Genomic DNA, 288,358 nt, shown 5'->3' on the forward strand with positions numbered 1-288,358 from the left:
AAAACCAATACAACGCCCACTCGGAACAATATATAAAGCTAAACGAACCGTTCACTGGATACTTATACGTACAAAAATCCCTATTGATTTACGAGTTTTTACAAGGAAATAAAATGTGAAAAAAATATTTCTACATCCCATGGCCTTTCCCAACCTTTTAAATTTTTCTCTTTCAGGTCTAACACCTCCGAAAAACCAATACAACGCTCACCCGGAACAATATATAAAGCTAAACGAACCGTTCACTGGGTACTTATCCGTACAAAAATCCCTATTGATTTACCTGTTTTTACAAGGAAATAAAATGTGAAAAAAATATTTCTACATCCCATGGCCTTTCCCAACCATTTAAATTTTTCTCTTACAGGTCTAACACTTCCGAAAAACCAAAACAACGCCCACCCGGAACAATATATAAAGCTAAACGAACCGTTCACTGGGCACTTATCCGTAGAAAAACCCTATTGATTTACCTGTTTTTACAAGGAAATAAAATGTGAAAAAAATATTTCTACATCCCATGGCCTTTCCCAACCATTTAAATTTTTCTCTTACAGGTCTAACACTTCCGAAAAACCAATACAACGCCCACCCGGAACAATATATAAAGCTAAACGAACTGTTCACTGGGTAATAATCCGTATGAAAATCCCTATTGATATTCCTGATTTTACAAGGAATTAAAATGTGAAAAAAATATTTCTACATCCCATGGCCTTTCCCAACCATTTAAATTTTTCTCTTACAGGTCTAACACTTGCGAAAAACTAATACAATGCCCACCCGGAACAATATATAAAGCTAAACGAACCGTTCACTGGGCACTTATCCGTACGAAAATCCCTATTAATTTACCTGTTTTTACAAGGAAATAAAATGTGAAAAAATATTTCTACATCCCATGGCCTTTCCCAACCATTTAAATTTTTCTCTTACAGGTCTAACACTTCCGAAAAACCAAAACAACGCCCACCCGGAACAATATATAAAGCTAAACGAACTGTTTACTGGGCACTTATCCGTACGAAAAACCCTATCGATTTTCCTGTTTTTACAAGGAAGTAAAATGTGAAAAAAATATTTCTACATCCCATGGCCTTACACAACCATTTAAATTTTTCTCTTACAGGTCTAACACTTCCGAAAAACCAAAACAACGCCCACCCGGAACAATATATAAAGCTAAACGAACCGTTCACTGGGTACTTATCCGTACGAAAAACCCTATTGATTTACCTATTTTTACAAGGAAATAAAATGTGAAAAAAATATTTCTACATCCCATGGCCTTTCCCAACCATTTAAATTTTTCTCTTACAGGTCTAACACTTCCGAAAAACCAAAACAACGCCCACCCGGGACAATATATAAAGCTAAACGAACCATTCACTGGGCACTTATCCATACGAAAAACCCTATTGATTTACCTGTTTTTACAAGGAAATAAAAAGTGAAAAAAATATTTCTACATCCCATGGCCTTTCCCAACCATTTAAATTTTTGTCTTACAGGTCTAACACTTCCGAAAAACCAATACAACGCCCACTCGGAAAAATATATAAAGCTAAACGAACCGTTCACTGGATACTTATACGTACAAAAATCCCTATTGATTTACGAGTTTTTACAAGGAAATAAAATGTGAAAAAAATATTTCTACATCCCATAGCCTTTCCCAACCATTTAAATTTTTCTCTTTCAGGTCTAACACCTCCGAAAAACCAATACAACGCTCACCCGGAACAATATATAAAGCTAAACGAACCGTTCACTGGGTACTTATCCGTACAAAAATCCCTATTGATTTTCCTGTTTTTACAAGGAAGTAACATGTGAAAAAAATATTTCTACATCCCATGGCCTTTCCCAACCATTTAAATTTTTCTCTTATAGGTCTAACACTTCCGAAAAACCAAAACAACGCCCACCCGGAACTATATATAAAGCTAAACGAACCGTTCACTGGGTACTTATCCGTACGAAAAACCCTATTGATTTACCTGTTTTTAAAAGGAAATAAAATGTGAAAAAAATATTTCTACATCCCATGGCCTTTCCCAACCATTTAAATTTTTCTCTTACAGGTCTAACACTTCCGAAAAACCAATACAACGCCCACCCGGAACAATATATAAAGCTAAACGAACCGTTCACTGGTTACTTATCCATACGAAAATCCCTATTGATTTTCCTGTTTTTACAAGGAAGTAACATGTGAAAAAAATATTTCTACATCCCATGGCCTTTCCCAACCATTTAAATTTTTCTCTTACATGTCTTACACTTGCGAAAAACCAATACAACGCCCACCCGGAACAATATATAAAGCTAAACGAACCGTTCACTGGGCACTTATCCGTACGAAAATCCCTATCGATTTACCTGTATTTACAAGGAAATAAAATGTGAAAAAAATATTTCTACATACCATGGCCTTTCCCAACCATTTAACTTTTTCTCTTACAGGTCTAACACATGCGAAAAACCAATACAACGCCCACCCTGAACAATATATAAAGCTAAACGAACCGTTCACTTGGTACTTATCCGTACGAAAATCCCTATTGATTTACCTGTTTTTACAAGGAAGTAAAATGTGAAAAAAATATTTCTAAATCCCATGGCCTTTCCAAATCATTTAAATTTTTCTCTTACAGGTCTAACACTTCCGAAAAACCAATACAACGCCCACCCGGAACAATATATAAAGCTAAACGAACCGTTCACTGGGTACTTATCCGTACGAAAATCCCTATTGATTTACCTGTTTTTAAAAGGAAATAAAATGTGAAAAAAATATTTCTACATCCCATGGCCTTTTCCAACCATATAAATTTTTCTCTTACAGGTCTAACACTTCCGAAAAACCAAAACAACGCCCACCCGGAACAATATATAAAGCTAAACGAACCGTTCACTGGGTACTTATCTGTACGAAAATCACTATTGATTTACCTGTTTTTACAAGGAAATAAAATGTGAAAAAAATATTTCTACATCCCATGGCCTTTCCCAACCATTTAAATTTTTCTCTTACAGGTCTAACACTTCCGAAAAACCAATACAACGCCCACTCGGAACAATATATAAAGCTAAACGAACCGTTCACTGGATACTTATACGTACAAAAATCCCTATTGATTTACGAGTTTTTACAAGGAAATAAAATGTGAAAAAAATATTTCTACATCCCATGGCCTTTCCCAACCTTTTAAATTTTTCTCTTTCAGGTCTAACACCTCCGAAAAACCAATACAACGCTCACCCGGAACAATATATAAAGCTAAACGAACCGTTCACTGGGTACTTATCCGTACAAAAATCCCTATTGATTTACCTGTTTTTACAAGGAAATAAAATGTGAAAAAAATATTTCTACATCCCATGGCCTTTCCCAACCATTTAAATTTTTCTCTTACAGGTCTAACACTTCCGAAAAACCAAAACAACGCCCACCCGGAACAATATATAAAGCTAAACGAACCTTTCACTGGGCACTTATCCGTAGAAAAACCCTATTGATTTACCTGTTTTTACAAGGAAATAAAATGTGAAAAAAATATTTCTACATCCCATGGCCTTTCCCAACCATTTAAATTTTTCTCTTACAGGTCTAACACTTCCGAAAAACCAATACAACGCCCACCCGGAACAATATATAAAGCTAAACGAACCGTTCACTGGGTAATAATCCGTATGAAAATCCCTATTGATATTCCTGTTTTTACAAGGAATTAAAATGTGAAAAAAATATTTCTACATCCCATGGCCTTTCCCAACCATTTAAATTTTTCTCTTACAGGTCTAACACTTGCGAAAAACCAATACAATGCCCACCCGGAACAATATATAAAGCTAAACGAACCGTTCACTGGGCACTTATCCGTACGAAAATCCCTATTAATTTACCTGTTTTTACAAGGAAATAAAATGTGAAAAAATATTTCTACATCCCATGGCCTTTCCCAACCATTTAAATTTTTCTCTTACAGGTCTAACACTTCCGAAAAACCAAAACAACGCCCACCCGGAACAATATATAAAGCTAAACGAACTGTTCACTGGGCACTTATCCGTACGAAAAACCCTATCGATTTTCCTGTTTTTACAAGGAAGTAAAATGTGAAAAAAATATTTCTACATCCCATGGCCTTACACAACCATTTAAATTTTTCTCTTACAGGTCTAACACTTCCGAAAAACCAAAACAACGCCCACCCGGAACAATATATAAAGCTAAACGAACTGTTCACTGGGCACTTATCCGTACGAAAAACCCTATCGATTTTCCTGTTTTTACAAGGAAGTAAAATGTGAAAAAAATATTTCTACATCCCATGGCCTTACAAAACCATTTAAATTTTTCTCTTATAGGTCTAACACTTCCGAAAAACCAAAACAACGCCCACCCGGAACAATATATAAAGCTAAACGAACCGTTCACTGGGTACTTATCCGTACGAAAAACCCTATTGATTTACCTATTTTTACAAGGAAATAAAATGTGAAAAAAATATTTCTACATCCCATGGCCTTTCCCAACCATTTAAATTTTTCTCTTACAGGTCTAACACTTCCGAAAAACCAAAACAACGCCCACCCGGGACAATATATAAAGCTAAACGAACCATTCACTGGGCACTTATCCATACGAAAAACCCTATTGATTTACGAGTTTTTACAAGGAAATAAAATGTGAAAAAAATATTTCTACATCCCATAGCCTTTCCCAACCATTTAAATTTTTCTCTTTCAGGTCTAACACCTCCGAAAAACCAATACAACGCTCACCCGGAACAATATATAAAGCTAAACGAACCGTTCACTGGGTACTTATCCGTACAAAAATCCCTATTGATTTACCTGTTTTTACAAGGGAATAAAATGTGAAAAAAATATTTCTACATCCCATGGCCTTTCCCAACCATTTAAATTTTTCTCTTACAGGTCTAACACTTCCGAAAAACCAATACAACGCCCACCCGGAACAATATATAAAGCTAAACGAACCGTTCACTGGGTACTTATCCATACGAAAATCCCTATTGATTTTCCTGTTTTTACAAGGAAGTAACATGTGAAAAAAATATTTCTACATCCCATGGCCTTTCCCAACCATTTAAATTTTTCTCTTATAGGTCTAACACTTCCGAAAAACCAAAACAACGCCCACCCGGAACAATATATAAAGCTAAACGAACCGTTCACTGGTTACTTATCCGTACGAAAAACCCTATTGATTTACCTATTTTTACAAGGAAATAAAATGTGAAAAAAATATTTCTACATCCCATGGCCTTTCCCAACCATTTAAATTTTTGTCTTACAGGTCTAACACTTCCGAAAAACCAATACAACGCCCACTCGGAAAAATATATAAAGCTAAACGAACCGTTCACTGGATACTTATACGTACAAAAATCCCTATTGATTTACGAGTTTTTACAAGGAAATAAAATGTGAAAAAAATATTTCTACATCCCATAGCCTTTCCCAACCATTTAAATTTTTCTCTTTCAGGTCTAACACCTCCGAAAAACCAATACAACGCCCACCCGGAACAATATATAAAGCTAAACGAACCGTTCACTGGGTACTTATCCATACGAAAATCCCTATTGATTTTCCTGTTTTTACAAGGAAGTAACATGTGAAAAAAATATTTCTACATCCCATGGCCTTTCCTAACCATTTAAATTTTTCTCTTACAGGTCTAATACTTCCGAAAAAACAGTACAACGCCCACCCGGAACAATATATAAAGCTAAACGAACCGTTCACTGGGTACTTATCCGTACGAAAATCCCTATTGATTTACCTGTTTTTACAAGGAAATAAAATGTGAAAAAAATATTTCTACATCCCATGGCCTTTCCCAACCATTTAAATTTTTCTCTTACAGGTCTAACACTTCCGAAAAACCAATACAACGCCCACCCGGAACAATATATAAAGCTAAACGAACCGTTCACTGGGTAATAATCCGTATGAAAATCCCTATTGATATTCCTGTTTTTACAAGGAATTAAAATGTGAAAAAAATATTTCTACATCCCATGGCCTTTCCCAACCATTTAAATTTTTCTCTTACAGGTCTAACACCTCCGAAAAACCAATACAACGCTCACCCGGAACAATATATAAAGCTAAACGAACCGTTCACTGGGTACTTATCCGTACAAAAATCCCTATTGATTTACCTGTTTTTACAAGGAAATAAAATGTGAAAAAAATATTTCTACATCCCATGGCCTTTCCCAACCATTTAAATTTTTCTCTTACAGGTCTAACACTTCCGAAAAACCAAAACAACGCCCACCCGGAACAATATATAAAGCTAAACGAACCGTTCACTGGGCACTTATCCGTAGAAAAACCCTATTGATTTACCTGTTTTTACAAGGAAATAAAATGTGAAAAAAATATTTCTACATCCCATGGCCTTTCCCAACCATTTAAATTTTTCTCTTACAGGTCTAACACTTCCGAAAAACCAATACAACGCCCACCCGGAACAATATATAAAGCTAAACGAACCGTTCACTGGGTAATAATCCGTATGAAAATCCCTATTGATATTCCCGTTTTTACAAGGAATTAAAATGTGAAAAAAATATTTCTACATACCATGGCCTTTCCCAACCATTTAACTTTTTCTCTTACAGGTCTAACACATGCGAAAAACCAATACAACGCCCACCCTGAACAATATATAAAGCTAAACGAACCGTTCACTTGGTACTTATCCGTACGAAAATCCCTATTGATTTACCTGTTTTTACAAGGAAGTAAAATGTGAAAAAAATATTTCTAAATCCCATGGCCTTTCCAAATCATTTAAATTTTTCTCTTACAGGTCTAACACTTCCGAAAAACCAATACAACGCCCACCCGGAACAATATATAAAGCTAAACGAACCGTTCACTGGGTACTTATCCGTACGAAAATCCCTATTGATTTACCTGTTTTTAAAAGGAAATAAAATGTGAAAAAAATATTTCTACATCCCATGGCCTTTTCCAACCATATAAATTTTTCTCTTACAGGTCTAACACTTCCGAAAAACCAAAACAACGCCCACCCGGAACAATATATAAAGCTAAACGAACCGTTCACTGGGTACTTATCTGTACGAAAATCACTATTGATTTACCTGTTTTTACAAGGAAATAAAATGTGAAAAAAATATTTCTACATCCCATGGCCTTTCCCAACCATTTAAATTTTTCTCTTACAGGTCTAACACTTCCGAAAAACCAATACAACGCCCACTCGGAACAATATATAAAGCTAAACGAACCGTTCACTGGATACTTATACGTACAAAAATCCCTATTGATTTACGAGTTTTTACAAGGAAATAAAATGTGAAAAAAATATTTCTACATCCCATGGCCTTTCCCAACCTTTTAAATTTTTCTCTTTCAGGTCTAACACCTCCGAAAAACCAATACAACGCTCACCCGGAACAATATATAAAGCTAAACGAACCGTTCACTGGGTACTTATCCGTACAAAAATCCCTATTGATTTACCTGTTTTTACAAGGAAATAAAATGTGAAAAAAATATTTCTACATCCCATGGCCTTTCCCAACCATTTAAATTTTTCTCTTACAGGTCTAACACTTCCGAAAAACCAAAACAACGCCCACCCGGAACAATATATAAAGCTAAACGAACCGTTCACTGGGCACTTATCCGTAGAAAAACCCTATTGATTTACCTGTTTTTACAAGGAAATAAAATGTGAAAAAAATATTTCTACATCCCATGGCCTTTCCCAACCATTTAAATTTTTCTCTTACAGGTCTAACACTTCCGAAAAACCAATACAACGCCCACCCGGAACAATATATAAAGCTAAACGAACCGTTCACTGGGTAATAATCCGTATGAAAATCCCTATTGATATTCCTGTTTTTACAAGGAATTAAAATGTGAAAAAAATATTTCTACATCCCATGGCCTTTCCCAACCATTTAAATTTTTCTCTTACAGGTCTAACACTTGCGAAAAACCAATACAATGCCCACCCGGAACAATATATAAAGCTAAACGAACCGTTCACTGGGCACTTATCCGTACGAAAATCCCTATTAATTTACCTGTTTTTACAAGGAAATAAAATGTGAAAAAATATTTCTACATCCCATGGCCTTTCCCAACCATTTAAATTTTTCTCTTACAGGTCTAACACTTCCGAAAAACCAAAACAACGCCCACCCGGAACAATATATAAAGCTAAACGAACTGTTCACTGGGCACTTATCCGTACGAAAAACCCTATCGATTTTCCTGTTTTTACAAGGAAGTAAAATGTGAAAAAAATATTTCTACATCCCATGGCCTTACACAACCATTTAAATTTTTCTCTTACAGGTCTAACACTTCCGAAAAACCAAAACAACGCCCACCCGGAACAATATATAAAGCTAAACGAACTGTTCACTGGGCACTTATCCGTACGAAAAACCCTATCGATTTTCCTGTTTTTACAAGGAAGTAAAATGTGAAAAAAATATTTCTACATCCCATGGCCTTACACAACCATTTAAATTTTTCTCTTATAGGTCTAACACTTCCGAAAAACCAAAACAACGCCCACCCGGAACAATATATAAAGCTAAACGAACCGTTCACTGGGTACTTATCCGTACGAAAAACCCTATTGATTTACCTATTTTTACAAGGAAATAAAATGTGAAAAAAATATTTCTACATCCCATGGCCTTTCCCAACCATTTAAATTTTTCTCTTACAGGTCTAACACTTCCGAAAAACCAAAACAACGCCCACCCGGGACAATATATAAAGCTAAACGAACCATTCACTGGGCACTTATCCATACGAAAAACCCTATTGATTTACCTGTTTTTACAAGGAAATAAAAAGTGAAAAAAATATTTCTACATCCCATGGCCTTTCCCAACCATTTAAATTTTTGTCTTACAGGTCTAACACTTCCGAAAAACCAATACAACGCCCACTCGGAAAAATATATAAAGCTAAACGAACCGTTCACTGGATACTTATACGTACAAAAATCCCTATTGATTTACGAGTTTTTACAAGGAAATAAAATGTGAAAAAAATATTTCTACATCCCATAGCCTTTCCCAACCATTTAAATTTTTCTCTTTCAGGTCTAACACCTCCGAAAAACCAATACAACGCTCACCCGGAACAATATATAAAGCTAAACGAACCGTTCACTGGGTACTTATCCGTACAAAAATCCCTATTGATTTACCTGTTTTTACAAGGGAATAAAATGTGAAAAAAATATTTCTACATCCCATGGCCTTTCCCAACCATTTAAATTTTTCTCTTACAGGTCTAACACTTCCGAAAAACCAATACAACGCCCACCCGGAACAATATATAAAGCTAAACGAACCGTTCACTGGGTACTTATCCATACGAAAATCCCTATTGATTTTCCTGTTTTTACAAGGAAGTAACATGTGAAAAAAATATTTCTACATCCCATGGCCTTTCCCAACCATTTAAATTTTTCTCTTATAGGTCTAACACTTCCGAAAAACCAAAACAACGCCCACCCGGAACAATATATAAAGCTAAACGAACCGTTCACTGGTTACTTATCCGTACGAAAAACCCTATTGATTTACCTATTTTTACAAGGAAATAAAATGTGAAAAAAATATTTCTACATCCCATGGCCTTTCCCAACCATTTAAATTTTTCTCTTTCAGGTCTAACACCTCCGAAAAACCAATACAACGCCCACCCGGAACAATATATAAAGCTAAACGAACCGTTCACTGGGTACTTATCCATACGAAAATCCCTATTGATTTTCCTGTTTTTACAAGGAAGTAACATGTGAAAAAAATATTTCTACATCCCATGGCCTTTCCTAACCATTTAAATTTTTCTCTTACAGGTCTAATACTTCCGAAAAAACAGTACAACGCCCACCCGGAACAATATATAAAGCTAAACGAACCGTTCACTGGGTACTTATCCGTACGAAAATCCCTATTGATTTACCTGTTTTTACAAGGAAATAAAATGTGAAAAAAATATTTCTACATCCCATGGCCTTTCCCAACCATTTAAATTTTTCTCTTACAGGTCTAACACTTCCGAAAAACCAATACAACGCCCACCCGGAACAATATATAAAGCTAAACGAACCGTTCACTGGGTAATAATCCGTATGAAAATCCCTATTGATATTCCTGTTTTTACAAGGAATTAAAATGTGAAAAAAATATTTCTACATCCCATGGCCTTTCCCAACCATTTAAATTTTTCTCTTACAGGTCTAACACCTCCGAAAAACCAATACAACGCTCACCCGGAACAATATATAAAGCTAAACGAACCGTTCACTGGGTACTTATCCGTACAAAAATCCCTATTGATTTACCTGTTTTTACAAGGAAATAAAATGTGAAAAAAATATTTCTACATCCCATGGCCTTTCCCAACCATTTAAATTTTTCTCTTACAGGTCTAACACTTCCGAAAAACCAAAACAACGCCCACCCGGAACAATATATAAAGCTAAACGAACCGTTCACTGGGCACTTATCCGTAGAAAAACCCTATTGATTTACCTGTTTTTACAAGGAAATAAAATGTGAAAAAAATATTTCTACATCCCATGGCCTTTCCCAACCATTTAAATTTTTCTCTTACAGGTCTAACACTTCCGAAAAACCAATACAACGCCCACCCGGAACAATATATAAAGCTAAACGAACCGTTCACTGGGTAATAATCCGTATGAAAATCCCTATTGATATTCCTGTTTTTACAAGGAATTAAAATGTGAAAAAAATATTTCTACATCCCATGGCCTTTCCCAACCATTTAAATTTTTCTCTTACAGGTCTAACACTTGCGAAAAACCAATACAATGCCCACCCGGAACAATATATAAAGCTAAACGAACCGTTCACTGGGCACTTATCCGTACGAAAATCCCTATTAATTTACCTGTTTTTACAAGGAAATAAAATGTGAAAAAATATTTCTACATCCCATGGCCTTTCCCAACCATTTAAATTTTTCTCTTACAGGTCTAACTCTTCCGAAAAACCAAAACAACGCCCACCCGGAACAATATATAAAGCTAAACGAACTGTTCACTGGGCACTTATCCGTACGAAAAACCCTATCGATTTTCCTGTTTTTACAAGGAAGTAAAATGTGAAAAAAATATTTCTACATCCCATGGCCTTACACAACCATTTAAATTTTTCTCTTACAGGTCTAACACTTGCGAAAAACCAATACAATGCCCACCCGGAACAATATATAAAGCTAAACGAACCGTTCACTGGGCACTTATCCGTACGAAAATCCCTATTAATTTACCTGTTTTTACAAGGAAATAAAATGTGAAAAAATATTTCTACATCCCATGGCCTTTCCCAACCATTTAAATTTTTCTCTTACAGGTCTAACACTTCCGAAAAACCAAAACAACGCCCACCCGGAACAATATATAAAGCTAAACGAACTGTTCACTGGGCACTTATCCGTACGAAAAACCCTATCGATTTTCCTGTTTTTACAAGGAAGTAAAATGTGAAAAAAATATTTCTACATCCCATGGCCTTACACAACCATTTAAATTTTTCTCTTACAGGTCTAACACTTCCGAAAAACCAAAACAACGCCCACCCGGAACAATATATAAAGCTAAACGAACTGTTCACTGGGCACTTATCCGTACGAAAAACCCTATCGATTTTCCTGTTTTTACAAGGAAGTAAAATGTGAAAAAAATATTTCTACATCCCATGGCCTTACACAACCATTTAAATTTTTCTCTTATAGGTCTAACACTTCCGAAAAACCAAAACAACGCCCACCCGGAACAATATATAAAGCTAAACGAACCGTTCACTGGGTACTTATCCGTACGAAAAACCCTATTGATTTACCTATTTTTACAAGGAAATAAAATGTGAAAAAAATATTTCTACATCCCATGGCCTTTCCCAACCATTTAAATTTTTCTCTTACAGGTCTAACACTTCCGAAAAACCAAAACAACGCCCACCCGGGACAATATATAAAGCTAAACGAACCATTCACTGGGCACTTATCCATACGAAAAACCCTATTGATTTACCTGTTTTTACAAGGAAATAAAAAGTGAAAAAAATATTTCTACATCCCATGGCCTTTCCCAGCCATTTAAATTTTTGTCTTACAGGTCTAACACTTCCGAAAAACCAATACAACGCCCACTCGGAAAAATATATAAAGCTAAACGAACCGTTCACTGGATACTTATACGTACAAAAATCCCTATTGATTTACGAGTTTTTACAAGGAAATAAAATGTGAAAAAAATATTTCTACATCCCATAGCCTTTCCCAACCATTTAAATTTTTCTCTTTCAGGTCTAACACCTCCGAAAAACCAATACAACGCTCACCCGGAACAATATATAAAGCTAAACGAACCGTTCACTGGGTACTTATCCGTACAAAAATCCCTATTGATTTACCTGTTTTTACAAGGGAATAAAATGTGAAAAAAATATTTCTACATCCCATGGCCTTTCCCAACCATTTAAATTTTTCTCTTACAGGTCTAACACTTCCGAAAAACCAATACAACGCCCACCCGGAACAATATATAAAGCTAAACGAACCGTTCACTGGGTACTTATCCATACGAAAATCCCTATTGATTTTCCTGTTTTTACAAGGAAGTAACATGTGAAAAAAATATTTCTACATCCCATGGCCTTTCCCAACCATTTAAATTTTTCTCTTATAGGTCTAACACTTCCGAAAAACCAAAACAACGCCCACCCGGAACAATATATAAAGCTAAACGAACCGTTCACTGGGTACTTATCCGTACGAAAAACCCTATTGATTTACCTATTTTTACAAGGAAATAAAATGTGAAAAAAATATTTCTACATCCCATGGCCTTTCCCAACCATTTAAATTTTTGTCTTACAGGTCTAACACTTCCGAAAAAACAGTACAACGCCCACCCGGAACAATATATAAAGCTAAACGAACCGTTCACTGGGTACTTATCCGTACGAAAATCCCTATTGATTTACCTGTTTTTACAAGGAAATAAAATGTGAAAAAAATATTTTTACATCCCATGGCCTTTCCCAACCATTTAAATTTTTCTCTTACAGGTCTAACACTTCCGAAAAACCAATACAACGCCCACCCGGAACAATATATAAAGCTAAACGAACCGTTCACTGGGTAATAATCCGTATGAAAATCCCTATTGATATTCCTGTTTTTACAAGGAATTAAAATGTGAAAAAAATATTTCTACATCCCATGGCCTTTCCCAACCATTTAAATTTTTCTCTTACAGGTCTAACACTTCCGAAAAACCAATACAACGCCCACCCGGAACAATATATAAAGCTAAACGAACCGTTCACTGGGTACTTATCCATACGAAAATCCCTATTGATTTTCCTGTTTTTACAAGGAAGTAACATGTGAAAAAAATATTTCTACATCCCATGGCCTTTCCCAACCATTTAAATTTTTCTCTTATAGGTCTAACACTTCCGAAAAACCAAAACAACGCCCACCCGGAACAATATATAAAGCTAAACGAACCGTTCACTGGGTACTTATCCGTACGAAAAACCCTATTGATTTACCTATTTTTACAAGGAAATAAAATGTGAAAAAAATATTTCTACATCCCATGGCCTTTCCCAACCATTTAAATTTTTGTCTTACAGGTCTAACACTTCCGAAAAACCAATACAACGCCCACTCGGAAAAATATATAAAGCTAAACGAACCGTTCACTGGATACTTATACGTACAAAAATCCCTATTGATTTACGAGTTTTTACAAGGAAATAAAATGTGAAAAAAATATTTCTACATCCCATAGCCTTTCCCAACCATTTAAATTTTTCTCTTTCAGGTCTAACACCTCCGAAAAACCAATACAACGCCCACCCGGAACAATATATAAAGCTAAACGAACCGTTCACTGGGTACTTATCCATACGAAAATCCCTATTGATTTTCCTGTTTTTACAAGGAAGTAACATGTGAAAAAAATATTTCTACATCCCATGGCCTTTCCTAACCATTTAAATTTTTCTCTTACAGGTCTAATACTTCCGAAAAAACAGTACAACGCCCACCCGGAACAATATATAAAGCTAAACGAACCGTTCACTGGGTACTTATCCGTACGAAAATCCCTATTGATTTACCTGTTTTTACAAGGAAATAAAATGTGAAAAAAATATTTCTACATCCCATGGCCTTTCCCAACCATTTAAATTTTTCTCTTACAGGTCTAACACTTCCGAAAAACCAATACAACGCCCACCCGGAACAATATATAAAGCTAAACGAACCGTTCACTGGGTAATAATCCGTATGAAAATCCCTATTGATATTCCTGTTTTTACAAGGAATTAAAATGTGAAAAAAATATTTCTACATCCCATGGCCTTTCCCAACCATTTAAATTTTTCTCTTACAGGTCTAACACTTGCGAAAAACCAATACAATGCCCACCCGGAACAATATATAAAGCTAAACGAACCGTTCACTGGGCACTTATCCGTACGAAAATCCCTATTAATTTACCTGTTTTTACAAGGAAATAAAATGTGAAAAAATATTTCTACATCCCATGGCCTTTCCCAACCATTTAAATTTTTCTCTTACAGGTCTAACTCTTCCGAAAAACCAAAACAACGCCCACCCGGAACAATATATAAAGCTAAACGAACTGTTCACTGGGCACTTATCCGTACGAAAAACCCTATCGATTTTCCTGTTTTTACAAGGAAGTAAAATGTGAAAAAAATATTTCTACATCCCATGGCCTTACACAACCATTTAAATTTTTCTCTTACAGGTCTAACACTTGCGAAAAACCAATACAATGCCCACCCGGAACAATATATAAAGCTAAACGAACCGTTCACTGGGCACTTATCCGTACGAAAATCCCTATTAATTTACCTGTTTTTACAAGGAAATAAAATGTGAAAAAATATTTCTACATCCCATGGCCTTTCCCAACCATTTAAATTTTTCTCTTACAGGTCTAACACTTCCGAAAAACCAAAACAACGCCCACCCGGAACAATATATAAAGCTAAACGAACTGTTCACTGGGCACTTATCCGTACGAAAAACCCTATCGATTTTCCTGTTTTTACAAGGAAGTAAAATGTGAAAAAAATATTTCTACATCCCATGGCCTTACACAACCATTTAAATTTTTCTCTTACAGGTCTAACACTTCCGAAAAACCAAAACAACGCCCACCCGGAACAATATATAAAGCTAAACGAACTGTTCACTGGGCACTTATCCGTACGAAAAACCCTATCGATTTTCCTGTTTTTACAAGGAAGTAAAATGTGAAAAAAATATTTCTACATCCCATGGCCTTACACAACCATTTAAATTTTTCTCTTATAGGTCTAACACTTCCGAAAAACCAAAACAACGCCCACCCGGAACAATATATAAAGCTAAACGAACCGTTCACTGGGTACATATCCGTACGAAAAACCCTATTGATTTACCTATTTTTACAAGGAAATAAAATGTGAAAAAAATATTTCTACATCCCATGGCCTTTCCCAACCATTTAAATTTTTCTCTTACAGGTCTAACACTTCCGAAAAACCAAAACAACGCCCACCCGGGACAATATATAAAGCTAAACGAACCATTCACTGGGCACTTATCCATACGAAAAACCCTATTGATTTACCTGTTTTTACAAGGAAATAAAAAGTGAAAAAAATATTTCTACATCCCATGGCCTTTCCCAACCATTTAAATTTTTGTCTTACAGGTCTAACACTTCCGAAAAACCAATACAACGCCCACTCGGAAAAATATATAAAGCTAAACGAACCGTTCACTGGATACTTATACGTACAAAAATCCCTATTGATTTACGAGTTTTTACAAGGAAATAAAATGTGAAAAAAATATTTCTACATCCCATAGCCTTTCCCAACCATTTAAATTTTTCTCTTTCAGGTCTAACACCTCCGAAAAACCAATACAACGCTCACCCGGAACAATATATAAAGCTAAACGAACCGTTCACTGGGTACTTATCCGTACAAAAATCCCTATCGATTTACCTGTTTTTACAAGGGAATAAAATGTGAAAAAAATATTTCTACATCCCATGGCCTTTCCCAACCATTTAAATTTTTCTCTTACAGGTCTAACACTTCCGAAAAACCAATACAACGCCCACCCGGAACAATATATAAAGCTAAACGAACCGTTCACTGGGTACTTATCCATACGAAAATCCCTATTGATTTTCCTGTTTTTACAAGGAAGTAACATGTGAAAAAAATATTTCTACATCCCATGGCCTTTCCCAACCATTTAAATTTTTCTCTTATAGGTCTAACACTTCCGAAAAACCAAAACAACGCCCACCCGGAACAATATATAAAGCTAAACGAACCGTTCACTGGGTACTTATCCGTACGAAAAACCCTATTGATTTACCTATTTTTACAAGGAAATAAAATGTGAAAAAAATATTTCTACATCCCATGGCCTTTCCCAACCATTTAAATTTTTGTCTTACAGGTCTAACACTTCCGAAAAACCAATACAACGCCCACCCGGAACAATATATAAAGCTAAACGAACCGTTCACTGGGTACTTATCCATACGAAAATCCCTATTGATTTTCCTGTTTTTACAAGGAAGTAACATGTGAAAAAAATATTTCTACATCCCATGGCCTTTCCCAACCATTTAAATTTTTCTCTTACAGGTCTAACACTTCCGAAAAACCAGTACAACGCCCACCCGGAACAATATATAAAGCTAAACGAACCGTTCACTGGGTACTTATCTGTACGAAAATCCCTATTGATTTACCTGTTTTTAAAAGGAAATAAAATGTGAAAAAAATATTTCTACATTCCATGGCCTTTCCCAACCATTTAAATTTTTCTCTTACATGTCTTACACTTGCAAAAAACCAATACAACGCCTACCCGGAACAATATATAAAGCTAAACGAACCGTTCACTGGGCACTTATCCGTACGAAAATCCCTATCGATTTACCTGTATTTACAAGGAAATAAAATGTGAAAAAAATATTTCTACATACCATGGCCTTTCCCAACCATTTAAATTTTTCTCTTACAGGTCTAACACATGCGAAAAACCAATACAACGCCCACCCTGAACAATATATAAAGCTAAACGAACCGTTCACTTGGTACTTATCCGTACGAAAATCCCTATTGATTTACCTGTTTTTACAAGGAAGTAAAATGTGAAAAAAATATTTCTAAATCCCATGGCCTTTCCAAATCATTTAAATTTTTCTCTTACAGGTCTAACACTTCCGAAAAACCAATACAACGCCCACCCGGAACAATATATAAAGCTAAACGAACCGTTCACTGGGTACTTATCCGTACGAAAATCCCTATTGATTTACCTGTTTTTAAAAGGAAATAAAATGTGAAAAAAATATTTCTACATCCCATGGCCTTTTCCAACCATTTAAATTTTTCTCTTACAGGTCTAACACTTCCGAAAAACCAAAACAACGCCCACCCGGAACAATATATAAAGCTAAACGAACCGTTCACTGGGTACTTATCTGTACGAAAAACCCTATTGATTTACCTGTTTTTACAAGGAAATAAAATGTGAAAAAAATATTTCTACATCCCATGGCCTTTCCCAACCATTTAAATTTTTCTCTTATAGGTCTAACACTTCCGAAAAACCAAAACAACGCCCACCCGGAACAATATATAAAGCTAAACGAACCGTTCACCGGGTACTTATCCGTACGAAAAACCCTATTGATTTACCTATTTTTACAAGGAAATAAAATGTGAAAAAAATATTTCTACATCCCATGGCCTTTCCCAACCATTTAAATTTTTCTCTTACAGGTCTAACACTTCCGAAAAACCAAAACAACCCCCACCCGGGACAATATATAAAGCTAAACGAACCATTCACTGGGCACATATCCATACGAAAAACCCTATTGATTTACCTGTTTTTACAAGGAAATAAAAAGTGAAAAAAATATTTCTACATCCCATGGCCTTTCCCAACCATTTAAATTTTTGTCTTACAGGTCTAACACTTCCGAAAAACCAATACAACGCCCACTCGGAAAAATATATAAAGCTAAACGAACCGTTCACTGGATACTTATACGTACAAAAATCCCTATTGATTTACGAGTTTTTACAAGGAAATAAAATGTGAAAAAAATATTTCTACATCCCATAGCCTTTCCCAACCATTTAAATTTTTCTCTTTCAGGTCTAACACCTCCGAAAAACCAATACAACGCTCACCCGGAACAATATATAAAGCTAAACGAACCGTTCACTGGGTACTTATCCGTACAAAAATCCCTATTGATTTACCTGTTTTTACAAGGGAATAAAATGTGAAAAAATATTTCTACATCCCATGGCCTTTCCCAACCATTTAAATTTTTCTCTTACAGGTCTAACACTTCCGAAAAACCAATACAACGCCCACCCGGAACAATATATAAAGCTCAACGAACCGTTCACTGGGTACTTATCCATACGAAAATCCCTATTGATTTTCCTGTTTTTACAAGGAAGTAACATGTGAAAAAAATATTTCTACATCCCATGGCCTTTCCCAACCATTTAAATTTTTCTCTTATAGGTCTAACACTTCCGAAAAACCAAAACAACGCCCACCCGGAACAATATATAAAGCTAAACGAACCGTTCACTGGGTACTTATCCGTACGAAAAACCCTATTGATTTACCTATTTTTACAAGGAAATAAAATGTGAAAAAAATATTTCTACATCCCATGGCCTTTCCCAACCATTTAAATTTTTGTCTTACAGGTCTAACACTTCCGAAAAACCAATACAACGCCCACTCGGAAAAATATATAAAGCTAAACGAACCGTTCACTGGATACTTATACGTACAAAAATCCCTATTGATTTACGAGTTTTTACAAGGAAATAAAATGTGAAAAAAATATTTCTACATCCCATAGCCTTTCCCAACCATTTAAATTTTTCTCTTTCAGGTCTAACACCTCCGAAAAAACAATACAACGCCCACCCGGAACAATATATAAAGCTAAACGAACCGTTCACTGGGTACTTATCCATACGAAAATCCCTATTGATTTTCCTGTTTTTACAAGGAAGTAACATGTGAAAAAAATATTTCTACATCCCATGGCCTTTCCCAACCATTTAAATTTTTCTCTTACAGGTCTAATACTTCCGAAAAACCAGTACAACGCCCACCCGGAACAATATATAAAGCTAAACGAACCGTTCACTGGGTACTTATCCGTACGAAAATCCCTATTGATTTACCTGTTTTTACAAGGAAATAAAATGTGAAAAAATATTTCTACATCCCATGGCCTTTCCCAACCATTTAAATTTTTCTCTTACAGGTCTAACACTTCCGAAAAACCAAAACAACGCCCACCCGGGACAATATATAAAGCTAAACGAACCATTCACTGGGCACTTATCCGTACGAAAAACCCTATCGATTTTCCTGTTTTTACAAGGAAATAAAAAGTGAAAAAAATATTTCTACATCCCATGGCCTTTCCCAACCATTTAAATTTTTCTCTTTCAGGTCTAACACCTCCGAAAAACCAATACAACGCTCACCCGGAACAATATATAAAGCTAAACGAACCGTTCACTGGGTACTTATCCGTACAAAAATCCCTATTGATTTACCTGTTTTTACAAGGGAATAAAATGTGAAAAAATATTTCTACATCCCATGGCCTTTCCCAACCATATAAATTTTTCTCTTACAGGTCTAACACTTCCGAAAAACCAATACAACGCCCACCCGGAACAATATATAAAGCTCAACGAACCGTTCACTGGGTACTTATCCATACGAAAATCCCTATTGATTTTCCTGTTTTTACAAGGAAGTAACATGTGAAAAAAATATTTCTACATCTCATGGCCTTTCCCAACCATTTAAATTTTTCTCTTATAGGTCTAACACTTCCGAAAAACCAAAACAACGCCCACCCGGAACAATATATAAAGCTAAACGAACCGTTCACTGGGTACTTATCCGTACGAAAAACCCTATTGATTTACCTATTTTTACAAGGAAATAAAATGTGAAAAAAATATTTCTACATCCCATGGCCTTTCCCAACCATTTAAATTTTTGTCTTACAGGTCTAACACTTCCGAAAAACCAATACAACGCCCACTCGGAAAAATATATAAAGCTAAACGAACCGTTCACTAGATACTTATACGTACAAAAATCCCTATTGATTTACGAGTTTTTACAAGGAAATAAAATGTGAAAAAAATATTTCTACATCCCATAGCCTTTCCCAACCATTTAAATTTTTCTCTTTCAGGTCTAACACCTCCGAAAAACCAATACAACGCCCACCCGGAACAATATATAAAGCTAAACGAACCGTTCACTGGGTACTTATCCATACGAAAATCCCTATTGATTTTCCTGTTTTTACAAGGAAGTAACATGTGAAAAAAATATTTCTACATCCCATGGCCTTTCCCAACCATTTAAATTTTTCTCTTACAGGTCTAATACTTCCGAAAAACCAGTACAACGCCCACCCGGAACAATATATAAAGCTAAACGAACCGTTCACTGGGTACTTATCCGTACGAAAATCCCTATTGATTTACCTGTTTTTACAAGGAAATAAAATGTGAAAAAATATTTCTACATCCCATGGCCTTTCCCAACCATTTAAATTTTTCTCTTACAGGTCTAACACTTCCGAAAAACCAAAACAACGCCCACCCGGGACAATATATAAAGCTAAACGAACCATTCACTGGGCACTTATCCGTACGAAAAACCCTATCGATTTTCCTGTTTTTACAAGGAAATAAAAAGTGAAAAAAATATTTCTACATCCCATGGCCTTTCCCAACCATTTAAATTTTTCTCTTACAGGTCTAACACTTCCGAAAAACTAATACAACGCCCACTCGGAACAATATATAAAGCTAAACTAACCGTTCACTGGGTACTTATCCATACGAAAATCCCTATTGATTTTCCTGTTTTTACAAGGAAGTAACATGTGAAAAAAATATTTCTACATCCCATGGCCTTTCCCAACCATTTAAATTTTTCTCTTACAGGTCTAACACTTCCGAAAAACCAATACAACACCCACCCGGAACAATATATAAAGCTAAACGAACCGTTCACTGGGTACTTATCCATACGAAAATCCCTATTGATTTTCCTGTTTTTACAAGGAAGTAACATGTGAAAAAAATATTTCTACATCCCATGGCCTTTCCCAACCATTTAAATTTTTCTCTTATAGGTCTAACACTTCCGAAAAACCAAAACAACGCCCACCCGGAACAATATATAAAGCTAAACGAACCGTTCACTGGGTACTTATCCGTACGAAAAACCCTATTGATTTACCTATTTTTACAGGGAAATAAAATGTGAAAAAAATATTTCTACATCCCATGGCCTTTCCCAACCATTTAAATTTTTGTCTTACAGGTCTAACACTTCCGAAAAACCAATACAACGCCCACTCGGAACAATATATAAAGCTAAACGAACCGTTCACTGGATACTTATACGTACAAAAATCCCTATTGATTTACGAGTTTTTACAAGGAAATAAAATGTGAAAAAAATATTTCTACATCCCATGGCCTTTCCCAACCATTTAAATTTTTGTCTTACAGGTCTAACACTTCCGAAAAACCAATACAACGCCCACTCGGAACAATATATAAAGCTAAACGAACCGTTCACTGGGTACTTATCCATACGAAAATCCCTATTGATTTTCCTGTTTTTACAAGGAAGTAACATGTGAAAAAAATATTTCTACATCCCATGGCCTTTCCCAACCATTTAAATTTTTCTCTTACAGGTCTAATACTTCCGAAAAAAAAGTACAACGCCCACCCGGAACAATATATAAAGCTAAACGAACCATTCACTGGGTACTTATCCGTACGAAAATCCCTATTGATTTACCTGTTTTTAAAAGGAAATAAAATGTGAAAAAAATATTTCTACATCCCATGGCCTTTCCCAACCATTTAAAATTTTCTCTTACAGGTCTTACACTTGCGAAAAACCAATACAACGCCCACCCGGAACAATATATAAAGCTAAACGAACCGTTCACTGGGCACTTATCCGTACGAAAATCCCTATTGATTTACCTGTTTTTACAAGGAAGTAAAATGTGAAAAAAATATTTCTACATCCCATGGCCTTTCCCAACCATTTAAATTTTTCTCTTACAGGTCTAACACTTCCGAAAAACCAATACAACGCCCACTCGGAACAATATATAAAGCTAAACGAACCGTTCACTGGATACTTATACGTACAAAAATCCCTATTGATTTACGAGTTTTTACAAGGAAATAAAATGTGAAAAAAATATTTCTACATCCCATAGCCTTTCCCAACCATTTAAATTTTTCTCTTTCAAGTCTAACACCTCCGAAAAACCAATACAACGCCCACCCGGAACAATATATAAAGCTAAACGAACCGTTCACTGGGTACTTATCCATACGAAAATCCCTATTGATTTTCCTGTTTTTACAAGGAAGTAACATGTGAAAAAAATATTTCTACATCCCATGGCCTTTCCCAACCATTTAAATTTTTCTCTTACAGGTCTAATACTTCCGAAAAACCAGTACAACGCCCACCCGGAACAATATATAAAGCTAAACGAACCGTTCACTGGGTACTTATCCGTACGAAAATCCCTATTGATTTACCTGTTTTTACAAGGAAATAAAATGTGAAAAAATATTTCTACATCCCATGGCCTTTCCCAACCATTTAAATTTTTCTCTTACAGGTCTAACACTTCCGAAAAACCAAAACAACGCCCACCCGGGACAATATATAAAGCTAAACGAACCATTCACTGGGCACTTATCCGTACGAAAAACCCTATCGATTTTCCTGTTTTTACAAGGAAATAAAAAGTGAAAAAAATATTTCTACATCCCATGGCCTTTCCCAACCATTTAAATTTTTCTCTTACAGGTCTAACACTTCCGAAAAACCAATACAACGCCCACTCGGAACAATATATAAAGCTAAACGAACCGTTCACTGGGTACTTATCCATACGAAAATCCCTATTGATCCGGGTGGGCGTTGTTTTGGTTTTCGATTTTCCGAAAAACCAATACAACGCCCACTCGGAACAACCCTATTGATTTACCTATTTTTACAAGGAAATAAAATGTGAAAAAAATATTTCTACATCCCATGGCCTTTCCCAACCATTTAAATTTTTCTCTTACAGGTCTAACACTTCCGAAAAACCAAAACAACGCCCACCCGGGACAATATATAAAGCTAAACGAACCATTCACTGGGCACTTATCCATACGAAAAACCCTATTGATTTACCTGTTTTTACAAGGAAATAAAAAGTGAAAAAAATATTTCTACATCCCATGGCCTTTCCCAACCATTTAAATTTTTCTCTTACAGGTCTAACACTTCCGAAAAACCAATACAACGCCCACTCGGAAAAATATATAAAGCTAAACGAACCGTTCACTGGATACTTATACGTACAAAAATCCCTATTGATTTACGAGTTTTTACAAGGAAATAAAATGTGAAAAAAATATTTCTACATCCCATAGCCTTTCCCAACCATTTAAATTTTTCTCTTTCAGGTCTAACACCTCCGAAAAACCAATACAACGCTCACCCGGAACAATATATAAAGCTAAACGAACCGTTCACTGGGTACTTATCCGTACAAAAATCCCTATTGATTTACCTGTTTTTACAAGGGAATAAAATGTGAAAAAAATATTTCTACATCCCATGGCCTTTCCCAACCATTTAAATTTTTCTCTTACAGGTCTAACACTTCCGAAAAACCAATACAACGCCCACCCGGAACAATATATAAAGGTAAACGAACCGTTCACTGGGTACTTATCCATACGAAAATCCCTATTGATTTTCCTGTTTTTACAAGGAAGTAACATGTGAAAAAAATATTTCTACATCCCATGGCCTTTCCTAACCATTTAAATTTTTCTCTTACAGGTCTAATACTTCCGAAAAAACAGTACAACGCCCACCCGGAACAATATATAAAGCTAAACGAACCGTTCACTGGGTACTTATCCGTACGAAAATCCCTATTGATTTACCTGTTTTTAAAAGGGAATAAAATGTGAAAAAATATTTCTACATCCCATGGCCTTTCCCAACCATTTAAAATTTTCTCTTACAGGTCTAACACTTCCGAAAAAACAATACAACGCCCACCCGGAACAATATATAAAGCTAAACGAACCGTTCACTGGGCACTTATCCGTACGAAAATCCCTATCGATTTACCTGTTTTTACAAGGAAGTAAAATGTGAAAAAAATATTTCTACATCCCATGGCCTTACCCAACCATTTAAATTTTTCTCTTATAGGTCTAACACTTCCGAAAAACCAAAACAACGCCCACCCGGAACAATATATAAAGCTAAACGAACCGTTCACTGGGTACTTATCCGTACGAAAAACCCTATTGATTTACCTATTTTTACAAGGAAATAAAATGTGAAAAAAATATTTCTACATCCCATGGCCTTTCCCAACCATTTAAATTTTTCTCTTACAGGTCTAACACTTCCGAAAAACCAAAACAACGCCCACCCGGGACAATATATAAAGCTAAACGAACCATTCACTGGGCACTTATCCATACGAAAAACCCTATTGATTTACCTGTTTTTACAAGGAAATAAAAAGTGAAAAAAATATTTCTACATCCCATGGCCTTTCCCAACCATTTAAATTTTTCTCTTACAGGTCTAACACTTCCGAAAAACCAATACAACGCCCACCCGGAACAATATATAAAGCTAAACGAACCATTCACTGGGCACTTATCCATACGAAAAACCCTATTGATTTACCTGTTTTTACAAGGAAATAAAATGTGAAAAAAATATTTCTACATCCCATGGCCTTTCCCAACCATTTAAATTTTTCTCTTACAGGTCTAACACTTCCGAAAAACCAATACAACGCCCACCCGGAACAATATATAAAGCTAAACGAACCGTTCACTGGGTACTTATCCATACGAAAATCCCTATTGATTTTCCTGTTTTTACAAGGAAGTAACATGTGAAAAAAATATTTCTACATCCTATGGCCTTTCCCAACCATTTAAATTTTTCTCTTACAGGTCTAATACTTCCGAAAAAAAAGTACAACGCCCACCCGGAACAATATATAAAGCTAAACGAACCATTCACTGGGTACTTATCCGTACGAAAATCCCTATTGATTTACCTGTTTTTAAAAGGAAATAAAATGTGAAAAAAATATTTCTACATCCCATGGCCTTTCCCAACCATTTAAAATTTTCTCTTACAGGTCTTACACTTGCGAAAAACCAATACAACGCCCACCCGGAACAATATATAAAGCTAAACGAACCGTTCACTGGGCACTTATCCGTACGAAAATCCCTATTGATTTACCTGTTTTTACAAGGAAGTAAAATGTGAAAAAAATATTTCTGCATCCCATGGCCTTTCCCAACCATTTAAATTTTTCTCTTACAGGTCTAACACTTCCGAAAAACCAAAACAACGCCCACCCGGAACAATATATAAAGCTAAATGAACCGTTCACTGGGCACTTATCCATACGAAAAACCCTATTGATTTACCTGTTTTTACAAGGAAATAAAATGTGAAAAAAATATTTCTACATCCCATGGCCTTTCCCAACCATTTAAATTTTTCTCTTACAGGTCTAACACTTCCGAAAAACCAATACAACGCCCACCCAGAACAATATATAAAGCTAAACGAACCATTCACTGGGCACTTATCCATACGAAAAACCCTATTGATTTACCTGTTTTTACAAGGAAATAAAATGTGAAAAAAATATTTCTACATCCCATGGCCTTTCCCAACCATTTAAATTTTTCTCTTACAGGTCTAACACTTCCGAAAAACCAATACAACGCCCACCCGGAACAATATATAAAGCTAAACGAACTGTTCACTGGGTACTTATCTGTACGAAAAACCCTATTGATTTACCTGTTTTTACAAGGAAGTAAATGTGGAAAAAAATATTTCTACATCCCATGGCCTTTCCCAACCATTTAAATTTTTCTCTTACAGGTGTAACACTTCCGAAAATCCAGTACAACGTCCACCCGGAACAATATATAAAGCTAAACGAACTGTTCACTGGGCACTTATCCGTACGAAAAACCCTATTGATTTTCCTGTTTTTACAAGGAAGTAAAATGTGAAAAAAATATTTCTACATCCCATGGCCTTACCCAACCATTTAAATTTTTCTCTTATAGGTCTAACACTTCCGAAAAACCAAAACAACGCCCACCCGGAACAATATATAAAGCTAAACGAACCGTTCACTGGGTACTTATCCATACGAAAATCCCTATTGATTTTCCTGTTTTTACAAGGAAGTAACATGTGAAAAAAATATTTCTACATCCCATGGCCTTTCCTAACCATTTAAATTTTTCTCTTACAGGTCTAATACTTCCGAAAAAACAGTACAACGCCCACCCGGAACAATATATAAAGCTAAACGAACCGTTCACTGGGTACTTATCCGTACGAAAATCCCTATTGATTTACCTGTTTTTAAAAGGGAATAAAATGTGAAAAAATATTTCTACATCCCATGGCCTTTCCCAACCATTTAAAATTTTCTCTTACAGGTCGAACACTTCCGAAAAAACAATACAACGCCCACCCGGAACAATATATAAAGCTAAACGAACCGTTCACTGGGCACTTATCCGTACGAAAATCCCTATCGATTTACCTGTTTTTAAAAGGAAGTAAAATGTGAAAAAAATATTTCTACATCCCATGGCCTTACCCAACCATTTATATTTTTCTCTTATAGGTCTAACACTTCCGAAAAACCAAAACAACGCCCACCCGGGACAATATATAAAGCTAAACGAACCATTCACTGGGCACTTATCCATACGAAAAACCCTATAGATTTACCTGTTTTTACAAGGAAATAAAAAGTGAAAAAAATATTTCTACATCCCATGGCCTTTCCCAACCATTTAAATTTTTCTCTTACAGGTCTAACACTTCCGAAAAACCAATACAACGCCCACTCGGAAAAATATATAAAGCTAAACGAACCGTTCACTGGATACTTATACGTACAAAAATCCCTATTGATTTACGAGTTTTTACAAGGAAATAAAATGTGAAAAAAATATTTCTACATCCCATAGCCTTTCCCAACCATTTAAATTTTTCTCTTTCAGGTCTAACACCTCCGAAAAACCAATACAACGCTCACCCGGAACAATATATAAAGCTAAACGAACCGTTCACTGGGTACTTATCCATACGAAAATCCCTATTGATTTTCCTGTTTTTACAAGGAAGTAACATGTGAAAAAAATATTTCTACATCCCATGGCCTTTCCTAACCATTTAAATTTTTCTCTTACAGGTCTAATACTTCCGAAAAAACAGTACAACGCCCACCCGGAACAATATATAAAGCTAAACGAACCGTTCACTGGGTACTTATCCGTACGAAAATCCCTATTGATTTACCTGTTTTTAAAAGGGAATAAAATGTGAAAAAATATTTCTACATCCCATGGCCTTTCCCAACCATTTAAAATTTTCTCTTACAGGTCTAACACTTCCGAAAAAACAATACAACGCCCACCCGGAACAATATATAAAGCTAAACGAACCGTTCACTGGGCACTTATCCGTACGAAAATCCCTATCGATTTACCTGTTTTTACAAGGAAGTAAAATGTGAAAAAAATATTTCTACATCCCATGGCCTTACCCAACCATTTAAATTTTTCTCTTACAGGTCTAACACTTCCGAAAAACCAATACAACGCCCACTCGGAAAAATATATAAAGCTAAACGAACCGTTCACTGGATACTTATACGTACAAAAATCCCTATTGATTTACGAGTTTTTACAAGGAAATAAAATGTGAAAAAAATATTTCTACATCCCATAGCCTTTCCCAACCATTTAAATTTTTCTCTTTCAGGTCTAACACCTCCGAAAAACCAATACAACGCTCACCCGGAACAATATATAAAGCTAAACGAACCGTTCACTGGGTACTTATCCATACGAAAATCCCTATTGATTTTCCTGTTTTTACAAGGAAGTAACATGTGAAAAAAATATTTCTACATCCCATGGCCTTTCCTAACCATTTAAATTTTTCTCTTACAGGTCTAATACTTCCGAAAAAACAGTACAACGCCCACCCGGAACAATATATAAAGCTAAACGAACCGTTCACTGGGTACTTATCCGTACGAAAATCCCTATTGATTTACCTGTTTTTAAAAGGGAATAAAATGTGAAAAAATATTTCTAAATCCCATGGCCTTTCCCAACCATTTAAAATTTTCTCTTACAGGTCTAACACTTCCGAAAAAACAATACAACGCCCACCCGGAACAATATATAAAGCTAAACGAACCGTTCACTGGGCACTTATCCGTACGAAAATCCCTATCGATTTACCTGTTTTTACAAGGAAGTAAAATGTGAAAAAAATATTTCTACATCCCATGGCCTTACCCAACCATTTAAATTTTTCTCTTATAGGTCTAACACTTCCGAAAAACCAAAACAACGCCCACCCGGAACAATATATAAAGCTAAACGAACCGTTCACTGGGTACTTATCCGTACGAAAAACCCTATTGATTTACCTATTTTTACAAGGAAATAAAATGTGAAAAAAATATTTCTACATACCATGGCCTTTCCCAACCATTTAAATTTTTCTCTTACAGGTCTAACACTTCCGAAAAACCAATACAACGCCCACCCGGAACAATATATAAAGCTAAACGAACCATTCACTGGGCACTTATCCATACGAAAAACCCTATTGATTTACCTGTTTTTACAAGGAAATAAAAAGTGAAAAAAATATTTCTACATCCCATGGCCTTTCCCAACCATTTAAATTTTTCTCTTACAGGTCAAACACTTCCGAAAAACCAATACAACGCCCACCCGGAACAATATATAAAGCTAAACGAACTGTTCACTGGGTACTTATCTGTACGAAAAACCCTATTGATTTACCTGTTTTTACAAGGAAATAAAAAGTGAAAAAAATATTTCTACATCCCATGGCCTTTCCCAACCATTTAAATTTTTCTCTTACAGGTCTAACACTTCCGAAAAACCAAAACAACGCCCACCCAGGACAATATATAAATCTAAACGAACCATTCACTGGGCACTTATCCATACGAAAAACCCTATTGATTTACCTGTTTTTACAAGGAAATAAAAAGTGAAAAAAATATTTCTACATCCCATGGCCTTTCCCAACCATTTAAATTTTTCTCTTACAGGTCTAACACTTCCGAAAAACCAATACAACGCCCACTCGGAAAAATATATAAAGCTAAACGAACCGTTCACTGGATACTTATACGTACAAAAATCCCTATTGATTTACGAGTTTTTACAAGGAAATAAAATGTGAAAAAAATATTTCTACATCCCATAGCCTTTCCCAACCATTTAAATTTTTCTCTTTCAGGTCTAACACCTCCGAAAAACCAATACAACGCTCACCCGGAACAATATATAAAGCTAAACGAACCGTTCACTGGGTACATATCCGTACAAAAATCCCTATTGATTTACCTGTTTTTACAAGGGAATAAAATGTGAAAAAAATATTTCTACATCCCATAGCCTTTCCCAACCATTTAAATTTTTCTCTTACAGGTCTAACACTTCCGAAAAACCAATACAACGCCCACCCGGAACAATATATAAAGCTAAACGAACCGTTCACTGGGTACTTATCCATACGAAAATCCCTATTGATTTTCCTGTTTTTACAAGGAAGTAACATGTGAAAAAAATATTTCTACATCCCATGGCCTTTCCTAACCATTTAAATTTTTCTCTTACAGGTCTAATACTTCCGAAAAAACAGTACAACGCCCACCCGGAACAATATATAAAGCTAAACGAACCGTTCACTGGGTACTTATCCGTACGAAAATCCCTATTGATTTACCTGTTTTTAAAAGGGAATAAAATGTGAAAAAATATTTCTACATCCCATGGCCTTTCCCAACCATTTAAAATTTTCTCTTACAGGTCTAACACTTCTGAAAAAACAATACAACGCCCACCCGGAACAATATATAAAGCTAAACGAACCGTTCACTGGGCACTTATCCGTACGAAAATCCCTATCGATTTACCTGTTTTTACAAGGAAGTAAAATGTGAAAAAAATATTTCTACATCCCATGGCCTTACCCAACCATTTAAATTTTTCTCTTATAGGTCTAACACTTCCGAAAAACCAAAACAACGCCCACCCGGAACAATATATAAAGCTAAACGAACCGTTCACTGGGTACTTATCCGTACGAAAAACCCTATTGATTTACCTATTTTTACAAGGAAATAAAATGTGAAAAAAATATTTCTACATACCATGGCCTTTCCCAACCATTTAAATTTTTCTCTTACAGGTCTAACACTTCCGAAAAACCAATACGACGCCCACCCGGAACAATATATAAAGCTAAACGAACCATTCACTGGGCACTTATCCATACGAAAAACCCTATTGATTTACCTGTTTTTACAAGGAAATAAAAAGTGAAAAAAATATTTCTACATCCCATGGCCTTTCCCAACCATTTAAATTTTTCTCTTACAGGTCAAACACTTCCGAAAAACCAATACAACGCCCACCCGGAACAATATATAAAGCTAAACGAACTGTTCACTGGGTACTTATCTGTACGAAAAACCCTATTGATTTACCTGTTTTTACAAGGAAATAAAAAGTGAAAAAAATATTTCTACATCCCATGGCCTTTCCCAACCATTTAAATTTTTCTCTTACAGGTCTAACACTTCCGAAAAACCAATACAACGCCCACTCGGAAAAATATATAAAGCTAAACGAACAGTTCACTGGATACTTATACGTACAAAAATCCCTATTGATTTACGAGTTTTTACAAGGAAATAAAATGTGAAAAAAATATTTCTACATCCCATAGCCTTTCCCAACCATTTAAATTTTTCTCTTTCAGGTCTAACACCTCCGAAAAACCCATACAACGCTCACCCGGAACAATATATAAAGCTAAACGAACCGTTCACTGGGTACTTATCCGTACAAAAATCCCTATTGATTTACCTGTTTTTACAAGGGAATAAAATGTGAAAAAAATATTTCTACATCCCATGGCCTTTCCCAACCATTTAAATTTTTCTCTTACAGGTCTAATACTTCCGAAAAACCAATACAACGCCCACCCGGAACAATATATAAAGCTAAACGAACCGTTCACTGGGTACTTATCCATACGAAAATCCCTATTGATTTTCCTGTTTTTACAAGGAAGTAACATGTGAAAAAAATATTTCTACATCCCATGGCCTTTCCTAACCATTTAAATTTTTCTCTTACAGGTCTAATACTTCCGAAAAAACAGTACAACGCCCACCCGGAACAATATATAAAGCTAAACGAACCGTTCACTGGGTACTTATCCGTACGAAAATCCCTATTGATTTACCTGTTTTTAAAAGGGAATAAAATGTGAAAAAATATTTCTACATCCCATGGCCTTTCCCAACCATTTAAAATTTTCTCTTACAGGTCTAACACTTCTGAAAAAACAATACAACGCCCACCCGGAACAATATATAAAGCTAAACGAACCGTTCACTGGGCACTTATCCGTACGAAAATCCCTATCGATTTACCTGTTTTTACAAGGAAGTAAAATGTGAAAAAAATATTTCTACATCCCATGGCCTTACCCAACCATTTAAATTTTTCTCTTATAGGTCTAACACTTCCGAAAAACCAAAACAACGCCCACCCGGAACAATATATAAAGCTAAACGAACCGTTCACTGGGTACTTATCCGTACGAAAAACCCTATTGATTTACCTATTTTTACAAGGAAATAAAATGTGAAAAAAATATTTCTACATACCATGGCCTTTCCCAACCATTTAAATTTTTCTCTTACAGGTCTAACACTTCCGAAAAACCAATACAACGCCCACCCGGAACAATATATAAAGCTAAACGAACCATTCACTGGGCACTTATCCATACGAAAAACCCTATTGATTTACCTGTTTTTACAAGGAAATAAAAAGTGAAAAAAATATTTCTACATCCCATGGCCTTTCCCAACCATTTAAATTTTTCTCTTACAGGTCAAACACTTCCGAAAAACCAATACAACGCCCACCCGGAACAATATATAAAGCTAAACGAACTGTTCACTGGGTACTTATCTGTACGAAAAACCCTATTGATTTACCTGTTTTTACAAGGAAATAAAAAGTGAAAAAATATTTCTACATCCCATGGCCTTTCCCAACCATTTAAATTTTTCTCTTACAGGTCTAACACTTCCGAAAAACCAATACAACGCCCACTCGGAAAAATATATAAAGCTAAACGAACAGTTCACTGGATACTTATACGTACAAAAATCCCTATTGATTTACGAGTTTTTACAAGGAAATAAAATGTGAAAAAAATATTTCTACATCCCATAGCCTTTCCCAACCATTTAAATTTTTCTCTTTCAGGTCTAACACCTCCGAAAAACCCATACAACGCTCACCCGGAACAATATATAAAGCTAAACGAACCGTTCACTGAGTACTTATCCGTACAAAAATCCCTATTGATTTACCTGTTTTTACAAGGGAATAAAATGTGAAAAAAATATTTCTACATCCCATGGCCTTTCCCAACCATTTAAATTTTTCTCTTACAGGTCTAATACTTCCGAAAAACCAATACAACGCCCACCCGGAACAATATATAAAGCTAAACGAACCGTTCACTGGGTACTTATCCATACGAAAATCCCTATTGATTTTCCTGTTTTTACAAGGAAGTAACATGTGAAAAAAATATTTCTACATCCCATGGCCTTTCCTAACCATTTAAATTTTTCTCTTACAGGTCTAATACTTCCGAAAAAACAGTACAACGCCCACCCGGAACAATATATAAAGCTAAACGAACCGTTCACTGGGTACTTATCCGTACGAAAATCCCTATTGATTTACCTGTTTTTAAAAGGGAATAAAATGTGAAAAAATATTTCTACATCCCATGGCCTTTCCCAACCATTTAAAATTTTCTCTTACAGGTCTAACACTTCCGAAAAAACAATACAACGCCCACCCGGAACAATATATAAAGCTAAACGAACCGTTCACTGGGCACTTATCCGTACGAAAATCCCTATCGATTTACCTGTTTTTACAAGGAAGTAAAATGTGAAAAAAATATTTCTACATCCCATGGCCTTACCCAACCATTTAAATTTTTCTCTTATAGGTCTAACACTTCCGAAAAACCAAAACAACGCCCACCCGGGACAATATATAAAGCTAAACGAACCATTCACTGGGCACTTATCCATACGAAAAACCCTATTGATTTACCTGTTTTTACAAGGAAATAAAAAGTGAAAAAAATATTTCTACATCCCATGGCCTTTCCCAACCATTTAAATTTTTCTCTTACAGGTCTAACACTTCCGAAAAACCAATACAACGCCCACTCGGAAAAATATATAAAGCTAAACGAACCGTTCACTGGATACTTATACGTACAAAAATCCCTATTGATTTACGAGTTTTTACAAGGAAATAAAATGTGAAAAAAATATTTCTACATCCCATAGCCTTTCCCAACCATTTAAATTTTTCTCTTTCAGGTCTAACACCTCCGAAAAACCAATACAACGCTCACCCGGAACAATATATAAAGCTAAACGAACCGTTCACTGGGTACTTATCCGTACAAAAATCCCTATTGATTTACCTGTTTTTACAAGGGAATAAAATGTGAAAAAAATATTTCTACATCCCATGGCCTTTCCCAACCATTTAAATTTTTCTCTTACAGGTCTAACACTTCCGAAAAACCAATACAACGCCCACCCGGAACAATATATAAAGCTAAACGAACCGTTCACTGGGTACTTATCCATACGAAAATCCCTATTGATTTTCCTGTTTTTACAAGGAAGTAACATGTGAAAAAAATATTTCTACATCCCATGGCCTTTCCTAACCATTTAAATTTTTCTCTTACAGGTCTAATACTTCCGAAAAAACAGTACAACGCCCACCCGGAACAATATATAAAGCTAAACGAACCGTTCACTGGGTACTTATCCGTACGAAAATCCCTATTGATTTACCTGTTTTTAAAAGGGAATAAAATGTGAAAAAATATTTCTACATCCCATGGCCTTTCCCAACCATTTAAAATTTTCTCTTACAGGTCTAACACTTCCGAAAAAACAATACAACGCCCACCCGGAACAATATATAAAGCTAAACGAACCGTTCACTGGGCACTTATCCGTACGAAAATCACTATCGATTTACCTGTTTTTACAAGGAAGTAAAATGTGAAAAAAATATTTCTACATCCCATGGCCTTACCCAACCATTTAAATTTTTCTCTTATAGGTCTAACACTTCCGAAAAACCAAAACAACGCCCACCCGGGACAATATATAAAGCTAAACGAACCATTCACTGGGCACTTATCCATACGAAAAACCCTATTGATTTACCTGTTTTTACAAGGAAATAAAAAGTGAAAAAAATATTTCTACATCCCATGGCCTTTCCCAACCATTTAAATTTTTCTCTTTCAGGTCTAACACCTCCGAAAAACCAATACAACGCTCACCCGGAACAATATATAAAGCTAAACGAACCGTTCACTGGGTACTTAACCGTACAAAAATCCCTATTGATTTACCTGTTTTTACAAGGGAATAAAATGTGAAAAAAATATTTCTACATCCCATGGCCTTTCCCAACCATTTAAATTTTTCTCTTACAGGTCTAACACTTCCGAAAAACCAATACAACGCCCACCCGGAACAATATATAAAGCTAAACGAACCGTTCACTGGGTACTTATCCATACGAAAATCCCTATTGATTTTCCTGTTTTTACAAGGAAGTAACATGTGAAAAAAATATTTCTACATCCCATGGCCTTTCCTAACCATTTAAATTTTTCTCTTACAGGTCTAATACTTCCGAAAAAACAGTACAACGCCCACCCGGAACAATATATAAAGCTAAACGAACCGTTCACTGGGTACTTATCCGTACGAAAATCCCTATTGATTTACCTGTTTTTAAAAGGGAATAAAATGTGAAAAAATATTTCTACATCCCATGGCCTTTCCCAACCATTTAAAATTTTCTCTTACAGGTCTAACACTTCCGAAAAAACAATACAACGCCCACCCGGAACAATATATAAAGCTAAACGAACCGTTCACTGGGCACTTATCCGTACGAAAATCCCTATCGATTTACCTGTTTTTACAAGGAAGTAAAATGTGAAAAAAATATTTCTACATCCCATAGCCTTTCCCAACCATTTAAATTTTTCTCTTTCAGGTCTAACACCTCCGAAAATCCAATACAACGCCACCCGGAAGAATATTTAAAGATAAACGAACCGTTCACTAGGTACTTATCCGTACGAAAATCCCTATCGATTTTCCTGTTTTTACAAGGAAGTAAAATGTGAAAAAAATATTTCTTCATCCCATGGCCTTTCCCAACCATTTAAATTTTTCTCTTACAGGTCTAACACTTCCGAAAAACCAAAACAACGCCCACCCGGAACAATATATAAAGCTAAACGAACGGTTCACTAGGTACTTATCCGTACGAAAATCCCTATCGATTTTCCTGTTTTTACAAGGAAGTAAAATGTGAAAAAAATATTTCTACATCCCATGGCCTTACCCAACCATTTAAATTTTTCTCTTATAGATCTAACACTTCCGAAAAACCAAAACAACGCCCACCCGGAACAATATATAAAGCTAAACGAACCGTTCACTGGGCACTTATCCGTACGAAAATCCCTATCGATTTACCTGTATTTACAAGGAAATAAAATGTGAAAAAATATTTCTACATACCATGGCCTTTCCCAACCATTTAAATTTTTCTCTTACAGGTCTAAGACATGCGAAAAACCAATACAACGCCCACCCTGAACAATATATAAAGCTAAACGAACCGTTCACTTGGTACTTATCCGTACGAAAATCCCTATTGATTTACCTGTTTTTACAAGGAAGTAAAATGTGAAAAAAATATTTCTAAATCCCATGGCCTTTCCAAATCATTTATATTTTTCTCTTACAAGTCTAACACTTCCGAAAAACCAATACAACGCCCACCCGGAACAATATATAAAGCTAAACGAACCATTCACTGGGCACTTATCCATACGAAAAACCCTATTGATTTACCTGTTTTTACAAGGAAATAAAAAGTGAAAAAAATATTTCTACATCCCATGGCCTTTCCCAACCATTTAAATTTTTCTCTTACAGGTCAAACACTTCCGAAAAACCAATACAACGCCCACCCGGAACAATATATAAAGCTAAACGAACTGTTCACTGGGTACTTATCTGTATGAAAAACCCTATTGATTTACCTGTTTTTACAAGGAAGTAAATGTGGAAAAAAATATTTCTACATCCCATTGCCTTTCCCAACCATTTAAATTTTTCTCTTACAGGTCTAAAGCTTCCGAAAAACCAATACAACGCCCACCCGGAACAATATATAAAGCTAAACGAACCATTCACTGGGCACTTATCCGTACGAAAATCCCTATTGATTTACCTGTTTTTAAAAGGGAATAAAATGTGAAAAAATATTTCTACATCCCATGGCCTTTCCCAACCATTTAAATTTTTCTCTTACAGGTCTAATACTTCCGAAAAAACAGTACAACGCCCACCCGGAACAATATATAAAGCTAAACGAACCGTTCACTGGGTACTTATCCGTACGAAAATCCCTATTGATTTACCTGTTTTTAAAAGGGAATAAAATGTGAAAAAATATTTCTACATCCCATGGCCTTTCCCAACCATTTAAAATTTTCTCTTACAGGTCTAACACTTCCGAAAAAACAATACAACGCCCACCCGGAACAATATATAAAGCTAAACGAACCGTTCACTGGGCACTTATCCGTACGAAAATCCCTATCGATTTACCTGTTTTTACAAGGAAGTAAAATGTGAAAAAAATATTTCTACATCCCATGGCCTTACCCAACAATTTAAATTTTTCTCTTATAGGTCTAACACTTCCGAAAAACCAAAACAACGCCCACCCGGAACAATATATAAAGCTAAACGAACCGTTCACTGGGTACTTATCCGTACGAAAAACCCTATTGATGTACCTATTTTTACAAGGAAATAAAATGTGAAAAAAATATTTCTACATACCATGGCCTTTCCCAACCATTTAAATTTTTCTCTTACAGGTCTAAAGCTTCCGAAAAACCAATACAACGCCCACCCGGAACAATATATAAAGCTAAACGAACCATTCACTGGGCACTTATCCATACGAAAAACCCTATTGATTTACCTGTTTTTACAAGGAAATAAAAAGTGAAAAAAATATTTCTACATCCCATGGCCTTTCCCAACCATTTAAATTTTTCTCTTACAGGTCAAACACTTCCGAAAAACCAATACAACGCCCACCCGGAACAATATATAAAGCTAAACGAACTGTTCACTGGGTACTTATCTGTACGAAAAACCCTATTGATTTACCTGTTTTTACAAGGAAGTAAATGTGGAAAAAAATATTTCTACATCCCATGGCCTTTCCCAACCATTTAAATTTTTCTCTTACAGGTGTAACACTTCCGAAAATCCAATACAACGCCACCCGGAAGAATATTTAAAGATAAACGAACCGTTCACTAGGTACTTATCCGTACGAAAATCCCTATCGATTTTCCTGTTTTTACAAGGAAGTAAAATGTGAAAAAAATATTTCTTCATCCCATGGCCTTTCCCAACCATTTAAATTTTTCTCTTACAGGTCTAACACTTCCGAAAAACCAAAACAACGCCCACCCGGAACAATATATAAAGCTAAACGAACGGTTCACTAGGTACTTATCCGTACGAAAATCCCTATCGATTTTCCTGTTTTTACAAGGAAGTAAAATGTGAAAAAAATATTTCTACATCCCATGGCCTTACCCAACCATTTAAATTTTTCTCTTATAGATCTAACACTTCCGAAAAACCAAAACAACGCCCACCCGGAACAATATATAAAGCTAAACGAACCGTTCACTGGGCACTTATCCGTACGAAAATCCCTATCGATTTACCTGTATTTACAAGGAAATAAAATGTGAAAAAATATTTCTACATACCATGGCCTTTCCCAACCATTTAAATTTTTCTCTTACAGGTCTAAGACATGCGAAAAACCAATACAACGCCCACCCTGAACAATATATAAAGCTAAACGAACCGTTCACTTGGTACTTATCCGTACGAAAATCCCTATTGATTTACCTGTTTTTACAAGGAAGTAAAATGTGAAAAAAATATTTCTAAATCCCATGGCCTTTCCAAATCATTTATATTTTTCTCTTACAAGTCTAACACTTCCGAAAAACCAATACAACGCCCACCCGGAACAATATATAAAGCTAAACGATCCGTTCACTGGGTACTTATCTGTACGAAAATCCCAATTGATTTACCTGTTTTTACAAGGAAATAAAATGTGAAAAAAATATTTCTACATCCCATGGCCTTTCCCAACCATTTATATTTTTCTCTTACAGGTCTAACACTTCCGAAAAACCAATACAACGCCCACCCGGAACAATATATAAAGCTAAACGAACTGTTCACTGGGTACTTATCTGTACGAAAAACCCTATTGATTTACCTGTTTTTACAAGGAAGTAAAATGTGAAAAAAATATTTCTACATCCCATGGCCTTTCCCAAACATTTAAATTTTTCTCTTACAGGTCTAAAACTTCCGAAAAACCAAAACAACGCCCACCCGGAACAATATATAAAGCTAAACGAACCGTTCACTGGGCACTTATCCGTACGAAAAACCCTATTGATTTACCTGTTTTTACAAGGAAATAAAATGTGAAAAAAATATTTCTACATCCCATGGCCTTTCCCAACCATTTAAATTTTTCTCTTACAGGTCTAACACTTCCGAAAAACCAAAACAACGCCCACCCGGAACAATATATAAAGCTAAACGAACGGTTCACTAGGTACTTATCCGTACGAAAATCCCTATCGATTTTCCTGTTTTTACAAGGAAGTAAAATGTGAAAAAAATATTTCTACATCCCATGGCCTTACCCAACCATTTAAATTTTTCTCTTATAGATCTAACACTTCCGAAAAACCAAAACAACGCCCACCCGGAACAATATATAAAGCTAAACGAACCGTTCACTGGGCACTTATCCGTACGAAAATCCCTATCGATTTACCTGTATTTACAAGGAAATAAAATGTGAAAAAATATTTCTACATACCATGGCCTTTCCCAACCATTTAAATTTTTCTCTTACAGGTCTAAGACATGCGAAAAACCAATACAACGCCCACCCTGAACAATATATAAAGCTAAACGAACCGTTCACTTGGTACTTATCCGTACGAAAATCCCTATTGATTTACCTGTTTTTACAAGGAAGTAAAATGTGAAAAAAATATTTCTAAATCCCATGGCCTTTCCAAATCATTTATATTTTTCTCTTACAAGTCTAACACTTCCGAAAAACCAATACAACGCCGACCCGGAACAATATATAAAGCTAAACGAACCATTCACTGGGCACTTATCCATACGAAAAACCCTATTGATTTACCTGTTTTTACAAGGAAATAAAAAGTGAAAAAAATATTTCTACATCCCATGGCCTTTCCCAACCATTTAAATTTTTCTCTTACAGGTCAAACACTTCCGAAAAACCAATACAACGCCCACCCGGAACAATATATAAAGCTAAACGAACTGTTCACTGGGTACTTATCTGTATGAAAAACCCTATTGATTTACCTGTTTTTACAAGGAAGTAAATGTGGAAAAAAATATTTCTACATCCCATGGCCTTTCCCAACCATTTAAATTTTTCTCTTACAGGTCTAACACTTCCGAAAAACCAATACAACGCCACCCGGAAAAATATATAAAGCTAAACGAACCGTTCACTGGATACTTATACGTACAAAAATCCCTATTGATTTACGAGTTTTTACAAGGAAGTAAAATGTGAAAAAAATATTTCTTCATCCCATGGCCTTTCCTAACCATATAAATTTTTCTCTTACAGGTCTAACACTTCCGAAAAACCAAAACAACACCCACCCGGAACAATATATAAAGCTAAACGAACCGTTCACTGGGCACTTATCCGTACGAAAAACCCTATTGATTTACCTGTTTTTACAAGGAAATAAAATGTGAAAAAATATTTCTACATCCCATGGCCTTTCCCAACCATTTAAATTTTTCTCTTACAGGTCTAACACTTCCGAAAAACCAAAACAACGCCCACCCGGAACAATATATAAAGCTAAACGAACGGTTCACTAGGTACTTATCCGTACGAAAATCCCTATCGATTTTCCTGTTTTTACAAGGAAGTAAAATGTGAAAAAAATATTTCTACATCCCATGGCCTTACCCAACCATTTAAATTTTTCTCTTATAGATCTAACACTTCCGAAAAACCAAAACAACGCCCACCCGGAACAATATATAAAGCTAAACGAACCGTTCACTGGGCACTTATCCGTACGAAAATCCCTATCGATTTACCTGTATTTACAAGGAAATAAAATGTGAAAAAATATTTCTACATACCATGGCCTTTCCCAACCATTTAAATTTTTCTCTTACAGGTCTAAGACATGCGAAAAACCAATACAACGCCCACCCTGAACAATATATAAAGCTAAACGAACCGTTCACTTGGTACTTATCCGTACGAAAATCCCTATTGATTTACCTGTTTTTACAAGGAAGTAAAATGTGAAAAAAATATTTCTACATCCCATGGCCTTTCCAAATCATTTATATTTTTCTCTTACAAGTCTAACACTTCCGAAAAACCAATACAACGCCCACCCGGAACAATATATAAAGCTAAACGATCCGTTCACTGGGTACTTATCTGTACGAAAATCCCTATTGATTTACCTGTTTTTACAAGGAAATAAAATGTGAAAAAAATATTTCTACATCCCATGGCCTTTCCCAACCATTTATATTTTTCTCTTACAGGTCTAACACTTCCGAAAAACCAATACAACGCCCACCCGGAACAATATATAAAGCTAAACGAACCGTTCACTGGGTACTTATCTGTACGAAAAACCCTATTGATTTACCTGTTTTTACAAGGAAGTAAAATGTGAAAAAAATATTTCTACATCCCATGGCCTTTCCCAAACATTTAAATTTTTCTCTTACAGGTCTAACACTTCCGAAAAACCAAAACAACGCCCACCCGGAACAATATATAAAGCTAAACGAACCGTTCACTGGGCACTTATCCGTACGAAAAACCCTATTGATTTACCTGTTTTTACAAGGAAATAAAATGTGAAAAAAATATTTCTACATCCCATAGCCTTTCCCAACCATTTAAATTTTTCTCTTACAAGTCTAACACATGCGAAAAACCAATACAACGCCCACCCGGAACAATATATAAAGCTAAATGAACCGTTCACTGGGCACTTATCCGTACGAAAAACCCTATTGATTTACCTGTTTTTACAAGGAAATAAAATGTGAAAAAAATATTTCTACATCCCATGGCCTTTCCCAACCATTTAAATTTTTCTCTTACAGGTCTAACACTTCCGAAAAACCAATACAACGCCCACCCGGAACAGTATATAAAGCTAAACGAACCATTCACTGGGCACTTATCCATACGAAAAACCCTATTGATTTACCTGTTTTTACAAGGAAATAAAATGTGAAAAAAATATTTCTACATCCCATGGCCTTTCCCAACCATTTAAATTTTTCTCTTACAGGTCTAATACTTCCGAAAAAACAGTACAACGCCCACCCGGAACAATATATAAAGCTAAACGAACCGTTCACTGGGTACTTATCCGTACGAAAATCCCTATTGATTTACCTGTTTTTAAAAGGGAATAAAATGTGAAAAAATATTTCTACATCCCATGGCCTTTCCCAACCATTTAAAATTTTCTCTTACAGGTCTAACACTTCTGAAAAAACAATACAACGCCCACCCGGAACAATATATAAAGCTAAACGAACCGTTCACTGGGCACTTATCCGTACGAAAATCCCTATCGATTTACCTGTTTTTACAAGGAAGTAAAATGTGAAAAAAATATTTCTACATCCCATGGCCTTACCCAACCATTTAAATTTTTCTCTTATAGGTCTAACACTTCCGAAAAACCAAAACAACGCCCACCCGGAACAATATATAAAGCTAAACGAACCGTTCACTGGGTACTTATCCGTACGAAAAACCCTATTGATTTACCTATTTTTACAAGGAAATAAAATGTGAAAAAAATATTTCTACATACCATGGCCTTTCCCAACCATTTAAATTTTTCTCTTACAGGTCTAACACTTCCGAAAAACCAATACAACGCCCACCCGGAACAATATATAAAGCTAAACGAACCATTCACTGGGCACTTATCCATACGAAAAACCCTATTGATTTACCTGTTTTTACAAGGAAATAAAAAGTGAAAAAAATATTTCTACATCCCATGGCCTTTCCCAACCATTTAAATTTTTCTCTTACAGGTCAAACACTTCCGAAAAACCAATACAACGCCCACCCGGAACAATATATAAAGCTAAACGAACTGTTCACTGGGTACTTATCTGTACGAAAAACCCTATTGATTTACCTGTTTTTACAAGGAAATAAAAAGTGAAAAAAATATTTCTACATCCCATGGCCTTTCCCAACCATTTAAATTTTTCTCTTACAGGTCAAACACTTCCGAAAAACCAATACAACGCCCACCCGGAACAATATATAAAGCTAAACGAACTGTTCACTGGGTACTTATCTGTACGAAAAACCCTATTGATTTACCTGTTTTTACAAGGAAATAAAAAGTGAAAAAAATATTTCTACATCCCATGGCCTTTCCCAACCATTTAAATTTTTCTCTTACAGGTCTAACACTTCCGAAAAACCAATACAACGCCCACTCGGAAAAATATATAAAGCTAAACGAACAGTTCACTGGATACTTATACGTACAAAAATCCCTATTGATTTACGAGTTTTTACAAGGAAATGAAATGTGAAAAAAATATTTCTACATCCCATAGCCTTTCCCAACCATTTAAATTTTTCTCTTTCAGGTCTAACACCTCCGAAAAACCCATACAACGCTCACCCGGAACAATATATAAAGCTAAACGAACCGTTCACTGGGTACTTATCCGTACAAAAATCCCTATTGATTTACCTGTTTTTACAAGGGAATAAAATGTGAAAAAAATATTTCTACATCCCATGGCCTTTCCCAACCATTTAAATTTTTCTCTTACAGGTCTAATACTTCCGAAAAACCAATACAACGCCCACCCGGAACAATATATAAAGCTAAACGAACCGTTCACTGGGTACTTATCCATACGAAAATCCCTATTGATTTTCCTGTTTTTACAAGGAAGTAACATGTGAAAAAAATATTTCTACATCCCATGGCCTTTCCTAACCATTTAAATTTTTCTCTTACAGGTCTAATACTTCCGAAAAAACAGTACAACGCCCACCCGGAACAATATATAAAGCTAAACGAACCGTTCACTGGGTACTTATCCGTACGAAAATCCCTATTGATTTACCTGTTTTTAAAAGGGAATAAAATGTGAAAAAATATTTCTACATCCCATGGCCTTTCCCAACCATTTAAAATTTTCTCTTACAGGTCTAACACTTCCGAAAAAACAATACAACGCCCACCCGGAACAATATATAAAGCTAAACGAACCGTTCACTGGGCACTTATCCGTACGAAAATCCCTATCGATTTACCTGTTTTTACAAGGAAGTAAAATGTGAAAAAAATATTTCTACATCCCATGGCCTTACCCAACCATTTAAATTTTTCTCTTATAGGTCTAACACTTCCGAAAAACCAAAACAACGCCCACCCGGGACAATATATAAAGCTAAACGAACCATTCACTGGGCACTTATCCATACGAAAAACCCTATTGATTTACCTGTTTTTACAAGGAAATAAAAAGTGAAAAAAATATTTCTACATCCCATGGCCTTTCCCAACCATTTAAATTTTTCTCTTACAGGTCTAACACTTCCGAAAAACCAATACAACGCCCACTCGGAAAAATATATAAAGCTAAACGAACCGTTCACTGGATACTTATACGTACAAAAATCCCTATTGATTTACGAGTTTTTACAAGGAAATAAAATGTGAAAAAAATATTTCTACATCCCATAGCCTTTCCCAACCATTTAAATTTTTCTCTTTCAGGTCTAACACCTCCGAAAAACCAATACAACGCTCACCCGGAACAATATATAAAGCTAAACGAACCGTTCACTGGGTACTTATCCGTACAAAAATCCCTATTGATTTACCTGTTTTTACAAGGGAATAAAATGTGAAAAAAATATTTCTACATCCCATGGCCTTTCCCAACCATTTAAATTTTTCTCTTACAGGTCTAACACTTCCGAAAAACCAATACAACGCCCACCCGGAACAATATATAAAGCTAAACGAACCGTTCACTGGGTACTTATCCATACGAAAATCCCTATTGATTTTCCTGTTTTTACAAGGAAGTAACATGTGAAAAAAATATTTCTACATCCCATGGCCTTTCCTAACCATTTAAATTTTTCTCTTACAGGTCTAATACTTCCGAAAAAACAGTACAACGCCCACCCGGAACAATATATAAAGCTAAACGAACCGTTCACTGGGTACTTATCCGTACGAAAATCCCTATTGATTTACCTGTTTTTAAAAGGGAATAAAATGTGAAAAAATATTTCTACATCCCATGGCCTTTCCCAACCATTTAAAATTTTCTCTTACAGGTCTAACACTTCCGAAAAAACAATACAACGCCCACCCGGAACAATATATAAAGCTAAACGAACCGTTCACTGGGCACTTATCCGTACGAAAATCACTATCGATTTACCTGTTTTTACAAGGAAGTAAAATGTGAAAAAAATATTTCTACATCCCATGGCCGTACCCAACCATTTAAATTTTTCTCTTATAGGTCTAACACTTCCAAAAAACCAAAACAACGCCCACCCGGGACAATATATAAAGCTAAACGAACCATTCACTGGGCACTTATCCATACGAAAAACCCTATTGATTTACCTGTTTTTACAAGGAAATAAAAAGTGAAAAAAATATTTCTACATCCCATGGCCTTTCCCAACCATTTAAATTTTTCTCTTACAGGTCTAACACTTCCGAAAAACCAATACAACGCCCACTCAGAAAAATATATAAAGCTAAACGAACCGTTCACTGGATACTTATACGTACAAAAATCCCTATTGATTTACGAGTTTTTACAAGGAAATAAAATGTGAAAAAAATATTTCTACATCCCATAGCCTTTCCCAACCATTTAAATTTTTCTCTTTCAGGTCTAACACCTCCGAAAAACCAATACAACGCTCACCCGGAACAATATATAAAGCTAAACGAACCGTTCACTGGGTACTTATCCGTACAAAAATCCCTATTGATTTACCTGTTTTTACAAGGGAATAAAATGTGAAAAAAATATTTCTACATCCCATGGCCTTTCCCAACCATTTAAATTTTTCTCTTACAGGTCTAACACTTCCGAAAAACCAATACAACGCCCACCCGGAACAATATATAAAGCTAAACGAACCGTTCACTGGGTACTTATCCATACGAAAATCCCTATTGATTTTCCTGTTTTTACAAGGAAGTAACATGTGAAAAAAATATTTCTACATCCCATGGCCTTTCCTAACCATTTAAATTTTTCTCTTACAGGTCTAATACTTCCGAAAAAACAGTACAACGCCCACCCGGAACAATATATAAAGCTAAACGAACCGTTCACTGGGTACTTATCCGTACGAAAATCCCTATTGATTTACCTGTTTTTAAAAGGGAATAAAATGTGAAAAAATATTTCTACATCCCATGGCCTTTCCCAACCATTTAAAATTTTCTCTTACAGGTCTAACACTTCCGAAAAAACAATACAACGCCCACCCGGAACAATATATAAAGCTAAACGAACCGTTCACTGGGCACTTATCCGTACGAAAATCCCTATCGATTTACCTGTTTTTACAAGGAAGTAAAATGTGAAAAAAATATTTCTACATCCCATGGCCTTACCCAACCATTTAAATTTTTCTCTTATAGGTCTAACACTTCCGAAAAACCAAAACAACGCCCACCCGGAACAATATATAAAGCTAAACGAACCGTTCACTGGGTACTTATCCGTACGAAAAACCCTATTGATGTACCTATTTTTACAAGGAAATAAAATGTGAAAAAAATATTTCTACATACCATGGCCTTTCCCAACCATTTAAATTTTTCTCTTACAGGTCTAAAGCTTCCGAAAAACCAATACAACGCCCACCCGGAACAATATATAAAGCTAAACGAACCATTCACTGGGCACTTATCCATACGAAAAACCCTATTGATTTACCTGTTTTTACAAGGAAATAAAAAGTGAAAAAAATATTTCTACATCCCATGGCCTTTCCCAACCATTTAAATTTTTCTCTTACAGGTCAAACACTTCCGAAAAACCAATACAACGCCCACCCGGAACAATATATAAAGCTAAACGAACTGTTCACTGGGTACTTATCTGTACGAAAAACCCTATTGATTTACCTGTTTTTACAAGGAAGTAAATGTGGAAAAAAATATTTCTACATCCCATGGCCTTTCCCAACCATTTAAATTTTTCTCTTACAGGTGTAACACTTCCGAAAATCCAATACAACGCCACCCGGAAGAATATTTAAAGATAAACGAACCGTTCACTAGGTACTTATCCGTACGAAAATCCCTATCGATTTTCCTGTTTTTACAAGGAAGTAAAATGTGAAAAAAATATTTCTTCATCCCATGGCCTTTCCCAACCATTTAAATTTTTCTCTTACAGGTCTAACACTTCCGAAAAACCAAAACAACGCCCACCCGGAACAATATATAAAGCTAAACGAACGGTTCACTAGGTACTTATCCGTACGAAAATCCCTATCGATTTTCCTGTTTTTACAAGGAAGTAAAATGTGAAAAAAATATTTCTACATCCCATGGCCTTACCCAACCATTTAAATTTTTCTCTTATAGATCTAACACTTCCGAAAAACCAAAACAACGCCCACCCGGAACAATATATAAAGCTAAACGAACCGTTCACTGGGCACTTATCCGTACGAAAATCCCTATCGATTTACCTGTATTTACAAGGAAATAAAATGTGAAAAAATATTTCTACATACCATGGCCTTTCCCAACCATTTAAATTTTTCTCTTACAGGTCTAAGACATGCGAAAAACCAATACAACGCCCACCCTGAACAATATATAAAGCTAAACGAACCGTTCACTTGGTACTTATCCGTACGAAAATCCCTATTGATTTACCTGTTATTACAAGGAAGTAAAATGTGAAAAAAATATTTCTAAATCCCATGGCCTTTCCAAATCATTTATATTTTTCTCTTACAAGTCTAACACTTCCGAAAAACCAATACAACGCCCACCCGGAACAATATATAAAGCTAAACGAACCATTCACTGGGCACTTATCCATACGAAAAACCCTATTGATTTACCTGTTTTTACAAGGAAATAAAAAGTGAAAAAAATATTTCTACATCCCATGGCCTTTCCCAACCATTTAAATTTTTCTCTTACAGGTCAAACACTTCCGAAAAACCAATACAACGCCCACCCGGAACAATATATAAAGCTAAACGAACTGTTCACTGGGTACTTATCTGTATGAAAAACCCTATTGATTTACCTGTTTTTACAAGGAAGTAAATGTGGAAAAAAATATTTCTACATCCCATTGCCTTTCCCAACCATTTAAATTTTTCTCTTACAGGTGTAACACTTCCGAAAATCCAATACAACGCCACCCGGAAGAATATTTAAAGATAAACGAACCGTTCACTAGGTACTTATCCGTACGAAAATCCCTATCGATTTTCCTGTTTTTACAAGGAAGTAAAATGTGAAAAAAATATTTCTTCATCCCATGGCCTTTCCTAACCATATAAATTTTTCTCTTACAGGTCTAACACTTCCGAAAAACCAAAACAACACCCACCCGGAACAATATATAAAGCTAAACGAACCGTTCACTGGGCACTTATCCGTACGAAAAACCCTATTGATTTACCTGTTTTTACAAGGAAATAAAATGTGAAAAAATATTTCTACATCCCATGGCCTTTCCCAACCATTTAAATTTTTCTCTTACAGGTCTAACACTTCCGAAAAACCAAAACAACGCCCACCCGGAACAATATATAAAGCTAAACGAACGGTTCACTAGGTACTTATCCGTACGAAAATCCCTATCGATTTTCCTGTTTTTACAAGGAAGTAAAATGTGAAAAAAATATTTCTACATCCCATGGCCTTACCCAACCATTTAAATTTTTCTCTTATAGATCTAACACTTCCGAAAAACCAAAACAACGCCCACCCGGAACAATATATAAAGCTAAACGAACCGTTCACTGGGCACTTATCCGTACGAAAATCCCTATCGATTTACCTGTATTTACAAGGAAATAAAATGTGAAAAAATATTTCTACATACCATGGCCTTTCCCAACCATTTAAATTTTTCTCTTACAGGTCTAAGACATGCGAAAAACCAATACAACGCCCACCCTGAACAATATATAAAGCTAAACGAACCGTTCACTTGGTACTTATCCGTACGAAAATCCCTATTGATTTACCTGTTTTTACAAGGAAGTAAAATGTGAAAAAAATATTTCTAAATCCCATGGCCTTTCCAAATCATTTATATTTTTCTCTTACAAGTCTAACACTTCCGAAAAACCAATACAACGCCCACCCGGAACAATATATAAAGCTAAACGATCCGTTCACTGGGTACTTATCTGTACGAAAATCCCAATTGATTTACCTGTTTTTACAAGGAAATAAAATGTGAAAAAAATATTTCTACATCCCATGGCCTTTCCCAACCATTTATATTTTTCTCTTACAGGTCTAACACTTCCGAAAAACCAATACAACGCCCACCCGGAACAATATATAAAGCTAAACGAACTGTTCACTGGGTACTTATCTGTAAGAAAAACCCTATTGATTTACCTGTTTTTACAAGGAAGTAAAATGTGAAAAAAATATTTCTACATCCCATGGCCTTTCCCAAACATTTAAATTTTTCTCTTACAGGTCTAAAACTTCTGAAAAACCAAAACAACGCCCACCCGGAACAATATATAAAGCTAAACGAACCGTTCACTGGGCACTTATCCGTACGAAAAACCCTATTGATTTACCTGTTTTTACAAGGAAATAAAATGTGAAAAAAATATTTCTACATCCCATGGCCTTTCCCAACCATTTAAATTTTTCTCTTACAGGTCTAACACTTCCGAAAAACCAAAACAACGCCCACCCGGAACAATATATAAAGCTAAACGAACGGTTCACTAGGTACTTATCCGTACGAAAATCCCTATCGATTTTCCTGTTTTTACAAGGAAGTAAAATGTGAAAAAAATATTTCTACATCCCATGGCCTTACCCAACCATTTAAATTTTTCTCTTATAGATCTAACACTTCCGAAAAACCAAAACAACGCCCACCCGGAACAATATATAAAGCTAAACGAACCGTTCACTGGGCACTTATCCGTACGAAAATCCCTATCGATTTACCTGTATTTACAAGGAAATAAAATGTGAAAAAATATTTCTACATACCATGGCCTTTCCCAACCATTTAAATTTTTCTCTTACAGGTCTAAGACATGCGAAAAACCAATACAACGCCCACCCTGAACAATATATAAAGCTAAACGAACCGTTCACTTGGTACTTATCCGTACGAAAATCCCTATTGATTTACCTGTTTTTACAAGGAAGTAAAATGTGAAAAAAATATTTCTAAATCCCATGGCCTTTCCAAATCATTTATATTTTTCTCTTACAAGTCTAACACTTCCGAAAAACCAATACAACGCCGACCCGGAACAATATATAAAGCTAAACGAACCATTCACTGGGCACTTATCCATACGAAAAACCCTATTGATTTACCTGTTTTTACAAGGAAATAAAAAGTGAAAAAAATATTTCTACATCCCATGGCCTTTCCCAACCATTTAAATTTTTCTCTTACAGGTCAAACACTTCCGAAAAACCAATACAACGCCCACCCGGAACAATATATAAAGCTAAACGAACTGTTCACTGGGTACTTATCTGTATGAAAAACCCTATTGATTTACCTGTTTTTACAAGGAAGTAAATGTGGAAAAAAATATTTCTACATCCCATGGCCTTTCCCAACCATTTAAATTTTTCTCTTACAGGTCTAACACTTCCGAAAAACCAATACAACGCCACCCGGAAAAATATATAAAGCTAAACGAACCGTTCACTGGATACTTATACGTACAAAAATCCCTATTGATTTACGAGTTTTTACAAGGAAGTAAAATGTGAAAAAAATATTTCTTCATCCCATGGCCTTTCCTAACCATATAAATTTTTCTCTTACAGGTCTAACACTTCCGAAAAACCAAAACAACACCCACCCGGAACAATATATAAAGCTAAACGAACCGTTCACTGGGCACTTATCCGTACGAAAAACCCTATTGATTTACCTGTTTTTACAAGGAAATAAAATGTGAAAAAATATTTCTACATCCCATGGCCTTTCCCAACCATTTAAATTTTTCTCTTACAGGTCTAACACTTCCGAAAAACCAAAACAACGCCCACCCGGAACAATATATAAAGCTAAACGAACGGTTCACTAGGTACTTATCCGTACGAAAATCCCTATCGATTTTCCTGTTTTTACAAGGAAGTAAAATGTGAAAAAAATATTTCTACATCCCATGGCCTTACCCAACCATTTAAATTTTTCTCTTATAGATCTAACACTTCCGAAAAACCAAAACAACGCCCACCCGGAACAATATATAAAGCTAAACGAACCGTTCACTGGGCACTTATCCGTACGAAAATCCCTATCGATTTACCTGTATTTACAAGAAAATAAAATGTGAAAAAATATTTCTACATACCATGGCCTTTCCCAACCATTTAAATTTTTCTCTTACAGGTCTAAGACATGCGAAAAACCAATACAACGCCCACCCTGAACAATATATAAAGCTAAACGAACCGTTCACTTGGTACTTATCCGTACGAAAATCCCTATTGATTTACCTGTTTTTACAAGGAAGTAAAATGTGAAAAAAATATTTCTAAATCCCATGGCCTTTCCAAATCATTTATATTTTTCTCTTACAAGTCTAACACTTCCGAAAAACCAATACAACGCCCACCCGGAACAATATATAAAGCTAAACGATCCGTTCACTGGGTACTTATCTGTACGAAAATCCCTATTGATTTACCTGTTTTTACAAGGAAATAAAATGTGAAAAAAATATTTCTACATCCCATGGCCTTTCCCAACCATTTATATTTTTCTCTTACAGGTCTAACACTTCCGAAAAACCAATACAACGCCCACCCGGAACAATATATAAAGCTAAACGAACCGTTCACTGGGTACTTATCTGTACGAAAAACCCTATTGATTTACCTGTTTTTACAAGGAAGTAAAATGTGAAAAAAATATTTCTACATCCCATGGCCTTTCCCAAACATTTAAATTTTTCTCTTACAGGTCTAACACTTCCGAAAAACCAAAACAACGCCCACCCGGAACAATATATAAAGCTAAACGAACCGTTCACTGGGCACTTATCCGTACGAAAAACCCTATTGATTTACCTGTTTTTACAAGGAAATAAAATGTGAAAAAAATATTTCTACATCCCATGGCCTTTCCCAACCATTTAAATTTTTCTCTTACAAGTCTAACACATGCGAAAAACCAATACAACGCCCACCCGGAACAATATATAAAGCTAAATGAACCGTTCACTGGGCACTTATCCGTACGAAAAACCCTATTGATTTACCTGTTTTTACAAGGAAATAAAATGTGAAAAAAATATTTCTACATCCCATGGCCTTTCCCAACCATTTAAATTTTTCTCTTACAGGTCTAACACTTCCGAAAAACCAATACAACGCCCACCCGGAACAGTATATAAAGCTAAACGAACCATTCACTGGGCACTTATCCATACGAAAAACCCTATTGATTTACCTGTTTTTACAAGGAAATAAAATGTGAAAAAAATATTTCTACATCCCATGGCCTTTCCCAACCATTTAAATTTTTCTCTTACAGGTCTAACACTTCCGAAAAACCAATACAACGCCCACCCGGAACAATATATAAAGCTAAACGAACTGTTCACTGGGTACTTATCTGTACGAAAAACCCTATTGATTTACCTGTTTTTACAAGGAAGTAAATGTGAAAAAAATATTTCTACATCCCATGGCCTTTCCCAACCATTTAAATTTTTCTCTTACAGGTCTAACACTTCCGAAAAACCAATACAACGCCCACCCGGAACAATATATAAAGCTAAATGCACCGTTCACTGGGCACTTATCCTTACGAAAATCCCTATCGATTTACCTGTATTTACAAGGAAATAAAATGTGAAAAAAATATTTCTACATCCCATGGCCTTTCCCAACCATTTAAATTTTTCTCTTACAGGTCTAACACTTCCGAAAAACCAATACAACGCCCACCCGGAAGAATATATAAAGATAAACGAACCGATCACTAGCTACTTATCCGTACGAAAATCCCTATCGATTTTCCTGTTTTTACAAGGAAGTAAAATGTGAAAAAAATATTTCTTCATCCCATGGCCTTTCCCAACCATTTAAAATTTTCTCTTACAGGTCTAACACTTCCGAAAAACCAATACAACTCCCACCCGGAAGAATATATAAAGATAAACGAACCGTTCACTGGGTACTTATCCGTACGAAAATCCCTATTGATTTACCTGTTTTTACAAGGAAATAAAATGTGAAAAAAATATTTCTACATCCCATGGCCTTTCCCAACCATTTAAATATTTCTCTTACAGGTCTAACACTTCCGAAAAACCAATACAAAGCCCACCCGGAACAATATATAAAGCTAAACGAACCGTTCACTGGGTACATATCCGTACGAAAATCCCTATTGATTTTCCTGTTTTTACAAGGAAGTAAAATGTGAAAAAATATTTCTACATCCCATGGCCTTTCCCAAACATTTAAATTTTTCTCTTACAGGTCTAACACTTCCGAAAAACCAATACAACGCCCACCCGGAACAATATATAAAGCTAAAAGAACCGTTCACTGGGTACTTATCCGTACGAAAATCCCTATTGATATACCTGTTTTTAAAAGGAAATAAAATGTGAAAAAAATATTTCTACATCCCATGGCCTTTCCCAACCATTTAAATTTTTCTCTTACAGGTCTAACACTTCCGAAAAACCAAAACAACGCCCACCCGGAACAATATATAAAACTAAACGAACCGTTCACTGGGCACTTATCCGTACGAAAAACCCTATTGATTTACCTGTTTTACAAGGAAATAAAATGTGAAAAAAAATATTTCTACATCCCATGGCCTTTCCCAACCATTTAAAATTTTCTCTTACAGGTCTAACACTTCCGAAAAACCAATACAACGCCCACCCGGAACAATATATAAAGCTAAATGCACCGTTCACTGGGCACTTATCCTTACGAAAATCCCTATCGATTTACCTGTATTTACAAGGAAATAAAATGTGAAAAAAATATTTCTACATCCCATGGCCTTTCCCAACCATTTAAATATTTCTCTTACAGGTCTAACACTTCCGAAAAACCAATACAACGCCCACCCGGAAGAATATATAAAGATAAACGAACCGATCACTAGCTACTTATCCGTACGAAAATCCCTATCGATTTTCCTGTTTTTACAAGGAAGTAAAATGTGAAAAAAATATTTCTTCATCCCATGGCCTTTCCCAACCATTTAAAATTTTCTCTTACAGGTCTAACACTTCCGAAAAACCAATACAACTCCCACCCGGAAGAATATATAAAGATAAACAAACCGTTCACTGGGTACTTATCCGTACGAAAATCCCTATCAATTTTCCTGTTTTTACAAGGAAGTAAAATGTGAAAAAAATATTTCTACATCCCATGGCCTTTCCCAAGCATTTAAATTTTTCTCTTACAGCTGTAACACTTCCGAAAAACCAAAACAACGCCCACCCGGAACAATATATAAAACTAAACGAACCGTTCACTGGGCACTTATCCGTACGAAAAACCCTATTGATTTACCTGTTTTTACAAGGAAATAAAATGTGAAAAAAATATTTCTACATCCCATGGCCTTTCCCAACCATTTAAATATTTCTCTTACAGGTCTAACACTTCCGAAAAACCAATACAAAGCCCACCCGGAACAATATATAAAGCTAAACGAACCGTTCACTGGTTACATATCCGTACGAAAATCCCTATTGATTTTCCTGTTTTTACAAGGAAGTAAAATGTGAAAAAAATATTTCTACATCCCATGGCCTTTCCCAAACATTTAAATTTTTCTCTTACAGGTCTAACACTTCCGAAAAACCAATACAACGCCCACCCGGAACAATATATAAAGCTAAACGAACCGTTCACTGGGTACTTATCCGTACGAAAATCCCTATTGATATACCTGTTTTTAAAAGGAAATAAAATGTGAAAAAAATATTTCTACATCCCATGGCCTTTCCCAACCATTTAAATTTTTCTCTTACAGGTCTAACACTTCCGAAAAACCAATACAACGCCCACCCGGAACAATATATAAAGCTAAACGAACCGTTCACTGGGTACTTATCCGTACGAAAAACCCTATTGATTTACCTGTTTTTACAAGGAAGTAAATGTGAAAAAAGTATTTCTACATTCCATGGCCTTTCCCAACCATTTAAATTTTTCTCTTACAGGTCTAACACTTCCGAAAAACCAATACAACGCCCACCCGGAACAATATATAAAGCTAAATGCACCGTTCACTGGGCACTTATCCGTACGAAAATCCCTATCGATTTTCCTGTTTTTACAAGGACATAAAATGTGAAAAAAATATTTCTACATCCCATGGGCTTTCCCAGCCAATTAAATTTTTCTCATACAGGTCTAACACTTCCGAAAAACCAAAACAACGCCAACCTAGAACAATATATAAAGCTAAACGAACCGTTCACTGGTCACTTATCCATACGAAAATCCCTATTGATTTACCTGTTTTTACAAAGAAATAAAATGTGAAAAAAATATTTCTACATCACATGGCCTTTCCCAACCATTTAAATTTTTCTCTTACAGGTCTAACACTTCCGAAAAACCAATACAACGCCCACCCGGAACAATATATAAAGCTAAACTACCCGTTCACTGGGTACTTATCCGTACGAAAATCCCTATTGATTTACCTGTTATTACAAGGAATTAAAATGTGAAAGAAATATTTCTACATCACATGCCCTTTCCCAACCATTTAAATTTTTCTCTTACAGGTCTAACACTTCCGAAAAACCAATACAACGCCCACCCGGAACAATATATAAAGCTAAACGAACCGTTCACTGGGTACTTATCCGTACGAAAAACCCTATTGATTTACCTGTTTTTACAAGGAAATAAAATGTGAAAAAAATATTTCTACATACCATGGCCTTTCCCAACCATTTAAATTTTTCTCTTACAGGTCTAACACTTCCGAAAAACCAATACAACGCCCACCCGGAACAATATATAAAGCTAAATGCACCGTTCACTGGGCACTTATCCTTACGAAAATCCCTATCGATTTACCTGTATTTACAAGGAAATAAAATGTGAAAAAAATATTTCTACATCCCATGGCCTTTCCCAACCATTTAAATTTTTCTCTTACAGGTCTAACACTTCCGAAAAACCAATACAACGCCCACCCGGAAGAATATATAAAGATAAACGAACCGATCACTAGCTACTTATCCGTACGAAAATCCCTATCGATTTTCCTGTTTTTACAAGGAAGTAAAATGTGAAAAAAATATTTCTTCATCCCATGGCCTTTCCCAACCATTTAAAATTTTCTCTTACAGGTCAAACACTTCCGAAAAACCAATACAACTCCCACCCGGAAGAATATATAAAGATAAACGAACCGTTAACTGGGTACTTATCCGTACGAAAATCCCTATCTATTTTCCTGTTTTTACAAGGAAGTAAAATGTGAAAAAAATATTTCTACATCCCATGGCCTTTCCCAACCATTTAAATTTTTCTCTTACAGCTGTAACACTTCCGAAAAACCAAAACAACGCCCACCCGGAACAATATATAAAGCTAAACGAACCGTTCACTGGGCACTTATCCGTACGAAAAACCCTATTGATTTACCTGTTTTTACAAGGAAATAAAATGTGAAAAAAATATTTCTACATCCCATGGCCTTTCCCAACCATTTAAATATTTCTCTTACAGGTCTAACACTTCCGAAAAACCAATACAAAGCCCACCCGGAACAATATATAAAGCTAAACGAACCGTTCACTGGGTACATATCCGTACGAAAATCCCTATTGATTTTCCTGTTTTTACAAGGAAGTAAAATGTTTAAAAAATATTTCTACATCCCATGGCCTTTCCCAAACATTTAAATTTTTCTCTTAGAGGTCTAACACTTCCGAAAAACCAATACAACGCCCACCCGGAGCAATATATAAAGCTAAACGAACCGTTCACTGGGTACTTATCCGTACGAAAATCCCTATTGATATACCTGTTTTTAAAAGGAAATAAAATGTGAAAAAAATATTTCTACATCCCATGGCCTTTCCCAACCATTTAAATTTTTCTCTTACAGGTCTAACACTTCCGAAAAACCAATACAACGCCCACCCGGAACTATATATAAAGCTAAACGAACCGTTCACTGGGTACTTATCCGTACGAAAAACCCTATTAATTTACCTGTTTTTACAAGGAAATAAAATGTGAAAAAAATATTTCTACATACCATGGCCTTTCCCAACCATTTAAATTTTTCTCTTACAGGTCTAACACTTCCGAAAAACCAATACAACGCCCACCCGGAACAATATATAAAGCTAAATGCACCGTTCACTGGGCACTTATCCTTACGAAAATCCCTATCGATTTACCTGTATTTACAAGGAAATAAAATGTGAAAAAAATATTTCTACATCCCATGGCCTTTCCCAACCATTTAAATTTTTCTCTTACAGGTCTAACACTTCCGAAAAACCAATACAACGCCCACCCGGAAGAATATATAAAGATAAACGAACCGATCACTAGCTACTTATCCGTACGAAAATCCCTATCGATTTTCCTGTTTTTACAAGGAAGTAAAATGTGAAAAAAATATTTCTTCATCCCATGGCCTTTCCCAACCATTTAAAATTTTCTCTTACAGGTCTAACACTTCCGAAAAACCAATACAACTCCCACCCGGAAGAATATATAAAGATAAACGAACCGTTCACTGGGTACTTATCCGTACGAAAATCCCTATCAATTTTCCTGTTTTTACAAGGAAGTAAAATGTGAAAAAAATATTTCTACATCCCATGGCCTTTCCCAAACATTTAAATTTTCTCTTACAGGTCTAACACTTCCGAAAAACCAATACAACGCCCACCCGGAACAATATATAAAGCTAAACGAACCGTTCACTGGGTACTTATCCGTACGAAAATCCCTATTGATATACCTGTTTTTAAAAGGAAATAAAATGTGAAAAAAATATTTCTACATCCCATGGCCTTTCCCAACCATTTAAATTTTTCTCTTAGAGGTCTAACACTTCCGAAAAACCAATACAACGCCCACCCGGAACAATATATAAAGCTAAACGAACCGTTCACTGGGTACTTATCCGTACGAAAAACCCTATTAATTTACCTGTTTTTACAAGGAAATAAAATGTGAAAAAAATATTTCTACATACCATGGCCTTTCCCAACCACTTAAATTTTTCTCTTACAGGTATAACACTTCCGAAAAACCAATACAACGCCCACCCGGAACAATATATAAAGCTAAATGCACCGTTCACGGGGCACTTATCCTTACGAAAATCCCTATCGATTTACCTGTATTTACAAGGAAATAAAATGTGAAAAAAATATTTCTACATCCCATGGCCTTTCCCAACCATTTAAATTTTTCTCTTACAGGTCTAACACTTCCGAAAAACCAATACAACGCCCACCCGGAAGAATATATAAAGATAAACGAACCGATCACTAGCTACTTATCCGTACGAAAATCCCTATCGATTTTCCTGTTTTTACAAGGAAGTAAAATGTGAAAAAAATATTTCTTCATCCCATGGCCTTTCCCAACCATTTAAAATTTTCTCTTACAGGTCTAACACTTCCGAAAAACCAATACAACTCCCACCCGGAAGAATATATAAAGATAAACGAACCGTTCACTGGGTACTTATCCGTACGAAAATCCCTATCAATTTTCCTGTTTTTACAAGGAAGTAAAATGTGAAAAAAATATTTCTACATCCCATGGCCTTTCCCAAGCATTTAAATTTTTCTCTTACAGCTGTAACACTTCCGAAAAACCAAAACAACGCCCACCCGGAACAATATATAAAACTAAACGAACCGTTCACTGGGCACTTATCCGTACGAAAAACCCTATTGATTTACCTGTTTTTACAAGGAAATAAAATGTGAAAAAAATATTTCTACATCCCATGGCCTTTCCCAACCATTTAAATATTTCTCTTACAGGTCTAACACTTCCGAAAAACCAATACAAAGCCCACCCGGAACAATATATAAAGCTAAACGAACCGTTCACTGGGTACATATCCGTACGAAAATCCCTATTGATTTTCCTGTTTTTACAAGGAAGTAAAATGTGAAAAAAATATTTCTACATCCCATGGCCTTTCCCAAACATTTAAATTTTTCTCTTACAGGTCTAACACTTCCGAAAAACCAATACAACGCCCACCCGGAACAATATATAAAGCTAAACGAACCGTTCACTGGGTACTTATCCGTATGAAAAACCCTATTGATTTACCTGTTTTTACAAGGAAGTAAATGTGAAAAAAGTATTTCTACATCCCATGGCCTTTCCCAACCATTTAAATTTTTCTCTTACAGGTCTAACACTTCCGAAAATCCAATACAACGCCCACCCAGAAGAATATATATAGATAAACGAACTGTTCACTAGGTACTTACCCGTACGAAAATCCCTATCGATTTTCCTGTTTATACAAGGAAGTAAAATGTGAAAAAAATATTTCTACATCCCATGGCCATTCCCAACCATTTAAATTTTTCTCTTACAGGTCTAACACTTCCGAAAAACCAATACAACGCCCACCCGGAACAATATATAAAGCTAAACGAACCGTTCACTGGGTACTTATCCGTACGAAAATCCCTATTAATATACCTGTTTTTAAAAGGAAATAAAATGTGAAAAAAATATTTCTACATCCCATGGCCTTTCCCAACCATTTAAATTTTTCTCTTACACGTCTAACACTTCCGAAAAACCAATACAACGCCCACCCAGAACAATATATAAAGCTAAACGAACCGTTCACTGGGTACTTATCCGTACGAAAAACCCTATTGATTTACCTGTTTTTACAAGGAAGTAAATGTGAAAAAAGTATTTCTACATCCCATGGCCTTTCCCAACCATTTAAATTTTTCTCTTACAGGTCTAACACTTCCGAAAATCCAATACAACGCCCACCCAGAATAATATATAAAGATAAACGAACCGTTCACTAGGTACTTATCCGTACGAAAATCCCTATCGATTTTCCTGTTTATACAAGGAAGTAAAATGTGAAAAAAATATTTCTACATCCCATGGCCATTCCCAACCATTTAAATTTTTCTCTGACAGGTCTAACACTTCCGAAAAACCAAAACAACGCCCACCCGGAACAATATATAAAGCTAAACGAACCGTTCACTGGGTACTTATCCGTACGAAAATCCCTATTGATTTACCTGTTTTTACAAGGAAGTAAAATGTGAAAAAAATATTTCTACGTCCCATGGCCTTTCCAAACCATTGAAATTTTTCACTTACAGGTGTAACATTTCCGAAAAACCAATACAACGCCCACCCGGAACAATATATAAAGATAAACGAACCGTTCACTGGGTACTGATCCGTACGAAAATCCCTATTGATTTTCCTGTTTTTACAAGGAAGTAAAATGTGAAAAAAATATTTCTACATCCCATGGCCTTTCCCAACCATTTAAATTTTTCTCTTACATGTCTAACACTTCCGAAAAACCAATACAACGCCCACCCGGAACAATATATAAAGCTAAACGAACCATTCACTGGGTACTTGTCCGTACGAAAATCCCTATTGATTTACCTGTTTTTAAAAGGAAATAAAGTGTGAAGAAAATATTTCTACATCCCATGGCCTTTCCCAACCATTTAAATTTTTCTCTTACAGGTCTAACACTTGCGAAAAACCAATACAACGCCCACCCTGAACAATATGTAAAGCTAAACGAACCGTTCACTGGGTACTTATCCGTACGAAAAACCCTATTGCTTTACCTGTTTTTACAAGGAAGTAAATGTGAAAAAAATATTTCTACATCCCATGGCCTTTCCCAACCATTTAAATTTTTCTCTTACACGTCTAACACTCCCGAAAATCCAGTACAACGCCCACCCGGAAGAATATATAAAGATAAACGAACCGTTCACTGGGCACTTATCCTTACGAAAATCCCTATCGATTTACCTGTATTTACAAGGAAATAAAATGTGAAAAAAATATTTCTACATCCCATGGCCTTTCCCAACCATTTAAATTTTTCTCTTACAGGTCTAACACTTCCGAAAAACCAATACAACGCCCACCCGGAAGAATATATAAAGATAAACGAACCGATCACTAGCTACTTATCCGTACGAAAATCCCTATCGATTTTCCTGTTTTTACAAGGAAGTAAAATGTGAAAAAAATATTTCTTCATCCCATGGCCTTTCCCAACCATTTAAAATTTTCTCTTACAGGTCAAACACTTCCGAAAAACCAATACAACTCCCACCCGGAAGAATATATAAGGATAAACGAACCGTTCACTGGGTACTTATCCGTACGAAAATCCCTATCAATTTTCCTGTTTTTACAAGGAAGTAAAATGTGAAAAAAATATTTCTACATCCCATGGCCTTTCCCAACCATTTAAATTTTTCTCTTACAGGTCTAACACTTCCGAAAAACCAATACAACGCCCACCCGGAAGAATATATAAAGATAAACGAACCGATCACTAGCTACTTATCCGTACGAAAATCCCTATCGATTTTCCTGTTTTTACAAGGAAGTAAAATGTGAAAAAAATATTTTTTCATCCCATGGCCTTTCCCAACCATTTAAAATTTTCTCTTACAGGTCTAACACTTCCGAAAAACCAATACAACTCCCACCCGGAAGAATATATAAAGATAAACGAACCGTTCACTGGGTACTTATCCGTACGAAAATCCCTATCTATTTTCCTGTTTTTACAAGGAAGTAAAATGTGAAAAAAATATTTCTACATCCCATGGCCTTTCCCAAGCATTTAAATTTTTCTCTTACAGCTGTAACACTTCCGAAAAACCAAAACAACGCCCACCCGGAACAATATATAAAACTAAACGAACCGTTCACTGGGCACTTATCCGTACGAAAAACCCTATTGATTTACCTGTTTTTACAAGGAAATAAAATGTAAAAAAAAATATTTCTACATCCCATGGCCTTTCCCAAACATTTAAATTTTTCTCTTACAGGTCTAACACTTCCGAAAAACCAATACAACGCCCACCCGGAACAATATATAAAGCTAAACGAACCGTTCACTGGGTACTTATCCGTACGAAAAACCCTATTGATTTACCTGTTTTTACAAGGAAGTAAATGTGAAAAAAGTATTTCTACATCCCATGGCCTTTCCCAACCATTTAAATTTTTCTCTTACAGGTCTAACACTTCCGAAAATCCAATACAACGCCCACCCAGAAGAATATATAAAGATAAACGAACTGTTCACTAGGTACTTATCCGTACGAAAATCCCTATCGATTTTCCTGTTTATACAAGGAAGTAAAATGTGAAAAAAATATTTCTACATCCCATGGCCATTCCCAACCATTTAAATTTTTCTCTTACAGGTCTAACACTTCCGAAAAACCAAAACAACGCCCACCCGGAACAATATATAAAGCTAAACGAACCGTTCACTGGGTACTTATCCGTACGAAAATCCCTATTGATTTACCTGTTTTTACAAGGAAGTAAAATGTGAAAAAAATATTTCTACGTCCCATGGCCTTTCCAAACCATTGAAATTTTTCACTTACAGGTGTAACATTTCCGAAAAACCAATACAACGCCCACCCGGAACAATATATAAAGATAAACGAACCGTTCACTGGGTACTGATCCGCACGAAAATCCCTATTGATTTTCCTGTTTTTACAAGGAAGTAAAATGTGAAAAAAATATTTCTACATCCCATGGCCTTTCCCAACCATTTAAATTTTTCTCTTACATGTCTAACACTTCCGAAAAACCAATACCACGCCCACCCGGAACAATATATAAAGCTAAACGAACCGTTCACTGGGTACTTGTCCGTACGAAAATCCCTATTAATTTACCTGTTTTTAAAAGGAAATAAAGTGTGAAGAAAATATTTCTACATCCCATGGCCTTTCCCAACCATTTAAATTTTTCTCTTACAGGTCTAACACTTGCGAAAAACCAATACAACGCCCACCCTGAACAATATGTAAAGCTAAACGAACCGTTCACTGGGTACTTATCCATACGAAAAACCCTATTGCTTTACCTGTTTTTACAAGGAAGTAAATGTGAAAAAAATATTTCTACATCCCATGGCCTTTCCCAACCATTTAAATTTTTCTCTTACACGTCTAACACTCCCGAAAATCCAATACAACGCCCACCCGGAAGAATATATAAAGATAAACGAACCGTTCACTAGCGACTTATCCGTACGAAAATCCCTATCGATTTTCCTGTATTTACAAGGAAATAAAATGTGAAAAAAATATTTCTACATCCCATGGCCTTTCCCAACCATTTAAATTTTTCTCTTACAGGTCTAACACTTCCGAAAAACCAATACAACGCCCACCCGGAACAATATATAAAGCTAAACGAACCGTTCACTGGGTACTTATCCGTACGAAAATCACTATTGATTTACCTGTTTTTACAAGGAAGTAAAATGTGAAAAAAATATTTCTACATCCCATGGCCTTTCCCAACCATTTAAATTTTTCTCTTACAGGTCTAACACTTCCGAAAAACCAATACAACGACCACCCGGAACAATATATAAAGCTAAATGCACCGTTCACTGGGCACTTATCCTTACGAAAATCCCTATCGATTTACCTGTATTTACAAGGAAATAAAATGTGAAAAAAATATTTCTACATCCCATGGCCTTTCCCAACCATTTAAATTTTTCTCTTACAGGTCTAACACTTCCGAAAAACCAATACAACGCCCACCCGGAAGAATATATAAAGATAAACGAACCGATCACTAGCTACTTATCCGTACGAAAATCCCTATCGATTTTCCTGTTTTTACAAGGAAGTAAAATGTGAAAAAAATATTTCTTCATCCCATGGCCTTTCCCAACCATTTAAAATTTTCTCTTACAGGTCTAACACTTCCGAAAAACCAATACAACTCCCACCCGGAAGAATATATAAAGATAAACGAACCGTTCACTGGGTACTTATCCGTACGAAAATCCCTATCAATTTTCCTGTTTTTACAAGGAAGTAAAATGTGAAAAAAATATTTCTACATCCCATGGCCTTTCCCAAACATTTAAATTTTCTCTTACAGGTCTAACACTTCCGAAAAACCAATACAACGCCCACCCGGAACAATATATAAAGCTAAACGAACCGTTCACTGGGTACTTATCCGTACGAAAATCCCTATTGATATACCTGTTTTTAAAAGGAAATAAAATGTGAAAAAAATATTTCTACATCCCATGGCCTTTCCCAACCATTTAAATTTTTCTCTTAGAGGTCTAACACTTCCGAAAAACCAATACAACGCCCACCCGGAACAATATATAAAGCTAAACGAACCGTTCACTGGGTACTTATCCGTACGAAAAACCCTATTAATTTACCTGTTTTTACAAGGAAATAAAATGTGAAAAAAATATTTCTACATACCATGGCCTTTCCCAACCACTTAAATTTTTCTCTTACAGGTATAACACTTCCGAAAAACCAATACAACGCCCACCCGGAACAATATATAAAGCTAAATGCACCGTTCACGGGGCACTTATCCTTACGAAAATCCCTATCGATTTACCTGTATTTACAAGGAAATAAAATGTGAAAAAAATATTTCTACATCCCATGGCCTTTCCCAACCATTTAAATTTTTCTCTTACAGGTCTAACACTTCCGAAAAACCAATACAACGCCCACCCGGAAGAATATATAAAGATAAACGAACCGATCACTAGCTACTTATCCGTACGAAAATCCCTATCGATTTTCCTGTTTTTACAAGGAAGTAAAATGTGAAAAAAATATTTCTTCATCCCATGGCCTTTCCCAACCATTTAAAATTTTCTCTTACAGGTCTAACACTTCCGAAAAACCAATACAACTCCCACCCGGAAGAATATATAAAGATAAACGAACCGTTCACTGGGTACTTATCCGTACGAAAATCCCTATCAATTTTCCTGTTTTTACAAGGAAGTAAAATGTGAAAAAAATATTTCTACATCCCATGGCCTTTCCCAAGCATTTAAATTTTTCTCTTACAGCTGTAACACTTCCGAAAAACCAAAACAACGCCCACCCGGAACAATATATAAAACTAAACGAACCGTTCACTGGGCACTTATCCGTACGAAAAACCCTATTGATTTACCTGTTTTTACAAGGAAATAAAATGTGAAAAAAATATTTCTACATCCCATGGCCTTTCCCAACCATTTAAATATTTCTCTTACAGGTCTAACACTTCCGAAAAACCAATACAAAGCCCACCCGGAACAATATATAAAGCTAAACGAACCGTTCACTGGGTACATATCCGTACGAAAATCCCTATTGATTTTCCTGTTTTTACAAGGAAGTAAAATGTGAAAAAAATATTTCTACATCCCATGGCCTTTCCCAAACATTTAAATTTTTCTCTTACAGGTCTAACACTTCCGAAAAACCAATACAACGCCCACCCGGAACAATATATAAAGCTAAACGAACCGTTCACTGGGTACTTATCCGTATGAAAAACCCTATTGATTTACCTGTTTTTACAAGGAAGTAAATGTGAAAAAAGTATTTCTACATCCCATGGCCTTTCCCAACCATTTAAATTTTTCTCTTACAGGTCTAACACTTCCGAAAATCCAATACAACGCCCACCCAGAAGAATATATAAAGATAAACGAACTGTTCACTAGGTACTTACCCGTACGAAAATCCCTATCGATTTTCCTGTTTATACAAGGAAGTAAAATGTGAAAAAAATATTTCTACATCCCATGGCCATTCCCAACCATTTAAATTTTTCTCTTACAGGTCTAACACTTCCGAAAAACCAATACAACGCCCACCCGGAACAATATATAAAGCTAAACGAACCGTTCACTGGGTACTTATCCGTACGAAAATCCCTATTAATATACCTGTTTTTAAAAGGAAATAAAATGTGAAAAAAATATTTCTACATCCCATGGCCTTTCCCAACCATTTAAATTTTTCTCTTACACGTCTAACACTTCCGAAAAACCAATACAACGCCCACCCGGAACAATATATAAAGCTAAACGAACCGTTCACTGGGTACTTATCCGTACGAAAAACCCTATTGATTTACCTGTTTTTACAAGGAAGTAAATGTGAAAAAAGTATTTCTACATCCCATGGCCTTTCCCAACCATTTAAATTTTTCTCTTACAGGTCTAACACTTCCGAAAATCCAATACAACGCCCACCCAGAATAATATATAAAGATAAACGAACCGTTCACTAGGTACTTATCCGTACGAAAATCCCTATCGATTTTCCTGTTTATACAAGGAAGTAAAATGTGAAAAAAATATTTCTACATCCCATGGCCATTCCCAACCATTTAAATTTTTCTCTTACAGGTCTAACACTTCCGAAAAACCAAAACAACGCCCACCCGGAACAATATATAAAGCTAAACGAACCGTTCACTGGGTACTTATCCGTACGAAAATCCCTATTGATTTACCTGTTTTTACAAGGAAGTAAAATGTGAAAAAAATATTTCTACGTCCAATGGCCTTTCCAAACCATTGAAATTTTTCACTTACAGGTGTAACATTTCCGAAAAACCAATACAACGCCCACCCGGAACAATATATAAAGATAAACGAACCGTTCACTGGGTACTGATCCGTACGAAAATCCCTATTGATTTTCCTGTTTTTACAAGGAAGTAAAATGTGAAAAAAATATTTCTACATCCCATGGCCTTTCCCAACCATTTAAATTTTTCTCTTACATGTCTAACACTTCCGAAAAACCAATACAACGCCCACCCGGAACAATATATAAAGCTAAACGAACCATTCACTGGGTACTTGTCCGTACGAAAATCCCTATTGATTTACCTGTTTTTAAAAGGAAATAAAGTGTGAAGAAAATATTTCTACATCCCATGGCCTTTCCCAACCATTTAAATTTTTCTCTTACAGGTCTAACACTTGCGAAAAACCAATACAACGCCCACCCTGAACAATATGTAAAGCTAAACGAACCGTTCACTGGGTACTTATCCGTATGAAAAACCCTATTGCTTTACCTGTTTTTACAAGGAAGTAAATGTGAAAAAAATATTTCTACATCCCATGGCCTTTCCCAACCATTTAAATTTTTCTCTTACACGTCTAACACTCCCGAAAATCCAATACAACGCCCACCCGGAAGAATAAATAAAGATAAACGAACCGTTCACTGGGCACTTATCCTTACGAAAATCCCTATCGATTTACCTGTATTTACAAGGAAATAAAATGTGAAAAAAATATTTCTACATCCCATGGCCTTTCCCAACCATTTAAATTTTTCTCTTACAGGTCTAACACTTCCGAAAAACCAATACAACGCCCACCCGGAAGAATATATAAAGATAAACGAACCGATCACTAGCTACTTATCCGTACGAAAATCCCTATCGATTTTCCTGTTTTTACAAGGAAGTAAAATGTGAAAAAAATATTTCTTCATCCCATGGCCTTTCCCAACCATTTAAAATTTTCTCTTACAGGTCAAACACTTCCGAAAAACCAATACAACTCCCACCCGGAAGAATATATAAGGATAAACGAACCGTTCACTGGGTACTTATCCGTACGAAAATCCCTATCAATTTTCCTGTTTTTACAAGGAAGTAAAATTTGAAAAAAATATTTCTACATCCCATGGCCTTTCCCAACCATTTAAATTTTTCTCTTACAGGTCTAACACTTCTGAAAAACCAATACAACGCCCACCCGGAAGAATATATAAAGATAAACGAACCGATCACTAGCTACTTATCCGTACGAAAATCCCTATCGATTTTCCTGTTTTTACAAGGAAGTAAAATGTGAAAAAAATATTTTTTCATCCCATGGCCTTTCCCAACCATTTAAAATTTTCTCTTACAGGTCTAACACTTCCGAAAAACCAATACAACTCCCACCCGGAAGAATATATAAAGATAAACGAACCGTTCACTGGGTACTTATCCGTACGAAAATCCCTATCTATTTTCCTGTTTTTACAAGGAAGTAAAATGTGAAAAAAATATTTCTACATCCCATGGCCTTTCCCAAGCATTTAAATTTTTCTCTTACAGCTGTAACACTTCCGAAAAACCAAAACAACGCCCACCCGGAACAATATATAAAACTAAACGAACCGTTCACTGGGCACTTATCCGTACGAAAAACCCTATTGATTTACCTGTTTTTACAAGGAAATAAAATGTAAAAAAAAATATTTCTACATCCCATGGCCTTTCCCAAACATTTAAATTTTTCTCTTACAGGTCTAACACTTCCGAAAAACCAATACAACGCCCACCCGGAACAATATATAAAGCTAAACGAACCGTTCACTGGGTACTTATCCGTAAGAAAAACCCTATTGATTTACCTGTTTTTACAAGGAAGTAAATGTGAAAAAAGTATTTCTACATCCCATGGCCTTTCCCAACCATTTAAATTTTTCTCTTACAGGTCTAACACTTCCGAAAATCCAATACAACGCCCACCCAGAAGAATATATAAAGATAAACGAACTGTTCACTAGGTACTTATCCGTACGAAAATCCCTATCGATTTTCCTGTTTATACAAGGAAGTAAAATGTGAAAAAAATATTTCTACATCCCATGGCCATTCCCAACCATTTAAATTTTTCTCTTACAGGTCTAACACTTCCGAAAAACCAAAACAACGCCCACCCGGAACAATATATAAAGCTAAACGAACCGTTCACTGGGTACTTATCCGTACGAAAATCCCTATTGATTTACCTGTTTTTACAAGGAAGTAAAATGTGAAAAAAATATTTCTACGTCCCATGGCCTTTCCAAACCATTGAAATTTTTCACTTACAGGTGTAACATTTCCGAAAAACCAATACAACGCCCACCCGGAACAATATATAAAGATAAACGAACCGTTCACTGGGTACTGATCCGCACGAAAATCCCTATTGATTTTCCTGTTTTTACAAGGAAGTAAAATGTGAAAAAAATATTTCTACATCCCATGGCCTTTCCCAACCATTTAAATTTTTCTCTTACATGTCTAACACTTCCGAAAAACCAATACCACGCCCACCCGGAACAATATATAAAGCTAAACGAACCGTTCACTGGGTACTTGTCCGTACGAAAATCCCTATTAATTTACCTGTTTTTAAAAGGAAATAAAGTGTGAAGAAAATATTTCTACATCCCATGGCCTTTCCCAACCATTTAAATTTTTCTCTTACAGGTCTAACACTTGCGAAAAACCAATACAACGCCCACCCTGAACAATATGTAAAGCTAAACGAACCGTTCACTGGGTACTTATCCACACGAAAAACCCTATTGCTTTACCTGTTTTTACAAGGAAGTAAATGTGAAAAAAATATTTCTACATCCCATGGCCTTTCCCAACCATTTAAATTTTTCTCTTACACGTCTAACACTCCCGAAAATCCAATACAACGCCCACCCGGAAGAATATATAAAGATAAACGAACCGTTCACTAGCGACTTATCCGTACGAAAATCCCTATCGATTTTCCTGTATTTACAAGGAAATAAAATGTGAAAAAAATATTTCTACATCCCATGGCCTTTCCCAACCATTTAAATTTTTCTCTTACAGGTCTAACACTTCCGAAAAACCAATACAACGCCCACCCGGAACAATATATAAAGCTAAACGAACCGTTCACTGGGTACTTATCCGTACGAAAATCACTATTGATTTACCTGTTTTTACAAGGAAGTAAAATGTGAAAAAAATATTTCTACATCCCATGGCCTTTCCCAACCATTTAAATTTTTCTCTTACAGGTCTAACACATGCGAAAAACCAATACAACGCCCACCCGGAACAATATATAAAGCTAAATGAACCGTTCACTGGGTACTTATCCGTACGAAAATCACTATTGATTTACCTGTTTTAAAAGGAAGTAAAATGTGAAAAAAATATTTCTACATCCCATGGCCTTTCCAAACCATTTAAATTTTTCTCTTACAGGTGTAACACTTCCGAAAAACCAATACAACGCCCACCCGGAACAATATATAAAGATAAACGAACGGTTCACTGGGTACTTATCCGTACGAAAATCCCTATTGATTTTCCTGTTTTTACAAGGAAGTAAAATGTGAAAAAAATATTTCTACATCCCATGGCCTTTCCCAACCATTTAAATTTTTCTCTTACAGGTCTAACACTTCCGAAAAAACAATACAACGCCCACCCGGAACAATATATAAAGCTAAACGAACCGTTCACTGGGTACTTATCCGTACGAAAAACCCTATTGATTTACCTGTTTTAACATAGAAGTAAATGTGAAAAAAATATTTCTACATCCCATGGCCTTTCCCAACCATTTAAATTTTTCTCTTACTGGTCTAACACTTCCGAAAAACCAATACAACGCCCACCCAGAAGAATATATAAAGATAAATGAACCGTTCACTGGGTACTTATCCGTACGAAAATCCCTATCGATTTACCTGTTTTTACAAGAAAATAAAATGTGAAAAAATATTTCTACATCCCATGGCCTTTCCCAACCATTTAAATTTTTCTCTTACAGGTCTAACACTTCCGAAAAACCAATACAACGCCCACCCGGAACAATATATAAAGCTAAACGAACCGTTCACTGGGTACTTATCCGTACGAAAATCCCTATCGATTTACCTGTTTTTACAAGAAAATAAAATGTGAAAAAATATTTCTACATCCCATGGCCATTCCCAACCATTTAAATTTTTCTCTTACAGGTCTAACACTTCCGAAAAACCAAAACAACGCCCACCCGGAACAATATATAAAGCTAAACGAACCGTTCACTGGGTACTTATCCGTACGAAAATCCCTATTCATTTACCTGTTTTTACAAGGAAGTAAAATGTGAAAAAAATATTTCTACGTCCCATGGCCTTTCCCAACCATTTAAATTTTTCTCTTACTGGTCTAACACTTCCGAAAAACCAATACAACGCCCACCCAGAAGAATATATAAAGATAAATGAACCGTTCACTGGGTACTTATCCGTACGAAAATCCCTATCGATTTACCTGTTTTTACAAGAAAATAAAATGTGAAAAAATATTTCTACATCCCATGGCCTTTCCCAACCATTTAAATTTTTCTCTTACAGGTCTAACACTTCCGAAAAACCAATACAACGCCCACCCGGAACAATATATAAAGCTAAACGAACCGTTCACTGGGTACTTATCCGTACGAAAATCACTATTGATTTACCTGTTTTTAAAAGGAAATAAAATGTGAAAAAAATATTTCTACATCCCATGGCCTTTCCCAACCATTTAAATTTTTCTCTTACAGGTCTAACACTTCCGAAAAACCAATACAACGCCCACCCGGAACAATATATAAAGCTAAACGAACCGTTCACTGGGTACTTATCCGTACGAAAATCACTATTGATTTACCTGTTTTTACAAGGAAGTAAAATGTGAAAAAAATATTTCTACATCCCATGGCCTTTCCCAACCATTTAAATTTTTCTCTTACAGGTCTAACACATGCGAAAAACCAATACAACGCCCACCCGGAACAATATATAAAGCTAAATGAACCGTTCACTGGGTACTTATCCGTACGAAAATCACTATTGATTTACCTGTTTTAAAAGGAAGTAAAATGTGAAAAAAATATTTCTACATCCCATGGCCTTTCCAAACCATTTAAATTTTTCTCTTACAGGTGTAACACTTCCGAAAAACCAATACAACGCCCACCCGGAACAATATATAAAGATAAACGAACGGTTCACTGGGTACTTATCCGTACGAAAATCCCTATTGATTTTCCTGTTTTTACAAGGAAGTAAAATGTGAAAAAAATATTTCTACATCCCATGGCCTTTCCCAACCATTTAAATTTTTCTCTTACAGGTCTAACACTTCCGAAAAAACAATACAACGCCCACCCGGAACAATATATAAAGCTAAACGAACCGTTCACTGGGTACTTATCCGTACGAAAAACCCTATTGATTTACCTGTTTTAACATAGAAGTAAATGTGAAAAAAATATTTCTACATCCCATGGCCTTTCCCAACCATTTAAATTTTTCTCTTACTGGTCTAACACTTCCGAAAAACCAATACAACGCCCACCCAGAAGAATATATAAAGATAAATGAACCGTTCACTGGGTACTTATCCGTACGAAAATCCCTATCGATTTACCTGTTTTTACAAGAAAATAAAATGTGAAAAAATATTTCTACATCCCATGGCCTTTCCCAACCATTTAAATTTTTCTCTTACAGGTCTAACACTTCCGAAAAACCAATACAACGCCCACCCGGAACAATATATAAAGCTAAACGAACCGTTCACTGGGTACTTATCCGTACGAAAATCCCTATCGATTTACCTGTTTTTACAAGAAAATAAAATGTGAAAAAATATTTCTACATCCCATGGCCATTCCCAACCATTTAAATTTTTCTCTTACAGGTCTAACACTTCCGAAAAACCAAAACAACGCCCACCCGGAACAATATATAAAGCTAAACGAACCGTTCACTGGGTACTTATCCGTACGAAAATCCCTATTCATTTACCTGTTTTTACAAGGAAGTAAAATGTGAAAAAAATATTTCTACGTCCCATGGCCTTTCCAAACCATTGAAATTTTTCACTTACAGGTGTAACATTTCCGAAAAACCAATACAACGCCCACCCGGAACAATATATAAAGATAAACGAACCGTTCACTGGGTACTGATCCGCACGAAAATCCCTATTGATTTTCCTGTTTTTACAAGGAAGTAAAATGTGAAAAAAATATTTCTACATCCCATGGCCTTTCCCAACCATTTAAATTTTTCTCTTACACGTCTAACACTCCCGAAAATCCAATACAACGCCCACCCGGAAGAATATATAAAGATAAACGAACCGTTCACTGGGCACTTATCCTTACGAAAATCCCTATCGATTTACCTGTATTTACAAGGAAATAAAATGTGAAAAAAATATTTTTTCATCCCATGGCCTTTCCCAACCATTTAAATTTTTCTCTTACAGGTCTAACACTTGCGAAAAACCAATACAACGCCCACCCTGAACAATATGTAAAGCTAAACGAACCGTTCACTGGGTACTTATCCGTACGAAAAACCCTATTGCTTTACCTGTTTTTACAAGGAAGTAAATGTGAAAAAAATATTTCTACATCCCATGGCCTTTCCCAACCATTTAAATTTTTCTCTTACACGTCTAACACTCCCGAAAATCCAATACAACGCCCACCCGGAAGAATATATAAAGATAAACGAACCGTTCACTGGGGACTTATCCTTACGAAAATCCCTATCGATTTACCTGTATTTACAAGGAAATAAAATGTGAAAAAAATATTTCTACATCCCATGGCCTTTCCCAACCATTTAAATTTTTCTCTTACAGGTCTAACACTTCCGAAAAACCAATACAACGCCCACCCGGAAGAATATATAAAGATAAACGAACCGATCACTAGCTACTTATCCGTACGAAAATCCCTATCGATTTTCCTGTTTTTACAAGGAAGTAAAATGTGAAAAAAATATTTCTTCATCCCATGGCCTTTCCCAACCATTTAAAATTTTCTCTTACAGGTCAAACACTTCCGAAAAACCAATACAACTCCCACCCGGAAGAATATATAAGGATAAACGAACCGTTCACTGGGTACTTATCCGTACGAAAATCCCTATCAATTTTCCTGTTTTTACAAGGAAGTAAAATGTGAAAAAAATATTTCTACATCCCATGGCCTTTCCCAACCATTTAAATTTTTCTCTTACAGCTGTAACACTTCCGAAAAACCAAAACAACGCCCACCCGGAACAATATATAAAGCTAAACGAACCGTTCACTGGGCACTTATCCGTACGAAAAACCCTATTGATTTACCTGTTTTTACAAGGAAATAAAATGTGAAAAAAATATTTCTACATCCCATGGCCTTAACCAACCATTTAAATATTTCTCTTACAGGTCTAACACTTCCGAAAAACCAATACAAAGCCCACCCGGAACAATATATAAAGCTAAACGAACCGTTCACTGGGTACATATCCGTACGAAAATCCCTATTGATTTTCCTGTTTTTACAAGGAAGTAAAATGTGAAAAAAATATTTCTACATCCCATGGCCTTTCCCAAACATTTAAATTTTTCTCTTACAGGTCTAACACTTCCGAAAAACCAATACAACGCCCACCTGGAACAATATATAAAGCTAAACGAACCGTTCACTGGGTACTTATCCGTACGAAAATCCCTATTGATATACCTGTTTTTAAAAGGAAATAAAGTGTGAAGAAAATATTTCTACATCCCATGGCCTTTCCCAACCATTTAAATTTTTCTCTTACAGGTCTAACACTTGCGAAAAACCAATACAACGCCCACCCTGAACAATATGTAAAGCTAAACGAACCGTTCACTGGGTACTTATCCGTACGAAAAACCCTATTGCTTTACCTGTTTTTACAAGGAAGTAAATGTGAAAAAAATATTTCTACATCCCATGGCCTTTCCCAACCATTTAAATTTTTCTCTTACACGTCTAACACTCCCGAAAATCCAATACAACGCCCACCCGGAAGAATATATAAAGATAAACGAACCGTTCACTGGGTACTGATCCGTACGAAAATCCCTATTGATTTTCCTGTTTTTACAAGGAAGTAAAATGTGAAAAAAATATTTCTACATCCCATGGCCTTTCCCAACCATTTAAATTTTTCTCTTACATGTCTAACACTTCCGAAAAACCAATACAACGCCCACCCGGAACAATATATAAAGCTAAACGAACCGTTCACTGGGTACTTGTCCGTACGAAAATCCCTATTGATTTACCTGTTTTTAAAAGGAAATAAAGTGTGAAGAAAATATTTCTACATCCCATGGCCTTTCCCAACCATTTAAATTTTTCTCTTACAGGTCTAACACTTGCGAAAAACCAATACAACGCCCACCCTGAACAATATGTAAAGCTAAACGAACCGTTCACTGGGTACTTATCCGTACGAAAAACCCTATTGCTTTACCTGTTTTTACAAGGAAGTAAATGTGAAAAAAATATTTCTACATCCCATGGCCTTTCCCAACCATTTAAATTTTTCTCTTACACGTCTAACACTCCCGAAAATCCAATACAACGCCCACCCGGAAGAATATATAAAGATAAACGAACCGTTCACTGGGGACTTATCCTTACGAAAATCCCTATCGATTTACCTGTATTTACAAGGAAATAAAATGTGAAAAAAATATTTCTACATCCCATGGCCTTTCCCAACCATTTAAATTTTTCTCTTACAGGTCTAACACTTCCGAAAAACCAATACAACGCCCACCCGGAAGAATATATAAAGATAAACGAACCGATCACTAGCTACTTATCCGTACGAAAATCCCTATCGATTTTCCTGTTTTTACAAGGAAGTAAAATGTGAAAAAAATATTTCTTCATCCCATGGCCTTTCCCAACCATTTAAAATTTTCTCTTACAGGTCAAACACTTCCGAAAAACCAATACAACTCCCACCCGGAAGAATATATAAGGATAAACGAACCGTTCACTGGGTACTTATCCGTACGAAAATCCCTATCAATTTTCCTGTTTTTACAAGGAAGTAAAATGTGAAAAAAATATTTCTACATCCCATGGCCTTTCCCAACCATTTAAATTTTTCTCTTACAGCTGTAACACTTCCGAAAAACCAAAACAACGCCCACCCGGAACAATATATAAAGCTAAACGAACCGTTCACTGGGCACTTATCCGTACGAAAAACCCTATTGATTTACCTGTTTTTACAAGGAAATAAAATGTGAAAAAAATATTTCTACATCCCATGGCCTTAACCAACCATTTAAATATTTCTCTTACAGGTCTAACACTTCCGAAAAACCAATACAAAGCCCACCCGGAACAATATATAAAGCTAAACGAACCGTTCACTGGGTACATATCCGTACGAAAATCCCTATTGATTTTCCTGTTTTTACAAGGAAGTAAAATGTGAAAAAAATATTTCTACATCCCATGGCCTTTCCCAAACATTTAAATTTTTCTCTTACAGGTCTAACACTTCCGAAAAACCAATACAACGCCCACCTGGAACAATATATAAAGCTAAACGAACCGTTCACTGGGTACTTATCCGTACGAAAATCCCTATTGATATACCTGTTTTTAAAAGGAAATAAAGTGTGAAGAAAATATTTCTACATCCCATGGCCTTTCCCAACCATTTAAATTTTTCTCTTACAGGTCTAACACTTGCGAAAAACCAATACAACGCCCACCCTGAACAATATGTAAAGCTAAACGAACCGTTCACTGGGTACTTATCCGTACGAAAAACCCTATTGCTTTACCTGTTTTTACAAGGAAGTAAATGTGAAAAAAATATTTCTACGTCCCATGGCCTTTCCAAACCATTGAAATTTTTCACTTACAGGTGTAACATTTCCGAAAAACCAATACAACGCCCACCCGGAACAATATATAAAGATAAACGAACCGTTCACTGGGTACTGATCCGCACGAAAATCCCTATTGATTTTCCTGTTTTTACAAGGAAGTAAAATGTGAAAAAAATATTTCTACATCCCATGGCCTTTCCCAACCATTTAAATTTTTCTCTTACACGTCTAACACTCCCGAAAATCCAATACAACGCCCACCCGGAAGAATATATAAAGATAAACGAACCGTTCACTGGGCACTTATCCTTACGAAAATCCCTATCGATTTACCTGTATTTACAAGGAAATAAAATGTGAAAAAAATATTTTTTCATCCCATGGCCTTTCCCAACCATTTAAATTTTTCTCTTACAGGTCTAACACTTGCGAAAAACCAATACAACGCCCACCCTGAACAATATGTAAAGCTAAACGAACCGTTCACTGGGTACTTATCCGTACGAAAAACCCTATTGCTTTACCTGTTTTTACAAGGAAGTAAATGTGAAAAAAATATTTCTACATCCCATGGCCTTTCCCAACCATTTAAATTTTTCTCTTACACGTCTAACACTCCCGAAAATCCAATACAACGCCCACCCGGAAGAATATATAAAGATAAACGAACCGTTCACTGGGGACTTATCCTTACGAAAATCCCTATCGATTTACCTGTATTTACAAGGAAATAAAATGTGAAAAAAATATTTCTACATCCCATGGCCTTTCCCAACCATTTAAATTTTTCTCTTACAGGTCTAACACTTCCGAAAAACCAATACAACGCCCACCCGGAAGAATATATAAAGATAAACGAACCGATCACTAGCTACTTATCCGTACGAAAATCCCTATCGATTTTCCTGTTTTTACAAGGAAGTAAAATGTGAAAAAAATATTTCTTCATCCCATGGCCTTTCCCAACCATTTAAAATTTTCTCTTACAGGTCAAACACTTCCGAAAAACCAATACAACTCCCACCCGGAAGAATATATAAGGATAAACGAACCGTTCACTGGGTACTTATCCGTACGAAAATCCCTATCAATTTTCCTGTTTTTACAAGGAAGTAAAATGTGAAAAAAATATTTCTACATCCCATGGCCTTTCCCAACCATTTAAATTTTTCTCTTACAGCTGTAACACTTCCGAAAAACCAAAACAACGCCCACCCGGAACAATATATAAAGCTAAACGAACCGTTCACTGGGCACTTATCCGTACGAAAAACCCTATTGATTTACCTGTTTTTACAAGGAAATAAAGTGTGAAGAAAATATTTCTACATCCCATGGCCTTTCCCAACCATTTAAATTTTTCTCTTACAGGTCTAACACTTGCGAAAAACCAATACAACGCCCACCCTGAACAATATGTAAAGCTAAACGAACCGTTCACTGGGTACTTATCCGTACGAAAAACCCTATTGCTTTACCTGTTTTTACAAGGAAGTAAATGTGAAAAAAATATTTCTACATCCCATGGCCTTTCCCAACCATTTAAATTTTTCTCTTACACGTCTAACACTCCCGAAAATCCAATACAACGCCCACCCGGAAGAATATATAAAGATAAACGAACCGTTCACTGGGTACTGATCCGTACGAAAATCCCTATTGATTTTCCTGTTTTTACAAGGAAGTAAAATGTGAAAAAAATATTTCTACATCCCATGGCCTTTCCCAACCATTTAAATTTTTCTCTTACATGTCTAACACTTCCGAAAAACCAATACAACGCCCACCCGGAACAATATATAAAGCTAAACGAACCGTTCACTGGGTACTTGTCCGTACGAAAATCCCTATTGATTTACCTGTTTTTAAAAGGAAATAAAGTGTGAAGAAAATATTTCTACATCCCATGGCCTTTCCCAACCATTTAAATTTTTCTCTTACAGGTCTAACACTTGCGAAAAACCAATACAACGCCCACCCTGAACAATATGTAAAGCTAAACGAACCGTTCACTGGGTACTTATCCGTACGAAAAACCCTATTGCTTTACCTGTTTTTACAAGGAAGTAAATGTGAAAAAATATTTCTACATCCCATGGCCTTTCCCAACCATTTAAATTTTTCTCTTACACGTCTAACACTCCCGAAAATCCAATACAACGCCCACCCGGAAGAATATATAAAGATAAACGAACCGTTCACTGGGGACTTATCCTTACGAAAATCCCTATCGATTTACCTGTATTTACAAGGAAATAAAATGTGAAAAAAATATTTCTACATCCCATGGCCTTTCCCAACCATTTAAATTTTTCTCTTACAGGTCTAACACTTCCGAAAAACCAATACAACGCCCACCCGGAAGAATATATAAAGATAAACGAACCGATCACTAGCTACTTATCCGTACGAAAATCCCTATCGATTTTCCTGTTTTTACAAGGAAGTAAAATGTGAAAAAAATATTTCTTCATCCCATGGCCTTTCCCAACCATTTAAAATTTTCTCTTACAGGTCAAACACTTCCGAAAAACCAATACAACTCCCACCCGGAAGAATATATAAGGATAAACGAACCGTTCACTGGGTACTTATCCGTACGAAAATCCCTATCAATTTTCCTGTTTTTACAAGGAAGTAAAATGTGAAAAAAATATTTCTACATCCCATGGCCTTTCCCAACCATTTAAATTTTTCTCTTACAGCTGTAACACTTCCGAAAAACCAAAACAACGCCCACCCGGAACAATATATAAAGCTAAACGAACCGTTCACTGGGCACTTATCCGTACGAAAAACCCTATTGATTTACCTGTTTTTACAAGGAAATAAAATGTGAAAAAAATATTTCTACATCCCATGGCCTTAACCAACCATTTAAATATTTCTCTTACAGGTCTAACACTTCCGAAAAACCAATACAAAGCCCACCCGGAACAATATATAAAGCTAAACGAACCGTTCACTGGGTACATATCCGTACGAAAATCCCTATTGATTTTCCTGTTTTTACAAGGAAGTAAAATGTGAAAAAAATATTTCTACATCCCATGGCCTTTCCCAAACATTTAAATTTTTCTCTTACAGGTCTAACACTTCCGAAAAACCAATACAACGCCCACCTGGAACAATATATAAAGCTAAACGAACCGTTCACTGGGTACTTATCCGTACGAAAATCCCTATTGATATACCTGTTTTTAAAAGGAAATAAAGTGTGAAGAAAATATTTCTACATCCCATGGCCTTTCCCAACCATTTAAATTTTTCTCTTACAGGTCTAACACTTGCGAAAAACCAATACAACGCCCACCCTGAACAATATGTAAAGCTAAACGAACCGTTCACTGGGTACTTATCCGTACGAAAAACCCTATTGCTTTACCTGTTTTTACAAGGAAGTAAATGTGAAAAAAATATTTCTACATCCCATGGCCTTTCCCAACCATTTAAATTTTTCTCTTACACGTCTAACACTCCCGAAAATCCAATACAACGCCCACCCGGAAGAATATATAAAGATAAACGAACCGTTCACTGGGTACTGATCCGTACGAAAATCCCTATTGATTTTCCTGTTTTTACAAGGAAGTAAAATGTGAAAAAAATATTTCTACATCCCATGGCCTTTCCCAACCATTTAAATTTTTCTCTTACATGTCTAACACTTCCGAAAAACCAATACAACGCCCACCCGGAACAATATATAAAGCTAAACGAACCGTTCACTGGGTACTTGTCCGTACGAAAATCCCTATTGATTTACCTGTTTTTAAAAGGAAATAAAGTGTGAAGAAAATATTTCTACATCCCATGGCCTTTCCCAACCATTTAAATTTTTCTCTTACAGGTCTAACACTTGCGAAAAACCAATACAACGCCCACCCTGAACAATATGTAAAGCTAAACGAACCGTTCACTGGGTACTTATCCGTACGAAAAACCCTATTGCTTTACCTGTTTTTACAAGGAAGTAAATGTGAAAAAAATATTTCTACATCCCATGGCCTTTCCCAACCATTTAAATTTTTCTCTTACACGTCTAACACTCCCGAAAATCCAATACAACGCCCACCCGGAAGAATATATAAAGATAAACGAACCGTTCACTGGGGACTTATCCTTACGAAAATCCCTATCGATTTACCTGTATTTACAAGGAAATAAAATGTGAAAAAAATATTTCTACATCCCATGGCCTTTCCCAACCATTTAAATTTTTCTCTTACAGGTCTAACACTTCCGAAAAACCAATACAACGCCCACCCGGAAGAATATATAAAGATAAACGAACCGATCACTAGCTACTTATCCGTACGAAAATCCCTATCGATTTTCCTGTTTTTACAAGGAAGTAAAATGTGAAAAAAATATTTCTTCATCCCATGGCCTTTCCCAACCATTTAAAATTTTCTCTTACAGGTCAAACACTTCCGAAAAACCAATACAACTCCCACCCGGAAGAATATATAAGGATAAACGAACCGTTCACTGGGTACTTATCCGTACGAAAATCCCTATCAATTTTCCTGTTTTTACAAGGAAATAAAATGTGAAAAAAATATTTCTACATCCCATGGCCTTTCCCAACCATTTAAATTTTTCTCTTACAGGTCTAACACTTCCGAAAAACCAATACAACGCCCACCCGGAACAATATATAAAGCTAAACGAACCGTTCACTGGGTACTTATCCGTACGAAAAACCCTATTAATTTACCTGTTTTTACAAGGAAATAAAATGTGAAAAAAATATTTCTACATCCCATGGCCTTTCCCAACCATTTAAATTTTTCTCTTACAGGTCTAACACTTCCGAAAAACCAATACAACGCCCACCCGGAACAATATATAAAGCTAAATGCACCGTTCACTGGGCACTTATCCTTACGAAAATCCCTATCGATTTACCTGTATTTACAAGGAAATAAAATGTGAAAAAAATATTTCTACATCCCATGGCCTTTCCCAACCATTTAAATTTTTCTCTTACAGGTCTAACACTTCCGAAAAACCAATACAACGCCCACCCGGAAGAATATATAAAGATAAACGAACCGATCACTAGCTACTTATCCGTACGAAAATCCCTATCGATTTTCCTGTTTTTACAAGGAAGTAAAATGTGAAAAAAATATTTCTTCATCCCATGGCCTTTCCCAACCATTTAAAATTTTCTCTTACAGGTCTAACACTTCCGAAAAACCAATACAACTCCCACCCGGAAGAATATATAAAGATAAACGAACCGTTCACTGGGTACTTATCCGTACGAAAAACCCTATTGATTTACCTGTTTTTACAAGGAAGTAAATGTGAAAAAAGTATTTCTACATCCCATGGCCTTTCCCAACCATTTAAATTTTTCTCTTACAGGTCTAACACTTCCGAAAATCCAATACAACGCCCACCCAGAAGAATATATAAAGATAAACGAACTGTTCACTAGGTACTTATCCGTACGAAAATCCCTATCGATTTTCCTGTTTATACAAGGGAGTAAAATGTGAAAAAAATATTTCTACATCCCATGGCCTTTCCCAACCATTTAAATTTTTCTCTTACAGGTCTAACACTTGCGAAAAACCAATACAACGCCCACACTGAACAATATGTAAAGCTAAACGAACCGTTCACTGGGTACTTATCCGTACGAAAAACCGTATTGCTTTACCTGTTTTTACAAGGAAGTAAATGTGAAAAAAATATTTCTACATCCCATGGCCTTTCCCAACCATTTAAATTTTTCTCTTACATGTCTAACACTCCCGAAAATCCAATACAACGCCCACCCGGAAGAATATATAAAGATAAACGAACCGTTCACTAGCTACTTATCCGTACGAAAAACCGTATTGCTTTACCTGTTTTTACAAGGAAGTAAATGTGAAAAAAATATTTCTACATCCCATGGCCTTTCCCAACCATTTAAATTTTTCTCTTACATGTCTAACACTCCCGAAAATCCAATACAACGCCCACCCGGAAGAATATATAAAGATAAACGAACCGTTCACTAGCTACTTATCCGTACGAAAATCCCTATCGATTTTCCTGTATTTACAAGGAAATAAAATGTGAAAAAAATATTTCTACATCCCATGGCCTTTCCCAACCATTTAAATTTTTCTCTTACAGGTCTAACACTTCCGAAAAACCAATACAACGCCCACCCGGAACAATATATAAAGCTAAACGAACCGTTCACTGGGTACTTATCCGTACGAAAATCACTATTGATTTACCTGTTTTTACAAGGAAGTAAAATGTGAAAAAAATATTTCTACATCCCATGGCCTTTCCCAACCATTTAAATTTTTCTCTTACAGGTCTAACACTTCCGAAAAACCAATACAACGCCCACCCGGAAGAATATATAAAGATAAACGAACCGTTCACTGGGTACTTATCCGTACGAAAATCCCTATCGATTTTCCTGTTTTTACAAGGAAGTAAAATGTGAAAAAAATATTTCTACATCCCATGGCCTTTCCCAACCATTTAAATTTTTCTCTTACAGGTCTAACACTTCCGAAAAACCAAAACAACGCCCACCCGGAACAATATATAAAGCTAAACGAACCGTTCACTGGGCACTTATCCGTATGAAAAACCCTATTGTTTTACCTGTTTTTACAAGGAAGTAAAATGTGAAAAAAATATTTCTACATCCCATGGCCTTTCCCAACCATTTAAATTTTTCTCTTACAGGTCTAACACTTCCGAAAAAACAATACAACGCCCACCCGGAACAATATATAAAGCTAAACGAACCGTTCACTGGGTACTTATCCGTACGAAAAACCCTATTGATTTACCTGTTTTTACATAGAAGTAAATGTGAAAAAAATATTTCTACATCCCATGGCCTTTCCCAACCATTTAAATTTTTCTCTTACTGGTCTAACACTTCCGAAAAACCAATACAACGCCCACCCAGAAGAATATATAAAGATAAATGAACCGTTCACTGGGTACTTATCCGTACGAAAATCCCTATCGATTTACCTGTTTTTACAAGAAAATAAAATGTGAAAAAATATTTCTACATCCCATGGCCTTTCCCAACCATTTAAATTTTTCTCTTACAGGTCTAACACTTCCGAAAAACCAAAACAACGCCCACCCGGAACAATATATAAAGCTAAACGAACCGTTCACTGGGCACTTATCCGTACGAAAAACCCTATTGTTTTACGTGTTTTTACAAGGAAGTAAAATGTGAAAAAAATATTTCTACATCCCATGGCCTTTCCCAACCATTTAAATTTTTCTCTTACAGGTGTAACACTTCCGAAAAACCAATACAACGCCCACCCGGAACAATATATAAAGATAAACGAACGGTTCACTGGGTACTTATCCGTACGAAATACCCCAATTGATTTTCCTGTTTTTACAAGGAAGTAAAATGTGAAAAAAATATTTCTACATCCCATGGCCTTTCCCAACCATTTAAATTTTTCACTTACAGGTCTAAAACTTCTGAAAAAACAATACAACGCCCACCCGGAACAATATATAAAGCTAAACGAACCGTTCACTGGGTACTTATCCGTACGAAAACCCCTATTGATTTACCTGTTTTTACATAGAAGTAAATGTGAAAAAAATATTTCTACATCCCATGGCCTTTCCCAACCATTTAAATTTTTCTCTTACAGGTCTAACACTTCCGAAAAACCAATACAACGCCCACCCGGAAGAATATATAAAGATAAATGAACCGTTCACTGGGTACTTATCCGTACGAAAATCCCTATCGATTTTCCTGTTTTTACAAGGAAGTAAAATGTGAAAAAAATATTTCTACATCCCATGGCCTTTCCCAACCATTTAAATTTTTCTCTTACAGGTCTAACACTTCCAAAAAACCAATACAATGCCCACCCGGAAGAGTATATAAAGATAAACGAACCGTTCACTAGCTACTTATCCGTACGAAAATCCCTATCGATTTTCCTGTTTATACAAGGAATTAAAATGTGAAAAAAATATTTCTACATCCCATGGCCTTTCCCAACCATTTAAATTTATCTCTTACTGGTCTAACACTTCCGAAAAACCAAAACAACGCCCACCCGGAACAATATATAAAGCTAAACGAACCGTTCACTGGGCACTTATCGGTATGAAAAACTCTATTGATTTACCTGTTTTTACAAGGAAATAAAATGTGAAAAAATATTTCTACATCCCATGGCCTTTCCCAACCATTTAAATTTTTCTCTTACAGGTCTAACACTTCCGAAAAACCAAAACAACGCCCACCCGGAACAATATATAAAGCTAAACGAACCGTTCACTGGGCACTTATCCGTACGAAAAACCCTATTGTTTTACCTGTTTTTACAAGGAAGTAAAATGTGAAAAAAATATTTCTACATCCCATGGCCTTTCCAAACCATTTAAATTTTTCTTTTACAGGTGTAACACTTCCGAAAAACCAATACAACGCCCACCCGGAACAATATATAAAGATAAACGAACCGTTCACTAGCTACTTATCCGTACGAAAATCCCTATCGATTTTCCTGTTTTTACAAGGAAGTAAAATGTGAAAAAAATATTTCTACATCCCATGGCCTTTCCCAGCCATTTAAATTTTTCTCTTACAGGTCTAACATTTAAGAAAAACCAAAACAACGCCCACCCGGAACAATATATAAAGCTAAACGAACCGTTCACTGGGCACTTATCCATACGAAAAACCCTATTGATTTACCTGTTTTTAAAAGGAAATAAAGTGTGAAGAAAATATTTCTACATCCCATGGCCTTTCCCAACCATTTAAATTTTTCTCTTACAGGTCTAACACTTGCGAAAAACCAATACAACGCCCACCCTGAACAATATGTAAAGCTAAACGAACCGTTCACTGGGTACTTATCCGTACGAAAAACCCTATTGCTTTACCTGTTTTTACAAGGAAGTAAATGTGAAAAAAATATTTCTACATCCCATGGCCTTTCCCAACCATTTAAATTTTTCTCTTACATGTCTAACACTCCCGAAAATCCAATACAACGCCCACCCGGAAGAATATATAAAGATAAACGAACCGTTCACTAGCTACTTATCCGTACGAAAATCCCTATCAATTTTCCTGTATTTACAAGGAAATAAAATGTGAAAAAAATATTTCTACATCCCATGGCCTTTCCCAACCATTTAAATTTTTCTCTTACAGGTCTAACACTTCCGAAAAACCAATAGAACGCCCACCCGGAACAATATATAAAGCTAAACGAACCGTTCACTGGGTACTTATCCGTACGAAAATCACTATTGATTTACCTGTTTTTACAAGGAAGTAAAATGTGAAAAAAATATTTCTACATCCCATGGCCTTTCCCAACCATTTAAATTTTTCTCTTACAGGTCTAACACATGCGAAAAACCAATACAACGCCCACCCGGAACAATATATAAAGCTAAATGAACCTTTCACTGGGTACTTATCCGTACGAAAATCCCTATTGATTTACCTGTTTTTAAACGGTAATAAAATGTGAAAAAAATATTTCTACATCCCAAGGCCTTTCCCAACCATTTAAATTTTTCTCTTACAGGTCTAACACTTCCGAAAAACCAATACAACGCCCACCCGGAAGAATATATAAAGATAAACGAACCGTTCACTAGGTACTTATCCGTACGAAAATCCCTATTGTTTTACCTGTTTTTACAAGGAAGTAAAATGTGAAAAAAATATTTCTACATCCCATGGCCTTTCCAAACCATTTAAATTTTTCTCTTACAGGTGTAACACTTCCGAAAAACCAATACAACGCCCACCCGGAACAATATATAAAGATAAACGAACGGTTCACTAGCTACTTATCCGTACGAAAATCCCTATCAATTTTCCTGTTTTTACAAGGAAGTAAAATGTGAAAAAAATATTTCTACATCCCATGGCCTTTCCCAGCCATTTAAATTTTTCTCTTACAGGTCTAACATTTAAGAAAAACCAAAACAACGCCCACCCGGAACAATATATAAAGCTAAACGAACCGTTCACTGGGCACTTATCCGTACGAAAAACCCTATTGATTTACCTGTTTTTAAAAGGAAATAAAGTGTGAAGAAAATATTTCTACATCCCATGGCCTTTCCCAACCATTTAAATTTTTCTCTTACAGGTCTAACACTTGCGAAAAACCAATACAACGCCCACCCTGAACAATATGTAAAGCTAAACGAACCGTTCACTGGGTACTTATCCGTACGAAAAACCCTATTGCTTTACCTGTTTTTACAAGGAAGTAAATGTGAAAAAAATATTTCTACATCCCATGGACTTTCCCAACCATTTAAATTTTTCTCTTACATGTCTAACACTCCCGAAAATCCAATACAACGCCCACCCGGAAGAATATATAAAGATAAACGAACCGTTCACTAGCTACTTATCCGTACGAAAATCCCTATCGATTTTCCTGTATTTACAAGGAAATAAAATGTGAAAAAAATATTTCTACATCCCATGGCCTTTCCCAACCATTTAAATTTTTCTCTTACAGGTCTAACACTTCCGAAAAACCAATACAACGCCCACCCGGAACAATATATAAAGCTAAACGAACCGTTCACTGGGTACTTATCCGTACGAAAATCACTATTGATTTACCTGTTTTTACAAGGAAGTAAAATGTGAAAAAAATATTTCTACATCCCATGGCCTTTCCCAACCATTTAAATTTTTCTCTTACAGGTCTAACACATGCGAAAAACCAATACAACGCCCACCCGGAACAATATATAAAGATAAACGAACCGTTCACTGGGTACTTATCCGTACGAAAATCCCTATTGATTTACCTGTTTTTAAACGGTAATAAAATGTGAAAAAAATATTTCTACATCCCATAGCCTTTCCCAACCATTTAAATTTTTCTCTTACAGGTCTAACACTTCCGAAAAACCAATACAACGCCCACCCGGAAGAATATATAAAGATAAACGAACCGTTCACTGGGTACTTATCCGTACGAAAATCCCTATCGATTTTCCTGTTTTTACAAGGAAGTAAAATGTGAAAAAAATATTTCTACATCCCATGGCCTTTCCCAACCATTTAAATTTTTCTCTTACAGCTGTAACACTTCCGAAAAACTAAAACAACGCCCACCCGGAACAATATATAAAGCTAAATGAACCGATCACTGGGCACTTATCCGTACGAAAAACCCTATTGATTTACCTGTTTTTACAAGGAAATAAGATGTGAAAAAAATATTTCTACATCCCATGGCCTTTCCCAACCATTTAAATATTTCTCTTACAGGTCTAACACTTCCGAAAAACCAATACAACGCCCACCCGGAACAATATATAAAGATAAACGAACCGTTCACTAGGTACTTATCCGTACGAAAATCCCTATCGATTTTCCTGTTTATACAAGGAAGTAAAATGTGAAAAAAATATTTCTACATCCCATGGCCTTTCCCAACCATTTAAATTTTTCTCTTACAGGTCTAACACTTCCGAAAAACCAAAACAACGCCCACCCGGAACAATATATAAAGCTAAACGAACCGTTCACTGGGTACTTATCCGTACGAAAATCCCTATCGATTTTCCTGTTTTTACAAGGAAGTAAAATGTGAAAAAAATATTTCTACATCCCATGGCCTTTCCCAACCATTTAAATTTTTCTCTTACAGCTGTAACACTTCCGAAAAACTAAAACAACGCCCACCCGGAACAATATATAAAGCTAAACGAACCGATCACTGGGCACTTATCCGTACGAAAAACCCTATTGATTTACCTGTTTTTACAAGGAAATAAGATATGAAAAAAATATTTCTACATCCCATGGCCTTTCCCAACCATTTAAATATTTCTCTTACAGGTCTAACACTTCCGAAAAACCAATACAACGCCCACCCGGAACAATATATAAAGATAAACGAACCGTTCACTAGGTACTTATCCGTACGAAAATCCCTATCGATTTTCCTGTTTATACACGGAAGTAAAATGTGAAAAAAATATTTCTACATCCCATGGCCTTTCCCAACCATTTAAATTTTTCTCTTACAGGTCTAACACTTCCGAAAAACCAAAACAACGCCCACCCGGAACAATATATAAAGCTAAACGAACCGTTCACTGGGCACTTATCGGTATGAAAAACCCTATTGATTTACCTCTTTTTACAAGGAAATAAAATGTGAAAAAATATTTCTACATCCCATGGCCTTTCCCAACCATTTAAATTTTTCTCTTACAGGTCTAACACTTCCGAAAAACCAAAACAACGCCCACCCGGAACAATATATAAAGCTAAACTTACCGTTCACTGGGCACTTATCCGTACGAAAAACCCTATTGTTTTACCTGTTTTTACAAGGAAGTAAAATGTGAAAAAAATATTTCTACATCCCATGGCCTTTCCAAACCATTTAAATTTTTCTCTTACAGGTGTAACACTTCCGAAAAACCAATACAACGCCCACCCGGAAGAATATATAAAGATAAACGAACCTTTCACTAGCTACTTATCCGTACGAAAATCCCTATCAATTTTCCTGTATTTACAAGGAAATAAAATGTGAAAAAAATATTTCTACATCCCATGGCCTTTCCCAACCATTTAAATTTTTCTCTTACAGGTCTAACACTTCCGAAAAACCAATAGAACGCCCACCCGGAACAATATATAAAGCTAAACGAACCGTTCACTGGGTACTTATCCGTACGAAAATCACTATTGATTTACCTGTTTTTACAAGGAAGTAAAATGTGAAAAAAATATTTCTACATCCCATGGCCTTTCCCAACCATTTAAATTTTTCTCTTACAGGTCTAACACATGCGAAAAACCAATACAACGCCCACCCGGAACAATATATAAAGCTAAATGAACCTTTCACTGGGTACTTATCCGTACGAAAATCCCTATTGATTTACCTGTTTTTAAACGGTAATAAAATGTGAAAAAAATATTTCTACATCCCATGGCCTTTCCCAACCATTTAAATTTTTCTCTTACAGGTCTAACACTTCCGAAAAACCAATACAACGCCCACCCGGAAGAATATATAAAGATAAACGAACCGTTCACTAGGTACTTATCCGTACGAAAATCCCTATTGTTTTACCTGTTTTTACAAGGAAGTAAAATGTGAAAAAAATATTTCTACATCCCATGGCCTTTCCAAACCATTTAAATTTTTCTCTTACAGGTGTAACACTTCCGAAAAACCAATACAACGCCCACCCGGAACAATATATAAAGATAAACGAACGGTTCACTAGCTACTTATCCGTACGAAAATCCCTATCAATTTTCCTGTTTTTACAAGGAAGTAAAATGTGAAAAAAATATTTCTACATCCCATGGCCTTTCCCAGCCATTTAAATTTTTCTCTTACAGGTCTAACATTTAAGAAAAACCAAAACAACGCCCACCCGGAACAATATATAAAGCTAAACGAACCGTTCACTGGGCACTTATCCGTACGAAAAACCCTATTGATTTACCTGTTTTTAAAAGGAAATAAAGTGTGAAGAAAATATTTCTACATCCCATGGCCTTTCCCAACCATTTAAATTTTTCTCTTACAGGTCTAACACTTGCGAAAAACCAATACAACGCCCACCCTGAACAATATGTAAAGCTAAACGAACCGTTCACTGGGTACTTATCCGTACGAAAAACCCTATTGCTTTACCTGTTTTTACAAGGAAGTAAATGTGAAAAAAATATTTCTACATCCCATGGCCTTTCCCAACCATTTAAATTTTTCTCTTACATGTCTAACACTCCCGAAAATCCAATACAACGCCCACCCGGAAGAATATATAAAGATAAACGAACCGTTCACTAGCTACTTATCCGTACGAAAATCCCTATCAATTTTCCTGTTTTTACAAGGAAGTAAAATGTGAAAAAAATATTTCTACATCCCATGGCCTTTCCCAACCATTTAAATTTTTCTCTTACAGGTCTAACACTTCCGAAAAACCAAAACAACGCCCACCCGGAACAATATATAAAGCTAAACGAACCGTTCACTGGGCACTTATCCGTACGAAAAACCCTATTGATTTACCTGTTTTTAAAAGGAAATAAAGTGTGAAGAAAATATTTCTACATCCCATGGCCTTTCCCAACCATTTAAATTTTTCTCTTACAGGTCTAACACTTGCGAAAAACCAATACAACGCCCACCCTGAACAATATGTAAAGCTAAACGAACCGTTCACTGGGTACTTATCCGTACGAAAAACCCTATTGCTTTACCTGTTTTTACAAGGAAGTAAATGTGAAAAAAATATTTCTACATCCCATGGCCTTTCCCAACCATTTAAATTTTTCTCTTACATGTCTAACACTCCCGAAAATCCAATACAACGCCCACCCGGAAGAATATATAAAGATAAACGAACCGTTCACTAGCTACTTATCCGTACGAAAATCCCTATCGATTTTCCTGTATTTACAAGGAAATAAAATGTGAAAAAAATATTTCTACATCCCATGGCCTTTCCCAACCATTTAAATTTTTCTCTTACAGGTCTAACACTTCCGAAAAACCAATACAACGCCCACCCGGAACAATATATAAAGCTAAACGAACCGTTCACTGGGTACTTATCCGTACGAAAATCACTATTGATTTACCTGTTTTTACAAGGAAGTAAAATGTGAAAAAAATATTTCTACATCCCATGGCCTTTCCCAACCATTTAAATTTTTCTCTTACAGGTCTAACACATGCGAAAAACCAATACAACGCCCACCCGGAACAATATATAAAGATAAACGAACCGTTCACTGGGTACTTATCCGTACGAAAATCCCTATTGATTTACCTGTTTTTAAACGGTAATAAAATGTGAAAAAAATATTTCTACATCCCATAGCCTTTCCCAACCATTTAAATTTTTCTCTTACAGGTCTAACACTTCCGAAAAACCAATACAACGCCCACCCGGAAGAATATATAAAGATAAACGAACCGTTCACTGGGTACTTATCCGTACGAAAATCCCTATCGATTTTCCTGTTTTTACAAGGAAGTAAAATGTGAAAAAAATATTTCTACATCCCATGGCCTTTCCCAACCATTTAAATTTTTCTCTTACAGCTGTAACACTTCCGAAAAACTAAAACAACGCCCACCCGGAACAATATATAAAGCTAAATGAACCGATCACTGGGCACTTATCCGTACGAAAAACCCTATTGATTTACCTGTTTTTACAAGGAAATAAGATGTGAAAAAAATATTTCTACATCCCATGGCCTTTCCCAACCATTTAAATATTTCTCTTACAGGTCTAACACTTCCGAAAAACCAATACAACGCCCACCCGGAACAATATATAAAGATAAACGAACCGTTCACTAGGTACTTATCCGTACGAAAATCCCTATCGATTTTCCTGTTTATACAAGGAAGTAAAATGTGAAAAAAATATTTCTACATCCCATGGCCTTTCCCAACCATTTAAATTTTTCTCTTACAGGTCTAACACTTCCGAAAAACCAAAACAACGCCCACCCGGAACAATATATAAAGCTAAACGAACCGTTCACTGGGTACTTATCCGTACGAAAATCCCTATCGATTTTCCTGTTTTTACAAGGAAGTAAAATGTGAAAAAAATATTTCTACATCCCATGGCCTTTCCCAACCATTTAAATTTTTCTCTTACAGCTGTAACACTTCCGAAAAACTAAAACAACGCCCACCCGGAACAATATATAAAGCTAAACGAACCGATCACTGGGCACTTATCCGTACGAAAAACCCTATTGATTTACCTGTTTTTACAAGGAAATAAGATATGAAAAAAATATTTCTACATCCCATGGCCTTTCCCAACCATTTAAATATTTCTCTTACAGGTCTAACACTTCCGAAAAACCAATACAACGCCCACCCGGAACAATATATAAAGATAAACGAACCGTTCACTAGGTACTTATCCGTACGAAAATCCCTATCGATTTTCCTGTTTATACACGGAAGTAAAATGTGAAAAAAATATTTCTACATCCCATGGCCTTTCCCAACCATTTAAATTTTTCTCTTACAGGTCTAACACTTCCGAAAAACCAAAACAACGCCCACCCGGAACAATATATAAAGCTAAACGAACCGTTCACTGGGCACTTATCGGTATGAAAAACCCTATTGATTTACCTGTTTTTACAAGGAAATAAAATGTGAAAAAATATTTCTACATCCCATGGCCTTTCCCAACCATTTAAATTTTTCTCTTACAGGTCTAACACTTCCGAAAAACCAAAACAACGCCCACCCGGAACAATATATAAAGCTAAACTTACCGTTCACTGGGCACTTATCCGTACGAAAAACCCTATTGTTTTACCTGTTTTTACAAGGAAGTAAAATGTGAAAAAAATATTTCTACATCCCATGGCCTTTCCAAACCATTTAAATTTTTCTCTTACAGGTGTAACACTTCCGAAAAACCAATACAACGCCCACCCGGAAGAATATATAAAGATAAACGAACCGTTCACTAGCTACTTATCCGTACGAAAATCCCTATCAATTTTCCTGTATTTACAAGGAAATAAAATGTGAAAAAAATATTTCTACATCCCATGGCCTTTCCCAACCATTTAAATTTTTCTCTTACAGGTCTAACACTTCCGAAAAACCAATAGAACGCCCACCCGGAACAATATATAAAGCTAAACGAACCGTTCACTGGGTACTTATCCGTACGAAAATCACTATTGATTTACCTGTTTTTACAAGGAAGTAAAATGTGAAAAAAATATTTCTACATCCCATGGCCTTTCCCAACCATTTAAATTTTTCTCTTACAGGTCTAACACATGCGAAAAACCAATACAACGCCCACCCGGAACAATATATAAAGCTAAATGAACCTTTCACTGGGTACTTATCCGTACGAAAATCCCTATTGATTTACCTGTTTTTAAACGGTAATAAAATGTGAAAAAAATATTTCTACATCCCATGGCCTTTCCCAACCATTTAAATTTTTCTCTTACAGGTCTAACACTTCCGAAAAACCAATACAACGCCCACCCGGAAGAATATATAAAGATAAACGAACCGTTCACTAGGTACTTATCCGTACGAAAATCCCTATTGTTTTACCTGTTTTTACAAGGAAGTAAAATGTGAAAAAAATATTTCTACATCCCATGGCCTTTCCAAACCATTTAAATTTTTCTCTTACAGGTGTAACACTTCCGAAAAACCAATACAACGCCCACCCGGAACAATATATAAAGATAAACGAACGGTTCACTAGCTACTTATCCGTACGAAAATCCCTATCAATTTTCCTGTTTTTACAAGGAAGTAAAATGTGAAAAAAATATTTCTACATCCCATGGCCTTTCCCAGCCATTTAAATTTTTCTCTTACAGGTCTAACATTTAAGAAAAACCAAAACAACGCCCACCCGGAACAATATATAAAGCTAAACGAACCGTTCACTGGGCACTTATCCGTACGAAAAACCCTATTGATTTACCTGTTTTTAAAAGGAAATAAAGTGTGAAGAAAATATTTCTACATCCCATGGCCTTTCCCAACCATTTAAATTTTTCTCTTACAGGTCTAACACTTGCGAAAAACCAATACAACGCCCACCCTGAACAATATGTAAAGCTAAACGAACCGTTCACTGGGTACTTATCCGTACGAAAATCACTATTGATTTACCTGTTTTTACAAGGAAGTAAAATGTGAAAAAAATATTTCTACATCCCATGGCCTTTCCCAACCATTTAAATTTTTCTCTTACAGGTCTAACACATGCGAAAAACCAATACAACGCCCACCCGGAACAATATATAAAGATAAACGAACCGTTCACTGGGTACTTATCCGTACGAAAATCCCTATTGATTTACCTGTTTTTAAACGGTAATAAAATGTGAAAAAAATATTTCTACATCCCATAGCCTTTCCCAACCATTTAAATTTTTCTCTTACAGGTCTAACACTTCCGAAAAACCAATACAACGCCCACCCGGAAGAATATATAAAGATAAACGAACCGTTCACTGGGTACTTATCCGTACGAAAATCCCTATCGATTTTCCTGTTTTTACAAGGAAGTAAAATGTGAAAAAAATATTTCTACATCCCATGGCCTTTCCCAACCATTTAAATTTTTCTCTTACAGCTGTAACACTTCCGAAAAACTAAAACAACGCCCACCCGGAACAATATATAAAGCTAAATGAACCGATCACTGGGCACTTATCCGTACGAAAAACCCTATTGATTTACCTGTTTTTACAAGGAAATAAGATGTGAAAAAAATATTTCTACATCCCATGGCCTTTCCCAACCATTTAAATATTTCTCTTACAGGTCTAACACTTCCGAAAAACCAATACAACGCCCACCCGGAACAATATATAAAGATAAACGAACCGTTCACTAGGTACTTATCCGTACGAAAATCCCTATCGATTTTCCTGTTTATACAAGGAAGTAAAATGTGAAAAAAATATTTCTACATCCCATGGCCTTTCCCAACCATTTAAATTTTTCTCTTACAGGTCTAACACTTCCGAAAAACCAAAACAACGCCCACCCGGAACAATATATAAAGCTAAACGAACCGTTCACTGGGTACTTATCCGTACGAAAATCCCTATCGATTTTCCTGTTTTTACAAGGAAGTAAAATGTGAAAAAAATATTTCTACATCCCATGGCCTTTCCCAACCATTTAAATTTTTCTCTTACAGCTGTAACACTTCCGAAAAACTAAAACAACGCCCACCCGGAACAATATATAAAGCTAAACGAACCGATCACTGGGCACTTATCCGTACGAAAAACCCTATTGATTTACCTGTTTTTACAAGGAAATAAGATATGAAAAAAATATTTCTACATCCCATGGCCTTTCCCAACCATTTAAATATTTCTCTTACAGGTCTAACACTTCCGAAAAACCAATACAACGCCCACCCGGAACAATATATAAAGATAAACGAACCGTTCACTAGGTACTTATCCGTACGAAAATCCCTATCGATTTTCCTGTTTATACAAGGAAGTAAAATGTGAAAAAAATATTTCTACATCCCATGGCCTTTCCCAACCATTTAAATTTTTCTCTTACAGGTCTAACACTTCCGAAAAACCAAAACAACGCCCACCCGGAACAATATATAAAGCTAAACGAACCGTTCACTGGGCACTTATCGGTATGAAAAACCCTATTGATTTACCTGTTTTTACAAGGAAATAAAATGTGAAAAAATATTTCTACATCCCATGGCCTTTCCCAACCATTTAAATTTTTCTCTTACAGGTCTAACACTTCCGAAAAACCAAAACAACGCCCACCCGGAACAATATATAAAGCTAAACTTACCGTTCACTGGGCACTTATCCGTACGAAAAACCCTATTGTTTTACCTGTTTTTACAAGGAAGTAAAATGTGAAAAAAATATTTCTACATCCCATGGCCTTTCCAAACCATTTAAATTTTTCTCTTACAGGTGTAACACTTCCGAAAAACCAATACAACGCCCACCCGGAACAATATATAAAGATAAACGAACCGTTCACTGGGTACTGATCCATACGAAAATCCCTATTGATTTTCCTGTTTTTACAAGGAAGTAAATGTGAAAAAAATATTTCTACATCCCATGGCCTTTCCCAACCATTTAAATTTTTCTCTTACACGTCTAACACTCCCGAAAATCCAATACATTGCTCTCCCGGAAGAATATATAAAGATAAACGAACCGTTCACTAGCTACTTATCCGTACGAAAATCCCTATCGATTTTCCTGTTTTTACAAGGAAGTAAAATGTGAAAAAAATATTTCTACATCCCATGGCCTTTCCCAGCCATTTAAATTTTTCTCTTACAGGTCTAACACTTAAGAAAAACCAAAACAACGCCCACCCGGAATAATATATAAAGCTAAACGAACCGTTCACTGGGCACTTATCCGTACGAAAAACCCTATTGATTTACCTGTTTTTACAAGTAAATAAAATGTGAAAAAAATATTTCTACATCCCATGGCCTTTCACAACCATTAAAATTTTTCTCTTACAGGTCTAACACTTCCGAAAAACCAATACAACGCCCACCCGGAACAATATATAAAGCTAAACGAACCGTTCACTGGGCACTTATCCGTACCAAAATCCCTATCGATTTACCTGTATTTACAAGGAAATAAAATGTGAAAAAAATATTTCTACATCCCATGGCCTTTCCCAACCATTTAAATTTTTCTCTTACAGGTCTAACACTTCTGAAAAACCAATACAACGCCTACCCGGAACAATATATAAAGCTAAACGAACCGTTCACTGGGTACTTATCCGTACGAAAATCACTATTGATTTACCTGTTATTACAAGGAAGTAAAATGTGAAAAAAATATTTCTACATCCCATGGCCTTTCCCAACCATTTAAATTTTTCTCTTACAGGTCTAACACCTGCGAAAAACCAATACAACGCCCACCCGGAACAATATATAAAACTTAAAGAACCGTTCACTGGGTACTTCTCCGTACGAAAATCCCTATTGATTTACCTGTATTTAAACGGAAATAAAATGTGAAAAAAATATTTCTATATCCCATGCCCTTTCCCAACCATTTAAATTTTTCTCTTACAGGTCTAACACTTCCGAAAAACCAATACAACGCCCACCCGGAACAATATATAAAGCTAAACGAACCGTTCACTGGGTACTTATCCGTACGAAAATCCCTATCGATTATCCTGTTTTTACAAGGAAGTAAAATGTGAAAAAAATATTTCTACATCCCATGGCCTTTCCCAACCATTTAAATTTTTCTCTTACAGCTATAACACTTCCGAAAAACCAAAACAACGCCCACCCAGAACAATATATAAAGCTAAACGAACCGTTCACTGGGCACTTATCCGTACGAAAAACCCTATTGATTTACCTGTTTTTACAAGGAAATAAGATGTGAAAAAAATATTTCTACATCCCATGGCCTTTCCCAACCATTTAAATATTTCTCTTACAGGTCTAACACTTCCGAAAAACCAATACAACGCCCACCCGGAACAATATATAAAGATAAACGAACCGTTCACTAGGTACTTATCCGTACGAAAATCCCTATTGTTTTACCTGTTTTTACAAGGAAGTAAAATGTGAAAAAAATATTTCTACATCCCATGGCCTTTCCAAACCATTTAAATTTTTCTCTTACAGGTGTAACACTTCCGAAAAACCAATACAACGCCCACCCGGAACAATATATAAAGATAAACGAACCGTTCACTAGCTACTTATCCGTACGAAAATCCCTATCGATTTTCCTGTTTTTACAAGGAAGTAAAATGTGAAAAAAATATTTCTACATCCCATGGCCTTTCCCAGCCATTTAAATTTTTCTCTTACAGGTCTAACATTTAAGAAAAACCAAAACAACGCCCACCCGGAACAATATATAAAGCTAAACGAACCGTTCACTGGGCACTTATCCGTACGAAAAACCCTATTGATTTACCTGTTTTTAAAAGGAAATAAAGTGTGAAGAAAATATTTCTACATCCCATGGCCTTTCCCAACCATTTAAATTTTTCTCTTACAGGTCTAACACTTGCGAAAAACCAATACAACGCCCACCCTGAACAATATGTAAAGCTAAACGAACCGTTCACTGGGTACTTATCCGTACGAAAAACCCTATTGCTTTACCTGTTTTGACAAGGAAGTAAATGTGAAAAAAATATTTCTACATCCCATGGCCTTTCCCAACCATTTAAATTTTTCTCTTACATGTCTAACACTCCCGAAAATCCAATACAACGCCCACCCGGAAGAATATATAAAGATAAACGAACCGTTCACTGGGGACTTATCCGTACGAAAATCCCTATCGATTTTCCTGTTTTTACAAGGAAGTAAAATGTGAAAAAAATATTTCTACATCCCATGGCCTTTCCCAACCATTTAAATTTTTCTCTTACAGGTCTAACACTTCCGAAAAACCAATACAACGCCCACCCGTAACATTATATAAAGCTAAACGAACCGTTCACTGGGTACTTATCCGTACGAAAATCACTATTGATTTACCTGTTTTTAAAAGGAAGTAAAATGTGAAAAAAATATTTCTACATCCCATGGCCTTTCCCAACCATTTAAATTTTTCTCTTACAGATCTAACACATGCGAAAAACCAATACAACGCCCACCCGGAACAATATATAAAGATAAACGAACCGTTCACTGGGTACTTATCCGTACGAAAATCCCTATTGATTTACCTGTTTTTAAACGGTAATAAAATGTGAAAAAAATATTTCTACATCCCATGGCCTTTCCCAACCATTTAAATTTTTCTCTTACAGGTCTAACACTTCCGAAAAACCAATACCACGCCCACCCGGAAGAATATATAAAGATAAACGAACCGTTCACTGGGTACTTATCCGTACGAAAATCCCTATCGATTTTCCTGTTTTTATAAGGAAGTAAAATGTGAAAAAAATATTTCTACATCCCATGGCCTTTCCCAACCATTTAAATTTTTCTCTTACAGCTGTAACACTTCCGAAAAACCAAAACAACGCCCACCCGGAACAATATATAAAGCTAAACGAACCGTTCACTGGGCACTTATCCGTACGAAAAACCCTATTGATTTACCTGTTTTTACAAGGAAATAAGATGTGAAAAAATATTTCTACATCCCATGGCCTTTCCCAACCATTTAAATATTTCTCTTACAGGTCTAACACTTCCGAAAAACCAATACAACGCCCACCCGGAACAATATATAAAGATAAACGAACCGTTCACTAGGTACTTATCCGTACGAAAATCCCTATCGACTTTCCTGTTTATACAAGGAAGTAAAATGTGAAAAAAATATTTCTACATCCCATGGCCTTTCCCAACCATTTAAATTTTTCTCTTACAGGTCTAACACTTCCGAAAAACCAAAACAACGCCCTCCCGGAACAATATATAAAGCTAAACGAACCGTTCACTGGGCACTTATCCGTATGAAAAACCCTATTGATTTACCTGTTTTTACAAGGAAATAAAATGTGAAAAAATATTTCTACATCCCATGGCCTTTCCCAACCATTTAAATTTTTCTCTTACAGGTCTAACACTTCCGAAAAACCAAAACAACGCCCACCCGGAACAATATATAAAGCTAAACTTACCGTTCACTGGGCACTTATCCGTACGAAAAACCCTATTGTTTTACCTGTTTTTACAAGGAAGTAAAATGTGAAAAAAATATTTCTACATCCCATGGCCTTTCCAAACCATTTAAATTTTTCTCTTACAGGTGTAACACTTCCGAAAAACCAATACAACGCCCACCCGGAACAATATATAAAGATAAACGAACCGTTCACTGTGTACTGATCCGTACGAAAATCCCTATTGATTTTCCTGTTTTTACAAGGAAGTAAATGTGAAAAAAATATTTCTACATCCCATGGCCTTTCCCAACCATTTAAATTTTTCTCTTACACGTCTAACACTCCCGAAAATCCAATACATTGCCCTCCCGGAAGAATATATAAAGATAAACGAACCGTTCACTAGCTACTTATCCGTACGAAAATCCCTATCGATTTTCCTGTTTTTACAAGGAAGTAAAATGTGAAAAAAATATTTCTACATCCCATGGCCTTTCCAAACCATTTAAATTTTTCTCTTACAGGTGTAACACTTCCGAAAAACCAATACAACGCCCACCCGGAAAAATATATAAAGATAAACGAACCGTTCACTTGGTACTGATCCGTACGAAAATCCCTATTGATTTTCCTGTTTTTACAAGGAAGTAAATGTGAAAAAAATATTTCTACATCCCATGGCCTTTCCCAACCATTTAAATTTTTCTCTTACACGTCTAACACTCCCGAAAATCCAATACATTGCCCTCCCGGAAGAATATATAAAGATAAACGAACCGTTCACTAGCTACTTATCCGTACGAAAATCCCTATCGATTTTCCTGTTTTTACAAGGAAGTAAAATGTGAAAAAAATATTTCTACATCCCATGGCCTTTCCCAGCCATTTAAATTTTTCTCTTACAGGTCTAACACTTAAGAAAAACCAAAACAACGCCCACCCGGAATAATATATAAAGCTAAACGAACCGTTCACTGGGCACTTATCCGTACGAAAAACCCTATTGATTTACCTGTTTTTACAAGTAAATAAAATGTGAAAAAAATATTTCTACATCCCATGGCCTTTCACAACCATTAAAATTTTTCTCTTACAGGTCTAACACTTCCGAAAAACCAATACAACGCCCACCCGGAACAATATATAAAGCTAAACGAACCGTTCACTGGGCACTTATCCGTACCAAAATCCCTATCGATTTACCTGTATTTACAAGGAAATAAAATGTGAAAAAAATATTTCTACATCCCATGGCCTTTCCCAACCATTTAAATTTTTCTCTTACAGGTCTAACACTTCCGAAAAACCAATACAACGCCCACCCGGAACAATATATAAAGCTAAACGAACCGTTCACTGGGCACTTATCCGTACGAAAAACCCTATTGATTTACCTGTTTTTACAAGGAAGTAAATGTGAAAAAAATATTTCTACATCCCATGGCCTTTCCCAACCATTTAAAATTTTCTCTTACAGGTCTAACACTTCCGAAAAACCAATACAACGCCCACCCGGAACAATATATAAAGCTAAACGAACCGTTCCCTGGGCACTTATCCGTACGAAAAACCCTATTGTTTTACCTGTTTTTACAAGGAAGTAAAATGTGAAAAAAATATTTCTACATCCCATGGCCTTTCCAAACCATTTAAATTTTTCTCTTACAGGTGTAACACTTCCGAAAAACCAATACAACGCCCACCCGGAACAATATATAAAGATAAACGAACCGTTCACTAGCTACTTATCCGTACGAAAATCCCTATCGATTTTCCTGTTTTTACAAGGAAGTAAAATGTGAAAAAAATATTTCTACATCCCATGGCCTTTCCCAGCCATTTAAATTTTTCTGTTACAGGTCTAACATTTAAGAAAAACCAAAACAACGCCCACCCGGAACAATATATAAAGCTAAACGAACCGTTCACTGGGCACTTATCCGTACGAAAAACCCAATTGATTTACCTGTTTTTAAAAGGAAATAAAGTGTGAAGAAAATATTTCTACATCCCATGGCCTTTCCCAACCATTTAAATTTTTCTCTTACAAGTCTAACACTTGCGAAAAACCAATACAACGCCCACCCTGAACAATATGTAAAGCTAAATGAACCGTTCACTGGGTACTTATCCGTACGAAAAACCCTATTGCTTTACCTGTTTTTACAAGGAAGTAAATGTGAAAAAAATATTTCTACATCCCATGGCCTTTCCCAACCATTTAAATTTTTCTCTTACACGTCTAACACTCCCGAAAATCCAATACAACGCCCACCCGGAAGAATATATAAAGATAAACGAACCGTTCACTAGCTACTTATCCGTACGAAAATCCCTATCGATTTTCCTGTATTTACAAGGAAATAAAATGTGAAAAAAATATTTCTACATCCCATGGCCTTTCCCAGCCATTTAAATTTTTCTCTTACAGGTCTAACATTTAAGAAAAACCAAAACAACGCCCACCCGGAACAATATATAAAGCTAAACGAACCGTTCACTGGGCACTTATCCGTACGAAAAACCCTATTGATTTACCTGTTTTTAAAAGGAAATAAAGTGTGAAGAAAATATTTCTACATCCCATGGCCTTTCCCAACCATTTAAATTTTTCTCTTACAGGTCTAACACTTGCGAAAAACCAATACAACGCCCACCCTGAACAATATGTAAAGCTAAACGAACCGTTCACTGGGTACTTATCCGTACGAAAAACCCTATTGCTTTACCTGTTTTTACAAGGAAGTAAATGTGAAAAAAATATTTCTACATCCCATGGCCTTTCCCAACCATTTAAATTTTTCTCTTACAGGTCTAACACTTAAGAAAAACCAAAACAACGCCCACCCGGAATAATATATAAAGCTAAACGAACCGTTCACTGGGCACTTATCCGTACGAAAAACCCTATTGATTTACCTGTTTTTACAAGTAAATAAAATGTGAAAAAAATATTTCTACATCCCATGGCCTTTCACAACCATTAAAATTTTTCTCTTACAGGTCTAACACTTCCGAAAAACCAATACAACGCCCACCCGGAACAATATATAAAGCTAAACGAACCGTTCACTGGGCACTTATCCGTACCAAAATCCCTATCGATTTACCTGTATTTACAAGGAAATAAAATGTGAAAAAAATATTTCTACATCCCATGGCCTTTCCCAACCATTTAAATTTTTCTCTTACAGGTCTAACACTTCCGAAAAACCAATACAACGCCCACCCGGAACAATATATAAAGCTAAACGAACCGTTCACTGGGCACTTATCCGTACGAAAAACCCTATTGATTTACCTGTTTTTACAAGGAAGTAAATGTGAAAAAAATATTTCTACATCCCATGGCCTTTCCCAACCATTTAAAATTTTCTCTTACAGGTCTAACACTTCCGAAAAACCAATACAACGCCCACCCGGAACAATATATAAAGCTAAACGAACCGTTCCCTGGGCACTTATCCGTACGAAAAACCCTATTGTTTTACCTGTTTTTACAAGGAAGTAAAATGTGAAAAAAATATTTCTACATCCCATGGCCTTTCCAAACCATTTAAATTTTTCTCTTACAGGTGTAACACTTCCGAAAAACCAATACAACGCCCACCCGGAACAATATATAAAGATAAACGAACCGTTCACTAGCTACTTATCCGTACGAAAATCCCTATCGATTTTCCTGTTTTTACAAGGAAGTAAAATGTGAAAAAAATATTTCTACATCCCATGGCCTTTCCCAGCCATTTAAATTTTTCTGTTACAGGTCTAACATTTAAGAAAAACCAAAACAACGCCCACCCGGAACAATATATAAAGCTAAACGAACCGTTCACTGGGCACTTATCCGTACGAAAAACCCAATTGATTTACCTGTTTTTAAAAGGAAATAAAGTGTGAAGAAAATATTTCTACATCCCATGGCCTTTCCCAACCATTTAAATTTTTCTCTTACAAGTCTAACACTTGCGAAAAACCAATACAACGCCCACCCTGAACAATATGTAAAGCTAAATGAACCGTTCACTGGGTACTTATCCGTACGAAAAACCCTATTGCTTTACCTGTTTTTACAAGGAAGTAAATGTGAAAAAAATATTTCTACATCCCATGGCCTTTCCCAACCATTTAAATTTTTCTCTTACACGTCTAACACTCCCGAAAATCCAATACAACGCCCACCCGGAAGAATATATAAAGATAAACGAACCGTTCACTAGCTACTTATCCGTACGAAAATCCCTATCGATTTTCCTGTATTTACAAGGAAATAAAATGTGAAAAAAATATTTCTACATCCCATGGCCTTTCCCAGCCATTTAAATTTTTCTCTTACAGGTCTAACATTTAAGAAAAACCAAAACAACGCCCACCCGGAACAATATATAAAGCTAAACGAACCGTTCACTGGGCACTTATCCGTACGAAAAACCCTATTGATTTACCTGTTTTTAAAAGGAAATAAAGTGTGAAGAAAATATTTCTACATCCCATGGCCTTTCCCAACCATTTAAATTTTTCTCTTACAGGTCTAACACTTGCGAAAAACCAATACAACGCCCACCCTGAACAATATGTAAAGCTAAACGAACCGTTCACTGGGTACTTATCCGTACGAAAAACCCTATTGCTTTACCTGTTTTTACAAGGAAGTAAATGTGAAAAAAATATTTCTACATCCCATGGCCTTTCCCAACCATTTAAATTTTTCTCTTACATGTCTAACACTCCCGAAAATCCAATACAACGCCCACCCGGAAGAATATATAAAGATAAACGAACCGTTCACTGGGGACTTATCCGTACGAAAATCCCTATCGATTTTCCTGTTTTTACAAGGAAGTAAAATGTGAAAAAAATATTTCTACATCCCATGGCCTTTCCCAACCATTTAAATTTTTCTCTTACAGGTCTAACACTTCCGAAAAACCAATACAACGCCCACCCGGAACAATATATAAAGCTAAACGAACCGTTCACTGGGTACTTATCCGTACGAAAATCACTATTGATTTACCTGTTTTTAAAAGGAAGTAAAATGTGAAAAAAATATTTCTACATCCCATGGCCTTTCCCAACCATTTAAATTTTTCTCTTACAGGTCTAACACATGCGAAAAACCAATACAACGCCCACCCGGAACAATATATAAAGATAAACGAACCGTTCACTGGGTACTTATCCGTACGAAAATCCCTATTGATTTACCTGTTTTTAAACGGTAATAAAATGTGAAAAAAATATTTCTACATCCCATGGCCTTTCCCAACCATTTAAATTTTTCTCTTACAGGTCTAACACTTCCGAAAAACCAATACCACGCCCACCCGGAAGAATATATAAAGATAAACGAACCGTTCACTGGGTACTTATCCGTACGAAAATCCCTATCGATTTTCCTGTTTTTATAAGGAAGTAAAATGTGAAAAAAATATTTCTACATCCCATGGCCTTTCCCAACCATTTAAATTTTTCTCTTACAGCTGTAACACTTCCGAAAAACCAAAACAACGCCCACCCGGAACAATATATAAAGCTAAACGAACCGTTCACTGGGCACTTATCCGTACGAAAAACCCTATTGATTTACCTGTTTTTACAAGGAAATAAGATGTGAAAAAATATTTCTACATCCCATGGCCTTTCCCAACCATTTAAATATTTCTCTTACAGGTCTAACACTTCCGAAAAACCAATACAACGCCCACCCGGAACAATATATAAAGATAAACGAACCGTTCACTAGGTACTTATCCGTACGAAAATCCCTATCGACTTTCCTGTTTATACAAGGAAGTAAAATGTGAAAAAAATATTTCTACATCCCATGGCCTTTCCCAACCATTTAAATTTTTCTCTTACAGGTCTAACACTTCCGAAAAACCAAAACAACGCCCACCCGGAACAATATATAAAGCTAAACTTACCGTTCACTGGGCACTTATCCGTACGAAAAACCCTATTGTTTTACCTGTTTTTACAAGGAAGTAAAATGTGAAAAAAATATTTCTACATCCCATGGCCTTTCCAAACCATTTAAATTTTTCTCTTACAGGTGTAACACTTCCGAAAAACCAATACAACGCCCACCCGGAACAATATATAAAGATAAACGAACCGTTCACTGTGTACTGATCCGTACGAAAATCCCTATTGATTTTCCTGTTTTTACAAGGAAGTAAATGTGAAAAAAATATTTCTACATCCCATGGCCTTTCCCAACCATTTAAATTTTTCTCTTACACGTCTAACACTCCCGAAAATCCAATACATTGCCCTCCCGGAAGAATATATAAAGATAAACGAACCGTTCACTAGCTACTTATCCGTACGAAAATCCCTATCGATTTTCCTGTTTTTACAAGGAAGTAAAATGTGAAAAAAATATTTCTACATCCCATGGCCTTTCCAAACCATTTAAATTTTTCTCTTACAGGTGTAACACTTCCGAAAAACCAATACAACGCCCACCCGGAACAATATATAAAGATAAACGAACCGTTCACTGGGTACTGATCCGTACGAAAATCCCTATTGATTTTCCTGTTTTTACAAGGAAGTAAATGTGAAAAAAATATTTCTACATCCCATGGCCTTTCCCAACCATTTAAATTTTTCTCTTACACGTCTAACACTCCCGAAAATCCAATACATTGCCCTCCCGGAAGAATATATAAAGATAAACGAACCGTTCACTAGCTACTTATCCGTACGAAAATCCCTATCGATTTTCCTGTTTTTACAAGGAAGTAAAATGTGAAAAAAATATTTCTACATCCCATGGCCTTTCCCAGCCATTTAAATTTTTCTCTTACAGGTCTAACACTTAAGAAAAACCAAAACAACGCCCACCCGGAATAATATATAAAGCTAAACGAACCGTTCACTGGGCACTTATCCGTACGAAAAACCCTATTGATTTACCTGTTTTTACAAGTAAATAAAATGTGAAAAAAATATTTCTACATCCCATGGCCTTTCACAACCATTAAAATTTTTCTCTTACAGGTCTAACACTTCCGAAAAACCAATACAACGCCCACCCGGAACAATATATAAAGCTAAACGAACCGTTCACTGGGCACTTATCCGTACCAAAATCCCTATCGATTTACCTGTATTTACAAGGAAATAAAATGTGAAAAAAATATTTCTACATCCCATGGCCTTTCCCAACCATTTAAATTTTTCTCTTACAGGTCTAACACTTCCGAAAAACCAATACAACGCCCACCCGGAACAATATATAAAGCTAAACGAACCGTTCACTGGGCACTTATCCGTACGAAAAACCCTATTGATTTACCTGTTTTTACAAGGAAGTAAATGTGAAAAAAATATTTCTACATCCCATGGCCTTTCCCAACCATTTAAAATTTTCTCTTACAGGTCTAACACTTCCGAAAAACCAATACAACGCCCACCCGGAACAATATATAAAGCTAAACGAACCGTTCCCTGGGCACTTATCCGTACGAAAAACCCTATTGTTTTACCTGTTTTTACAAGGAAGTAAAATGTGAAAAAAATATTTCTACATCCCATGGCCTTTCCAAACCATTTAAATTTTTCTCTTACAGGTGTAACACTTCCGAAAAACCAATACAACGCCCACCCGGAACAATATATAAAGATAAACGAACCGTTCACTAGCTACTTATCCGTACGAAAATCCCTATCGATTTTCCTGTTTTTACAAGGAAGTAAAATGTGAAAAAAATATTTCTACATCCCATGGCCTTTCCCAGCCATTTAAATTTTTCTGTTACAGGTCTAACATTTAAGAAAAACCAAAACAACGCCCACCCGGAACAATATATAAAGCTAAACGAACCGTTCACTGGGCACTTATCCGTACGAAAAACCCAATTGATTTACCTGTTTTTAAAAGGAAATAAAGTGTGAAGAAAATATTTCTACATCCCATGGCCTTTCCCAACCATTTAAATTTTTCTCTTACAAGTCTAACACTTGCGAAAAACCAATACAACGCCCACCCTGAACAATATGTAAAGCTAAACGAACCGTTCACTGGGTACTTATCCGTACGAAAAACCCTATTGCTTTACCTGTTTTTACAAGGAAGTAAATGTGAAAAAAATATTTCTACATCCCATGGCCTTTCCCAACCATTTAAATTTTTCTCTTACACGTCTAACACTCCCGAAAATCCAATACAACGCCCACCCGGAAGAATATATAAAGATAAACGAACCGTTCACTAGCTAATTATCCGTACGAAAATCCCTATCGATTTTCCTGTATTTACAAGGAAATAAAATGTGAAAAAAATATTTCTACATCCCATGGCCTTTCCCAGCCATTTAAATTTTTCTCTTACAGGTCTAACATTTAAGAAAAACCAAAACAACGCCCACCCGGAACAATATATAAAGCTAAACGAACCGTTCACTGGGCACTTATCCGTACGAAAAACCCTATTGATTTACCTGTTTTTAAAAGGAAATAAAGTGTGAAGAAAATATTTCTACATCCCATGGCCTTTCCCAACCATTTAAATTTTTCTCTTACAGGTCTAACACTTGCGAAAAACCAATACAACGCCCACCCTGAACAATATGTAAAGCTAAACGAACCGTTCACTGGGTACTTATCCGTACGAAAAACCCTATTGCTTTACCTGTTTTTACAAGGAAGTAAATGTGAAAAAAATATTTCTACATCCCATGGCCTTTCCCAACCATTTAAATTTTTCTCTTACACGTCTAACACTCCCGAAAATCCAATACAACGCCCACCCGGAAGAATATATAAAGATAAACGAACCGTTCACTAGCTACTTATCCGTACGAAAATCCCTATCGATTTTCCTGTATTTACAAGGAAATAAAATGTGAAAAAAATATTTCTACATCCCATGGCCTTTCCCAACCATTTAAATTTTTCTCTTACAGGTCTAACACTTCCGAAAAACCAATACAACGCCCACCCGGAACAATATATAAAGCTAAACGAACGGTTCACTGGGTACTTATCCGTACGAAAATCACTATTGATTTACATGTTTTTACAAGGAAGTAAAATGTGAAAAAAATATTTCTACATCCCATGGCCTTTCCCAACCATTTAAATTTTTCTCTTACAGGTCTAAAACATGCGAAAAACCCATACAACGCCCACCCGGAACAATATATAAAGCTAAATGAACCGTTCACTGGGTACTTATCCGTACGAAAATCCCTATTGATTTACCTGTTTTTAAACGGTAATAAAATGTGAAAAAAATATTTCTACATCCCATGGCCTTTCCCAACCATTTAAATTTTTCTCTTACAGGTCTAACACTTCCGAAAAACCAATACAACGCCCACCCGGAAGAATATATAAAGATAAACGAACCGTTCACTGGGTACTTATCCGTACGAAAATCCCTATCGATTTTCCTGTTTTTACAAGGAAGTAAAATGTGAAAAAAATATTTCTACATCCCATGGCCTTTTCCAACCATTTAAATATTTCTCTTACAGGTCTAACACTTCCGAAAAACCAATACAACGCCCACCCGGAACAATATATAAAGATAAACGAACCGTTCACTAGGTACTTATCCGTACGAAAATCCCTATCGATTTTCCTGTTTATACAAGGAAGTAAAATGTGAAATAATATTTCTACATCCCATGGCCTTTCCCAACCATTTAAATTTTTCTCTTACAGGTCTAACACTTCCGAAAAACCAAAACAACGCCCACCCGGAACAATATATAAAGCTAAACGAACCGTTCACTGGGCACTTATCGGTATGAAAAACCCTATTGATTTACCTGTTTTTACAAGGAAATAAAATGTGAAAAAATATTTCTACATCCCATGGCCTTTCCCAACCATTTAAATTTTTCTCTTACAGGTCTAACACTTCCGAAAAACCAATACAACGCCCACCCGGAACAATATATAAAGCTAAACGAACCGTTCACTGGGCACTTATCCGTACGAAAAACCCTATTGATTTACCTGTTTTTACAAGGAAGTAAATGTGAAAAAAATATTTCTACATCCCATGGCCTTTCCCAACCATTTAAAATTTTCTCTTACAGGTCTAACACTTCCGAAAAACCAATACAACGCCCACCCGGAACAATATATAAAGCTAAACGAACCGTTCCCTGGGCACTTATCCGTACGAAAAACCCTATTGTTTTACCTGTTTTTACAAGGAAGTAAAATGTGAAAAAAATATTTCTACATCCCATGGCCTTTCCAAACCATTTAAATTTTTCTCTTACAGGTGTAACACTTCCGAAAAACCAATACAACGCCCACCCGGAACAATATATAAAGATAAACGAACCGTTCACTAGCTACTTATCCGTATGAAAATCCCTATCGATTTTCCTGTTTTTACAAGGAAGTAAAATGTGAAAAAAATATTTCTACATCCCATGGCCTTTCCCAGCCATTTAAATTTTTCTGTTACAGGTCTAACATTTAAGAAAAACCAAAACAACGCCCACCCGGAACAATATATAAAGCTAAACGAACCGTTCACTGGGCACTTATCCGTACGAAAAACCCAATTGATTTACCTGTTTTTAAAAGGAAATAAAGTGTGAAGAAAATATTTCTACATCCCATGGCCTTTCCCAACCATTTAAATTTTTCTCTTACAGGTCTAACACTTGCGAAAAACCAATACAACGCCCACCCTGAACAATATGTAAAGCTAAATGAACCGTTCACTGGGTACTTATCCGTACGAAAAACCCTATTGCTTTACCTGTTTTTACAAGGAAGTAAATGTGAAAAAAATATTTCTACATTCCATGGCCTTTCCCAACCATTTAAATTTTTCTCTTACACGTCTAACACTCCCGAAAATCCAATACAACGCCCACCCGGAAGAATATATAAAGATAAACGAACCGTTCACTAGCTACTTATCCGTACGAAAATCCCTATCGATTTTCCTGTATTTACAATGAAATAAAATGTGAAAAAAATATTTCTACATCCCATGGCCTTTCCCAGCCATTTAAATTTTTCTCTTACAGGTCTAACATTTAAGAAAAACCAAAACAACGCCCACCCGGAACAATATATAAAGCTAAACGAACCGTTCACTGGGCACTTATCCGTACGAAAAACCCTATTGATTTACCTGTTTTTAAAAGGAAATAAAGTGTGAAGAAAATATTTCTACATCCCATGGCCTTTCCCAACCATTTAAATTTTTCTCTTACAGGTCTAACACTTGCGAAAAACCAATACAACGCCCACCCTGAACAATATGTAAAGCTAAACGAACCGTTCACTGGGTACTTATCCGTACGAAAAACCCTATTGCTTTACCTGTTTTTACAAGGAAGTAAATGTGAAAAAAATATTTCTACATCCCATGGCCTTTCCCAACCATTTAAATTTTTCTCTTACACGTCTAACACTCCCGAAAATCCAATACAACGCCCACCCGGAAGAATATATAAAGATAAACGAACCGTTCACTAGCTACTTATCCGTACGAAAATCCCTATCGATTTTCCTGTATTTACAAGGAAATAAAATGTGAAAAAAATATTTCTACATCCCATGGCCTTTCCCAACCATTTAAATTTTTCTCTTACAGGTCTAACACTTCCGAAAAACCAATACAACGCCCACCCGGAACAATATATAAAGCTAAACGAACGGTTCACTGGGTACTTATCCGTACGAAAATCACTATTGATTTACATGTTTTTACAAGGAAGTAAAATGTGAAAAAAATATTTCTACATCCCATGGCCTTTCCCAACCATTTAAATTTTTCTCTTACAGGTCTAAAACATGCGAAAAACCCATACAACGCCCACCCGGAACAATATATAAAGCTAAATGAACCGTTCACTGGGTACTTATCCGTACGAAAATCCCTATTGATTTACCTGTTTTTAAACGGTAATAAAATGTGAAAAAAATATTTCTACATCTCATGGCCTTTCCCAACCATTTAAATTTTTCTCTTACAGGTCTAACACTTCCGAAAAACCAATACAACGCCCACCCGGAAGAATATATAAAGATAAACGAACCGTTCACTGGGTACTTATCCGTACGAAAATCCCTATCGATTTTCCTGTTTTTACAAGGAAGTAAAATGTGAAAAAAATATTTCTACATCCCATGGCCTTTTCCAACCATTTAAATATTTCTCTTACAGGTCTAACACTTCCGAAAAACCAATACAACGCCCACCCGGAACAATATATAAAGATAAACGAACCGTTCACTAGGTACTTATCCGTACGAAAATCCCTATCGATTTTCCTGTTTATACAAGGAAGTAAAATGTGAAAAAAATATTTCTACATCCCATGGCCTTTCCCAACCATTTAAATTTTTCTCTTACAGGTCTAACACTTCCGAAAAACCAAAACAACGCCCACCCGGAACAATATATAAAGCTAAACGAACCGTTCACTGGGCACTTATCGGTATGAAAAACCCTATTGATTTACCTGTTTTTACAAGGAAATAAAATGTGAAAAAATATTTCTACATCCCATGGCCTTTCCCAACCATTTAAATTTTTCTCTTACAGGTCTAACACTTCCGAAAAACCAAAACAACGCCCACCCGGAACAATATATAAAGCTAAACGAACCGTTCAATGGGCACTTATCCGTTTGAAAATCCCTATTGTTTTACCTGTTTTTACAAGGAAGTAAAATGTGTAAAAAATATTTCTACATCCCATGGCCTTTCCAAACCATTTAAATTTTTCTCTTACAGGTGTAACACTTCCGAAAAACCAATACAACGCCCACCCGGAACAATATATAAAGATAAACGAACCGTTCACTGGGTACTGATCCGTACGAAAATCCCTATTGATTTTCCTGTTTTTACAAGGAAGTAAATGTGAAAAAAACATTTCTACATCCCATGGCCTTTCCCAACCATTTAAATTTTTCTCTTACACGTCTAACACTCCCGAAAATCCAATACATTGCCCTCCCGGAAGAATATATAAAGATAAACGAACCGTTCACTTGCTACTTATCCGTACAAAAATCCCTATCGATTTTCCTGTTTTTACAAGGAAGTAAAATGTGAAAAAAATATTTCTACATCCCATGGCCTTTCCCAGCCATTTAAATTTTTCTCTTTCAGGTCTAACACTTAAGAAAAACCAAAACAACGCCCACCCGGAACAATATATAAAGCTAAACGAACCGTTCACTGGGCACTTATCCGTACGAAAAACCCTATTGATTTACCTGTTTTTACAAGTAAATAAAATGTGAAAAAAATATTTCTACATCCCATGGCTTTCACAACCATTAAAATTTTTCTCTTACAGGTCTAACACTTCTGAAAAACCAATACAACGCCCACCCGGAACAATATATAAAGCTAAACGAACCGTTCAATGGGCACTTATCCGTACCAAAATCCCTATCGATTTACCTGTATTTACAAGGAAATAAAATGTGAAAAAAATATTTCTACATCCCATGGCCTTTCCCAACCATTTAAATTTTTCTCTTACAGGTCTAACACATGCGAAAAACCAATACAACGCCCACCCGGAACAATATATAAAGCTTAAAGAACCGTTCACTGGGTACTTCTCCGTACGAAAATCCCTATTGATTTACCTGTTTTTAAACGGAAATAAAATGTGAAAAAAATATTTCTATATCCCATGCCCTTTCCCAACCATTTAAATTTTTCTCTTACAGGTCTAACACTTCCGAAAAACCAATACAACGCCCACCCGGAACAATATATAAAGCTAAACGAACCGTTCACTGGGCACTTATCCGTACGAAAAACCCAATTGATTTACCTGTTTTTACAAGGAAGTATATGTGAAAAAAATATTTCTACATCCCATGGCCTTTCCCAACCATTTAAATTTTTCTCTTACAGGTCTAACACTTCCGAAAAACCAATACAACGCCCACCCGGAAGAATATATAAAGATAAATGAACCGTTCACTGGGTACTTATCCGTACGAAAATCCCTATCGATTTTCCTGTTTTTACAAGGAAGTAAAATGTGAAAAAAATATTTCTACATCCCGTGGCCTTTCCCAACCATTTAAATTTTTCTCTTACAGGTCTAACACTTCCGAAAAACCAAAACAACGCCCACCCGGAACAATATATAAAGCTAAACGAACCGTTCACTGGGCACTTATAAGTACGAAAAACCCTATTGATTTACCTGTTTTTACAAGGAAATAAAATGTGAAAAAAATATTTCTACATCCCATGGCCTTTCCCAACCATTTAAATTTTTCTCTTACAGGTCTAAAACTTCTGAAAAACCAATACAACGCCCACCCGGAACAATATATAAAGCTAAACGAACCGTTCACTGGGTACATATCCGTACGAAAATCCCTATTGATTTTCCTGTTTTTACAAGGAAATAAAATGTGAAAAAAATATTTCTACATCCCATGGCCTTTCCCAACCATTTAAATTTTTCTCTTACACGTCTAACACTTCCGAAATACCAATACAACGCCTACCCGGAACAATATATAAAGCTAAACGAACCGTTCACTGGGTACTTATCCGTACGAAAAACCCTATTGATTTACCTGTTTTTACAAGGAAGTAAATGTGAAAAAAATATTTCTACATCCCATGGCCTTTCCCAACCATTTAAATTTTTCTCTTACAAGTCTAACACTTCCGAAAATCCAATACAACGCCCACCCGGAAGAATATATAAAGATAAATGAACCGTTCACTGGGTACTTATCCGTACGAAAATCCCTATCGATTTTCCTGTTTTTACAAGGAAGTAAAATGTGAAAAAAATATTTCTACATCCCATGGCCTTTCCCAACCATTTAAATTTTTCTCTTACAGGTCTAACACTTCCGAAAAACCAAAACAACGCCCACCCGGAACAATATATAAAGCTAAACGAACCGTTCACTGGGCACTTATAAGTACGAAAAACCCTATTGATTTACCTGTTTTTACAAGGAAATAAAATGTGAAAAAAATATTTCTACATCCCATGGCCTTTCCCAACCATTTAAATTTTTCTCTTACAGGTCTAAAACTTCTGAAAAACCAATACAACGCCCACCCGGAACAATATATAAAGCTAAACGAACCGTTCACTGGGTACATATCCGTACGAAAATCCCTATTGATTTTCCTGTTTTTACAAGGAAATAAAATATGAAAAAAATATTTCTACATCCCATGGCCTTTCCCAACCATTTAAATTTTTCTCTTACAGGTCTAACACTTGCGAAAAACCAATACAACTACCACCCGGAACAATATATAAAGCTAAACGAACCGTTCACTGGGTAATTATCGGTACAAAAATCCCTATTTTTTTTCCTGTTTTTACAAGGAAGTAAAATGTGAAAAAAATATTTCTACATCCCATGGCCTTTTCCAACCATTTAAATTTTTCTCTTACAGGACTAACACTTCCGAAAAACCAATACAACGCCCACCCGGAACAATCTATTAAGCTAAACGAACGGTTCACTGGGTACATATCCGTACGAAAATCCCTATTGATTTTCCTGTTTTTACAAGGAAGTAAAATGTGAAAAAAATATTTCTACATCCCATGGCCTTTCCCAACCATTTAAATTTTTCTCTTACAGGTCTAATTCTTCCGAAAAAACAATACAACGCCCACCCGGAACAATATATGAAGCTAAACGAACCGTTCACTGGGTACTTATCCGTACGAAAAACCCTATTGATTTACCTGTTTTTACAAGGAAGTAAATGTGAAAAAAATATTTCTACATCCCATGGCCTTTCCCAACCATTTAAATTTTTCTCTTACAGGTCTAACACTTGCGAAAAACCAATACAACGCCCACCCGGAAAAATATATACAGCTAAACGAACCGTTCACTAGGTACTTATCCGTACGAAAAACCCTATTTTTTTTCCTGTTTTTACAAGGAAGTAAAATGTGAAAAAAATATTTCTACATCCCATGGCCTTTCCCAACCATTTAAATTTTTCTCTTACAGGTCTAACACTTCCGAAAATCCAAAACAACGCCCACCCGGAACAATATATAAAGCTAAACGAACCGTTCACTGGGCACTTATCCGTACGAAAAACCCTATTGATTTACCTGTTTTTACAAGGAAATAAAATGTGAAAAAAATATTTCTACATCCCATGGCCTTTCCCAACCATTTAAATTTTTCTCTTACAGGTCTAACACTTGCGAAAAACCAATACAACTCCCACCCGGAACAATATATAAAGCTAAACGAACCGTTCACTGGGTACTTATCGGTACAAAAATCCCAATTTTTTCCCTGTTTTTACAAGGAAGTAAAATGTGAAAAAAATATTTCTACATCCCATGGCCTTTCCCAACCATTTAAATTTTTCTCTTACAGGTCTAACACTTCCGAAAAACCAATACAACGCCCACCCGGAACAATATATTAAGCTAAACGAACGGTTCACTGGGTACTTATCCGTACGAAAATCCCTATTGATTTTCCTGTTTTTACAAGGAAGTAAAATGTGAAAAAAATATTTCTACATCCCATGGCCTTTCCCAACCATTTAAATTTTTCTCTTACAGGTCTAACACTTCCGAAAAAAAAATACAACGCCCACCCGGAACAATATATAAAGCTAAACAAACCGTTCACTGGGTACTTATCCGTACGAAAAACCCTATTGATTTACCTGTTTTTACAAGGAAGTAAATGTGAAAAAAATATTTCTACATCCCATGGCCTTTCCCAACCATTTAAATTTTTCTCTTACAGGTCTAACACTTGCGAAAAACCAATACAACGCCCACCCGGAAAAATATATAAAGCTAAACGAACCGTTCACTGGGTACTTATCCGTACGAAAAACCCTATTTTTTTTCCTGTTTTTACAAGGAAGTAAAATGTGAAAAAAATATTTCTACATCCCATGGCCTTTCCCAACCATTTAAATTTTTCTCTTACAGGTCTAACACTTCCGAAAAACCAATACAACGCCCACCCGGAACAATATATAAAGCTAAACGAACGGTTCACTGGGTACTTATCCGTACGTAAAACCCTATTGATTTACCTGTTTTTACAAGGAAGTAAATGTGAAAAAAATATTTCTACATCCCATGGCCTTTCCCAACCATTTAAATTTTTCTCTTACAGGTCTAACTTTTCTGAAAAACCAATACAACGCCCACCCGGAAGAATATATAAAGATAAACGAACCGTTCACTGGGTACTTATCCGTACGAAAATCCCTATCGATTTTCCTGTTTTTACAAGGAAGTAAAATGTGAAAAAAATATTTCTACATCCCATGGCCTTTCCCAACCATTTAAATTTTTCTCTTACAGGTCTAACACTTCCGAAAATCCAAAACAACGCCCACCCGGAACAATATATAAAGCTAAATGCACCGTTCACTGGGCACTTATCCGTACGAAAATCCCTATCGATTTTCCTGTTTTTACAAGGACGTAAAATGTGAAAAAATATTTCTACATCCCATGGCCTTTCCCAACCATTTAAATTTTTCTCTTACAGGTCTAACACTTCCGAAATACCAATACAACTCCCACCCGGAACAATATATAAAGCTAAACGAACCATTCACTGGGCACTTATCCGTACGAAAATCCCTATCGATTTTCCTGTATTTACAAGGAAATAAAATGTGAAAAAAATATTTCTACATCCCATGGCCTTTCCCAACCATTTAAATTTTTCTCTTACAGGTCTAACACTTCCGAAAATCCAAAACAACGCCCACCCGGAACAATATATAAAGCTAAACGAACCGTTCACTGGGCACTTATCCGTACGAAAAACCCTATTGATTTACCTGTTTTTACAAGGAAATAAAATGTGAAAAAAATATTTCTACATCCCATGGCCTTTCCCAACCATTTAAATTTTTCTCTTACAGGTCTAAAACTTCTGAAAAACCAATACAACGCCCACCCGGAACAATATATAAAGCTAAACGAACCGTTCACTGGGTACATATCCGTACGAAAATCCCTATTGATTTTCCTGTTTTTACAAGGAAATAAAATGTGAAAAAAATATTTCTACATCCCATGGCCTTTCCCAACCATTTAAATTTTTCTCTTACACGTCTAACACTTCCGAAATACCAATACAACGCCTACCCGGAACAATATATAAAGCTAAACGAACCGTTCACTGGGTACTTATCCGTACGAAAAACCCTATTGATTTACCTGTTTTTACAAGGAAGTAAATGTGAAAAAAATATTTCTACATCCCATGGCCTTTCCCAACCATTTAAATTTTTCTCTTACAAGTCTAACACTTCCGAAAATCCAATACAACGCCCACCCGGAAGAATATATAAAGATAAATGAACCGTTCACTGGGTACTTATCCGTACGAAAATCCCTATCGATTTTCCTGTTTTTACAAGGAAGTAAAATGTGAAAAAAATATTTCTACATCCCATGGCCTTTCCCAACCATTTAAATTTTTCTCTTACAGGTCTAACACTTCCGAAAAACCAAAACAACGCCCACCCGGAACAATATATAAAGCTAAACGAACCGTTCACTGGGCACTTATAAGTACGAAAAACCCTATTGATTTACCTGTTTTTACAAGGAAATAAAATGTGAAAAAAATATTTCTACATCCCATGGCCTTTCCCAACCATTTAAATTTTTCTCTTACAGGTCTAAAACTTCTGAAAAACCAATACAACGCCCACCCGGAACAATATATAAAGCTAAACGAACCGTTCACTGGGTACATATCCGTACGAAAATCCCTATTGATTTTCCTGTTTTTACAAGGAAATAAAATGTGAAAAAAATATTTCTACATCCCATGGCCTTTCCCAACCATTTAAATTTTTCTCTTACAGGTCTAACACTTGCGAAAAACCAATACAACTACCACCCGGAACAATATATAAAGCTAAACGAACCGTTCACTGGGTAATTATCGGTACAAAAATCCCTATTTTTTTTCCTGTTTTTACAAGGAAGTAAAATGTGAAAAAAATATTTCTACATCCCATGGCCTTTTCCAACCATTTAAATTTTTCTCTTACAGGTCTAACACTTCCGAAAAACCAATACAACGCCCACCCGGAACAATCTATTAAGCTAAACGAACGGTTCACTGGGTACATATCCGTACGAAAATCCCTATTGATTTTCCTGTTTTTACAAGGAAGTAAAATGTGAAAAAAATATTTCTACATCCCATGGCCTTTCCCAACCATTTAAATTTTTCTCTTACAGGTCTAACACTTCCGAAAAAACAATACAACGCCCACCCGGAACAATATATGAAGCTAAACGAACCGTTCACTGGGTACTTATCCGTACGAAAAACCCTATTGATTTACCTGTTTTTACAAGGAAGTAAATGTGAAAAAAATATTTCTACATCCCATGGCCTTTCCCAACCATTTAAATTTTTCTCTTACAGGTCTAACACTTGCGAAAAACCAATACAACGCCCACCCGGAAAAATATATACAGCTAAACGAACCGTTCACTAGGTACTTATCCGTACGAAAAACCCTATTTTTTTTCCTGTTTTTACAAGGAAGTAAAATGTGAAAAAAATATTTCTACATCCCATGGCCTTTCCCAACCATTTAAATTTTTCTCTTACAGGTCTAACACTTCCGAAAATCCAAAACAACGCCCACCCGGAACAATATATAAAGCTAAACGAACCGTTCACTGGGCACTTATCCGTACGAAAAACCCTATTGATTTACCTGTTTTTACAAGGAAATAAAATGTGAAAAAAATATTTCTACATCCCATGGCCTTTCCCAACCATTTAAATTTTTCTCTTACAGGTCTAACACTTGCGAAAAACCAATACAACTCCCACCCGGAACAATATATAAAGCTAAACGAACCGTTCACTGGGTACTTATCGGTACAAAAATCCCAATTTTTTCCCTGTTTTTACAAGGAAGTAAAATGTGAAAAAAATATTTCTACATCCCATGGCCTTTCCCAACCATTTAAATTTTTCTCTTACAGGTCTAACACTTCCGAAAAACCAATACAACGCCCACCCGGAACAATATATTAAGCTAAACGAACGGTTCACTGGGTACTTATCCGTACGAAAATCCCTATTGATTTTCCTGTTTTTACAAGGAAGTAAAATGTGAAAAAAATATTTCTACATCCCATGGCCTTTCCCAACCATTTAAATTTTTCTCTTACAGGTCTAACACTTCCGAAAAAAAAATACAACGCCCACCCGGAACAATATATAAAGCTAAACGAACCGTTCACTGGGTACTTATCCGTACGAAAAACCCTATTGATTTACCTGTTTTTACAAGGAAGTAAATGTGAAAAAAATATTTCTACATCCCATGGCCTTTCCCAACCATTTAAATTTTTCTCTTACAGGTCTAACACTTGCGAAAAACCAATACAACGCCCACCCGGAAAAATATATAAAGCTAAACGAACCGTTCACTGGGTACTTATCCGTACGAAAATCCCTATTGATTTTCCTGTTTTTACAAGGAAGTAAAATGTGAAAAAAATATTTCTACATCCCATGGCCTTTCCCAACCATTTAAATTTTTCTCTTACAGGTCTAACACTTCCGAAAAAAAAATACAACGCCCACCCGGAACAATATATAAAGCTAAACAAACCGTTCACTGGGTACTTATCCGTACGAAAAACCCTATTGATTTACCTGTTTTTACAAGGAAGTAAATGTGAAAAAAATATTTCTACATCCCATGGCCTTTCCCAACCATTTAAATTTTTCTCTTACAGGTCTAACACTTGCGAAAAACCAATACAACGCCCACCCGGAAAAATATATAAAGCTAAACGAACCGTTCACTGGGTACTTATCCGTACGAAAAACCCTATTTTTTTTCCTGTTTTTACAAGGAAGTAAAATGTGAAAAAAATATTTCTACATCCCATGGCCTTTCCCAACCATTTAAATTTTTCTCTTACAGGTCTAACACTTCCGAAAAACCAATACAACGCCCACCCGGAACAATATATAAAGCTAAACGAACGGTTCACTGGGTACTTATCCGTACGTAAAACCCTATTGATTTACCTGTTTTTACAAGGAAGTAAATGTGAAAAAAATATTTCTACATCCCATGGCCTTTCCCAACCATTTAAATTTTTCTCTTACAGGTCTAACTTTTCTGAAAAACCAATACAACGCCCACCCGGAAGAATATATAAAGATAAACGAACCGTTCACTGGGTACTTATCCGTACGAAAATCCCTATCGATTTTCCTGTTTTTACAAGGAAGTAAAATGTGAAAAAAATATTTCTACATCCCATGGCCTTTCCCAACCATTTAAATTTTTCTCTTACAGGTCTAACACTTCCGAAAATCCAAAACAACGCCCACCCGGAACAATATATAAAGCTAAATGCACCGTTCACTGGGCACTTATCCGTACGAAAATCCCTATCGATTTTCCTGTTTTTACAAGGACGTAAAATGTGAAAAAATATTTCTACATCCCATGGCCTTTCCCAACCATTTAAATTTTTCTCTTACAGGTCTAACACTTCCGAAATACCAATACAACTCCCACCCGGAACAATATATAAAGCTAAACGAACCATTCACTGGGCACTTATCCGTACGAAAATCACTATCGATTTTCCTGTATTTACAAGGAAATAAAATGTGAAAAAAATATTTCTACATCCCATGGCCTTTCCCAACCATTTAAATTTTTCTCTTACAGGTCTAACACTTCCGAAAATCCAAAACAACGCCCACCCGGAACAATATATAAAGCTAAACGAACCGTTCACTGGGCACTTATCCGTACGAAAAACCCTATTGATTTACCTGTTTTTACAAGGAAATAAAATGTGAAAAAAATATTTCTACATCCCATGGCCTTTCCCAACCATTTAAATTTTTCTCTTACAGGTCTAAAACTTCTGAAAAACCAATACAACGCCCACCCGGAACAATATATAAAGCTAAACGAACCGTTCACTGGGTACATATCAGTACGAAAATCCCTATTGATTTTCCTGTTTTTACAAGGAAATAAAATGTGAAAAAAATATTTCTACATCCCATGGCCTTTCCCAACCATTTAAATTTTTCTCTTACACGTCTAACACTTCCGAAATACCAATACAACGCCTACCCGGAACAATATATAAAGCTAAACGAACCGTTCACTGGGTACTTATCCGTACGAAAAACCCTATTGATTTACCTGTTTTTACAAGGAAGTAAATGTGAAAAAAATATTTCTACATCCCATGGCCTTTCCCAACCATTTAAATTTTTCTCTTACAAGTCTAACACTTCCGAAAATCCAATACAACGCCCACCCGGAAGAATATATAAAGATAAATGAACCGTTCACTGGGTACTTATCCGTACGAAAATCCCTATCGATTTTCCTGTTTTTACAAGGAAGTAAAATGTGAAAAAAATATTTCTACATCCCATGGCCTTTCCCAACCATTTAAATTTTTCTCTTACAGGTCTAACACTTCCGAAAAACCAAAACAACGCCCACCCGGAACAATATATAAAGCTAAACGAACCGTTCACTGGGCACTTATAAGTACGAAAAACCCTATTGATTTACCTGTTTTTACAAGGAAATAAAATGTGAAAAAAATATTTCTACATCCCATGGCCTTTCCCAACCATTTAAATTTTTCTCTTACAGGTCTAAAACTTCTGAAAAACCAATACAACGCCCACCCGGAACAATATATAAAGCTAAACGAACCGTTCACTGGGTACATATCCGTACGAAAATCCCTATTGATTTTCCTGTTTTTACAAGGAAATAAAATGTGAAAAAAATATTTCTACATCCCATGGCCTTTCCCAACCATTTAAATTTTTCTCTTACAGGTCTAACACTTGCGAAAAACCAATACAACTACCACCCGGAACAATATATAAAGCTAAACGAACCGTTCACTGGGTAATTATCGGTACAAAAATCCCTATTTTTTTTCCTGTTTTTACAAGGAAGTAAAATGTGAAAAAAATATTTCTACATCCCATGGCCTTTTCCAACCATTTAAATTTTTCTCTTACAGGTCTAACACTTCCGAAAAACCAATACAACGCCCACCCGGAACAATCTATTAAGCTAAACGAACGGTTCACTGGGTACATATCCGTACGAAAATCCCTATTGATTTTCCTGTTTTTACAAGGAAGTAAAATGTGAAAAAAATATTTCTACATCCCATGGCCTTTCCCAACCATTTAAATTTTTCTCTTACAGGTCTAACACTTCCGAAAAAACAATACAACGCCCACCCGGAACAATATATGAAGCTAAACGAACCGTTCACTGGGTACTTATCCGTACGAAAAACCCTATTGATTTACCTGTTTTTACAAGGAAGTAAATGTGAAAAAAATATTTCTACATCCCATGGCCTTTCCCAACCATTTAAATTTTTCTCTTACAGGTCTAACACTTGCGAAAAACCAATACAACGCCCACCCGGAAAAATATATACAGCTAAACGAACCGTTCACTAGGTACTTATCCGTACGAAAAACCCTATTTTTTTTCCTGTTTTTACAAGGAAGTAAAATGTGAAAAAAATATTTCTACATCCCATGGCCTTTCCCAACCATTTAAATTTTTCTCTTACAGGTCTAACACTTCCGAAAATCCAAAACAACGCCCACCCGGAACAATATATAAAGCTAAACGAACCGTTCACTGGGCACTTATCCGTACGAAAAACCCTATTGATTTACCTGTTTTTACAAGGAAATAAAATGTGAAAAAAATATTTCTACATCCCATGGCCTTTCCCAACCATTTAAATTTTTCTCTTACAGGTCTAACACTTGCGAAAAACCAATACAACTCCCACCCGGAACAATATATAAAGCTAAACGAACCGTTCACTGGGTACTTATCGGTACAAAAATCCCAATTTTTTCCCTGTTTTTACAAGGAAGTAAAATGTGAAAAAAATATTTCTACATCCCATGGCCTTTCCCAACCATTTAAATTTTTCTCTTACAGGTCTAACACTTCCGAAAAACCAATACAACGCCCACCCGGAACAATATATTAAGCTAAACGAACGGTTCACTGGGTACTTATCCGTACGAAAATCCCTATTGATTTTCCTGTTTTTACAAGGAAGTAAAATGTGAAAAAAATATTTCTACATCCCATGGCCTTTCCCAACCATTTAAATTTTTCTCTTACAGGTCTAACACTTCCGAAAAAAAAATACAACGCCCACCCGGAACAATATATAAAGCTAAACGAACCGTTCACTGGGTACTTATCCGTACGAAAAACCCTATTGATTTACCTGTTTTTACAAGGAAGTAAATGTGAAAAAAATATTTCTACATCCCATGGCCTTTCCCAACCATTTAAATTTTTCTCTTACAGGTCTAACACTTGCGAAAAACCAATACAACGCCCACCCGGAAAAATATATAAAGCTAAACGAACCGTTCACTGGGTACTTATCCGTACGAAAAACCCTATTTTTTTTCCTGTTTTTACAAGGAAGTAAAATGTGAAAAAAATATTTCTACATCCCATGGCGTTTCCCAACCATTTAAATTTTTCTCTTACAGGTCTAACACTTCCGAAAAACCAATACAACGCCCACCCAGAACAATATATAAAGCTAAACGAACGGTTCACTGGGTACTTATCCGTACGAAAAACCCTATTGATTTACCTGTTTTTACAAGGAAGTAAATGTGAAAAAAATATTTCTACATCCCATGGCCTTTCCCAACCATTTAAATTTTTCTCTTACAGGTCTAACATTTCTGAAAAACCAATACAACGCCCACCCGGAAGAATATATAAAGATAAACGAACCGTTCACTGGGTACTTATCCGTACGAAAATCCCTATCGATTTTCCTGTTTTTACAAGGAAGTAAAATGTGAAAAAAATATTTCTACATCCCATGGCTTTTCCCAACCATTTAAATTTTTCTCTTACAGGTCTAACACTTCCGAAAATCCAAAACAACGCCCACCCGGAACAATATATAAAGCTAAACGAACCGTTCACTGGGCACTTATCCGTACGAAAAACCCTATTGATTTACCTGTTTTTACAAGGAAGTGAATGTGAAAAAAATATTTCTACATCCCATGGCCTTTCCCAACCATTTAAATTTTTCTCTTACAGGTCTAACAGTTGCGAAAAACCAATACAACGCCCACCCGGAACAATATATAAAGCTAAATGCACCGTTCACTTGGCACTTATCCGTACGAAAATCCCTATCGATTTTCCTGTTTTTACAAGGACGTAAAATGTGAAAAAATATTTCTACATCCCATGGCCTTTCCCAACCATTTAAATTTTTCTCTTACAGGTCTAACACTTCCGAAATACCAATACAACTCCCACCCGGAACAATATATAAAGCTAAACGAACCATTCACTGGGCACTTATCCGTACGAAAATCCCTATCGATTTTCCTGTATTTACAAGGAAATAAAATGTGAAAAAAATATTTCTAAATCCCATGGCCTTTCCAAACCATTTAAATTTTTCTCTTACAGGTGTAACACTTCCGAAAAACCAATACAACGCCCACCCGGAAGAATATATAAAGATAAATGAACCGTTCACTGGGTACTTATCCGTACGAAAATCCCTATCGATTTTCCTGTTTTTAAACGGAAATAAAATGTGAAAAAAATATTTCTATATCCCATGGCCTTTCCCAACCATTTAAATTTTTCTCTTACAGGTCTAACACTTCCGAAAAACCAATACAACGCCCACCCGGAACAATATATAAAGCTAAACGAACCGTTCACAGGGCACTTATCCGTACGAAAAACCCTATTGATTTACCTGTTTTTACAAGGAAGTAAATGTGAAAAAAATATTTCTACATCCCATGGCCTTTCCCAACCATTTAAATTTTTCTCTTACAGGTTTAACACTTGCGAAAAACCAATACAACGCCCACCCGGAAAAATATATAAAGCTAAACGAACCGTTCACTGGGTACTTATCCGTACGAAAAACCCTATTGATTTACCTGTTTTTACAAGGAAGTAAATGTGAAAAAAATATTTCTACATCCCATGGCCTTTCCCAACCATTTAAATTTTTCTCTTACAGGTCTAACACTTCCGAAAAACCAATACAACGCCCACCCGGAACAATATATAAAGCTAAACGAACCGTTCACTGGGTACTTATCCGTACGAAAATCCCTATCGATTTTCCTGTTTTTACAAGGAAGTAAAATGTGAAAAAAATATTTCTACATCCCATGGCCTTTCCCAACCATTTAAATTTTTCTCTTACAGGTCTAACACTTCCGAAAATCCAAAACAACGCCCACCCGGAACAATATATAAAGCTAAACGAACCGTTCACTGGGCACTTATCCGTACGAAAAACCCTATTGATTTACCTGTTTTTACAAGGAAATAAAATGTGAAAAAAATATTTCTACATCCCATGGCCTTTCCCAACCATTTAAATTTTTCTCTTACAGGTCTAACACTTGCGAAAAACCAATACAACTCCCACCCGGAACAATATATAAAGCTAAACGAACCGTTCACTGGGTACTTATCGGTACAAAAATCCCTATTTTTTTTCCTGTTTTTACAAGGAAGTAAAATGTGAAAAAAATATTTCTACATCCCATGGCCTTTTCCAACCATTTAAATTTTTCTCTTACAGGTCTAACACTTCCGAAAAACCAATACAACGCCCACCTGGAACAATCTATTAAGCTAAACGAACGGTTCACTGGGTACTTATCCGTACGAAAATCCCTATTGATTTTCCTGTTTTTACAAGGAAGTAAAATGTGAAAAAAATATTTCTACATCCCATGGCCTTTCCCAACCATTTAAATATTTCTCTTACAGGTCTAACACTTCCGAAATACCAAAACAACGCCCACCCGGAACAATATATAAAGCTAAACGAACCGTTCACTGGGCACTTATCCGTACGAAAAACCCTATTGATTTACCTGTTTTTACAAGGAAATAAAATGTGAAAAAAATATTTCTACATCCCATGGCCTTTCCCAACCATTTAAATTTTTCTCTTACAGGTCTAACACTTCCGAAAAACCAATACAACGCCCACCCGGAACAATATATAAAGCTAAACGAACCGTTCACTGGGCACTTATCCGTACGAAAATCCCTATCGATTTACCTGTTTTTACAAGGAAGTAAAATGTGAAAAAAATATTTCTACATCCCATGGCCTTTCCCAACCATTTAAATTTTTCTCTTACATATCTAACACTTCCGAAAAACCAATACAACGCCCACCCGGAACAATATATAAAGCTAAACGAACCGTTCACTGGGCACTTATCCGTACGAAAAACCCTATTGATTTACCTGTTTTTACAAGGAAATAAAATGTGAAAAAAATATTTCTACATCCCATGGCCTTTCCCAACCATTTAAATTTTTCTCTTACAGGTCTAACACTTGCGAAAAACCAATACAACGCCCACCCGGAACAATATATAAAGCTAAACGAACCGTTCACTGGGCACTTATACGTACGAAAAACCCTATTGATTTACCTGTTTTTACAAGGAAATAAAACGTGAAAAAAATATTTCTGCATCCCATGTCCTTTCCCAACCATTTAAATTTTTCTCTTACAGGTCTAACACTTCCGAAAAACCAATACAACGCCCACCCGGAAGAATATATAAAGATAAATGAACCGTTCACTGGGTACTTATCCGTACGAAAATCCCTATCGATTTACCTGTTTTTACAAGGAAGTAAAATGTGAAAAAAATATTTCTACATCCCATGGCCTTTCCCAACCAATTAAATTTTTCTCTTACAGGTCTAACACTTCCGAAAAACCAAAACAACGCCCACACGGAACAATATATAAAGCTAAACGAACCGTTCACTGGGCACTTATAAGTACGAAAAACCCTATTGATTTACCTGTTTTTACAAGGAAATAAAATGTGAAAAAAATATTTCTACATCCCATGGCCTTTCCCAACCATTTAAATTTTTCTCTTACACGTCTAACACTTCCGAAATACCAATACAACGCCTACCCGGAACAATATATAAAGCTAAACGAACCGTTCACTGGGTACTTATCCGTACGAAAAACCCTATTGATTTAACTGTTTTTACAAGGAAGTAAATGTGAAAAAAATATTTCTACATCCCATGGCCTTTCCCAACCATTTAAATTTTTCTCTTACAAGTCTAACACTTCCGAAAATCCAATACAACGCCCACCCGGAAGAATATATAAAGATAAATGAACCGTTCACTGGGTACTTATCTGTACGAAAATCCCTATCGATTTTCCTGTTTTTACAAGGAAGTAAAATGTGAAAAAAATATTTCTACATCCCATGGCCTTTCCCAACCATTTAAATTTTTCTCTTACAGGTCTAACACTTCCGAAAAACCAAAACAACGCCCACCCGGAACAATATATAAAGCTAAACGAACCGTTCACTGGGCACTTATAAGTACGAAAAACCCTATTGATTTACCTGTTTTTACAAGGAAATAAAATGTGAAAAAAATATTTCTACATCCCATGGCCTTTCCCAACCATTTAAATTTTTCTCTTACAGGTCTAAAACTTCTGAAAAACCAATACAACGCCCACCCGGAACAATATATAAAGCTAAACGAACCGTTCACTGGGTACATATCCGTACGAAAATCCCTATTGATTTTCCTGTATTTACAAGGAAATAAAATGTGAAAAAAATATTTCTACATCCCATGGCCTTTCCCAACCATTTAAATTTTTCTCTTACAGGTCTAACACTTGCGAAAAACCAATACAACTCCCACCCGGAACAATATATAAAGCTAAACGAACCGTTCACTGGGTACTTATCGGTACAAAAATCGCTATTTTTTTTCCTGTTTTTACAAGGAAGTAAAATGTGAAAAAAATATTTCTACATCCCATGGCCTTTTCCAACCATTTAAATTTTTCTCTTACAGGTCTAACACTTCCGAAAAACCAATATAACGCCCACCCGGAACAATCTATTAAGCTAAACGAACGGTTCACTGGGTACTTATCCGTACGAAAATCCCTATTGATTTTCCTGTTTTTACAAGGAAGTAAAATGTGAAAAAAATATTTCTACATCCCATGGCCTTTCCCAACCATTTAAATTTTTCTCTTACAGGTCTAACACTTCCGAAAAAACAATACAACGCCCACCCGGAACAATATATGAAGCTAAACGAACCGTACACTGGGTACTTATCCGTACGAAAAACCCTATTGATTTACCTGTTTTTACAAGGAAGTAAATGTGAAAAAATATTTCTACATCCCATGGCCTTTCCCAACCATTTAAATTTTTCTCTTACAGGTCTAACACTTGCGAAAAACCAATACAACGCCCACCCGGAAAAATATATACAGCTAAACGAACCGTTCACTAGGTACTTATCCGTACGAAAAACCCTATTTTTTTTCCTGTTTTTACAAGGAAGTAAAATGTGAAAAAAATATTTCTACATCCCATGGCCTTTCCCAACCATTTAAATTTTTCTCTTACAGGTCTAACACTTCCGAAAATCCAAAACAACGCCCACCCGGAACAATATATAAAGCTAAACGAACCGTTCACTGGGCACTTATCCGTACGAAAAACCCTATTGATTTACCTGTTTTTACAAGGAAATAAAATGTGAAAAAAATATTTCTACATCCCATGGCCTTTCCCAACCATTTAAATTTTTCTCTTACAGGTCTAACACTTGCGAAAAACCAATACAACTCCCACCCAGAACAATATATAAAGCTAAACGAACCGTTCACTGGGTACTTATCGGTACAAAAATCCCAATTTTTTCCCTGTTTTTACAAGGAAGTAAAATGTGAAAAAAATATTTCTACATCCCATGGCCTTTCCCAACCATTTAAATTTTTCGCTTACAGGTCTAACACTTCCGAAAAACCAATACAACGCCCACCCGGAACAATATATTAAGCTAAACGAACGGTTCACTGGGTACTTATCCGTACGAAAATCCCTATTGATTTTCCTGTTTTTACAAGGAAGTAAAATGTGAAAAAAATATTTCTACATCCCATGGCCTTTCCCAACCATTTAAATTTTTCTCTTACAGGTCTAACACTTCCGAAAAAAAAATACAACGCCCACCCGGAACAATATATAAAGCTAAACGAACCGTTCACTGGGTACTTATCCGTACGAAAAACCCTATTGATTTACCTGTTTTTACAAGGAAGTAAATGTGAAAAAAATATTTCTACATCCCATGGCCTTTCCCAACCATTTAAATTTTTCTCTTACAGGTCTAACACTTGCGAAAAACCAATACAACGCCCACCCGGAAAAATATATAAAGCTAAACGAACCGTTCACTGGGTACTTATCCGTACGAAAAACCCTATTTTTTTTCCTGTTTTTACAAGGAAGTAAAATGTGAAAAAAATATTTCTACATCCCATGGCCTTTCCCAACCATTTAAATTTTTCTCTTACAGGTCTAACACTTCCGAAAAACCAATACAACGACCACCCGGAACAATATATAAAGCTAAACGAACGGTTCACTGGGTAATTATCCGTACGAAAAACCCTATTGATTTACCTGTTTTTACAAGGAAGTAAATGTGAAAAAAATATTTCTACATCCCATGGCCTTTCCCAACCATTTAAATTTTTCTCTTACAGGTCTAACATTTCTGAAAAACCAATACAACGCCCACCCGGAAGAATATATAAAGATAAACGAACCGTTCACTGGGTACTTATCCGTACGAAAATCCCTATCGATTTTCCTGTTTTTACAAGGAAGTAAAATGTGAAAAAAATATTTCTACATCCCATGGCCTTTCCCAACCATTTAAATTTTTCTCTTACAGGTCTAACAGTTGCGAAAAACCAATACAACGCCCACCCGGAACAATATATAAAGCTAAATGCACCGTTCACTGGGCACTTATCCGTACGAAAATCCCTATCGATTTTCCTGTTTTTACAAGGACGTAAAATGTGAAAAAATATCTCTACATCCCATGGCCTTTCCCAACCATTTAAATTTTTCTCTTACAGGTCTAACACTTCCGAAATACCAATACAACTCCCACCCAGAACAATATATAAAGCTAAACGAACCATTCACTGGGCACTTATCCGTACGAAAATCCCTATCGATTTACCTGTATTTACAAGGAAATAAAATGTGAAAAAAATATTTCTAAATCCCATGGCCTTTCCCAACCATTTAAGATTTTCTCTTACAGGTGTAACACTTCCGAAAAACCAATACAACGCCCACCCGGAAGAATATATAAAGATAAATGAACCGTTCACTGGGTACTTATCCGTACGAAAATCCCTATCGATTTTCCTGTTTTTAAACGGAAATAAAATGTGAAAAAAATATTTCTATATCCCATGGCCTTTCCCAACCATTTAAATTTTTCTCTTACAGGTCTAACACTTCCGAAAAACCAATACAACGCCCACCCGGAACAATATATAAAGCTAAACGAACCGTTCACAGGGCACTTATCCGTACGAAAAACCCTATTGATTTACCTGTTTTTACAAGGAAGTAAATGTGAAAAAAATATTTCTACATCCCATGGTCTTTCCCAACCATTTAAATTTTTCTCTTACAGGTTTAACACTTGCGAAAAACCAATACAACACCCACCCGGAAAAATATATAAAGCTAAACGAACCGTTCACTGGGTACTTATCCGTACGAAAAACCCTATTGATTTACCTGTTTTTACAAGGAAGTAAATGTGAAAAAAATATTTCTACATCCCATGGCCTTTCCCAACCATTTAAATTTTTCTCTTACAGGTCTAACACTTGCGAAAAACCAATACAACTCCCACCCGGAACAATATATAAAGCTAAACGAACCGTTCACTGAGTACTTATCGGTACAAAAATCCCTATTTTTTTTCCTGTTTTTACAAGGAAGTAAAATGTGAAAAAAATATTTCTACATCCCATGGCCTTTTCCAACCATTTAAATTTTTCTCTTACAGGTCTAACACTTCCGAAAAACCAATACAACGCCCACCCGGAACAATCTATTAAGCTAAACGAACGGTTCACTGGGTACTTATCCGTACGAAAATCCCTATTGATTTTCCTGTTTTTACAAGGAAGTAAAATGTGAAAAAAATATTTCTACATCCCATGGCCTTTCCCAACCATTTAAATATTTCTCTTACAGGTCTAACACTTCCGAAATACCAAAACAACGCCCACCCGGAACAATATATAAAGCTAAACGAACCGTTCACTGGGCACTTATACGTACGAAAAACCCTATTGATTTACCTGTTTTTACAAGGAAATAAAATGTGAAAAAAATATTTCTACATCCCATGGCCTTTCCCAACCATTTAAATTTTTCTCTTACAGGTCTAACACTTCCGAAAAACCAATACAACGCCCACCCGGAACAATATATAAAGCTAAACGAACCGTTCACTGGGCACTTATCCGTACGAAAATCCCTATCGATTTACCTGTTTTTACAAGGAAGTAAAATGTGAAAAAAATATTTCTACATCCCATGGCCTTTCCCAACCATTTAAATTTTTCTCTTACATATCTAACACTTCCGAAAAACCAATACAACGCCCACCCGGAACCATATATAAAGCTAAACGAACCGTTCACTGGGCACTTATCCGTACGAAAAACCCTATTGATTTACCTGTTTTTTAACGGAAATAAAATGTGAAAAAAATATTTCTACATCCCATGGCCTTTCCCAACCATTTAAATTTTTCTCTTACAGGTCTAACACTTGCGAAAAACCAATACAACGCCCACCCGGAACAATATATAAAGCTAAACGAACCGTTCACTGGGCACTTATACGTACGAAAAACCCTATTGATTTACCTGTTTTTATAGGAAATAAAACGTGAAAAAAATATTTCTGCATCCCATGTCCTTTCCCAACCATTTAAATTTTTCTCTTACAGGTCTAACACTTCCGAAAAACCAATACAACGCCCACCCGGAAGAATATATAAAGATAAATGAACCGTTCACTGGGTACTTATCCGTACGAATATCCCTATCGATTTACCTGTTTTTACAAGGAAGTAAAATGTGAAAAAAATATTTCTACATCCCATGACCTTTCCCAACCATTTAAATTTTTCTCTTACAGGTCTAACACTTCCGAAAAACCAAAACAACGCCCACCCGGAACAATATATAAAGCTAAACGAACCGTTCACTGGGCACTTATAAGTACGAAAAACCCTATTGATTTACCTGTTTTTACAAGGAAATAAAATGTGAAAAAAATATTTCTACATCCCATGGCCTTTCCCAACCATTTAAATTTTTCTCTTACAGGTCTAAAACTTCCGAAAAACCAATACAACGCCCACCCGGAACAATATATAAAGCTAAACGAACCGTTCACTGGGTACATATCCGTACGAAAATCCCTATTGATTTTCCTGTTTTTACAAGGAAATAAAATGTGAAAAAAATATTTCTACATCCCATGGCCTTTCCCAACCATATAAATTTTTCTCTTACAGGTCTATCACTTCCGAAAAACCAAAACAACGCCCACCCGGAACAATATATAAAGCTAAACGAACCGTTCACTGGGTACATATCCGTACGAAAATCCCTATTGATTTTCCTGTTTTTACAAGGAAATAAAATGTGAAAAAAATATTTCTACATCCCATGGCCTTTCCCAACCATATAAATTTTTCTCTTACAGGTCTATCACTTCCGAAAAACCAAAACAACGCCCACCCGGAACAATATATAAAGCTAAACGAACCGTTCACTGCGCACTTATCCTTACGAAAAACCCTATTGATTTACCTGATTTTACAAGGAAATAAAATGTGAAAAAAATATTTCTGCATCCCATGGCCTTTCCCAACCATTTAAATTTTTCTCTTACAGGTCTAACACTTCCGAAATACCAATACAACTCCCACCCGGAACAATATATAAAGCTAAACGAACCATTCACTGAGCACTTATCCGTACGAAAATCCCTATCGATTTACCTGTATTTACAAGGAAATAAAATGTGAAAAAAATATTTCTACATCCCATGGCCTTTCCCAACCATTTAAATTTTTCTCTTACAGGTCTAACACTTCCGAAAAACCAATACAACAACCACCCGGAACAATATATAAAGCTAAACGAACCGTTCACTGGGTACTTATCTGTACGAACATCCCTATAGATTTACCTGTTTTTACAAGGAAGTATATGTGAAAAAAATATTTCTAAATCCCATGGCCTTTCCAAACCATTTAAATTTTTCTCTTACAGGTGTAACACTTCCGAAAAACCAATACAACGCCCACCCGGAAGAATATATAAAGCTAAACGAACCGTTCACAGGGCACTTATCCGTACGAAAATCCCTATTGATTTACCTGTTTTTACAAGGAAGTAAATGTGAAAAAAATATTTCTACATCCCATGGCCTTTCCCAACCATTTAAATTTTTCTCTTACGGGTTTAACACTTGCGAAAAACCAATACAACGCCCACCCGGAAAAATATATAAAGCTAAACGAACCGTTCACTGGGCACTTATCCGTACGAAAAACCCTATTGATTTACCTGTTTTTACAAGGAAATAAAATGTGAAAAAAATGTTTCTACATCCCATGGCCTTTCCCAACCATTTAAATTTTTCTCTTACAGGTCTAACACTTGCGAAAAACCAATACAACTCCCACCCGGAACAATATATAAAGCTAATCGAACCGTTCACTGGGTACTTATCGGTACAAAAATCCCTATTTTTTTTCCTGTTTTTACAAGGAAGTAAAATGTGAAAAAAATATTTCTACATCCCATGGCCTTTTCCAACCATTTAAATTTTTCTCTTACAGGTCTAACACTTCCGAAAAACCAATACAACGCCCACCCGGAACAATCTATTAAGCTAAACGAACGGTTCACTGGGCACTTATCCGTACGAAAAACCCTATTGATTTACCTGTTTTTTAACGGAAATAAAATGTGAAAAAAATATTTCTACATCCCATGGCCTTTCCCAACCATTTAAATTTTTCTCTTACAGGTCTAACACTTCCGAAAAACCAATACAACGCCCACCCGGAACAATATATAAAGCTAAACGAACCGTTCACTGGGCACTTATCCGTACGAAAATCCCTATCGATTTACCTGTTTTTACAAGGAAGTAAAATGTGAAAAAAATATTTCTACATCCCATGGCCTTTCCCAACCATTTAAATTTTTCTCTTACATATCTAACACTTCCGAAAAACCAATACAACGCCCACCCGGAACAATATATAAAGCTAAACGAACCGTTCACTGGGCACTTATCCGTACGAAAAACCCTATTGATTTACCTGTTTTTTAACGGAAATAAAATGTGAAAAAAATATTTCTACATCCCATGGCCTTTCCCAACCATTTAAATTTTTCTCTTACAGGTCTAACACTTCCGAAAAACCAATACAACGCCCACCCGGAACAATATATAAAGCTAAACGAACCGTTCACTGGGCACTTATCCGTACGAAAATCCCTATCAATTTACCTGTTTTTACAAGGAAGTAAAATGTGAAAAAAATATTTCTACATCCCATGGCCTTTCCCAACCATTTAAATTTTTCTCTTACATATCTAACACTTCCGAAAAACCAATACAACGCCCACCCGGAACAATATATAAAGCTAAACGAACCGTTCACTGGGCACTTATCCGTACGAAAAACCCTATTGATTTACCTGTTTTTTAACGGAAATAAAATGTGAAAAAAATATTTCTACATCCCATGGCCTTTCCAAACCATTTAAATTTTTCTCTTACAGGTGTAACACTTCCGAAAAACCAATACAACGCCCACCCGGAAGAATATATAAAGCTAAACGAACCGTTCACAGGGCACTTATCCGTACGAAAATCCCTATTGATTTACCTGTTTTTACAAGGAAGTAAATGTGAAAAAAATATTTCTACATCCCATGGCCTTTCCCAACCATTTAAATTTTTCTCTTACAGGTTTAACACTTGCGAAAAACCAATACAACGCCCACCCGGAAAAATATATAAAGCTAAACGAACCGTTCACTGGGCACTTATCCGTACGAAAAACCCTATTGATTTACCTGTTTTTACAAGGAAATAAAATGTGAAAAAAATATTTCTACATCCCATGGCCTTTCCCAACCATTTAAATTTTTCTCTTACAGGTCTAACACTTGCGAAAAACCAATACAACTCCCACCCGGAACAATATATAAAGCTAATCGAACCGTTCACTGGGTACTTATCGGTACAAAAATCCCTATTTTTTTTCCTGTTTTTACAAGGAAGTAAAATGTGAAAAAAATATTTCTACATCCCATGGCCTTTCCCAACCATTTAAATTTTTCTCTTACATATCTAACACTTCCGAAAAACCAATACAACGCCCACCCGGAACAATATATAAAGCTAAACGAACCGTTCACTGGGCACTTATCCGTACGAAAAACCCTATTGATTTACCTGTTTTTTAACGGAAATAAAATGTGAAAAAAATATTTCTACATCCCATGGCCTTTCCCAACCATTTAAATTTTTCTCTTACAGGTCTAACACTTCCGAAAAACCAATACAACGCCCACCCGGAACAATATATAAAGCTAAACGAACCGTTCACTGGGCACTTATCCGTACGAAAATCCCTATCGATTTACCTGTTTTTACAAGGAAGTAAAATGTGAAAAAAATATTTCTACATCCCATGGCCTTTCCCAACCATTTAAATTTTTCTCTTACATATCTAACACTTCCGAAAAACCAATACAACGCCCACCCGGAACAATATATAAAGCTAAACGAACCGTTCACTGGGCACTTATCCGTACGAAAAACCCTATTGATTTACCTGTTTTTTAACGGAAATAAAATGTGAAAAAAATATTTCTACATCCCATGGCCTTTCCCAACCATTTAAATTTTTCTCTTACAGGTCTAACACTTGCGAAAAACCAATACAACGCCCACCCGGAACAATATATAAAGCTAAACGAACCGTTCACTGGGCACTTATACGTACGAAAAACCCTATTGATTTACCTGTTTTTACAAGGAAATAAAACGTGAAAAAAATATTTCTGCATCCCATGTCCTTTCCCAACCATTTAAATTTTTCTCTTACAGGTCTAACACTTCCGAAAAACCAATACAACGCCCACCCGGAAGAATATATAAAGATAAATGAACCGTTCACTGGGTACTTATCCGTACGAAAATCCCTATCGATTTACCTGTTTTTACAAGGAAGTAAAATGTGAAAAAAATATTTCTACATCCCATGACCTTTCCCAACCATTTAAATTTTTCTCTTACAGGTCTAACACTTCCGAAAAACCAAAACAACGCCCACCCGGAACAATATATAAAGCTAAACGAACCGTTCACTGGGCACTTATAAGTACGAAAAACCCTATTGATTTACCTGTTTTTACAAGGAAATAAAATGTGAAAAAAATATTTCTACATCCCATGGCCTTTCCCAACCATTTAAATTTTTCTCTTACAGGTCTAAAACTTCCGAAAAACCAATACAACGCCCACCCGGAACAATATATAAAGCTAAACGAACCGTTCACTGGGTACATATCCGTACGAAAATCCCTATTGATTTTCCTGTTTTTACAAGGAAATAAAATGTGAAAAAAATATTTCTACATCCCATGGCCTTTCCCAACCATATAAATTTTTCTCTTACAGGTCTATCACTTCCGAAAAACCAAAACAACGCCCACCCGGAACAATATATAAAGCTAAACGAACCGTTCACTGGGTACATATCCGTACGAAAATCCCTATTGATTTTCCTGTTTTTACAAGGAAATAAAATGTGAAAAAAATATTTCTACATCCCATGGCCTTTCCCAACCATTTAAATTTTTCTCTTACAGGTCTAACACTTGCGAAAAACCAATACAACTCCCACCCGGAAAAATGTATAAAGCTAAACGAACCGTTCACTGGGTACTTATCCGTACGAAAATCACTATTGAATTACCTGTTTTTACCAGGAAGTAAAATGTGAAAAAATATTTCTACATCCCATGGCCTTTCCCAACCATTTAAATTTTTCTCTTACAGGTCTAACACTTCCGAAAATCCAAAACAACGCCCACCCGGAACAATATATAAAGCTAAACGAACCGTTCACTGGGCACTTATCCGTACGAAAAACCCTATTGATTTACCTGTTTTTACAAGGAAATAAAATGTGAAAAAAATATTTCTACATCCCATGGCCTTTCCCAACCATTTAAATTTTTCTCTTACAGGTCTAACACTTGCGAAAAACCAATACAACTCCCACCCGGAACAATATATAAAGCTAAACGAACCGTTCACTGGGTACTTATCGGTACAAAAATCCCAATTTTTTCCCTGTTTTTACAAGGAAGTAAAATGTGTAAAAAATATTTCTACATCCCATGGCCTTTCCCAACCATTTAAATTTTTCTCTTACAGGTCTAACACTTCCGAAAAACCAATACAACGCCCACCCGGAACAATATATTAAGCTAAACTAACGGTTCACTGGGTACTTATCCGTACGAAAATCCCTATTGATTTTCCTGTTTTTACAAGGAAGTAAAATGTGAAAAAAATATTTCTACATCCCATGGCCTTTCCCAACCATTTAAATTTTTCTCTTACAGGTCTAACACTTCCGAAAAAACAATACAACGCCCACCCGGAACAATATATAAAGCTAAACGAACCGTTCACTGGGTACTTATCCGTACGAAAAACCCTATTGATTTACCTGTTTTTACAAGGAAGTAAATGTGAAAAAAATATTTCTACATCCCATGGCCTTTCCCAACCATTTAAATTTTTCTCTTACAGGTCTAACACTTGCGAAAAACCAATACAACGCCCACCCGGAACAATATATTAAGCTAAACGAACCGTTCACTGGGTACTTATCCGTACGAAAAACCCTATTTGTTTTCCTGTTTTTACAAGGAAGTAAAATGTGAAAAAAATATTTCTACATCCCATGGCCTTTCCCAACCATTTAAATTTTTCTCTTACAGGTCTAACACTTCCGAAAAACCAATACAACGCCCACCCGGAACAATATATAAAGCTAAACGAACGGTTCACTGGGTACTTATCCGTACGAAAATCGCTATCGATTTTCCTGTTTTTACAAGGAAGTAAAATGTGAAAAAAAATATTTCTACATCCCATGGCCTTTCCCAACCATTTAAATTTTTCTCTTACAGGTCTAACACTTCCGAAAATCCAAAACAACGCCCACCCGGAACAATATATAAAGCTAAACGAACCGTTCACTGGGCACTTATCCGTACGAAAAACCCTATTGATTTACCTGTTTTTACAAGGAAGTGAATGTGAAAAAAATATTTCTACATCCCATGGCCTTTCCCAACCATTGAAATTTTTCTCTTACAGGTCTAACACTTCCGAAATACCAATACAACTCCCACCCGGAACAATATATAAAGCTAAACGAACGGTTCACTGGGTACTTATCCGTACGAAAATCGCTATCGATTTTCCTGTTTTTACAAGGAAGTAAAATGTGAAAAAAAATATTTCTACATCCCATGGCCTTTCCCAACCATTTAAATTTTTCTCTTACAGGTCTAACACTTCCGAAAATCCAAAACAACGCCCACCCGGAACAATATATAAAGCTAAACGAACCGTTCACTGGGCACTTATCCGTACCAAAAACCCTATTGATTTACCTGTTTTTACAAGGAAGTGAATGTGAAAAAAATATTTCTACATCCCATGGCCTTTCCCAACCATTGAAATTTTTCTCTTACAGGTCTAACAGTTGCGAAAAACCAATACAACGCCCACCCGGAACAATATATAAAGCTAAATGCACCGTTCACTGGGCACTTATCCGTACGAAAATCCCTATCGATTTTCCTGTTTTTACAAGTTCGTAAAATGTGAAAAAATATTTCTACATCCCATGGCCTTTCCCAACCATTTAAATTTTTCTCTTACAGGTCTAACACTTCCGAAATACCAATACAACTCCCACCCGGAACAATATATAAAGCTAAACGAACCATTCACTGGGCACTTATCCGTACGAAAATCCCTATCGATTTACCTGTATTTACAAGGAAATAAAATGTGAAAAAAATATTTCTAAATCCCATGGCCTTTCCAAACCATTTAAATTTTTCTCTTACAGGTCTAACACTTCCGAAAAACCAATACAACGCCCACCCGGAACAATATATTAAGCTAAACGAACGGTTCACTGGGTACTTATCCGTACGAAAATCCCTATTGATTTTCCTGTTTTTACAAGGAAGTAAAATGTGAAAAAAATATTTCTACATCCCATGGCCTTTCCCAACCATTTAAATTTTTCTCTTACAGGTCTAACACTTCCGAAAAAACAATACAACGCCCACCCGGAACAATATATAAAGCTAAACGAACCGTTCACTGGGTACTTATCCGTACGAAAAACCCTATTGATTTACCTGTTTTTACAAGGAAGTAAATGTGAAAAAAATATTTCTACATCCCATGGCCTTTCCCAACCATTTAAATTTTTCTCTTACAGGTCTAACACTTGCGAAAAACCAATACAACGGCCACCCGGAAAAATATATAAAGCTAAACGAACCGTTCACTGGGTACTTATCCGTACGAAAAACCCTATTTTTTTTCCTGTTTTTACAAGGAAGTAAAATGTGAAAAAAATATTTCTACATCCCATGGCCTTTCCCAACCATTTAAATTTTTCTCTTACAGGTCTAACACTTCCGAAAAACCAATACAACGCCCACCCGGAACAATATATAAAGCTAAACGAACGGTTCACTGGGTACTTATCCGTACGAAAATCGCTATCGATTTTCCTGTTTTTACAAGGAAGTAAAATGTGAAAAAAAATATTTCTACATCCCATGGCCTTTCCCAACCATTTAAATTTTTCTCTTACAGGTCTAACACTTCCGAAAATCCAAAACAACGCCCACCCGGAACAATATATAAAGCTAAACGAACCGTTCACTGGGCACTTATCCGTACGAAAAACCCTATTGATTTACCTGTTTTTACAAGGAAGTGAATGTGAAAAAAATATTTCTACATCCCATGGCCTTTCCCAACCATTGAAATTTTTCTCTTACAGGTCTAACAGTTGCGAAAAACCAATACAACGCCCACCCGGAACAATATATAAAGCTAAATGCACCGTTCACTGGGCACTTATCCGTACGAAAATCCCTATCGATTTTCCTGTTTTTACAAGGACGTAAAATGTGAAAAAATATTTCTACATCCCATGGCCTTTCCCAACCATTTAAATTTTTCTCTTACAGGTCTAACACTTCCGAAATACCAATACAACTCCCACCCGGAACAATATATAAAGCTAAACGAACCATTCACTGGGCACTTATCCGTACGAAAATCCCTATCGATTTACCTGTATTTACAAGGAAATAAAATGTGAAAAAAATATTTCTAAATCACATGGCCTTTCCAAACCATTTAAATTTTTCTCTTACAGGTGTAACACTTCCGAAAAACCAATACAACGCCCACCCGGAAGAATATATAAAGATAAATGAACCGTTCACTGGGTACTTATCCGTACGAAAATCCCTATTGATTTTCCTGTTTTTACAAGGAAGTAAAATGTGAAAACCATTTAAATTTTTCTCTTACAGGTCTAACACATGCGAAAAACCAATACAACACACACCCGGAACAATATATAAAGCTAAACAAACCGTTCACTGGGTACTTATCCGTACGAAAATCCCTATCGATTTTCCTGTTTTTACAAGGAAGTAAATGTGAAAAAAATATTTCTACATCCCATGGCCTTACCCAACCATTTAAATTTTTCTCTTACAGGTCTAACACTTCCGAAAAACCAAAACAACGCCCACCCGGAACAATATATAAAGCTAAACGAACCGTTCACTGGGTAGTTATCCGTACGAAAATCCCTATCGATTTTCCTGTTTTTAAACCGAAATAAAACGTGAAAAAAATATTTCTATATCCCATGGCCTTTCCCAACCATTTAAATTTTTCTCTTACAGGTCTAACACATGCGAAAAACCAATACAACGCCCACCCGAAACAATATATAAAGATAAATGAACCGTTCACTGGGTACTTATCCGTACGAAAATCCATATCGATTTTCCTGTTTTTACAAGGAAGTAAAATGTGAAAAAAATATTTCTACATCCCATGGCCTTTCCCAACCATTTAAATTTTTCTCTTACAGGTCTAACACTTCCGAAAAACCAATACAACGCCCACCCGGAACAATATATAAAGCGAAACGAACCGTTCACTGGGTACTTATCCGTACGAAAATCCCTATTGATTTACCTGTTTTTAAAAGGAAATAAAATGTGAAAAAAATATTTCTACATCCCATGGCCTTTCCCAACCATTTAAATTTTTCTCTTACAGGTCTAACACATGCGAAAAACCAATACAACGCGCACCCGGAACAATATATAAAGCTAAACGAACCGTTCACTGGGTACTTATCCGTACGAAAATCCCTATCGATTTTCCTGTTTTTAAACCGAAATAAAATGTGAAAAAAATATTTCTATATCCCATGGCCTTTCCCAACCATTTAAATTTTTCTCTTACAGGTCTAACACTTCCGAAAAACCAATACAACGCCCACCCGGAACAATATATAAAGCTAAACGAACGGTTCACTGGGTACTTATCCGTACGAAAATCGCTATCGATTTTCCTGTTTTTACAAGGAAGTAAAATGTGAAAAAAAATATTTCTACATCCCATGGCCTTTCCCAACCATTTAAATTTTTCTCTTACAGGTCTAACACTTCCGAAAAACCAATACAACGCCCACCCGGAACAATATATAAAGCGAAACGAACCGTTCACTGGGTACTTATCCGTACGAAAATCCCTATTGATTTACCTGTTTTTACAAGGAAGTAAATGTGAAAAAAATATTTCTACATCCCATGGCCTTTCCCAACCATTTAAATTTTTCTCTTACAGGTCTAACACTTGCGAAAAACCAATACAACGCCCACCCGGAAAAATATATAAAGCTAAACGAACCGTTCACTGGGTACTTATCCGTACGAAAAACCCTATTTTTTTTCCTGTTTTTACAAGGAAGTAAAATGTGAAAAAAATATTTCTACATCCCATGGCCTTTCCCAACCATTTAAATTTTTCTCTTACAGGTCTAACACTTCCGAAAAACCAATACAACGACCACCCGGAACAATATATAAAGCTAAACGAACGGTTCACTGGGTACTTATCCGTACGAAAATCGCTATCGATTTTCCTGTTTTTACAAGGAAGTAAAATGTGAAAAAAAATATTTCTACATCCCATGGCCTTTCCCAACCATTTAAATTTTTCTCTTACAGGTCTAACACTTCCGAAAATCCAAAACAACGCCCACCCGGAACAATATATAAAGCTAAATGAACCGTTCACTGGGCACTTATCCGTACGAAAAACCCTATTGATTTACCTGTTTTTACAAGGAAGTGAATGTGAAAAAAATATTTCTACATCCCATGGCCTTTCCCAACCATTGAAATTTTTCTCTTACAGGTCTAACACTTCCGAAATACCAATACAACTCCCACCCGGAACAATATATAAAGCTAAACGAACGGTTCACTGGGTACTTATCCGTACGAAAATCGCTATCGATTTTCCTGTTTTTACAAGGAAGTAAAATGTGAAAAAAAATATTTCTACATCCCATGGCCTTTCCCAACCATTTAAATTTTTCTCTTACAGGTCTAACACTTCCGAAAATCCAAAACAACGCCCACCCGGAACAATATATAAAGCTAAACGAACCGTTCACTGGGCACTTATCCGTACCAAAAACCCTATTGATTTACCTGTTTTTACAAGGAAGTGAATGTGAAAAAAATATTTCTACATCCCATGGCCTTTCCCAACCATTGAAATTTTTCTCTTACAGGTCTAACAGTTGCGAAAAACCAATACAACGCCCACCCGGAACAATATATAAAGCTAAATGCACCGTTCACTGGGCACTTATCCGTACGAAAATCCCTATCGATTTTCCTGTTTTTACAAGTTCGTAAAATGTGAAAAAATATTTCTACATCCCATGGCCTTTCCCAACCATTTAAATTTTTCTCTTACAGGTCTAACACTTCCGAAATACCAATACAACTCCCACCCGGAACAATATATAAAGCTAAACGAACCATTCACTGGGCACTTATCCGTACGAAAATCCCTATCGATTTACCTGTATTTACAAGGAAATAAAATGTGAAAAAAATATTTCTAAATCCCATGGCCTTTCCAAACCATTTAAATTTTTCTCTTACAGGTCTAACACTTCCGAAAAACCAATACAACGCCCACCCGGAACAATATATTAAGCTAAACGAACGGTTCACTGGGTACTTATCCGTACGAAAATCCCTATTGATTTTCCTGTTTTTACAAGGAAGTAAAATGTGAAAAAAATATTTCTACATCCCATGGCCTTTCCCAACCATTTAAATTTTTCTCTTACAGGTCTAACACTTCCGAAAAAACAATACAACGCCCACCCGGAACAATATATAAAGCTAAACGAACCGTTCACTGGGTACTTATCCGTACGAAAAACCCTATTGATTTACCTGTTTTTACAAGGAAGTAAATGTGAAAAAAATATTTCTACATCCCATGGCCTTTCCCAACCATTTAAATTTTTCTCTTACAGGTCTAACACTTGCGAAAAACCAATACAACGGCCACCCGGAAAAATATATAAAGCTAAACGAACCGTTCACTGGGTACTTATCCGTACGAAAAACCCTATTTTTTTTCCTGTTTTTACAAGGAAGTAAAATGTGAAAAAAATATTTCTACATCCCATGGCCTTTCCCAACCATTTAAATTTTTCTCTTACAGGTCTAACACTTCCGAAAAACCAATACAACGCCCACCCGGAACAATATATAAAGCTAAACGAACGGTTCACTGGGTACTTATCCGTACGAAAATCGCTATCGATTTTCCTGTTTTTACAAGGAAGTAAAATGTGAAAAAAAATATTTCTACATCCCATGGCCTTTCCCAACCATTTAAATTTTTCTCTTACAGGTCTAACACTTCCGAAAATCCAAAACAACGCCCACCCGGAACAATATATAAAGCTAAACGAACCGTTCACTGGGCACTTATCCGTACGAAAAACCCTATTGATTTACCTGTTTTTACAAGGAAGTGAATGTGAAAAAAATATTTCTACATCCCATGGCCTTTCCCAACCATTGAAATTTTTCTCTTACAGGTCTAACAGTTGCGAAAAACCAATACAACGCCCACCCGGAACAATATATAAAGCTAAATGCACCGTTCACTGGGCACTTATCCGTACGAAAATCCCTATCGATTTTCCTGTTTTTACAAGGACGTAAAATGTGAAAAAATATTTCTACATCCCATGGCCTTTCCCAACCATTTAAATTTTTCTCTTACAGGTCTAACACTTCCGAAATACCAATACAACTCCCACCCGGAACAATATATAAAGCTAAACGAACCATTCACTGGGCACTTATCCGTACGAAAATCCCTATCGATTTACCTGTATTTACAAGGAAATAAAATGTGAAAAAAATATTTCTAAATCACATGGCCTTTCCAAACCATTTAAATTTTTCTCTTACAGGTGTAACACTTCCGAAAAACCAATACAACGCCCACCCGGAAGAATATATAAAGATAAATGAACCGTTCACTGGGTACTTATCCGTACGAAAATCCCTATTGATTTTCCTGTTTTTACAAGGAAGTAAAATGTGAAAACCATTTAAATTTTTCTCTTACAGGTCTAACACATGCGAAAAACCAATACAACACACACCCGGAACAATATATAAAGCTAAACGAACCGTTCACTGGGTACTTATCCGTACGAAAATCCCTATCGATTTTCCTGTTTTTACAAGGAAGTAAATGTGAAAAAAATATTTCTACATCCCATGGCCTTACCCAACCATTTAAATTTTTCTCTTACAGGTCTAACACTTCCGAAAAACCAAAACAACGCCCACCCGGAACAATATATAAAGCTAAACGAACCGTTCACTGGGTAGTTATCCGTACGAAAATCCCTATCGATTTTCCTGTTTTTAAACCGAAATAAAACGTGAAAAAAATATTTCTATATCCCATGGCCTTTCCCAACCATTTAAATTTTTCTCTTACAGGTCTAACACATGCGAAAAACCAATACAACGCCCACCCGAATCAATATATAAAGATAAATGAACCGTTCACTGGGTACTTATCCGTACGAAAATCCATATCGATTTTCCTGTTTTTACAAGGAAGTAAAATGTGAAAAAAATATTTCTACATCCCATGGCCTTTCCCAACCATTTAAATTTTTCTCTTACAGGTCTAACACTTCCGAAAAACCAATACAACGCCCACCCGGAACAATATATAAAGCGAAACGAACCGTTCACTGGGTACTTATCCGTACGAAAATCCCTATTGATTTACCTGTTTTTAAAAGGAAATAAAATGTGAAAAAAATATTTCTACATCCCATGGCCTTTCCCAACCATTTAAATTTTTCTCTTACAGGTCTAACACATGCGAAAAACCAATACAACGCGCACCCGGAACAATATATAAAGCTAAACGAACCGTTCACTGGGTACTTATCCGTACGAAAATCCCTATCGATTTTCCTGTTTTTAAACCGAAATAAAATGTGAAAAAAATATTTCTATATCCCATGGCCTTTCCCAACCATTTAAATTTTTCTCTTACAGGTCTAACACATGCGAAAAACCAATACAACGCCCACCCGGAACAATATATAAAGCTAAACGAACCGTTCTATGGGCACTTATCCGTACGAAAAACCCTATCGATTTTCCTGTTTTTACAAGAACGTAAAATGTGAAAAAAATATTTCTACATCCCATGGCCTTTCCCAGCCATTTAAATTTTTCTCTTACAGGTCTAACACATGCGAAAAACCAATACAACGCCCACCCGGAACAATATATAAAGCTAAATGCACCGTTCACTGGGCACTTATCCGTACGAAAATCCCTATCGATTTTCCTGTTTTTACAAGTTCGTAAAATGTGAAAAAATATTTCTACATCCCATGGCCTTTCCCAACCATTTAAATTTTTCTCTTACAGGTCTAACACTTCCGAAATACCAATACAACTCCCACCCGGAACAATATATAAAGCTAAACGAACCATTCACTTGGCACTTATCCGTACGAAAATCCCTATCGATTTACCTGTATTTACAAGGAAATAAAATGTGAAAAAAATATTTCTAAATCCCATGGCCTTTCCAAACCATTTAAATTTTTCTCTTACAGGTCTAACACTTCCGAAAAACCAATACAACGCCCACCCGGAACAATATATTAAGCTAAACGAACGGTTCACTGGGTACTTATCCGTACGAAAATCCCTATTGATTTTCCTGTTTTTACAAGGAAGTAAAATGTGAAAAAAATATTTCTACATCCCATGGCCTTTCCCAACCATTTAAATTTTTCTCTTACAGGTCTAACACTTCCGAAAAAACAATACAACGCCCACCCGGAACAATATATAAAGCTAAACGAACCGTTCACTGGGTACTTATCCGTACGAAAAACCCTATTGATTTACCTGTTTTTACAAGGAAGTAAATGTGAAAAAAATATTTCTACATCCCATGGCCTTTCCCAACCATTTAAATTTTTCTCTTACAGGTCTAACACTTGCGAAAAACCAATACAACGGCCACCCGGAAAAATATATAAAGCTAAACGAACCGTTCACTGGGTACTTATCCGTACGAAAAACCCTATTTTTTTTCCTGTTTTTACAAGGAAGTAAAATGTGAAAAAAATATTTCTACATCCCATGGCCTTTCCCAACCATTTAAATTTTTCTCTTACAGGTCTAACACTTCCGAAAAACCAATACAACGCCCACCCGGAACAATATATAAAGCTAAACGAACGGTTCACTGGGTACTTATCCGTACGAAAATCGCTATCGATTTTCCTGTTTTTACAAGGAAGTAAAATGTGAAAAAAAATATTTCTACATCCCATGGCCTTTCCCAACCATTTAAATTTTTCTCTTACAGGTCTAACACTTCCGAAAATCCAAAACAACGCCCACCCGGAACAATATATAAAGCTAAACGAACCGTTCACTGGGCACTTATCCGTACGAAAAACCCTATTGATTTACCTGTTTTTACAAGGAAGTGAATGTGAAAAAAATATTTCTACATCCCATGGCCTTTCCCAACCATTGAAATTTTTCTCTTACAGGTCTAACAGTTGCGAAAAACCAATACAACGCCCACCCGGAACAATATATAAAGCTAAATGCACCGTTCACTGGGCACTTATCCGTACGAAAATCCCTATCGATTTTCCTGTTTTTACAAGGACGTAAAATGTGAAAAAATATTTCTACATCCCATGGCCTTTCCCAACCATTTAAATTTTTCTCTTACAGGTCTAACACTTCCGAAATACCAATACAACTCCCACCCGGAACAATATATAAAGCTAAACGAACCATTCACTGGGCACTTATCCGTACGAAAATCCCTATCGATTTACCTGTATTTACAAGGAAATAAAATGTGAAAAAAATATTTCTAAATCACATGGCCTTTCCAAACCATTTAAATTTTTCTCTTACAGGTGTAACACTTCCGAAAAACCAATACAACGCCCACCCGGAAGAATATATAAAGATAAATGAACCGTTCACTGGGTACTTATCCGTACGAAAATCCCTATTGATTTTCCTGTTTTTACAAGGAAGTAAAATGTGAAAACCATTTAAATTTTTCTCTTACAGGTCTAACACATGCGAAAAACCAATACAACACACACCCGGAACAATATATAAAGCTAAACGAACCGTTCACTGGGTACTTATCCGTACGAAAATCCCTATCGATTTTCCTGTTTTTACAAGGAAGTAAATGTGAAAAAAATATTTCTACATCCCATGGCCTTACCCAACCATTTAAATTTTTCTCTTACAGGTCTAACACTTCCGAAAAACCAAAACAACGCCCACCCGGAACAATATATAAAGCTAAACGAACCGTTCACTGGGTAGTTATCCGTACGAAAATCCCTATCGATTTTCCTGTTTTTAAACCGAAATAAAACGTGAAAAAAATATTTCTATATCCCATGGCCTTTCCCAACCATTTAAATTTTTCTCTTACAGGTCTAACACATGCGAAAAACCAATACAACGCCCACCCGAATCAATATATAAAGATAAATGAACCGTTCACTGGGTACTTATCCGTACGAAAATCCATATCGATTTTCCTGTTTTTACAAGGAAGTAAAATGTGAAAAAAATATTTCTACATCCCATGGCCTTTCCCAACCATTTAAATTTTTCTCTTACAGGTCTAACACTTCCGAAAAACCAATACAACGCCCACCCGGAACAATATATAAAGCGAAACGAACCGTTCACTGGGTACTTATCCGTACGAAAATCCCTATTGATTTACCTGTTTTTAAAAGGAAATAAAATGTGAAAAAAATATTTCTACATCCCATGGCCTTTCCCAACCATTTAAATTTTTCTCTTACAGGTCTAACACATGCGAAAAACCAATACAACGCGCACCCGGAACAATATATAAAGCTAAACGAACCGTTCACTGGGTACTTATCCGTACGAAAATCCCTATCGATTTTCCTGTTTTTAAACCGAAATAAAATGTGAAAAAAATATTTCTATATCCCATGGCCTTTCCCAACCATTTAAATTTTTCTCTTACAGGTCTAACACATGCGAAAAACCAATACAACGCCCACCCGGAACAATATATAAAGCTAAACGAACCGTTCTATGGGCACTTATCCGTACGAAAAACCCTATCGATTTTCCTGTTTTTACAAGAACGTAAAATGTGAAAAAAATATTTCTACATCCCATGGCCTTTCCCAGCCATTTAAATTTTTCTCTTACAGGTCTAACACTTCCGAAAAACCAAAACAACGCCAACCCGGAACAATATATAAAGCTAAACGAACCGTTCACTGGGCACTTATCCGTACGAAAAACCCTATTGATTTACCTGTTTTTACAAGGAAATAAAATGTGAAAAAAATATTTCTACATCCCATGGCCTTTCCCAACCATTTAAATTTTTCTCTTACATGTCTAACACTTGCTAAAAACCAATACAACTCCCACCCGGAAAAATATATAAAGCTAAACGAACCGTTCACTGGGTACTTATCCGTACGAAAAACCCTATTGATTTACCTGTTTTTACAAGGAAGTAAATGTGAAAAAAATATTTCTACATCCCATGTCCTTTCCCAACCATTTAAATTTTTCTCTTACAGGTCTAACACTTGCGAAAAACCAATACAACGCCCACCCGGAAGAATATATAAATATAAATGAACCGTTCACTGGGTACTTATCCGTACGAAAATCCCTATCGATTTTCCTGTTTTTACAAGGAAGTAAAATGTGAAAAAAATATTTCTACATCCCATGGCCTTTCCCAACCATTTATATTTTTCTCTTACAGGTCTAACACTTCCGAAAAACCAAAACAACGCCCACCCGGAACAATATATAAAGCTAAACGAACCGTTCACTGGGTACTTATCCGTACGAAAATCCCTATTGATTTCCCTGTTTTTACAAGGAAGTAAATGTGAAAAAAATATTTCTACATCCCATGGCCTTTCCCAACCATTTAAATTTTTCTCTTACAGGTCTAACACTTCCGAAACACCAATACAACGCCTACCCTGAAGAATATATAAAGATAAATGAACCGTTCACTGGGTACTTATCCGTACGAAAATCCATATCGATTTTCCTGTTTTTACAAGGAAGTAAAATGTGAAAAAAATATTTCTACATCCCATGGCCTTTCCCAACCATTTAAATTTTTCTCTTACAGGTCTAACACTTCCGAAAAACGAATACAACGCCCACCCGGAACAATATATAAAGCTAAACGAACCGTTCACTGGGTACTTATCCGTACGAAAATCCCTACTGATTTACCTGTTTTTAAAAGGAAATAAAATGTGAAAAAAATATTTCTACATCCCATGGCCTTTCCCAACCATTTAAATTTTTCTCTTACAGGTCTAACACATGCGAAAAACCAATACAACGCCCACCCGGAACAATATATAAAGCTAAACGAACCGTTCACTGGGTACTTATCCGTACGAAAATCCCTATAGATTTTCCTGTTTTTACAAGGAAGTAAATGTGAAAAAAATATTTCTACATCCCATGGCCCTTCCCAACCATTTAAATTTTTCTCTTACAGGTATAACACTTCCGAAAAACCAATACAACGCCCACCCGGAAGAATATATAAAGATAAAGGAACCGTTCACTGGGTACTTATCCGTACGAAAATCCCTATCGATTTTCCTGTTTTTACAAGGAAGTAAATGTGAAAAAAATATTTCTACATCCCATGGCCTTTCCCAACCATTTAAATTTTTCTCTTACAGGTCTAACACTTCCGAAACACCAATACAACGCCCACCCGGAAGAATATATAAAGATAAACGAACCGTTCACTGGGTACTTCTCCGTACGAAAATCCCTATCAATTTTCCTGTTTTTACAAGGAAGTAAAATGTGAAAAAAATATTTCTACATCCCATGGCCTTTCCCAACCATTTAAATTTTTCTCTTACAGGTCTAACACTTCCGAAAAACCAATACAACGCCCACCCGGAAGAATATATAAAGATAAACGAACCGTTCACTGGGTACTTATCCGTACGAAAATCCCTATCGATTTTCTTGTTTTTACAAGGAAGTAAATGTGAAAATATATTTCTACATCCCATGGCCCTTCCCAACCATTTAAATTTTTCTCTTACAGGTCTAACACTTCCGAAAAACCAATACAACGCCCACCCGGAAGAATATATAAAGATAAAGGAACCGTTCACTGGGTACTTATCCGTACGAAAATCCCTATAGATTTTCCTGTTTTTACAAGGAAGTAAATGTGAAAAAAATATTTCTACATCCCATGGCCTTTCCCAACCATTTAAATTTTTCTCTTACAGGTCTAACACTTCTGATACACCAATACAACGCCCACCCGGAAGAATATATAAAGATAAACGAACCGTTCACTGGGTACTTATCCGTACGAAAATCCTTATCGATTTTCCTGTTTTTACAAGGAAGTAAAATGTGAAAAAAATATTTCTACATCCCATGGCCTTTCCCAACCATTTAAATTTTTCTCTTACAGGTCTAACACATGCGAAAAACCAATATAACGCACACCCGGAACAATATATAAAGCTAAACGAACAGTTCACTGGGTACTTATCCGTACGAAAATCCCTATTGATTTACCTGTTTATAAACGGAAATAAAATGTGAAAAAAATATTTCTATATCCCATGGCCTTTCCCAACCATTTAAATTTTTCTCTTACAGGTCTAACACTTGCGAAAAACCAATACAACGCCTCCCCAGAACAATATATAAAGCTAAATGCACAGTTCACTGGGCACTTATCCGTACGAAAATCCCTATCGATTTTCCTGTTTTTACAAGGACGTAAAATGTGAAAAAAATATTTCTACATCCCATGGCCTTTCCCAGCCATTTAAATTTTTCTCTTACAGGTATAACACTTCCGAAAAACCAATACAACGCCCACCCGGAAGAATATATAAAGATAAAGGAACCGTTCACTGGGTACTTATCCGTACGAAAATCCCTATCGATTTTCCTGTTTTTACAAGGAAGTAAATGTGAAAAAAATATTTCTACATCCCATGGCCTTTCCCAACCATTTAAATTTTTCTCTTACAGGTCTAACACTTCCGAAACACCAATACAACGCCCACCCGGAAGAATATATAAAGATAAACGAACCGTTCACTGGGTACTTCTCCGTACGAAAATCCCTATCGATTTTCCTGTTTTTACAAGGAAGTAAAATGTGAAAAAAATATTTCTACATCCCATGGCCTTTCCCAACCATTTAAATTTTTCTCTTACAGGTCTAACACTTCCGAAAAACCAATACAACGCCCACCCGGAAGAATATATAAAGATAAATGAACCGTTCACTGGGTACTTATCCGTACGAAAATCCATATCGATTTTCCTGTTTTTACAAGGAAGTAAAATGTGAAAAAAATATTTCTACATCCCATGGCCTTTCCCAAATATTTAAATTTTTCTCTTACAGGTCTAACACTTCCGAAAAACCAATACAACGCCCACCCGGAACAATATATAAAGCTAAACGAACCGTTCACTGGGTACTTATCCGTACGAAAATCCCTACTGATTTACCTGTTTTTAAAAGGAAATAAAATGTGAAAAAAATATTTCTACATCCCATGGCCTTTCCCAACCATTTAAATTTTTCTCTTACAGGTCTAACACATGCGAAAAACCAATACAACGCCCACCCGGAACAATATATAAAGCTAAACGAACCGTTCACTGGGTACTTATCCGTACGAAAATCCCTACTGATTTACCTGTTTTTAAAAGGAAATAAAATGTGAAAAAAATATTTCTACATCCCATGGCCTTTCCCAACCATTTAAATTTTTCTCTTACAGGTCTAACACATGCGAAAAACCAATACAACGCCCACCCGGAACAATATATAAAGCTAAACGAACCGTTCACTGGGTACTTATCCGTACGAAAATCCCTACTGACTTACCTGTTTTTAAAAGGAAATAAAATGTGAAAAAAATATTTCTACATCCCATGGCCTTTCCCAACCATTTAAATTTTTCTCTTACAGGTCTAACACATGCGAAAAACCAATACAACGCCCACCCGGAACAATATATAAAGCTAAACGAACCGTTCACTGGGTACTTATCCGTACGAAAATCCCTATAGATTTTCCTGTTTTTACAAGGAAGTAAATGTGAAAAAAATATTTCTACATCCCATGGCCCTTCCCAACCATTTAAATTTTTCTCTTACAGGTATAACACTTCCGAAAAACCAATACAACGCCCACCCGGAAGAATATATAAAGATAAAGGAACCGTTCACTGGGTACTTATCCGTACGAAAATCCCTATCGATTTTCCTGTTTTTACAAGGAAGTAAATGTGAAAAATATATTTCTACATCCCATGGCCTTTCCCAACCATTTAAATTTTTCTCTTACAGGTCTAACACTTCCGAAACACCAATACAACGCCCACCCGGAAGAATATATAAAGATAAACGAACCGTTCACTGGGTACTTCTCCGTACGAAAATCCCTATCAATTTTCCTGTTTTTACAAGGAAGTAAAATGTGAAAAAAATATTTCTACATCCCATGGCCTTTCCCAACCATTTAAATTTTTCTCTTACAGGTCTAACACTTCCGAAAAACCAATACAACGCCCACCCGGAAGAATATATAAAGATAAACGAACCGTTCACTGGGTACTTATCCGTACGAAAATCCCTATCGATTTTCTTGTTTTTACAAGGAAGTAAATGTGAAAATATATTTCTACATCCCATGGCCCTTCCCAACCATTTAAATTTTTCTCTTACAGGTCTAACACTTCCGAAAAACCAATACAACGCCCACCCGGAAGAATATATAAAGATAAAGGAACCGTTCACTGGGTACTTATCCGTACGAAAATCCCTATAGATTTTCCTGTTTTTACAAGGAAGTAAATGTGAAAAAAATATTTCTACATCCCATGGCCTTTCCCAACCATTTAAATTTTTCTCTTACAGGTCTAACACTTCTGATACACCAATACAACGCACACCCGGAACAATATATAAAGCTAAACGAACAGTTCACTGGGTACTTATCCGTACGAAAATCCCTATTGATTTACCTGTTTATAAACGGAAATAAAATGTGAAAAAAATATTTCTATATCCCATGGCCTTTCCCAACCATTTAAATTTTTCTCTTACAGGTCTAACACTTGCGAAAAACCAATACAACGCCTACCCAGAACAATATATAAAGCTAAATGCAAAGTTCACTGGGCACTTATCCGTACGAAAATCCCTATCGATTTTCCTGTTTTTACAAGGACGTAAAATGTGAAAAAAATATTTCTACATCCCATGGCCTTTCCCAGCCATTTAAATTTTTCTCTTACAGGTATAACACTTCCGAAAAACCAATACAACGCCCACCCGGAAGAATATATAAAGATAAAGGAACCGTTCACTGGGTACTTATCCGTACGAAAATCCCTATCGATTTTCCTGTTTTTACAAGGAAGTAAATGTGAAAAAAATATTTCTACATCCCATGGCCTTTCCCAACCATTTAAATTTTTCTCTTACAGGTCTAACACTTCCGAAACACCAATACAACGCCCACCCGGAAGAATATATAAAGATAAACGAACCGTTCACTGGGTACTTCTCCGTACGAAAATCCCTATCGATTTTCCTGTTTTTACAAGGAAGTAAAATGTGAAAAAAATATTTCTACATCCCATGGCCTTTCCCAACCATTTAAATTTTTCTCTTACAGGTCTAACACTTCCGAAAAACCAATACAACGCCCACCCGGAAGAATATATAAAGATAAACGAACCGTTCACTGGGTACTTATCCGTACGAAAATCCCTATCGATTTTCTTGTTTTTACAAGGAAGTAAATGTGAAAATATATTTCTACATCCCATGGCCCTTCCCAACCATTTAAATTTTTCTCTTACAGGTCTAACACTTCCGAAAAACCAATACAACGCCCACCCGGAAGAATATATAAAGATAAAGGAACCGTTCACTGGGTACTTATCCGTACGAAAATCCCTATAGATTTTCCTGTTTTTACAAGGAAGTAAATGTGAAAAAAATATTTCTACATCCCATGGCCTTTCCCAACCATTTAAATTTTTCTCTTACAGGTCTAACACTTCTGATACACCAATACAACGCCCACCCGGAAGAATATATAAAGATAAACGAACCGTTCACTGGGTACTTATCCGTACGAAAATCCTTATCGATTTTCCTGTTTTTACAAGGAAGTAAAATGTGAAAAAAATATTTCTACATCCCATGGCCTTTCCCAACCATTTAAATTTTTCTCTTACAGGTCTAACACATGCGAAAAACCAATATAACGCACACCCGGAACAATATATAAAGCTAAACGAACAGTTCACTGGGTACTTGTCCGTACGAAAATCCCTATTGATTTACCTGTTTATAAACGGAAATAAAATGTGAAAAAAATATTTCTATATCCCATGGCCTTTCCCAACCATTTAAATTGCAAGCAATTGGCAGAAAAGAGGAGGGGTACGCAAACCCCACCTCACCTTTCTACCCAGGAAGTTCTTGGGGCCGTCTCCAATCCTTTAGGGAGTGTATCTCCCCGGATTATAGGCTGTCAGCGTTCCAGGTCCAGAGGACGACTGCCATTTTCTACCTCGGACTTTCTTTTCTTTCTTTAATCTTAAAGTATCTGCTTCAACCCTACATGATGATTTACTACAAATGAACGCTTTGAACTGAGGGGAGGACATCGGCTGAGTTCCAAAACATCATTTACTGCAAGTATCTCTCGTTTTTTTTTTCTTCGTCTTTCTTCCTGCATCAAAGCCCTTTGTTTCCCCCCTCCTCTTACTCTGCTCTGCCTGAAGCCACCTCGTTAAGAGGCAGGCTAATTCTCCTAACTAAGCAGAAGAAGGACTCAAATCAACTCGAATTAATTGGCAAAAGCTCTTATTGTAATTGTTTTGGTTTTCGAAGATAAGAAGATAAGAGCTGTGAATGGGAAAATCTCACGAGAACTCTGTGCCTTAACTGACTTTAATACGTCACATGCCTGTGCCGGAACATTAGAGGATAAAACAGAGGACCTCTACTGGCCACTTGTAAAATTGTTTGAGGCCGGGTTTTTTAAAAGTCAAAATCATGTCTATGTTAAAAAGATTGGCTCATCTAATAGAGATACAAACCCAAGATTACAAAGTATTATTAGATGGATTGATCAAAAATATCTCCAAGGAGATTCAAGATGGCAAGGAAGAAGTCTTCAATAGGAATGATGGATTAATAACAGTGACTGATGACAGCTTTAAACAAGGTGGAAAACCAACAGCAGAAGAGAAATCTGAAATTCATATCTTCAAGGAGATCCAAGATGCCAAGGAAGACGTCTTTAACAGGAATAATGGATCAATAACAGTGGCTGATGACAGCTCTAAACAAGGTGGAAAACCAACAGTAGAAGAGAAATCTGAAATTCTGGAGACGGAAAATGGGATGCCGGAGTTCTGCAGCCCAGATAAGGACACCCTTTTTAAAAAGACATACAGCCATCTCAAAGCAACAGTGTACAAAAATCAATCAAAAGAAATATGGATCTGCAGTGAAAGAAACCGATTTAAAGGATCTCTCTGGGGAAAAAATTGTATTGATACTGGAGTCCAGGAGGTGCAACGGCCTCAAGATTTATCGATGCATACTCTGCGGGAAAGAGTACAACTGCACTTTCTACGCCAAAGGCCTATGGGACAGAATATAATTTTACGGGAACGACAAGATGTAGCAAGCCTCGAGATGAGACCCCCTTAAGAAGACCGAAAGCTCATATTGTTTTATGTTTAATGTTATACTGTATTCTATATTTCCATTTTTATGAAAAAGGGGAAGCAGTGTCTCTTTCTCTCTTGTTTTTCTTGTCTCTTTTCTTTTGTAGGCATATAGGTAATATAATCATTAGTGCTGAAAATGTAAAATGGGGTTCTCCCCCCTTATTTTTTCTTTCTTCTATTAGTGTATTGTCCTAGGACTAAAGCCTACACTGACTTGTAGAAAATGTTTAATGTTAAGCTTTCAACTTAAATCTGAAAATATATCTGTTAGGATGGTTCTTAGAATGGGTCAAGCATAAATTGTTTTGTAGATGTATCAGAACCAAGGATAAGGAGAAGCTATAGAAGACTGAAAGCTTATATTGTTTTATGTTTAATGTTAAGCATTTAATCTAAACCTGGAAATCTTATTATTCTCTGTATTAACAACATATACTGTATTCTACATTGCTACTTTTATGAAAAAGGGGAAGCAGTGCCTTTTTTCTCTCTTGTTTCTTTTTCTTAGTAGGCATATAGGTAATATAATCGTTAGCGTTGGAAATATAAAATGGGGCTTTCCCCCCTTATTATTTTTTTTTATTATTGGTGTATTGTTATAGGGCCAAAGCCCATATTGATCTGTAGAAAATGCAAAGCTCTCAACTTATACCTTTCAGGATGGCTCTTAGAATGGGTCGTATAAATGGTTTGTAGATGTATCTGTATTAAGGATAAGGAGAAATTATGAAATCCTTTTGTAATTTTTTTTCTTTGTACATCTTTAAGGCAAAGCCCTACTTTCCTCTCCCTTCATCAGGGTATTGATACAGGGCCAAAACTCATACTGTGCTATAAGAAATGTTTAATGTTAAGCATCTAACTCAAACCTAGAAATATCTGCTAGGATAGCTCTTAGATTGTATAACTTTTCTTTTGTATATCTAAACAGGCCTTTTTTTTTTTTTTAATGTAGTGGAAATGCGGACGGCTCTTAGACTCATGGCTCTTAGAGTTTTGGGCAAAAGTTTATATCACTGTGGAGTCAATGTGGGGTCGTATATTCTCAAATGATGATTATATTTCTATCTTTATGAAAATAAAAAAAATCATTATAAAAAAAAAAAAAAAAAATATTTCTATATCCCATGGCCTTTCCCAACCATTTAAATTTTTCTCTTACAGGTCTAACACTTGCGAAAAACCAATACAACGCCTACCCGGAACAATATATAAAGCTAAATGCACCGTTCACTGGGCACTTATCCGTACGAAAATCCCTATCGATTTTCCTGTTTTTACAAGGACGTAAAATGTGAAAAAAATATTTCTACATCCCATGGCCTTTCCCAGCCATTTAAATTTTTCTATTACAGGTCTAACACTTCCGAAAAACCAAAACAACGCCAACCCAGAACAATATATAAAGGTAAACGAACCGTTCACTGGGCACTTATCCGTACGAAAAACCCTATTGATTTACCTGTTTTTACAAGGAAATAAAATGTGCAAAAAAATATTTCTACTTCCCATGGCCTTTCCCAACCATTTAAATTTTTCTCTTACAGGTCTAACACTTGCGAAAAACCAATACAACTCCCACCCGGAACAATATATAAAGCTAAACGAACCGTTCACTGGGCACTTATCCGTACGAAAAACCCTATTGATTTACCTGTTTTTACAAGGAAATAAAATGTGAAAAAAATATTTCTACATCCCATGGCCTTTCCCAACCATTTAAATTTTTTTATCTTACAGGTCTAACACTTCCGAAAAACCAATACAACGCCCACCCGGAACAATATATAAAGCTAAACGAACCGTTCACTGGGTACTTATCCGTACGAAAAACCCTATTGATTTACCTGTTTTTACAAGGAAGTAAATGTGAAAAAAATATTTCTACATCCCATGGCCTTTCCCAACCATTTAAATTTTTCTCTTACAGGTTTAACACTTGCGAAAAACCAATACAACGCCCACCCGGAAAAATATATAAAGCTAAACGAACCGTTCACTGGGTACTTATCCGTACAAAAAACCCTATTGATTTACCTGTTTTTACAAGGAAGTAAATGTGAAAAAAATATTTCTACATCCCATGGCCTTTCCCAACCATTTAAATTTTTCTCTTACAGGTCTAACACTTCCGAAAAACCAATACAACGCCCACCCGGAACAATATATAAAGCTAAACGAACCGTTCACTGGGTACTTATCCGTACGAAAATCCCTATCGATTTTCCTGTTTTTACAAGGAAGTAAAATGTGAAAAAAATATTTCTACATCCCATGGCCTTTCCCAACCATTTAAATTTTTCTCTTACAGGTCTAACACTTCCGAAAATCCAAAACAACGCCCACCCGGAACAATATATAAAGCTAAACGAACCGTTCACTGGGCACTTATCCGTACGAAAAACCCTATTGATTTACCTGTTTTTACAAGGAAATAAAATGTGAAAAAAATATTTCTACATCCCATGGCCTTTCCCAACCATTTAAATTTTTCTCTTACAGGTCTAACACTTGCGAAAAACCAATACAACTCCCACCCGGAACAATATATAAAGCTAAACGAACCGTTCACTGGGTACTTATCGGTACAAAAATCCCTATTTTTTTTCCTGTTTTTACAAGGAAGTAAAATGTGAAAAAAATATTTCTACATCCCATGGCCTTTCCCAACCATTTAAATTTTTCTCTTACAGGTCTAACACTTCCGAAAAACCAATACAACGCCCACCGGGAACAATATATTAAGCTAAACGAATGGTTCACTGGGTACTTATCCGTACGAAAATCCCTATTGATTTTACTGTTTTTACAAGGAAGTAAAATGTGAAAAAAATATTTCTACATCCCATGGCCTTTCCCAACCATTTAAATTTTTCTCTTACAGGTCTAACACATGCGAAAAACCAATACAACGCCCACCCGGAACAATATATAAAGCTAAACGAACCGTTCACTGGGTACTTATCCGTACGAAAATCCCTATAGATTTTCCTGTTTTTACAAGGAAGTAAATGTGAAAAAAATATTTCTACATCCCATGGCCCTTCCCAACCATTTAAATTTTTCTCTTACAGGTATAACACTTCCGAAAAACCAATACAACGCCCACCCGGAAGAATATATAAAGATAAAGGAACCGTTCACTGGGTACTTATCCGTACGAAAATCCCTATCGATTTTCCTGTTTTTACAAGGAAGTAAATGTGAAAAAAATATTTCTACATCCCATGGCCTTTCCCAACCATTTAAATTCTTCTCTTACAGGTCTAACACTTCCGAAACACCAATACAACGCCCACCCGAAAGAATATATAAAGATAAACGAACCGTTCACTGGGTACTTCTCCGTACGAAAATCCCTATCGATTTTCCTGTTTTTACAAGGAAGTAAAATGTGAAAAAAATATTTCTACATCCCATGGCCTTTCCCAACCATTTAAATTTTTCTCTTACAGGTCTAACACTTCCGAAAAACCAATACAACGCCCACCCGGAAGAATATATAAAGATAAACGAACCGTTCACTGGGTACTTATCCGTACGAAAATCCCTATCGATTTTCTTGTTTTTACAAGGAAGTAAATGTGAAAATATATTTCTACATCCCATGGCCCTTCCCAACCATTTAAATTTTTCTCTTACAGGTCTAACACTTCCGAAAATCCAAAACAACGCCCACCCGGAACAATATATAAAGCTAAACGAACCGTTCACTGGGTACTTATCCGTACGAAAATCCCTATCGATTTTCTTGTTTTTACAAGGAAATAAAATGTGCAAAAAAATATTTCTACTTCCCATGGCCTTTCCCAACCATTTAAATTTTTCTCTTACAGGTCTAACACTTCCGAAAATCCAAAACAACGCCCACCCGGAACAATATATAAAGCTAAACGAACTGTTCACTGGGCACTTATCCGTACGAAAAACCCTATTGATTTACCTGTTTTTACAAGGAAATAAAATGTGAAAAAAATATTTCTACATCCCATGGCCTTTCCCAACCATTTAAATTTTTCTCTTACAGGTCTAACACTTGCGAAAAACCAATACAACTCCCACCCGGAACAATATATAAAGCTAAACGAACCGTTCACTGGGTACTTATCGGTACAAAAATCCCTATTTTTTTTCCTGTTTTTACAAGGAAGTAAAATGTGAAAAAAATATTTCTACATCCCATGGCCTTTCCCAACCATTTAAATTTTTCTCTTACAGGTCTAACACTTCCGAAAAACCAATACAACGCCCACCGGGAACAATATATTAAGCTAAACGAATGGTTCACTGGGTACTTATCCGTACGAAAATCCCTATTGATTTTACTGTTTTTACAAGGAAGTAAAATGTGAAAAAAATATTTCTACATCCCATGGCCTTTCCCAACCATTTAAATTTTTCTCTTACAGGTCTAACACATGCGAAAAACCAATACAACGCCCACCCGGAACAATATATAAAGCTAAACGAACCGTTCACTGGGTACTTATCCGTACGAAAATCCCTATAGATTTTCCTGTTTTTACAAGGAAGTAAATGTGAAAAAAATATTTCTACATCCCATGGCCCTTCCCAACCATTTAAATTTTTCTCTTACAGGTATAACACTTCCGAAAAACCAATACAACGCCCACCCGGAAGAATATATAAAGATAAAGGAACCGTTCACTGGGTACTTATCCGTACGAAAATCCCTATCGATTTTCCTGTTTTTACAAGGAAGTAAATGTGAAAAAAATATTTCTACATCCCATGGCCTTTCCCAACCATTTAAATTCTTCTCTTACAGGTCTAACACTTCCGAAACACCAATACAACGCCCACCCGAAAGAATATATAAAGATAAACGAACCGTTCACTGGGTACTTCTCCGTACGAAAATCCCTATCGATTTTCCTGTTTTTACAAGGAAGTAAAATGTGAAAAAAATATTTCTACATCCCATGGCCTTTCCCAACCATTTAAATTTTTCTCTTACAGGTCTAACACTTCCGAAAAACCAATACAACGCCCACCCGGAAGAATATATAAAGATAAACGAACCGTTCACTGGGTACTTATCCGTACGAAAATCCCTATCGATTTTCTTGTTTTTACAAGGAAGTAAATGTGAAAATATATTTCTACATCCCATGGCCCTTCCCAACCATTTAAATTTTTCTCTTACAGGTCTAACACTTCCGAAAATCCAAAACAACGCCCACCCGGAACAATATATAAAGCTAAACGAACCGTTCACTGGGTACTTATCCGTACGAAAATCCCTATCGATTTTCTTGTTTTTACAAGGAAATAAAATGTGCAAAAAAATATTTCTACTTCCCATGGCCTTTCCCAACCATTTAAATTTTTCTCTTACAGGTCTAACACTTGCGAAAAACCAATACAACTCCCACCCGGAACAATATATAAAGCTAAACGAACCGTTCACTGGGCACTTATCCGTACGAAAAACCCTATTGATTTACCTGTTTTTACAAGGAAATAAAATGTGAAAAAAATATTTCTACATCCCATGGCCTTTCCCAACCATTTAAATTTTTTTATCTTACAGGTCTAACACTTCCGAAAAACCAATACAACGCCCACCCGGAACAATATATAAAGCTAAACGAACCGTTCACTGGGTACTTATCCGTACGAAAAACCCTATTGATTTACCTGTTTTTACAAGGAAGTAAATGTGAAAAAAATATTTCTACATCCCATGGCCTTTCCCAACCATTTAAATTTTTCTCTTACAGGTTTAACACTTGCGAAAAACCAATACAACGCCCACCCGGAAAAATATATAAAGCTAAACGAACCGTTCACTGGGTACTTATCCGTACAAAAAACCCTATTGATTTACCTGTTTTTACAAGGAAGTAAATGTGAAAAAAATATTTCTACATCCCATGGCCTTTCCCAACCATTTAAATTTTTCTCTTACAGGTCTAACACTTCCGAAAAACCAATACAACGCCCACCCGGAAGAATATATAAAGCTAAACGAACCGTTCACTGGGTACTTATCCGTACGAAAATCCCTATCGATTTTCCTGTTTTTACAAGGAAGTAAAATGTGAAAAAAATATTTCTACATCCCATGGCCTTTCCCAACCATTTAAATTTTTCTCTTACAGGTCTAACACTTCCGAAAATCCAAAACAACGCCCACCCGGAACAATATATAAAGCTAAACGAACCGTTCACTGGGCACTTATCCGTACGAAAAACCCTATTGATTTACCTGTTTTTACAAGGAAATAAAATGTGAAAAAAATATTTCTACATCCCATGGCCTTTCCCAACCATTTAAATTTTTCTCTTACAGGTCTAACACTTGCGAAAAACCAATACAACTCCCACCCGGAACAATATATAAAGCTAAACGAACCGTTCACTGGGTACTTATCGGTACAAAAATCCCTATTTTTTTTCCTGTTTTTACAAGGAAGTAAAATGTGAAAAAAATATTTCTACATCCCATGGCCTTTCCCAACCATTTAAATTTTTCTCTTACAGGTCTAACACTTCCGAAAAACCAATACAACGCCCACCGGGAACAATATATTAAGCTAAACGAATGGTTCACTGGGTACTTATCCGTACGAAAATCCCTATTGATTTTACTGTTTTTACAAGGAAGTAAAATGTGAAAAAAATATTTCTACATCCCATGGCCTTTCCCAACCATTTAAATTTTTCTCTTACAGGTCTAACACATGCGAAAAACCAATACAACGCCCACCCGGAACAATATATAAAGCTAAACGAACCGTTCACTGGGTACTTATCCGTACGAAAATCCCTATAGATTTTCCTGTTTTTACAAGGAAGTAAATGTGAAAAAAATATTTCTACATCCCATGGCCCTTCCCAACCATTTAAATTTTTCTCTTACAGGTATAACACTTCCGAAAAACCAATACAACGCCCACCCGGAAGAATATATAAAGATAAAGGAACCGTTCACTGGGTACTTATCCGTACGAAAATCCCTATCGATTTTCCTGTTTTTACAAGGAAGTAAATGTGAAAAAAATATTTCTACATCCCATGGCCTTTCCCAACCATTTAAATTCTTCTCTTACAGGTCTAACACTTCCGAAACACCAATACAACGCCCACCCGAAAGAATATATAAAGATAAACGAACCGTTCACTGGGTACTTCTCCGTACGAAAATCCCTATCGATTTTCCTGTTTTTACAAGGAAGTAAAATGTGAAAAAAATATTTCTACATCCCATGGCCTTTCCCAACCATTTAAATTTTTCTCTTACAGGTCTAACACTTCCGAAAAACCAATACAACGCCCACCCGGAAGAATATATAAAGATAAACGAACCGTTCACTGGGTACTTATCCGTACGAAAATCCCTATCGATTTTCTTGTTTTTACAAGGAAGTAAATGTGAAAATATATTTCTACATCCCATGGCCCTTCCCAACCATTTAAATTTTTCTCTTACAGGTCTAACACTTCCGAAAATCCAAAACAACGCCCACCCGGAACAATATATAAAGCTAAACGAACCGTTCACTGGGTACTTATCCGTACGAAAATCCCTATCGATTTTCTTGTTTTTACAAGGAAGTAAATGTGAAAAAAATATTTCTACATCCCATGGCCCTTCCCAACCATTTAAATTTTTCTCTTACAGGTATAACACTTCCGAAAAACCAATACAACGCCCACCCGGAAGAATATATAAAGATAAAGGAACCGTTCACTGGGTACTTATCCGTACGAAAATCCCTATCGATTTTCCTGTTTTTACAAGGAAGTAAATGTGAAAAAAATATTTCTACATCCCATGGCCTTTCCCAACCATTTAAATTTTTCTCTTACAGGTCTAACACTTCCGAAACACCAATACAACGCCCACCCGAAAGAATATATAAAGATAAACGAACCGTTCACTGGGTACTTCTCCGTACGAAAATCCCTATCGATTTTCCTGTTTTTACAAGGAAGTAAAATGTGAAAAAAATATTTCTACATCCCATGGCCTTTCCCAACCATTTAAATTTTTCTCTTACAGGTCTAACACTTCCGAAAAACCAATACAACGCCCACCCGGAAGAATATATAAAGATAAACGAACCGTTCACTGGGTACTTATCCGTACGAAAATCCCTATGGATTTTCTTGTTTTTACAAGGAAGTAAATGTGAAAATATATTTCTACATCCCATGGCCCTTCCCAACCATTTAAATTTTTCTCTTACAGGTCTAACACTTCCGAAAAACCAATACAACGCCCACCCGGAACAATATATATACAGCTAAACGAACTGTTCACTGGGTACTTATCCGTACGAAAATCCCTATCGATTTTCCTGTTTTTACAAGGAAGTAAAATGTGAAAAAAATATTTCTACATCCCATGGCCTTTCCCAACCATTTAAATTTTTCTCTTACAGGTCTAACACTTCCGAAAATCCAAAACAACGCCCACCCGGAACAATATATAAAGCTAAACGAACCGTTCACTGGGTACTTATCCGTACGAAAATCCCTATCGATTTTCTTGTTTTTACAAGGAAGTAAATGTGAAAATATATTTCTACATCCCATGGCCCTTCCCAACCATTTAAATTTTTCTCTTACAGGTCTAACACTTCCGAAAAACCAATACAACGCCCACCCGGAAGAATATATAAAGATAAAGGAACCGTTCACTGGGTACTTATCCGTACGAAAATCCCTATAGATTTTCCTGTTTTTACAAGGAAGTAAATGTGAAAAAAATATTTCTACATCCCATGGCCTTTCCCAACCATTTAAATTTTTCTCTTACAGGTCTAACACTTCTGATACACCAATACAACGCCCACCCGGAAGAATATATAAAGATAAACGAACCGTTCACTGGGTACTTATCCGTATGAAAATCCTTATCGATTTTCCTGTTTTTACAAGGAAGTAAAATGTGAAAAAAATATTTCTACATCCCATGGCCTTTCCCAACCATTTAAATTTTTCTCTTACAGGTCTAACACATGCGAAAAACCAATATAACGCACACCAGGAACAATATATAAAGCTAAACGAACAGTTCACTGGGTACTTATCCGTACGAAAATCCCTATTGATTTACCTGTTTATAAACGGAAATAAAATGTGAAAAAAATATTTCTATATCCCATGGCCTTTCCCAACCATTTAAATTTTTCTCTTACAGGTCTAACACTTGCGAAAAACCAATACAACGCCTACCCAGAACAATATATAAAGCTAAACGCACAGTTCACTGGGCACTTATCCGTACGAAAATCCCTATCGATTTTCCTGTTTTTACAAGGACGTAAAATGTGAAAAAAATATTTCTACATCCCATGGCCTTTCCCAGCCATTTAAATTTTTCTCTTACAGGTATAACACTTCCGAAAAACCAATACAACGCCCACCCGGAAGAATATATAAAGATAAAGGAACCGTTCACTGGGTACTTATCCGTACGAAAATCCCTATCGATTTTCCTGTTTTTACAAGGAAGTAAATGTTAAAAAAATATTTCTACATCCCATGGCCTTTCCCAACCATTTAAATTTTTCTCTTACAGGTCTAACACTTCCGAAACACCAATACAACGCCCACCCGGAAGAATATATAAAGATAAACGAACCGTTCACTGGGTACTTCTCCGTACGAAAATCCCTATCGATTTTCCTGTTTTTACAAGGAAGTAAAATGTGAAAAAATATTTCTACATCCCATGGCCTTTCCCAACCATTTAAATTTTTCTCTTACAGGTCTAACACTTCCGAAAAACCAATACAACGCCCACCCGGAAGAATATATAAAGATAAATGAACCGTTCACTGGGTACTTATCCGTACGAAAATCCCTATCGATTTTCTTGTTTTTACAAGGAAGTAAATGTGAAAATATATTTCTACATCCCATGGCCCTTCCCAACCATTTAAATTTTTCTCTTACAGGTCTAACACTTCCGAAAAACCAATACAACGCCCACCCGGAAGAATATATAAAGATAAAGGAACCGTTCACTGGGTACTTATCCGTACGAAAATCCCTATAGATTTTCCTGTTTTTACAAGGAAGTAAATGTGAAAAAAATATTTCTACATCCCATGGCCTTTCCCAACCATTTAAATTTTTCTCTTACAGGTTTAACACTTCTGATACACCAATACAACGCCCACCCGGAAGAATATATAAAGATAAACGAACCGTTCACTGGGTACTTATCCGTACGAAAATCCTTATCGATTTTCCTGTTTTTACAAGGAAGTAAAATGTGAAAAAAATATTTCTACATCCCATGGCCTTTCCCAACCATTTAAATTTTTCTCTTACAGGTCTAACACATGCGAAAAACCAATATAACGCACACCCGGAACAATATATAAAGCTAAACGAACAGTTCACTGGGTACTTATCCATACGAAAATCCCTATTGATTTACCTGTTTATAAACGGAAATAAAATGTGAAAAAAATATTTCTATATCCCATGGCCTTTCCCAACCATTTAAATTTTTCTCTTACAGGTCTAACACTTGCGAAAAACCAATACAACGCCTACCCAGAACAATATATAAAGCTAAACGCACAGTTCACTGGGCACTTATCCGTACGAAAATCCCTATCGATTTTCCTGTTTTTACAAGGACGTAAAATGTGAAAAAAATATTTCTACATCCCATGGCCTTTCCCAGCCATATAAATTTTTCTCTTACAGGTATAACACTTCCGAAAAACCAATACAACGCCCACCCGGAAGAATATATAAAGATAAAGGAACCGTTCACTGGGTACTTATCCGTACGAAAATCCCTATCGATTTTCCTGTTTTTACAAGGAAGTAAATGTGAAAAAAATATTTCTACATCCCATGGCCTTTCCCAACCATTTAAATTTTTCTCTTACAGGTCTAACACTTCCGAAACACCAATACAACGCCCACCCGGAAGAATATATAAAGATAAACGAACCGTTCACTGGGTACTTCTCCGTACGAAAATCCCTATCGATTTTCCTGTTTTTACAAGGAAGTAAAATGTGAAAAAAATATTTCTACATCCCATGGCCTTTCCCAACCATTTAAATTTTTCTCTTACAGGTCTAACACTTCCGAAAAACCAATACAACGCCCACCCGGAAGAATATATAAAGATAAACGAACCGTTCACTGGGTACTTATCCGTACGAAAATCCCTATCGATTTTCTTGTTTTTACAAGGAAGTAAATGTGAAAATATATTTCTACATCCCATGGCCCTTCCCAACCATTTAAATTTTTCTCTTACAGGTCTAACACTTCCGAAAAACCAATACAACGCCCACCCGGAAGAATATATAAAGATAAAGGAACCGTTCACTGGGTACTTATCCGTACGAAAATCCCTATAGATTTTCCTGTTTTTACAAGGAAGTAAATGTGAAAAAAATATTTCTACATCCCATGGCCTTTCCCAACCATTTAAATTTTTCTCTTACAGGTCTAACACTTCTGATACACCAATACAACGCCCACCAGGAAGAATATATAAAGATAAACGAACCGTTCACTGGGTACTTATCCGTACGAAAATCCTTATCGATTTTCCTGTTTTTACAAGGAAATAAAATGTGAAAAAAAATATTTCTACATCCCATGGCCTTTCCCAACCATTTAAATTTTTCTCTTACAGGTCTAACACTTGCGAAAAACCAATACAACTCCCACCCGGAACAATATATAAAGCTAAACGAACCGTTCACTGGGCACTTATCCGTACGAAAAACCCTATTTATTTACCTGTTTTTACAAGGAAATAAAATGTGAAAAAAATATTTCTACATCCCATGGTCTTTCCCAACCATTTAAATTTTTCTCTTACAGGTCTAACACTTCCGAAAAACCAATACAACGCCCACCCGGAACAATATATAAAGCTAAACGAACCGTTCATTGGGTACTTATCCGTACGAAAAACCCTATTGATTTACCTGTTTTTACAAGGATGTAAATGTGAAAAAAATATTTCTACATCCCATGGCCTTTCCCAACCATTTAAATTTTTCTCTTACAGGTTTAACACTTGCGAAAAACCAATACAACGCCCACCCGGAAAAATATATAAAGCTAAACGAACCGTTCACTGGGTACTTATCCGTACGAAAAACCCTATTGATTTACCTGTTTTTACAAGGAAATAAAATGTGCAAAAAAATATTTCTACATCCCATGGCCTTTCCCAACCATTTAAATTTTTCTCTTACAGGTCTAACACTTCCGAAAAACCAATACAATGCCCACCGGGAACAATATATAAAGATAAACGAACCGTTCACTGGGTACTTATCCGTACGAAAATCCCTATCGATTTTCTTGTTTTTACAAGGAAGTAAATGTGAAAATATATTACTACATCCCATGGCCCTTCCCAACCATTAAAATTTTTCTCTTACAGGTCTAAAACTTCCGAAAAACCAATACAACGCCCACCCGGAAGAATATATAAAGATAAAGGAACCGTTCACTGGGTACTTATCCGTACGAAAATCCCTATAGATTTTCCTGTTTTTACAAGGAAGTAAATGTGAAAAAAATATTTCTACATCCCATGGCCTTTCCCAACCATTTAAATTTTTCTCTTACAGGTCTAACACTTCTGATACACCAATACAACGCCCACCCGGAAGAATATATAAAGATAAACGAACCGTTCACTGGGTACTTATCCGTACGAAAATCCTTATCGATTTTCCTGTTTTTACAAGGAAGTAAAATGTGAAAAAAATATTTCTACATCCCATGGCCTTTCCCAACCATTTAAATTTTTCTCTTACAGGTCTAACACATGCGAAAAACCAATATAACGCACACCCGGAACAATATATAAAGCTAAACGAACAGTTCACTGGGTACTTATCCGTACGAAAATCCCTATTGATTTACCTGTTTATAAACGGAAATAAAATGTGAAAAAAATATTTCTATATCCCATGGCCTTTCCCAACCATTTAAATTTTTCTCTTACAGGTCTAACACTTGCGAAAAACCAATACAATGCCTACCCGGAACAATATATAAAGCTAAATGCACCGTTCACTGGGCACTTATCCGTACGAAAATCCCTATCGATTTTCCTGTTTTTACAAGGACGTAAAATGTGAAAAAAATATTTCTACATCCCATGGCCTTTCCCAGCCATTTAAATTTTTCTCTTACAGGTCTAACACTTCCGAAAAACCAAAACAACGCCAACCCAGAATAATATATATAAAGGTAAACGAACCGTTCACTGGGCACTTATCCGTACGAAAAACCCTATTGATTTACCTGTTTTTACAAGGAAATAAAATGTGCAAAAAAATATTTCTACATCCCATGGCCTTTCCCAACCATTTAAATTTTTCTCTTACAGGTCTAACACTTGCGAAAAACCAATATAACGCACACCCGGAACAATATATAAAGCTAAACGAACAGTTCACTGGGTACTTATCCGTACGAAAAACCCTATTGATTTACCTGTTTTTACAAGGAAGTAAATGTGAAAAAAATATTTCTACATCCCATGGCCTTTCCCAACCATTTAAATTTTTCTCTTACAGGTTTAACACTTGCGAAAAACCAATACAACGCCCACCCGGAAAAATATATAAAGCTAAACGAACCGTTCACTGGGTACTTATCCGTACGAAAAACCCTATTGATTTACCTGTTTTTACAAGGAAATAAAATGTGCAAAAAAATATTTCTACATCCCATGGCCTTTCCCAACCATTTAAATTTTTCTCTTACAGGTCTAACACTTCCGAAAAACCAATACAATGCCCACCCGGAACAATATATAAAGATAAACGAACCGTTCACTGGGTACTTATCCGTACGAAAATCCCTATCGATTTTCTTGTTTTTACAAGGAAGTAAATGTGAAAATATATTACTACATCCCATGGCCCTTCCCAACCATTAAAATTTTTCTCTTACAGGTCTAAAACTTCCGAAAAACCAATACAACGCCCACCCGGAAGAATATATAAAGATAAAGGAACCGTTCACTGGGTACTTATCCGTACGAAAATCCCTATAGATTTTCCTGTTTTTACAAGGAAGTAAATGTGAAAAAAATATTTCTACATCCCATGGCCTTTCCCAACCATTTAAATTTTTCTCTTACAGGTCTAACACTTCTGATACACCAATACAACGCCCACCCGGAAGAATATATAAAGATAAACGAACCGTTCACTGGGTACTTATCCGTACGAAAATCCTTATCGATTTTCCTGTTTTTACAAGGAAGTAAAATGTGAAAAAAATATTTCTACATCCCATGGCCTTTCCCAACCATTTAAATTTTTCTCTTACAGGTCTAACACATGCGAAAAACCAATATAACGCACACCCGGAACAATATATACAGCTAAACGAACAGTTCACTGGGTACTTATCCGTACGAAAATCCCTATTGATTTACCTGTTTATAAACGGAAATAAAATGTGAAAAAAATATTTCTATATCCCATGGCCTTTCCCAACCATTTAAATTTTTCTCTTACAGGTCTAACACTTGCGAAAAACCAATACAACGCCTACCCGGAACAATATATAAAGCTAAATGCACCGTTCACTGGGCACTTATCCGTACGAAAAACCCTATTGATTTACCTGTTTTTACAAGGAAATAAAATGTGAAAAAAATATTTCTACATCCCATGGCCTTTCCCAACCACTTAAATTTTTCTCTTACAGGTCTAACACTTCCGAAAAACCAATACAACGCCCACCCGGAACAATATATAAAGCTAAACGAACCGTTCACTGGGTACTTATCCGTACGAAAAACCCTATTGATTTACCTGTTTTTACAAGGAAGTAAATGTGAAAAAAATATTTCTACATCCCATGGCCTTTCCCAACCATTTAAATTTTTCTCTTACAGGTTTAACACTTGCGAAAAACCAATACAACGCCCACCCGGAAAAATATATAAAGCTAAACGAACCGTTCACTGGGTACTTATCCGTACGAAAAACCCTATTGATTTACCTGTTTTTACAAGGAAATAAAATGTGCAAAAAAATATTTCTACATCCCATGGCCTTTCCCAACCATTTAAATTTTTCTCTTACAGGTCTAACACTTGCGAAAAACCAATACAACTCCCACCCGGAACAATATATAAAGCTAAACGAACCGTTCACTGGGCACTTATCCGTATGAAAATCCCTATCGATTTTCTTGTTTTTACAAGGAAGTAAATGTGAAAATATATTTCTACATCCCATGGCCCTTCCCAACCATTTAAATTTTTCTCTTACAGGTCTAACACTTCCGAAAAACCAATACAACGCCCACCCGGAAGAATATATAAAGATAAAGGAACCGTTCACTGGGTACTTATCCGTACGAAAATCCCTATAGATTTTCCTGTTTTTACAAGGAAGTAAATGTGAAAAAAATATTTCTACATCCCATGGCCTTTCCCAACCATTTAAATTTTTCTCTTACAGGTCTAACACTTCTGATACAGCAATACAACGCCCACCCGGAAGAATATATAAAGATAAACGAACCGTTCACTGGGTACTTATCCATACGAAAATCCTTATCGATTTTCCTGTTTTTACAAGGAAGTAAAATGTGAAAAAAATATTTCTACATCCCATGGCCTTTCCCAACCATTTAAATTTTTCTCTTACAGGTCTAACACTTGCGAAAAACCAATACAACGCCTACCCGGAACAATATATAAAGCTAAATGCACCGTTCACTGGGCACTTATCCGTACGAAAATCCCTATCGATTTTCCTGTTTTTACAAGGACGTAAAATGTGAAAAAAATATTTCTACATCCCATGGCCTTTCCCAGCCATTTAAATTTTTCTCTTACAGGTCTAACACTTCCGAAAAACCAAAACAACGCCAACCCAGAATAATATATATAAAGGTAAACGAACCGTTCACTGGGCACTTATCCGTACGAAAAACCCTATTGATTTACCTGTTTTTACAAGGAAATAAAATGTGCAAAAAAATATTTCTACATCCCATGGCCTTTCCCAACCATTTAAATTTTTCTCTTACAGGTCTAACACTTGCGAAAAACCAATACAACTCCCACCCGGAACAATATATAAAGCTAAACGAACCGTTCACTGGGCACTTATCCGTACGAAAAACCCTATTGATTTACCTGTTTTTACAAGGAAATAAAATGTGAAAAAAATATTTCTACATCCCATGGCCTTCCCAACCATTTAAATTTTTCTCTTACAGGTCTAACACTTCCGAAAAACCAATACAACGCCCACCCGGAACAATATATAAAGCTAAACGAACCGTTCACTGGGTACTTATCCGTACGAAAAACCCTATTGATTTACCTGTTTTTACAAGGAAGTAAATGTGAAAAAAATATTTCTACATCCCATGGCCTTTCCCAACCATTTAAATTTTTCTCTTACAGGTTTAACACTTGCGAAAAACCAATACAACGCCCACCCGGAAAAATATATAAAGCTAAACGAACCGTTCACTGGGTACTTATCCGTACGAAAAACCCTATTGATTTACCTGTTTTTACAAGGAAATAAAATGTGCAAAAAAATATTTCTACATCCCATGGCCTTTCCCAACCATTTAAATTTTTCTCTTACAGGTCTAACACTTCCGAAAAACCAATACAATGCCCACCCGGAACAATATATAAAGATAAACGAACCGTTCACTGGGTACTTATCCGTACGAAAATCCCTATCGATTTTCTTGTTTTTACAAGGAAGTAAATGTGAAAATATATTACTACATCCCATGGCCCTTCCCAACCATTAAAATTTTTATCTTACAGGTCTAAAACTTCCGAAAAACCAATACAACGCCCACCCGGAAGAATATATAAAGATAAAGGAACCGTTCACTGGGTACTTATCCGTACGAAAATCCCTATAGATTTTCCTGTTTTTACAAGGAAGTAAATGTGAAAAAAATATTTCTACATCCCATGGCCTTTCCCAACCATTTAAATTTTTCTCTTACAGGTCTAACACTTCTGATACACCAATACAACGCCCACCCGGAAGAATATATAAAGATAAACGAACCGTTCACTGGGTACTTATCCGTACGAAAATCCTTATCGATTTTCCTGTTTTTACAAGGAAGTAAAATGTGAAAAAAATATGTCTACATCCCATGGCCTTTCCCAACCCTTTAAATTTTTCTCTTACAGGTCTAACACATGCGAAAAACCAATATAACGCACACCCGGAACAATATATAAAGCTAAACGAACAGTTCACTGGGTACTTATCCGTACGAAAATCCCTATTGATTTACCTGTTTATAAACGGAAATAAAATGTGAAAAAAATATTTCTATATCCCATGGCCTTTCCCAACCATTTAAATTTTTCTCTTACAGGTCTAACACTTGTGAAAAACCAATACAACGCCTACCCGGAACAATATATAAAGCTAAATGCACCGTTCACTGGGCACTTATCCGTACGAAAATCCCTATCGATTTTCCTGTTTTTACAAGGACGTAAAATGTGAAAAAAATATTTCTACATCCCATGGCCTTTCCCAGCCATTTAAATTTTTCTCTTACAGGTCTAACACTTGCGAAAAACCAATACAACTCCCACCCGGAACAATATATAAAGCTAAACGAACCGTTCACTGGGCACTTATCCGTACGAAAAACCCTATTGATTTACCTGTTTTTACAAGGAAATAAAATGTGAAAAAAATATTTCTACATCCCATGGCCTTTCCCAACCATTTAAATTTTTCTCTTACAGGTCTAACACTTCCGAAAAACCAATACAACGCCCACCGGGAACAATATATAAAGCTAAACGAACCGTTCACTGGGTACTTATCCGTACGAAAAACCCTATTGATTTACCTGTTTTTACAAGGAAGTAAATGTGAAAAAAATATTTCTACATCCCATGGCCTTTCCCAACCATTTAAATTTTTCTCTTACAGGTTTAACACTTGCGAAAAACCAATACAACGCCCACCCGGAAAAATATATAAAGCTAAACGAACCGTTCACTGGGTACTTATCCGTACGAAAAACCCTATTGATTTACCTGTTTTTACAAGGAAATAAAATGTGCAAAAAAATATTTCTACATCCCATGGCCTTTCCCAACCATTTAAATTTTTCTCTTACAGGTTTAACACTTGCGAAAAACCAATACAACTCCCACCCGGAACAATATATAAAGCTAAACGAACCGTTCACTGGGCACTTATCCGTATGAAAATCCCTATCGATTTTCTTGTTTTTACAAGGAAGTAAATGTGAAAATATATTTCTACATCCCATGGCCCTTCCCAACCATTTAAATTTTTCTCTTACAGGTCTAACACTTCCGAAAAACCAATACAACGCCCACCCGGAAGAATATATAAAGATAAAGGAACCGTTCACTGGGTACTTATCCGTACGAAAATCCCTATAGATTTTCCTGTTTTTACAAGGAAGTAAATGTGAAAAAAATATTTCTACATCCCATGGCCTTTCCCAACCATTTAAATTTTTCTCTTACAGGTCTAACACTTCTGATACAGCAATACAACGCCCACCCGGAAGAATATATAAAGATAAACGAACCGTTCACTGGGTACTTATCCGTACGAAAATCCTTATCGATTTTCCTGTTTTTACAAGGAAGTAAAATGTGAAAAAAATATTTCTACATCCCATGGCCTTTCCCAACCATTTAAATTTTTCTCTTACAGGTGTAACACATGCGAAAAACCAATATAACGCACACCCGGAACAATATATAAAGCTAAACGAACAGTTCACTGGGTACTTATCCGTACGAAAATCCCTATTGATTCACCTGTTTATAAACGGAAATAAAATGTGAAAAAAATATTTCTATATCCCATGGCCTTTCCCAACCATTTAAATTTTTCTCTTACAGGTCTAACACTTGCGAAAAACCAATACAACGCCTACCCAGAACAATATATAAAGCTAAATGCACAGTTCACTAGGCACTTATCCGTACGAAAATCCCTATCGATTTTCCTGTTTTTACAAGGACGTAAAATGTGAAAAAAATATTTCTACATCCCATGGCCTTTCCCAGCCATTTAAATTTTTCTCTTACAGGTCTAACACTTCCGAAAAACCAAAACAACGCCAACCCAGAATAATATATATAAAGGTAAACGAACCGTTCACTGGGCACTTATCCGTACGAAAAACCCTATTGATTTACCTGTTTTTACAAGGAAATAAAATGTGCAAAAAAATATTTCTACATCCCATGGCCTTTCCCAACCATTTAAATTTTTCTCTTACAGGTCTAACACTTGCGAAAAACCAATACAACTCCCACCCGGAACAATATATAAAGCTAAACGAACCGTTCACTGGGCACTTATCCGTACGAAAAACCCTATTGATTTACCTGTTTTTACAAGGAAATAAAATGTGCAAAAAAATATTTCTACATCCCATGGCCTTTCCCAACCATTTAAATTTTTCTCTTACAGGTCTAACACTTGCGAAAAACCAATACAACTCCCACCCGGAACAATATATAAATCTAAACGAACCGTTCACTGGGCACTTATCCGTACGAAAAACCCTATTGATTTACCTGTTTTTACAAGGAAGTAAAATGTGAAAAAAATATTTCTACATCCCATGGCCTTTCCCAACCATTTAAATTTTTCTCTTACAGGTCTAACACATGCGAAAAACCAATATAACGCACACCCGGAACAATATATAAAGCTAAACGAACAGTTCACTGGGTACTTATCCGTACGAAAATCCCTATTGATTTACCTGTTTATAAACGGAAATAAAATGTGAAAAAAATATTTCTATATCCCATGGCCTTTCCCAACCATTTAAATTTTTCTCTTACAGGTCTAACACTTGCGAAAAACCAATACAACGCCTACCCGGAACAATATATAAATCTAAATGCACCGTTCACTGGGCACTTATCCGTACGAAAATCCCTATCGATTTTCCTGTTTTTACAAGGACGTAAAATGTGAAAAAAATATTTCTACATCCCATGGCCTTTCCCAGCCATTTAAATTTTTCTCTTACAGGTCTAACACTTCTGAAAAACCAAAACAACGCCAACCCAGAACAATATATAAAGGTAAACGAACCGTTCACTGGGCACTTATCCGTACGAAAAACCCTATTGATTTACCTGTTTTTACAAGGAAATAAAATGTGCAAAAAAATATTTCTACATCCCATGGCCTTTCCCAACCATTTAAATTTTTCTCTTACAGGTCTAACACTTGCGAAAAACCAATACAACTCCCACCCGGAACAATATATAAAGCTAAACGAACCGTTCACTGGGCACTTATCCGTACGAAAAACCCTATTGATTTACCTGTTTTTACAAGGAAATAAAATGTGAAAAAAATATTTCTACATCCCATGGCCTTTCCCAACCATTTAAATTTTTCTCTTACAGGTTTAACACTTGCGAAAAACCAATACAACGCCCACCCGGAAAAATATATAAAGCTAAACGAACCGTTCACTGGGTACTTATCCGTACGAAAAACCCTATTGATTTACCTGTTTTTACAAGGAAGTAAATGTGAAAAAAATATTTCTACATCCCATGGCCTTTCCCAACCATTTAAATTTTTCTCTTACAGGTCTAACACTTCCGAAAAACCAATACAACGCACACCCGGAACAATATATATACAGCTAAACGAACCGTTCACTGGGTACTTATCCGTACGAAAATCCCTATCGATTTTCCTGTTTTTACAAGGAAGTAAAATGTGAAAAAAATATTTCTACATCCCATGGCCTTTCCCAACCATTTAAATTTTTCTCTTACAGGTCTAACACTTCCGAAAATCCAAAACAACGCCCACCCGGAACAATATATAAAGCTAAACGAACCGTTCACTGGGCACTTATCCGTACGAAAAACCCTATTGATTTACCTGTTTTTACAAGGAAATAAAATGTGAAAAAAATATTTCTACATCCCATGGCCTTTCCCAACCATTTAAATTTTTCTCTTACAGGTCTAACACTTGCGAAAAACCAATACAACTCCCACCCGGAACAATATATAAAGCTAAACGAACCGTTCACTGGGTACTTATCGGTACAAAAATCCCTATTTTTTTCCCTGTTTTTACAAGGAAGTAAAATGTGAAAGAAATATTTCTACATCCCATGGTCTTTCCCAACCATTTAAATTTTTCTCTTACAGGTCTAACACTTCCGAAAAACCAATACAACGCCCACCCGGAACAATATATTAAGCTAAACGAACGGTTCACTGGGTACTTATCCGTACGAAAATCCCTATTGATTTTCCTGTTTTTACAAGGAAGTAAAATGTGAAAAAAAATATTTCTACATCCCATGGCCTTTCCCAACCATTTAAATTTTTCTCTTACAGGTCTAACACTTCCGAAAAAACAATACAACGCCCACCCGGAAGAATATATAAAGCTAAACAAACCGTTCACTGGGTACTTATCCGTACGAAAAACCCTATTGATTTACCTGTTTTTACAAGGAAGTAAATGTGAAAAAAATATTTCTACATCCCATGGACTTTCCCAACCATTTAAATTTTTCTCTTACAGGTCTAACACTTGCGAAAAACCAATACAACGCCCACCCGGAAAAATATATAAAGCTAAACGAACCGTTCACTGGGTACTTATCCGTACGAAAAACCCTATTTTTTTTCCTGTTTTTACAAGGAAGTAAAATGTGAAAAAAATATTTCTACTTCCCATGGCCTTTCCCAACCATTTAAATTTTTCTCTTACAGGTCTAACACTTCCGAAAAACCAATACAACGCCCACCCGGAACAATATATAAAGCTAAACGAACGGTTCACTGGGTACTTATCCGTACGAAAAACCCTATTGATTTACCTGTTTTTACAAGGAAGTAAATGTGAAAAAAATATTTCTACATCCCATGGCCTTTCCCAACAATTTAAATTTTTCTCTTACAGGTCTAACATTTCCGAAAAACCAATACAACGCCCACCCGGAAGAATATATAAAGATAAACGAACCGTTCACTGGGTACTTATCCGTACGAAAATCCCTATCGATTTTCCTGTTTTTACAAGGAAGTAAAATGTGAAAAAAACATTTCTACATCCCATGGCCTTTCCCAACCATTTAAATTTTTCTCTTACAGGTCTAACACTTCCGAAAATCCAAAACAACGCCCACCCGGAACAATATATAAAGCTAAACGAACCGTTCACTGGGCACTTATCCGTACGAAAAACCCTATTGATTTACCTGTTTTTAAAAGGAAGTAAATGTGAAAAAAATATTTCTACATCCCATGGCCTTTCCCAACCATTTAAATTTTTCTCTTACAGGTTTAACAGTTGCGAAAAACCAATACAACGCCTACCCGGAACAATATATAAAGCTAAATGCACCGTTCACTGGGCACTTATCCGTACGAAAATCCCTATCGATTTTCCTGTTTTTACAAGGACGTAAAATGTGAAAAAAATATTTCTACATCCCATGGTCTTTCCCAGCCATTTAAATTTTTCTCTTACAGGTCTAACACTTCCGAAAAACCAAAATAACGCCAACCCAGAACAATATATAAAGCTAAACGAACCGTTCACTGGGCACTTATCCGTACGAAAAACCCTATTGATTTACCTGTTTTTACAAGGAAATAAAATGTGAAAAAAATATTTCTACATCCCATGGCCTTTCCCAACCATTTAAATTTTTCTCTTACAGGTCTAACACTTGCTAAAAACCAATACAACTCCCACCCGGAAAAATATATAAAGCTAAACGAACCGTTCACTGGGTACTTATCCGTACGAAAAACCCTATTGATTTACCTGTTTTTACAAGGAAGTAAATGTGAAAAAAATATTTCCACATCCCATGGCCTTTCCCAACCATTTAAATTTTTCTCTTACAGGTCTAACACTTGCGAAAAACCAATACAATGCCCACCCGGAAGAATATATAAAGATAAATGAACCGTTCACTGGGTACTTATCCGTACGAAAATCCCTATCGATTTTCCTGTTTTTACAAGGAAGTAAAATGTGAAAAAAATATTTCTACATCCCATGGCCTTTCCCAACCATTTAAATTTTTCTCTTACAGGTCTAACACTTCCGAAAAACCCAAACAACGCCCACCCGGAACAATATATAAAGCTAAACGAACCGTTCACTGGGTACTTATCCGTACGAAAAACCCTATTGATTTCCCTGTTTTTACAAGGAAGTAAATGTGAAAAAAATATTTCTACATCCCATGGCCTTTCCCAACCATTTAAATTTTTCTCTTACAGGTCTAACACTTCCGAAAAACCAATACAACGCCCACCGGGAACAATATATTAAGCTAAACGAACGGTTCACTGGGTACTTATCCGTACGAAAATCCCTATTGATTTTCCTGTTTTTACAAGGAAGTAAAATGTGAAAGAAATATTTCTACATCCCATGGCCTTTCCCAACCATTTAAATTTTTCTCTTACAGGTCTAACACTTCCGAAAAACCAATACAACGCCCACCCGGAACAATATATGAAGCTAAACGAACGGTTCACTGGGTACTTATCCGTACGAAAATCCCTATTGATTTTCCTGTTTTTACAAGGAAGTAAAATGTGAAAAAAAATATTTCTACATCCCATGGCCTTTCCCAACCATTTAAATTTTTCTCTTACAGGTCTAACACTTCCGAAAAACCAATACAACGCCCACCCGGAACAATATATAAAGCTAAACGAACCGTTCACTGGGTACTTATCCGTACGAAAAACCCTATTGATTTACCTGTTTTTACAAGGAAGTAAATGTGAAAAAAATATTTCTACATCCCATGGCCTTTCCCAACCATTTAAATTTTTCTCTTACAGGTCTAACACTTGCGAAAAACCAATACAACTCCCACCCGGAACAATATATAAAGCTAAACGAACCGTTCACTGGGCACTTATCCGTACGAAAAACCCTATTGATTTACCTGTTTTTACAAGGAAGAAAAATGTGAAAAAAATATTTCTACATCCCATGGCCTTTCCCAACCATTTAAATTTTTCTCTTACAGGTCTAACACTTCCGAAAAACCCAAACAACGCCCACCCGGAACAATATATAAAGCTAAACGAACCGTTCACTGGGTACTTATCCGTACGAAAAACCCTATTGATTTCCCTGTTTTTACAAGGAAGTAAATGTGAAAAAAATATTTCTACATCCCATGGCCTTTCCCAACCATTTAAATTTTTCTCTTACAGGTCTAACACTTCCGAAAAACCAATACAACGCCCACCGGGAACAATATATTAAGCTAAACGAACGGTTCACTGGGTACTTATCCGTACGAAAATCCCTATTGATTTTCCTGTTTTTACAAGGAAGTAAAATGTGAAAAAAATATTTCTACATCTCATGGCCTTTCCCAACCATTTAAATTTTTCTCTTACAGGTCTAACACTTCCGAAAAAACAATACAACGCCCACCCGGAACAATATATGAAGCTAAACGAACCGTTCACTGGGTACTTATCCGTACGAAAAACCCTATTGATTTACCTGTTTTTAAAAGGAAGTAAATGTGAAAAAAATATTTCTACATCCCATGGCCTTTCCCAACCATTTAAATTTTTCTCTTACAGGTCTAACACTTGCGAAAAACCAATACAACGCCCACCCGGAACAATATATAAAGCTAAACGAACCGTTCACTGGGTACTTATCCGTACGAAAATCCCTATCGATTTTCCTGTTTTTACAAGGAAGTAAAATGTGAAAAAAATATTTCTACATACCATGGCCTTTCCCAACCATTTAAATTTTTCTCTTACAGGTCTAACACTTCCAAAAAACCCAAACAACGCCCACCCGGAACAATATATAAAGCTAAACGAACCGTTCACTGGGTACTTATCCGTACGAAAAACCCTATTGATTTCCCTGTTTTTACAAGGAAGTAAATGTGAAAAAAATATTTCTACATCCCATGGCCTTTCCCAACCATTTAAATTTTTCTCTTACAGGTCTAACACTTCCGAAAAACCAATACAACGCCCACCGGGAACAATATATTAAGCTAAACGAACGGTTCACTGGGTACTTATCCGTACGAAAATCCCTATTGATTTTCCTGTTTTTACAAGGAAGTAAAATGTGAAAAAAATATTTCTACATCTCATGGCCTTTCCCAACCATTTAAATTTTTCTCTTACAGGTCTAACACTTCCGAAAAAACAATACAACGCCCACCCGGAACAATATATGAAGCTAAACGAACCGTTCACTGGGTACTTATCCGTACGAAAAACCCTATTGATTTACCTGTTTTTACAAGGAAGTAAATGTGAAAAAAATATTTCTACATCCCATGGCCTTTCCCAACCATTTAAATTTTTGTCTTACAGGTCTAACACTTGCGAAAAACCAATACAACGCCCACCCGGAAAAATATATAAAGCTAAATGAACCGTTCACTGGGTACTTATCCGTACGAAAAACCCTATTTTTTTTCCTGTTTTTACAAGGAAGTAAAAGGTGAAAAAAATATTTCTACATTCCATGGCCTTTCCCAACCATTTAAATTTTTCTCTTACAGGTCTAACACTTCCGAAAATCCAAAACAACGCCCACCCGGAACAATATATAAAGCTAAACGAACCGTTCACTGGGCACTTATCCGTACGAAAAACCCTATTGATTTACCTGTTTTTACAAGGAAATAAAATGTGAAAAAAATATTTCTACATCCCATGGCCTTTCCCAACCATTTAAATTTTTCTCTTACAGGTCTAACACTTGCGAAAAACCAATACAACTCCCACCCGGAACAATATATAAAGCTAAACGAACCGTTCACTGGGCACTTATCCGTACGAAAAACCCTATTGATTTACCTGTTTTTACAAGGAAGTAAAATGTGAAAAAAATATTTCTACATCCCATGGCCTTTCCCAACCATTTAAATTTTTCTCTTACAGGTCTAACACTTCCGAAAAACCCAAACAACGCCCACCCGGAACAATATATAAAGCTAAACGAACCGTTCACTGGGTACTTATCCGTACGAAAAACCCTATTGATTTCCCTGTTTTTACAAGGAAGTAAATGTGAAAAAAATATTTCTACATCCCATGGCCTTTCCCAACCATTTAAATTTTTCTCTTACAGGTCTAACACTTCCGAAAAACCAATACAACGCCCACCGGGAACAATATATTAAGCTAAACGAACGGTTCACTGGGTACTTATCCGTACGAAAATCCCTATTGATTTTCCTGTTTTTACAAGGAAGTAAAATGTGAAAAAAATATTTCTACATCTCATGGCCTTTCCCAACCATTTAAATTTTTCTCTTACAGGTCTAACACTTCCGAAAAAACAATACAACGCCCACCCGGAACAATATATGAAGCTAAACGAACCGTTCACTGGGTACTTATCCGTACGAAAAACCCTATTGATTTACCTGTTTTTACAAGGAAGTAAATGTGAAAAAAATATTTCTACATCCCATGGCCTTTCCCAACCATTTAAATTTTTCTCTTACAGGTCTAACACTTGCGAAAAACCAATACAACGCCCACCCGGAACAATATATAAAGCTAAACGAACCGTTCACTGGGTACTTATCCGTACGAAAAACCCTATTTTTTTTCCTGTTTTTACAAGGAAGTAAAAGGTGAAAAAAATATTTCTACATTGCATGGCCTTTCCCAACCATTTAAATTTTTCTCTTACAGGTCTAACACTTCCGAAAATCCAAAACAACGCCCACCCGGAACAATATATAAAGCTAAACGAACCGTTCACTGGGCACTTATCCGTACGAAAAACCCTATTGATTTACCTGTTTTTACAAGGAAATAAAATGTGAAAAAAATATTTCTACATCCCATGGCCTTTCCCAACCATTTAAATTTTTCTCTTACAGGTCTAACACTTGCGAAAAACCAATACAACTCCCACCCGGAACAATATATAAAGCTAAACGAACCGTTCACTGGGTACTTATCGGTACAAAAATCCCTAATTTTTTCCCTGTTTTTACAAGGAAGTAAAATGTGAAAGAAATATTTCTACATCCCATGGCCTTTCCCAACCATTTAAATTTTTCTCTTACAGGTCTAACATTTCCGAAAAACCAATACAACGCCCACCCGGAACAATATATTAAGCTAAACGTACGGTTCACTGGGTACTTATCCGTACGAAAAACCCTATTTTTTTTCCTGTTTTTACAAGGAATTAAAATGTGAAAAAAATATTTCTACATCCCATGGCCTTTCCCAACCATTTAAATTTTTCTCTTACAGGTCTAACACTTCCGAAAAACCAATACAACGCCCACCCGGAACAATATATAAAGCTAAACGAACGGTTCACTGGGTACTTATCCGTACGAAAAACCCTATTGATTTACCTGTTTTTACAAGGAAGTAAATGTGAAAAAAATATTTCTACATCCCATGGCCTTTCCCAACCATTTAAATTTTTCTCTTACAGGTCTAACATTTCCGAAAAACCAATACAACGCCCACCCGGAAGAATATATAAAGATAAACGAACCGTTCACTGGGTACTTATCCGTACGAAAATCCCTATCGATTTTCCTGTTTTTACAAGGAAGTAAAATGTGAAAAAAACATTTCTACATCCCATGGCCTTTCCCAACCATTTAAATTTTTCTCTTACAGGTCTAACACTTCCGAAAATCCAAAACAACGCCCACCCGGAACAATATATAATGCTAAACGAACCGTTCACTGGGCACTTATCCGTACGAAAAACCCTATTGATTTACCTGTTTTTAAAAGGAAGTAAATGTGAAAAAAATATTTCTACATCCCATGGCCTTTCCCAACCATTTAAATTTTTCTCTTACAGGTCTAACAGTTGCGAAAAACCAATACAACGCCTACCCGGAACAATATATAAAGCTAAATGCACCGTTCACTGGGCACTTATCCGTACGAAAATCCCTATCGATTTTCCTGTTTTTACATGGACGTAAAATGTGAAAAAAATATTTCTACATCCCATGGTCTTTCCCAGCCATTTAAATTTTTCTCTTACAGGTCTAACACTTCCGAAAAACCAAAATAACGCCAACCCAGAACAATATATAAAGCTAAACGAACCGTTCACTGGGCACTTATCCGTACGAAAAACCCTATTGATTTACCTGTTTTTACAAGGAAATAAAATGTGAAAAAAATATTTCTACATCCCATGGCCTTTCCCAACCATTTAAATTTTTCTCTTACAGGTCTAACACTTGCTAAAAACCAATACAACTCCCACCCAGAAAAATATATAAAGCTAAACGAACCGTTCACTGGGTACTTATCCGTACGAAAAACCCTATTGATTTACCTGTTTTTACAAGGAAGTAAATGTGAAAAAAATATTTCCACATCCCATGGCCTTTCCCAACCATTTAAATTTTTCTCTTACAGGTCTAACACTTGCGAAAAACCAATACAATGCCCACCCGGAAGAATATATAAAGATAAATGAACCGTTCACTGGGTACTTATCCGTACGAAAATCCCTATCGATTTTCCTGTTTTTACAAGGAAGTAAAATGTGAAAAAAATATTTCTACATCCCATGGCCTTTCCCAACCATTTAAATTTTTCTCTTACAGGTCTAACACTTCCGAAAAACCCAAACAACGCCCACCCGGAACAATATATAAAGCTAAACGAACCGTTCACTGGGTACTTATCCGTACGAAAAACCCTATTGATTTCCCTGTTTTTACAAGGAAGTAAATGTGAAAAAAATATTTCTACATCCCATGGCCTTTCCCAACCATTTAAATTTTTCTCTTAAAGGTCTTACTCTTGCGAAAAACCAATACAACGCCTACCCGGAAGAATATATAAAGATAAATGAACCGTTCACTGGGTACTTATCCGTACGAAAATCCATATCGATTTTCCTGTTTTTACAAGGAAGTAAAATGTGAAAAAAATATTTCTACATCCCATGGCCTTTCCCAACCATTTAAATTTTTCTCTTACAGGTCTAACACTTCCGAAAATCCAAAACAACGCCCACACGGAACAATATATAAAGCTAAACGAACCGTTCACTGGGCACTTATCCGTACGAAAAACCCTATTGATTTACCTGTTTTTACAAGGAAATAAAATGTGAAAAAAATATTTCTACATCCCATGGCCTTTCCCAACCATTTAAATTTTTCTCTTACAGGTCTAACACTTGCGAAAAACCAATACAACTCCCACCCGGAACAATATATAAAGCTAAACGAACCGTTCACTGGGTACTTATCGGTACAAAAATCCCTAATTTTTTCCCTGTTTTTACAAGGAAGTAAAATGTGAAAGAAATATTTCTACATCCCATGGCCTTTCCCAACCATTTAAATTTTTCTCTTACAGGTCTAACACTTCCGAAAAACCAATACAACGCCCACCCGGAACAATATATTAAGCTAAACGAACGGTTCACTGGGTACTTATCCGTACGAAAAACCCTATTTTTTTTCCTGTTTTTACAAGGAATTAAAATGTGAAAAAAATATTTCTACATCCCATGGCCTTTCCCAACCATTTAAATTTTTCTCTTACAGGTCTAACACTTCCGAAAAACCAATACAACGCCCACCCGGAACAATATATAAAGCTAAACGAACGGTTCACTGGGTACTTATCCGTACGAAAAACCCTATTGATTTACCTGTTTTTACAAGGAAGTAAATGTAAAAAAAATATTTCTACATCCCATGGACTTTCCCAACCATTTAAATTTTTCTCTTACAGGTCTAACACTTGCGAAAAACCAATACAACGCCCACCCGGAAAAATATATAAAGCTAAACGAACCGTTCACTGGGTACTTATCCGTACGAAAAACCCTATTTTTCCCCCTGTTTTTACAAGGAATTAAAATGTGAAAAAAATATTTCTACATCCCATGGCCTTTCCCAACCATTTAAATTTTTCTCTTACAGGTCTAACACTTCCGAAAAACCAATACAACGCCCACCCGGAACAATATATAAAGCTAAACGAACGGTTCACTGGGTACTTATCCGTACGAAAAACCCTATTGATTTACCTGTTTTTACAAGGAAGTAAATGTGAAAAAAATATTTCTACATCCCATGGCCTTTCCCAACCATTTAAATTTTTCTCTTACAGGTCTAACATTTCCGAAAAACCAATACAACGCCCACCCGGAAGAATATATAATGCTAAACGAACCGTTCACTGGGCACTTATCCGTACGAAAAACCCTATTGATTTACCTGTTTTTAAAAGGAAGTAAATGTGAAAAAAATATTTCTACATCCCATGGCCTTTCCCAACCATTTAAATTTTTCTGTTACAGGTCTAACAGTTGCGAAAAACCAATACAACGCCTACCCGGAACAATATATAAAGCTAAATGCACCGTTCACTGGGCACTTATCCGTACGAAAATCCCTATCGGTTTTCCTGTTTTTACAAGGACGTAAAATGTGAAAAAAATATTTCTACATCCCATGGTCTTTCCCAGCCATTTAAATTTTTCTCTTACAGGTCTAACACTTCCGAAAAACCAAAATAACGCCAACCCAGAACAATATATAAAGCTAAACGAACCGTTCACTGGGCACTTATCCGTACGAAAAACCCTATTGATTTACCTGTTTTTACAAGGAAATAAAATGTGAAAAAAATATTTCTACATCCCATGGCCTTTCCCAACCATTTAAATTTTTCTCTTACAGGTCTAACACTTGCTAAAAACCAATACAACTCCCACCCGGAAAAATATATAAAGCTAAACGAACCGTTCACTGGGCACTTATCCGTACGAAAAACCCTATTGATTTACCTGTTTTTACAAGGAAATAAAATGTGAAAAAAATATTTCTACATCCCATGGCCTTTCCCAACCATTTAAATTTTTCTCTTACAGGTCTAACACTTGCGAAAAACCAATACAATGCCCACCCGGAAGAATATATAAAGATAAATGAACCGTTCACTGGGTACTTATCCGTACGAAAATCCCTATCGATTTTCCTGTTTTTACAAGGAAGTAAAATGTGAAAAACATATTTCTACATCCCATGGCCTTTCCCAACCATTTAAATTTTTCTCTTACAGGTCTAACACTTCCGAAAAACCCAAACAACGCCCACCCGGAACAATATATAAAGCTAAACGAACCGTTCACTGGGTACTTATCCGTACGAAAAACCCTATTGATTTCCCTGTTTTTACAAGGAAGTAAATGTGAAAAAAATATTTCTACATCCCATGGCCTTTCCCAACCATTTAAATTTTTCTCTTACAGGTCTTACTCTTGCGAAAAACCAATACAACGCCTATCCGGAAGAATATATAAAGATAAATGAACCGTTCACTGGGTACTTATCCGTACGAAAATCCATATCGATTTTCCTGTTTTTACAAGGAAGTAAAATGTGAAAAAAATATTTCTACATCCCATGGCCTTTCCCAACCATTTAAATTTTTCTCTTACAGGTCTAACACTTCCGAAAAACCAGTACAACGCCCACCCGGAACAATATATAAAGCTAAACGAACCGTTCACTGGGTACTTATCCGTACGAAAATCCCTATTGATTTACCTGTTTTTAAAAGGAAATAAAATGTGAAAAAAATATTTCTACATCCCATGGCCTTTCCCAACCATTTAAATTTTTCTCTTACAGGTCTAACACATGCGAAAAACCAATACAACGCACACCCGGAACAATATATAAAGCTAAACGAACCGTTCACTGGGTACTTATCCGTACGAAAATCCCTATCGATTTTCCTGTTTTTACAAGGAATTAAAATGTGAAAAAAATATTTCTACATCCCATGGCCTTTCCCAACCATTTAAATTTTTCTCTTACAGGTCTAACACTTCCGAAAAACCAAAACAACGCCCACCCGGAACAATATATAAAGCTAAACGAACCGTTCACTGGGTAGTTATCCGTACGAAAATCCCTATCGATTTTCCTGTTTTTAAACGGAAATAAAATGTGAAAAAAATATTTCTATATCCTATGGCCTTTCCCAACCATTTAAATTTTTCTCTTACAGGTCTAACGCTTCCGAAAAACCAATACAATGCCCACCCGGAACAATATATAAAGCTAAACGAACCGTTCACTGGGCACTTATCCGTACGAAAAACCCTATTGATTTACCTGTTTTTACAAGGAAGTAAATGTGAAAAAAATATTTCTACATCCCATGGCCTTTCCCAACCATTTAAATTTTTCTCTTACAGGTCTAACACTTGCGAAAAACAAATACAACGCCCACCCGGAACAATATATAAAGCTAAACGCACCGTTCACTGGGCACTTATCCGTACGAAAATCCCTATCGATTTTCCTGTTTTTACAAGGACGTAAAATGTGAAAAAAATATTTCTACATCCCATGGCCTTTCCCAACCATTTAAATTTTTCTCTTACAGGTCTAACACTTGCGAAAAACAAATAAAACGCCCACCCGGAACAATATATAAAGCTAAACGCACCGTTCACTGGGCACTTATCCGTACGAAAATCCCTATCGATTTTCCTGTTTTTACAAGGACGTAAAATGTGAAAAAAATATTTCTACATCCCATGGCCTTTCCCAACCATTTAAATTTTTCTCTTACAGGTCTAACACTTGCGAAAAACCAAAATAACGCCAACCCAGAACAATATATAAAGCTAAACGAACCGTTCACTGGGCACTTATCCGTACGAAAAACCCTATTGATTTACCTGTTTTTACAAGGAAATAAAATGTGAAAAAAATATTTCTACATCCCATGGCCTTTCCCAACCATTTAAATTTTTCTCTTACAGGTCTAACACTTGCTAAAAACCAATACAACTCCCACCCGGAAAAATATATAAAGCTAAACGAACCGTTCACTGGGTACTTATCCGTACGAAAAACCCTATTGATTTACCTGTTTTTACAAGGAAGTAAATGTGAAAAAAATATTTCCACATCCCATGGCCTTTCCCAACCATTTAAATTTTTCTCTTACAGGTCTAACACTTGCGAAAAACCAATACAATGCCCACCCGGAAGAATATATAAAGATAAATGAACCGTTCACTGGGTACTTATCCGTACGAAAATCCCTATCGATTTTCCTGTTTTTACAAGGAAGTAAAATGTGAAAAAAATATTTCTACATCCCATGGCCTTTCCCAACCATTTAAATTTTTCTCTTACAGGTCTAACACTTCCGAAAAACCAGTACAACGCCCACCCGGAACAATATATAAAGCTAAACGAACCGTTCACTGGGTACTTATCCGTACGAAAATCCCTATTGATTTACCTGTTTTTAAAAGGAAATAAAATGTGAAAAAAATATTTCTACATCCCATGGCCTTTCCCAACCATTTAAATTTTTCTCTTACAGGTCTAACACATGCGACAAACCAATACAACGCACACCCGGAACAATATATAAAGCTAAACGAACCGTTCACTGGGTACTTATCCGTACGAAAATCCCTATCGATTTTCCTGTTTTTACAAGGAAGTAAAATGTGAAAAAAATATTTCTACATCCCATGGCCTTTCCCAACCATTTAAATTTTTCTCTTACAGGTCTAACACTTCCGAAAAACCAAAACAACGCCCACCCGGAACAATATATAAAGCTAAACGAACCGTTCACTGGGTAGTTATCCGTACGAAAATCCCTATCGATTTTCCTGTTTTTAAACGGAAATAAAATGTGAAAAAAATATTTCTATATCCTATGGCCTTTCCCAACCATTTAAATTTTTCTCTTACAGGTCTAACGCTTCCGAAAAACCAATACAATGCCCACCCGGAACAATATATAAAGCTAAACGAACCGTTCACTGGGCACTTATCCGTACGAAAAACCCTATTGATTTACCTGTTTTTACAAGGAAGTAAATGTGAAAAAAATATTTCTACATCCCATGGCCTTTCCCAACCATTTAAATTTTTCTCTTACAGGTCTAACACTTGCGAAAAACAAATACAACGCCCACCCGGAACAATATATAAAGCTAAACGCACCGTTCACTGGGCACTTATCCGTACGAAAATCCCTATCGATTTTCCTGTTTTTACAAGGACGTAAAATGTGAAAAAAATATTTCTACATCCCATGGCCTTTCCCAACCATTTAAATTTTTCTCTTACAGGTCTAACACTTGCGAAAAACAAATACAACGCCCACCCGGAACAATATATAAAGCTAAACGCACCGTTCACTGGGCACTTATCCGTACGAAAATCCCTATCGATTTTCCTGTTTTTACAAGGACGTAAAATGTGAAAAAAATATTTCTACATCCCATGGCCTTTCCCAACCATTTAAATTTTTCTCTTACAGGTCTAACACTTGCGAAAAACCAAAATAACGCCAACCCAGAACAATATATAAAGCTAAACGAACCGTTCACTGGGCACTTATCCGTACGAAAAACCCTATTGATTTACCTGTTTTTACAAGGAAATAAAATGTGAAAAAAATATTTCTACATCCCATGGCCTTTCCCAACCATTTAAATTTTTCTCTTACAGGTCTAACACTTGCTAAAAACCAATACAACTCCCACCCGGAAAAATATATAAAGCTAAACGAACCGTTCACTGGGTACTTATCCGTACGAAAAACCCTATTGATTTACCTGTTTTTACAAGGAAGTAAATGTGAAAAAAATATTTCCACATCCCATGGCCTTTCCCAACCATTTAAATTTTTCTCTTACAGGTCTAACACTTGCGAAAAACCAATACAATGCCCACCCGGAAGAATATATAAAGATAAATGAACCGTTCACTGGGTACTTATCCGTACGAAAATCCCTATCGATTTTCCTGTTTTTACAAGGAAGTAAAATGTGAAAAAAATATTTCTACATCCCATGGCCTTTCCCAACCATTTAAATTTTTCTCTTACAGGTCTAACACTTCCGAAAAACCCAAACAACGCCCACCCAGAACAATATATAAAGCTAAACGAACCGTTCACTGGGTACTTATCCGTACGAAAAACCCTATTGATTTCCCTGTTTTTACAAGGAAGTAAATGTGAAAAAAATATTTCTACATCCCATGGCCTTTCCCAACCATTTAAATTTTTCTCTTACAGGTCTTACTCTTGCGAAAAACCAATACAACGCCTACCCGGAAGAATATATAAAGATAAATGAACCGTTCACTGGGTACTTATCCGTACGAAAATCCATATCGATTTTCCTGTTTTTACAAGGAAGTAAAATGTGAAAAAAATATTTCTACATCCCATGGCCTTTCCCAACCATTTAAATTTTTCTCTTACAGGTCTAACACTTCCGAAAAACCAATACAACGCCCACCCGGAACAATATATAAAGCTAAACGAACCGTTCACTGGGTACTTATCCGTACGAAAATCCCTATTGATTTACCTGTTTTTAAAAGGAAATAAAATGTGAAAAAAATATTTCTACATCCCATGGCCTTTCCCAACCATTTAAATTTTTCTCTTACAGGTCTAACACATGCGAAAAACCAATACAACGCACACCCGGAACAATATATAAAGCTAAACGAACCGTTACCTGGGTACTTATCCGTACGAAAATCCCTATCGATTTTCCTGTTTTTACAAGGAAGTAAAATGTGAAAAAAATATTTCTACATCCCATGGCCTTTCCCAACCATTTAAATTTTTCTCTTACAGGTCTAACACTTCCGAAAAACCAAAACAACGCCCACCCGGAACAATATATAAAGCTAAACGAACCGTTCACTGGGTAGTTATCCGTACGAAAATCCCTATCGATTTTCCTGTTTTTAAACGGAAATAAAATGTGAAAAAAATATTTCTATATCCTATGGCCTTTCCCAACCATTTAAATTTTTCTCTTACAGGTCTAACGCTTCCGAAAAACCAATACAATGCCCACCCGGAACAATATATAAAGCTAAACGAACCGTTCACTGGGCACTTATCCGTACGAAAAACCCTATTGATTTACCTGTTTTTACAAGGAAGTAAATGTGAAAAAAATATTTCTACATCCCATGGCCTTTCCCAACCATTTAAATTTTTCTCTTACAGGTCTAACACTTGCGAAAAACAAATACAACGCCCACCCGGAACAATATATAAAGCTAAACGCACCGTTCACTGGGCACTTATCCGTACGAAAATCCCTATCGATTTTCCTGTTTTTACAAGGACGTAAAATGTGAAAAAAATATTTCTACATCCCATGGCCTTTCCCAACCATTTAAATTTTTCTCTTACAGGTCTAACACTTGCGAAAAACAAATACAACGCCCACCCGGAACAATATATAAAGCTAAACGCACCGTTCACTGGGCACTTATCCGTACGAAAATCCCTATCGATTTTCCTGTTTTTACAAGGACGTAAAATGTGAAAAAAATATTTCTACATCCCATGGCCTTTCCCAACCATTTAAATTTTTCTCTTACAGGTCTAACACTTGCGAAAAACCAATACAACGCCCACCCGGAAAAATATATAAAGCTAAACGAACCGTTCACTGGGTACTTATCCGTACGAAAAACCCTATTGATTTACCTGTTTTTACAAGGAAGTAAATGTGAAAAAAATATTTCTACATCCCATGGCCTTTCCCAACCATTTAAATTTTTCTCTTACAGGTCTAACACTTCCGAAAAACCAATACAACGCCCACCCGGAACAATATATAAAGCTAAACGAACCGTTCACTGGGCACTTATCCGTACGAAAATCCCTATCGATTTACCTGTTTTTACAAGGAATTAAAATGTGAAAAAAATATTTCTACATCCCATGGCCTTTCCCAACCATTTAAATTTTTCTCTTACAGGTCTAACACTTCCGAAAAACCAATACAACGCCCACCCGGAACAATATATAAAGCTAAACGAACGGTTCACTGGGTACTTATCCGTACGAAAAACCCTATTGATTTACCTGTTTTTACAAGGAAGTAAATGTGAAAAAAATATTTCTACATCCCATGGCCTTTCCCAACCATTTAAATTTTTCTCTTACAGGTCTAACATTTCCGAAAAACCAATACAACGCCCACCCGGAAGAATATATAAAGATAAACGAACCGTTCACTGGGTACTTATCCGTACGAAAATCCCTATCGATTTTCCTGTTTTTACAAGGAAGTAAAATGTGAAAAAAACATTTCTACATCCCATGGCCTTTCCCAACCATTTAAATTTTTCTCTTACAGGTCTAACACTTCCGAAAATCCAAAACAACGCCCACCCGGAACAATACATAATGCTAAACGAACCGTTCACTGGGCACTTATCCGTACGAAAAACCCTATTGATTTACCTGTTTTTAAAAGGAAGTAAATGTGAAAAAAATATTTCTACATCCCATGGCCTTTCCCAACCATTTAAATTTTTCTCTTACAGGTCTAACAGTTGCGAAAAACCAATACAACGCCTACCCGGAACAATATATAAAGCTAAATGCACCGTTCACTGGGCACTTATCCGTACGAAAATCCCTATCGATTTTCCTGTTTTTACAAGGACGTAAAATGTGAAAAAAATATTTCTACATCCCATGGTCTTTCCCAGCCATTTAAATTTTTCTCTTACAGGTCTAACACTTCCGAAAAACCAAAATAACGCCAACCCAGAACAATATATAAAGCTAAACGAACCGTTCACTGGGCACTTATCCGTACGAAAAACCCTATTGATTTACCTGTTTTTACAAGGAAGTAAATGTGAAAAAAATATTTCTACATCCCATGGCCTTTCCCAACCATTTAAATTTTTCTCTTACAGGTCTAACACTTGCGAAAAACAAATACAACGCCCACCCGGAACAATATATAAAGCTAAACGCACCGTTCACTGGGCACTTATCCGTACGAAAATCCCTATCGATTTTCCTGTTTTTACAAGGACGTAAAATGTGAAAAAAATATTTCTACATCCCATGGCCTTTCCCAACCATTTAAATTTTTCTCTTACAGGTCTAACACTTGCGAAAAACAAATACAACGCCCACCCGGAACAATATATAAAGCTAAACGCACCGTTCACTGGGCACTTATCCGTACGAAAATCCCTATCGATTTTCCTGTTTTTACAAGGACGTAAAATGTGAAAAAAATATTTCTACATCCCATGGCCTTTCCCAACCATTTAAATTTTTCTCTTACAGGTCTAACACTTGCGAAAAACCAAAATAACGCCAACCCAGAACAATATATAAAGCTAAACGAACCGTTCACTGGGCACTTATCCGTACGAAAAACCCTATTGATTTACCTGTTTTTACAAGGAAATAAAATGTGAAAAAAATATTTCTACATCCCATGGCCTTTCCCAACCATTTAAATTTTTCTCTTACAGGTCTAACACTTGCTAAAAACCAATACAACTCCCACCCGGAAAAATATATAAAGCTAAACGAACCGTTCACTGGGTACTTATCCGTACGAAAAACCCTATTGATTTACCTGTTTTTACAAGGAAGTAAATGTGAAAAAAATATTTCCACATCCCATGGCCTTTCCCAACCATTTAAATTTTTCTCTTACAGGTCTAACACTTGCGAAAAACCAATACAATGCCCACCCGGAAGAATATATAAAGATAAATGAACCGTTCACTGGGTACTTATCCGTACGAAAATCCCTATCGATTTTCCTGTTTTTACAAGGAAGTAAAATGTGAAAAAAATATTTCTACATCCCATGGCCTTTCCCAACCATTTAAATTTTTCTCTTACAGGTCTAACACTTCCGAAAAACCCAAACAACGCCCACCCAGAACAATATATAAAGCTAAACGAACCGTTCACTGGGTACTTATCCGTACGAAAAACCCTATTGATTTCCCTGTTTTTACAAGGAAGTAAATGTGAAAAAAATATTTCTACATCCCATGGCCTTTCCCAACCATTTAAATTTTTCTCTTACAGGTCTTACTCTTGCGAAAAACCAATACAACGCCTACCCGGAAGAATATATAAAGATAAATGAACCGTTCACTGGGTACTTATCCGTACGAAAATCCATATCGATTTTCCTGTTTTTACAAGGAAGTAAAATGTGAAAAAAATATTTCTACATCCCATGGCCTTTCCCAACCATTTAAATTTTTCTCTTACAGGTCTAACACTTCCGAAAAACCAATACAACGCCCACCCGGAACAATATATAAAGCTAAACGAACCGTTCACTGGGTACTTATCCGTACGAAAATCCCTATTGATTTACCTGTTTTTAAAAGGAAATAAAATGTGAAAAAAATATTTCTACATCCCATGGCCTTTCCCAACCATTTAAATTTTTCTCTTACAGGTCTAACACATGCGAAAAACCAATACAACGCACACCCGGAACAATATATAAAGCTAAACGAACCGTTACCTGGGTACTTATCCGTACGAAAATCCCTATCGATTTTCCTGTTTTTACAAGGAAGTAAAATGTGAAAAAAATATTTCTACATCCCATGGCCTTTCCCAACCATTTAAATTTTTCTCTTACAGGTCTAACACTTCCGAAAAACCAAAACAACGCCCACCCGGAACAATATATAAAGCTAAACGAACCGTTCACTGGGTAGTTATCCGTACGAAAATCCCTATCGATTTTCCTGTTTTTAAACGGAAATAAAATGTGAAAAAAATATTTCTATATCCTATGGCCTTTCCCAACCATTTAAATTTTTCTCTTACAGGTCTAACGCTTCCGAAAAACCAATACAATGCCCACCCGGAACAATATATAAAGCTAAACGAACCGTTCACTGGGCACTTATCCGTACGAAAAACCCTATTGATTTACCTGTTTTTACAAGGAAGTAAATGTGAAAAAAATATTTCTACATCCCATGGCCTTTCCCAACCATTTAAATTTTTCTCTTACAGGTCTAACACTTGCGAAAAACAAATACAACGCCCACCCGGAACAATATATAAAGCTAAACGCACCGTTCACTGGGCACTTATCCGTACGAAAATCCCTATCGATTTTCCTGTTTTTACAAGGACGTAAAATGTGAAAAAAATATTTCTACATCCCATGGCCTTTCCCAACCATTTAAATTTTTCTCTTACAGGTCTAACACTTGCGAAAAACAAATACAACGCCCACCCGGAACAATATATAAAGCTAAACGCACCGTTCACTGGGCACTTATCCGTACGAAAATCCCTATCGATTTTCCTGTTTTTACAAGGACGTAAAATGTGAAAAAAATATTTCTACATCCCATGGCCTTTCCCAACCATTTAAATTTTTCTCTTACAGGTCTAACACTTGCGAAAAACCAATACAACGCCCACCCGGAAAAATATATAAAGCTAAACGAACCGTTCACTGGGTACTTATCCGTACGAAAAACCCTATTGATTTACCTGTTTTTACAAGGAAGTAAATGTGAAAAAAATATTTCTACATCCCATGGCCTTTCCCAACCATTTAAATTTTTCTCTTACAGGTCTAACACTTCCGAAAAACCAATACAACGCCCACCCGGAACAATATATAAAGCTAAACGAACCGTTCACTGGGCACTTATCCGTACGAAAATCCCTATCGATTTACCTGTTTTTACAAGGAATTAAAATGTGAAAAAAATATTTCTACATCCCATGGCCTTTCCCAACCATTTAAATTTTTCTCTTACAGGTCTAACACTTCCGAAAAACCAATACAACGCCCACCCGGAACAATATATAAAGCTAAACGAACGGTTCACTGGGTACTTATCCGTACGAAAAACCCTATTGATTTACCTGTTTTTACAAGGAAGTAAATGTGAAAAAAATATTTCTACATCCCATGGCCTTTCCCAACCATTTAAATTTTTCTCTTACAGGTCTAACATTTCCGAAAAACCAATACAACGCCCACCCGGAAGAATATATAAAGATAAACGAACCGTTCACTGGGTACTTATCCGTACGAAAATCCCTATCGATTTTCCTGTTTTTACAAGGAAGTAAAATGTGAAAAAAACATTTCTACATCCCATGGCCTTTCCCAACCATTTAAATTTTTCTCTTACAGGTCTAACACTTCCGAAAATCCAAAACAACGCCCACCCGGAACAATACATAATGCTAAACGAACCGTTCACTGGGCACTTATCCGTACGAAAAACCCTATTGATTTACCTGTTTTTAAAAGGAAGTAAATGTGAAAAAAATATTTCTACATCCCATGGCCTTTCCCAACCATTTAAATTTTTCTCTTACAGGTCTAACAGTTGCGAAAAACCAATACAACGCCTACCCGGAACAATATATAAAGCTAAATGCACCGTTCACTGGGCACTTATCCGTACGAAAATCCCTATCGATTTTCCTGTTTTTACAAGGACGTAAAATGTGAAAAAAATATTTCTACATCCCATGGTCTTTCCCAGCCATTTAAATTTTTCTCTTACAGGTCTAACACTTCCGAAAAACCAAAATAACGCCAACCCAGAACAATATATAAAGCTAAACGAACCGTTCACTGGGCACTTATCCGTACGAAAAACCCTATTGATTTACCTGTTTTTACAAGGAAATAAAATGTGAAAAAAATATTTCTACATCCCATGGCCTTTCCCAACCATTTAAATTTTTCTCTTACAGGTCTAACACTTGCTAAAAACCAATACAACTCCCACCCGGAAAAATATATAAAGCTAAACGAACCGTTCACTGGGTACTTATCCGTACGAAAAACCCTATTGATTTACCTGTTTTTACAAGGAAGTAAATGTGAAAAAAATATTTCCACATCCCATGGCCTTTCCCAACCATTTAAATTTTTCTCTTACAGGTCTAACACTTGCTAAAAACCAATACAACTCCCACCCGGAAAAATATATAAAGCTAAACGAACCGTTCACTGGGTACTTATCCGTACGAAAAACCCTATTGATTTCCCTGTTTTTACAAGGAAGTAAATGTGAAAAAAATATTTCTACATCCCATGGCCTTTCCCAACCATTTAAATTTTTCTCTTACAGGTCTTACTCTTGCGAAAAACCAATACAACGCCTACCCGGAAGAATATATAAAGATAAACGAACCGTTCACTGGGTACTTATCCGTACGAAAATCCCTATTGATTTACCTGTTTTTAAAAGGAAATAAAATGTGAAAAAAATATTTCTACATCCCATGGCCTTTCCCAACCATTTAAATTTTTCTCTTACAGGTCTAACACATGCGAAAAACCAATACAACGCACACCCGGAACAATATATAAAGCTAAACGAACCGTTCACTGGGTACTTATCCGTACGAAAATCCCTATCGATTTTCCTGTTTTTACAAGGAAGTAAAATGTGAAAAAAATATTTCTACATCCCATGGCCTTTCCCAACCATTTAAATTTTTCTCTTACAGGTCTAACACTTCCGAAAAACCAAAACAACGCCCACCCGGAACAATATATAAAGCTAAACGAACCGTTCACTGGGTAGTTATCCGTACGAAAATCCCTATCGATTTTCCTGTTTTTAAACGGAAATAAAATGTGAAAAAAATATTTCTACATCCCATGGCCTTTACCAACCATTTAAATTTTTCTCTTACAGGTCTAACACTTGCGAAAAACAAATACAACGCCCACCCGGAACAATATATAAAGCTAAACGCACCGTTCACTGGGCACTTATCCGTACGAAAATCCCTATCGATTTTCCTGTTTTTACAAGGACGTAAAATGTGAAAAAAATATTTCTACATCCCATGGCCTTTCCCAGCCATTTAAATTTTTCTCTTACAGGTCTAACACTTCCGAAAAACCAAAACAACGCCAACCCAGAACAATATATAAAGGTAAACGAACCGTTCACTGGGCACTTATCCGTACGAAATACCCTATTGATTTACCTGTTTTTACAAGGAAATAAAATGTGCAAAAAAATATTTCTACATCCCATGGCCTTTCCCAACCATTTAAATTTTTCTCTTACAGGTCTAACACTTGCGAAAAACCAATACAACTCCCACCCGGAACAATATATAAAGCTAAACGAACCGTTCACTGGGCACTTATCCGTACGAAAAACCCTATTGATTTACCTGTTTTTACAAGGAAATAAAATGTGAAAAAAATATTTCTACATCCCATGGCCTTTCCCAACCATTTAAATTTTTCTCTTACAGGTCTAACACTTCCGAAAAACCAATACAACGCCCACCCGGAACAATATATAAAGCTAAACGAACCGTTCACTGGGTACTTATCCGTACGAAAAACCCTATTGATTTACCTGTTTTTACAAGGAAGTAAATGTGAAAAAAATATTTCTACATCCCATGGCCTTTCCCAACCATTTAAATTTTTCTCTTACAGGTCTAACACTTGCGAAAAACCAATACAACGCCCACCCGGAAAAATATATAAAGCTAAACGAACCGTTCACTGGGTACTTATCCGTACGAAAAACCCTATTGATTTACCTGTTTTTACAAGGAAGTAAATGTGAAAAAAATATTTCTACATCCCATGGCCTTTCCCAACCATTTAAATTTTTCTCTTACAGGTCTAACACTTCCGAAAAACCAATACAACGCCCACCCGGAACAATATATAAAGCTAAACGAACCGTTCACTGGGCACTTATCCGTACGAAAATCCCTATCGATTTTCCTGTTTTTACAAGGAAGTAAAATGTGAAAAAAATATTTCTACATCCCATGGCCTTTCCCAACCATTTAAATTTTTCTCTTACAGGTCTAACACTTCTGAAAATCCAAAACAACGCCCACCCGGAACAATATATAAAGCTAAACGAACCGTTCACTGGGCACTTATCCGTACGAAAAACCCTATTGATTTAACTGTTTTTACAAGGAAATAAAATGTGAAAAAAATATTTCTACATCCCATGGCCTTTCCCAACCATTTAAATTTTTCTCTTACAGGTCTAACACTTGCGAAAAACCAATACAACTCCCACCCGGAACAATATATAAAGCTAAACGAACCGTTCACTGGGTACTTATCCGTACGAAAAACCCTATTGATTTACCTGTTTTTACAAGGAAGTAAATGTGAAAAAAATATTTCTACATCCCATGGCCTTTCCCAACCATTTAAGTTTTTCTCTTACAGGTCTAACACTTGCGAAAAACCAATACAACGCCCACCCGGAAAAATATATAAAGCTGAACGAACCGTTCACTGGGTACTTATCCGTACGAAAAACCCTATTTTTTTTCCTGTTTTTACAAGGAAGTAAAATGTGAAAAAAATATTTCTACATCCCATGGCCTTTCCCAACCATTTAAATTTTTCTCTTACAGGTCTAACACTTCCGAAAAACCAATACAACGCCCACCCGGAACAATATATAAAGCTAAACGAACGTTTCACTGGGTACTTATCCGTACGAAAATCCCTATTGATTTACCTGTTTTTACAAGGAAGTAAATGTGAAAAAAATATTTCTACATCCCATGGCCTTTCCCAACCATTTAATTTTTCTCTTACAGGTCTAACATTTCCGAAAAACCAATACAACGCCCACCCGGAAGAATATATAAAGATAAACGAACCGTTCACTGGGTACTTATCCGTACGAAAATCCCTATCGATTTTCCTGTTTTTACAAGGAAGTAAAATGTGAAAAAAATATTTCTACATCCCATGGCCTTTCCCAGCCATTTAAATTTTTCTCTTACAGGTCTAACACTTCCGAAAAACCAAAACAACGCCAACCCAGAACAATATATAAAGGTAAACGAACCGTTCACTGGGCACTTATCCGTACGAAATACCCTATTGATTTACCTGTTTTTACAAGGAAGTAAATGTGAAAAAAATATTTCTACATCCCATGGCCTTTCCCAACCATTTAATTTTTCTCTTACAGGTCTAACATTTCCGAAAAACAAATACAACGCCCACCCGGAACAATATATAAAGCTAAACGCACCGTTCACTGGGCACTTATCCGTACGAAAATCCCTATCGATTTTCCTGTTTTTACAAGGACGTAAAATGTGAAAAAAATATTTCTACATCCCATGGCCTTTCCCAGCCATTTAAATTTTTCTCTTACAGGTCTAACACTTCCGAAAAACCAAAACAACGCCAACCCAGAACAATATATAAAGGTAAACGAACCGTTCACTGGGCACTTATCCGTACGAAATACCCTATTGATTTACCTGTTTTTACAAGGAAATAAAATGTGCAAAAAAATATTTCTACATCCCATGGCCTTTCCCAACCATTTAAATTTTTCTCTTACAGGTCTAACACTTGCGAAAAACCAATACAACTCCCACCCGGAACAATATATAAAGCTAAACGAACCGTTCACTGGGCACTTATCCGTACGAAAAACCCTATTGATTTACCTGTTTTTACAAGGAAATAAAATGTGAAAAAAATATTTCTACATCCCATGGCCTTTCCCAACCATTTAAATTTTTCTCTTACAGGTCTAACACTTCCGAAAAACCAATACAATGCCCACCCGGAACAATATATAAAGCTAAACGAACCGTTCACTGGGTACTTATCCGTACGAAAAACCCTATTGATTTACCTGTTTTTACAAGGAAGTAAATGTGAAAAAAATATTTCTACATCCCATGGCCTTTCCCAACCATTTAAATTTTTCTCTTACAGGTCTAACACTTGCGAAAAACCAATACAACGCCCACCCGGAAAAATATATAAAGCTAAACGAACCGTTCACTGGGTACTTATCCGTACGAAAAACCCTATTGATTTACCTGTTTTTACAAGGAAGTAAATGTGAAAAAAATATTTCTACATCCCATGGCCTTTCCCAACCATTTAAATTTTTCTCTTACAGGTCTAACACTTCCGAAAAACCAATACAACGCCCACCCGGAACAATATATAAAGCTAAACGAACCGTTCACTGGGCACTTATCCGTACGAAAATCCCTATCGATTTTCCTGTTTTTACAAGGAAGTAAAATGTGAAAAAAATATTTCTACATCCCATGGCCTTTCCCAACCATTTAAATTTTTCTCTTACAGGTCTAACACTTCTGAAAATCCAAAACAACGCCCACCCGGAACAATATATAAAGCTAAACGAACCGTTCACTGGGCACTTATCCGTACGAAAAACCCTATTGATTTAACTGTTTTTACAAGGAAATAAAATGTGAAAAAAATATTTCTACATCCCATGGCCTTTCCCAACCATTTAAATTTTTCTCTTACAGGTCTAACACTTGCGAAAAACCAATACAACTCCCACCCGGAACAATATATAAAGCTAAACGAACCGTTCACTGGGTACTTATCCGTACGAAAAACCCTATTTTTTTTCCTGTTTTTACAAGGAAGTAAAATGTGAAAAAAATATTTCTACATCCCATGGCCTTTCCCAACCATTTAAATTTTTCTCTTACAGGTCTAACACTTCCGAAAAACCAATACAACGCCCACCCGGAACAATATATAAAGCTAAACGAACGTTTCACTGGGTACTTATCCGTACGAAAATCCCTATTGATTTACCTGTTTTTACAAGGAAGTAAATGTGAAAAAAATATTTCTACATCCCATGGCCTTTCCCAACCATTTAATTTTTCTCTTACAGGTCTAACATTTCCGAAAAACCAATACAACGCCCACCCGGAAGAATATATAAAGATAAACGAACCGTTCACTGGGTACTTATCCGTACGAAAATCCCTATCGATTTTCCTGTTTTTACAAGGAAGTAAAATGTGAAAAAAATATTTCTACATCCCATGGCCTTTCCCAGCCATTTAAATTTTTCTCTTACAGGTCTAACACTTCCGAAAAACCAAAACAACGCCAACCCAGAACAATATATAAAGGTAAACGAACCGTTCACTGGGCACTTATCCGTACGAAATACCCTATTGATTTACCTGTTTTTACAAGGAAGTAAATGTGAAAAAAATATTTCTACATCCCATGGCCTTTCCCAACCATTTAATTTTTCTCTTACAGGTCTAACATTTCCGAAAAACCAATACAACGCCCACCCGGAAGAATATATAAAGATAAACGAACCGTTCACTGGGTACTTATCCGTACGAAAATCCCTATCGATTTTCCTGTTTTTACAAGGAAGTAAAATGTGAAAAAAATATTTCTACATCCCATGGCCTTTCCCAGCCATTTAAATTTTTCTCTTACAGGTCTAACACTTCCGAAAAACCAAAACAACGCCAACCCAGAACAATATATAAAGGTAAACGAACCGTTCACTGGGCACTTATCCGTACGAAATACCCTATTGATTTACCTGTTTTTACAAGGAAATAAAATGTGCAAAAAAATATTTCTACATCCCATGGCCTTTCCCAACCATTTAAATTTTTCTCTTACAGGTCTAACACTTGCGAAAAACCAATACAACTCCCACCCGGAACAATATATAAAGCTAAACGAACCGTTCACTGGGCACTTATCCGTACGAAAAACCCTATTGATTTACCTGTTTTTACAAGGAAATAAAATGTGAAAAAAATATTTCTACATCCCATGGCCTTTCCCAACCATTTAAATTTTTCTCTTACAGGTCTAACACTTCCGAAAAACCAATACAACGCCCACCCGGAACAATATATAAAGCTAAACGAACCGTTCACTGGGTACTTATCCGTACGAAAAACCCTATTGATCTACCTGTTTTTACAAGGAAATAAATGTGAAAAAAATATTTCTACATCCCATGGCCTTTCCCAACCATTTAAATTTTTCTCTTACAGGTCTAACACTTGCGAAAAACCAATACAACGCCCACCCGGAAAAATATATAAAGCTAAACGAACCGTTCACTGGGTACTTATCCGTACGAAAAACCCTATTGATTTACCTGTTTTTACAAGGAAGTAAATGTGAAAAAAATATTTCTACATCCCATGGCCTTTCCCAACCATTTAAATTTTTCTCTTACAGGTCTAACACTTCCGAAAAACCAATACAACGCCCACCCGGAACAATATATAAAGCTAAACGAACCGTTCACTGGGCACTTATCCGTACGAAAATCCCTATCGATTTTCCTGTTTTTACAAGGAAGTAAAATGTGAAAAAAATATTTCTACATCCCATGGCCTTTCCCAACCATTTAAATTTTTCTCTTACAGGTCTAACACTTCCGAAAATCCAAAACAACGCCCACCCGGAACAATATATAAAGCTAAACGAACCGTTCACTGGGCACTTATCCGTACGAAAAACCCTATTGATTTACCTGTTTTTACAAGGAAATAAAATGTGAAAAAAATATTTCTACATCCCATGGCCTTTCCCAACCATTTAAATTTTTCTCTTACAGGTCTAACACTTGCGAAAAACCAATACAACTCCCACCCGGAACAATATATAAAGCTAAACGAACCGTTCACTGGGTACTTATCGGTACAAAAATCCCTATTTTTTTTCCTGTTTTTACAAGGAATTAAAATGTGAAAAAAATATTTCTACATCCCATGGCCTTTCCCAACCATTTAAATTTTTCTCTTACATGTCTAACACTTCCGAAAAACCAATACAACGCCCACCCGGAACAATAAATTAAGCTAAACGAACGGTTCACTGGGTACTTATCCGTACGAAAATCCCTATTGATTTTCCTGTTTTTACAAGGAAGTAAAATGTGAAAAAAATATTTCTACATCCCATGGCCTTTCCCAACCATTTAAATTTTTCTCTTACAGGTCTAACACTTCCGAAAAAACAATACAACGCCCACCCGGAACAATATATAAAGCTAAACGAACCGTTCACTGGGTACTTATCCGTACGAAAAACCCTATTGATTTACCTGTTTTTACAAGGAAGTAAATGTGAAAAAAATATTTCTACATCCCATGGCCTTTCCCAACCATTTAAGTTTTTCTCTTACAGGTCTAACACTTGCGAAAAACCAATACAACGCCCACCCGGAAAAATATATAAAGCTGAACGAACCGTTCACTGGGTACTTATCCGTACGAAAAACCCTATTTTTTTTCCTGTTTTTACAAGGAAGTAAAATGTGAAAAAAATATTTCTACATCCCATGGCCTTTCCCAACCATTTAAATTTTTCTCTTACAGGTCTAACACTTCCGAAAAACCAATACAACGCCCACCCGGAACAATATATAAAGCTAAACGAACGTTTCACTGGGTACTTATCCGTACGAAAATCCCTATTGATTTACCTGTTTTTACAAGGAAGTAAATGTGAAAAAAATATTTCTACATCCCATGGCCTTTCCCAACCATTTAATTTTTCTCTTACAGGTCTAACATTTCCGAAAAACCAATACAACGCCCACCCGGAAGAATATATAAAGATAAACGAACCGTTCACTGGGTACTTATCCGTACGAAAATCCCTATCGATTTTCCTGTTTTTACAAGGAAGTAAAATGTGAAAAAAATATTTCTACATCCCATGGCCTTTCCCAACCATTTAAATTTTTCTCTTACAGGTCTAACACTTCCGAAAATCCAAAACAACGCCCACCCGGAACAATATATAAAGCTAAACGAACCGTTCACTGGGCACTTATCCGTACGAAAAACCCTATTGATTTACCTGTTTTTACAAGGAAGTAAATGTGAAAAAAATATTTCTACATCCCATGGCCTTTCCCAACCATTTAAATTTTTCTCTTACAGGTCTAACAGTTGCGAAAAACCAATACAACGCCCACCCGGAAAAATATATAAAGCTAAACGAACCGTTCACTGGGTACTTATCCGTACGAAAAACCCTATTGATTTACCTGTTTTTACAAGGAAGTAAATGTGAAAAAAATATTTCTACATCCCATGGCCTTTCCCAACCATTTAAATTTTTCTCTTACAGGTCTAACACTTCCGAAAAACCAATACAACGCCCACCCGGAACAATATATAAAGCTAAACGAACCGTTCACTGGGCACTTATCCGTACGAAAATCCCTATCGATTTTCCTGTTTTTACAAGGAAGTAAAATGTGAAAAAAATATTTCTACATCCCATGGCCTTTCCCAACCATTTAAATTTTTCTCTTACAGGTCTAACACTTCTGAAAATCCAAAACAACGCCCACCCGGAACAATATATAAAGCTAAACGAACCGTTCACTGGGCACTTATCCGTACGAAAAACCCTATTGATTTAACTGTTTTTACAAGGAAATAAAATGTGAAAAAAATATTTCTACATCCCATGGCCTTTCCCAACCATTTAAATTTTTCTCTTACAGGTCTAACACTTGCGAAAAACCAATACAACTCCCACCCGGAACAATATATAAAGCTAAACGAACCGTTCACTGGGTACTTATCCGTACGAAAAACCCTATTTTTTTTCCTGTTTTTACAAGGAAGTAAAATGTGAAAAAAATATTTCTACATCCCATGGCCTTTCCCAACCATTTAAATTTTTCTCTTACAGGTCTAACACTTCCGAAAAACCAATACAACGCCCACCCGGAACAATATATAAAGCTAAACGAACGTTTCACTGGGTACTTATCCGTACGAAAATCCCTATTGATTTACCTGTTTTTACAAGGAAGTAAATGTGAAAAAAATATTTCTACATCCCATGGCCTTTCCCAACCATTTAATTTTTCTCTTACAGGTCTAACATTTCCGAAAAACCAATACAACGCCCACCCGGAAGAATATATAAAGATAAACGAACCGTTCACTGGGTACTTATCCGTACGAAAATCCCTATCGATTTTCCTGTTTTTACAAGGAAGTAAAATGTGAAAAAAATATTTCTACATCCCATGGCCTTTCCCAGCCATTTAAATTTTTCTCTTACAGGTCTAACACTTCCGAAAAACCAAAACAACGCCAACCCAGAACAATATATAAAGGTAAACGAACCGTTCACTGGGCACTTATCCGTACGAAATACCCTATTGATTTACCTGTTTTTACAAGGAAGTAAATGTGAAAAAAATATTTCTACATCCCATGGCCTTTCCCAACCATTTAATTTTTCTCTTACAGGTCTAACATTTCCGAAAAACCAATACAACGCCCACCCGGAAGAATATATAAAGATAAACGAACCGTTCACTGGGTACTTATCCGTACGAAAATCCCTATCGATTTTCCTGTTTTTACAAGGAAGTAAAATGTGAAAAAAATATTTCTACATCCCATGGCCTTTCCCAGCCATTTAAATTTTTCTCTTACAGGTCTAACACTTCCGAAAAACCAAAACAACGCCAACCCAGAACAATATATAAAGGTAAACGAACCGTTCACTGGGCACTTATCCGTACGAAATACCCTATTGATTTACCTGTTTTTACAAGGAAATAAAATGTGCAAAAAAATATTTCTACATCCCATGGCCTTTCCCAACCATTTAAATTTTTCTCTTACAGGTCTAACACTTGCGAAAAACCAATACAACTCCCACCCGGAACAATATATAAAGCTAAACGAACCGTTCACTGGGCACTTATCCGTACGAAAAACCCTATTGATTTACCTGTTTTTACAAGGAAATAAAATGTGAAAAAAATATTTCTACATCCCATGGCCTTTCCCAACCATTTAAATTTTTCTCTTACAGGTCTAACACTTCCGAAAAACCAATACAACGCCCACCCGGAACAATATATAAAGCTAAACGAACCGTTCACTGGGTACTTATCCGTACGAAAAACCCTATTGATCTACCTGTTTTTACAAGGAAATAAATGTGAAAAAAATATTTCTACATCCCATGGCCTTTCCCAACCATTTAAATTTTTCTCTTACAGGTCTAACACTTGCGAAAAACCAATACAACGCCCACCCGGAAAAATATATAAAGCTAAACGAACCGTTCACTGGGTACTTATCCGTACGAAAAACCCTATTGATTTACCTGTTTTTACAAGGAAGTAAATGTGAAAAAAATATTTCTACATCCCATGGCCTTTCCCAACCATTTAAATTTTTCTCTTACAGGTCTAACACTTCCGAAAAACCAATACAACGCCCACCCGGAACAATATATAAAGCTAAACGAACCGTTCACTGGGCACTTATCCGTACGAAAATCCCTATCGATTTTCCTGTTTTTACAAGGAAGTAAAATGTGAAAAAAATATTTCTACATCCCATGGCCTTTCCCAACCATTTAAATTTTTCTCTTACAGGTCTAACACTTCCGAAAATCCAAAACAACGCCCACCCGGAACAATATATAAAGCTAAACGAACCGTTCACTGGGCACTTATCCGTACGAAAAACCCTATTGATTTACCTGTTTTTACAAGGAAATAAAATGTGAAAAAAATATTTCTACATCCCATGGCCTTTCCCAACCATTTAAATTTTTCTCTTACAGGTCTAACACTTGCGAAAAACCAATACAACTCCCACCCGGAACAATATATAAAGCTAAACGAACCGTTCACTGGGTACTTATCGGTACAAAAATCCCTATTTTTTTTCCTGTTTTTACAAGGAATTAAAATGTGAAAAAAATATTTCTACATCCCATGGCCTTTCCCAACCATTTAAATTTTTCTCTTACATGTCTAACACTTCCGAAAAACCAATACAACGCCCACCCGGAACAATAAATTAAGCTAAACGAACGGTTCACTGGGTACTTATCCGTACGAAAATCCCTATTGATTTTCCTGTTTTTACAAGGAAGTAAAATGTGAAAAAAATATTTCTACATCCCATGGCCTTTCCCAACCATTTAAATTTTTCTCTTACAGGTCTAACACTTCCGAAAAAACAATACAACGCCCACCCGGAACAATATATAAAGCTAAACGAACCGTTCACTGGGTACTTATCCGTACGAAAAACCCTATTGATTTACCTGTTTTTACAAGGAAGTAAATGTGAAAAAAATATTTCTACATCCCATGGCCTTTCCCAACCATTTAAGTTTTTCTCTTACAGGTCTAACACTTGCGAAAAACCAATACAACGCCCACCCGGAAAAATATATAAAGCTGAACGAACCGTTCACTGGGTACTTATCCGTACGAAAAACCCTATTTTTTTTCCTGTTTTTACAAGGAAGTAAAATGTGAAAAAAATATTTCTACATCCCATGGCCTTTCCCAACCATTTAAATTTTTCTCTTACAGGTCTAACACTTCCGAAAAACCAATACAACGCCCACCCGGAACAATATATAAAGCTAAACGAACGTTTCACTGGGTACTTATCCGTACGAAAATCCCTATTGATTTACCTGTTTTTACAAGGAAGTAAATGTGAAAAAAATATTTCTACATCCCATGGCCTTTCCCAACCATTTAATTTTTCTCTTACAGGTCTAACATTTCCGAAAAACCAATACAACGCCCACCCGGAAGAATATATAAAGATAAACGAACCGTTCACTGGGTACTTATCCGTACGAAAATCCCTATCGATTTTCCTGTTTTTACAAGGAAGTAAAATGTGAAAAAAATATTTCTACATCCCATGGCCTTTCCCAACCATTTAAATTTTTCTCTTACAGGTCTAACACTTCCGAAAATCCAAAACAACGCCCACCCGGAACAATATATAAAGCTAAACGAACCGTTCACTGGGCACTTATCCGTACGAAAAACCCTATTGATTTACCTGTTTTTACAAGGAAGTAAATGTGAAAAAAATATTTCTACATCCCATGGCCTTTCCCAACCATTTAAATTTTTCTCTTACAGGTCTAACAGTTGCGAAAAACCAATACAACGCCCACCCGGAACAATATATAAAGCTAAATGCACCGTTCACTGGGCACTTATCCGTACGAAAATCCCTATCGATTTTCCTGTTTTTACAAGGACGTAAAATGTGAAAAAAATATTTCTACATCCCATGGTCTTTCCCAGCCATTTAAATTTTTCTCTTACAGGTCTAACACTTCCGAAAAACCAAAACAACGCCAACCCAGAACAATATATAAAGCTAAACGAACCGTTCACTGGGCACTTATCCGTACGAAAAACCCTATTGATTTACCTGTTTTTACAAGGAAATAAAATGTGAAAAAAATATTTCTACATCCCATGGCCTTTCCCAACCATTTAAATTTTTCTCTTACAGGTCTAACACTTGCTAAAAACCAATACAACTCCCACCCGGAAATATATATAAAGCTAAAAGAACCGTTCACTGGGTACTTATCCGTACGAAAAACCCTATTGATTTACCTGTTTTTACAAGGAAGTAAATGTGAAAAAAATATTTCTACATCCCATGGCCTTTCCCAACCATTTAAATTTTTCTCTTACAGGTCTAACACTTCCGAAAAACCAATACAACGCCCACCCGGAACAATATATAAAGCTAAACGAACGGTTCACTGGGTAGTTATTCGTACGAAAATCCCTATTGATTTTCCTGTTTTTACAAGGAAGTAAAATGTGAAAAAAATATTTCTACATCCCATGGCCTTTCCCAACCATTTAAATTTTTCTCTTACAGGTCTAACACTTCCGAAAAAACAATACAACGCCCACCCGGAACAATATATAAAGCTAAACGAACCGTTCACTGGGTACTTATCCGTACGAAAAACCCTATTGATTTACCTGTTTTTACAAGGAAGTAAATGTGAAAAAAATATTTCTACATCCCATGGCCTTTCCCAACCATTTAAATTTTTCTCTTACAGGTCTAACACTTGCGAAAAACCAATACAACGCCCACCCGGAAAAATATATAAAGCTGAACGAACCGTTCACTGGGTACTTATCCGTACGAAAAACCCTATTTTTTTTCCTGTTTTTACAAGGAAGTAAAATGTGAAAAAAATATTTCTACATCCCATGGCCTTTCCCAACCATTTAAATTTTTCTCTTACAGGTCTAACACTTCCGAAAAACCAATACAACGCCCACCCGGAACAATATATAAAGCTAAACGAACGGTTCACTGGGTAGTTATTCGTACGAAAATCCCTATTGATTTTCCTGTTTTTACAAGGAAGTAAAATGTGAAAAAAATATTTCTACATCCCATGGCCTTTCCCAACCATTTAAATTTTTCTCTTACAGGTCTAACACTTCCGAAAAAACAATACAACGCCCACCCGGAACAATATATAAAGCTAAACGAACCGTTCACTGGGCACTTATCCGTACGAAAAACCCTATTGATTTACCTGTTTTTACAAGGAAATAAAATGTGAAAAAAATATTTCTACATCCCATGGCCTTTCCCAACCATTTAAATTTTTCTCTTACAGGTCTAACACTTGCTAAAAACCAATACAACTCCCACCCGGAAAAATATATAAAGCTAAAAGAACCGTTCACTGGGTACTTATCCGTACGAAAAACCCTATTGATTTACCTGTTTTTACAAGGAAGTAAATGTGAAAAAAATATTTCTACATCCCATGGCCTTTCCCAACCATTTAAATTTTTCTCTTACAGGTCTAACACTTCCGAAAAACCAATACAACGCCCACCCGGAACAATATATAAAGCTAAACGAACGGTTCACTGGGTAGTTATTCGTACGAAAATCACTATTGATTTTCCTGTTTTTACAAGGAAGTAAAATGTGAAAAAAATATTTCTACATCCCATGGCCTTTCCCAACCATTTAAATTTTTCTCTTACAGGTCTAACACATGCGAAAAACCAATACAACGCACACCCGGAACAATATATAAAGCTAAACGAACCGTTCACTGGGTACTTATCCATACGAAAATCCCTATTGATTTACCTGTTTTTAAACTGAAATAAAATGTGAAAAAAATATTTCTATATCCCATGGCCTTTCCCAACCATTTAAATTTTTCTCTTACAGGTCTAACACTTCTGAAAAACCAATACAACGCCCACCCGGAACAATATATAAAGCTAAACGAACCGTTCACTGGGCACTTATCCGTACGAAAAACCCTATTGATTTACCTGTTTTTACAAGGAAGTAAATGTGAAAAAAATATTTCTACATCCCATGGCCTTTCCCAACCATATAAATTTTTCTCTTACAGGTCTAACACTTGCGAAAAACCAATACAATGCCCACCCGGAACAATATATAAAGCTAAATGCACCGTTCACTGGGCACTTATCCGTACGAAAATCCCTATCGATTTTCCTGTTTTTACAAGGACGTAAAATGTGAAAAAAATGTTTCTACATCCCATGGCCTTTCCCAGCCATTTAAATTTTTCTCTTACAGGTCTAACATTTCCGAAAAACCAAAACAACGCCAACCCAGAACAATATATAAAGGTAAACGAACCGTTCACTGGGCACTTATCCGTACGAAAAACCCTATTGATTTACCTGTTTTTACAAGGAAATAAAATGTGCAAAAAAATATTTCTACATCCCATGGCCTTTCCCAACCATTTAAATTTTTCTCTTACAGGTCTAACACTTGCGAAAAACCAATACAACTCCCACCCGGAAAAATATATAAAGCTAAACGAACCGTTCACTGGGTACTTATCCGTACGAAAAACCCTATTGATTTACCTGTTTTTACAAGGAAGTAAATGTGAAAAAAATATTTCTACATCCCATGGCCTTTCCCAACCATTTAAATTTTTCTCTTACAGGTCTAACACTTCCGAAAAACCAATAGAACTCCCACCCGGAATAATATATAAAGCTAAACGAACCGTTCACTGGGTACTTATCGGTACAAAAATCCCTATTTTTTTTCCTGTTTTTACATGGAAGTAAAATGTGAAAAAAATATTTCTACATCCCATGGCCTTTCCCAACCATTTAAATTTTTCTCTTACAGGTCTAACACTTCCGAAAAACCAATACAACGCCCACCCGGAACAATATATAAAGCTAAACGAACGTTTCACTGGGTACTTATCCGTACGAAAATCCCTATTGATTTACCTGTTTTTACAAGGAAGTAAATGTGAAAAAAATATTTCTACATCCCATGGCCTTTCCCAACCATTTAATTTTTCTCTTACAGGTCTAACATTTCCGAAAAACCAATACAACGCCCACCCGGAAGAATATATAAAGATAAACGAACCGTTCACTGGGTACTTATCCGTACGAAAATCCCTATCGATTTTCCTGTTTTTACAAGGAAGTAAAATGTGAAAAAAATATTTCTACATCCCATGGCCTTTCCCAACCATTTAAATTTTTCTCTTACAGGTCTAACACTTCCGAAAATCCAAAACAACGCCCACCCGGAACAATATATAAAGCTAAACGAACCGTTCACTGGGCACTTATCCGTACGAAAAACCCTATTGCTTTACCTGTTTTTACAAGGAAGTAAATGTGAAAAAAATATTTCTACATCCCATGGCCTTTCCCAACCATTTAAATTTTTCTCTTACAGGTCTAACAGTTGCGAAAAACCAATACAACGCCCACCCGGAACAATATATAAAGCTAAATGCACCGTTCACTGGGCACTTATCCGTACGAAAATCCCTATCGATTTTCCTGTTTTTACAAGGACGTAAAATGTGAAAAAAATATTTCTACATCCCATGGCCTTTCCCAGCCATTTAAATTTTTCTCTTACAGGTCTAACATTTCCGAAAAACCAAAACAACGCCAACCCAGAACAATATATAAAGGTAAACGAACCGTTCACTGGGCACTTATCCGTACGAAAAACCCTATTGATTTACCTGTTTTTACAAGGAAATAAAATGTGCAAAAAAATATTTCTACATCCCATGGCCTTTCCCAACCATTTAAATTTTTCTCTTACAGGTCTAACACTTGCGAAAAACCAATACAACTCCCACCCGGAAAAATATATAAAGCTAAACGAACCGTTCACTGGGTACTTATCCGTACGAAAAACCCTATTGATTTACCTGTTTTTACAAGGAAGTAAATGTGAAAAAAATATTTCTACATCCCATGGCCTTTCCCAACCATTTAAATTTTTCTCTTACAGGTCTAACACTTCCGAAAAACCAATAGAACTCCCACCCGGAATAATATATAAAGCTAAACGAACCGTTCACTGGGTACTTATCGGTACAAAAATCCCTATTTTTTTTCCTGTTTTTACATGGAAGTAAAATGTGAAAAAAATATTTCTACATCCCATGGCCTTTCCCAACCATTTAAATTTTTCTCTTACAGGTCTAACACTTCCGAAAAACCAATACAACGCCCACCCGGAACAATATATAAAGCTAAACGAACGGTTCACTGGGTAGTTATCCGTACGAAAATCACTATTGATTTTCCTGTTTTTACAAGGAAGTAAAATGTGAAAAAAATATTTCTACATCCCATGGCCTTTCCCAACCATTTAAATTTTTCTCTTACAGGTCTAACACATGCGAAAAACCAATACAACGCACATCCGGAACAATATATAAAGCTAAACGAACCGTTCACTGGGTACTTATCCGTACGAAAAACCCTATTGATTTACCTGTTTTTACAAGGAAGTAAATGTGAAAAAAATATTTCTACATCCCATGGCCTTTCCCAACCATTTAAATTTTTCTCTTACAGGTCTAACACTTCCGAAAAACCAATACAACGCCCACCCGGAACAATATATAAAGCTAAACGAACGGTTCACTGGGTAGTTATTCGTACGAAAATCACTATTGATTTTCCTGTTTTTACAAGGAAGTAAAATGTGAAAAAAATATTTCTACATCCCATGGCCTTTCCCAACCATTTAAATTTTTCTCTTACAGGTCTAACACATGCGAAAAACCAATACAACGCACACCCGAAACAATATATAAAGCTAAACGAACCGTTCACTGGGTACTTATCCATACGAAAATCCCTATTGATTTACCTGTTTTTAAACTGAAATAAAATGTGAAAAAAATATTTCTATATCCCATGGCCTTTCCCAACCATTTAAATTTTTCTCTTACAGGTCTAACACTTCTGAAAAACCAATACAACGCCCACCCGGAACAATATATAAAGCTAAACGAACCGTTCACTGGGCACTTATCCGTACGAAAAACCCTATTGATTTACCTGTTTTTACAAGGAAGTAAATGTGAAAAAAATATTTCTACATCCCATGGCCTTTCCCAACCATATAAATTTTTCTCTTACAGGTCTAACACTTGCGAAAAACCAATACAATGCCCACCCGGAACAATATATAAAGATAAATGCACCGTTCACTGGGCACTTATCCGTACGAAAATCCCTATCGATTTTCCTGTTTTTACAAGGACGTAAAATGTGAAAAAAATATTTCTACATCCCATGGCCTTTCCCAGCCATTTAAATTTTTCTCTTACAGGTCTAACACTTCCGAAAAACCAAAACAACGCCAACCCAGAACAATATATAAAGGTAAACGAACCGTTCACTGGGCACTTATCCGTACGAAAAACCCTATTGATTTACCTGTTTTTACAAGGAAATAAAATGTGCAAAAAAATATTTCTACATCCCATGGCCTTTCCCAACCATTTAAATTTTTCTCTTACAGGTCTAACACTTGCGAAAAACCAATACAACTCCCACCCGGAAAAATATATAAAGCTAAACGAACCGTTCACTGGGTACTTATCCGTACGAAAAACCCTATTGATTTACCTGTTTTTACAAGGAAGTAAATGTGAAAAAAATATTTCTACATCCCATGGCCTTTCCCAACCATTTAAATTTTTCTCTTACAGGTCTAACACTTCCGAAAAACCAATAGAACTCCCACCCGGAATAATATATAAAGCTAAACGAACCGTTCACTGGGTACTTATCGGTACAAAAATCCCTATTTTTTTTCCTGTTTTTACATGGAAGTAAAATGTGAAAAAAATATTTCTACATCCCATGGCCTTTCCCAACCATTTAAATTTTTCTCTTACAGGTCTAACACTTCCGAAAAACCAATACAACGCCCACCCGGAACAATATATAAAGCTAAACGAACGGTTCACTGGGTAGTTATCCGTACGAAAATCACTATTGATTTTCCTGTTTTTACAAGGAAGTAAAATGTGAAAAAAATATTTCTACATCCCATGGCCTTTCCCAACCATTTAAATTTTTCTCTTACAGGTCTAACACATGCGAAAAACCAATACAACGCACACCCGGAACAATATATAAAGCTAAACGAACCGTTCACTGGGTACTTATCCGTACGAAAATCCCTATTGATTTACCTGTTTTTAAACTGAAATAAAATGTGAAAAAAATATTTCTATATCCCATGGCCTTTCCCAACCATTTAAATTTTTCTCTTACAGGTCTAACACTTCCGAAAAACCAATACAACGCCCACCCGGAACAATATATAAAGCTAAACGAACCGTTCACTGGGCACGTATCCGTACGAAAAACCCTGTTGATTTCCCTGTTTTTACAAGGAAGTAAATGTGAAAAAAATATTTCTACATCCCATGGCCTTTCCCAACCATTTAAATTTTTCTCTTACAGGTCTAACACTTCGGAAAAACCAATACAACGCCCACCCGGAAGAATATATAAAGATAAACGAACCGTTCACTGGGTACTTATCCGTACGAAAATCCCTATCGATTTTCCTGTTTTTACAAGGAAGTAAAATGTGAAAAAAATATTTCTACATCCCATGGCCTTTCCCAACCATTTAAATTTTTCTCTTACAGGTCTAACACTTCCGAAAAACCAATACAACGCCCACCCGGAACAATATATAAAGCTAAACGAACGGTTCACTGGGTAGTTATCCGTACGAAAATCACTATTGATTTTCCTGTTTTTACAAGGAAGTAAAATGTGAAAAAAATATTTCTACATCCCATGGCCTTTCCCAACCATTTAAATTTTTCTCTTACAGGTCTAACACATGCGAAAAACCAATACAACGCACACCCGGAACAATATATAAAGCTAAACGAACCGTTCACTGGGTACTTATCCGTACGAAAATCCCTATTGATTTACCTGTTTTTAAACTGAAATAAAATGTGAAAAAAATATTTCTATATCCCATGGCCTTTCCCAACCATTTAAATTTTTCTCTTACAGGTCTAACACTTCCGAAAAACCAATACAACGCCCACCCGGAACAATATATAAAGCTAAACGAACCGTTCACTGGGCACGTATCCGTACGAAAAACCCTGTTGATTTCCCTGTTTTTACAAGGAAGTAAATGTGAAAAAAATATTTCTACATCCCATGGCCTTTCCCAACCATTTAAATTTTTCTCTTACAGGTCTAACACTTCGGAAAAACCAATACAACGCCCACCCGGAAGAATATATAAAGATAAACGAACCGTTCACTGGGTACTTATCCGTACGAAAATCCCTATCGATTTTCCTGTTTTTACAAGGAAGTAAAATGTGAAAAAAATATTTCTACATCCCATGGCCTTTCCCAACCATTTAAATTTTTCTCTTACAGGTCTAACACTTCCGAAAAACCAATACAACGCCCACCCGGAACAATATATAAAGCTAAACGAACCGTTCACTGGGCACTTATCCGTACGAAAAACCCTATTGATTTACCTGTTTTTACAAGGAAATAAAATGTGCAAAAAAATATTTCTACATCCCATGGCCTTTCCCAACCATTTAAATTTTTCTCTTACAGGTCTAACACTTGCGAAAAACCAATACAACTCCCACCCGGAAAAATATATAAAGCTAAACGAACCGTTCACTGGGTACTTATCCGTACGAAAAACCCTATTGATTTACCTGTTTTTACAAGGAAGTAAATGTGAAAAAAATATTTCTACATCCCATGGCCTTTCCCAACCATTTAAATTTTTCTCTTACAGGTCTAACACTTCCGAAAAACCAATAGAACTCCCACCCGGAATAATATATAAAGCTAAACGAACCGTTCACTGGGTACTTATCGGTACAAATATCCCTATTTTTTTTCCTGTTTTTACATGGAAGTAAAATGTGAAAAAAATTTTTCTACATCCCATGGCCTTTCCCAACCATTTAAATTTTTCTCTTACAGGTCTAACACATGCGAAAAACCAATACAACGCACACCCGGAACAATATATAAAGCTAAACGAACCGTTCACTGGGTACTTATCCGTACGAAAATCCCTATTGATTTACCTGTTTTTAAACTGAAATAAAATGTGAAAAAAATATTTCTATATCCCATGGCCTTTCCCAACCATTTAAATTTTTCTCTTACAGGTCTAACACTTCCGAAAAACCAATACAACGCCCACCCGGAACAATATATAAAGCTAAACGAACCGTTCACTGGGCACGTATCCGTACGAAAAACCCTGTTGATTTCCCTGTTTTTACAAGGCAGTAAATGTGAAAAAAATATTTCTACATCCCATGGCCTTTCCCAACCATTTAAATTTTTCTCTTACAGGTCGAACACTTCGGAAAAACCAATACAACGCCCACCCGGAAGAATATATAAAGATAAACGAACCGTTCACTGGGTACTTATCCGTACGAAAATCCCTATCGATTTTCCTGTTTTTACAAGGAAGTAAAATGTGAAAAAAATATTTCTACATCCCATGGCCTTTCCCAACCATTTAAATTTTTCTCTTACAGGTCTAACACTTCCGAAAATCCAAAACAACGCCCACCCGGAACAATATATAAAGCTAAACGAACCGTTCACTGGGCACTTATCCGTACGAAAAACCCTATTGATTTACCTGTTTTTACAAGGAAGTAAATGTGAAAAAAATATTTCTACATCCCATGGCCTTTCCCAACCATTTAAATTTTTCTCTTACAGGTCTAACACTTCCGAAAAACCAATAGAACTCCCACCCGGAACAATATATAAAGATAAACGAACCGTTCACTGGGTACTTATCGGTACAAAAATCCCTATTTTTTTTCCTGTTTTTACATGGAAGTAAAATGTGAAAAAAATATTTCTACATCCCATGGCCTTTCCCAACCATTTAAATTTTTCTCTTACAGGTCTAACACTTCCGAAAAACCAATACAACGCCCACCCGGAACAATATATAAAGCTAAACGAACCGTTCACTGGGTACTTATCCGTACGAAAATCCCTATTGATTTCCCTGTTTTTACAAGGAAGTAAATGTGAAAAAAATATTTCTACATCCCATGGCCTTTCCCAACCATTTAAATTTTTCTCTTACAGGTCTAACACTTGCGAAAAACCAATACAACGCCCACCCGGAAGAATATATAAAGATAAATGAACCGTTCACTGGGTACTTATCCGTACGAAAATCCCTATCGATTTTCCTGTTTTTACAAGGAAGTAAAATGTGAAAAAAATATTTCTACATCCCATGGCCTTTCCCAACCATTTAAATTTTTCTCTTACAGGTCTAACACTTCCGAAAAACCAATACAACGCCCACCCGGATCAATATATAAAGCTAAACGAACCGTTCACTGGGTACTTATCCGTACGAAAATCCCTATTGATTTACCTGTTTTTAAAAGGAAATAAAATGTGAAAAAAATATTTCTACATCCCATGGCCTTTCCCAACCATTTAAATTTTTCTCTTACAGGTCTAACACATGCGAAAAACCAATACAACGCACACCCGGAACAATATATAAAGCTAAACGAACCGTTCACTGGGTACTTATCCGTACGAAAATCCCTATTGATTTACCTGTTTTTAAACGGAAATAAAATGTGAAAAAAATATTTCTATATCCCATGGCCTTTCCCAACCATTTAAATTTTTCTCTTACAGGTCTAACACTTCCGAAAAACCAATACAACGCCCACCCGGAACAATATATAAAGCTAAACGAACGGTTCACTGGGTAGTTATCCGTACGAAAATCCCTATTGATTTTCCTGTTTTTACAAGGAATTAAAATGTGAAAAAAATGTTTCTACATCCCATGGCCTTTCCCAACCATTTAAATTTTTCTCTTACAGGTCTAACACTTCCGAAAATCCAAAACAACGCCCACCCGGAACAATATATAAAGCTAAACGAACCGTTCACTGGGCACTTATCCGTACGAAAAACCCTATTGATTTACCTGTTTTTACAAGGAAGTAAATGTGAAAAAAATATTTCTACATCCCATGGCCTTTCCCAACCATTTAAATTTTTCTCTTACAGGTCTAACACTTCCGAAAAACCAATAGAACTCCCACCCGGAACAATATATAAAGATAAACGAACCGTTCACTGGGTACTTATCGGTACAAAAATCCCTATTTTTTTTCCTGTTTTTACATGGAAGTAAAATGTGAAAAAAATATTTCTACATCCCATGGCCTTTCCCAACCATTTAAATTTTTCTCTTACAGGTCTAACACTTCCGAAAAACCAATACAACGCCCACCCGGAACAATATATAAAGCTAAACGAACCGTTCACTGGGTACTTATCCGTACGAAAATCCCTATTGATTTCCCTGTTTTTACAAGGAAGTAAATGTGAAAAAAATATTTCTACATCCCATGGCCTTTCCCAACCATTTAAATTTTTCTCTTACAGGTCTAACACTTGCGAAAAACCAATACAACGCCCACCCGGAAGAATATATAAAGATAAATGAACCGTTCACTGGGTACTTATCCGTACGAAAATCCCTATCGATTTTCCTGTTTTTACAAGGAAGTGATACCAAGATGGCGACGGAGCAGTAGCAGCGTTTCTAGAGGCTCTCCTACGCATTTTCTTTTCTAATTAACTCCTGGAGCTTGTTTGAGTTGCTTTGAGTTGCTTGTATTATCGTCGGTGCCACCTGATTTACCCTGAGTCTTTACATCCGAGCTTGGAACTCTAAACACCTGGTAGGACTCATTTATACTTAAATTCTGCTGTGTTTCGAGAACAGAGTGCCGTCAACTAAGAGAGTCTTTACCTTGGAGCTCACCGGGGGAGTTAACTATACTGAAGATATGAAGCCAATTATCTATAGTTAGCAACTCTTGTTTCTTTTTTTTCCTGTCTGGAATTCTTCCTTGTCTGCTGTATTCAGTTTGTTTTGCTTCAACACGCCTTAACACTAATAAGCTCAGTGGACGGGACTGCAGCGAGCTTTTATGTCTCTCTTCTCCCCTGAACATCATTTGTTTATTTGAATATCCTGTCCTCCTGACTGTTCCTTTCATTGCCTATTTGTGACAATAACAGCCTCTCACTTGTGAGCTTTAAGCACTTGTGAGCTTTAGGACTTTTGCAATGGGAGGTGGCAAAAGGGTGAGTAAGAGGGTGCGTGAAGGTGATGGCGATATTACCCCACCCCCTGCCAGCAAGCAGATAAAGATAGACGATTTTATTATGGCAAGTGGTATCTCAAAATATGCTGCCTCAACCTCAAACCGATTTGCTCCAATGGAAAATTGTATAATCAAGACTCAGTGTGAAGAAGAAAGAAAAGAGGGAGATGACTCAACTGCTTGGCTGTTAGAAGGCCAGGCTGAAGCCAATTGCAGAACCTCCGATAACATCCTAAGTGAACTCTCACATCTGACTGCCAAAACTGTGAACGCCTTATTTGAAAGAATAAAGCTTATTGAGGATAAGATTGACAATATGACACAATTGTTTGCACTTGCGAAAAACCAATACAACGCCCACCCAGAACAATATATAAAGCTAAACGAACCGTTCACTGGGCACTTATCCGTACGAAAAACCCTATTGATTTACCTGTTTTTACAAGGAAATAAAATGTGCAAAAAAATATTTCTACATCCCATGGCCTTTCCCAACCATTTAAATTTTTCTCTTACAGGTCTAACACTTGCGAAAAACCAATACAACTCCCACCCGGAAAAATATATAAAGCTAAATGAACCGTTCAATGGGTACTTATCCGTACGAAAAACCCTATTGATTTACCTGATTTTACAAGGAAGTAAATGTGAAAAAAATATTTCTACATCCCATGGCCTTTCCCAACCATTTAAATTTTTCTCTTACAGGTCTAACACTTCGGAAAAACCAATACAACGCCCACCCGGAAGAATATATAAAGATAAACGAACCGTTCACTGGGTACTTATCCATACGAAAATCCCTATTGATTTTCCTGTTTTTACAAGGAAGTAAAATGTGAAAAAAATATTTCTACATCCCATGGCCTTTCCCAACCATTTAAATTTTTCTCTTACAGGTCTAACACTTCCGAAAATCCAAAACAACGCCCACGCGGAACAATATATAAAGCTAAACGAACCGTTCACTGGGCACTTATCCGTACGAAAAACCCTATTGATTTACCTGTTTTTACAAGGAAATAAAATGTGAAAAAAATATTTCTACATCCCATGGCCTTTCCCAACCATTTAAATTTTTCTCTTACAGGTCTAACAATTCCGAAAAACCAATAGAACTCCCACCCGGAACAATATATAAAGCTAAACGAACCGTTCACTGGGTACTTATCGGTACAAAAATCCCTATTTTTTTTCCTGTTTTTACAAGGAAGTAAAATGTGAAAAAAATATTTCTACATCCAATGGCCTTTCCCAACCATTTAAATTTTTCTCTTACAGGTCTAACACTTCCGAAAAACCAATACAACGCCCACCCGGAACAATATATAAAGCTAAACGAACGGTTCACTGGGTAGTTATCCGTACGAAAATCCCTATTGATTTTCCTGTTTTTACAAGGAAGTAAAATGTGAAAAAAATATTTCTACATCCCATGGCCTTTCCCAACCATTTAAATTTTTCTCTTACAGGTCTAACACTTCCGAAAAAACAATACAACGCCCACCCGGAACAATATATAAAGCTAAACGAACCGTTCACTGGGTACTTATCCGTACGAAAAACCCTATTGATTTACCTGTTTTTACAAGGAAGTAAATGTGAAAAAAATATTTCTACATCCCATGGCCTTTCCCAACCATTTAAATTTTTCTCTTACAGGTCTAACACTTCCGAAAATCCAAAACAACGCCCACCCGGAACAATATATAAAGCTAAACGAAGCGTTCACTGGGCACTTATCCGTACGAAAAACCGAATTGATTTACCTGTTTTTACAAGGAAATAAAATGTGAAAAAAATATTTCTACATCCCATGGCCTTTCCCAACCATTTAAATTTTTCTCTTACAGGTCTAACACTTCCGAAAAACCAATAGAACTCCCACCCAGAACAATATATAAAGCTAAACGAACCGTTCACTGGGTACTTATCGGTACAAAAATCCCTATTTTTTTTCCTGTTTTTACAAGGAAGTAAAATGTGAAAAAAATATTTCTACATCCCATGGCCTTTCCCAACCATTTAAATTTTTCTCTTACAGGTCTAACACTTCCGAAAAACCAATACAACGCCCACCCGGAACAATATATAAAGCTAAACGAACGGTTCACTGGGTAGTTATCCGTACGAAAATCCCTATTGATTTTCCTGTTTTTACAAGGAAGTAAAATGTGAAAAAAATATTTCTACATCCCATGGCCTTTCCCAACCATTTAAATTTTTCTCTTACAGGTCTAACACTTCCGAAAAAACAATACAACGCCCACCCGGAACAATATATAAAGCTAAACGAACCGTTCACTGGGTACTTATCCGTACGAAAAACCCTATTGATTTACCTGTTTTTACAAGGAAGTAAATGTGAAAAAAATATTTCTACATCCCATGGCCTTTCCCAACCATTTAAATTTTTCTCTTACAGGTCTAACACTTCCGAAAAACCAATACAACGCCCACCCGGAAGAATATATAAAGATAAACGAACCGTTCACTGGGTAGTTATCCGTACGAAAATCCCTATCGATTTTCCTGTTTTTACAAGGATGTAAAATGTGAAAAAAATATTTCTACATCCCATGGCCTTTCCCAACCATTTAAATTTTTCTCTTACAGGTCTAACACTTCCGAAAAACCAAAACAACCCCCAACCGGAACAATATATAAAGCTAAACGAACCGTTCACTGGGCACTTATCCGTACGAAAAACCCTATTGATTTACCTGTTTTTACAAGGAAGTAAATGTGAAAAAAATATTTCTACATCCCATGGCCTTTCCCAACCATTTAAATTTTTCTCTTACAGGTCTAACACTTCGGAAAAACCAATACAACGCCCACCCGGAAGAATATATAAAGATAAACGAACCGTTCACTGGGTACTTATCCGTACGAAAATCCCTATCGATTTTCCTGTTTTTACAAGGAAGTAAAATGTGAAAAAAATATTTCTACATCCCATGGCCTTTCCCAACCATTTAAATTTTTCTCTTACAGGTCTAACACTTCCGAAAATCCAAAACAACGCCCACCCGGAACAATATATAAAGCTAAACGAACCGTTCACTGGGCACTTATCCGTACGAAAAACCCTATTCATTTACCTGTTTTTACAAGGAAATAAAATGTGAAAAAAATATTTCTACATCCCATGGCCTTTCCCAACCATTTAAATTTTTCTCTTACAGGTCTAACACTTCCGAAAAACCAATAGAACTCCCACCCGGAACAATATATAAAGCTAAACGAACCGTTCACTGGGTACTTATCCGTACAAAAATCCCTATTTTTTTCCTGATTTTACAAGGAAGTAAAATGTGAAAAAAATATTTCTACATCCCATGGCCTTTCCCAACCATTTAAATTTTTCTCTTACAGGTCTAACACTTCCGAAAAAACAATACAACGCCCACCCGGAACAATATATAAAGCTAAACGAACGGTTCACTGGGTAGTTATCCGTTCGAAAATCCCTATTGATTTTCCTGTTTTTACAAGGAAGTAAAATGTGAAAAAAATATTTCTACATCCCATGGCCTTTCCCAAACATTTAAATTTTTCTCTTACAGGTCTAACACTTCCGAAAAACCAATACAACGCCCACCCGGAAGAATATATAAAGATAAACGAACCGTTCACTGGGTACTTATCCGTACGAAAATCCCTATAGATTTTCCTGTTTTTACAAGGAAGTAAAATGTGAAAAAAATATTTCTACATCCCATGGCCTTTCCCAACCATTTAAATTTTTCTCTTACAGGTCTAACACTTCCGAAAAACCAAAACAACCCCCACCCGGAACAATATATAAAGCTAAACGAACCGTTCACTGGGCACTTATCCGTACGAAAAACCCTATTGATTTACCAGTTTTTAAAAGGAAATAAAATGTGAAAAAAATATTTCTACATCCCATGGCCTTTCCCAACCATTTAAATTTTTCTCTTACAGGTCTAACGCTTCCGAAAAACCAATACAACGCCCACCCGGAACAATATATAATGCTAAACGAACCGTTCACTGGGTATATATCCGTACGAAAATCCCTATTGATTTTCCTGTTTTTACAAGGAATTAAAATGTGAAAAAAATATTTCTACATCCCATGGCCTTTCCCAACCATTTAAATTTTTCTATTACAGGTCTAACACTTCGGAAAAACCAATACAACGCCCACCCGGAACAATATATAAAGCTAAACGAACCGTTCACTGGGTACTTATCCGTACGAAAATCCCTATTGATTTACCTGTTTTTAAAAGGAAATAAAATGTGAAAAAAATATTTCTACATCCCATGGCCTTTCCCAACCATTTAAATTTTTCTCTTACAGGTCTAACGCTTCCGAAAAACCAATACAACGCCCACCCGGAACAATATATAATGCTAAACGAACCGTTCACTGGGTACATATCCGTACGAAAATCCCTATTGATTTTCCTGATTTTACAAGGAATTAAAATGTGAAAAAAATATTTCTACATCCCATGGCCTTTCCCAACCATTTAAATTTTTCTCTTACAGGTCTAACACTTCCGAAAAACCAATACAACGCCCACCCGGAACAATATATATAGCTAAACGAACCGTTCACTGGGTACTTATCCGTACGAAAATCCCTATTGATTTACCTGTTTTTAAAAGGAAATAAAATGTGAAAAAAATATTTCTGCATCCCATGGCCTTTCCCAACCATTTAAATTTTTCTCTTACAGGTCTAACACTTCCGAAAAACCAATACAACACCCACCCGGAAGAATATATAAAGATAAACGAACCGTTCACTGGGTACTTATCCGTACGAAAATGCCTATCGATTTTCCTGTTTTTACAAGGAAGTAAAATGTGAAAAAAATATTTCTACATCCCATGGCCTTTCCCAACCATTTAAATTTTTCTCTTACAGGTCTAACGATTCCGAAAAACCAATACAACGCCCACCCGGAACAATATATAATGCTAAACGAACCGTTCACTGGGTACATATCCGTACGAAAATCCCTATTGATTTTCCTGTTTTTACAAGGAATTAAAATGTGAAAAAAATATTTCTACATCCCATGGCCTTTCCCAACCATTTAAATTTTTCTCTTACAGGTCTAACACTTCCGAAAAACCAAAACAACCCCCGACCGGAACAATATATAAAGCTAAACGAACCGTTCACTGGGCACTTATCCGTACGAAAAACCCTATTGATTTACCTGTTTTTACAAGGAAGTAAATGTGAAAAAAATATTTCTACATCCCATGGCCTTTCCCAACCATTTAAATTTTTCTCTTACAGGTCTAACACTTCGGAAAAACCAATACAACGCCCACCCGGAAGAATATATAAAGATAAACGAACCGTTCACTGGGTACTTATCCGTACGAAAATCCCTATCGATTTTCCTGTTTTTACAAGGAAGTAAAATGTGAAAAAAATATTTCTACATCCCATGGCCTTTCCCAACCATTTAAATTTTTCTCTTACAGGTCTAACACTTCCGAAAATCCAAAACAACGCCCACCCGGAACAATATATAAAGCTAAACGAACCGTTCACTGGGCACTTATCCGTACGAAAAACCCTATTCATTTACCTGTTTTTACAAGGAAATAAAATGTGAAAAAAATATTTCTACATCCCATGGCCTTTCCCAACCATTTAAATTTTTCTCTTACAGGTCTAACACTTCCGAAAAACCAATAGAACTCCCACCCGGAACAATATATAAAGCTAAACGAACCGTTCACTGGGTACTTATCCGTACAAAAATCCCTATTTTTTTCCCTGTTTTTACAAGGAAGTAAAATGTGAAAAAAATATTTCTACATCCCATGGCCTTTCCCAACCATTTAAATTTTTCTCTTACAGGTCTAACACTTCCGAAAAAACAATACAACGCCCACCCGGAACAATATATAAAGCTAAACGAACGGTTCACTGGGTAGTTATCCGTTCGAAAATCCCTATTGATTTTCCTGTTTTTACAAGGAAGTAAAATGTGAAAAAAATATTTCTACATCCCATGGCCTTTCCCAACCATTTAAATTTTTCTCTTACAGGTCTAACACTTCCGAAAAACCAATACAACGCCCACCCGGAAGAATATATAAAGATAAACGAACCGTTCACTGGGTACTTATCCGTACGAAAATCCCTATTGATTTACCTGTTTTTACAAGGAAGTAAATGTGAAAAAAATATTTCTACATCCCATGGCCTTTCCCAACCATTTAAATTTTTCTCTTACAGGTCTAACACTTCGGAAAAACCAATACAACGCCCACCCGGAAGAATATATAAAGATAAACGAACCGTTCACTGGGTACTTATCCGTACGAAAATCCCTATCGATTTTCCTGTTTTTACAAGGAAGTAAAATGTGAAAAAAATATTTCTACATCCCATGGCCTTTCCCAACCATTTAAATTTTTCTCTTACAGGTCTAACACTTCCGAAAATCCAAAACAACGCCCACCCGGAACAATATATAAAGCTAAACGAACCGTTCACTGGGCACTTATCCGTACGAAAAACCCTATTCATTTACCTGTTTTTACAAGGAAATAAAATGTGAAAAAAATATTTCTACATCCCATGGCCTTTCCCAACCATTTAAATTTTTCTCTTACAGGTCTAACACTTCCGAAAAACCAATAGAACTCCCACCCGGAACAATATATAAAGCTAAACGAACCGTTCACTGGGTACTTATCCGTACAAAAATCCCTATTTTTTTCCCTGTTTTTACAAGGAAGTAAAATGTGAAAAAAATATTTCTACATCCCATGGCCTTTCCCAACCATTTAAATTTTTCTCTTACAGGTCTAACACTTCCGAAAAAACAATACAACGCCCACCCGGAAGAATATATAAAGCTAAACGAACGGTTCACTGGGTAGTTATCCGTTCGAAAATCCCTATAGATTTTCCTGTTTTTACAAGGAAGTAAAATGTGAAAAAAATATTTCTACATCCCATGGCCTTTCCCAACCATTTAAATTTTTCTCTTACAGGTCTAACACTTCCGAAAAACCAAAACAACCCCCACCCGGAACAATATATAAAGCTAAACGAACCGTTCACTGGGCACTTATCCGTACGAAAAACCCTATTGATTTACCAGTTTTTAAAAGGAAATAAAATGTGAAAAAAATATTTCTACATCCCATGGCCTTTCCCAACCATTTAAAATTTTCTCTTACAGGTCTAACGCTTCCGAAAAACCAATACAACGCCCACCCGGAACAATATATAATGCTAAACGAACCGTTCACTGGGTATATATCCGTACGAAAATCCCTATTGATTTTCCTGTTTTTACAAGGAATTAAAATGTGAAAAAAATATTTCTACATCCCATGGCCTTTCCCAACCATTTAAATTTTTCTATTACAGGTCTAACACTTCGGAAAAACCAATACAACGCCCACCCGGAACAATATATAAAGCTAAACGAACCGTTCACTGGGTACTTATCCGTACGAAAATCCCTATTGATTTACCTGTTTTTAAAAGGAAATAAAATGTGAAAAAAATATTTCTACATCCCATGGCCTTTCCCAACCATTTAAATTTTTCTCTTACAGGTCTAAAGCTTCCGAAAAACCAATACAACGCCCACCCGGAACAATATATAATGCTAAACGAACCGTTCACTGGGTACATATCCGTACGAAAATCCCTATTGATTTTCCTGATTTTACAAGGAATTAAAATGTGAAAAAAATATTTCTACATCCCATGGCCTTTCCCAACAATTTAAATTTTTCTCTTACAGGTCTAACACTTCCGAAAAACCAATACAACGCCCACCCGGAACAATATATATAGCTAAACGAACCGTTCACTGGGTACTTATCCGTACGAAAATCCCTATTGATTTACCTGTTTTTAAAAGGAAATAAAATGTGAAAAAAATATTTCTGCATCCCATGGCCTTTCCCAACCATTTAAATTTTTCTCTTACAGGTCTAACACTTCCGAAAAACCAATACAACACCCACCCGGAAGAATATATAAAGATAAACGAACCGTTCACTGGGTACTTATCCGTACGAAAATGCCTATCGATTTTCCTGTTTTTACAAGGAAGTAAAATGTGAAAAAAATATTTCTACATCCCATGGCCTTTCCCAACCATTTAAATTTTTCTCTTACAGGTCTAACGCTTCCGAAAAACCAATACAACGCCCACCCGGAACAATATATAATGCTAAACGAACCGTTCACTGGGTACATATCCGTACGAAAATCCCTATTGATTTTCCTGTTTTTACAAGGAATTAAAATGTGAAAAAAATATTTCTACATCCCATGGCCATTCCCAACCATTTAAATTTTTCTCTTACAGGTCTAACACTTCCGAAAAACCAAAACAACGCCCACCCGGAACAATATATAAAGCTAAACGAACCGTTCACTGGGCACTTATCCGTACGAAAAACCCTATTGATTTACCTGTTTTTACAAGGAAATAAAATGTGAAAAAAATATTTCTACATCCCATGGCCTTTCCCAACCTTTTAAATTTTTCTCTTACAGGTCTAACACTTCCGAAAAACCAATACAACGCCCACCCGGAACAATATATAAAGCTAAACGAAAGGTTCACTGGGTACTTATCCGTACGAAAAACCCTATTGATTTACCTGTTTTTACAAGGAAGTAAATGTGAAAAAAATATTTCTACATCCCATGGCCTTTCCCAACCATTTAAATTTTTCTCTTACAGGTCTAACACTTCCGAAAAACCAATACAACGCCCACCCGGAAGAATATATAAAGATAAACGAACCGTTCACTATGTACTTATCCGTACGAAAATCCCTATTGATTTACGTGTTTTTAAACGGAAGTAAAATGTGAAAAAAATATTTCTACATCCCATGGCCTTTTCCAACCATTTAAATTTTTCTCTTACAGGTCTAACACTTCCGAAAAAGCAAAACAACGCCCACCCGGAACAATATATAAAGCTAAACGAACCGTTCACTGGGCACTTATCCGGACGAAAAACCCTGTTGATTTACCTGCTTTTACAAGGAAATAAAATGTGAAAAAAATATTTCTACATCCCATGGCCTTTCCCAACCATTTAAATTTTTCTCTTACAGGTCTAACACTTCCGAAAAACCAAAACAACGCCCACCCGGAACAATATATAAAGCTAAACGAACCGTTCACTGGGCACTTATCCGGACGAAAAACCCTGTTGATTTACCTGCTTTTACAAGGAAATAAAATGTGAAAAAAATATTTCTACATCCCATGGCCTTTCCCAACCATTTAAATTTTTCTCTTACAGGTCTAACACTTCCGAAAAACCAAAACAACGCCCACCCGGAACAATATATAAAGCTAAACGAACCGTTCACTGGGCACTTATCCGTACGAAAAACCCTATTGATTTACCTGTTTTTACAAGGAAATAAAATGTGAAAAAAATATTTCTACATCCCATGGCCTTTCCCAACCATTTAAATTTTTCTCTTACAGGTCTAACACTTCCGAAAAATCAATACAACGACCACCCGGAACAATATATAAAGCTAAACGAACCGTTCACTGGGCACTTATCCGGACGAAAAACCCTGTTGATTTACCTGCTTTTACAAGGAAATAAAATGTGAAAAAAATATTTCTACATCCCATGGCCTTTCCTAACCATTTAAATTTTTCTCTTACAGGTCTAACACTTCCGAAAAACCAAAACAACGCCCACCCGGAACAATATATAAAGCTAAACGAACCGTTCACTGGGCACTTATCCGTACGAAAATCCCTATCGATATACCTGTATTTACAAGGAAATAAAATGTGAAAAAAATATTTCTACATCCCACGGCCTTTCCCAACCATTTAAATTTTTCTCTTACAGGTCTAACACTTCCGAAAAACCAATACAACGCCCACCCGGATCGATATATAAAGCTAAACGAACCGTTCACTGGGCACTTATCCGTACGAAAAAGCCTATTGATTTACCTGTTTTTACAAGGAAATAAAATGTGAAAAAAATATTTCTACATCCCATGGCCTTTCCCAACCATTTAAATTTTTCTCTTGCAGGTCTAACACTTCCGAAAAACCAATACAACGCCCACCCGGAACAATATATAAAGCTAAACGAACCGTTCACTGGGTACTTATCCGTACGAAAAACCCTATTGATTTACCTGTTTTTAAACGGAACTAAAATGTGAAAAAAATATTTCTATATCTCATGGCCTTTCCCAACCATTTAAATTTTTCTCTTACAGGTCTAACACTTCCGAAAAACCAATACAACGCCCACCCGGAACAATATATAAAGCTAAACGAACCGTTCACTGGGTACTTATCCGTACGAAAATCCCTATCGATTTTCCTGTTTTTACAAGGAAATAAAATGTGAAAAAAATATTTCTACATCCCATGGCCTTTCCCAACCATTTAAATTTTTCTCTTACAGGTCTAACACTTCCGAAAAACCAAAACAACGCCCACCCGGAACAATATATAAAGCTAAACGAACCGTTCACTGGGCACTTATCCGTATGAAAAACCCTATTGATTTACCTGTTTTTACAAGGAAATAAAATGTGAAAAAAATATTTCTACATCCCATGGCCTTTCCCAACCATTTAAATTTTTCTCTTACAGGTCTAACACTTCCGAAAAACCAAAACAATGCCCACCCGGAACAATATATAAAGCTAAACGAACCGTTCACTGGGCACTTATCCGGACGAAAACCACTATTGATTTACCTGTTTTTACAAGGAAATAAAATGTGAAAAAAATATTTCTACATCCCATGGCCTTTCCCAACCATTTAAATTCTTCTCTTACAGGTCTAACACATCCGAAAAACCAATACAACGCCCACCCGGAACAATATATAAAGCTAAACGAACCGTTCACTGGGTACATATCCGTACGAAAATCCCTATTGATTTTCCTGTTTTTACAAGGAAGTAAAATGTGAAAAAAATATTTCTACATCCCATGGCCTTTCCCAACCATTTAAATTTTTCTCTTACAGGTCTAACACTTCCGAAAAACCAATACCACGCCCACCCGGAACAATATATAAAGCTAAACGAACCGTTCACTGGGTACTTATCCGTACGAAAATCCCTATTGATTTACCTGTTTTTAAAAGGAAATAAAATGTGAAAAAAATATTTCTACATCCCATGGCCTTTCCCAACCATTTAAATTTTTCTCTTACAGGTCTAACACTTCTGAAAAACCAATACAACGCCCACCTGGAACAATATATAAAGCTAAACGAACCGTTCACTGGGTACTTATCCGTACGAAAAACCCTATTGATTTACCTGTTTTTACAAGGAAGTAAATGTGAAAAAAATATTTCTACATCCCATGGCCTTTCCCAACCATTTAAATATTTCTCTTACAGGTCTAACACTTCCGAAAAACCAATACAACGCCCTCCCGGAAGAATATATAAAGATAAACGAACCGTTCACTGGGTACTTATCTGTACGAAAATCCCTATCGATTTTCCTGTTTTTACAAGGAAGTAAGATGTGAAAAAAATATTTCTACATCCCATGGCCTTTCCCAACCATTTAAATTTTTCTCTTACAGGTCTAACACTTCCGAAAAACCAAAACAACGCCCACCCGGAACAATATATAAAGCTAAACGAACCGTTCACTGGGTACTTATCCGTACGAAAATCCCTATTGATTTACCTGTTTTTACAAGGAAGTAAATGTGAAAAAAATATTTCTACATCCCATGGCCTTTCCCAACCATTTAAATTTTTCTCTTACAGGTCTAACACTTCTGAAAAACCAAAACAACGCCCACCCGGAACAATATATAAAGCTAAACGAACCGTTCACTGGGCACTTATCCGTACGAAAAACCCTATTGATTTACCTGTTTTTACAAGGAAATAAAATGTGAAAAAAATATTTCTACATCCCATGGCCTTTCCCAACCTTTTAAATTTTTCTCTTACAGGTCTAACACTTCCGAAAAACCAATACAACGCCCACCCGGAACAATATATAAAGCTAAACGAAAGGTTCACTGGGTACTTATCCGTACGAAAAACCCTATTGATTTACCTGTTTTTACAAGGAAGTAAATGTGAAAAAAATATTTCTACATCCCATGGCCTTTCCCAACCATTTAAATTTTTCTCTTACAGGTCTAACACTTCCGAAAAACCAATACAACGCCCACCCGGAAGAATATATAAAGATAAACGAACCGTTCACTATGTACTTATCCGTACGAAAATCCCTATTGATTTACGTGTTTTTAAACGGAAGTAAAATGTGAAAAAAATATTTCTACATCCCATGGCCTTTTCCAACCATTTAAATTTTTCTCTTACAGGTCTAACACTTCCGAAAAAGCAAAACAACGCCCACCCGGAACAATATATAAAGCTAAACGAACCGTTCACTGGGCACTTATCCGGACGAAAAACCCTGTTGATTTACCTGCTTTTACAAGGAAATAAAATGTGAAAAAAATATTTCTACATCCCATGGCCTTTCCCAACCATTTAAATTTTTCTCTTACAGGTCTAACACTTCCGAAAAACCAAAACAACGCCCACCCGGAACAATATATAAAGCTAAACGAACCGTTCACTGGGCACTTATCCGGACGAAAAACCCTGTTGATTTACCTGCTTTTACAAGGAAATAAAATGTGAAAAAAATATTTCTACATCCCATGGCCTTTCCCAACCATTTAAATTTTTCTCTTACAGGTCTAACACTTCCGAAAAACCAAAACAACGCCCACCCGGAACAATATATAAAGCTAAACGAACCGTTCACTGGGCACTTATCCGTACGAAAAACCCTATTGATTTACCTGTTTTTACAAGGAAATAAAATGTGAAAAAAATATTTCTACATCCCATGGCCTTTCCCAACCATTTAAATTTTTCTCTTACAGGTCTAACACTTCCGAAAAATCAATACAACGACCACCCGGAACAATATATAAAGCTAAACGAACCGTTCACTGGGCACTTATCCGGACGAAAAACCCTGTTGATTTACCTGCTTTTACAAGGAAATAAAATGTGAAAAAAATATTTCTACATCCCATGGCCTTTCCCAACCATTTAAATTTTTCTCTTACAGGTCTAACACTTCCGAAAAACCAAAACAACGCCCACCCGGAACAATATATAAAGCTAAACGAACCGTTCACTGGGCACTTATCCGTACGAAAATCCCTATCGATATACCTGTATTTACAAGGAAATAAAATGTGAAAAAAATATTTCTACATCCCACGGCCTTTCCCAACCATTTAAATTTTTCTCTTACAGGTCTAACACTTCCGAAAAACCAATACAACGCCCACCCGGATCGATATATAAAGCTAAACGAACCGTTCACTGGGCACTTATCCGTACGAAAAAGCCTATTGATTTACCTGTTTTTACAAGGAAATAAAATGTGAAAAAAATATTTCTACATCCCATGGCCTTTCCCAACCATTTAAATTTTTCTCTTGCAGGTCTAACACTTCCGAAAAACCAATACAACGCCCACCCGGAACAATATATAAAGCTAAACGAACCGTTCACTGGGTACTTATCCGTACGAAAAACCCTATTGATTTACCTGTTTTTAAACGGAACTAAAATGTGAAAAAAATATTTCTATATCTCATGGCCTTTCCCAACCATTTAAATTTTTCTCTTACAGGTCTAACACTTCCGAAAAACCAATACAACGCCCACCCGGAACAATATATAAAGCTAAACGAACCGTTCACTGGGTACTTATCCGTACGAAAATCCCTATCGATTTTCCTGTTTTTACAAGGAAATAAAATGTGAAAAAAATATTTCTACATCCCATGGCCTTTCCCAACCATTTAAATTTTTCTCTTACAGGTCTAACACTTCCGAAAAACCAAAACAACGCCCACCCGGAACAATATATAAAGCTAAACGAACCGTTCACTGGGCACTTATCCGTACGAAAAACCCTATTGATTTACCTGTTTTTACAAGGAAATAAAATGTGAAAAAAATATTTCTACATCCCATGGCCTTTCCCAACCATTTAAATTTTTCTCTTACAGGTCTAACACTTCCGAAAAACCAAAACAATGCCCACCCGGAACAATATATAAAGCTAAACGAACCGTTCACTGGGCACTTATCCGGACGAAAACCACTATTGATTTACCTGTTTTTACAAGGAAATAAAATGTGAAAAAAATATTTCTACATCCCATGGCCTTTCCCAACCATTTAAATTCTTCTCTTACAGGTCTAACACATCCGAAAAACCAATACAACGCCCACCCGGAACAATATATAAAGCTAAACGAACCGTTCACTGGGTACATATCCGTACGAAAATCCCTATTGATTTTCCTGTTTTTACAAGGAAGTAAAATGTGAAAAAAATATTTCTACATCCCATGGCCTTTCCCAACCATTTAAATTTTTCTCTTACAGGTCTAACACTTCCGAAAAACCAATACCACGCCCACCCGGAACAATATATAAAGCTAAACGAACCGTTCACTGGGTACTTATCCGTACGAAAATCCCTATTGATTTACCTGTTTTTAAAAGGAAATAAAATGTGAAAAAAATATTTCTACATCCCATGGCCTTTCCCAACCATTTAAATTTTTCTCTTACAGGTCTAACACTTCTGAAAAACCAATACAACGCCCACCTGGAACAATATATAAAGCTAAACGAACCGTTCACTGGGTACTTATCCGTACGAAAAACCCTATTGATTTACCTGTTTTTACAAGGAAGTAAATGTGAAAAAAATATTTCTACATCCCATGGCCTTTCCCAACCATTTAAATATTTCTCTTACAGGTCTAACACTTCCGAAAAACCAATACAACGCCCTCCCGGAAGAATATATAAAGATAAACGAACCGTTCACTGGGTACTTATCTGTACGAAAATCCCTATCGATTTTCCTGTTTTTACAAGGAAGTAAGATGTGAAAAAAATATTTCTACATCCCATGGCCTTTCCCAACCATTTAAATTTTTCTCTTACAGGTCTAACACTTCCGAAAAACCAAAACAACGCCCACCCGGAACAATATATAAAGCTAAACGAACCGTTCACTGGGTACTTATCCGTACGAAAATCCCTATTGATTTACCTGTTTTTACAAGGAAGTAAATGTGAAAAAAATATTTCTACATCCCATGGCCTTTCCCAACCATTTAAATATTTCTCTTACAGGTCTAACACTTCCGAAAAACGAATACAACGCCCACCCGGAAGAATATATAAAGATAAACGAACCGTTCACTGGGTACTTATCTGTACGAAAATCCCTATCGATTTTCCTGTTTTTACAAGGAAGTAAGATGTGAAAAAAATATTTCTACATCCCATGGCCTTTCCCAACCATTTAAATTTTTCTCTTACAGGTCTAACACTTCCGAAAAACCAAAACAACGCCCACCCGGAACAATATATAAAGCTAAACGAACCGTTCACTGGGCACTTATGCGTACGAAAAACCCTATTGATTTACCTGTTTTTACAAGGAAATAAAATGTGAAAAAAATATTTCTACATCCCATGGCCTTTCCCAACCATTTAAATTTTTCTCTTGCAGGTCTAACACTTCCGAAAAACCAATACAACGCCCACCCGGAACAATATATAAAGCTAAACGAACCGTTCACTGGGTACTTATCCGCACGAAAAACCCTATTGATTTACCTGTTTTTAAACGGAACTAAAATGTCAAAAAAAAATATTTCTATATCTCATGGCCTTTCCCAACCATTTAAATTTTTCTCTTACAGGTCTAACACTTCCGAAAAACCAATACAACGCCCACCCGGAACAATATATAAAGCTAAACGAACCGTTCACTGGGTACTTATCCGTACGAAAATCCCTATCGATTTTCCTGTTTTTACAAGGAAATAAAATGTGGAAAAAATATTTCTACATCCCATGGCCTTTCCCAACCATTTAAATTTTTCTCTTACAGGTCTAACACTTCCGAAAAACCAAAACAACGCCCACCCGGAACAATATATAAAGCTAAACGAACCGTTCACTGGGGACTTATCCGTACGAAAAACCCTATTGATTTACCTGTTTTTACAAGGAAATAAAATGTGAAAAAAATATTTCTACATCCCATGGCCTTTCCCAACCATTTAAATTTTTCTCTTACAGGTCTAACACTTCCGAAAAACCAAAACAATGCCCACCCGGAACAATATATAAAGCTAAACAAACCGTTCACTGGGTACTTATCCGTACGAAAATCCCTATTGATTTACCTGTTTTTAAAAGGAAATAAAATGTGAAAAAAATATTTCTACATCCCATGGCCTTTCCCAACCATTTAAATTTTTCTCTTACAGGTCTAACACTTCCGAAAAACCAATACAACGCCCACCCGGAACAATATATAAAGCTAAACGAACCGTTCACTGGGTACTTATCCGTACGAAAAACCCTATTGATTTACCTGTTTTTACAAGGAAGTAAATGTGAAAAAAATATTTCTACATCCCATGGCCTTTCCCAACCATTTAAATTTTTCTCTTACAGGTCTAACGCTTCTGAAAAACCAAAACAACGCCCACCCGGAACAATATATAAAGCTAAACGAACCGTTCACTGGGGACTTATCCGTACGAAAAACCCTATTGATTTACCTGTTTTTACAAGGAAATAAAATGTGAAAAAAATATTTCTACATCCCATGGCCTTTCCCAACCATTTAAATTTTTCTCTTACAGGTCTAACACTTCCGAAAAACCAAAACAATGCCCACCCGGAACAATATATAAAGCTAAATGAACCGTTCACTGGGCACTTATCCGTACGAAAAACCCTATTGATTTACCTGTTTTTACAAGGAAATAAAATGTGAAAAAAATATTTCTACATCCCATGGCCTTTCCCAACCATTTAAATTCTTCTCTTACAGGTCTAACACATCCGAAAAACCAATACAACGCCCACCCGGAACAATATATAAAGCTAAACGAACCGTTCACTGGGTACATATCCGTACGAAAATCCCTATTGATTTTCCTGTTTTTACAAGGAAGTAAAATGTGAAAAAAATATTTCTACATCCCATGGCCTTTCCCAACCATTTAAATTTTTCTCTTACAGGTCTAACACTTCCGAAAAACCAATACCACGCCCACCCGGCACAATATATAAAGCTAAACGAACCGTTCACTGGGTACATATCCGTACGAAAATCCCTATTGATTTTCCTGTTTTTACAAGGAAGTAAAATGTGAAAAAAATATTTCTACATCCCATGGCCTTTCCCAACCATTTAAATTTTTCTCTTACAGGTCTAACACTTCTGAAAAACCAAAACAACGCCCACCCGGAACAATATATAAAGCTAAACGAACCGTTCACTGGGCACTTATCCGTACGAAAAACCCTATTGATTTACCTGTTTTTACAAGGAAATAAAATGTGAAAAAAATATTTCTACATCCCATGGCCTTTCCCAACCATTTAAATTTTTCTCTTACAGGTCTAACACTTCCGAAAAACCAAAACAACGCCCACCCGGAACAATATATAAAGCTAAACGAACGGTTCACTGGGTACTTATCCGTACGAAAAACCCTATTGATTTACCTGTTTTTACAAGGAAGTAAATGTGAAAAAAATATTTCTACATCCCATGGACTTTCCCAACCATTTAAATTTTTCTCTTACAGGTCTAACACTTCTGAAAAACCAATACAACGCCCACCCGGAAGAATATATAAAGATAAACGAACCGTTCACTGGGTACTTATCCGTATGAAAATCCCTATCGATTTTCCTGTTTTTACAAGGAAGTAAAATGTGAAAAAATATTTCTACATCCCATGGCCTTTCCCAACCATTTAAATTTTTCTCTTACAGGTCTAACACTTCCGAAAAACCAAAACAATGCCCACCCGGAACAATATATAAAGCTAAACGAACCGTTCACTGGGCACTTATCCGTACGAAAAACCCTATTGATTTACCTGTTTTTACAAGGAAATAAAATGTGAAAAAAATATTTCTACATCCCATGGCCTTTCCCAACCATTTAAATTTTTCTCTTACAGGTCTAACACTTCCGAAAAACCAATACAACGCCCACCCGGAACAATATATAAAGCTAAACGAACCGTTCACTGGGCAATTATCCGTACGAAAAAGCCTATTGATTTACCTGTTTTTACAAGGAAATAAAATGTGAAAAAAATATTTCTACATCCCATGGCCTTTCCCAACCATTTAAATTTTTCTCTTACAGGTCTAACACTTCCGAAAAACCAAAACAACGCCCACCCGGAACAATATATAAAGCTAAACGAACCGTTCACTGGGCACTTATCCGTACGAAAAACCCTATTGATTTACCTGTTTTTACAAGGAAATAAAATGTGAAAAAAATATTTCTACATCCCATGGCCTTTCCCAACCTTTTAAATTTTTCTCTTACAGGTCTAACACTTCCGAAAAACCAATACAACGCCCACCCGGAACAATATATAAAGCTAAACGAACGGTTCACTGGGTACTTATCCGTACGAAAAACCCTATTGATTTACCTGTTTTTACAAGGAAGTAAATGTGAAAAAAATATTTCTACATCCCATGGCCTTTCCCAACCATTTAAATTTTTCTCTTACAGGTCTAACACTTCCAAAAAAGCAAAACAACGCCCACCCGGAACAATATATAAAGCTAAACGAACCGTTCACTGGGCACTTATCCGTACGAAAAACCCTATTGATTTACCTGCTTTTACAAGGAAATAAAATGTGAAAAAAATATTTCTACATCCCATGGCCTTTCCCAACCATTTAAATTTTTCTCTTACAGGTCTAACACTTCCGAAAAACCAATACAACGACCACCCGGAACAATATATAAAGCTAAACGAACCTTTCGCTGGGCACTTATCCGTACGAAAATCCCTATCGATATACCTGTATTTACAAGGAAATAAAATGTGAAAAAAATATTTCTCCAAACCACGGCCTTTCCCAACCATTTAAATTTTTCTCTTACAGGTCTAACACTTCCAAAAAACCAAAACAATGCCCACCAGGAACGATATATAAAGCTAAACGAACCGTTCACTGGGCACTTATCCGTACGAAAATCACAATTGATTTTCCTGTTTTTACAAGGAAATAAAATGTGAAAAAAATATTTCTACATCCCATGGCCTTTCCCAACCATTTAAATTTTTCTCTTACAGGTCTAACACTTCCGAAAAACCAAAACAACGCCCACCCGGAACAATATATAAAGCTAAACGAACCGTTCACTGGGCACTTATCCGTACGAAAAACCCTATTGATTTACCTGTTTTTACAAGGAAATAAAATGTGAAAAAAATATTTCTACATCCCATGGCCTTTCCCAACCTTTTAAATTTTTCTCTTACAGGTCTAACACTTCCGAAAAACCAATACAACGCCCACCCGGAACAATATATAAAGCTAAACGAAAGGTTCACTGGGTACTTATCCGTACGAAAAACCCTATTGATTTACCTGTTTTTACAAGGAAGTAAATGTGAAAAAAATATTTCTACATCCCATGGCCTTTCCCAACCATTTAAATTTTTCTCTTACAGGTCTAACACTTCCGAAAAACCAATACAACGCCCAACCGGAAGAATATATAAAGATAAACGAACCGTTCACTATGAACTTATCCGTACGAAAATCCCTATTGATTTACCTGTTTTTAAACGGAAGTAAAATGTGAAAAAAATATTTCTACATCCCATGGCCTTTTCCAACCATTTAAATTTTTCTCTTACAGGTCTAACACTTCCGAAAAAGCAAAACAACGCCCACCCGGAACAATATATAAAGCTAAACGAACCGTTCACTGGGCACTTATCCGTACGAAAAACCCTATTGATTTACCTGCTTTTACAAGGAAATAAAATGTGAAAAAAATATTTCTACATCCCATGGCCTTTCCCAACCATTTAAATTTTTCTCTTACAGGTCTAACACTTCCGAAAAACCAATACAACGACCACCCGGAACAATATATAAAGCTAAACGAACCGTTCGCTGGGCACTTATCCGTACGAAAATCCCTATCGATATACCTGTATTTACAACGAAATAAAATGTGAAAAAAATATTTCTCCAAACCACGGCCTTTCCCAACCATTTAAATTTTTCTCTTACAGGTCTAACACTTCCGAAAAACCAAAACAATGCCCACCCGGATCGATATATAAAGCTAAACGAACCGTTCACTGGGCACTTATCCGTACGAAAAACCCTATTGATTTACCTGTTTTTACAAGGAAATAAAATGTGAAAAAAATATTTCTACATCCCATGGCCTTTCCCAACCATTTAAATTTTTCTCTTGCAGGTCTAACACTTCCGAAAAACCAATACAACGCCCACCCGGAACAATATATAAAGCTAAACGAACCGTTCACTGGGTACTTATCCGTACGAAAAACCCTATTGATTTACCTGTTTTTAAACGGAACTAAAATGTGAAAAAAATATTTCTATATCTCATGGCCTTTCCCAACCATTTAAATTTTTCTCTTGCAGGTCTAACACTTCCGAAAAACCAATACAACGCCCACCCGGAACAATATATAAAGCTAAACGAACCGTTCACTGGGTACTTATCCGTACGAAAATCCCTATCGATTTTCCTGTTTTTACAAGGAAATAAAATGTGAAAAAAATATTTCTACATCCCATGGCCTTTCCCAACCATTTAAATTTTTCTCTTACAGGTCTAACACTTCGGAAAAACCAAAACAACGCCCACCCGGAACAATATATAAAGCTAAACGAACCGTTCACTGGGCACTTATCCGTACGAAAAACCCTGTTGATTTACCTGTTTTTACAAGGAAATAAAATGTGAAAAAAATATTTCTACATCCCATGGCCTTTCCCAACCATTTAAATTTTTCTCTTACAGGTCTAACACTTCCGAAAAACCAAAACAATGCCCACCCGGAACAATATATAAAGCTAAACGAACCGTTCACTGGGCACTTATCCGTACGAAAACCACTATTGATTTACCTGTTTTTACAAGGAAATAAAATGTGAAAAAAATATTTCTACATCCCATGGCCTTTCCCAACCATTTAAATTCTTCTCTTACAGGTCTAACACATCCGAAAAACCAATACAATGCCCACCCGGAACAATATATAAAGCTAAACGAACCGTTCACTGGGTACATATCCGTACGAAAATCCCTATTGATTTTCCTGTTTTTACAAGGAAGTAAAATGTGAAAAAAATATTTCTACATCCCATGGCCTTTCCCAACCATTTAAATTTTTCTCTTACAGGTCTAACACTTCCGAAAAACCAATACCACGCCCACCCGGAACAATATATAAAGCTAAACGAACCGTTCACTGGGTACTTATCCGTACGAAAATCCCTATTGATTTACCTGTTTTTAAAAGGAAATAAAATGTGAAAAAAATATTTCTACATCCCATGGCCTTTCCCAACCATTTAAATTTTTCTCTTACAGGTCTAACACTTCCGAAAAACCAATACAACGCCCACCCGGAACAATATATAAAGCTAAACGAACCGTTCACTGGGTACTTATCCGTACGAAAATCCCTATTGATTTACCTGTTTTTACAAGGAAGTAAATGTGAAAAAAATATTTCTACATCCCATGGCCTTTCCCAACCATTTAAATATTTCTCTTACAGGTCTAACACTTCCGAAAAACGAATACAACGCCCACCCGGAAGAATATATAAAGATAAACGAACCGTTCACTGGGTACTTATCTGTACGAAAATCCCTATCGATTTTCCTGTTTTTACAAGGAAGTAAAATGTGAAAAAAATATTTCTACATCCCATGGCCTTTCCCAACCATTTAAATTTTTCTCTTACAGGTCTAACACTTCCGAAAAACCAATACCACGCCCACCCGGAACAATATATAAAGCTAAACGAACCGTTCACTGGGTACTTATCCGTACGAAAATCCCTATTGATTTACCTGTTTTTAAAAGGAAATAAAATGTGAAAAAAATATTTCTACATCCCATGGCCTTTCCCAACCATTTAAATTTTTCTCTTACAGGTCTAACACTTCCGAAAAACCAATACAACGCCCACCCGGAACAATATATAAAGCTAAACGAACCGTTCACTGGGTTTATCCGTACGAAAAACCCTATTGATTTACCTGTTTTTACAAGGAAGTAAATGTGAAAAAAATATTTCTACATCCCATGGCCTTTCCCAACCATTTAAATTTTTCTCTTACAGGTCTAACACTTCCGAAAATCCAATGCAACGCCCACCCGGAAGAATATATAAAGATAAACGAACCGTTCACTAGGTACTTATCCGTCCGAAAATCCCTATCGATTTTCCTGTTTTTACAAGGAAGTAAAATGTGAAAAAAATATTTCTACATCCCATGGCCTTTCCCAACCATTTAAATTTTTCTCTTACAGGTCTAACGCTTCCGAAAAACCAAAACAACGCCCACCCGGAACAATATATAAAGCTAAACGAACCGTTCACTGGGGACTTATCCGTACGAAAAACCCTATTGATTTACCTGTTTTTACAAGGAAATAAAATGTGAAAAAAATATTTCTACATCCCATGGCCTTTCCCAACCATTTAAATTTTTCTCTTGCAGGTCTAACACTTCCGAAAAACCAAAACAATGCCCACCCGGAACAATATATAAAGCTAAACGAACCGTTCACTGGGCACTTATCCGTACGAAAAACCCTATTGATTTACCTGTTTTTACAAGGAAATAAAATGTGAAAAAAATATTTCTACATCCCATGGCCTTTCCCAACCATTTAAATTCTTCTCTTACAGGTCTAACACATCCGAAAAACCAATACAACGCCCACCCGGAACAATATATAAAGCTAAACGAACCGTTCACTGGGTACATATCCGTACGAAAATCCCTATTGATTTTCCTGTTTTTACAAGGAAGTAAAATGTGAAAAAAATATTTCTACATCCCATGGCCTTTCCCAACCATTTAAATTTTTCTCTTACAGGTCTAACACTTCCGAAAATCCAATGCAACGCCCACCCGGAAGAATATATAAAGATAAACGAACCGTTCACTAGGTACTTATCCGTCCGAAAATCCCTATCGATTTTCCTGTTTTTACAAGGATGTAAAATGTCAAAAAAATATTTCTACATCCCATGGCCTTTCCCAACCATTTAAATTTTTCTCTTACAGGTCTAACACTTCCGAAAAACCAAAACAACGCCCACCCGGAACAATATATAAAGCTAAACGAACCGTTCACTGGGCACTTATCCGTACGAAAAACCCTATTGATTTACCTGTTTTTACAAGGAAATAAAATGTGAAAAAAATATTTCTACATCCCATGGCCTTTCCCAACCATTTAAATTTTTCTCTTACAGGTCTAACACTTCCGAAAAACCAAAACAACGCCCACCCGGAACAATATATAAAGCTAAACGAACGGTTCACTGGGTACTTATCCATACGAAAAACCCTATTGATTTACCTGTTTTTACAAGGAAATAAAATGTGAAAAAAATATTTCTACATCCCATGGCCTTTCCCAACCATTTAGATTTTTCTCTTACAGGTCTAACACTTCCGAAAAACCAAAACAATGCCCACCCGGAACAATATATAAAGCTAAACGAACCGTTCACTGGGCACTTATCCGTACGAAAAACCCTATTGATTTACCTGTTTTTACAAGGAAATAAAATGTGAAAAAAATATTTCTACATCCCATGGCCTTTCCCAACCATTTAAATTCTTCTCTTGCAGGTCTAACACATCCGAAAAACCAATACAACGCCCACCCGGAACAATATATAAAGCTAAACGAACCGTTCACTGGGTACATATCCGTACGAAAATCCCTATTGATTTTCCTGTTTTTACAAGGAAGTAAAATGTGAAAAAAATATTTCTACATCCCATGGCCTTTCCCAACCATTTAAATTTTTCTCTTACAGGTCTCACACTTCCGAAAAACCAATACCACGCCCACCCGGAACAATATATAAAGCTAAACGAACCGTTCACTGGGTACTTATCTGTACGAAAATCCCTATTGATTTACCTGTTTTTACAAGGAAATAAAATGTGAAAAAAATATTTCTACATCCCATGGCCTTTCCCAACCATTTAAATTTTTCTCTTGCAGGTCTAACACTTCCGAAAAACCAAAACAATGCCCACCCGGAACAATATATAAAGCTAAACGAACCGTTCACTGGGTACTTATCCGTACGAAAATCCCTATTGATTTACCTGTTTTTACAAGGAAGTAAATGTGAAAAAAATATTTCTACATCCCATGGCCTTTCCCAACCATTTAAATTTTTCTCTTACAGGTCTAACACTTCCGAAAATCCAATGCAACGCCCACCCGGAAGAATATATAAAGATAAACGAACCGTTCACTAGGTACTTATCCGTCCGAAAATCCCTATCGATTTTCCTGTTTTTACAAGGAAGTAAAATGTGAAAAAAATATTTCTACATCCCATGGCCTTTCCCAACCATTTAAATTTTTCTCTTACAGGTCTAACGCTTCCGAAAAACCAAAACAACGCCCACCCGGAACAATATATAAAGCTAAACGAACCGTTCACTGGGGACTTATCCGTACGAAAAACCCTATTGATTTACCTGTTTTTACAAGGAAATAAAATGTGAAAAAAATATTTCTACATCCCATGGCCTTTCCCAACCATTTAAATTTTTCTCTTGCAGGTCTAACACTTCCGAAAAACCAAAACAATGCCCACCCGGAACAATATATAAAGCTAAACGAACCGTTCACTGGGCACTTATCCGTACGAAAAACCCTATTGATTTACCTGTTTTTACAAGGAAATAAAATGTGAAAAAAATATTTCTACATCCCATGGCCTTTCCCAACCATTTAAATTCTTCTCTTACAGGTCTAACACATCCGAAAAACCAATACAACGCCCACCCGGAACAATATATAAAGCTAAACGAACCGTTCACTGGGTACATATCCGTACGAAAATCCCTATTGATTTTCCTGTTTTTACAAGGAAGTAAAATGTGAAAAAAATATTTCTACATCCCATGGCCTTTCCCAACCATTTAAATTTTTCTCTTACAGGTCTAACACTTCCGAAAATCCAATGCAACGCCCACCCGGAAGAATATATAAAGATAAACGAACCGTTCACTAGGTACTTATCCGTCCGAAAATCCCTATCGATTTTCCTGTTTTTACAAGGATGTAAAATGTCAAAAAAATATTTCTACATCCCATGGCCTTTCCCAACCATTTAAATTTTTCTCTTACAGGTCTAACACTTCCGAAAAACCAAAACAACGCCCACCCGGAACAATATATAAAGCTAAACGAACCGTTCACTGGGCACTTATCCGTACGAAAAACCCTATTGATTTACCTGTTTTTACAAGGAAATAAAATGTGAAAAAAATATTTCTACATCCCATGGCCTTTCCCAACCATTTAAATTTTTCTCTTACAGGTCTAACGCTTCCGAAAAACCAAAACAACGCCCACCCGGAACAATATATAAAGCTAAACGAACCGTTCACTGGGGACTTATCCGTACGAAAAACCCTATTGATTTACCTGTTTTTACAAGGAAATAAAATGTGAAAAAAATATTTCTACATCCCATGGCCTTTCCCAACCATTTAAATTTTTCTCTTGCAGGTCTAACACTTCCGAAAAACCAAAACAATGCCCACCCGGAACAATATATAAAGCTAAACGAACCGTTCACTGGGCACTTATCCGTACGAAAAACCCTATTGATTTACCTGTTTTTACAAGGAAATAAAATGTGAAAAAAATATTTCTACATCCCATGGCCTTTCCCAACCATTTAAATTCTTCTCTTACAGGTCTAACACATCCGAAAAACCAATACAACGCCCACCCGGAACAATATATAAAGCTAAACGAACCGTTCACTGGGTACATATCCGTACGAAAATCCCTATTGATTTTCCTGTTTTTACAAGGAAGTAAAATGTGAAAAAAATATTTCTACATCCCATGGCCTTTCCCAACCATTTAAATTTTTCTCTTACAGGTCTAACACTTCCGAAAATCCAATGCAACGCCCACCCGGAAGAATATATAAAGATAAACGAACCGTTCACTAGGTACTTATCCGTCCGAAAATCCCTATCGATTTTCCTGTTTTTACAAGGATGTAAAATGTCAAAAAAATATTTCTACATCCCATGGCCTTTCCCAACCATTTAAATTTTTCTCTTACAGGTCTAACACTTCCGAAAAACCAAAACAACGCCCACCCGGAACAATATATAAAGCTAAACGAACCGTTCACTGGGCACTTATCCGTACGAAAAACCCTATTGATTTACCTGTTTTTACAAGGAAATAAAATGTGAAAAAAATATTTCTACATCCCATGGCCTTTCCCAACCATTTAAATTTTTCTCTTACAGGTCTAACACTTCCGAAAAACCAAAACAACGCCCACCCGGAACAATATATAAAGCTAAACGAACGGTTCACTGGGTACTTATCCATACGAAAAACCCTATTGATTTACCTGTTTTTACAAGGAAATAAAATGTGAAAAAAATATTTCTACATCCCATGGCCTTTCCCAACCATTTAGTTTTTTCTCTTACAGGTCTAACACTTCCGAAAAACCAAAACAATGCCCACCCGGAACAATATATAAAGCTAAACGAACCGTTCACTGGGCACTTATCCGTACGAAAAACCCTATTGATTTACCTGTTTTTACAAGGAAATAAAATGTGAAAAAAATATTTCTACATCCCATGGCCTTTCCCAACCATTTAAATTCTTCTCTTGCAGGTCTAACACATCCGAAAAACCAATACAACGCCCACCCGGAACAATATATAAAGCTAAACGAACCGTTCACTGGGTACATATCCGTACGAAAATCCCTATTGATTTTCCTGTTTTTACAAGGAAGTAAAATGTGAAAAAAATATTTCTACATCCCATGGCCTTTCCCAACCATTTAAATTTTTCTCTTACAGGTCTCACACTTCCGAAAAACCAATACCACGCCCACCCGGAACAATATATAAAGCTAAACGAACCGTTCACTGGGTACTTATCCGTACGAAAATCCCTATTGATTTACCTGTTTTTACAAGGAAATAAAATGTGAAAAAAATATTTCTACATCCCATGGCCTTTCCCAACCATTTAAATTTTTCTCTTGCAGGTCTAACACTTCCGAAAAACCAAAACAATGCCCACCCGGAACAATATATAAAGCTAAACGAACCGTTCACTGGGTACTTATCCGTACGAAAATCCCTATTGATTTACCTGTTTTTACAAGGAAGTAAATGTGAAAAAAATATTTCTACATCCCATGGCCTTTCCCAACCATTTAAATTTTTCTCTTACAGGTCTAACACTTCCGAAAATCCAATGCAACGCCCACCCGGAAGAATATATAAAGATAAACGAACCGTTCACTAGGTACTTATCCGTCCGAAAATCCCTATCGATTTTCCTGTTTTTACAAGGAAGTAAAATGTGAAAAAAATATTTCTACATCCCATGGCCTTTCCCAACCATTTAAATTTTTCTCTTACAGGTCTAACGCTTCCGAAAAACCAAAACAACGCCCACCCGGAACAATATATAAAGCTAAACGAACCGTTCACTGGGGACTTATCCGTACGAAAAACCCTATTGATTTACCTGTTTTTACAAGGAAATAAAATGTGAAAAAAATATTTCTACATCCCATGGCCTTTCCCAACCATTTAAATTTTTCTCTTGCAGGTCTAACACTTCCGAAAAACCAAAACAATGCCCACCCGGAACAATATATAAAGCTAAACGAACCGTTCACTGGGCACTTATCCGTACGAAAAACCCTATTGATTTACCTGTTTTTACAAGGAAATAAAATGTGAAAAAAATATTTCTACATCCCATGGCCTTTCCCAACCATTTAAATTCTTCTCTTACAGGTCTAACACATCCGAAAAACCAATACAACGCCCACCCGGAACAATATATAAAGCTAAACGAACCGTTCACTGGGTACATATCCGTACGAAAATCCCTATTGATTTTCCTGTTTTTACAAGGAAGTAAAATGTGAAAAAAATATTTCTACATCCCATGGCCTTTCCCAACCATTTAAATTTTTCTCTTACAGGTCTAACACTTCCGAAAATCCAATGCAACGCCCACCCGGAAGAATATATAAAGATAAACGAACCGTTCACTAGGTACTTATCCGTCCGAAAATCCCTATCGATTTTCCTGTTTTTACAAGGATGTAAAATGTCAAAAAAATATTTCTACATCCCATGGCCTTTCCCAACCATTTAAATTTTTCTCTTACAGGTCTAACACTTCCGAAAAACCAAAACAACGCCCACCCGGAACAATATATAAAGCTAAACGAACCGTTCACTGGGCACTTATCCGTACGAAAAACCCTATTGATTTACCTGTTTTTACAAGGAAATAAAATGTGAAAAAAATATTTCTACATCCCATGGCCTTTCCCAACCATTTAAATTTTTCTCTTACAGGTCTAACACTTCCGAAAAACCAAAACAACGCCCACCCGGAACAATATATAAAGCTAAACGAACGGTTCACTGGGTACTTATCCATACGAAAAACCCTATTGATTTACCTGTTTTTACAAGGAAATAAAATGTGAAAAAAATATTTCTACATCCCATGGCCTTTCCCAACCATTTAGATTTTTCTCTTACAGGTCTAACACTTCCGAAAAACCAAAACAATGCCCACCGGGAACAATATATAAAGCTAAACGAACCGTTCACTGGGCACTTATCCGTACGAAAAACCCTATTGATTTACCTGTTTTTACAAGGAAATAAAATGTGAAAAAAATATTTCTACATCCCATGGCCTTTCCCAACCATTTAAATTCTTCTCTTGCAGGTCTAACACATCCGAAAAACCAATACAACGCCCACCCGGAACAATATATAAAGCTAAACGAACCGTTCACTGGGTACATATCCGTACGAAAATCCCTATTGATTTTCCTGTTTTTACAAGGAAGTAAAATGTGAAAAAAATATTTCTACATCCCATGGCCTTTCCCAACCATTTAAATTTTTCTCTTACAGGTCTCACACTTCCGAAAAACCAATACCACGCCCACCCGGAACAATATATAAAGCTAAACGAACCGTTCACTGGGTACTTATCCGTACGAAAATCCCTATTGATTTACCTGTTTTTACAAGGAAATAAAATGTGAAAAAAATATTTCTACATCCCATGGCCTTTCCCAACCATTTAAATTTTTCTCTTGCAGGTCTAACACTTCCGAAAAACCAAAACAATGCCCACCCGGAACAATATATAAAGCTAAACGAACCGTTCACTGGGTACTTATCCGTACGAAAATCCCTATTGATTTACCTGTTTTTACAAGGAAGTAAATGTGAAAAAAATATTTCTACATCCCATGGCCTTTCCCAACCATTTAAATTTTTCTCTTACAGGTCTAACACTTCCGAAAATCCAATGCAACGCCCACCCGGAAGAATATATAAAGATAAACGAACCGTTCACTAGGTACTTATCCGTCCGAAAATCCCTATCGATTTTCCTGTTTTTACAAGGAAGTAAAATGTGAAAAAAATATTTCTACATCCCATGGCCTTTCCCAACCATTTAAATTTTTCTCTTACAGGTCTAACGCTTCCGAAAAACCAAAACAACGCCCACCCGGAACAATATATAAAGCTAAACGAACCGTTCACTGGGGACTTATCCGTACGAAAAACCCTATTGATTTACCTGTTTTTACAAGGAAATAAAATGTGAAAAAAATATTTCTACATCCCATGGCCTTTCCCAACCATTTAAATTTTTCTCTTGCAGGTCTAACACTTCCGAAAAACCAAAACAATGCCCACCCGGAACAATATATAAAGCTAAACGAACCGTTCACTGGGCACTTATCCGTACGAAAAACCCTATTGATTTACCTGTTTTTACAAGGAAATAAAATGTGAAAAAAATATTTCTACATCCCATGGCCTTTCCCAACCATTTAAATTCTTCTCTTACAGGTCTAACACATCCGAAAAACCAATACAACGCCCACCCGGAACAATATATAAAGCTAAACGAACCGTTCACTGGGTACATATCCGTACGAAAATCCCTATTGATTTTCCTGTTTTTACAAGGAAGTAAAATGTGAAAAAAATATTTCTACATCCCATGGCCTTTCCCAACCATTTAAATTTTTCTCTTACAGGTCTAACACTTCCGAAAATCCAATGCAACGCCCACCCGGAAGAATATATAAAGATAAACGAACCGTTCACTAGGTACTTATCCGTCCGAAAATCCCTATCGATTTTCCTGTTTTTACAAGGATGTAAAATGTCAAAAAAATATTTCTACATCCCATGGCCTTTCCCAACCATTTAAATTTTTCTCTTACAGGTCTAACACTTCCGAAAAACCAAAACAACGCCCACCCGGAACAATATATAAAGCTAAACGAACCGTTCACTGGGCACTTATCCGTACGAAAAACCCTATTGATTTACCTGTTTTTACAAGGAAATAAAATGTGAAAAAAATATTTCTACATCCCATGGCCTTTCCCAACCATTTAAATTTTTCTCTTACAGGTCTAACACTTCCGAAAAACCAAAACAACGCCCACCCGGAACAATATATAAAGCTAAACGAACGGTTCACTGGGTACTTATCCATACGAAAAACCCTATTGATTTACCTGTTTTTACAAGGAAATAAAATGTGAAAAAAATATTTCTACATCCCATGGCCTTTCCCAACCATTTAGATTTTTCTCTTACAGGTCTAACACTTCCGAAAAACCAAAACAATGCCCACCCGGAACAATATATAAAGCTAAACGAACCGTTCACTGGGCACTTATCCGTACGAAAAACCCTATTGATTTACCTGTTTTTACAAGGAAATAAAATGTGAAAAAAATATTTCTACATCCCATGGCCTTTCCCAACCATTTAAATTCTTCTCTTGCAGGTCTAACACATCCGAAAAACCAATACAACGCCCACCCGGAACAATATATAAAGCTAAACGAACCGTTCACTGGGTACATATCCGTACGAAAATCCCTATTGATTTTCCTGTTTTTACAAGGAAGTAAAATGTGAAAAAAATATTTCTACATCCCATGGCCTTTCCCAACCATTTAAATTTTTCTCTTACAGGTCTCACACTTCCGAAAAACCAATACCACGCCCACCCGGAACAATATATAAAGCTAAACGAACCGTTCACTGGGTACTTATCCGTACGAAAATCCCTATTGATTTACCTGTTTTTACAAGGAAATAAAATGTGAAAAAAATATTTCTACATCCCATGGCCTTTCCCAACCATTTAAATTTTTCTCTTGCAGGTCTAACACTTCCGAAAAACCAAAACAATGCCCACCCGGAACAATATATAAAGCTAAACGAACCGTTCACTGGGCACTTATCCGTACGAAAAACCCTATTGATGTACCTGTTTTTACAAGGAAATAAAATGTGAAAAAAATATTTCTACATCCCATGGCCTTTCCCAACCATTTAAATTCTTCTCTTACAGGTCTAACACATCCGAAAAACCAATACAACGCCCACCCGGAACAATATATAAAGCTAAACGAACCATTCACTGGGTACATATCCGTACGAAAATCCCTATTGATTTACCTGTTTTTACAAGGAAGTAAAATGTGAAAAAAATATTTCTACATCCCATGGCCTTTCCCAACCATTTAAATTTTTCTCTTACAGGTCTAACACTTCCGAAAAACCAATACCACGCCCACCCGGAACAATATATAAAGCTAAACGAACCGTTCACTGGGTACTTATCCGTACGAAAATCCCTATTGATTTACCTGTTTTTAAAAGGAAATAAAATGTGAAAAAAATATTTCTACATCCCATGGCCTTTCCCAACCATTTAAATTTTTCTCTTACAGGTCTAACACTTCCGAAAAACCAATACAACACCCACCCGGAACAATATATAAAGCTAAACGAACCGTTCACTGGGTACATATCCGTACGAAAAACCCTATTGATTTACCTGTTTTTACAAGGAAGTAAATGTGAAAAAAATATTTCTACATCCCATGGCCTTTCCCAACCATTTAAATTTTTCTCTTACAGGTCTAACACTTCCGAAAATCCAATGCAATGCCCACCCGGAAGAATATATAAAGATAAACGAACCGTTCACTAGGTACTTATCCGTCCGAAAATCCCTATCGATTTTCCTGTTTTTACAAGGATGTAAAATGTCAAAAAAATATTTCTACATCCCATGGCCTTTCCCAACCATTTAAATTTTTCTCTTACAGGTCTAACACTTCCGAAAAACCAAAACAACGCCCACCCGGAACAATATATAAAGCTAAACGAACCGTTCACTGGGCACTTATCCGTACGAAAAACCCTATTGATTTACCTGTTTTTACAAGGAAATAAAATGTGAAAAAAATATTTCTACATCCCATGGCCTTTCCCAACCATTTAAATTTTTCTCTTACAGGTCTAACACTTCCGAAAAACCAAAACAACGCCCACCCGGAACAATATATAAAGCTAAACGAACGGTTCACTGGGTACTTATCCGTACGAAAAACCCTATTGATTTACCTGTTTTTACAAGGAAGTAAATGTGAAAAAAATATTTCTACATCCCATGGCCTTTCCCAACCATTTAAATTTTTCTCTTACAGGTCTAACACTTCTGAAAAACCAATACAACGCCTACCCGGAAGAATATATAAAGATAAACGAACCGTTCACTGGGTACTTATCCGTATGAAAATCCCTATCGATTTTCCTGTTTTTACAAGGAAGTAAAATGTGAAAAAATATTTCTACATCCCATGGCCTTTCCCAACCATTTAAATTTTTCTCTTACAGGTCTAACACTTCCGAAAAAACAATACAACGCCCACCCGGAACAATATATAAAGCTATATGAACCGTTCACTGGGCACTTATCCGTACGAAAAACCCTATTGATTTACCTGTTTTTACAAGGAAATAAAATGTGAAAAAAATATTTCTACATCCCATGGCCTTTCCCAACCATTTAAATTTTTCTCTTACAGGTCTAACGCTTCTGAAAAACCAATACAACGCCCACCCGCAACAATATATAAAGCTAAATGAACCGTTCACTGGGTACATATCCGTACGAAAATCCCTATTGATTTTCCTGTTTTTACAAGGAAGTAAAATGTGAAAAAAATAATTCTACATCCCATGGCCTTTCCCAACCATTTAAATTTTTCTCTTACAGGTCTAACACTTCCAAAAAACCAATACAACACCCACCCGGAACAATATATAAAGCTAAACGAACCGTTCACTGGGTACTTATCCGTACGAAAATCGCTATTGATTTACCTGTTTTTAAAAGGAAATAAAATGTGAAAAAAATATTTCTACATCCCATGGCCTTTCCCAAACATTTAAATTTTTCTCTTACAGGTCTAACACTTCCGAAAAACCAATACAACACCCACCCGGAACAATATATAAAGCTAAACGAACGGTTCACTGGGTACTTATCCGTACGAAAAACCCTATTGATTTACCTGTTTTTACAAGGAAGTAAATGTGAAAAAAATATTTCTACATCCCATGGCCTTTCCCAACCATTTAAATTTTTCTCTTACAGTTCTAACACTTCTGAAAAACCAATACAACGCCCACCCGGAAGAATATATAAAGATAAACGAACCGTTCACTGGGTACTTATCCGTATGAAAATCCCTATCGATTTTCCTGTTTTTACAAGGAAGTAAAATGTGAAAAAATATTTCTACATCCCATGGCCTTTCCCAACCATTTAAATTTTTCTCTTACAGGTCTAACACTTCCGAAAAAACAATACAACGCCCACCCGGAACAATATATAAAGCTATATGAACCGTTCACTGGGCACTTATCCGTACGAAAAACCCTATTGATTTACCTGTTTTTACAAGGAAATAAAATGTGAAAAAAATATTTCTACATCCCATGGCCTTTCCCAACCATTTAAATTTTTCTCTTACAGGCCTAACGCTTCCGAAAAACCAATACAACGCCCACCCGGAACAATATATAAAGCTAAATGAACCGTTCACTGGGTACATATCCGTACGAAAATCCCTATTGATTTTCCTCTTTTTACAAGGAAGTAAAATGTGAAAAAAATATTTCTACATCCCATGGCCTTTTCCAACCATTTAAATTTTTCTCTTACAGGTCTAACACTTCCGAAAAACCAAAACAACGCCCACCCGGAACAATATATAAAGCTAAACGAACCGTTCACTGGGCACTTATCCGTACGAAAATCCCTATTGATTTACCTGTTTTTACAAGGAAATAAAATGTGAAAAAAATATTTCTACATCCCATGGCCTTTCCCAACCATTTAAATTTTTCTCTTACAGGTCTAACGCTTCCGAAAAACCAATACAACACCCACCCGGAACAATATATAAAGCTAAATGAACCGTTCACTGGGTACATATCCGTACGAAAATCCCTATTGATTTTCCTGTTTTTACAAGGAAGTAAAATGTGAAAAAAATATTTCTACATCCCATGGCCTTTCCCAACCATTTAAATTTTTCTCTTACAGGTCTAACACTTCCGAAAAACCAATACAACGCCCACCCGGAACAATATATAAAGCTAAGCGAACCGTTCACTGGGTACTTATCCGTACGAAAATCCCTATTGATTTACCTGTTTTTAAAAGGAAGTAAAATGTGAAAAAAATATTTCTACATCCCATGGCCTTTCCCAACCTTTTAAATTTTTCTCTTACAGGTCTAACACTTCCGAAAAACCAATACAACGCCCACCCGGAAGAATATATAAAGATAAACGAACCGTTCACTATGTACTTATCCATACGAAAATCCCTATTGATTTACCTGTTTTTAAACGGAAGTAAAATGTGAAAAAAATATTTCTACATCCCATGGCCTTTTCCAACCATTTAAATTTTTCTCTTACAGGTCTAACACTTCCGAAAAACCAAAACAACGCCCACCCGGAACAATATATAAAGCTAAACGAACCGTTCACTGGGCACTTATCCGTACGAAAAACCCTATTGATTTACCTGTTTTTACAAGGAAATAAAATGTGAAAAAAATATTTCTACATCCCATGGCCTTTCCCAACCATTTAAATTTTTCTCTTACACGTCTAACGCTTCCGAAAAACCAATACAACGCCCACCCGGAACAATATATAAAGCTAAATGAACCGTTCACTGGGTACATATCCGTACGAAAATCCCTATTGATTTTCCTGTTTTTACAAGGAAGTAAAATGTGAAAAAAATATTTCTACATCCCATGGCCTTTCCCAACCATTTAAATTTTTCTCTTACAGGTCTAACACTTCCGAAAAACCAATACAACGCCCACCCGGAACAATATATAAAGCTAAGCGAACCGTTCACTGGGTACTTATCCGTACGAAAATCCCTATTGATTTACCTGTTTTTAAAAGGAAGTAAAATGTGAAAAAAATATTTCTACATCCCATGGCCTTTCCCAACCTTTTAAATTTTTCTCTTACAGGTCTAACACTTCCGAAAAACCAATACAACGCCCACCCGGAACAGTATATAAAGCTAAACGAACGGTTCACTGGGTACTTATCCGTACGAAAAACCCTATTGATTTACCTGTTTTTACAAGGAAGTAAATGTGAAAAAAATATTTCTACATCCCATGGCCTTTCCCAACCATTTAAATTTTTCTCTTACAGGTCTAACACTTCCGAAAAACCAATACAACGCCCACCCGGAAGAATATATAAAGATAAACGAACCGTTCACTATGTACTTATCCGTACGAAAATCCCTATTGATTTACCTGTTTTTAAACGGAAGTAAAATGTGAAAAAAATATTTCTACATCCCATGGCCTTTTCCAACCATTTAAATTTTTCTCTTACAGGTCTAACACTTCCGAAAAACCAAAACAACGCCCACCCGGAACAATATATAAAGCTATATGAACCGTTCACTGGGCACTTATCCGTACGAAAATCCCTATTGATTTACCTGTTTTTAAAAGGAAATAAAATGTGAAAAAAATATTTCTACATCCCATGGCCTTTCCCAACCATTTAAATTTTTCTCTTACAGGTCTAACGCTTCCGAAAAACCAATACAACGCCCACCCGGAACAATATATAAAGCTAAACGAACCGTTCACTGGGTACTTATCCGTACGAAAATCCCTATTGATTTACCTGTTTTTAAAAGGAAATAAAATGTGAAAAAAATATTTCTACATCCCATGGCCTTTCCCAACCATTTAAATTTTTCTCTTACAGGTCTAACACTTCCGAAAAACCAAAACTACGCCCACCCGGAACAATATATAAAGCTAAACGAACGGTTCACTGGGTACTTATCCGTACGAAAATCCCTATTGATTTACCTGTTTTTAAAAGGAAATAAAATGTGAAAAAAATATATCTACATCCCATGGCCTTTCCCAACCATTTAAATTTTTCTCTTACAGGTCTAACACTTCCGAAAAACCAATACAACGCCCACCCGGAACAATATATAAAGCTAAACGAACGGTTCACTGGGTACTTATCCGTACGAAAAACCCTATTGATTTACCTGTTTTTACAAGGAAGTAAATGTGAAAAAAATATTTCTACATCCCATGGCCTTTCCCAAACATTTAAATTTTTCTCTTACAGGTCTAACACTTCAGAAAAACCAATACAACGCCCACCCGGAAGAATATATTAAGATAAACGAACCGTTCACTGGGTACTTATCCGTATGAAAATCCCTATCGATTTTCCTGTTTTTACAAGGAAGTAAAATGTGAAAAAAATATTTCTACATCCCATGGCCTTTCCCAACCATTTAAATTTTTCTCTTACAGGTCTAACACTTCCGAAAAAACAATACAACGCCCACCCGGAACAATATATAAAGCTATATGAACCGTTCACTGGGCACTTATCCGTACGAAAAACCCTATTGATTTACCTGTTTTTACAAGGAAATAAAATGTGAAAAAAATATTTCTACATCCCATGGCCTTTCCCAACCATTTAAATTTTTCTCTTACAGGCCTAACGCTTCCGAAAAACCAATACAACGCCCACCCGGAACAATATATAAAGCTAAATGAACCGTTCACTGGGTACATATCCGTACGAAAATCCCTATTGATTTTCCTCTTTTTACAAGGAAGTAAAATGTGAAAAAAATATTTCTACATCCCATGGCCTTTTCCAACCATTTAAATTTTTCTCTTACAGGTCTAACACTTCCGAAAAACCAAAACAACGCCCACCCGGAACAATATATAAAGCTAAACGAACCGTTCACTGGGCACTTATCCGTACGAAAATCCCTATTGATTTACCTGTTTTTACAAGGAAATAAAATGTGAAAAAAATATTTCTACATCCCATGGCCTTTCCCAACCATTTAAATTTTTCTCTTACAGGTCTAACGCTTCCGAAAAACCAATACAACACCCACCCGGAACAATATATAAAGCTAAATGAACCGTTCACTGGGTACATATCCGTACGAAAATCCCTATTGATTTTCCTGTTTTTACAAGGAAGTAAAATGTGAAAAAAATATTTCTACATCCCATGGCCTTTCCCAACCATTTAAATTTTTCTCTTACAGGTCTAACACTTCCGAAAAACCAATACAACGCCCACCCGGAACAATATATAAAGCTAAGCGAACCGTTCACTGGGTACTTATCCGTACGAAAATCCCTATTGATTTACCTGTTTTTAAAAGGAAGTAAAATGTGAAAAAAATATTTCTACATCCCATGGCCTTTCCCAACCTTTTAAATTTTTCTCTTACAGGTCTAACACTTCCGAAAAACCAATACAACGCCCACCCGGAAGAATATATAAAGATAAACGAACCGTTCACTATGTACTTATCCATACGAAAATCCCTATTGATTTACCTGTTTTTAAACGGAAGTAAAATGTGAAAAAAATATTTCTACATCCCATGGCCTTTTCCAACCATTTAAATTTTTCTCTTACAGGTCTAACACTTCCGAAAAACCAAAACAACGCCCACCCGGAACAATATATAAAGCTAAACGAACCGTTCACTGGGCACTTATCCGTACGAAAAACCCTATTGATTTACCTGTTTTTACAAGGAAATAAAATGTGAAAAAAATATTTCTACATCCCATGGCCTTTCCCAACCATTTAAATTTTTCTCTTACACGTCTAACGCTTCCGAAAAACCAATACAACGCCCACCCGGAACAATATATAAAGCTAAATGAACCGTTCACTGGGTACATATCCGTACGAAAATCCCTATTGATTTTCCTGTTTTTACAAGGAAGTAAAATGTGAAAAAAATATTTCTACATCCCATGGCCTTTCCCAACCATTTAAATTTTTCTCTTACAGGTCTAACACTTCCGAAAAACCAATACAACGCCCACCCGGAACAATATATAAAGCTAAGCGAACCGTTCACTGGGTACTTATCCGTACGAAAATCCCTATTGATTTACCTGTTTTTAAAAGGAAGTAAAATGTGAAAAAAATATTTCTACATCCCATGGCCTTTCCCAACCTTTTAAATTTTTCTCTTACAGGTCTAACACTTCCGAAAAACCAATACAACGCCCACCCGGAACAGTATATAAAGCTAAACGAACGGTTCACTGGGTACTTATCCGTACGAAAAACCCTATTGATTTACCTGTTTTTACAAGGAAGTAAATGTGAAAAAAATATTTCTACATCCCATGGCCTTTCCCAACCATTTAAATTTTTCTCTTACAGGTCTAACACTTCCGAAAAACCAATACAACGCCCACCCGGAAGAATATATAAAGATAAACGAACCGTTCACTATGTACTTATCCGTACGAAAATCCCTATTGATTTACCTGTTTTTAAACGGAAGTAAAATGTGAAAAAAATATTTCTACATCCCATGGCCTTTTCCAACCATTTAAATTTTTCTCTTACAGGTCTAACACTTCCGAAAAACCAAAACAACGCCCACCCGGAACAATATATAAAGCTATATGAACCGTTCACTGGGCACTTATCCGTACGAAAATCCCTATTGATTTACCTGTTTTTAAAAGGAAATAAAATGTGAAAAAAATATTTCTACATCCCATGGCCTTTCCCAACCATTTAAATTTTTCTCTTACAGGTCTAACGCTTCCGAAAAACCAATACAACGCCCACCCGGAACAATATATAAAGCTAAACGAACCGTTCACTGGGTACTTATCCGTACGAAAATCCCTATTGATTTACCTGTTTTTAAAAGGAAATAAAATGTGAAAAAAATATTTCTACATCCCATGGCCTTTCCCAACCATTTAAATTTTTCTCTTACAGGTCTAACACTTCCGAAAAACCAAAACTACGCCCACCCGGAACAATATATAAAGCTAAACGAACGGTTCACTGGGTACTTATCCGTACGAAAATCCCTATTGATTTACCTGTTTTTAAAAGGAAATAAAATGTGAAAAAAATATATCTACATCCCATGGCCTTTCCCAACCATTTAAATTTTTCTCTTACAGGTCTAACACTTCCGAAAAACCAATACAACGCCCACCCGGAACAATATATAAAGCTAAACGAACGGTTCACTGGGTACTTATCCGTACGAAAAACCCTATTGATTTACCTGTTTTTACAAGGAAGTAAATGTGAAAAAAATATTTCTACATCCCATGGCCTTTCCCAAACATTTAAATTTTTCTCTTACAGGTCTAACACTTCAGAAAAACCAATACAACGCCCACCCGGAAGAATATATTAAGATAAACGAACCGTTCACTGGGTACTTATCCGTACGAAAATCCCTATCGATTTTCCTGTTTTTACAAGGAAGTAAAATGTGAAAAAAATATTTCAACATCCCATGGCCTTTCCCAAACATTTAAATTTTTCTCTTACAGGTCTAACACTTCAGAAAAACCAATACAACGCCCACCCGGAAGAATATATTAAGATAAACGAACCGTTCACTGGGTACTTATCCGTACGAAAATCCCTATCGATTTTCCTGTTTTTACAAGGAAGTAAAATGTGAAAAAAATATTTCAACATCCCATGGCCTTTTCCAACCATTTAAATTTTTCTCTTACAGGTCTAACACTTCCGAAAAACCAAAACAACGCCCACCCGGAACAATATATAAAGCTAAACGAACCGTTCACTGGGCACTTATCCGTACGAAAAACCCTATTGATTTACCTGTTTTTACAAGGAAATAAAATGTGAAAAAAATATTTCTACATCCCATGGCCTTTCCCAACCATTTAAATTTTTCTCTTACAGGTCTAACGCTTCCGAAAAACCAATACAACGCCCACCCGGAACAATATATAAAGCTAAATGAACCGTTCACTGGGTACATATCCGTACGAAAATCCCTATTGATTTTCCTGTTTTTAAAAGGAAGTAAAATGTGAAAAAAATATTTCTACATCCCATGGCCTTTCCCAACCATTTAAATTTTTCTCTTACAGGTCTAACACTTCCGAAAAACCAATACAACGCCCACCCGGAACAATATATAAAGCTAAGCGAACCGTTCACTATGTACTTATCCATACGAAAATCCCTATTGATTTACCTGTTTTTAAACGGAAGTAAAATGTGAAAATAATATTTCTACATCCCATGGCCTTTTCCAACCATTTAAATTTTTCTCTTACAGGTCTAACACTTCCGAAAAACCAAAACAACGCCCACCCGGAACAATATATAAAGCTAAACGAACCGTTCACTGGGCACTTATCCGTACGAAAAACCCTATTGATTTACCTGTTTTTACAAGGAAATAAAATGTGAAAAAAATATTTCTACATCCCATGGCCTTTCCCAACCTTTTAAATTTTTCTCTTACAGGTCTAACACTTCTGAAAAACCAATACAACGCCCACCCGGAACAGTATATAAAGCTAAACGAACGGTTCACTGGGTACTTATCCGTACGAAAAACCCTATTGATTTACCTGTTTTTACAAGGAAGTAAATGTGAAAAAAATATTTCTACATCCCATGGCCTTTCCCAACCATTTAAATTTTTCTCTTACAGGTCTAACACTTCCGAAAATCCAATACAACGCCCACCCGGAAGAATATATAAAGATAAACGAACCGTTCACTAGGTACTTATCCGTCCGAAAATCCCTATCGATTTTCCTGTTTTTACAAGGAAATAAAATGTGAAAAAAATATATCTACATCCCATGGCCTTTCCCAACCATTTAAATTTTTCTCTTACAGGTCTAACACTTCCGAAAAACCAATACAACGCCCACCCGGAACAATATATAAAGCTAAACGAACGGTTCACTGGGTACTTATCCGTACGAAAAACCCTATTGATTTACCTGTTTTTACAAGGAAGTAAATGTGAAAAAAATATTTCTACATCCCATGGCCTTTCCCAAACATTTAAATTTTTCTCTTACAGGTCTAACACTTCAGAAAAACCAATACAACGCCCACCCGGAAGAATATATTAAGATAAACTAACCGTTCACTGGGTACTTATCCGTACGAAAATCCCTATCGATTTTCCTGTTTTTACAAGGAAGTAAAATGTGAAAAAAATATTTCTACATCCCATGGCCTTTTCCAACCATTTAAATTTTTCTCTTACAGGTCTAACACTTCCGAAAAACCAAAACAACGCCCACCCGGAACAATATATAAAGCTAAACGAACCGTTCACTGGGCACTTATCCGTACGAAAAACCCTATTGATTTACCTGTTTTTACAAGGAAATAAAATGTGAAAAAAATATTTCTACATCCCATGGCCTTTCCCAACCATTTAAATTTTTCTCTTACAGGTCTAACGCTTCCGAAAAACCAATACAACGCCCACCCGGAACAATATATAAAGCTAAACGAACGGTTCACTGGGTACATATCCGTACGAAAATCACTATTGATTTTCCTGTTTTTACAAGGAAGTAAAATGTGAAAAAAATATTTCTACATCCCATGGCCTTTCCCAACCATTTAAATTTTTCTCTTACAGGTCTAACACTTCCGAAAAACCAATACAACGCCCACCCGGAACAATATATAAAGATAAACGAACCGTTCACTATGTACTTATCCATACGAAAATCCCTATTGATTTACCTGTTTTTAAACGGAAGTAAAATGTGAAAATAATATTTCTACATCCCATGGCCTTTTCCAACCATTTAAATTTTTCTCTTACAGGTCTAACACTTCCGAAAAACCAAAACAACGCCCACCCGGAACAATATATAAAGCTAAACGAACCGTTCACTGGGCACTTATCCGTACGAAAAACCCTATTGATTTACCTGTTTTTACAAGGAAATAAAATGTGAAAAAAATATTTCTACATCCCATGGCCTTTCCCAACCTTTTAAATTTTTCTCTTACAGGTCTAACACTTCTGAAAAACCAATACAACGCCCACCCGGAACAGTATATAAAGCTAAACGAACGGTTCACTGGGTACTTATCCGTACGAAAAACCCTATTGATTTACCTGTTTTTACAAGGAAGTAAATGTGAAAAAAATATTTCTACATCCCATGGCCTTTCCCAACCGTTTAAATTTTTCTCTTACAGGTCTAACACTTCCGAAAAACCAATACAATGCCCACCCGGAACAATATATAAAGCTAAACGAACCGTTCACTGGGTACTTATCCGTACGAAAATCCCTATTGATTTACCTGTTTTTAAAAGGAAATAAAATGTGAAAAAAATATTTCTACATCCCATGGCCTTTCCCAACCATTTAAATTTTTCTCTTACAGGTCTAACACTTCTGAAAAACCAATACAACGCCCACCCGGAACAATATATAAAGCTAAACGAACCGTTCACTGGGTACTTATCCGTACGAAAAACCCTATTGATTTACCTGTTTTTACAAGGAAGTAAATGTGAAAAAAATATTTCTACATCCCATGGCCTTTCCCAACCATATAAATTTTTCTCTTACAGGTCTAACACTTCCGAAAATCCAATACAACGCCCACCCGGAAGAATATATAAAGATAAACGAACCGTTCACTAGGTACTTATCCGTCCGAAAATCCCTATCGATTTTCCTGTTTTTACAAGGAAGTAAAATGTGAAAAAAATATTTCTACATCCCATGGCCTTTCCCAACCATTTAAATTTTTCTCTTACAGGTCTAACACTTGCGAAAAACCAATACAACGCCCACCCGGAACAATATATAAAGCTAAACGAACCGTTCATTGGGTACTTATCCGTACGAAAATCCCTATTGATTTACCTGTTTTTAAAAGGAAATAAAATGTGAAAAAAATATTTCTACATCCCATGGCCTTTCCCAACCATTTAAATTTTTCTCTTACAGGTCTAACACTTCTGAAAAACCAATACAACGCCCACCCGGAACAATATATAAAGCTAAACGAACCGTTCACTGGGTACTTATCCGTACGAAAAACCCTATTGATTTACCTGTTTTTACAAGGAAGTAAATGTGAAAAAAATATTTCTACATCCCATGGCCTTTCCCAACCATTTAAATTTTTCTCTTACAGGTCTAACACTTCCGAAAATCCAATACAACGCCCACCCGGAAGAATATATAAAGATAAACGAACCGTTCACTAGGTACTTATCCGTCCGAAAATCCCTATCGATTTTCCTGTTTTTACAAGGAAATAAAATGTGAAAAAAATATATCTACATCCCATGGCCTTTCCCAACCATTTAAATTTTTCTCTTACAGGTCTAACACTTCCGAAAAACCAATACAACGCCCACCCGGAACAATATATAAAGCTAAACGAACGGTTCACTGGGTACTTATCCGTACGAAAAACCCTATTGATTTACCTGTTTTTACAAGGAAGTAAATGTGAAAAAAATATTTCTACATCCCATGGCCTTTCCCAAACATTTAAATTTTTCTCTTACAGGTCTAACACTTCAGAAAAACCAATACAACGCCCACCCGGAAGAATATATTAAGATAAACTAACCGTTCACTGGGTACTTATCCGTACGAAAATCCCTATCGATTTTCCTGTTTTTACAAGGAAGTAAAATGTGAAAAAAATATTTCTACATCCCATGGCCTTTTCAAACCATTTAAATTTTTCTCTTACAGGTCTAACACTTCCGAAAAACCAAAACAACGCCCACCCGGAACAATATATAAAGCTAAACGAACCGTTCACTGGGCACTTATCCGTACGAAAATCCCTATTGATTTTCCTGTTTTTACAAGGAAGTAAAATGTGAAAAAAATATTTCTACATCCCATGGCCTTTCCCAACCATTTAAATTTTTCTCTTACAGGTCTAACACTTCCGAAAAACCAATACAACGCCCACCCGGAACAATATATAAAGCTAAGCGAACCGTTCACTGGGTACTTATCCGTACGAAAATCCCTATTGATTTACCTGTTTTTAAAAGGAAGTAAAATGTGAAAAAAATATTTCTACATCCCATGGCCTTTCCCAACCTTTTAAATTTTTCTCTTACAGGTCTAACACTTCCGAAAAACCAATACAACGCCCACCCGGAACAATATATAAAGCTAAACGAACGGTTCACTGGGTACTTATCCGTACGAAAAACCCTATTGATTTACCTGTTTTTACAAGGAAGTAAATGTGAAAAAAATATTTCTACATCCCATGGCCTTTCCCAACCATTTAAATTTTTCTCTTACAGGTCTAACACTTCCGAAAAACCAATACAACGCCCACCCGGAAGAATATATAAAGATAAACGAACCGTTCACTATGTACTTATCCATACGAAAATCCCTATTGATTTACCTGTTTTTAAACGGAAGTAAAATGTGAAAAAAATATTTCTACATCCCATGGCCTTTTCCAACCATTTAAATTTTTCTCTTACAGGTCTAACACTTCCGAAAAACCAAAACAACGCCCACCCGGAACAATATATAAAGCTAAACGAACCGTTCACTGGGCACTTATCCGTACGAAAAACCCTATTGATTTACCTGTTTTTACAAGGAAATAAAATGTGAAAAAAATATTTCTACATCCCATGGCCTTTCCCAACCATTTAAATTTTTCTCTTACAGGTCTAACGCTTCCGAAAAACCAATACAACGCCCACCCGGAAAAATATATAAAGCTAAACGAACGGTTCACTGGGTACATATCCGTACGAAAATCACTATTGATTTTCCTGTTTTTACAAGGAAGTAAAATGTGAAAAAAATATTTCTACATCCCATGGCCTTTCCCAACCATTTAAATTTTTCTCTTACAGGTCTAACACTTCCGAAAAACCAATACAACGCCCACCCGGAACAATATATAAAGCTAAGCGAACCGTTCACTGGGTACTTATCCGTACGAAAATCCCTATTGATTTACCTGTTTTTAAAAGGAAATAAAATGTGAAAAAAATATTTCTACATCCCATGGCCTTTCCCAACCATTTAAATTTTTCTCTTACAGGTCTAACACTTCTGAAAAACCAATACAACGCCCACCCGGAACAATATATAAAGCTAAACGAACCGTTCACTGGGTACTTATCCGTACGAAAAACCCTATTGATTTACCTGTTTTTACAAGGAAGTAAATGTGAAAAAAATATTTCTACATCCCATGGCCTTTCCCAACCATTTAAATTTTTCTCTTACAGGTCTAACACTTCCGAAAATCCAATACAACGCCCACCCGGAAGAATATATAAAGATAAACGAACCGTTCACTAGGTACTTATCCGTCCGAAAATCCCTATCGATTTTCCTGTTTTTACAAGGAAGTAAAATGTGAAAAAAATATTTCTACATCCCATGGCCTTTCCCAACCATTTAAATTTTTCTCTTACAGGTCTAACACTTGCGAAAAACCAATACAACGCCCACCCGGAACAATATATAAAGCTAAACGAACCGTTCATTGGGTACTTATCCGTACGAAAATCCCTATTGATTTACCTGTTTTTAAAAGGAAATAAAATGTGAAAAAAATATTTCTACATCCCATGGCCTTTCCCAACCATTTAAATTTTTCTCTTACAGGTCTAACACTTCTGAAAAACCAATACAACGCCCACCCGGAACAATATATAAAGCTAAACGAACCGTTCACTGGGTACTTATCCGTACGAAAAACCCTATTGATTTACCTGTTTTTACAAGGAAGTAAATGTGAAAAAAATATTTCTACATCCCATGGCCTTTCCCAACCATTTAAATTTTTCTCTTACAGGTCTAACACTTCCGAAAATCCAATACAACGCCCACCCGGAAGAATATATAAAGATAAACGAACCGTTCACTAGGTACTTATCCGTCCGAAAATCCCTATCGATTTTCCTGTTTTTACAAGGAAATAAAATGTGAAAAAAATATATCTACATCCCATGGCCTTTCCCAACCATTTAAATTTTTCTCTTACAGGTCTAACACTTCCGAAAAACCAATACAACGCCCACCCGGAACAATATATAAAGCTAAACGAACGGTTCACTGGGTACTTATCCGTACGAAAAACCCTATTGATTTACCTGTTTTTACAAGGAAGTAAATGTGAAAAAAATATTTCTACATCCCATGGCCTTTCCCAAACATTTAAATTTTTCTCTTACAGGTCTAACACTTCAGAAAAACCAATACAACGCCCACCCGGAAGAATATATTAAGATAAACTAACCGTTCACTGGGTACTTATCCGTACGAAAATCCCTATCGATTTTCCTGTTTTTACAAGGAAGTAAAATGTGAAAAAAATATTTCTACATCCCATGGCCTTTTCAAACCATTTAAATTTTTCTCTTACAGGTCTAACACTTCCGAAAAACCAAAACAACCCCCACCCGGAACAATATATAAAGCTAAACGAACCGTTCACTGGGCACTTATCCGTACGAAAATCCCTATTGATTTTCCTGTTTTTACAAGGAAGTAAAATGTGAAAAAAATATTTCTACATCCCATGGCCTTTCCCAACCATTTAAATTTTTCTCTTACAGGTCTAACACTTCCGAAAAACCAATACAACGCCCACCCGGAACAATATATAAAGCTAAGCGAACCGTTCACTGGGTACTTATCCGTACGAAAATCCCTATTGATTTACCTGTTTTTAAAAGGAAGTAAAATGTGAAAAAAATATTTCTACATCCCATGGCCTTTCCCAACCTTTTAAATTTTTCTCTTACAGGTCTAACACTTCCGAAAAACCAATACAACGCCCACCCGGAACAATATATAAAGCTAAACGAACGGTTCACTGGGTACTTATCCGTACGAAAAACCCTATTGATTTACCTGTTTTTACAAGGAAGTAAATGTGAAAAAAATATTTCTACATCCCATGGCCTTTCCCAACCATTTAAATTTTTCTCTTACAGGTCTAACACTTCCGAAAAACCAATACAACGCCCACCCGGAAGAATATATAAAGATAAACGAACCGTTCACTATGTACTTATCCATACGAAAATCCCTATTGATTTACCTGTTTTTAAACGGAAGTAAAATGTGAAAAAAATATTTCTACATCCCATGGCCTTTTCCAACCATTTAAATTTTTCTCTTACAGGTCTAACACTTCCGAAAAACCAAAACAACGCCCACCCGGAACAATATATAAAGCTAAACGAACCGTTCACTGGGCACTTATCCGTACGAAAAACCCTATTGATTTACCTGTTTTTACAAGGAAATAAAATGTGAAAAAAATATTTCTACATCCCATGGCCTTTCCCAACCATTTAAATTTTTCTCTTACAGGTCTAACGCTTCCGAAAAACCAATACAACGCCCACCCGGAAAAATATATAAAGCTAAACGAACGGTTCACTGGCTACATATCCGTACGAAAATCACTATTGATTTTCCTGTTTTTACAAGGAAGTAAAATGTGAAAAAAATATTTCTACATCCCATGGCCTTTCCCAACCATTTAAATTTTTCTCTTACAGGTCTAACACTTCCGAAAAACCAATACAACGCCCACCCGGAACAATATATAAAGCTAAGCGAACCGTTCACTGGGTACTTATCCGTACGAAAATCCCTATTGATTTACCTGTTTTTAAAAGGAAGTAAAATGTGAAAAAATATTTCTACATCCCATGGCCTTTCCCAACCTTTTAAATTTTTCTCTTACAGGTCTAACACTTCCGAAAAACCAATACAACGCCCACCCGGAACAGTATATAAAGCTAAACGAACGGTTCACTGGGTACTTATCCGTACGAAAAACCCTATTGATTTACCTGTTTTTACAAGGAAGTAAATGTGAAAAAAATATTTCTACATCCCATGGCCTTTCCCAACCATTTAAATTTTTCTCTTACAGGTCTAACACTTCCGAAAAACCAATACAACGCCCACCCGGAAGAATATATAAAGATAAACGAACCGTTCACTATGTACTTATCCATACGAAAATCCCTATTGATTTACCTGTTTTTAAACGGAAGTAAAATGTGAAAAAAATATTTCTACATCCCATGGCCTTTTCCAACCATTTAAATTTTTCTCTTACAGGTCTAACACTTCCGAAAAACCAAAACAACGCCCACCCGGAACAATATATAAAGCTATATGAACCGTTCACTGGGCACTTATCCGTACGAAAATCCCTATTGATTTACCTGTTTTTAAAAGGAAATAAAATGTGAAAAAAATATTTCTACATCCCATGGCCTTTCCCAACCATTTAAATTTTTCTCTTACAGGTCTAACACTTCCGAAAAACCAATACAACGCCCACCCGGAACAATATATAAAGCTAAACGAACGGTTCACTGGGTACATATCCGTACGAAAATCCCTACTGATTTTCCTGTTTTTACAAGGAAGTAAAATGTGAAAAAAATATTTCTACATCCCATGGCCTTTCCCAACCGTTTAAATTTTTCTCTTACAGGTCTAACACTTCCGAAAAACCAATACAATGCCCACCCGGAACAATATTTATTTATTTATTTATTTATCATACTTTTATACCGCCCTCCCCGGAGGCTCAGGGCGGTTTACATTATAACAGAGAACCATACATAAAACAGTCTGTAGAACATGTACACCAATAACCAACAATTGCAACCAAACACAACACAGTATAACAATAAACAATCATAACACAAACAGGTCCAGGGCTTGTTGATGGGATTCTGAGGGGGGTGGCTTATTGATTGAATTCTGAGGGGGGTGGGGGGGGAGCAGGGGCCCTTGGTCGCTGTAGATTACATCTGGTCTCGGCCAAATGCCTGGTGGAGGAGCTCCTTTTTGCAGGCCCTGCGGAACTGTTTAAGCTCCGTCAGGGCCCTGATCTCCTCTGGGAGCTCGTTCCACCAGGTAGGGGCCAGAACAGAGAATGCTCTGGCCCTGGTCGAGACCAGACGGACTTCTTTAGGGCCAGGGATCCTTAGCTGATTGGAGGCAGTATATATAAAGCTAAACGAACCGTTCACTGGGTACTTATCCGTACGAAAATCCCTATTGATTTATCTGTTTTTAAAAGGAAATAAAATGTGAAAAAAATATTTCTACATCCCATGGCCTTTCCCAACCATTTAAATTTTTCTCTTACAGGTCTAACACTTCTGAAAAACCAATACAACGCCCACCCGGAACAATATATAAAGCTAAACGAACCGTTCACTGGGTACTTATCCGTACGAAAAACCCTATTGATTTACCTGTTTTTACAAGGAAGTAAATGTGAAAAAAATATTTCTACATCCCATGGCCTTTCCCAACCATTTAAATTTTTCTCTTACAGGTCTAACACTTCCGAAAATCCAATACAACGCCCACCCGGAAGAATATATAAAGATAAACGAACCGTTCACTAGGTACTTATCCGTCCGAAAATCCCTATCGATTTTCCTGTTTTTACAAGGAAGTAAAATGTGAAAAAAATATTTCTACATCCCATGGCCTTTCCCAACCATTTAAATTTTTCTCTTACAGGTCTAACACTTGCGAAAAACCAATACAACGCCCACCCGGAACAATATATAAAGCTAAACGAACCGTTCATTGGGTACTTATCCGTACGAAAATCCCTATTGATTTACCTGTTTTTAAAAGGAAATAAAATGTGAAAAAAATATTTCTACATCCCATGGCCTTTCCCAACCATTTAAATTTTTCTCTTACAGGTCTAACACTTCTGAAAAACCAATACAACGCCCACCCGGAACAATATATAAAGCTAAACGAACCGTTCACTGGGTACTTATCCGTACGAAAAACCCTATTGATTTACCTGTTTTTACAAGGAAGTAAATGTGAAAAAAATATTTCTACATCCCATGGCCTTTCCCAACCATTTAAATTTTTCTCTTACAGGTCTAACACTTCCGAAAATCCAATACAACGCCCACCCGGAAGAATATATAAAGATAAACGAACCGTTCACTAGGTACTTATCCGTCCGAAAATCCCTATCGATTTTCCTGTTTTTACAAGGAAGTAAAATGTGAAAAAAATATTTCTACATCCCATGGCCTTTCCCAACCATTTAAATTTTTCTCTTACAGGTCTAACACTTCCGAAAAACCAATACAACACCCACCCGGAACAATATATAAAGCTAAACGAACCGTTCACTGGGTACTTATCCGTATGAAAAACCCTATTGATTTACCTGTTTTTACAAGGAAGTAAATGTGAAAAAAATATTTCTACATCCCATGGCCTTTCCCAACCCTTTAAATTTTTCTCTTACAAGTCTAACACTTCCGAAAATCGAATACAACGCCCACCCGGAAGAATATATAAAGATAAACGTTCACTAGCTACTTATCCGTACGAAAATCCCTATAGATTTTCCTGTTTTTACAAGGAAGTAAAATGTGAAAAAAATATTTCTACATCCCATGGCCTTTCCCAACCATTGAAATTTTTCTCTTACAGGTCTAACACTTCCGAAAAACCAATACAACGCCCACCCGGAACAATATATTAAGCTAAACGAACGGTTCACTGGGTACTTATCCGTACGAAAAACCCTATTGATTTACCTGTTTTTACAAGGAAGTAAATGTGAAAAAAATATTTCTACATCCCATGGCCTTTCCCAACCATTTAAATTTTTCTCTTACAGGTTTAACACTTCCGAAAAACCAATACAACGCCCACCCGGAAGAATATATAAAGATAAACGAACCGTTCACTATGTACTTATCCATACGAAAATCCCTATTGATTTACCTGTTTTTAAACGGAAGTAAAATGTGAAAAAAATATTTCTACATCCCATGGCCTTTTCCAACCGTTTAAATTTTTCTCTTACAGGTCTAACACTTCCGAAAAACCAAAACAACGCCCACCCGGAACAATATATAAAGCTGTATGAACCGTTCACTGGGCACTTATCCGTACGAAAATCCCTATTGATTTACCTGTTTTTAAAAGGAAATAAAATGTGAAAAAAATATTTCTACATCCCATGGCCTTTCCCAACCATTTAAATTTTTCTCTTACAGGTCTAACACTTCTGAAAAACCAATACAACGCCCACCCGGAACAATATATAAAGCTAAACGAACCGTTCACTGGGTACTTATCCGTACGAAAAACCCTATTGATTTACCTGTTTTTACAAGGAAGTAAATGTGAAAAAAATATTTCTACATCCCATGGCCTTTCCCAACCATTTAAATTTTTCTCTTACAGGTCTAACACTTCCGAAAATCCAATACAACGCCCACCCGGAAGAATATATAAAGATAAACGAACCGTTCACTAGGTACTTATCCGTCCGAAAATCCCTATCGATTTTCCTGTTTTTACAAGGAAGTAAAATGTGAAAAAAATATTTCTACATCCCATGGCCTTTCCCAACCATTTAAATTTTTCTCTTACAGGTCTAACACTTGCGAAAAACCAATACAACGCCCACCCGGAACAATATATAAAGCTAAACGAACCGTTCATTGGGTACTTATCCGTACGAAAATCCCTATTGATTTACCTGTTTTAAAAAGGAAATAAAATGTGAAAAAAATATTTCTACATCCCATGGCCTTTCCCAACCATTTAAATTTTTCTCTTACAGGTCTAACACTTCCGAAAAACCAATACAACACCCACCCGGAACAATATATAAAGCTAAACGAACCGTTCACTGGGTACTTATCCGTATGAAAAACCCTATTGATTTACCTGTTTTTACAAGGAAGTAAATGTGAAAAAAATATTTCTACATCCCATGGACTTTCCCAACCCTTTAAATTTTTCTCTTACAAGTCTAACACTTCCGAAAATCGAATACAACGCCCACCCGGAAGAATATATAAAGATAAACGAACCGTTCACTAGCTACTTATCCGTACGAAAATCCCTATAGATTTTCCTGTTTTTACAAGGAAGTAAAATGTGAAAAAAATATTTCTACATCCCATGGCCTTTCCCAACCATTGAAATTTTTCTCTTACAGGTCTAACACTTCCGAAAAACCAAAACAACGCCCACCCGGAACAATATATAAAGCTAAACGAACCGTTAACTGGGCACTTATCCGTACGAAAATCCCTATCGTTTTACCTGTATTTACAAGGAAATAAAATGTGAAAAAAATATTTCTACATCCCATGGCCTTTCCCAACCATTTAAATTTTTCTCTTACAGGTCTAACACTTCCGAAAAACCAAAACAACGCCCACCCGGAACAATATATAAAGCTAAACGAACGGTTCACTGGGTACTTATCCGTACGAAAAACCCTATTGATTTTCCTGTTTTTACAAGGAAGTAAAATGTGAAAAAAATATTTCTACATCCCATGGCCTTTCCCAACCATTTAAATTTTTCTCTTACAGGTCTAACACTTCCGAAAAACCAATACAATGCCCACCCGGAACAATATATAAAGCTAAACGAACCGTTCACTGGGTACTTATCCGTACGAAAATCCCTATTGATTTACCTGTTTTTAAAAGGAAATAAAATGTGAAAAAAATATTTCTACATCCCATGGCCTTTCCCAACCATTTAAATTTTTCTCTTACAGGTCTAACACTTCCGAAAAACCAAAACTACGCCCACCCGGAACAATATATAAAGCTAAACGAACGGTTCACTGGGTACTTATCCGTACGAAAAACCCTATTGATTTACCTGTTTTTACAAGGAAGTAAAATGTGAAAAAAATATTTCTACATCCCATGGCCTTTCCCAACCATTTAAATTTTTCTCTTACAGGTCTAACACTTGCGAAAAACCAATACAACGCCCACCCGGAACAATATATAAAGCTAAACGAACCCTTCATTGGGTACTTATCCGTACGAAAATCCCTATTGATTTACCTGTTTTTAAAAGGAAATAAAATGTGAAAAAAATATTTCTACATCCCATGGCCTTTCCCAACCATTTAAATTTTTCTCTTACAGGTCTAACACTTGCGAAAAACCAATACAACGCCCACCCGGAACAATATATAAAGCTAAACGAACCGTTCATTGGGTACTTATCCGTACGAAAATCCCTATTGATTTACCTGTTTTTAAAAGGAAATAAAATGTGAAAAAAATATTTCTACATCCCATGGCCTTTCCCAACCATTTAAATTTTTCTCTTACAGGTCTAACACTTCCGAAAAACCAATACAACACCCACCCGGAACAATATATAAAGCTAAACGAACCGTTTACTGGGTACTTATCCGTATGAAAAACCCTATTGATTTACCTGTTTTTACAAGGCAGTAAATGTGAAAAAAATATTTCTACATCCCATGGCCTTTCCCAACCCTTTAAATTTTTCTCTTACAAGTCTAACACTTCCGAAAAACCAAAACAACGCCCACCCGGAACAATATATAAAGCTAAACGAACCATTAACTGGGCACTTATCCGTACGAAAATCCCTATCGTTTTACCTGTATTTACAAGGAAATAAAATGTGAAAAAAATATTTCTACATACCATGGCCTTTCCCAACCATTTAAATTTTTCTCTTACAGGTCTAACACTTCCGAAAAACCAATACAATGCCCACCCGGAACAATATATAAAGCTAAACGAACCGTTCACTGGGTACTTATCCGTACGAAAATCACTATTGATTTACCTGTTTTTAAACGGAAATAAAATGTGAAAAAAATATTTCTATATCTCATGGCCTTTCCCAACCATTTAAATTTTTCTCTTACAGGTCTAACACTTCCGAAAAACCAATACAACGCCCACCCGGAACAATATATAAAGCTAAACGAACCGTTCACTTTGTACTTATCCGTACGAAAATCCCTATCGATTTTCCTGTTTTTACAAGGAAATAAAATGTGAAAAAAATATTTCTACATCCCATGGCCTTTCCCAACCATATAAATTTTTCTCTTACATGTCTAACACTTCCGAAAAACCAAAACAACGCCCACCCGGAACAATATATAAAGCTAAACGAACCGTTCACTGGGTACTTATCCGTACAAAAATCACTATTGATTTACCTGTTTTTAAACGGAAATAAAATGTGAAAAAAATATTTCTATATCTCATGGCCTTTCCCAACCATTTAAATTTATCTCTTACAGGTCTAACACTTCCGAAAAACCAATACAACGCCCACCCGGAACAATATATAAAGCTAAACGAACCGTTCACTGGGCACTTATCCGTACGAAAAACCCTATTGATTTACCTGTTTTTACAAGGAAATAAAATGTGAAAAAAATATTTCTACATCCCATGGCCTTTCCCAACCATTTAAATTTTTCTCTTACAGGTCTAACACTTCTGAAAAACCAAAACAACGCCCACCCGGAACAATATATAAAGCTAAACAAACCGTTCACTGGGCACTTATCCGTACGAAAAACCCTATTGATTTACCTGTTTTTACAAGGAAATAAAATGTGAAAAAAATATTTCTACATCCCATGGCCTTTCCCAACCGTTTAAATTCTTCTCTTACAGGTCTAACACATCCGAAAAACCAATACAACGCCCACCCGGAACAATATATAAAACTAAACGAACCGTTCACTGGGTACATATCCGTACGAAAAACCCTATTGATTTTCCTGTTTTTACAAGGAAGTAAAATGTGAAAAAAATATTTCTACATCCCATGGCCTTTCCCAACCGTTTAAATTTTTCTCTTACAGGTCTAACACTTCCGAAAATCCAATACAACGCCCACCCGGAAGAATATATAAAGATAAACGAACCGTTCACTAGGTACTTATCCGTATTAAAAACCCTATTGATTTTCCTGTTTTTACAAGGAAGTAAAATGTGAAAAAAATATTTCTACATCCCATGGCCTTTCCCAACCATTTAAATTTTTCTCTTACAGGTCTAACACTTCCGAAAAACCAATACAACGCCCACCCGGAACAATATATAAAGCTAAACGAACCGTTCACTGGGCACTTATCCGTACGAAAAACCCTATTGATTTACCTGTTTTTACAAGGAAATAAAATGTGAAAAAAATATTTCTACATCCCATGGCCTTTCCCAACCATTTAAATTTTTCTCTTACAGGTCTAACTCTTCTGAAAAACCAAAACAACGCCCACCCGGAACAATATATAAAGCTAAACGAACCGTTCACTGGGCACTTATCCGTACGAAAAACCCTATTGATTTACCTGTTTTTACAAGGAAATAAAATGTGAAAAAAATATTTCTACATCCCATGGCCTTTCCCAACCATTTAAATTCTTCTCTTACAGGTCTAACACATCCGAAAAACCAAAACAACGCCCACCCGGAACAATATATAAAGCTAAACGAACCGTTCACTGGGCACTTATCCGTACGAAAAACACTATTGATTTACCTGTTTTTACAAGGAAATAAAATGTGAAAAAAATATTTCTACATCCCATGGCCTTTCCCAACCATTTAAATTTTTCTCTTACAGGTCTAACACTTCCGAAAAACCAATACAACGCCCACCCGGAACAATATATAAAGCTAAACGAACCGTTCAATGGGCACTTATCCGTACGAAAAATTCTATTGATTTACCTGTTTTTACAAGGAAATAAAATGTGAAAAAAATATTTCTACATCCCATGGCCTTTCCCAACCATTTAAATTCTTCTCTTACAGGTCTAACACATCCGAAAAACCAATACAACGCCCACCCGGAACAATATATAAAGCTAAACGAACCGTTCACTGGGTACTTATCCGTACGAAAATCCCTATTGATTTACCTGTTTTTAAAAGGAAATAAAATGTGAAAAAAATATTTCTACATCCCATGGCCTTTCCCAACCATTTAAATTTTTCTCTTACAGGTCTAACACTTCCGAAAAACCAATACAACGCCCACCCGGAACAATATATAAAGCTAAACGAACCGTTCACTGGGTACGTATCCGTACGAAAAACCCTATTGATTTACCTGTTTTTAAACGGAACTAAAATGTGAAAAAAATATTTCTATATCTCATGGCCTTTCCCAACCATTTAAATTTTTCTCTTGCAGGTCTAACACTTCCGAAAAACCAATACAACGCCCACCCGGAACAATATATAAAGCTAAACGAACCGTTCACTGGGTACTTATCCGTACGAAAATCCCTATCGATTTTCCTGTTTTTACAAGGAAATAAAATGTGAAAAAAATATTTCTACATCCCATGGCCTTTCCCAACCATTTAAATTTTTCTCTTACAGGTCTAACACTTCCGAAAAACCAAAACAACGCCCACCCGGAACAATATATAAAGCTAAACGAACCGTTCACTGGGCACTTATCCGTACGAAAAACCCTATTGATTTACCTGTTTTTACAAGGAAATAAAATGTGAAAAAAATATTTCTACATCCCATGGCCTTACCCAACCATTTAAATACTTCTCTTACAGGTCTAACACTTCCGAAAAACCAATACAACGCCCACCCGGAACAATATATAAAGCTAAACGAACCGTTCACTGGGTACATATCCGTACGAAAATCCCTATTGATTTTCCTGTTTTTACAAGGAAGTAAAATGTGAAAAAAATATTTCTACATCCCATGGCCTTTCCCAACCATTTAAATTTTTCTCTTACAGGTCTTACTCTTCCGAAAAACCAATACAACGCCCACCCGGAACAATATATAAAGCTAAATGAACCGTTCACTGGGTACTTATCCGTACGAAAATCACTATTGATTTACCTGTTTTTAAACGGAACTAAAATGTGAAAAAAATATTTCTATATCTCATGGCCTTTCCCAACCATTTAAATTTTTCTCTTACAGGTCTAACACTTCCGAAAAACCAATACAACGCCCACCCGGAACAATATATAAAGCTAAACGAACCGTTCACTGGGTACTTATCCGTACGAAAATCCCTATCGATTTTCTTGTTTTTACAAGGAAATAAAATGTGAAAAAAATATTTCTACATCCCATGGCCTTTCCCAACCATTTAAATTTTTCTCTTACAGGTCTAACACTTCCGAAAAACCAAAACAACGCCCACCCGGAACAATATATAAAGCTAAACGAACCGTTCACTGGGCACTTATCCGTACGAAAAACCCTATTGATTTACCTGTTTTTACAAGGAAATAAAATGTGAAAAAAATATTTCTACATCCCATGGCCTTTCCCAACCATTTAAATTTTTCTCTTACAGGTCTAACACTTCCGAAAAACCAATACAACGCCCACCCGGAAATATATATAAAGCTAAACGAACCGTTCACTTTGTACTTATCCGTACGAAAATCCCTATCGATTTTCCTGTTTTTACAAGGAAATAAAATGTGAAAAAAATATTTCTACATCCCATGGCCTTTCCCAACCATTTAAATTTTTCTCTTACATGTCTAACACTTCCGAAAAACCAAAACAACGCCCACCCGGAACAATATATAAAGCTAAACGAACCGTTCATTGGGTACTTATCCGTACGAAAATCCCTATTGATTTACCTGTTTTAAAAAGGAAATAAAATGTGAAAAAAATATTTCTACATCCCATGGCCTTTCCCAACCATTTAAATTTTTCTCTTACAGGTCTAACACTTCCGAAAAACCAATACAACACCCACCCGGAACAATATATAAAGCTAAACGAACCGTTCACTGGGTACTTATCCGTATGAAAAACCCTATTGATTTACCTGTTTTTACAAGGAAGTAAATGTGAAAAAAATATTTCTACATCCCATGGACTTTCCCAACCCTTTAAATTTTTCTCTTACAAGTCTAACACTTCCGAAAATCGAATACAACGCCCACCCGGAAGAATATATAAAGATAAACGAACCGTTCACTAGCTACTTATCCGTACGAAAATCCCTATAGATTTTCCTGTTTTTACAAGGAAGTAAAATGTGAAAAAAATATTTCTACATCCCATGGCCTTTCCCAACCATTGAAATTTTTCTCTTACATGTCTAACACTTCCGAAAAACCAAAACAACGCCCACCCGGAACAATATATAAAGCTAAACGAACCGTTAACTGGGCACTTATCCGTACGAAAATCCCTATCGTTTTACCTGTACTTACAAGGAAATAAAATGTGAAAAAAATATTTCTACATCCCATGGCCTTTCCCAACCATTTAAATTTTTCTCTTACAGGTCTAACACTTCCGAAAAACCAAAACAACGCCCACCCGGAACAATATATAAAGCTAAACGAACGGTTCACTGGGTACTTATCCGTACGAAAAACCCTATTGATTTTCCTGTTTTTACAAGGAAGTAAAATGTGAAAAAAATATTTCTACATCCCATGGCCTTTCCCAACCATTTAAATTTTTCTCTTACAGGTCTAACACTTCCGAAAAACCAATACAATGCCCACCCGGAACAATATATAAAGCTAAACGAACCGTTCACTGGGTACTTATCCGTACGAAAATCCCTATTGATTTACCTGTTTTTAAAAGGAAATAAAATGTGAAAAAAATATTTCTACATCCCATGGCCTTTCCCAACCATTTAAATTTTTCTCTTACAGGTCTAACACTTCCGAAAAACCAAAACTACGCCCACCCGGAACAATATATAAAGCTAAACGAACGGTTCACTGGGTACTTATCCGTACGAAAAACCCTATTGATTTACCTGTTTTTACAAGGAAGTAAAATGTGAAAAAAATATTTCTACATCCCATGGCCTTTCCCAACCATTTAAATTTTTCTCTTACAGGTCTAACACTTGCGAAAAACCAATACAACGCCCACCCGGAACAATATATAAAGCTAAACGAACCCTTCATTGGGTACTTATCCGTACGAAAATCCCTATTGATTTACCTGTTTTTAAAAGGAAATAAAATGTGAAAAAAATATTTCTACATCCCATGGCCTTTCCCAACCATTTAAATTTTTCTCTTACAGGTCTAACACTTCCGAAAAACCAATACAACACCCACCCGGAACAATATATAAAGCTAAACGAACCGTTCACTGGGTACTTATCCGTATGAAAAACCCTATTGATTTACCTGTTTTTACAAGGAAGTAAATGTGAAAAAAATATTTCTACATCCCATGGCCTTTCCCAACCCTTTAAATTTTTCTCTTACAAGTCTAACACTTCCGAAAATCGAATACAACGCCCACCCGGAAGAATATATAAAGATAAACGAACCGTTCACTAGCTACTTATCCGTACGAAAATCCCTATAGATTTTCCTGTTTTTACAAGGAAGTAAAATGTGAAAAAAATATTTCTACATCCCATGGCCTTTCCCAACCATTGAAATTTTTCTCTTACAGGTCTAACACTTCCGAAAAACCAATACAACGCCCACCCGGAACAATATATAAAGCTAAACGAACGGTTCACTGGGTACTTATCCGTACGAAAAACCCTATTGATTTACCTGTTTTTACAAGGAAGTAAATGTGAAAAAAATATTTCTACATCCCATGGCCTTTCCCAACCATTTAAATTTTTCTCTTACAGGTCTAACACTTCCGAAAAACCAATACAACGCCCACCCGGAAGAATATATAAAGATAAACGAACCGTTCACTATGTACTTATCCATACGAAAATCCCTATTGATTTACCTGTTTTTAAACGGAAGTAAAATGTGAAAAAAATATTTCTACATCCCATGGCCTTTTCCAACCATTTAAATTTTTCTCTTACAGGTCTAACACTTCCGAAAAACCAAAACAACGCCCACCCGGAACAATATATAAAGCTATATGAACCGTTCACTGGGCACTTATCCGTACGAAAATCCCTATTGATTTACCTGTTTTTAAAAGGAAATAAAATGTGAAAAAAATATTTCTACATCCCATGGCCTTTCCCAACCATTTAAATTTTTCTCTTACAGGTCTAACACTTCTGAAAAACCAATACAACGCCCACCCGGAACAATATATAAAGCTAAACGAACCGTTCACTGGGTACTTATCCGTACGAAAAACCCTATTGATTTACCTGTTTTTACAAGGAAGTAAATGTGAAAAAAATATTTCTACATCCCATGGCCTTTCCCAACCATTTAAATTTTTCTCTTACAGGTCTAACACTTCCGAAAATCCAATACAACGCCCACCCGGAAGAATATATAAAGATAAACGAACCGTTCACTAGGTACTTATCCGTCCGAAAATCCCTATCGATTTTCCTGTTTTTACAAGGAAGTAAAATGTGAAAAAAATATTTCTACATCCCATGGCCTTTCCCAACCATTTAAATTTTTCTCTTACAGGTCTAACACTTGCGAAAAACCAATACAACGCCCACCCGGAACAATATATAAAGCTAAACGAACCGTTCATTGGGTACTTATCCGTACGAAAATCCCTATTGATTTACCTGTTTTTAAAAGGAAATAAAATGTGAAAAAAATATTTCTACATCCCATGGCCTTTCCCAACCATTTAAATTTTTCTCTTACAGGTCTAACACTTCCGAAAAACCAATACAACACCCACCCGGAACAATATATAAAGCTAAACGAACCGTTTACTGGGTACTTATCCGTATGAAAAACCCTATTGATTTACCTGTTTTTACAAGGCAGTAAATGTGAAAAAAATATTTCTACATCCCATGGCCTTTCCCAACCCTTTAAATTTTTCTCTTACAAGTCTAACACTTCCGAAAAACCAAAACAACGCCCACCCGGAACAATATATAAAGCTAAACGAACCATTAACTGGGCACTTATCCGTACGAAAATCCCTATCGTTTTACCTGTATTTACAAGGAAATAAAATGTGAAAAAAATATTTCTACATACCATGGCCTTTCCCAACCATTTAAATTTTTCTCTTACAGGTCTAACACTTCCGAAAAACCAATACAATGCCCACCCGGAACAATATATAAAGCTAAACGAACCGTTCACTGGGTACTTATCCGTACGAAAATCACTATTGATTTACCTGTTTTTAAACGGAAATAAAATGTGAAAAAAATATTTCTATATCTCATGGCCTTTCCCAACCATTTAAATTTTTCTCTTACAGGTCTAACACTTCCGAAAAACCAATACAACGCCCACCCGGAACAATATATAAAGCTAAACGAACCGTTCACTTTGTACTTATCCGTACGAAAATCCCTATCGATTTTCCTGTTTTTACAAGGAAATAAAATGTGAAAAAAATATTTCTACATCCCATGGCCTTTCCCAACCATATAAATTTTTCTCTTACATGTCTAACACTTCCGAAAAACCAAAACAACGCCCACCCGGAACAATATATAAAGCTAAACGAACCGTTCACTGGGTACTTATCCGTACAAAAATCACTATTGATTTACCTGTTTTTAAACGGAAATAAAATGTGAAAAAAATATTTCTATATCTCATGGCCTTTCCCAACCATTTAAATTTATCTCTTACAGGTCTAACACTTCCGAAAAACCAATACAACGCCCACCCGGAACAATATATAAAGCTAAACGAACCGTTCACTGGGCACTTATCCGTACGAAAAACCCTATTGATTTACCTGTTTTTACAAGGAAATAAAATGTGAAAAAAATATTTCTACATCCCATGGCCTTTCCCAACCATTTAAATTTTTCTCTTACAGGTCTAACACTTCTGAAAAACCAAAACAACGCCCACCCGGAACAATATATAAAGCTAAACAAACCGTTCACTGGGCACTTATCCGTACGAAAAACCCTATTGATTTACCTGTTTTTACAAGGAAATAAAATGTGAAAAAAATATTTCTACATCCCATGGCCTTTCCCAACCGTTTAAATTCTTCTCTTACAGGTCTAACACATCCGAAAAACCAATACAACGCCCACCCGGAACAATATATAAAACTAAACGAACCGTTCACTGGGTACATATCCGTACGAAAAACCCTATTGATTTTCCTGTTTTTACAAGGAAGTAAAATGTGAAAAAAATATTTCTACATCCCATGGCCTTTCCCAACCGTTTAAATTTTTCTCTTACAGGTCTAACACTTCCGAAAATCCAATACAACGCCCACCCGGAAGAATATATAAAGATAAACGAACCGTTCACTAGGTACTTATCCGTATTAAAAACCCTATTGATTTTCCTGTTTTTACAAGGAAGTAAAATGTGAAAAAAATATTTCTACATCCCATGGCCTTTCCCAACCATTTAAATTTTTCTCTTACAGGTCTAACACTTCCGAAAAACCAATACAACGCCCACCCGGAACAATATATAAAGCTAAACGAACCGTTCACTGGGCACTTATCCGTACGAAAAACCCTATTGATTTACCTGTTTTTACAAGGAAATAAAATGTGAAAAAAATATTTCTACATCCCATGGCCTTTCCCAACCATTTAAATTTTTCTCTTACAGGTCTAACTCTTCTGAAAAACCAAAACAACGCCCACCCGGAACAATATATAAAGCTAAACGAACCGTTCACTGGGCACTTATCCGTACGAAAAACCCTATTGATTTACCTGTTTTTACAAGGAAATAAAATGTGAAAAAAATATTTCTACATCCCATGGCCTTTCCCAACCATTTAAATTCTTCTCTTACAGGTCTAACACATCCGAAAAACCAAAACAACGCCCACCCGGAACAATATATAAAGCTAAACGAACCGTTCACTGGGCACTTATCCGTACGAAAAACACTATTGATTTACCTGTTTTTACAAGGAAATAAAATGTGAAAAAAATATTTCTACATCCCATGGCCTTTCCCAACCATTTAAATTTTTCTCTTACAGGTCTAACACTTCCGAAAAACCAATACAACGCCCACCCGGAACAATATATAAAGCTAAACGAACCGTTCACTGGGCACTTATCCGTACGAAAAATTCTATTGATTTACCTGTTTTTACAAGGAAATAAAATGTGAAAAAAATATTTCTACATCCCATGGCCTTTCCCAACCATTTAAATTCTTCTCTTACAGGTCTAACACATCCGAAAAACCAATACAACGCCCACCCGGAACAATATATAAAGCTAAACGAACCGTTCACTGGGTACTTATCCGTACGAAAATCCCTATTGATTTACCTGTTTTTAAAAGGAAATAAAATGTGAAAAAAATATTTCTACATCCCATGGCCTTTCCCAACCATTTAAATTTTTCTCTTACAGGTCTAACACTTCCGAAAAACCAATACAACGCCCACCCGGAACAATATATAAAGCTAAACGAACCGTTCACTGGGTACGTATCCGTACGAAAAACCCTATTGATTTACCTGTTTTTAAACGGAACTAAAATGTGAAAAAAATATTTCTATATCTCATGGCCTTTCCCAACCATTTAAATTTTTCTCTTGCAGGTCTAACACTTCCGAAAAACCAATACAACGCCCACCCGGAACAATATATAAAGCTAAACGAACCGTTCACTGGGTACTTATCCGTACGAAAATCCCTATCGATTTTCCTGTTTTTACAAGGAAATAAAATGTGAAAAAAATATTTCTACATCCCATGGCCTTTCCCAACCATTTAAATTTTTCTCTTACAGGTCTAACACTTCCGAAAAACCAAAACAACGCCCACCCGGAACAATATATAAAGCTAAACGAACCGTTCACTGGGCACTTATCCGTACGAAAAACCCTATTGATTTACCTGTTTTTACAAGGAAATAAAATGTGAAAAAAATATTTCTACATCCCATGGCCTTACCCAACCATTTAAATACTTCTCTTACAGGTCTAACACTTCCGAAAAACCAATACAACGCCCACCCGGAACAATATATAAAGCTAAACGAACCGTTCACTGGGTACATATCCGTACGAAAATCCCTATTGATTTTCCTGTTTTTACAAGGAAGTAAAATGTGAAAAAAATATTTCTACATCCCATGGCCTTTCCCAACCATTTAAATTTTTCTCTTACAGGTCTTACTCTTCCGAAAAACCAATACAACGCCCACCCGGAACAATATATAAAGCTAAATGAACCGTTCACTGGGTACTTATCCGTACGAAAATCACTATTGATTTACCTGTTTTTAAACGGAACTAAAATGTGAAAAAAATATTTCTATATCTCATGGCCTTTCCCAACCATTTAAATTTTTCTCTTACAGGTCTAACACTTCCGAAAAACCAATACAACGCCCACCCGGAACAATATATAAAGCTAAACGAACCGTTCACTGGGTACTTATCCGTACGAAAATCCCTATCGATTTTCTTGTTTTTACAAGGAAATAAAATGTGAAAAAAATATTTCTACATCCCATGGCCTTTCCCAACCATTTAAATTTTTCTCTTACAGGTCTAACACTTCCGAAAAACCAAAACAACGCCCACCCGGAACAATATATAAAGCTAAACGAACCGTTCACTGGGCACTTATCCGTACGAAAAACCCTATTGATTTACCTGTTTTTACAAGGAAATAAAATGTGAAAAAAATATTTCTACATCCCATGGCCTTTCCCAACCATTTAAATTTTTCTCTTACAGGTCTAACACTTCCGAAAAACCAATACAACGCCCACCCGGAAATATATATAAAGCTAAACGAACCGTTCACTTTGTACTTATCCGTACGAAAATCCCTATCGATTTTCCTGTTTTTACAAGGAAATAAAATGTGAAAAAAATATTTCTACATCCCATGGCCTTTCCCAACCATTTAAATTTTTCTCTTACATGTCTAACACTTCCGAAAAACCAAAACAACGCCCACCCGGAACAATATATAAAGCTAAACGAACCGTTCACTGGGCACTTATCCGTACGAAAAACCCTATTGATTTACCTGTTTTTACAAGGAAATAAAATGTGAAAAAAATATTTCTACATCCCATGGCCTTTCCCAACCATTTAAATTTTTCTCTTACAGGTCTAACACTTCTGAAAAACCAAAACAACGCCCACCCGGAACAATATATAAAGCTAAACGAACCGTTCACTGGGCACTTATCCGTACGAAAAACCCTATTGATTTACCTGTTTTTACAAGGAAATAAAATGTGAAAAAAATATTTCTACATCCCATGGCCTTTCCCAACCATTTAAATTTTTCTCTTACAGGTCTAACACTTCCGAAAAACCAATACAACGCCCACCCGGAAATATATATAAAGCTAAACGAACCGTTCACTTTGTACTTATCCGTACGAAAATCCCTATCGATTTTCCTGTTTTTACAAGGAAATAAAATGTGAAAAAAATATTTCTACATCCCATGGCCTTTCCCAACCATTTAAATTTTTCTCTTACATGTCTAACACTTCCGAAAAACCAAAACAACGCCCACCCGGAACAATATATAAAGCTAAACGAACCGTTCACTGGGCACTTATCCGTACGAAAAACCCTATTGATTTACCTGTTTTTACAAGGAAATAAAATGTGAAAAAAATATTTCTACATCCCATGGCCTTTCCCAACCATTTAAATTTTTCTCTTACAGGTCTAACACTTCTGAAAAACCAAAACAACGCCCACCCGGAACAATATATAAAGCTAAACGAACCGTTCACTGGGCACTTATCCGTACGAAAAACCCTATTGATTTACCTGTTTTTACAAGGAAATAAAATGTGAAAAAAATATTTCTA

The sequence above is a fragment of the Paroedura picta genome, unplaced genomic scaffold, assembly GCF_049243985.1.
Source record: "Paroedura picta isolate Pp20150507F unplaced genomic scaffold, Ppicta_v3.0 Ppicta_v3_sca22, whole genome shotgun sequence".
Classification (NCBI taxonomy): Eukaryota; Metazoa; Chordata; class Lepidosauria; order Squamata; family Gekkonidae; genus Paroedura; species Paroedura picta.